The sequence below is a fragment of the Ahaetulla prasina genome, chromosome 1, assembly GCF_028640845.1.
Source record: "Ahaetulla prasina isolate Xishuangbanna chromosome 1, ASM2864084v1, whole genome shotgun sequence".
In the NCBI taxonomy this organism is placed as follows: Eukaryota; Metazoa; Chordata; class Lepidosauria; order Squamata; family Colubridae; genus Ahaetulla; species Ahaetulla prasina.
Window position 1 is genome coordinate 95439600 of NC_080539.1, and position 288358 is coordinate 95727957.

The window sequence follows — 288358 nt, forward strand, 5'->3', positions numbered from 1 at the left end:
GGTGCTTCATCACTGAAGGCTTTTAAGAAAAGACTATCTGAAATGGTATAGGATCTCCTGATATCTCCTGATATCAGGAGATTAAGCAGGGGGTTGGATTAGAAGACCTCCAAGGTCCCTTCCACTTCTATTCTGATTGTTGAAATAAATAAATAAGCAAGCAAGCAAGCATGGCAAACTCTGAAAAAGAGCCCAAGAAAAATTGGAACATTGCTTTCTAAGTGGCAGCTAATCTAATAATTTCACTTCACTTGCTCTTTTTCAGAATCCTGGAGCCGAAGTGCCACCTGTATCCTTTGATTTCTAAAGTTAAGGCCTCAGTACATTTCCGAACGCTGAGTACTGGAATGCAGAGAAGCAAATGTGTTTGCCTCAGGCCATTAATTTTTAAGGTCTTGGTTCTTGGAGAAATTTATCAAATGACTAGACCACTCTTAAATCTGCAAACAATCAGCTGTGACCACACTTGGTTCAAAAGAATATTCTTTTGAGGTGGGTAGTATTCTCAGAGGTGGGTAGTGGACAGACCAAGATCTGGTTGCGTTTTTCCAGTGATTTTTTTTTTTTTTATCAAAGGCTTCTATTATTTGAATGCATAACAAAACCTATTAATCAGAGTGGCATGACTTTATCTGCAGTATATTATTAGGGCACTTCCCATTTGCCTGTAAATGGGTCCAGAGAAAGCACTTGCCTGTGATAGATGGTGATTTTGTAAGATGCAATTTACACATATACCCAAATGGCCAAATTTACTAGAACTGAATAGCAGAGCAGTTCTACTAGCAGTAATTTCAGTACTCTAAAGCAAATTCTGACACGGAAACTGAGTCTTAAGTGTCCTTTTTTCAAGGGAGGTATGGTAAACGGAAGATAGTTCTGTGACCGTGATCTTGGAAAATGCCACCACCCTCCTGGTCATGGGATCAAGGAGCTGCTGCAGGAAAGCAGCTATGTTGCAAGGGGGCTGATACAGGGGTGAAATCCAGCAGGTTCTGATAGGTTCTGGTAGCAGAAATTTTGAGTAATTTGGAGAACCGATAAATACCATCTCTGGCTGACCCCAGAGTAGGGTGGGAATGGAGATTTTGCAATATCCTTCCCCCAGGAGTGGGGAGGGAATGGGGATTTTGCAGTATCCTTCCCCTGGAGTGGGGTGAAAATGGAGATTTTGCAGTATCTTTCCCCTGAAGTGGGGTGGAAATGGAGATTTTGCAGTATCCTTCCCCTGCCATGCCCACCAAGCCACGCCCACCAAGCCACACCAAGTCCACCAAGCCACGCCCACAGAACTGGTAGTAAAAAAAATTGAATTTCGCCACTGGGCTGATATAATAGTAATGATCCCAGCTGATCCCTAGAGGCCAGCCTAACAAACAGGATCTCACAGCCTGAATACCACTAGAAATTTTTTGATAACAATCATCACTCTTCCACACTTTCCCTGGGATCTCAGCAGATGCTATATCCAAAACCCAGCAAGGCACATTTCTGAGAAGGGACACTCCTTCCAAGCCCAGCCAGGTTTCAGTCATACACACCAGGCCAGCTCTCTCATCCATAATCACATCACAAATGAGGAAAGATTGACCTGGTATTCAAAAGCAGCAGCGGAAAGCCCAAACTTCAAAATGCCCTGTTCTGTTGGTCATGGGTTTGAGTGCAGAAAGCTGGACTCAATGTGGCCCTGGTTCGAGACACCAGGCCCTATGTTAGAGCCTTAACCTTAACCCAAAGGTGGCCTCAGTGGTGGGATTAAATTTTTTTTACTATCATGGGCGTGGCTTGGTGGGCGTGGCGGGGAAGGATACTATAAAATCTCCATTCCCACCCCACTCCAGGGGAAGGTTACTGCATAATCCCCATTTCCTCCCAATCAGCTGGGACTCGGGAGGCAGAGAATAGATGGGGGCAGGGCCAGTCAGAGGTAGCAATTTACCGGTTCTCCGAACTTCTCAAAATTTCTGCTACCGGTTCTCCAGAACTGGTCAGAACCTGCTGAATACTACCTCTGGGTGGCCTGCTTCCTGTCTCCCACCATAACTCCTGCTACCCATTGCCACAGAGGTCTTTTAACCTGCCTTGATAGATCCTTCCTGCTGATAAACCCTGATAGATCCTTCCTGCTGCATCTCCAATCATCTCTGCATCTCTAATGCCCTCAGTCAACAATCCCTCTCTTCAACCAGCATACCCCCCACACACACACACGGCACCCTAAACCAGCCCCCTTTCACAAACTGCAAGTCTTAATCCCATCCCCAAGAATGATTTAAGTTGTCCTCTTTCCAGATCTTACACAGTGGCCCTCATCTCTTACAAAACAAACAAACAAACAAACAAACCCCAACCCTTCACCAAATTCTATTGTTTTGGAATAATCCAAGAGAGAAGGGAATATGATCAGGTTATTCGTTATGATCCAAATGTGTGTCCAACTGCATAATGTCTGCAAAAAAGAAAAGGTTCCTAGTTTTCATAGCTTACTAGAATGTGATGTTTACTAGTATCTTGTGACTATCACCCGTAGTATTGATTTTTTTAAAATATAGATAAATATGTTGTTTTAAATTCAATAGACCAATAGTTCATAGCTATGTTGTACTCACTTTTGTTACTGTGTTATCTTTTTCTTCCTTTTTCAGCCTTCCAGAACTAAGGCTGTTTCTATACTGGCAACTTCTTGTTATCTTAAGATATTGTTTTCTCACAAGTAGCTAACTAGAAGTAGAATAAATGAAAATTCCACTCAGCAAATTATCTTGCAATGTATTCACTCTTAGATATGTACATATTTATTGCACCCAACAATCTCTGGCTCCTCATTTTACTAACCTCAGAAGGATGGAAGGCTGAGCCAACCTTGAGCCAATCAGGATTGAACCTCCAGGCTGTGGGCAGAGTTAGCTGCAATACAGGATTCTAACCACTGTGGCATCTCAGCTCTTCCTAATTTCAAACATGGAAATCTTCCTAATGTCTTGTTTTCCAATTTCTTCTCAATACAATTCATCATAGTAAGTTTTCTTAGTGGTTTATAGCTCAAATTCATTTAATTGTATCTTGTTTATAGTCACCAAAGAATTAGAGATCAACAGCCTTTTAATTATATCTTAAATAGTACTTTAACTTGCCCTGTATCAATTCCCATGAGGGAATGCTGTAATTATTGACTTCTCTTAAAAATAATTCAAAACAGCGCTATTGATCTCCAAATAAACAATGCAAGTAGATCATTAAAAACCACAATAATCTCTCCTGTTATTACAGAAATGCCAACGAACCAAAATAATGGGCAAACCTCCAAATCAAGATCAATACAAAGGATCAACATGTAAGTAGAAACCCCATGGCAGAAAAAGAAATTGGTAAAAAAGGACAATAAATTCAGAAATGTTATAAAGTTTAGAATAAACTGAAGTGGTAAAGCAAGTGAGAGCAATGTAAGGAAACTATCAGCTTTTCTCCAAACAAGACTTCTTCAAAAGCAACAGGGAGAAAGCAGATCTACTTAACTCATTTTTTGCATCTGTCTTTACACAAAAGGAAAAAACAAAACCTATCAAAAACAGCACCATAGAGAACAGATTAGGAACACAACTTAAAATAGGGAAAAAAATGGTAAGTGAACACCTGTCTACCCTAGACGAGTTCAAATCACCAGGACTGGATGGATTACACCCCAAGGTTCTGAAGGAACTGGCAGATGAGATCTCAGAACCACTGAACTATATCTTTCAAAGATCCTGGAGCACAGGGGAACTGCAAGTGGACTGAAAAAGAGCCGATGTAGTTCCCATCTTCAAAAAAGGAAAAAAAACAGATCCAGGAAACTACAGACCTATCAGCCTGACCTCAATACCAGAGAAGCAACAAATCATTGAACACCGAGAAGCAAACAAAGTAATAACCAAAAGCCAACATGGGTTTGTCAAAAACAGATCATGCCAGACTAATCTCATTGCATTTTTTGACAAAATGACAAAATTAGTGGACTAGAAGAATGCTGTCGATATAATTTACTTGGACTTCAGTAAAGCATTTGATAAAGTAGACCATAACCTACTACTAGATAAAGTAGAAAAATGTGGGTTAGACAGCACCACCACCAGATGGATTCATAACTGGCTGACCAACCGCACTCTATGTGTAGTCCTCAATGGAACTACATCCACATGGAGGAAAGTATGCAGTGGAGTACCCCAAGGCTCTGTTTTAGGCCCAGTACTCTTCAACATCTTCATCAATGACTTGGACAAGGGGATAGTCAACACTTCAGAAGATAGGCTCAAGATACAGAAGGATCTTGACAGACTTGAACATTGGGCACTTCTAACAAAATGAAATTCAATGGTGAAAAAAGTAAGGTTCTACATTTAGGCAAAAAAACCAAAATGCACAGGTATTGGATATGTGGTACCTTGCTCAATAGTAGTAACTGTGAGAGGGATCTTGGAGTCCTAGCGGACAACCATTTAGATATGAGCCAGCAGTGTGCAGCAGCTGCCAAAAAAGCCAACACAGTTCTGGGCTGCATAAACAGAGGGATAAAATCAAGATCATGTGAAGTGTTAATACCATTGAGGACCTGTATACTGCACGAATCAAGAAGAGGGCCGTGAAAATATTTGCAGATCCCTCGCATCCTGGACATAAACTGTTTCAACTCCTACCCTCAAAACGACGCTATAGAGCACTGCACACCAGAACAACTAGACACAAGAACAGTTTTTCCCCGAAGGCCATCACTCTGCTAAACAAATAATTCCCTCAACACTGTCAGACTATTTACTGAATCTGCACTACTATTAATCTTCTCATCGTTCCCATCACCAATCTCTTTCCACTTATGACTGTATGACTGTAACTTTGTTGCTGGCAATCCTTATGATTTATATTGATATACTGACCATCAATTGTGTTGTAAATGTTGTACCTTGATGAACGTATCTTTTCTTTTATGTACACTGAGAGCATATGCACCAAGACAAATTCCTTGTGTGTCCAATCACACTTGGCCAATAAAATTCTATTCTATTCTATTCTATTCTATTCTATTCTATTCTATTCTATTCTATTCTATTTTATAATGCCTTGGTAAGGCCACACATGGAATACTGCATTCAGTTTTGGTCGCCACGATGTAAAAAAGATATTGAGACTCTAGAAAGAGTGCAGAGAAGAGCAACAAAGATGATTAGGGGACGGGAGGCTAAAACATATGAAGAATGGTTGCAGGAACTTGGTATGCCTAGTTTAATGAAAAGAAGGACTAGGGGAGACATGATAGCAGTGTTCCAATATCTTAGCGGCTGCCACTTTATTTATTTATTTATTTATTTATAATTACATTTCTATATCGCACCATCTCCCAGAGGACTCAGGGTGATTTACAGCCAAACTTAAAATACACACACCCGTACAATATAAATATAATAAATAACAATATTTAAAAACAATTAAAAACAAATATTTACTGGCCGAATCACTAAAACGGTCAGAGACCAATTAAAACCCATTAAAATTTCACTAAAATATGTCTTAGGCTAGTCCCGCTCGGTGAAATCATAAGGTCTTCAGTTCACGTTTGAAGGCCCGGAGGTCGGGGAGTTGGCGTAACCCCGGAGGTAGCTCGTTCCATAGGGCTGGTGCCGCCAGAGAGAAGGCCCTCCCCCTGGGGGCCGCCAACCTACATTGTTTGGTCGACGGCACTCTGAGGAGGCCCACTCTGTGGGAGTGCACAGGTCGTTGGGAGGCAATTGGTGGCAGAAGGCAGTCTCGCAAATACCCCGGTCCTAAGCCATGGAGCACTTTAAAGGTGGTAACCAGCACCTGGAATTGCACCCAGAAGCCTACCGGCAGCCAGTGCAGGCCGCGCAGGATGGGTGTTATATGGGTGCCCCCTCTATCACCCGCGCGGCTGCATTCTGGACTAGCTGGAGCCTCCTGGTGCTCTTTAAGGGGTGCCCCATGTAGAGAGCATTGCAATAGTCCAGGCGGGAAGTGATGAGGGCATGAGTGACCGTGCGTAAGGAGTCCCGATCAAGGAAGGGGCACAACTGGCGAATCAGGTGAACCTGATAAAATGCTCCCCTGGCGACGGCCGTCAAGTGTTCTTCTAAAGACAGCCAATCGTCCAGGAGAACGCCTAAGTTGTGCACTCTTCCCCTGGAGGTCAGTACTTCCCCCCCCCAACAGTTCTGCGATGGCGTAAGCTGACTGTACCGGGACGCCGGAACCCACAGCCACTCAAGTCTTGGAGGGGTTGAGCTGGAGCCTGTTCCTCCCCATCCAGACCCGCACGGCCACAAGACACCGGCCCATCACCTCGACGGCTTCGTTGGGGTGGTTCGGAGTGGAAATGTACAGCTGCGTATCATCAGCGTACAGATGATAATCCACCCCGAAACCATGGATAACCTCGCCCAGTGGCTTCATGTAGATGTTGAACAGGAGAGGCGGGAGAACAGGCTCCCCGCAAGTGAGGCGCCTCGGGGTCGACCTCTGCCCCCCTGCCACAAAGAAGAGGGAGTCAAGCTATTCTCCAAAGCACCTGAAGGCAGAACAAGAAGCAATGGGTGGAAACTAATCAAGGAGAGAAGCAACTTAGAACTAAGGAGAAATTTCCTGACAGTTAGAACAATCAATAAGTGGAACAACTTGCCTCCAGAAGTTGTGAATGCTCCAACACTGGACATTTTAAAGAAAATGTTGGATAGCCATTTGTCTGAAATGGTGTAGGGTTTCCTGCCTGGGCAGGGGGTTGGACTAGAAGACCTCCAAGGTCCCTTCCAACTCTGTTATTACGTTATGTTATGAAATCCGAAAAAAAATAGTAAACCAGTTGCTCAGAAAAACATTGACCAAATTTTTTTTGTTAACAATGAAAAAGCAAACCTATTCAACTCCTATCTTAGTTCAATTTTCTCCAATAAAGAAGTAGGTGTCTTACCATACAGCTAACAATAATAGATTAAAGGATCAAAAATATAGCCTGAAGCTGGCATAAACGTGGACAAGGAATACCTTTTTTACTTTGAAAGCATTCAAATCTGTGAACAAAAAGGAGGGTGAAAATCCTCCAGTTTCTAGGGTATTGAAGGAACTTACTAGCTAAATCACTAATCCTTATCTATTTGAGAAATCCTTTGAAAAGTCCTTGAGGAGTCTTCCCACCAAGCATCATCCCTATATCAAAATATGGAACCATTAAACTGTCAGATTGACATTAGTAGCTAAGAAAATATAGAAGCTATCATAAAGTGATGGGTTGTATCAACAGCAGTATAAGTCCATATCGTGGAAAGTTATAATTTCACTTGATTCTGAATGCATCACAAGTATTAAACCGTATACTTTAGGAGGATTCAGATAAAAACAGAATCATTTAATGAAAGGTAATCACAACGGCCAGGTGACTGAAAATGACATGAAATTTATAGGAAGGCCGAAATGTATAGGAATTCAACAATAAGGTGTTCATGGAACTGATTCCCTATCATTGGATGTATACAAGCTGAGACAGGATGAGATCTTTAAATTAGTTTCCTGCACTGATCAATGACTGGAGTCAATGATTTAAGTGTGTTGTGGCCTGCCAGCGGCCAGCAGAGCTGGCAGCAGATTCAGACAGTGAGGAAATTGGGGAGGAACATGAGCCAGTCCTGGAATCTGGGGAAGACTCTGATGAGGGCTCTGCATCAGAGACAAGAGAGGGGCCCAGGGCCATCTGCCAGTTATCAGCTGCCTTCGGAGTCAGACATCAGTGAGGCAGACAAACAGCTGGAGCCTGTTCCCAGTGTGTGCATATGCAGAGTTACCAGATGAAGGGAGCAGCTAATAGACAAGGGTCGACTTGGGAGTAAGGTGGATGATGAATGGCCCCTCCCAGAGGGAATAAAAGAGGAGAGAAAGGGGAGTGGAGTTTGCAGGAGACAATTAGTTCAATTAATTGGTTCGTGACTCCTTGCCAAGTTTTGAAGATATCAGCCTGGCAGCTCTCCAAGCCAGTAAGGTCTGTGACTGTAAATTCTCCCTTGAAAGACTTTGCTGGATGTGAAGGACAAGAATTCACAGTAACTTAATAAAAAGGGATTTTTGTCAGGACAAGGAGTCTGCTTCATGCTCTTGGGAAGCCTAGGTCAGAACAAAGTGTTCCTTTCCAACTCTTTGATGCTATGAACAAAAAGAATAAATATAGGTGGAACTGCAAATACCAACTCTTTTGTTTGTTCACTTATTTTCAAGAGTTGATGATGCCTTGATTAACCATAGAAAAAAAAATTGCTGTCATATTTTTTGGAAGATATTCTTGGACTGAAATGACCTGATGTCCTTGTCAGATCCCAGTGTGGAAAAAGATTGCAATTCTGGAGAAAGCAACTGTTTAAAAACAGATGTTATAGGAAACCATTATATATCTGGTACTTTTTAAATAGTAATTTTATTAAACATAATTACAACAGTAAAAATTATACAAACTTTAAAAATATAGAAGAATAAAAGAGTAGAAGATTCAGAAAAGAATGAGAAAAGGTAAAAAAGAGAGAGAGAAAAGAAGGAAAAATAAGAATATAGTAAAGAATGCACATATGACTTCCCACCGTCATCATAAGGAATGAATATAAACAGGGTAACTTATCACCTCCTCTTAAAATGTGGCAAATGATCTTATCTTCCCAAATCTTATACTTTTTAATGTACATTTTGTTATGGCACAGGAATGAATTTGTATATTTTTCTCTATTTTTGCAATATAGAGTAGCCTATTAGCACTCCAGCTTGTCTGTGAGTCTTCAGCCAACATAGTTTAATGGCAAAGGATTTGTTGTTGTTATTCCTACTCTACATTTCTACTGCACTATATATTGTATGGAGATAATGGAAATCAGAGGGTAAAGCAAATGGTTCTGCCAGAAGATCAATGCCTCTTTTTATATTAGTCTCCAAACAAGTCCCAACTCACAGGTTACTGCTATAGATTGTAGGAGGCAATGAAAGAAGAAGGGAAAACAGTTTTTACTTTTTGGAGCTGGGACAAAAAGAAGTTATTCCTATCTGGGCTTCAAACAGATCACCAATAAAGAAAATAAAAGAAGGCACAGATACTATTTGCAAGTGCTCCTTTGCAGAGCTGTGGAAATCACAAATAGTGTTCAAATAGAAATATACCATCATCATAGTGACTAGATCAGGGGTCTCCAACCTTGGCAACTTTAAGACTTGTGGACTTCAACTCCCAGAATTCCTCACTCCAGCGAAGCTGAACCCCTGGACTAGATTACTTGCACTGGCTTCTAGGGGTTAATTTTTAATCACACTCTCTCTGTATATTGGACTTCTCAGGGTTAGAAACTCAACATGCCAGGGAGAGAATATTTAGAAAACATCAGAATTTTATATTTTTCTTCGGGAATTCATAACTGAGTGATTCCACGAGTGATTTGGTAGCTTTCCAGAAGCACAACTTTTGGATTAGGAAGTGAATCACACTGTCCCAGATGTGGTTCCAGTCTGTTGCTACAAAGTTTACCAGAAGGTGGGACATTTAGAGCTTATCCACGCCGACAGGTTGGATTGTGGGTATGAATCACCAAGAGTTTTTGGAGGGCAGAAATAAATGGTCTCCTGCTCACCTCCAGCCCACTATAAATGTAACATCCACCCATATTTTCCCAAGCCAAACACAAAGTAATGTGTGTTTGCTTTTCTTGGCTCAGGCTAGCTCAAGAATTGCCATCCATTTGCCTGCTGAGCTTTACTTAGTACTAATCAGTCCCCTGCAGTTTGATTTATAAATGCATAGAGCCAGGTTACCTCCCTTGTCAGGAATATACAAGAAGGGGATATTTATTTTAAAGCCGGTTATTGTGCCTACACATGTGTGTATTTAATATATGCAAATTTTATTAAGCTTTCTCTATACACACAAATGTATATCCAGTAAGAATTGCAGATAGAAAGAAAAGTGATTGGCAAATTCTTTCCTGGAATAAATAATGGGACAAGCAGAGCAAGAGGAAAATTGCCCAATGTCAACCCCATAGTAACCTGCAGTATGGACTAAATCCTTTGCAAGCTACTATTTAAATATCTCTGAACTGATTTTTCTTAAGCCAGATGAGAGTTAAGCTGACAACAGCACAGAACAGATGCAGTTTAAGGGTATAGTGTGGATATGCTCTCAATGGATGGTTTCCCTTATCAAATTTGCTTATAACAATCTTGTTTACATGATGGCCTCAAAAGCTGATTTAATGATATAACAACTGAGCATAATATTTAATGGCCAGGTACATATATCTCTATGGAATTTGTTAAAGTGTTAGTGACCAATGAATTGCAGCAATTCAGAATCAACAGGTGGCCCATTGTTTCATCCTGTTTTAATGGCAAGCAATTTGGGATGTGCCAAAAATATGAAGACCTTCTCTAATATCCAAACTTCCTCAACAGTGCAAGTTAAATATGTGCTTGAAAATATTTGTTTGAGTTCAGCTGGTATAAAGGTTGTAAATTGCTAGTTTTTATTTATTTATTTATTTTATTTTTATACTTTTATACCGCACCATCTCCCATAGGACTCAGGGCGGTTCACAGGCATATTAAAATAAGACAATATAATAAATAAGCATTAAAAACCCAATTAAAACTAAATATTATCATAGCCAAATCATTTTTTTAATTGAAAAAGTTTAAAAAAAACAAAGACATTTTCCCCCCCTTTTCCCCCCCTCCCTCCCAGAAAACCTCCTTCCCCCCTCCCTTCCCCCCCCCCGGCTTCCCGGGTCAATCACAAGGTATTGTTATACATAAACCAAACATAGAATAAAATTTTCCCTTCCAATCCAATTAACCTCATCCAAAGCTTTTCATCTCCCAACCCCCTCCCCATTAGATAAAATAACTTTCTAATTATTCAAAGGCAATCTGATATTTCTTAATCTGATATCTGTTTTGTAGATAATCAATCCATTTTTTCCATTCAATTAAATATCTTTCCTCGTATTGTCTTTTAAAAAAGCTGAGATTTTAGCCATCTCAGCCAAATTAATGACTTTCAGTATCCATTCTTCTATTGTAGGTACCTCTTCTTTCTTCCAGTATTGTCCAATCAACAGTCTTGCTGCTGTTATTAAATTCAGAATCAGTTTAGTCTCAATCCCTGTACAATCCGTTATAATTCCCAAAAGGAAAAATTGTGGCAGGAACTTTATCTTCTTCTTCAGTACATTTTGAATAATCCACCAAATTCTTATCCAAAAGGCCTTAATTTTCTTGCAAGTCCACCAAATATGAAAATATGTAGCGTCATCACAATCACACCTCCAACATTTCGCTTGGATATTAGGATACATACGTGATAATTTTTTGGGATCTAAGTGCCATCTATAAAACATCTTATAAAAATTTTCCCTTAAATTCTGCGCTTGTGTAAACTTAACATTTCTAACCCAGATTTTCTCCCATGTTTCCAACATTATTGGTTCCTGAATATTCTGTGCCCATTTTATCATACAATCCTTTACCAAATCCTTTTCCGAATCTATTTCAAGCAACACATTATACAATCTCTTTATATGCTCCTGGGTCTGATTTCTAATTTGCTTTATTAAATTTTCCTCCCTTTGCATTATACCAATTTTTTGATCTTCTTTCCATCTAGCACTTATTTGCCCATATTGAAACCAAGTATAATTCCTCCCTTCTTCATTTAATACCTGTAATGATTTTAATTGCAATCTACCTCCTTCAGCATACAAAAGTTCTTTATAAGTAATCATTTCCTGTTTCTGTTCTATATTTATATTCTCTATTGCATGTCTAGGGCTCGCCCATATAGGAATCTTGTAATCTAATTTATAAGAATATTTTTCCAGACCATAAAGAGCACTTCTCAACACATGATTCTTAAAAGCCCTATCCACTTTTTTCATAAAATAAATACGCATGCCATCCATATAACAAGTCATAACCTTCTAATTATTCAAAGGCAATCTGATATTTCTTAATCTGATATCTGTTTTGTAGATAATCAATCCATTTTTTCCATTCAATTAAATATCTTTCCTGCGTATTGTCTTTTAAAAAAGCTGAGATTTTAGCCATCTCAGCCAAATTAATGACTTTCAGTATCCATTCTTCTATTGTAGGTACCTCTTCTTTCTTCCAGTATTGTCCAATCAACAGTCTTGCTGCTGTTATTAAATTCAGAATCAGTTTAGTCTCAATCCCTGTACAATCCGTTATAATTCCCAAAAGGAAAAATTGTGGCAGGAACTTTATCTTCTTCTTCAGTACATTTTGAATAATCCACCAAATTCTTATCCAAAAGACCTTAATTTTCTTGCAAGTCCACCAAATATGAAAATATGTAGCGTCATCACAATCACACCTCCAACATTTCGCTTGGATATTAGGATACATACGTGATAATTTTTTGGGATCTAAGTGCCATCTATAAAACATCTTATAAAAATTTTCCCTTAAATTCTGCGCTTGTGTAAACTTAACATTTCTAACCCAGATTTTCTCCCATGTTTCCAACATTATTGGTTCCTGAATATTCTGTGCCCATTTTATCATACAGTCCTTTACCAAATCCTTTTCCGAATCTATTTCAAGCAACACATTATACAATCTCTTTATATGCTCCTGGGTCTGATTTCTAATTTGCTTTATTAAATTTTCCTCCCTTTGCATTATACCAATTTTTTGATCTTCTTTCCATCTAGCACTTATTTGCCCATATTGAAACCAAGTATAATTCCTCCCTTCTTCATTTAATACCTGTAATGATTTTAATTGCAATCTACCTCCTTCAGCATACAAAAGTTCTTTATAAGTAATCATTTCCTGTTTCTGTTCTATATTTATATTCTCTATTGCATGTCTAGGGCTCGCCCATATAGGAATCTTGTAATCTAATTTATAGGAAAATTTTTCCAGACCATAAAGAGCACTTCTCAACACATGATTCTTAAAAGCCCTATCCACTTTTTTTCATAAAATAAATACGCATGCCATCCATATAACAAGTCATAACCTTCTATATTCAAAATTCTTTCCTCCATTAAATTAAACCAGTCACTTATTACTGAAAGGGCTACTGCTTCATAATATAGTTTAAAGTTAGGCATTTTTAAGCCACCTCTTTCCCGTGAGTCCTGTATTATTTTCATTTTAACCCTCGCCTTTTTACCCTGCCATATAAATTTATTAATCCCAATCTGCCAATCTTCCAAATTTTTATCCTTTTTAATTATTGGTATCATCTGGAACAGAAACAAAAATCTAGGTAACACATTCATTTTAATAGCCGCAATCCTTCCCAATAGCGACAACTGCAATTTTTTCCAGACACTCATATCATTCTGAACTTTTTGCCATAGCAAGTCATAATTATTCTTATAAAGTTTCTTGTTCGATGAGCTAATATAAACCCCTAAGTATTTAACCTTTTTTACCACCTCAAATTCCTCTAGTTTTTGTTTCTGTTGTATAGACATATTTTTAATTATCACTTTTGTTTTATTCTGATTTATTTTAAATCCTGATACCTTTCCATATTTATCAATTACTTCCAACAAAAATCTACTTGAATTTATAGGATTTGTTAAGGTAACCACTACATCATCTGCAAAAGCTCTAACTTTGTACTCATATTGTCTAATCTTAATTCCCTCTATTTTCGTTAATTCTCGTATTTTATCTAATAATGGTTCCAGAGTCAAAACAAACAATAGTGGTGATAAGGGACATCCCTGTCTCGTTCCTTTCGCAATCTTAATAACTTCTGTCAAACTACCATTTATTATAATCTGAGCTGTTTGCTCTCCATAAATCGCTTTAATTATTCTAACAAAACAATCTCCAAATTGCATTTTCTCTATTAATTTAAATAAAAAATCCCAATGCAATCGATCAAAAGCTTTCTCTTAATAAGTGCTGCTGAAGTATTCTTCTTTTCCAAATATTCCAATATATTAATAATCTGTCTAACATTATTCCTCATCTGCCTCCCTTTTATAAAACCAGATTGATCAGTATGAATTCTTTGTTGTAAAACTAACATTAATCTATTTGCTATTATTTTTACAAAAATCTTATAATCATTATTTAAAAGTGAAATCGGCCTGTAGTTACCGGGTTTAGAGCAATCTTGCTCCTCTTTTGGTATCAGTGAAATAAAAGATGTTTTCCATGACGGGGGTATTCCCACTCCTAGTTGTATCTGATTAAATAATTCTTTAAGTGGGCCTAATATTTCATCCTGTGTTTTTTTATAATAACTTGCTGTAAGACCATCTGTACCAGGGGTTTTCCCCATTTTTAATTGTTTAATTGCCTCCACTATTTCTCCAGTAGCTATCGGCCGATTCAGCTCCTCCCTCTGTTCTAATGTTAGAATATTAACCTTATAATCTTTCAAATAATCATAAATGTCCCTATTCAATATTTTGTCTTTTGCATATAAAGCAATATAAAATTCTGAGAATGCCTTTTTAATTTTATCCTGTTGATATATCTCTTTGCCTTTATATTCTATTTTTTGTATGACACGTGCTTTCTGTTTTTTCCTTAAGTTATATGCCAACCATCTCCCAGGTTTATTTGCATTACAAAAGGTATTATGTTTAGCATATTGTATATTTGTTGCCACCTGGTCTGCCATTAACATATTAAATTGACTCTGTAATATTTTTATAGCCTCTTTAAGTTTGTGATCTTGTGGGTTTTGAATTAATAACTGTTGCTTCCTTTGAATTTCTTCTTCCAAGTACCTACGCTGCCTTTGTTTATTATTCCTTTGCCTGTTGTCCAAGTATATCAATATCCCTCTAATAAAAGCTTTACTCGCCTCCCACACAGTTCCTATAGGTGTCCCATAGCCAAATCATTAAAAACGGTAAAAACCGATTAAAAACCCATTAAAATTTAGCTAAAACATTTTATTCTTAGGCTAGTCCAGCTGGCTGAAATAATAAAGTCTTCAGTTCACGTCTGAAGGTCCGGAGGTCGGGGAGTTGTCGTAACCCTGGAGGAAGCTCGTTCCACAGGGCCAGTGCCACCACAGAGAAGGCCCTCCCCCTGGGGGTCGCCAACCTACATTGTTTGGTCGACGGCACCCTGAGGAGGCCCGCTCTGTGGGAGCGCACGGGTCGTTGGGAGGCAATCGGCGGCAGAAGGCGGTCTCAAAGGTATCCCGGTCCTAAGCCATGGAGCGCTTTAAAGATGGTAACCAAAACCTTGAATTGCACCCGGAAGGCTACCGGTAGCCAGTGTAGGCCGCGCAGGATGGGTGTTATATGGGAGCAACGCGGTGCTCCCTCTATCACCCGCGCGGCTGCATTCTGGACTAACTGGAGCCTCCTGGTGCTCTTCAAGGGGAGCCCCTTGTAGAGAGCATTGCAATAGTCCAGGCGGGAAGTGACGAGGGTGTGAGTGACCGTGCGTAAGGCATCCCGGTCAAGGAAGGGGCGCAACTGGTGAATCAGGTGAACCTAATAAAATGCTCCCCTGGCGATGGCTGTCAAATGATCCTCTAAGGACAGCCGATCGTCCAGGAGAATGCCTAAGTTGCACACTCCCTCCCTGGGGGTCAGTACTTCCTCCCCCACAGTCAGCGATGGTGTAAGCTGACTGTACTGGGACGCCGGAACCCACAGCCACTCTGTCTTGGAAGGGTTGAGTCGGAGCCTGTTCCTCCACATCCAGACCCGCACGGCCTCAAGACACCGGCCCATCACCTCAACGGCTTCGTTGGGGTGGTTCGGGGTGGAAATGTACAGCTGAGTATCATCAGCGTACAGATGGTAATCCACCCCGAAACCACGGATAACCTCGCCCAGCGGCTTCATATAGATGTTGAACAGGAGAGGCGAGAGAACAGACCCCTGAGGCACCCCACAAGTGAGGCGCCTTGGGGTCAACCCTGCCCCCCTGCCAACACCGTCTGCGAACGGTCAGAGAGATAGGAGGAGAACCACCGATAAATGGTGCCTCCCACCCTCATCCCTCCAACCGTCGCAGCAGGATACCATGGTTGATGGCATCAAAAGCCACCGAGAGATCTAATAGAACCAGGACAGAGGAACAACCCCTGTCCCGGGCTCTCCAGAGATCATCCACCAACGCGACCAAAGCCATCTCGGTGCTGTATCCGGGTCTGAAACGGGACTGGAACGGGTCCAGATAAACAGTTTCCTCCAGGTGCTGAGGAAGCTGATATGCCACCACACTCTCAACAACCTTCGCCAGAAAGCGAAGGTTGGAGACTGGACGGTAGTTCGCTAAAACAGTCAGGTCCAGGGAGGGCTTCTTGAGGAGGGGCCTCACCACCGCCTCTTTCAAAGTGGCGGGGAAAACACCCTCAAACAAAGAAGCGTTGGTAACTCCCAGGAGCCAGCCTCGTGTAACCTCCTGTGTGGCCAGTACCATCCAGGAGGGACATGGGTCCAATAAACATGTGGTGGAATTCAACCTACCCAACAACCTGTCCATGTCGTCAGGAGTCACAGGATCAAACTCAGCCCAGATAACATTCTCAAGACTCGTCTCCACCATCCCACCTGGATCTATCCAATCAGTGTCCAGGCCGTCCCGAATCTGAGCGACTTTATCAGACAAAATCCTCAGCACATCCCTGTAAGGGGTCCTCCTGAGCCTCCTGCGTAAGCAGGGAGCGGGTCACCCTAAACAGGGTGGCTGGGCGATTATCTGCCGATGTGATGAGTGCGGAGAAATAGTTATGTTTCGCCGCCCTGATCGCCACTAGATAGGTCTGAATATATGACCTCGCTAGTGTTCGGTCAGGTTCAGAGCGGCTGGACCTCCAGGCGCTCCCTAGGCTTCTTTTCCGGCGCTTCATCTCTCTCAGCTCCTTGTTATACCAAGGAGCTGGTCGAGTTCATCGCCGGGTCAGAAGCCGCAAAGGCACGACGCGGTCTAAGGCGCCAGCGGCGGCCTCCTATTTAGTGATTAAATAAGGCCAAAAGGGGGGGTTTCATGAAAATGGAATATGATGAAATCTATGAACATCACACCAATGTTCTTGAAGCTTTATACAACCATGTACACTTTTGAATAATAATCACTAAAGAGGCATAGATTGCATGCAGAAGAAAGACTATTCTGTTCTGCCCTGCCTGTGATTCAAGCATTTCCTACTGTAAAAACTAACTAGATAGAGAAATGAAAAAAATTAGGATAACATTGGCCATAAAACCTGTTCAGGAATTTCACTCATAAGCAAAAATTAGATGGAAATGTCCAGGTGAGATGTGACTAAACAAACAGCATATTTAAGAAGCACTTACTGTATGCACAGCACCAATCTATCTAAACTTGGACTGCCCTAGTTGGGTAAATTTCAATCTCTCCTTCAATCTATGTCTACTATTTATCTGTTATTTATGCTATTTATCTACTGTTTATATTTATCTCTGGATATTTATAAATATTCAGAGGTATTTCACGAGAAGAGTACTCCACTCCTCTACTCACAATAGAATCCCTTATGCCACCAGGCTTGAAATTTTGGGCTTGGACAATCTGGAACTGCGCTGCCTGCAGTCTGATCTAAGCATAGGACACAAAATTGTCTGCTACAACATCTTACCTGTCAACGACTACTTCAGCTTCAACCTCAATAATACATGGGCAGACAATCGATACAAATTCAAGGTAAACCACTCCAAACTTGGTTGCAGAAAATACGACTTCAGCAACAGGGTGGTTAACGCCTGGAATGCTCTACCCGACTCCATTGTTACATCCTCAAACCTTCACAGCTTCAACCTTAAACTATCTACCGTGGACCTCACCACATTCCTAAAGGGGGCGTGCATAAGCGCACCAGCGTGCCTACCATTCCGTGTCCTACTGTCCCCATTTATTTGTATTAATTTCCTTCTTTCATGCCTATGTTCATATTCATATCTGCTATCTTGTACTTGTTTGACAAACTAATAAATAAAATAAATAAATAAATAAATATTTAAATATTTAGCCAACGATCTTCTATAAAGATGGAGGAGGCTGAATGAATGAGGCTTCCATGGCTCAACATTTTTGTGTGTTTTATGTACATGATACAATAACTCCACGTGCCAAAGGAGAGAAAGTTTTGATTTACACAGCAACATTCAGAACATTCAGAAGACAGACTTCTATGAACTCTGTATCTATCTGCCATATGTTATTCTTGGGTTCTCCAGATATTTCTAACAATTTCTGGGAAATTGTGTAGCAGAAACCAGTAGAAGGAAAGTTGTTCTTTCAAGGCTTCAGTATTTCCGAAGAACATATTTTCTTTTTATTGGAGGGAACAAATGTGAGCTGCCTAGATTGTTACAATAGCAAGCAAACTTTGATCTGAAAGTGCTATTCTAACTTGAATAGCTAGAAGTGGGTTGAACTGATTAACAGTAATTAGGCAGATACAAAAACCAATGAACACCAACATTTATAGTATGATTCAATTAACTAGCTCAGTCTTACAGCAATGTAATTTTTTTGCTGTCTCTTTCTTTCCCTCAAAACTAAAGAATCCAAAGTATTAAGGTTAGATTTGTATTCTAGGATAGCATCCCATGCCCTGTTAGTTTATTGTTCTGCATACATTATGATGCCTTAATATTCTGGAGAATTCCAGGACTATATATATTTCAGAGTTAGACGGATTGAATTTCTTTTGGGATGGATTGGCTGCACAGAATAAGTTACTGGGTGTTTTTTTTAGCCACAATGTTTTGCAAAAGCTTGTCCCAGAGACTAAGCATATTATACCCAAAGTCCTGAAGCATCATTCAAATAAAAGACACTTAAAGGAGACAAATACCTTCTCTGTAGAACAGACTTCAGGACTAAAAACCACAAAGTCCCAATTATTCTCCCTCATAGATATAGCAATGCCTTTCAAAATGTCTAACGTGATGGACTGCTGGTATTTACGATTTCTATGAATCACAGCTAAAATCAACATCAATTACCAATATGACCTACTGTACGTTTGTCAGTTTCTGTGAGTTTGCAGGCTTATAGAATTCAAGAAAAATAATATTGAAAGAGGGGAAAAAAACCAGAAACCATACTAACCAATCAAATCGATAGAAATCATAAAACTGAAATATGGGCTAAAATGTTTGATAAATAAACAGACTTTAGCCAACAGGAGAAAGATACCAGTGTTCATTCTAGTAAATTATCCCTGGGAATGGATTCCATTTATTGGTTATAATCTGTCTATTCTTGATGTTGATCTTGAAGAAGCAGTTCTAAGCGTATTAAGAATGGTTGTTGCTGCTGTCACTATCCTTACAATTCAGTAAATATCTACCCTACCCTTTCACTCCACCAAGATGAAATACAAGCCAGTAAGTATAAACAAATTACATAATATTAAACTCAAATAATAAGAAACACCCAAAATGACAGCAACATGTAAATCTATTTTTACTTCAGTACAATATTCAATGGCAGTCTGGAATTAGAGAAAAAGAGAGAAATAGGGAAAACTTGATAGTGTTCAGTCATTCAGATGCTTCGAGTGCTTTGTGACCTGATGGATACCATTGTCTTTCATTCTGCTGAGGTATTTTTTAAAAATACTACTTTTAGAATTGAGATATATTTGCTGTTTACTGATTTATTATATTGCTGAATTTTCATTATTTCTATAAGTTGCTTATTGTAGGTTGTGTCCACTTTTTGAGCAGATCCATCAAGCCAGGAATGGCATTGAATTCTGTAAGTGAGTATTCCCTTAGAGCAGAGTTGGAGAACTATTTATGCCCTTTTATGACCTGTGGACTTCAACTCCCAGAATTCTTGAGCCAGCATGCCTGGCTCAGGAATTCTGAGAGTTGAAGTGTACAAGTCATACATGGACCATAGTTCCGCACCTCTACCTTAGAGGCAGAGTGAGACGGGGAGCAAAATTTTAATCCACTCAGCATTTAGCATTTTCCCTGAGAGGCTTCTAGCTATTTACCAAAGACAGTGTGCAACTATTCCATTTTTTTCTACCCTATTTCTTCTTTCTTAGAAATTGGAAAGAAAAAAGTAAATGAAGATGTGAAACCATACAATGCCATCTGGACCCTGAAAGCAATTGCTGTAATAAGCCACTTGAACAATAATGCGATGATGGCCCATTTCCCAAGACAAAATGACTCAGCTTCATCATTATCCTTTACCAATAAATGCCTTACTACTGTACATCAGCAATATCTATTGCAGATGCTTTTTGTAGATTTCCAAGAAACTGCAGTTTGAGGACCTGTTATTTGCTGTCCAGCTTCTTCTCTTTTCCCTAAACTACTTTTTTAAAAAAAAATCTGGAGTGTAATTTTGGAGATATCCTATCCAGATAAAATCCAGGGAGTTCTTGTTACTTCTTTTTTCTTATTCTTGTGTTTCATATATTACTTAGACATGAGGTAAAAGCAGAAAAAAGGTATTGTAAGAGGCCTTTTCATGGCCTCTTGAAGGCCTCTTGAAGGGCTCTTAATGTTAGGAGAGGTAGAATGTTAGATAATCCCAGTGGAAAAAATCTGTGACATTATGAAAAATTAAGCATGGTTAGGGTTAATCTAACTTCCTCAGATTAGTTGACTGGGTCAATTAGCCCTTCTTTGGAAAATCCATGATACAGTAACATGTCTTATTGATTCATTGAAGTTTATTTATTTCGTGTATGGCACAGGATCACTGAAGTGGCTGGCTGCCTCTGTGAAAGGAAGTTTTTCAGGTGGTGTTAACTTACCCATAGGATGCCTGAATGCCAGTAGGCAATTGTGGGAGGCTCCTTTCCTGTCCCTACATCAGAGGTGGCTTTCAGCAGGTTCTGACCAGTTCTGGAGAACCGATAGCAGAAAATTTGAGTAGTTTGGAGAACCAGTAATAAAGATTCTGACTGGCCCTGCCCCCATCTATTCTCTGCCTCCCAAGGCCCAGCTGATTGGGAGGAAATGGGGATTTTGCAGTAACCTTCCCCTGGTTTGGGGAGGGAATGGAGACTTTACAGTATCCTTCCCCTGGAGTGGGGAGGGAATGGAGATTTTACAGTATCTTTCCCCTGCCACATCCACCAAGCCACGCCCACCAAGCCACGCCACACCCACAGAACCAGTAGTAAAAAAATTTGAAACCCATCACTGCCCTACATGGTTTATTTGCTCACGGGAATTGAGTTGCCGAACTCAGTGGAGCACTGGCTCAGCATCTTACCATGTGAGCTACCACAGCCCCTATTCATTGAAGTATGTCACAAGAAAAGGCTAATAAAAAGGTCTGGAAGCTTTCCATATTTTTCCAGTCTGCCTCTGCCTCTAAAGCAATTTTTGATATATATATTTTTCTGTAGATGAATTACACATAGTACTAAAGTGCAACTTTCTCCCAAAATAGTTCAACATTTCTGGGTGCACATAAAATTCACTCTACTTTAGAACATCTAAAATGTGCAGGGCTATTTCATACACTTTTCAGTTTTTGGTTTACTAGAGCAAGAATCTGAGATTGGGCCTGTTCTGTCATATGGTTAGAAGAATCATTGTGGAATTCCTCATAATTCTCTGAAAGGTCAAAGCTAGCAAACTGATACTAAATATAAGGGAATATAGCCCAAATCATAGTTTCATTTCTTTAAAAAATTAACAGCCATTGGGATAGTATTCTTGGAGAATCACTGGTATTCATTCTGCAGGCTGCCTGACTTTCTACTCTTTCCCAAGGTTTACTTCCTTACAGATTACAATTCTCTTCTATAGGGTGTGGTTGTGTTTCACCCAGAGTTCAGGGGAGCTATTTAGCAGGTTCTGACAGGTTCTGGAGAACCAGTAGCGGAAATTTTGAGTAGTTCGGAGAACCGGCAAATACTACCTCTGGCTGGCCCCAGAGTAGGGTGGGAATGGAGATTTTGCAATATCCATCTCCCAGGAATGGGGATGGAATGGGGATTTTGCAGTATCCTTCCCCTGCCATGCCCACCAAGCCATGCCCACCAAGCCACACCACGCCCACCAAGCCACACCATGCCCACCAAGCCACGCCCACAGAACTGGTAGTAAAAAAAATTTAGTTCCACCAGTGCCAGAGTTCTATAGGTACATATATGTGCATCTCACAAAAGCATTATAACATTTTTTGTTTTAAATATTGCAATGCCTATTTATAAAAATGGGAATCCAATAATCATTTGCAGCAGGGGTAGGTTCTACTTACCTTTACTACCAATTCGCAATGGGACTGTGAACTTCCTGATGACATTCGGGTCAGTGGGCAGAGCCTCCTGCCGGTTTTACTACCAATTCTTGCAAACCGGTCCAAACTGGGGGCAACCCACCACTGATTTGCAGTTTGTTTTTCCCAGCGTATTTTGGAAGATCTCCGGGGATAACTCAAGAACACTGTATCTGATTAAATATCCAGTGGGCATATCTGGAAATTCACATTATTCTCCTAAGGATATAACCTGCTACAGACATAGGTCAACCACCACACACAATTATCTTTTTCTTTTTTTAATTTATTAAATGAATTTATTTGTCCAAACAACTCACATGTTTGGTGACTCTTTCCTCATCCATTTTAAAACTCAACAATTCCTAACCATTCTATGCAATGAAAAGTTTCTGAAAATGTGAAAACTTGTGCTTAGTTTGTTAACCTTAAGCTGGACAAATAGTGATGTTGCTTCAGTCAGTATGACTCCAATTTGTTTTTATTGCTTTAAATTGTTACTCAAAATTCAACATCAAGAAGGATGACAGAAAATGAAATATTGGAATAAATTTACATTAGCTAGATAGGAATGCTGTTAGAAATTAGCTTTAAATAGAAATGTCTTTCAAAGTCTGGACAAAACTGCAGCATCAACTGATTGTATCAGACGCAGTTTAGAAGAGAACCCCTATTTTACTTGTCTAATTGATTGATGGCATTTAATCCCTATAAGATTAAACAAGATTTCTCAGCTGAATGCTTTCAAATGATGACCATGCATATTGATGTCATAATTAACTAGAACAACTTTATATCCAAGAAAATTGATTTCCTAATTACAAGTGTAAATTGTCTTAAATGTGAGTTTATATAACGAGTATATTTTTTACACAAAATCTTTTTGCCACCGGAGGGAAAAAAGGCATCATTTATTTAAAAGCAAGTCCTATCAAGCCAAGTAGGATTTATATTCTAATATGGTGGCCAAGGCTAAATTAGATGTTATAGAATTAGAGCAAAGTATCTTTGAAACAAGAAAGTTTCAGTCTGCTTTGAGCAGAACCATGACTTCTTTTCTTTATATCAGGAATAGCCTGCCGTCGCCCAATGTTGCTCCTGGATAATTTCAAATTCTGAATTGAATCATCTTAAATCTACTCATTACTCTGCTAACTGCAAAATATTAGTCTGCGTCATTTGATAATACTCTTATTTTGCCAAAGATCTGAAGGAAGCGGTAGGGCATGTCAAATTTGTCAACTTTCAATTTCCAAACATTAGAGGTGCTCAAAAGTTGTGACACTCCTTGGAGATTTATAGATACTTTGGTTACTTGAATATAATTTAGATGTGCTTGGTAAGTAACTACATAAATATAACTTTTTAACATTTTGTTTGTTTCCATTGGTGCAAGACAGAGGAGCATGGACAGTGATGATCCATAGAATGTCTGAAGGTCAGACATGACAATGAATAGCTGACAACGATGCCTAGTTACATAAATAATATGTAAATAAACATGTAGCAGTAGAAAATATTTCAGAAGCATGGATCCAAATGTTACCATAAAGAGTAAGCATTCTTAGGAGTTCCGATTAAGGACCTGCAGGAATTGATGCATAGAGCATTTTTGTCATGTCCTGTGGTTCCAGTAGAATAAAATAGCCTGTGAGGACACTGTCATATTCCCTGTCTTTTTACTCAAGGCAGGATTTATTTAAAAAAAAAGTGTTACCTGTGGATGTTCTATATCATTATTCCTGTCTGGAAAACGCAACCAACTCTAAAGATTTTCAGTGTTGACGGTGTTTATTAATGCCTAATAGATCCATCTCTCTCAAAATTCTACAAAAGTATTTGAGTTCTGGATACACAGAAGTGGTTAATTAAGACTTCTGCTCCTCTGCCCATCACCCCAGCTTGTCAAATTTGTCTACCAATTTGACTTGGTAGATAAAATCTAAGTAAATTGGTTCTTAAAGGGGAGAATAATTTTGGAGAGGGGACAGTTATCGTTAGGGAAATGTTGTAGAGGAAAGGATTTAAGTGTTGCCCCGCTATCCATGCTCAGTCCAAATCTGATTTATAGACACTGTTCTTGCCAGGTTATAGATGAGAAATCATGTCTATTCTGTCTGCATCTCCCTGAGTATAACAGAAATTTTCTTTTCAAATCTCTGTTTTGAACTCTGCAGACAACCTTTAGCAAGCTTTATTTTAACCTTGATCATTTGTTGAAGCAATACTATGGGTGTTCCTTAGAATTTTACAGCTTTAAGGCTGCAGAGTATTTTGAGTTCTCTGAAAAGTAAATATATATATAGAAAAGTGAACCTGTAAAATTCTTATAAAACTCCTTTCTCCTATTTCTATCAACTGCTTGCTGGTTTATACTAATATGAAAGATAGAGAGACTTGAGAAATGATGGAGGAATATGTGAAGCCAATTGACACAAGACAATAATTACCTATTTTAATTGGTGGTATTAGTATAATACCAACTGACAGTGAATGTTTGCTAAGCAACAGCCCAAAGCCAAAGCCAACATTACAGTAGTCATTACAGAAGTTCCAGAGAGATTACAGAGTGATTATCTTGACTAAAGCATTCATTTATTGAGCAGATATGACCAACAAAAGTATTACTCTTGCTTTATTAGGATAATTAAGAGGTGGGGTTTTGTCCTCCAGGGCACCAATCATCAATGATGAAGAAAAAGTTAGGATAGAAGAAATTTGGCATGAAAGCACAGCTCTGTCTACAGGAGGAAATTCATGTACTTTCCCACCCCCCCTAAACATATTATGAAACTGCTTGTGATCACTCACTGATTAATGCCTAATCCCTAATGCTCGGAAAGAATTACTGTGGTTCAAAGCAATCCAGAATCTGATATAATCTTTACTATTGTATTCATGTATACATGCAATGAGTCAGACAGCAAAGATTGGTTCCTCAAAACAGAATCACCCAAGTATATCAGTAGACAGTCTGTCAATACCATCTGCCTCAAATTGGTATCCTCCAGTATTTTAGAATCACAACTCCAGAATCCCTCCCATGTCTAGAAGACACTGGATAAGACGTAAACTCAGGGGTGAAATGCTCCCAGTTCGGACCGGATTGGCCGATCCGGTAGCGATGGTGGCAGGTGGTTCAGAAAACCAATAGCAAAAATCCTTGGTCCTCCTGCCCATGCCCACCCAATGCCTGGTCACCCGCTTCCCCGCTTGCCTCTTCTTTTAAAAAATGCTTTTAAAAGGTACAAAAAGAGGCTCTGACGATCCCAGCTTAGCTGCCTGATTGTCAGAGCCTTTTTTTTACTTTTAAAAGCATTTTTTACAACCTATTCAGCCAAATAGGTTGTAAAAAATGCTTTTAAAAGTAAAAAAAAGATTGTGCATCACAGCTGATCACACACACACACACCCAAGCATTGTTCTACTTATCCCATGCCTCCTTTTGGTGTGCACTGTGCACACGTGTGCACACCTTGCATTTGGTGAATGGTGTGCACTGTGCATGCGCACACAATACACATGTGCAGCCAGCGAACCAGTAGTAAACCGGTTCAGATTTCACCATTGCCTAAACTACAAAGCATTGATTTCAACGCTTGGAACATATGCAAAATCTATGCATATCCAATTGAAATGAATTCAGTGTAGAGAAACTGTTCCTACATTTACACATTCAGAATTGAATTCTTTATGAAAAAATTGTCTCCTTTGTAAGCAGATAATTCTCTCCCCTTCAGCTCTAACACTTCGATATAGCCAAAGATACGTTCTTGTCTTGCACCCAAGTGAGAGATATTCAGCAGAGATAAGAAAATGAAATGAAATTCAGAGTAGAAAGGTGTGAGAAATTATTCTTTTCAACATGCAAATGGGAAAGATGGAAGGAAGAAGAAAAGGATGACCAGCAGCAGAGGATATACTCAGTTACAATGACAATGAATGAATCATTGAAAAATCTGAAAAGCGAGTTAGGGACAGATTGTCATTGAGAAAATCTATCTATTGGTCACTAAGAGTTGATAATGATTTGATGTCACATTATCAATCAAACACATAATAAAATCAATAGCAATCAATAGCATCTGTAACAAATTGCAATAATATTAAAATAATGACACTTATGTGATAACATTAACATGCCACAACTGTGCATTTGCAATACATCTGATGCAAACAAGTCATTTGTGTGATGATGACACTCCTGTATCCTCTATTTGCTGACACCCCTGATATTTGTGATTGTAGTTCTTTAAATGGTAGCCTTCCTTATGTGGTTCCAGTGTCAGAAAATGATTACATTTTGGTTACATCTTCTCTGTCCATTATTGTTCATGGATTAAAAGGCTGAACATCTGAAGCAGAGGCCTGCTGAAAAAAGCCACACGAATCCTTGTGTCAGCTTAATGTTCTTAAAGATTTGACTGAAAATAGCAGAAAGCAGTGACCAGATATGACTTAGAATTCTGTTAAGAGTTCTCTGTTTTAAGGGTTTTCAGCCTAAAGTCAAAACTTCCAGGCATCTCAACATAAATTCTTAAGAGGAGAAAAAGTACATCGCCATTTATTATGAACAGCAGACTGAGTAAGTACACAACTCACTTAGACAGTCTTCCATTCTTGTGATCATTTCACGTTTTATTACTGGAGATCACATTTCATGCACAATCTTATTTTTTTAAAAATGAACCAAACTTAGTATGATGTGCACATGCAGCTTCTTGAATTTGCTGAAAATGTTATGTGGAAATAACTATTAAGCTCCCAAATGATAAAATCACTAAAATTGCACTAGTATCGATGCATCACTAGGAAACACTTTAAGCCCATTGACAGAATGATAAAATTCTACCCTTCTAGAACGTCGCTGAAGCGTCCATTTGATTGGATGATGCCATCGGTTTGCAATTCTTCACTCAGGATTTCAATCTGGTGTCTCGGCAAGGTGAGACAATTTTCTTGCTTTTCCTTAGGTTGATCATTCCCTTTAACAACTTTTGAAAAATGAAACCATTTTTGCTGCAATGCACCAAATTCAAACCCAAAAAAGTAGAAGTAATGTATTTGTCTGGGTATTTGTTTATGATGCTATAACTGTGGGGTTAATGAGGTAATGGATTGACATTTACCTGTGTTAGTCTAAAAAGTAAAAAAACCAAAAACCCTTCAATATTTATGATCCATGGAGAAGCTGGCGTATACTTCTTTGCTGCCTGAAGCTGCCTTAGAATGTAAGCAGAATGCATTTCAAGGGCTACTGCAATTTCGTCTGACTCAAACAAGGCTCTTCCCTCAAGTTTGAGGTGGGAAAAATATTAAGGTCATGTGATAATCTTTAGAAGCATATCAGTGGTGGGATTCAAGTAATTTAACAACCAGTTCTCTGCCCTAATGATTTCTTCCAACAACCAGTTTGCCAAACTGCTCAGAATGTTAACAACCGGTTCTCCCGAAGTGGTGCGAACTGGCTGAATCCCACCACTGAGCCTATCCCATACCTCTGATGAACTCAGAACCTTGATCCATTTCATACAGTCATTAGCTGGCAATCCTGTGTGGGAGGACTTTCAGTGCAGATAAAAAATGATGGGCTATCACTTTATGTGCATAGATATAGCCATACACACGTGAACACATACCCAAAAGGTTCATATCCCAAACACACGTGAACACATATCCCAAAAGGACATGCATTCAGAGCTCCTAAATCATTTACCTGCAGGATTCATAGGAAGTGTGCGTGTGTGTTTGTGTGTGTTTGTGTGAAACAAAATACCACATATTACCAAAACATGTCTGCATTCAGAGGGAGGTGTTTCCCCCTTAGAAATGTTTCCGGCGAGGCAGTTATTATCCAGGAGTATTTTAAAGCTTTCAGGGACACTGTTGTTTCTTGTTATACTAGAATATAGAGAAGAGCTGTATAGAGAAGAGCAACAAAGACAGTTAGGGGACTAGAGGCTAAAACGTTTGAAGAAAGGTTGCAGGAATTGGGCATGGGGTGACATGATAGTAGTGTTCCAATATCAAGGAGAAGGGCTGGGGTGACATGATAGTAGTGTTCCAATATCAAGGAGAAAAACCAATCTAGAATTAAGGAGAAACTTTATGACAGTTAGAACAATTAATCAGTGGAAGGACTTGCCTCCAGAAGTTGCAGGTGCTCCAATACTGGAGGTTTTCAAGAAGAGATTGGACAATATTTTATTTGAAATGGTATAGGGATTCCTGCCTAAGCAGGGGGTTGGACTAAAACAGGGGTCTCCAACCTTGGTCCCTTTAAGACTTGTGGACTTCAACTCCCAGAGTCCCTCAGCCAGCAAAGCTGGCTGAGGAACTCTGGGAGTTGAAGTCCACAAGTCTTAAAGAGACCAAGGTTGGAGACCCTTGGACTAAAAGACCTCCAAGTTCCCTTCCAACCCCCCCAGGCTCATAACCTCCCTGCCTCAGTATCTCAACTCTGTCTCAGGGTTGGCATTGGAATTCTCCAGGCTTGTGATCCATTATGGTCTTATTAGAGCTGAATGGTGTGAAATCACTCCTTTCTGATTAGAGCTCTAATCTGTTCTGATTTTTAAAACTGCTTGCTTGCTGCCTTGTATACCCACTAGAGACTTTGTGACACCATTTTTTTAGACACGCTGAAGTGCAGAGGTTTGATGTGAGCTACAGTTTCAGGGTGGGATTAGAGTTTCATAAAAATCAGAGCTGGCTGGGAGAGCTAGGTTGAAGATTAGCAAGAAAAAAAAACTGCTAGGAATGATACAAAGCAAAGCAGGAATGTTTCATACGCATTGGCAGGCTCTGGATCCTTTTTATTTTCCTGGAGTTTTGAGAAAAAATGTAGAGCTTTCCTTTTTCATATAATAACGTTAAACTTATTTCAGGGTTTAATTGACAGTATTTATGTTTCTTGTCTGAAAATGGTGGGTAGCCAGATTTTGATAATTGTGGATTGAGGATAAGCAGAAGATGCATGGGTACACAGAAATGTGTTTCAGGACTTGGCCCCTCACTTTTTTTTCAAGATCATTGTTGGAAAAAGGATTTTTTAATATATATTTATATATATATATAAAGCTGCCATCTGCGTTTATTAAAATGTTTCCCAAAATTAAGAGACATATTTGGCATGCAGTGCAGTTTGGTGCAAATAGTAATAGCAACGTTTTCTGCTTATTTCAGCACCGCAATTTAATCTTCCGGATTTTTGTTGCAAGGTTCACATGATTTAATCATTTCTATTTTAGCTATAATAGATCTAATCTTTAGCATATGGTGCAATGATTTGTCTCTCGTTTACCATGCCACATAGCCCCCAAAACCAATGAGCCTTTCACCATCATGTAGAGACTTAGATCCCAGCTCTCAAGGACAATGCCACAGTCAAAAAGAGAGAAAACGACACATTTATTGCATTTGGATGAACAAAGCATCCTAACTTTTAATATCTCTTTTTTCCTGGAAACATTTTTTTCCCCAAAAGCACTTGAACTTGAAAGTAGCTGACTATTGTATGAGAATGTTGTCTTGTTGATTAAATGGTTCTTCTGTGCCTGTGTTAACCCTAAAACTTTCAGATTATGCTATGTTTTAGAAGAAAATAGACAAAACTATTAATCTTAAATAGGTTTGGTTCTACTCTTTCTTCTCTCAGTGATAAAAAAAATAGGCTGTGTTTTCAGAAAAGTACTTTTCTAGATGGAAATACGCATCTGAGCTGTAGAACTAGTATGTAAACAATTTCAGTGAACAATACAAACACCCTACAGATAATAATGTATACAGTCCTTCCTATCCTTTAATATTAAAATACTCATTCGATTCTAGGAACTACCCTATCTGAAGAAAACAGATTTTTAAAAAATACGATATATTTATGGTTTTGCCAACATATTTTCAGGTTTACTCTAAAGAAGTAAATTTTCCCATGACTTGACTTATGATAATGATGTGGCTGTGCCATGCTGTTTTCTTGGTAATAAATGTCAAAATAATTTGCCACTGCTTTCTTCTATAATACTTGCTTTTACTTCCCTGCTTATTAGAATTGTTCTGATGGTTTTGTAACCAGGAGATAAGCAAGTCATAGTCGGCTTATTATTTTCAAGGTCAGGTACATGCTGTTATCTCTGTGTATTTTCCATCAGCTCATCAGTTTATTGGTTTCCTTTCTTCAAAATTCCCTTTATAAATAATCAAAATTGGATCACCATGGACTTTTGCAAACCAACTATATATAAACAGCACACTCAGTGACCATATTAACGGAGAGGAATAGTTTAGCTGATGGAGATAATATTGCTGTATTATATTCCATTAGAATTTGGCATCCACAGAATCAGCAGATCTTCTCAAGTTTGATAATAAGGCAGAAGGTTGGTTCCTTGGTTAACCAGATAAACATAAAGCAAATCCTTTACTTTCCCTGTTATCTAGCCTTGGTTTGATTTTATGAATGTTTGCTCAAGTTTCTCCTCTAAAGTACATTTTCAAAACACTCAGCAATAATTTAAAATAGATTGAAATAATTTTGCATTTTTCATGGCTCTGGATTTTCTTCTTTTCAAGGAAGGACTCCATTATCAGAGAGGCCTGATCAGGATCAGCGAACTGCCTTCTATGCATTTAGATTATGATTTCTTATTTTTCTCATCATTTAGTTCCATCTGAAGTTGTTGGTTTTGCAGTTTTATCCTGGACCAACAGAGTAGCATTGGAGAGGTGAACATTTTCAACAGGTTAATGGAGGGAAATAATTAATTTACCCCTTTCCTTGGGAACCATGTAGTGATACTTGATCAAGCTTGCTATGGCTGCCAGTTTTAAAAAGATAAACAATACAGTACCTGAAATGAAATCCTGCATTTCAAGTAGTTTGTTGTTTGTCCATAAGGCCAGGGAAATAATGATGCATGCTAATTCAACCTTTCTCAGCACAACTGTTTCAGTCATGCTGGGAGCACAGTTCCCAGAGTTCCCACCAAACTTTGGTCATGCTGGTTGAGGAAGTGAAGGCTCACATTCCCAAAATTTTAATCAATACCAGGGCAAAAAAAGGCTGCCTTAGTCATGTTAAGCAATACAAGTCGGATAAGAGATCTCACAGCCAGAGCTTCAAATAGAGCTGGTTGATTCCGTCCATGCATACTGTTCTATATGCATCCAGTACCACTACTTGTTCTCAGGTTGGCCAACTGAATGACATCATTTTAAGCAGTGGTGGGATTCAAATAATTTAACAACTGGTTCTCTGCCCTAATGACCAGCTGGGTGGGCGTGGCCATGGTAGGCATGGCCAGGGGGTGTGACATTCAGCACTCGGCCTCCTGCACCCCCCTGGGAACAAAAATGAGACGCGGGGGGATGCACCCCCCCCACACCCCATTTTGGGCCTAGTAGACCTCCCGGCAGCCTCCTGGGAGCAAAAATGAGGCCGGGGAGTACCGCACCCCTCCACACCCTGTTTGGGCCTAGGACACCACCCTGCAGCCTCCTGGGAGCCAAAGTGGGGTACGTGGAGACTCCTGGAAGGGGCGGGGTGGGGAGGGGCGTGGCCAGTCAGCAATTTAACTACCGGTTTGACTGAACCACCCGACCCAGCTGAATCCCACCACTGATTTTAAGAGATCCTCAAAGCAAAGCTTGGCTTCAGCAACTTCATTTGTAGGCAGATATCACAAAGCCACATCGTCAAGTATCCTTCTCATTCATACAGAATAAGCATCCAACAAGCTATTCCAGAGAGCTATTCACTTGCCGCCAGCAAGTCAGGTGACCAGAAAGTATGGTCTCAGTGTACCACCCAAAGTCATTGTTGCACTGTGCCTAATGGTGTAACCGATATCATCAAACAAAAATTGACATTGCACCAAATTTCATTTGGGCTAGTAGATCTCGCCCCCCACCCCCGCAAACGAAGAAATTTCTTGTGATTATTAAGAGAAAATGGAAATTAATTCAGCATATCTAGTTTCCTAACTACTAGAATGTTTGCTTTCTGCTAATAAATTGTTGACAAAGCAAAAACTATGCATTCGTATGTATCTAGGACATGGCAATGATAAAAGACGGAGCATAGCAGCATCTTTATGTACTCATTGTTACCTGCAGTCTCTCTTTCTCTCTTTGAGAAGATTGATATGGTGCTATAGTGAATTAAGAGATTAGCTTCTGTCTTTTGACTCTTATCTAAATTCATGAGGTGAAGTTTTATTGTTATCTAATGCAACGACTTTTAAAAGGAATGTTACCATTTCAGTACAAAATGCTAAAAAAAGCTCTAGGATTTAAGCCAGTTGGAATTGATTTGCTTAGTATAATGCACTAATAAATAAGCTTAAAATCTATCATTCTACCTATCATGGTGGAACATCACATTTCCTAGGATATTAGCTTATAGAAGATGAATACTATAACTCAATGATTGCTGAATAGAATTAGACACTTTTAATTCTACAGCATTATTTATAGTGACTATTTTGTGCACCACAACAGCCTTTTATTCCTTGAGGAATCTTTTCAGTTTATTATTTTATTACTTTATTTTCATTTTGGATAATTTTAGCTTGTCAACTCAAATGTGTATTTAAAACAAACAAAATACAATTAATTACATGTGGCATAAAATGACGACTTAAAGCTGAAAACTCTAAAAACTGGAAGCTCTAAACAGCTTGGACTATTAAAATGTCCAATTCTTGACCAAAGGCATCACGTTTAGTATCTGAGAAGAACATTCAGATGTTGCACTGCCACTACCTGAAAGTTTCTCATCTGGACTTCTGCAGACTGACTCCCTCCAAACTTCTATTTTTTCAAAGTAGCCGTGACTGCAGTAGCCATTATGATGCCCTCTAGTCAGATTGATTTATCTTCCAAGGAAGGAAGGAAAGACTTTTTCTACTAACCTCTATGACAGGGGTCTCCAACCTTGGCAACTTTAAGACTTGAGGACTTCAATTCCCAGAATTGAACTCTGCGAGTTGAAGTCCACAAGTCTTAAAGTTGCCAAGGTTGGAGACCCCTGCTCTACACTATATGAACAGGAGGGAACTTTATTGAAATTGCTTCCATGTTTTTAGTTTTTGACATATTAATTGCCCAATAGATGGCACAGATTGTAGGAGAAGTATTTCTCTCTCATATCAAGTTACGGGGAGGATATCAAGTGTGGTACACTCTAAAACAGGGGATCCCAACCCCCGATCCATGACACAGTGCCAGACTGTAGCTTGTTTGGAACCGGGCCACGGAAGTGGTGGGTGAGTGTGTGCAATGCTGTATTTCAGTGGTAGAATGCTGCCGGTTTAAGAACCGGTTCAATGAGCATGCACTTCGCACTGAAAATGAAGCATTTAGAAGCTCAGCTGCTTACTTTCCAAGTCAGCACCAATAAATAGAACAGCAAGGGGGGGAAATCAGCTGTACCGTGTGATTGAGATGAGCTAGAAAGCAGGGAATAAAGGACAGGATAGGGCGGGGTCAGGTGGGTGGGACCAGCTGATCATCAGAGCTACCGGTTCACCCGAACCGATCCGAACCGGCTGAATTCCACCTCTGCTATATTTGTGAAAATGGTGCCTACGTGAAATCATCCCCTCTCCCCCTCGCTGCCACTTCTGCCACCTCCACCGGTTCACTGAGCTGTAGAAGTTGGAGACCACATTAAAAAAAAGTGGTGGCAACTGAAACTACCATATAGTTTCGTATAGACGGGGCCGAGATGTGAAGATCAAAAGAGCTTCTAAGAGAAGAGTTCTGAGACCCCAGCCTTAGCTGTTCTTCTACATGGGCACTGGTCCATTTTTTTTATTTTTTTGTCAACTCCAATTCTCAGAAACTATCTGGACAAGTCTCTGCAGTTTCCTTGGCAAGGTTTCTCAGAAGTGGTTTGCCATTGCCTCCTTCCTAGGGTTGAGAGAAAGTGAAAGGCCCAAGGTCACCTATGCCTAAGGCAAGACTAGAACTCACAGTCTCCTGATTCCTTACTATTACTTGTTCTCAGAGCAGATTTTCAAAGTCCAAGGGTGGCTGCCAATGTCTTCTTTTACACATGGATTTTTGCATATAAAATTTTCAGATGTATATGACATATCCATAAATGGATATTCTATTCTCTCTCTTCCTCTGTCAGACAGTTCTGATACACCACTATACAGTGGTGAAATTCAAACTTTTTTATTACCAGTTCTGTGGGCGTGGCTTGGTGGGCGTGGTGTGGCTTGGTGGGTGTGGCTTGGTGGGCAGGGGAATGATACTGCAAAATCTCCATTTCCACCCCACTCCAGAGGAAGGATACTGCAAAATCCCCATTCCCATCCCACTCTGGGACCAGCCAGATGTGGTTCTCCAAACTCAAAATTTTACTCAAAATTTCCACTACCGGTTCTCCAAACTACTCAAAATTTCTGCTACTGGTTCTTCAGAACATGTCAGAACCTGCTGGATTTCATCCCTGGGACTATCCCTTCTTACATTCAGAAGCATTATGACATTGCTACTCTATATTATAAAACATTATGACTTTAGAACATTACTTTCTAGAAGGGATAAATATATACGTTTTCTTTTGATTTCTGCATTGCATTATCGAGACCTATATATTGGCATTAAATAACTAGAACAGAGTCAAAATGGACATGCCAATATTTTTTCCTTTTTCATCCATACGTTCTTTCTCTCTCTTCCTTATAACCACTAATAGTAACACATACATACCGATTGTGATACGATGTTCCCAGCTGCCCCATGTTGATCCTGTAATGAACCCATTGTATTAATGGAAACCCTGACAAAATAAGTTTAATGGTCACATGGAAACTTCTCTCAGATAAATGTGAGCAGAAACATCCTTTCACATCTACAGTTTCAGCAGTGAAACTGAACTAGAAACCATTCCCATTGATTTTGCTTGTCAGAACATTGCAAAAGGGGATCACATGACCCTGGGACACTGCAACCATCATAAATATGAGCCAGCTATCAAGCATCCGAATGTAAATCACATGACCATGGGAGTGCTGCAATAGTCATAAGTGTGGAAAATAATCATAAGTCATTTTTTTCAGTGCCATTGTAACTTCGAACGGTCAGTAAGCAAACTGTAGTAAGTCGAGAACTAGATGTATATCTTTTAACTTTGATCAAATAAACCAACTTTATATTTCTTCTTTTTGCTTTTGAAAAATCTGGATATTTAGCTCCTTTAAATAATGCTTCAGGATCTTATTTCTTTTTATTTTTTTCCTTTGCCTTTTCTCAGGAACTTTTTCATGAATATAAAACATTTCTTCCGTTAATCCAAATTAAAAAAGTTGTCCAAGTCATGGAGACCATCTGTATGGAGCATGATTGATTGATTGATTGATTGATTGTGCAATCCCAGGTCTTCCTCTTTATCTGGGGCAGAATTTCAAGTATCTGAATCATTTGCTGGCTCCTTGTTCCTTCGTGGTCATCAGCTCTATAAAAAGATGGTTTTAGGTCCACCATTGCTCCCCCAGAAGTCCTCCAAAGAGAATAAATTCTTAATGAATGGTTCTGGATGATCTTTAAGAGGAAATTTGAACATTATGAAACATGAAGAGACATGGGAGTCTGTTGCAACAAAACCCACAGTCTATGGTTCAAGGTCTGGAAGGAAGAGCTGAAAAAGCTTCTTGAATGAGAAGCAAAACATTTTAAAAGAAAAACCAGAAAGTCCAGTTGCCTCTTGAAAAAGCACCATTGGGACAACCATGACCTGGATGACTGAGAATCTCCATAGATATTTAGCCCTGCTCTGAGTCCTATCAACAAACAATGCCATCCTGGGGAAAACATGGAGACATGTCTCTGCTTCTGCATTAGAGGATAGTTTTCCCTTCCCTCCCAGCCCATATGATGCCAACCCAGCTGACTCTTAAGAAGGCATTACAAACCTGGCTTTTCTAGGAAGTCTATAAATCCCTAACCCTAACCCTATAAGGCAGGAAAATTTGTGAATGGGTTGGTATGGAAGATTAGTTACCTTTTTCTTATATTCCTCAATGCACAGCTATTATTTCCTATTTCTTCACTGCCCTGAATTACTTCTGTGAGGTGGGCAGCTTTATATATTGTTTAAATGAATAAATATTGTGCCTGTTTCTGTATTGTTTTATTATTATGTTTTTTTACCCAATGCATGCCACCTTGAATCAATTTGATTGGGGGCGGGTCTTGTTAAATGAATTCAATAGTAGCAGTTATATTTTAAAAATTAATAGACTTTTTGTGAACTTACCGGTAGTTTGTATTGATTATACTTCCCAAAAAGGCATTCCATTACTTTGTGTCTCCCCAAGGTAAAATATGTCTCTGAATTGTTTTAACTCATTCATAATGAGGTATTCAGAAAAGGATGTCCTGGTTACCACAAACAACTCATTATTTATAAAATGGAGAAAGAGAGAACATTCTAAAGTAAAGACATGAATTTAGAACCAAACATTTGAAAAACATGAACCATTTATTACTTGTCTTAAAAACTTGAAATTAACTGGAATGTTTGCCTGTCCAATTCTGCATTTCCTTACTTTCTCTCTAATTCCTGATATTCTTATTCTATTAATTGAGGGACAATTGTTTTACTTTGAGCTACCTTCTTTCATTGACCGAGTTTTTCTTCTATTCAAGAGTTGTATTGATATAATTATTATTATTATTATTATTATTATTATTATTATTATTATTATTATTATTATTATTATTATTATTATTATTATTATTTAATTTTTATACCGCCCTTCTCCCGAAGGACTCAGGGCGGTGAACAGGCAGATAAAATAATACAATATATTACAATAAAAAACACTATTTAAAAAACTTATTCAATATGGCCTAAATTTAAAATACAATACAAAATATAAAATAAACCCCAATAAAATCCATGTTTAAAAACCCTATTTAAGCCAGTCCTGCTCGGAAGAATAGATATGTCTTCAGCTCGCGGCAAAAGGTCCTGAGGTCAGGAAGTTGTGGAAGTTCATTCCAGAGGGTAGGTGCCCCCACAGAGAAGGCTCTCCCCCTGGGGGTCGCCAGCCTACACTGTTTGGCTGACGGCACCCTGAGAAGACCCTCTCTATGGGAGCGTACCGGCCAGTGGGAGGCATGTGGTAACAGAAGGCGGTCTCGAAGATATCCCGGTCCTATGCCGTGGAGCGCTTTAAAGGTGGTAACCAGCACCTTGAAGTGAACTCGGAAAACCACAGGTAGCCAGTGCAGCCTGCACAGGATTGGTGTTATATGGGAGCCACGAGTGGCTCCCTCTATCACCCGCGTGGCTGCATTCTGAACCAACTGAAGTCTCCGGGTGCACCTCAAGGGGAGCCCCATATAGAGGGCATTGCAGTAGTCCAGGCGAGAAGTGACGAGGGCATGAGTGACCGTGCATAAGGCATCCCGGTCTAGAAAGGGGCGCAACTGGCGGACCAGGCGAACCTGGTAAAAAGCTTTCCTGGAGACGGTCGCCAAGTGATCTTCAAAAGACAACCGTCCATCCAGGAGAACACCCAGATTGCGCACCCTCTCCATTGGGGCCAATGACTCGCCCCCAACAGTCAGCCGCGGTTGCAGCTGACTGTACCAGGATGCCGGCATCCACAGCCACTCAGTCTTGGAGGGGTTGAGCTTGAGCCTGTTTCTCCCCATCCAGACCCGTACGGCCTCCAAACACCGAGACAACACTTCGACAGCTACATTGGGGTGGTCAGGGGTGGAAATGTACAGCTGGGTGTCATCCGCGTACAGTTGATAACTCACCCCAAAACCACTGATGATCTTACCCAGCGGCTTCATGTAGATGTTGAACAGGAGAGGCGAGAGAACCGACCCCTGTGGCACCCCACAAAGGAGACACCTCGAGGTCGATCACTGCCCCCCTGCCAACAACGTCTGCGATCGGTCGGAGAGATAGGATGAGAACCACCAAAACACGGTGCCTCCCACTCCTAATCCCCCCAACCGCCGCAGCAGGATACCATGGTCAATGGTATCAAAAGCTGCTGAGAGATCTAGGAGAACCAGGGCAGAGGAATAACCCCTATCCCGGGCCCTCCAGAGGTCATCCACCAATGCGACCAAAGCTGTCTCCGTGCTGTACCCGGGTCGGAAGCCGGACTGGAATGGGTCTAGATAGACAGATTCATCCAGGTACTGGGGTAACTGGTGTGCCACCACACTCTCAACAACCTTCGCCACAAAGCGAAGTTTGGAGACTGGACGGTAGTTGCCCAAAACAGCTGGGTCCAGGGAGGGCTTCTTGAGGAGGGGCCTCACCACCACCTCTTTCAAGGCGGTGGGAACAACACCCTCCCTCAAAGAAGCGCTGACAATCCCCTGGAGCCAGCCTCGTGTAACCTCCCGGGTGGCCAGCACCAACCAGGAGAGACACGGGTCCAATAAACATGTGGTGGCATTCAGCCACCCCAGCAACCTGTCCATGTCCTCGGGAGCCACAGGATCAAACTCCTCCCAGATGGTCTCAACAAGACTAGCCTCCGTCACCTCGCCCGAAACTATCCAATTTTGGTCCAAACCGTCCCGAAGCTGAGCGATTTTGTCAAACAGATACCTACTGAAATCTTCAGCACAACTGATCCCTTACAGGGTGTAAGGGATCATCACAACCCTCCTGATGAAGGAGGGAGTGAGTCACCCTAAACAGGGAGGCTGGGTGGTTCTCTGCTGACGCAATGAGGGTAGAGACATAGGCCCGCTTGGCCTCCCTCAATGCCACTAGATAGGTCTGAGTAAAAGACCTAACTAGTGTTCGGTCAGCTTCAGAACGGCTGGACCTCCACGCGCTCTCTAGGCGTCTTCTCCGGCGCTTCATCTCCCTCAGCTCCTTGGAAAACCAAGGAGCTGTTGAGACCTATGCCGGGTCAGATATAATGTATAATGTAACGGTAACAGAGTTAGAAGGGACCTTGGAGGTCATCTTGTCCAATGTACCTACTACCGTCCCTGTCCTAACATTGCTTTTTACTTACTCTATACTAGGTATTCGAACTGCCGAACTGCCAACCTTTCTGATCAATAAGCTCAGCAACTTAGCCACTGAGCCACCTAATATCTCCCTTCCCATTTAAGGATTGATAAAGTTGAATATTTACTAACTAATTATGAAAAAGGGCCTTTTATTATTCACAGAGCTTTACTAGGAAAGCTTTTTTCTTTTGTTTATAGCAAAACCAGAAAAGAAAGAAACGCAGTACAAAAACTGTGACTCTCTCATCTGTAGTTTGCTCAAAGATGTCTCTGTTTTCTAATGGCAGGTGAGTAATTACAGTGCTTTAGCGCCTTCTTGTGTTGAACTCTAGAAATGCAGAGTTTAAAAAAACTTACTACCTGTATTTCCTGTTCTAGGCAAGATGGAAAAGACAGCGTGCTTCAAGGTCTTTGTTATTCTTAATAATGCTGCAGTTCAGAGAAGAGTTTTATTTTTTTCCCCCTCCTATATCAGAAATATAGAAGCACTTTGAAATAATGTTGCCTATTTTTTTGTATATTGACTGTATACCTGCTTATATTTTCCCAATGCTGAATGGCAAAAACTTCCCAGGATTTTAGATCAACATGTATCACCCTAGTCAGACTGATCACATCGGGAGTGGGTGATTCAATTTTAGCCATATAAATCACTGCAAAGCCCTATTGCTGAACCGAGAAAGAAAATAATAAAAACTTCCACCTGCCAGAAGCAGTCAAGGCATTAAACGCCGCTCAGCATTCACTACATTTTCAGCAAACAGTTCTGCTACACAAAGGAGATAGAGAATAGATAAAAATGCTTCATGGAGAAATGCTTAGAGAAAGACTCAAATTGTTTATAATGTGTGAGAACATATGAACTTTGTTCTCATATAAACATATGAGAACAAAGCTATAGCAATACATACAATACATCTACTCCTTCAAAAGATACAAATTGATATTGTATATCTGTTGCAATGCTGGAGAAGACTCCTGCGAGTCCCTTGGACTGCAAGGCGATCAAACCAGTCAGTCCTAGAGGAGATCAACCCTGACTGCTCTTTAGAAGGCCAGATCCTGAAGATGAAACACAAATATTCTGGCCACCTAATGAGAAGGAAGCACTCACTGGAGAAGAGCCAAATGCTGGGAAAGATTGAGGGCAAAAGAAGAACGGGACGACAGAGAACGAGGTGGCGAGATGGAGTCACTGAATAGAATAGAATAGAATAGAACTTTTTATTGGCCAAGTGTGATTGGATACACAAGGAATTTGTCGGTGCATATGCTCTCAGTGTACATAAAAGAAAAGATACGTTCATCAAGGTACAACATTTACAACACAATTGATGATCAATATATCAATATAAATCATTGAGCTTAAATGGACTCCAGAGGATGGTAGAGGACAGGAAGGCCTGGAGGAATGTTGTCCATGGGGTCATGATGGGTCAGACGTGACTTTACAACTAACAACAACAACAATCTGTTGCAAGGGTTTTATGTGTCTTTTATATAAAAAGTTCTTCGATCCTCTCTTTGAATGAATGACTAATCAAACTCTGAGACAATGCTTCAGTTTCCAGAATAACTTCATATTTAAAAAGTAAATTTAATGTAGAATTCAATTATATTTGGAAACAATTTCAGACTATAATTTTATACATAGAGTTGTGCCACATTCAAAATTCAGGTTTTAGAGTTTAAATCTTGACATATAATTGATATATAATTTACAATATTATCTTAATGTTTATTATCTACAGCTTCATTTAATTTTTTAAACCTGATTTGAATTGTGTCTGCCAAGTGCCTTTAAAATTTAATTTCACTCCTAAATTATTTAACATAGAATTGTCCTTGTCACTTCCAGAAATAATTTTGGTTTTTAAGAATATATCACCTTTTTCTAATGCCTTTCATTCATTCATTCATTCATTGGACAATGAGGCCTGTTTGCAACAATCCAAACAGCATTAACAACCTCATCGTGTGGCTCAGGCTGTAAGAAGCCTGTTATTAAACACAGCTGCTTGCAATTACTGCAGGTTCGAGCCCCACCAGGCCCAAGGTTGACTCAGCCTTCCATCCTTTATAAGGTAGGTAAAATGAGGACCCAGATTGTTGGGGGGGCAATAAGTTGACTTTGTATATAAATATACAAATAGAATGAAGACTATTGCCTTACACAGTGTAAGCTGCCCTGAGTCTTTGGAGAAGAGCGGGATATAAATGTAAATAAAAAAAAAATCTTCAAAATAACTTCAAATTTCATAAAGCAGCCACAACAATAAAGGCCAATAAAACCCATCACAGAGTCAGTAAGCAATGACACAGCCAATATTAAAACCAATTTGAATGATACATCAGCAACAAGCTTATCTAAAGGTACCCACCACCAGATGCTTGGATATCAAGTCTATAGACCAGAACCTCCTGCTGTGTTAATGGAAAGGACTCTCAATCCATTTGGCTTCCCATTCTGTATTTAGGTAATTGTCGCAACCCATCTGTTTTTTTTATTTTAGGGCCTATTTTGATTTTTGGCTTTAATGTAATTGTTTCAATTTTCTAATGCTTTCTAATCTGTATTGTTTTAATTGTCACAAACTGGATTGTAGAGATCAATAAAAAGATAAGTGGAATATTAATTTATAAGTTATGAATTAAATACTGAAAGAAAGCCAGCTTAAGCTTTAAGCTGATAGGAGAGCTTCTTTCTAATTATTATGTGAAGATGGCAAAGGAAAATCAGCTTTTTACATGAGATGAACTTTCATCCAACTGAGATAACAGTCTAATTGAATTTGTTATTTTACCTGCTTCCTTGTTCTCACTTTCTTTTAACTATCCAAGTCAATGTCTGTGAGATTCATTTCAAATTTAAACTCAAGCCCACACATCCCCAAGACTTATGTATTTAATTTATATACCTCCTGTCTTACTATTGAGCAACTCTGGACAGTTAGAAGAGCAAGCGCAGGGATTTTTGAAAATTGGAAACAGAATGGGAAGCAATTGTTAAACAAAAATGACTTCCTTCCAGTAGGGATCGATAAATATTTCCTTTCCTTACAAGAAATCACACATGAGAGAATAATAAGACTGATTAACCAATTGAACTATATGGTTTCAGATGTGTAATTATTAGAAGTTTGGCTTTGAATTCTACATTTCCATTTTCCTCCTAAATAATTCCTCATTTTCAACAGCCAAATAGCAGCCAGATATGACAAACATCCCTTTGCATTGGGAATAGCTGCACCAGATGATTGGGCCACAGCTGATTGGAAATATTTTCTTCAGCTCAATGGTGGAGCTGACGAACGAAAATAGAAGCTGGTGTGTCAAGGACCTCATTTCTAAAGATCTAAGTGCCAGAGCCCATTGTAACAACTTGCCAAAAAGGCACTAAGAGTTGTTAACCTAATTTTGTGTAGCTTCTTCTCTGGTAATATTGTACTATTAACTAGAGCATACAAAACATTTGCTAGACCAATTCTTGAATACAGCTCATCTGTCTGGAACCCGCACTGCATATCAGGCATAAATACAATCGAGAGAGTCCAGAGATATTTCACAAGAAGAGTCTTCCACTCCTCTGCTCGCAATAAAATACCTTATGCCACCATACTCCAAATTTTGGGCTTAGACAACTTAGAACTACGCAGACTTCAGTCTGACCTAAGCATAGTACATAAAATTATCTACCACAATGTCCTACCTGTCAATGACTACTTCAGCTTCAACCACAACAATACATGAGCAAATAATAGATACAAACTCAAGGTAAACCACTCCAAACTTGATTGCAGAAAATATGACTTCAGTAACAGAGTGATCAACGCCTGGAATGAACTACCTGACTCTGTAGTTTTTTCCCCAAACCCCCAAAACTTTAAGCTTAAATTGTCTACTGTTGACCTCACCCCACTCCTAAGAGGTCTGTAAGGGGAGTGCATAACAGCACCTGCGTGCCTACCATCCCTGTCCTAATATTCCTTTTTACTTACTCTTTCCATGTATCCAAATTATGTTTATATTTTACCTGTTATCTTATATATGATTGACAAATAAATAAAATAAATAAATAAAAATAAAACTCATCAGTCATAGTTCATGGACACGTTTATTTGGAAATTCTTCTTATAGCTCATATGTTTGTGTGTTTGCTTCAATCATCTCTCCAGGGTCAAGTGATACTTTCTAGTATTAAAATAACCAGAACCTTTTCCCATCAAGCTCCAGTCTTCTGGAACCAAGTTCCATTCAACTGGAGTATGAATAAATCAAAATTGAAATTTATGACAAGAATACGTTTTCTTTTCTTGAGGTCTTTGTGAAGGTGGCTGGAGTAGCAATTCTTTATAACAAAAGGTATTGTTGTTTAAATATAGGTGTTGATTATTGTTTTCAGTGTTAAATATTTAGGTTATCAAAGCTTTCTATTTTAGTTGTGAACTTAAATGGGACTGTGCTAACGTATTGCATTAATCCATTTGTTATATTTTATTATTTTTTAATGTGCCTAATTGAAGTGCTGGGCATGAAATATAAGCTATTAGTAGCATTATCAGTATTAGCCTTACATGTACAAGAAACTAAGAATCTGAAATTTTGAAAACTGCTGGGGAAAAAATGAAACTGGCTACAATAATTTAATCCCTAGATTAATAGAATACCCTGGATCTTTACTTTGAGAAAATTCCTGGGAATTAACCCAGAGGTAGCACATCCAAGATAGCCTTTCTATTTTCAGTTCCCAAGCCTCGGATTAACGTATTTGTGGGCCTCCTGTTGTGTTTTATTGTTATTATTGCAATTGTTTATAGTCTGAGCTATCCATTTTGCTTATACTTTTTAACTGTTTTAACTGCTTATTTAGATTTTATAATATACCCAGAGACTACTGGAGTGGGCTGTCATATTAAATTTAAATAATAAATACATGTCCTTCAGAATCTAAATTAGATTTGGCCAGTTAAAACATAGTGCTAAGGGAATAATCATAGCTGAGTGACAGCCTACAGAAAGTTGCAATTCTAATTTGAATAGAGTTACTGCCGTTTAGAGAAAAGCATGTTAAGCTTAGTTTTGTTCAGTTTATTATACTGTCCAAGCCACTAGTATTCTGGGTGGTACAGTCTGCACAAGGCAACTTTGTAGGTTTCTGTGCATCACAGCATACAAATGGAGCATTTCTATCAACGTGAGAACCTCTTGTTGGTAGGACTCCCCACTGCAGCCCTTCACTAAGCTGAGGTGGGATAGTTGCTTGTCATTCACCCTTTAAAATACAAAATAATTATGTCCTCTAGAGGGAGATACTTTACCAAGACAGTAAAATGAGGCCTACCATTATCTTTTGCAGAAGGTAATTTAGAATACAAAGCTATTGAAGTTATTGTGGAGATCTCCTTCACCTTAATTAAAAACAAATCAAAACATGACACTGGTTAACTCTACTTCCTTCACATTCTGGGCGCCTCTTTAAACTATGACCAACCATGTTTCAATAATCTCATATTCTATGACTCAGTGCTCAATCAGAAAGATGGAATCTAGTTATTTCAGCAATACTGGAGTATTATGTTCACAAGTCTGCCAACATGGTATATCCGAAGTATTACAGGTAGTAGCTATACAATCAACCCTTGCATTTATGATTGTTGTAGTATTCCATCAAATAATTACCACTTGTGTACTTTGCAACTGGCTTGTGACAAGCAGAGTTAATGTGTTCACATGATGTTTTGCTTAGGACTTGGTGAAAGAGTTGCTGGCCCCCGTTACGGTTGCTAAGCATGAACTTCCTGTATTTGTTGAGGATCGTTTGTTATTTCTATGCTTGCTCTTAAATTTAACCAATGAATATATCAGCTAATAGTGAACTTCAAACAAAGCAGAATAATCAGACAGAGATGTAACAATGGCCCATAGATTTATTTTATTTATTTATGTATTTTGTCAAGCATTTATTTATTTATTTATTTTTTATTATTTGCATTTATATCCCGCCCTTCTCCGAAGACTCAGGGCGGCTTACACTATGTTAGCAATAGTCTTCATTCTATTTGTATATTTATATACAAAGTCAACTTTGTATATACAAAGTCAACAATTTGATAACAGATACAAGTGTAAACATAAATATGAATACATGAGATGGGTATGAATAAAGGAAACATTAGGACAGGGACAGTAGGCACACTGGTGCACTTAAGCATGCCCCTTAAAGACCTTTTCTTCAAAGCACCAGAGAGCAGGACAAGAAACAATGGATGGAAACTAATCAAGGAGAGAAACAACCTGGAATTAAGGGGAAACTTCTTCAGGAGAAACAGTGCAGACAAATAACCAGTGGAACTCCAGAAGTTGTGATTGCTCCAACACTGCAAGTTTTTAAGAAGAGATTGGACAGCCCTTTGTCTGGAATGGTATAGGGTTTCCTGCCTGATAGGTAACCACCAAGAAAACTTCCAAGGTCCCTTCCAGCTCTGTTTTTCTGTTCTGTTAAGCAGTGTCAGGTTTTGCCCCAAAAAGGCTTTTTTTTTCATTCTCATTTACCTATTTCTTCAAATATTTATGAAAAACAATTGGGGGAAAAAAAATATTTTTTTTGGATGAGATGTGATATCAGGCCCCAACTTTACAAATAGAAAATTCTGGGTGGATGGGTAGGGTACCACTGAAAAAATGAAGCTGTTTTATATTGGTCAAGCTCATTCAAGATCCTCTGTGTTGTTTTTCCTAGCTAACAGAAGTTCTCTATTAATCTCAGTAAAGACCCACAACCTATGTGTTGCTCTGTGAAACTAAGTTGATAAAAACTAAACTAAACCGATATGCAAATTAGTATCCTCTTCCCCAGGATACATAAAACAAATTAGAACAAATGCTGAAGTTCCATAGGAAATTGCCATTATATTCTTCAGTTCATTCAATATATTTTAAAAGCGACTATTTCCCTATAATTATCTCTGTTTCTCCCTTACTCCTACAGATCCATCTCTCAAGAGCTTCTCAAGAGTCAGCAAAACAACCACTCAATCAAATGGTCAAGGGAATACTTAATTAGAGAGAATCACAGCCAGTTCTAGGATCATTAAGGAGATAACTTAGTGTGGGTGTTATCAGTTTTCAATGCTAGCTGGGTGAGTTTCACAAAGTACATTCATATTCTATTTTTGCATCAATCAATCTTCAATGTTCTGCATGAAAATTCACATATCAATAGGCATTTATACACACACACACATATTTAATGCACATTTCCCCTAAAATTTATCTGATTTTTTTTTCAATAAAACATTGCTATTTTATGACCCTTTCTAAAACAAATAGGTGAAATAGGTTTTTGAACTTTATAAAAACAGTAAAGACAGTGGTGGGATTAAAAATTTTTTACTACTGGTTCTGTGGGTGTGGTTTGGTGGGCATGGCATGGCATGGCATGGCTTGGTGGGCATGGCTTAGTGGGTGTGGCAGGGGAAGGATACTGTAAAATCACCATTCCCTCCCCACTCCAGGGAAAGGATATTGCAAAATCCCATTTCCTCCCGATCAGCTGGGACTCGAGAGGCAGAGAATAGATGGGGCGGGGCCAGTCAGAGGAGGTATTTACTGGTTCTCCGAACTACTCAAAAGTTCCGCTATTGGTTCTTCAGAACTGGTCAGAATCTGCTGAATACCACCTCTGAGTAAAGATCAATAACTATGCATTAATCAGTCTAATATTTAAGAGACAACAACCACAGTAAGAAAATTTGAAAAAAAATTATCCTCAGATAAATACAGATAGTCCCCAACTACAATTGAACCCAAAATTTCTGGTGCTAAGCAAGGCAGTTGTGCCCATTTGATGACTACAATTGCAAATCACAATTGTTGCAGTTAAGTAAACTATGCGGTCATTAAGCGAATCTGGCTTCCCCGTTTGACTTTGCTTCCTGAAAGCCAATTGGGAAGGTTATAAAATGGTGATCACATGATCCTGAGGACACTGCAAATGGCATAAACACATGCCAGTTGTCAAATGGTCAAATTTTGATTGTGGGGATTATGCAACAATTTTAAGTGTGAAAACCCATCGTAAGTCACTTTTTTCAGCGCCATTGTAAGTTTGAACAGTCACTAAATGAATGGTTATAAATTGAGGGATACACACACACACACGCACACACACGCACACACACACACACACACACACAGAGGAATCATACTGTCAGAGTTCCAAGTAATACACCCATAGCAAACAAAACTCTGAGGCAGGTTGATTTCTCGAAGAATAGTTTTATTGGATATATCATATTGGCACAGTTCTGATGAAAACAGACACTGAAGGGTTCCAGTGGTTTTCACCTAATTAAAAGTAAATGGTTTTCCCCTTCCCCAAACAATTAGTCACATGGTCCAATCAAGGTTCTATCCGGTTGCCTGGTAATGTCACTCCTCCCTCTCTCTCTCTCTCTCTCTCTCTCTCTCTCTCTCTCTCTCTCTCTCTGTGTGTGTGTGTGTGTGTGTGTGTGTGTGTGTGTGTGTGTCTGAGAATGTCCTTGGTTCCCAGGAGAAAGTATTTTGTTTTGGCTACAAAACCCCAGCTATCTCTATTCCCCCCTCTCTATCCCTCAGGTCCAGTGCGGTAATACTGAAGCTTCAAAATGGCTTTGGTCAGGTCAGCTTCAGGGTTAACACATACATTCCAATCTAAAGATATTTCCTTTCAATCAATAATACATCATTAAATTTATAGAAATATAAACTCTGGTAAATGTAATCTGATTGTTACATTAATTCACAAACAGGATATTTTACATAGACATGAAAAAAGAATGACATTTTCAAGGACAATATTGTTTGTTAACATTGGCATTGTCCTTCCCAAGTTGCCAGCTGATGTTTTCATATACCTTCCAGTCTGATCTTTTCTGATTGATATAACTAAACCAGAAATGATTGGACAGGTAAAATGAAAGTCCTGGCTTCCATTATACCAGTGTACAGCATCAGCATCTTATTTTTTTTATTATTATTTTTGACATTTGTGGGATTCATTTCATCTCAGAAATGCATCTTTACTGATTTCCATAGCATTTCATCTTTTTCACAGGATCTGTGATGCTTAATATTTTCAAGGGAGTTTTAGAAAGAAAGAAGTTGTAGGAATTGTTAAAGAAAATTGTTTGTGTGCCCCTCACACTTGTGTGCTCTGTTAGAAAATGAAACAAGCAATAGGAAGTTCCTTGCATTTACTCTTAGATAAATGCACTAATGGCAAGTACAAGGAAATTTTTCTCTTTCCCCATATTTTAGGCAATATATTCTTGGGAAGTGCATGCTTTATATTTTGAATGTTTTGCTGTATTTGTGTCTTATTTTTACAAAGCTTCCCCAAAAAAGTAAGAGGACTTTAAAAAAAAAATGAAATACACACTCATTTCTTAGACTGTGAACTCTCTGGAGATAATGATCTTTGAAAGCCTTTGTAGACAAGATGGGACAACTGCTAGCACCACATGAAGACCTTCCATATTTTCCCCCTATGGTTTTAACCTGATTTCAAGAGACTTTTGTGGGCAAGTAATGGTTGACTAATTCTTTTTACTTTGTGAGTAAAGGGCAAGAAGGAGGAGGATAGCAGAAATGAAATTCTGGGGGGGAAAAGAAAGAGAGAGAGAAGAAAAGAAGTGGGTTGGAGAATGACCGGAATCACTCAGAAAAGCTCCATTGATTACTTGCTTAGATCTTAATCTCCATGGGATGCAGGTCCCAGCAAATTATCCAAACTTATCCAAAATAAGTTGTGACAACAGCCTCTGAAGGTGATCTCAGATGGTTAAAGCCCTACTCAACTTTCAGGAGTGCTATTCAGCGGGTTCTGACAGGTTCTGGAGAACCGGTAGCGGAAATTTTGAGTAATTTGGAGAACTGGCAAATACCCCCTCTGGCTGGAATGAAGATTTTGCAATATCCTCCCCCTGGAGTGGGGAGGGAATGGAGATTTTGCAGTATCTTTCCCCTGCCATGCCCACCAAGCCACGCCCACCAAGCTACAGAACCGGTAGTAAAAAAAATTTGAATTCCACTGTCAACTTTGCTTTTTTCTCTCTCTGTTAAGGACCATATAATGTTAGAAACCATGAAATTAGGGTTACAGTTAGGTTCAGGTTTTAATGTTTCTTTTATTTTTTAAAAAAAATGTGTATGTATTTTCAACCCAAATAAGCTCAGAACAGAAAGAATAGTGATAGGACCTTTGTTCTCGTTATCCACAACTTTGGAGCTCCCAAGAATTCTGTGTAAGATTCTTTTTTTATTATCTTCAAAATAATTGCTTTTTTTGATATACCAATCTACTTTTAATTAAAATGCTCCATTTTCTATACATTTTAATTTAAATTCTGCTGTATTAAAGCACTGCCTAATTACAGTTTTACCATAGCTTATAATTAGCGCTGTGTAGTTACAAATTTTGCATCTATAAAATGGTTTAGATTATTATCACAATGTGTTAATTGCATTCATACCATTCTCTTTTTCTGTCTGTAATTTTATCCCCACAACAATCATGTAAGATAGATTGGACTGTGATAATATGACTGACCTAAAGTTACCCAGTGATCAAATGAGAACAAATTAGTTTCTTGAAGTATTTGAACCAAATCAAATATTTCAATCATTATAATACACTATTCTTTGTACTTAAATAAAATAATTGCATAATTATCAAGAGTTGAATAAAAAAAGAGAGATTTCAGTTGCCATTATATCCAACTATCGTCCATGAGTTTTATGATGATGGGTTTGAGACATCTAGAACACAATTGGGTTAGGGAAAAATCTGTTGGAAACTTACCTAAATAAATTAAATTTATTGGCATGCTGATGCCTCAACAAAACTTCAGATCATATATATAAAGACAGGTTCTTATAATTGAGAATTAGTGTCTGAGACACCCTGCCTTGTCAAAAAGTTCCACAACTATCTCTATTGACTAAAAAAATATTTTGGGAATCTTTCCAAATACCAAGCTCATCTTGTATGCAGTGCTGGATCCTTGTGCTTATGGTTACACATTTGTCTATAAGCCAGGATAAATATTGGTCACTGCAGATGTTTTCTACTGTATCAAATGCCAGATTTTGTAATGCCACCATCATTGGAAGTCTTGATCTGGAAGTCCTCCCAGACCTACCACTTCAGGCTGATTAAACTGCAAGATTTATTCTTTAGGATCCAAATTAGCTGAAATGGGTATAGAAGATTGGCCAGCTTACAAAGAATTTAACTATCCCAAAACCACCAGCACGAGATGTCTGCCATAAAGGATGTTTCCTGTGAGAGAACCATGTTGCCATTCTGGAAGGAAAGACAGTCATAAGCCATTCTAACCAGATAGCATGTAGCACATCCTTGAATAATTCACACAAAAGCTTCAACTAGAAGTTGTCTGGTGGCCAGGATTTGACTCAGACACTGAAAATATTGTACATATATACAGCATATAATAATAATAATATCAGAGTTGGAAGGGACCTTGGAGGTCTTCTAGTCCAACCCCTAGCCCAGGCAGGAAACCCTACACCATTTCAGACAAATGGCTATCCAGCATTTTCTTAAAATTTTTCAGTGTTGGAGCATTTACAACTTCTGCAGGTAAGTTGTTCCACTGATTAATTGTTCTAACTGTCAGGAAATTTCTCCTTAGTTCTAGGTTGCTTCTCTCCTTGATTAATTTCCACCCATTGCTTCTTGTTCTACCCTCAGGTGCATTGGAGAATAGTTTGACTCCCTCTTCTTTGTGGCAACCCCTGAGATATTGGAACACTGCTATCATGTCTCCCCTAGTCCTTCTTTTCATTAAACTAGGCATACCAAGTTCCTGCAACTGTTCTTCATATGTTTTAGCCTCCAGTCCCCTAATCATCTTTATTGCTCTTCTCTGCACTCTTTCTAGAGTCTAGTGGCATCCAAAACTGAATGCAATATTCCAAGTGTGGCCTTACCAAGGCATTATAAAGTGGTATTAACACTTCACATGATCTTGATTCTATCCCTCTGTTTATGCAGCCCAGAACTGTGTTGGCTTTTTTGGCAGCTGCTGTACATTGCTGGCTCATATCTAAATGGTTGTCCACTAGGACTCCAAGATCCAAGATATGCCAGTCTGTTCAACATATACCCCAGCGGGCTTTTTTTTTTCTTGGGATTTAACCAACGCATCTTAGTCAAAACTTAATATAGTTTGTAGAATCATATCAGGGAAAGAAATTACTAAGTGTGTTGAACTCTAAAACAAAACTCTAAAAGGTGCATAAGAGCACAAAAGTGCCTACCGTTCCTGTCCTATTGTTCCCTTCATTATATCAAATTAACATAGTTTTGGCATACCTTTGCTTATATATATATATTTCTTTTATGATGTGTTGTTGTTTTATGTCGATGTTTGTGTATACTGTTGTGACAAAAGGAAATAAAAAAATGATTGGAATTGATTTTAGTGTTATCACAAACGCTGAGTACAATAGTAGCAGCACTGCACTGTTTATTTGCAACCTATGGATTGTCTGACAGTGTCATCTCAGCAATCAGTCTCCATTTATTTCAAAGTTGAAGGATTCTGTGGGTGGTAACTTTATCTGAGTCATCATTATTACCCTTCATCAACCTCAAGGGCATAGTAAGGCTTAAGCAAATGGTGAAACCACAAGGACTTTGTTGGAGAGTGGCCAATATAGCTGGCCAGATTCCTGCTTATATGATATTGTTCTTCCTGACTCTGAGCAAGAGTCAGTTCTGGTGGCTTCAGTGGTGGGTTTCAAATTTTTTTACTACCAGTTCTGTGGGTGTGGCTTGGTAGGCGTGGCATGGCTTGGTGTGCGTGGCTTAGTGGATGTGGTGGGGAAGGATACTGTAAAATCTCCATTCCCACTCTACTCCAGGGGAAGGTTACTGTAAAATCCGTATTTCCTCACGATCAGCTGGGACTTGGGATGCAGAGAATAGATGGGGGTGGGGCCAATCAGAAATTTTACTACCTGTTCTCCGAACTACTCAAAATTTCTGCTACTGGTTCTCCAGAACTGATCAGAAATGAATTTAATTCTGTGGCTCCTGAGGACGTGGACAGGTTGCTGGGGAGATTACATGCCACTACATGTTTACTGGACCCGTGTCCCTCCTGGCTGGTGCTGGCCACTCAGGAGGTGACACGAGACTGGCTCCAGGAAATTATAAATGCTTCATTGTTGGAAGGGGTTTTCCCCGCCGCCTTGAAAGAGGCAGTGGTGAGACCCCTCCTCAAGAAGCCTTCCCTGGACCCAGCTGTTTTGGGTAATTATCGTCCAGTCTCCAACCTTCGCTTTCTGGTGAAGGTTGTAGAGAGTGTGGTGGCATGGCAGCTTCCCCGGTACCTGGATGAAGCTGTCTATCTGGACCCGTTTCAGTCCGGCTTCCGGTCCGGATATAGCACTGAGACAGCTTTGGTCGCGTTGGTGGATGACCTCTGGAGGGCCAGGAATAGGGGTTGTTCCTCTGCCCTGGTCCTGTTAGATCTCTCAGCGGCTTTCGATACCATCGACCATGGTATCCTGCTGCACCGGTTGGAGAGTTTGGGAGTGAGAGGCACCTTTTATCGGTGGTTCTCCTCCTATCTCTCTGACCGGTCGCAGACGGTGTTGACAAAAGGGCAGAGATCGACTGCGAGGCCCCTCACTTGTGTGGTGCCTCAGGGGTCGATTCTCTCGCCTCTCCTGTTCAACATCTATATGAAGCCATTGGGCGAGGTCAACAGTGGCTTTGGGGTGAGTTACCAGCTGTACGCTGATGATACTCAGCTGTACTTCTCCACCCCGGGCCACCCCAACGAAGCTGTTGAAGTGCTGTTCCGGTGCCTGGAAGCCGTACGGATCTGGATGGGGAGAAACAGACTCAGGCTCAATCCATCCAAGACGGAGTGGCTGTGGATGCCGGCACCCCGGTAGAGTCAGCTGCAACCGCAGCTGACTGTTGGGGGCGAGTCACTGGCCCCATCAGAAAGGGTGCGCAACTTGAGCGTTCTCCTGGATGGACGGCTGTCATTTGAAGATCATTTGGCGGCCATCTCCAGGAGAGCTTTTTACCTGGTTCGCCTGGTTCGCCAGTTGCGCCCCTTTCTTGACCGGGATGCCTTATGCACGGTCACTCACGCTCTAGTCACTTCCTGTCTGGATTATTGTAATGCTCTCTACATGGGGCTACCCCTGAAGTGCACTCAGAGGCTTCAGTTAGCCCAGAATGCAGCTGCATGGGTGATTGAGGGAGCCACACGCTGCTCCCGGGTAACACCGCTCCTGCGCAGTTTGCACTGGCTACCTGTGGTCTTTCGGGTGCGCTTCAAGGTGTTGGTTACCACCTTTAAAGCGCTCCATGGCTTAGGGCCCGGGTACTTACGGGACCGCCTGCTGTTACCCTATGCCTCCCACTGACCCGTACGCTCACACAGAGAGGGTCTTCTCAGGGTGCCATCCGCCAAGCAATGTCGGCTGGCAGCCCCCAGGGGAAGGGCCTTCTCTGTAGGAGCACCTACCCTCTGGAACGAACTTCCCCCTGGTTTGTGTCAACTTCCTGACTTTTGGACCTTTCGCCGTGAATTGAAAACGTACTTGTTCATCCAAGCGGGACTGGCTTAATTTTTAACTTTTAATTTTTAAATTCTGAAATTTGAATTTTAATAATTTTAAATTGGGGTACTGTGTTTTATTGGGGTCAATTTGACGGTTTTACATTTAAACTTTTAAATTTTTCAGCCATTATATAATATGTTATTTTAATTTGTTGTTTTAATATTGTATATTGTATATTTTTAACTTGGCTGTACACCGCCCTGAGTCCTTTGGGAGAAGGGCGGTATAAAAGTCTAAATAATAAATAAATAAAATAAATAAATAAATCAGAACCTGCTAAAACCCACCTCTGGGTGGCTTACTTATGAAGTGGCAGCTTATAAACTTGCCTTGACCATTTTTTTTTTCTACTCACATCTGACTAAGCACTTACAAAACAAAAAGGAACTTATTTTGAATACGACTTTGTCAGGTACAACTCTTCATTTGTTTATGATAAGTGGACAGATTTTTGTGAGGAGCTACTGTATGGAGTTAGACCAGTGGTGGGTGGGTTCCAACCAGTGTTACCACCGGTTCGCTTCACGCACATGCTTTGCATGCAATTGGCGCATGCATGCTCACTTAGCTTGCATGCACGTCAAACTTGCACTTTGCACAAACTTGCAATTTGCATTGAATTCCAGAACAGCTGAGGCATGGCAATCCGCTCTGCCGAGCCTTTCAGCTGGGCTAAAAATGAAGGAATAAAGGTAGGTATAGCACAGGGGCAGGTGAGTGGAAGGGCCCAGATAACCATCAGAGTGAACCGATTCTCTCTCACATCAAAATCTCCGCTACAGGCTCTCCCGAACCAAGGAGAACTGGTAGCAACCCACCACTGAGCCAGACCCAAAGAGTTCCCTCCATGGTTCTTGAGATCATAAGCTCATTATCCTACAAAGTTTAATGTGCATCTGGGTTAATCCTACCTCACTGCATTGATAAACTGATTTCCTGGAATTATTTCATAGCAGTACCAGAAGCATTCTTCCCAAAGCATTTGGGAACTGGTGTGTCAGATGCCATTCCTGAAGAATCACAGGGCCAGTTCAGGGTAACAGTGATTTTTACTTTTTGCCTTCAAAAGTTTCTGAAGAAAATTTCAGTAAATGTTTTACATACATCAATCAAATCCAGAGACCATTCTATGAAAACGTTTCCCTTACTGGATGCTATATGTTTATTAATAATATCTTGTGGCCCATTTCAGCTCACAGTATGGTCAAGCAGAGGGGTTTTTTTCAGCATTCTTTTGAACTGATTGATTAAAAAATATGTTTGGGCACTGTGTATTACTGTGTAACATTATAGTAGAAATAAGAGAGTATAGTAAGGTCTCAATTTAACAAACAAATAGAAGGCAAGGGGTTTGTGTTAAAACAAAATGTCCATTAAATATGAACGAGACTTTATGCATGTGTAAAATGGCAAATGGGATTTTATGCATGCATTTTTCATGTATTTTATGAACATACAACATGGAGAATGGGATTTTCTGGGATTTGCAAAAATATACATTGGGCTCACTGCATCCAAAGTCTGCTACACCTAGATCTATCGAATTGGGGGATTACTGGGCTGCTCATTTACTTCCCTGGCCAACACTTATCAGTAGGCTATAGCAAGTTAACTTGACGGGGGTGGCTGCTCAGCATGACTTTCTAACTATCAGGATCTTTCAGACTCCTGACATAGCCTCAACCTAGATCTTATGCTTCATGACTTAGCTCAACTCCTAAGTTCTACTTAGCTAAAAACTCTCAGATGTGGTACAGGTAGATTAGAATCTTTACTGCACACAAGAATGAAATTATATAGAGGAGATGATTACAGAGACATAAAAGTGTTTAAATTGAAGCCATCTCAAGTGTTTAAATTGAAGCCTTTTCCCTATTATCCTTCTAAGTAAAGAGATGCTTGCATGGGTTTGAAGTCAAGTAGTTGTATATTTACATAACAACATGTCTGCTCTGAGAACCACCACTTCCTATATGACCTGTTTCAACTCTTATAGTGCCTCGCTATCAATGTCTCACACATGCAATACAGCGATCCTAGCTTTGTGGACATTGTGGGAATTAAAATAGATGTTTAAGACATTTATATCTCACCAATTCTCAGCATAGTTTAAACTGGCTCATTGCATCAATAAAAACAGAGAGCCAGTACAACAATCATGTAACAGAGAACCATACAGTGGTACCAAATAACTCAGTAAAACAAGAGTTTCATTAGAACTACAGTTTACTTATGTATGATAGGCCATCTAAATTTGGAAGAAATATGGACTAAACCAGGCAGAGTATGCCTTTCAATTCCCAGAAGAAAATATGAATGAAAACTAAATATATCCTATAGTCTAGTGCAGTGATAGTTAACCTTTTCGGCACCAAATGCTGAAACTGGAGGATGTGCGTGCACTGGAACTGAGCAGCTGGCCCGCAGCTCTTCCAGGTTCTGTCACACACACACGTGATGGACAGCTGGTCCAGATCACATGCGCACTAGCTAGCTGCTTTCTTCCGGGTTCCGGCTCTCACATGCATGCTGGCCAGCTGGTCTTTGAAGATGGTCTTTGAAAACCAGCTGGCCGGTGCACATGTGCATGACGGAACTCGGAAGAAAGCAGCTGACTGGTGCACATGTGCGCTGGACCATCTGTCTATCACACGTATGGGTGACAGAACCCAGAAGAGCAGCTGGCTGCCGCCCGCATGCGCACCAGCAGCTGCTCACTTCTGGCAGCTGGCAACAACGCGTGTGCCCACAGAGAAGTACCATCAAGGGTCTAGTGGTTAAAACACCAGGCTAGAAAGCAGGAGATTGTGAGTCTTGGCCCTGAAAGCCAGCTGGGTGACTTTGGGCTAGTCCAGTGTTGGCGATCCTTTTCGGGACCAAGTGCCAAAACGGGAGCATGCGCACACTGGGAAGATGATCTTCTGGTTTCTGCCAAGTGCATGTGTGCTGGCCACTTGGTCTTCAGGTTTCTGGCATGCATGTGCACACAAAGATCAGCTGGCCAGTGCACATGTGCATGCCAGAAACTGGAAGAGTGTCAATGACACTCCCCAGCCCACCACTGAGAATAAGCCAGCATAGCCCCACCACCACTTCTGCCAAGGGAGCATGACCGCTTCCTAGCTGACACACCTCTTACCCTGGTGCTGGACAGATGTTCCTTCCATGCAGACTCAGCTCCTGCGCAGCCACTCCACGCCAGAGCCACTTGCCCTCTGTTGCAGCCACAGGGCAAAAGGCAGGAGTGACTGGCAAGCCCCTGTAGCCACTCCCCTGCCAGCAAGCCAGGTCCTCAGCAGCATCTCCATGCCTGAGGAGCTGCACTCTCTGGCCCTCCTGGGGCAGCTCACCTCCCCGACGGCAGCTCCTCCTCTTCCAGCATCCCGATCAGAAGCGGCAGTGTGAGTACCGCTGCCGCCCCCTCTCCCCTTGCTCCCGGCAACAGCAGAAGCAGCATGCAAAATTATTGTAGGTAAAATTAGAGGAGGAAGGGGTGTAGGATATGTTTGCCAACTTGAGTTGGCAAAAAAGTGGGATACAAGTAAGTAAGTAACCAAGCAAGTAAAAGATCGTACCTTTGACATTTGCTCAACTATGCAAGGTTGTAGAACTGGAATTACCCTCCCAGGTCTTGTTACCTGGCATGATCAGTGGTACAGAAGATTTAATCCAACACTTTTACCCTCTTGCATTACAGCAGAGGTGACAAGATAGATGTTGATTTATTTGCTATATTTGGAGCGAGAACAAATGCAATGAAGACTTGGTCTTGACCGTTGAAATGAGTTATCTGCATTTATAAAAAGCAGAGGTGAATGAAAGACAAGATCAAGAAAGAGTAATAATCCGAATCACTTCAGTGAGGTTAGGATTAGCAGAGCACTTTGAGGATAAATTGGCCCTTCATTTCTATCACTCAACTGAAGCTGTTGACATCAAATGGTGTGTGCCTGAATGAGAACTGATAAAGGATCAAACCAGGGCTTTCAAACTGAGCTTTTAAATTCTGATTTAATAGCCACTTACCATGCACAGACTCTGAAGAATACTTAGCCTTTTCTCTACAAAATGGAATTAGAGACCTGGAATGAGATTTGGTAATATTTCGAAAAATTAATGAACATTAAGGATGCTGGGCATATGACAAGACAGAGAAAAGGCCACTATTTCAAGTGTTAGTATTAAGCTGCATGGATCTTCTGTTTTATTAAAGTTGCACATACTAATGTGAAGCCCAGGGTCTTGAATTCCACATTGGTTTATGGATATTGTCAGTTATATAATACAGTTAACATCAAAGTCTGTCTTTGAGAAAGAACTGTGGATAACTGATGAAATACATTTTCAGGGTGCAGAGAGGTTGTATTCTGGGATATTATGATGGGGAAATCCTCAATATGGAACTCTGGGAAGCTGAGGCAATTTGATGTAGACAAGACTAAGCTATGTGAATCATTGCTTTGCTTTCCTCTCTTGGGAACAGATGGTACACTTGTTACAAAACAAAAGCATGAGGCAAATCAATCTGGATGACCAATGCATGGCAGGATACAGATATAGAACTATGATTTTGCTGCCATGTGACCAGGGCTTTTCCAACTTGGCAACTTTAAGATGTATGGACTCCCAGAATTCCCGATTCAGCCATGCCAACTAGGGAATTCTGGGAAATGAAATATACTCATGTAGTGAAGTAGTGATGATGTAGTACTCACTTGTGTAGTGTTCAGTGGTGGGTTTCAAAAAATGTTTACTACTGGTTCTGTGGGTGTGGCTTGGTGGGTGTGGCATGGCTTGGTGGGCGTGGCTTGGTGGTCATGGCAAGGATACTGTAAATTCTCCATTCCCTCCCCAATCCAGGGGGAGGTTACTACAAAATCCGCATTTCCTCCCGATCAGCTGGGACTTGGGAGGCAGAGAATAGATGGGGGCGGGGCCAGACAGCATTTTTACTACCGGTTCTCCGAACTACTCAAAATTTCCACTACCGTTTCTCCAGAACTGGTCAGAACCTGCTGAAACCCACCTCTGGTAGTGTTGATTCAGTGAATGTCTGAAATTTTGCAGTTTATGGTAGCCCTCGCAATTATTCAAAAAAGATACCCTAAACCAGTTTCAACAAGAGCAGCAGGGGAAATTGTTATATATATTGACAATGGAAAACAGGCAGATCAGTTTAAAATAAATTTAAAAAAAACACAATTATCCTTCTGAATTACAGTAAAAATGTAACAAATGGTTCTTTTTTTCTCAAATTTTATTAGATTTTTATTTTTAAGTATACATCAATATCAATACATGAACAGTGTGGCCCCTGGGTATAATTCATTTTGATACAAACATCAATAATGATAATCATATTAATATTAATTAATTAATTATTAATTAATATTAATCAAACTTATATAATCTCAGTATTAATATACATGGTTTTTTTAAAGTAGTTATTCAATAGTTCAATATTCCATTTTAATGCCAATGATATTATAAGCATAATGGTAATACCATCTTTCAATCTCTGATCTTTTCGCCAGTTGCATCCCTTCCTTGACCAGGATTCCCTATGCACGGTCACTCATGCCCTTGTCACTTCCCGCCTAGACTACTGCAATGCTCTCTACATGGGGCTCCCCTTGAAGAGCATCAGGAGGCTCCAGCTGGTCCAGAATGTGGCTGTGCGGGTAATAGAGGGAGCACCACGATGCTCCCATGTAACACCTCTCCTGCGCAGCCTGCACTGGCTGCCGGTGGTCTTCTGGGCGCAATTCAAGGTGTTGGTTATCACCTTTAAAGCACTCCATGGCACAGGACCGGGTTACTTACGGGACCTCCTACTGCCACCAATAGCCTCCCATTGGCCTGTGCGCTTCCATAGGGAGGGCCTCCTCAGGGTACCGTCAGTCAAAAAATGTCAACTGCACCTAAGCAAATATTATTCTTTTGCTTAAAGAGATCTGCTACGGTTCGGTCTGAAACAGTAAAATCTGGTGATGGAACAAAAGCAAAAAAGCTATGATAAGAGATGCTTTTAGATATGCCATTTGGCTCCTATGCTTAAATTGGGGTCTTGGACTGCCAAACTTTGTTGCAATTTTTTAAAAAAGCACAAGCATTTTGCACATCTACAGAGTTGCAAATTAAAAGCAGAACTTACAGGAGAAAGTTAGACAGGCTTTGGCTTGCTAATAATTTACAGGTTATGCTAGCTATGTAACACAATGAAAAAGATGCATATAAATATGGAATGTATGTTTCTGGTATTTGCATGCACTCTTTCCATTTCTCTCAAACTTTCTCTCACATTATAATTTTGCAAAAATGTAATAGTTCATGGACTATTTTTAGCAGTCAAGTACCTCAGAATTTGTATGGGTCAGCAATTTCTCATGTAAGTAATTGGATTTTTAATTAGTTCTTTCAAGTTTCTTATTCTGGAATTTCCAGCAAATAAGCCCTTGTAATGCAGGCATTGTGATTGAAGAAAGCAAGTCATAATTATGAACATTTCTAACCCTCCTCGCTAGGATCATGGTTCACTTCCTAGCCTCTTTATTCACCTTTGGAGAGGACATAAATAATGCAGGTCATAATATTCAAGCAATATAAAGACTTTGTTAATTAAATATTCAAAGCCTTCTATTTGTAAAGAGAAGAGCCACTATTTAGGGCCATCTTCATTGCACCATTTCTTTTGGTTATGCATGAGGGACATACATCCTCAAATAATGATGGGTGAACATGCATTGTAACATAACATAACATAACATAACAACAGAGTTGGAAGGGACCTTGGAGGCCTTCTAGTCCAACCCCCTGCCTAGGCAGGAACCCTACACCATCTCAGTCAGATGGTTATCCAACATTTTCTTAAAAATTTCCAGTGTTGGAGCATTCACAACTTCTGCAGGCAAGTCGTTCCACTTATTAATTGTTCTAACTGTCAGGAAATTTCTCCTAATAAAACTGATTGTATAATCAGTAAACTAACAAACTGAAACAACACAAACTGAAAAGATAATTATGGGCCTGCTTTCTCCACTGCCCAGCTTTTCATACCTGATAGACAACCTCAAAGCCCTACTTTTCTGTTTACTGCACGAATCAAGAAGAGGGCCGTGAAAATATTTGCAGATCCCTCGCATCCTGGACATAAACTGTTTCAACTCCTACCCTCAAAACGATGCTATAGAGCACTGCACACCAGAACAACTAGACACAAGAACAGTTTTTTCCCGAAGGCCATCACTCTGCTAAACAAATAATTCCCTCAACACTGTCAGACTATTTACTGAATCTGCACTACTATTAATCGTTTCATAGTTCCCATCACCAATCTCTTTCCACTTATGACTGTATGACTATAACTTGTTGCTGGCAATCCTTATGATTTATATTGATATATTGATCATCAATTGTGTTGTAAATGTTGTACCTTGATGAACGTATCTTTTCTTTTATGTACACTGAGAGCATATGCACCAAGACAAATTCCTTGTGTGTCCAATCACACTTGGCCAATAAAATTCTATTCTATTCTATTCTATTCTTAGGATTTGACAGGTTTAGCATTGTTGGACATGACTACTCTTCAAGATGAGAACTTTCCTCTTTAAAGTTCAACCCAGGGATCCCCAAACGCAGAAACAAAGATCTGTGAAACAATACTGCAGTATATTCTGACCTCTACTTAATTAGCATCTGATTAGTGATAATTAAATTACCTTTAATTTTTAAAAATGTCATTATACTATGGAAGAATACAAGAATATTAGTATACACTGTAGGAATGTTCAAGTAACACACCAATCTTTAATCTCTTTGAAGGATGATAGTGTTTTGTCTCTTTTTTCCCCCTTCTAGAGTTCTAGATGAACCAATCTAAAGGTTTCTTCATAATTCTGCTAGATGGTACTGTGGAAATCAGACAGGCATTGCCTCTTCCTGGCCTCCGAGGTTTATCTAGCAGCAACTTCATCTCTATCTAATTAATGAAGAAATCAAATTTCACTTCTTAATGCGATCAGTGTAGGGCAGTGGTGAGTTTCAAATTTTTTTACTACCGGTTCTGTGTGTGACTTGGTGGGTGAGGTAGGGGAAGGATACTGTAAAATCTCCATTCCCTCCCCAATCCAGGGGAAGGTTACTGCCCATTAATCCCCATTTCCTCCCGATCAGCTGGGACTTGGGAGGTAGAGTATAGATGGGGATGGGGCAAGTCAGAGTTTTTACTACCGGTTCTCTGAATTACTCAAAATTTCCATTGCCAGTTCTCCAGAACTGGTCAGAACCTGCTGAAACCCACCTCTGGTATAGGGAATGCTCAAACAATACAGTTCTTGTTCTATTGCTTTCCTCCAATGCATTGTTGCTAGTTGTCCCTCACCTCTCTAGTTTGGCTGTTAAGGTCGGGAAGGTCTGGCTCCAGACCTTCCCGAATTAAGGTCTGGAGCCAGAGTCCATTGATCATTCAAGGCACAAATTCCCATAGAATATAGGACAAGGGAATTCCACTGTTGTATAATACCTGCCAATGCGGCTTGCAAGCCCCATACTTTTTAGATACCACAATTCTCCATGCTCCAAATGGAAAGAAGGAAACACTTGAGCTGATAATTTATCTGAATATTAAATGTTTTCTAATTTTAATTGTAGTAATAGCTTCACTTAATTGAAAAGAAACACAGATGAATACTTATAACATTAAAAAGTCACAATCTGGCATAATTAAGTTTTTTTGCAAAGGGGTCTCAATATCATCAAACAATATATACACTGCATATTTTAACTCATCTGATTCAATCTATTTTACAGTTTACCCAATCAATGTGCCAATTTGTAATACCTGGTCCCTTCCATAGAAAGGTAAAACTAATTTGTTATTTTGGATTTGTTTAACTTGCCTTCCCATACTGTAAAGAATAAGGGTGCTGAGCTGTTCTACTCAGAAAAAGCTAAAGAATGTAATCTAAAATTGGTTCTCCCCACCCCTTGGTAACCCATAGGGAGACCAGCAAAGTTTACCAGGAAATAAATAGCTCCATACTGCATAAACCAGACTAGGCAGCAGGTCAGCATTTCAAAAAAGTGTAATTGCAGAAACTGATTAAGATGGCCTTGTTCTATCATAAAAGATTACATTAACCCAGCCTTATTTGAGTTTTCAGAAAATAGTATTACAATCCTTTCTTTAACCTCAGACAGGAATTATCTGAACATTTATAAACAGGAAAAAATGCTATGGAATATGGAATTCTTTTCTATTAAGCTCCATTTAAAAAGAGCTAATTGTGTTTATATTTTTTTAACATATAACAAAATAATTTAAAATAGTTAATAAGGAACATCAGTGTGGCTATCTTCCCACAACTCACCAAAACAATTGTTTTATTGTTATCTCCGATCCACAAGCCTTATGCTCTATGAGAAAACAAAAAAACAAACAAGTACAATGCAATATTATTTCAGGAGGAAGAAACTCGGAAACCACAGCAAAAAAGAAAATAAACACTGAAAGCCTCTGAGTAACTGAACAAAAATGCTAAACATGGAAACAGAAAAAAGATGTACCAGAAGAAGCTGAAAGGTTGTTTTTTTTTAAATGTGGTTATTATATTCTGACCACCTTGATCACATCCTCAATGGGACACTTCAAAGGCCTGTGCTTATACATTTATTATTTTATTATCATTCATATATTGTCCATCATTGCATGTTACTTTTGCAACTTAGTATATGTTATATGCAGTGGTGGGATTCAAGTAATTTAACTACCAGTTCTCTGCCCTAATGATTTCTTCCAACAACCAGTTTGCCAAACTGCTCAGAAAGTTAATAACCGGTTCTCCCAAAGTGGTGCGAAGTGGCTGAATCCCACCACTGGTTATATGGCAAGAGTGAGCAGCCTAAGGCAGTGATGGTTAACCTTTTCTGGACAGAGTGCCCAAAGTATGCCCAAACCCTTAAAATGCAGTGCTCTCCCACTGTATGCACCCCGCCTCCCCATTCATGTATATGTGGGGGCCCCGCACACACCCCGCCGCATGCACATGTGCCTCCTACATGTGCCCATCCTTCTGTGCATACACACACAGCCCTCCCACACATCACGCCCCCCCCCGTGCATGGCACAGACCCAACGACCAGCTGGCCGGTGGGAGGCACATGTGCATGTGCGGCGGAGCTGAACCGGGGCGATGGCTCGCATGCCCACAGAGAGGGTGCTGCATGCCACCTGTGCCATAGGTTCGCCATCATGGGCCTAAGGCCTCCGGGTGAATTGTAGCCTCTGAAGGTGTTTCTTGCAATCCTTGATGCCCCCTGATCAAAACTGACAGACCTAGTGCCAGTAGGTTGGCCAAAATGTACCCGAATCTAAGTCCAAAATGCTAGAAATGTAATCAACATCAAGGTACCTTCTTTCATGCCTGGTGGATGTGCCCCAAAGTGAAAAAAGTACTGGGTTAAGATACAGGGATGGTTACAGGATATAACAAAATGCCAAATTGAACTGAACCCAGAAACATTTCTCTTGAGAATGTTTAAGACAAAACTTGATAAAAAAACAAGATATTTGATTTTACACATTCTAACAATGGTAAGGATTCCGTTCGTGCAATATTGGAAACTCAGTAACATACCATCAGAGAATCTGATTATCCAATCTGATTATAATCAGAGAGTCTGATTATATGATTGCGCAGAAGAGGATAGGCTTACCATAGAATTACAAGAAAAAGAAGATTCAGAATACTATGCGGTCTGGGAAAATTGGTACACATGGACAATCAATAGAAATAGAAAACAAAATATATAAAAGGCCATTGATGATTAGATGTATATAAGGTATATAGAAATTATATGGAAGGTATATCCGAAATATACAATAATGTCACAGTTCTGTTGAATATGTACAATTGTTATGAAAAAAGAAAATCGTAATAAAAATAAAATTAAAAAAAACCTGACAGAAATTGGTAGCCTGATTAGGGCAACACAGGATCCCCCAAAGTGATCATTATCAACTCTCAAGAATCAATGGGACTATGTAAGAGGTTTTGTTAAACGGTTGAGGGACAAAAAGGGATCAGTAGGTGGTTGGTAACTGATGGAAGGTTGATGGGAATTAATTTATCTTTTGAGATTTCTGTAGACTCCTAGTTCCTAGTTCCTAGTAGTTCCTAGTTCTGAAGGTGAGGTGGCTAGCAGAAAGACAGGTGTTACCCAGGGTTGGATGGTAAGACACAAGTGAGAGCAGCCATGACTGGCCTCTATTTTTATGGTTGATTGCACAGTCAACCAGATCCTTAGACTGGATTTGGTATTTTTGACCACCTATCAAGTTGTATTTATTAAATTATTTTCATATAATAAATGTTTGGGAGAGTCACTGAACATCCACAGCTTCATGAAGGCATAAATGAGTTTGGGGACCCTTGGTTTAAGATCTAAAATTGTTTTAACCTGATTTATTAAAGAAAAATAAAACTTTAGACCTGCCCCTAAAACTGCACATGGGGAAAAAATTGAAATAGTGACTCCACCTATTAATATTGTTTTACAAAATTTCTTTTACTACACCAATACTGAGCCGTGATGGTGCAGTGGTTAGAATGCAATATTGCAGGCTAATTCTGCTGACTGTCAGCAGTTCGATCCTGACTGGCGCAAGGTTGACTTCTATCCTCGTGAGGTGAGTAAAATGAGGACCTAGATTGTTGGGGGAAATATACTAATTCTGTAAATCACCTAGATAGGGCTATAAAGCACTATGAAGCAGTATATAAGTCTAAGTACTATTGCTGCATTCCTCTTCCTCCTCAAAAAATATTCAGGATTCATGTCTGGGAATCAAAAGGCTGCTTACTTTTTCTAAATAGTAATATATCAACCTGGGAGAAAAGGGAACGCAATCTGTAATTTGCTCTTTTATCCCAGTGCTGGATGACCTGGAAGAAGTCAAAGAATACATTTCTTTGTTTCGTAGCTAATGGCTGGTAAATCCAAAAGTGAGAAAAATTCTGATGCAATAACCTTGGTATGGCCAGGAAAACATGATAAAATCTTTTAACATCCTCTTCAAAATTCTGAACAGGTAAAACTTCTAAAGAAAAACCTTCAACAAAAAGAAGCCATTAAAATATTACTACAGATATATAAAAAGCCACTCTATCTTTCAATTCTAGCAGTACAAAGCAGAGGTGAAATGCAGCAGGTTCTGACAGGTTCTGGAGATATTGAGTAGTTCGGAGAACCAGCAAATACCACCTCTGGCTGGCCCCAGAGTGGGGTGGGAATGGAGATTTTGCAATATTCTTCCCCTGGAATGGGGAGGGAATGGGGATTTTGAGGTATCCTTCCCCTGGAGTGGGGAGGGAATGGGGATTCTGCAGTATCCTTCCCCTGGAGTGGGGAGGGAATGGGGATTTTGCAATATCCTTCCCCTGCAGTGGGGAGGGAATGGGGATTTTAGAATATCCTTCCCTCAGGAGTGGGGAGGGAATGGGGATTTTGAGGTATCCTTCCCCTGCCATGCCCACCAAGCCACACCACACTCACCAAGCCACGCCCACAAAACTGGTAGTGAAAAAAAATTGGATTTCACCACTGGTACAAGGGATGAGCTGGAGGAGAAGGAAGTTATTTTGGGGGCTACCCTCAAGACTTCATGAGGTCCAGGAGCCACATATAATCTAAGAACCACAGATCACCGAACATCTCTCTTGTTCCCTTCTGCTCTCATAATCCCATCTATTAATAAAAATAACATGGAAAATTAGGAGGCGATGTTATTTTTAGAATTCAAGATTTACTTACCATACTCCATTCTTAATCAAGAACTAGTAGTCAGAAATGTCTGTGTGCGATTTCATTACCTAAACAAATTTCAACAGCTGAAGCCATGTACCATGACTTCCTTCATCAAAACAAAAATTTTGGCAAGCGCTATGTACTCAAATAGACAAAATGCTAACTGTACAATAAACTGAAAATCTAGATGGATATATAGGAGTATGAGAAACAGATCATTGGTTTAAAAAAAAAACCCACAGAAATTCTAAGCAGCAGTGAAATATGTGGAATGAAGAACAATTAAAATTTAAACTGGTCAAAATAAGAGAAAATAAAAAATAATGCTGAAGTAGTAAGTACTGTACTTTTCTCCTTCAGACATCAATCATATCTAGAATAACTCTGGTGTGCTGCCAGGAGTGGGGGGGAAGTGGACACTTATAAAATGACTCAGAAATGGGAGATTATTAAAGTACTGAGATGGATTAGAGAATAGCAAGATAATGGTATCCCCAAAATTGCACTCTTGAGTTTGATTAGAAAAACAAAAGCACCCCTGTTAAAGAAATGGGCACAAAAGATCTGACTTTCGACAGAATACCAGAACAGGCACTTCTGGGACATTTTGCAAGAGAAAATAAATGACTGGTAAATGTTGTAAGACAAATTGCAGCATTATTACAGATAGAAATGAAGATAACATAGAACAACAAGTAAAGAACATTAGGACAAAGAATCAAAGTACCCAATCTTCAGGGCAATCATGCATGAGCATCAAATGATTCCAACCACATCATAGAATTAAAACTCTCGCGTGCGAAACTGATTTCTGACAACTCCTTACATGTTGTACAGGCAGTCCTCAACTTACAACAGTTCACTTAGTGACCATTCAAAGTTACAACATCGAAAGTGACTTATGACTGTTTTTCACACTTACGACCATTACAAGCATCCCTATGGTCACGCAATCAAAATGTGGACACTTGGCAGCTGGTCCCTATTTATGACGGTTGCTGGTCCCTATTTATGATGGTTGCAAAAGGGGAATCAAGTGATTCCCCTTTTGCAACCTTTGGAAAAGCAAAGCCAATGGGGGAAGCCAGATTCAGTAACGGAAAAGCTGCAGTGATTCACTTAACAACTGTGGCAAGAAAGGTGGTAAAAGGAGCAAAGTTCAATTAACAAATGTTTCATTCAGCAACGTAAATTTTGGGCTCAATTGTGGTCATAAGTTGAGGACTACCTCAGGGGTGAAATTAAAAAAATTCCCCTACCAGTTCTGTGGGCATGGCTTGTTGGGGGGAAGGTCATGTGACTGGGTGGGTGTGGCCAACTCGACATCACTCACATCGAGGGGCTCCTCACTGGCCCCTCCCCACCCAGCCACTCCTTGTCGCGAATGGCAGGAAAATGAGGAGGGGAATATTCCTGCCTACCATCCTTCCCTCAGTCTGTGCTGAGATTGAGGAATGGATGACAGGAAGGAAAATCCCCTTCCCCATTTTCTTGTCTTTCACAAAAATGGCTCCATTCCAGCTGCTTCCCCCTGTCCCCGTCCCTCCTGGGGACTACCTTAAAAGGGACAGGCTGCAGCAGCTCCATTGGGAATGGAGGGAGAAAAATTAGCATTCTCTCTGCTGCATTTAACATTGAATTCTGTGGAATATTGTTGCAGAAAAACTTAGTTTTCAATCAGAAGGAAAACAATATCATGAAGAGTAGGAGAAACAGGATTTTATTTTGGCCAAAGGCACAGACCTCTTTGCAGGGAAAATTCTGAGCCCAGGGCAATGCCCTGGCATAACTTTTATAGTCTTTCTTGCAGACCAAAGCATACAGGAAAAGAGAAGTTATTCTAATTGATTAAATGCATATTATACCCATATAAGTCATATCTTACACCTTCCAAGGCATCTGTTACTTCCAGTACCCTTCCAGTACCCCCTCCTTACACACATCCTGTTACAGTAAATGCTATACATAGGTCAACAGAACAAACATTAGGAAACCATTATGTACTTTTGGTACTTTCCAGAAGTCATACCATGCATTGAAAAACAAACAGTATCACTTCTGCTTTTCCCTTTTGTAAGACATACATCAAATTATCCCTGAGCATACAGAGAAAGCAATATGAATATAACAGAAATTAAATCACATTAATCACATTATTGTGAGTAAATAATGATTAGGAATTGGTTAATATTGGGGTCCTGCTTCATTCCCCCCTTTTGTGACTTCACCAATATCAACAGATTAACGTGGAGTCACTTACTCATAATCCTCATAATCCTCATGATCCTGTGGGCATTGTTCATATGTGTCCCGGCCCCGTGAACCTGGTCCTAATCATCAAATCCCACCTGTTAGGTATAGCTTTAGGGTCATAACATTGTACCCCACCTGTTCCATTACACCTTTTGTATAAAGTACCGTTAGCCATACAAGTGGTTAGGTCAAATTGGTTACACGAGTTAGGTTTATGAGTATGCTAAACCAGAGTTTTCTCAACTTTGTTACCTGTAATGGTGGTATGGATACATCCTTCACATTCTCCTTTCCCTAAAGTTTGCCTTGGTTGGCGATTGACAGAGGCTTGTGAACCATAGCATTTAGTCTTTCCAGCTACTTGGCATGTGGTGAATACCCTAATGTCATACATACAGGTACTCTCATCTGCACAGCTTGAGGGCATAATGGGATTATAAAGGAAGGCATTACCTTCCATGCATTGGGTACACTTCGGTGCCTGATAACTTGGGGAAACCTGTCGTGGCACTCTAGCCTTATTTTGGTCTCCTATGTATTTAGGAATCCATGTGGTGTTTAGTATATGGCACTTTATAGTTGAATTATACATACATTGCCAATATTGGGTTCCCTCATGCTCACATGGGGGGAGATCATTGGTCTTGCACCTAGGAAGCCTAGCAATGCTAAAGATGAAGTGCTTGCTAGTAGGTAAAGTGACAAAACAATGATCACAAGAGGGATATTAGGTTACTCCTGGGCCTATTTGGGGTGGTTTTGAAGGCCTGCTGATATTCCAATAACCTATATGTGGGGCGTTGGAGGGTAATACCAGTTTCATCTTCTCAATTGGCAGCTTTGGAGTTGGAGTGACAGCTTCGGCCTTAGCTTGATCCACAATTTGCTGATACCATGCTTCTATGTCTCTCTTTTCCATAGGGGTTCCTTCCTCTCCCTCACTCGCCTTTTTGACACTTAATACCTTATAGAGATATAGACCACTGATAACAGTACTGACGAGTAAAAGTAACACCACTACCCAAATTGACGGAATTAGACCCTGCCTTATGCAGGCCATCTGGCGCAGCCGTTGGCTGGGCTCCATGTCACCTAAGACCTGATACTCCCCACAGGGCTTGGGAAACATACAGTTACACAAAGTCCTTTTCAGTTGTGGCAGGCTTACAACCACAGTGTCCAAGGCAGGTTCCGTTCATTGCCCTTGCAACGGGTGCTAGCTTCTGGTATAGCACCTGCAGGGGAATTCTTCACCTATCCAGTTCGTAGAGGGACAGCTTCCAGAGTGTCACCAGAAGTGGAGAGGTTCCTTTCTTTTTTTCTGACGGTAACCTTCAAGGGCTGGACCACGTCTCTCTTTATCTCCCACTGGGTTGGGGAAGCCAATTTAACTTGAGACCAATGGATCCAGGGTTTGATCTCAGCTACCTTAATAGTAAGGAGAGAACACATAACAACAGTATATGGTCCTCTCCATTTTGGGCTCAGCACTTCCCTTTTCCAATCTTTAACCCAGACCTCCTGTCCTGGGCATGGGTTGTTACGACCAAAACCTGATGTCTGCAGGATAACACATATCTTTGTAACCTTTTGACAATATTGTTAAGGGCTTGCAATTGTTTCGACCTAATAGTGTCCTGCCACTGGGTGTTATTTTGGACTTGTGGGCGAACTAAATTTGGAACTCTCCCATATAACAATTCAAAAAGGGATACTTTCAATCCCTTCTGGGGGGCACATCTAACTGCCAGCAGGGCCATGTTAAGGGTGTTTGGCCACTTTAGATGGGTCTCCTGACATATTTTGGTGACCTTATCTTTGATTGATCAGTTAGTTCTCTCTGCTCTGCCCCCACTTTCCACATGGAATGAAAAATGGAGCTTCCACGTTATTCCCAATATGGTGGCCAATTTCTGAGTTGCCTTATGAATAAATTCGGGCCTATTATCTGATAAAATTCTGGATGGAAGGCCATATCTGGGAATTATAATCTGGACACCTCATGGGCCTTTTTAGTCATGGTTGGGACACATTCAGGCCGTCCTGTATACGTACATATGATGACTAACATCGTCCTATAGGGACCTGACCTAGGCATGTCCGTAAAATCAATCATTAAAGAATCGAATGGATAGCTGTCTCTAGGCTGGTGTCCCTGTGGTGGCTGGGGCCCTCGCCTGGGGTTGTCGGCTGCACAAACTTCACACCTTAAGCAAACATTAGCTGCGATGCTGTGTATTTTATTAATGTAGACTTCTTGCAGCAAAGCATTTGATAACGCTGTCTTCCCTAGATGAGATGCCTATGGACTTGTTGTACCACTTTCCATGCCAGATTTTGAGGGACAAAAACCCATTTGTCAGGTAGTATCCACCACCCATCCTCCTGTATTGCTTCGAGTGTCTGTGCTTGTTCTAGTTCTTCCCAAGTATAGTTGGGGCATACTTGCTCAGCTGAGGCCCACAGAGCTAAATTCATCTCTACTGGGGCAGTTTTGAATGCTGCCTTGCACGCTTCATAATCAGCCTTGCCATTTCCTAGGGCTATATCTGACATTCCCTTCTGGTGTCCCTTAAAATGTATGACAGCTACCTTCCGGGGGGACCATACACTGTCCAGCAACCTCACTATCTGGGGCCCATACTTTATTTCTTTACCTCCCGCAGTGATGAGACCTCTTTCCTTGTATAATGCTCCATGCACATGCAGTGTTAAGAAAGCATATTTGGAATCAGTGTATACATTGACACACAGTCCCTTTGCAAGCTCCAGAGCTCTGGTTAATGCATGTAATTCCGCCGGTGCCTGGAAGGAGGGGCTCAGCTTCCCATACATCTTGCAGGGTTACAACCGAATATCCTGCTTTTCGTGTCCCTTCATGGAGGAACTTGTACCATCTGTGTATAAGGTATGGTCCGGATCAGGGAAGGCCATGTCTTTCAAATCAGGGCAGATAGCAAATGTTTCCTCAATGGTTTGAAGACAGTTATGATGGGCCTTACTGCCTGGCTCTGGCAGCAGGGTAGCTGGATTTAAAGCATTTGATTGAACCACCGTAACCATCGGGTTATGTGTGATTAAGACTTGATATCTCAGGATTTGGGGGTTTGTTAACCACAGATGCCCTTTTGCATCTAGGATGCATGGGGTGTGTAAATGTCTACTTGTGGGCCAAATGTAAGCTTGTTGGCTTATTGTGTCAGCAAGGCTGTTCCTGCTATGGCTTTTAAACAGGCAGGCCAGTCTTTTGATACATGGTCCAATTGTTTAGAAAGATAAGCCATTGGGTGATACCACATCCCCATTTCTGGGTCAGGACCCCCACTGCTACATTTTGTTTTGTGTCCACAAAGAGCTGGAAAGGCTTGTCCAGATTTGGCAAACCTAAGCTAGGGGCTTGCAGTAAGGCGTCTTTTAAGCTTGTGAAACTTTTCTCTTCCTCTTTTTCCCATCGCAGTGGTTCCATATCACTTCCTCTTCTGGCATCATACAGAGGTTTGGCCAAGAGACTGAAATTAGGAATCCAAATTCTGCAAAACCCAGCCGCACTCAGAAATCTCCTCAGTTCTCATTTATTCTGGGGTGTCGGCAGCTGACAAATAGCTTCCTTTCTTATTTATTTTTTATTTATTTATTTGATTTTTATACCGCCCTTCTCCCGAAGGACTCAGGGCAGTGTACAGGCAAAAGTAAAAACAGACAATACATGGCCAAGAGTCCTTTTCCCATTTTCGATGTCATACCCTAGATATCTTACTTTAGTTAGCACCAGCTGAGCCTTCTTTTTTTTTTTTTTTGTTTACATTTATACCCCGCCCTTCTCCGAAGACTCAGGGCGGCTTACAGTGTATAAGGCAATTTTTAGATGCTTTATAGCCACATCTCTGTAAGAGATGTAGGAAATCATATGTATTCTGCCAGCAATCCTCTTCTGTCTGACCTGTCACTAGTAGATCATCAACATATTGCAGAACTACATCAGGTTGAGGGGTCTCTAAAGCTTGTAGATCTCTTCCCAGTGCCATCCCAAAGAGCGTGGGTGAATTATTGAACCCCTGTGGGAGTCTGGTCCACGCATACTGCTGCTTCCTCCCAGTTACTGGGTCCTCCCACTCAAAAGGAAACAGGTGGTGGCTTTTCTCATGGATTGGGATTGTGAAGAAGGCATCTTTCAGGTCAACAACTGAAAACCACTTGGACATTGACAGGATGAATCCTAGGATTACATAGAGGCTTGGGACTGCCGGGTGAATAGTGACTGTTGCTCTGTTAACGACCTGCAATGCTTGCATTATTCGGTACCGTCCTTCCCCTTTGGAAATAGGAAGGATTGGGGTGTTCCGTTTGGATTCAATAGGAACCAGTATCTTGTGGGCTAAGTATGAATTTATTATTTGTTGCACAGCTTGCATAATATGCCTGGGATATGCTCATTGTCTGATTGCACCGGTGCTTTCATGGAGATTTCCTCTACTATGATTGGGGGATCGTGGCTTGCAAACCCAGGGGGATTATCTTCTGCCCACAGTAATGGCACATCAAATTCCTTCCATTTGGGGTCTTCCATGACCTCTTGTGCCAGCATCACCATTCTCCATTATTCCTCCCATGGCATGTCCACTTTCACCTTCCCATATTTCATTGCCATTGTTCCATCTTCTTCAAAAGAGATCTGCACCCTTAGTTTACATAGCAAATCTCTTCCCAACAAGGGGACAGGACACTCAGGCATGTACCCAAATTGGTGGATTATGCTTTGTCCCCCTGTATTGCATGTTATGGGCTCCAGGAAAGGCCTTTGCAATATTTTACCTGTAACTCCTTGAATGCTGATTGAGTGTGGGGATGCCGGTACCAGGGGTTGTATTAATACTGACCGGGTTGCTCCGGTATCTACAAGGAAGGGGATAGGCTTGCCTCCTATTGTTAGACTGACCATAGGCTCTTTCTGGAGGCTGACTGAGCCCGGTCGGCTTCAGTCCCATTTTTCCACTTCAGCCAATCCCACGAGGGGGGGGGGCTTGAAAATCCTCCTCTGTTGGGCCTCCCTCTCTGGCTTCGTCCTAGGCCGCCTCTGTAAGCCTTTACAAGCCTATCCCGTTTCCTACTGGGCCTCTCTCTTTATCCTTTTCTAGGCACTCCCCTTTCCAGTGTCCCTCCTGTTTACAGATCGCACACTGGTTTCGTCCCAGACTCATTCCAAATCCTCTGCCCCTGCTGGCTCCCCTTCCTCTAGGCACAACCGCCAGGGCTACAGCTAACAGCTCCGCCTTTCTCTGCATCTTCTGGTCCTTTTTCTTTTCCTCTTCTTTTTGTCTATTCACAAACATTTTCCTGGTAACTTCCATCAACTCGCTCATTAGCTTTCCTAGGGCTCCTTCCAACCTCTGTAACTTCCTACGTATATCTGGAGCACTCTGGGATATGAAGGCCATAGCCAACATTCTGGTGTTTTGAAGGTCAGTGGGATCAATGGGCATATACATCTGATAGGCTTCCAATAGCCTGGCATAAAAAGCCTCCGGACTTTCAGTGGCTTCCTGGTGTACTAATGAGGGTTTTGACATGTTCGTGGTTGGTTTCCCCGCACCCCGGATTGCCTCTATTACTAACTGTTGGTAGTCTTGCAATTCCATCATTTGATGGTACAGATTCCAGTGAGGGTCAGTGGAAGGAAACCGTTGCTCCACGAATTCCTCAAGGGTCCAGAGCAGTGGCTTGCATGGCTTCAGGATTTTGGTACTTGTATTCTAATTTTTTCTCACTCTTCTTGATTGAATAATGTTCCCAATAACTGTTGGACATCCATCCAGTTGGGATTATGGGTGTCCATGATGGTTTGCACCAGGTCTCCAACCTCCTTGGGCTTTTCGCTAAAGGGGCCAGAGTGAAGTTTCCAATTGAGGAGATCAGAGGTGGAAAACAGCACATGCTGAAATAGAGGTATGATGTCCATCTTTGTCAGATCATCTTTATTAACCACCAGTTGATCCACTTGCCTACGGGGTGAGTTCAAAGTTAGTTGTTCTGTTTTTGCCCTAGGGTCCCTCTACTTCCCTGTCCTGCATGGTGGGTCCTGCCGTAGCTCCTTCTATCTCTTCCTCATCCACCAGTTCTGGTGTGGAAGCTCTCGGCGAGGGTCCCGTTTGAACCAACCGGCCCTGGTCTACCTATTTCCCTGCTTTTGCTATTCCCGTACCCTTTCAACATTGGGGACAGCATGCGTAGGCGCCATGATTACCCCCCCCCGGGCTCGATACCTCTAATTCTTGAGACCTATCTCCCCATTCCTGCTGAGGTACATATGGAGGTGGGTGGGTCAGTTCCTCTGGACAACTTGGCAATACTGGAGGGGGTTTCTTTCCTTTCTGAGGTGGTAGCACTCAGGATACTAAGAGTTTACATTGTCCCACCCTACACTCTTTTAGCCAAACTGGGGGGTGGTTCAGCAAATCCAGCCAAACACTGATATAGGGGGCCTGGTCTGGGTGTCCTGTGGTGGGATTGAAAACAATCTGATGTACTTTTATCGCTATTGAGGTGTCTAAAGTTCCCCGATCTGGCCACCCTACGTTAAAGGTCGGCCATTCAGCCTCACAAAAAAGTTTTCAGTTTCCGTCTATTCCACTTAATACCATAGTCTTGGGATACATATCCTGCCTTGAAAGTTTTTCAACATGCACTCCAAAGGAATCATGGGTACACTTCTACCCCCTCCCATGATCCTCCCAGGGCACCAGACAAGACAAATAGGGAGATGGATTTTAGAGGAAGGTAAGTGGTCCTTTCCACTCAAGAAACACAAAGGAGTATTTTTCCACTTCACACAAGTCTGACACAAGGCCCCAGACACTCGACGATCACCTTTGAAAACTGCAGGCTTTCTCTCACTGTACCTTGCCACACACCCACAACAAGCCTCCTACCTTTCCTATATGGGAGGGTGATCAGTCCTTCCCAACTGTCTCTTCTTAAAAGAAGGATTTTTTTTCTATTTCCCTTATACTTGCCTGCAGGCAGTTATCCTCCTCCTCCGGCCAGCTTCTGGAGTTCCTGGTCTCCTCTCTTCACCTGTGGTTCTTGGGATGGTGACCACCGGAAGTGAAGGCCCCGTACCATGAGAAGGTCCTTGGATCAAATCATCCGGGTGGTGCCTGGAGATTGTCCCTGGCCCAACAGGCCACCGGTCCCGGGGTGAACCAACCCAGAGGGTTCCCAATTAAGCCCTTGTTTTCCTCCTGGCTGGCTCGCCAGAAATGTTGCAGAAAAACTTAGTTTTCGATCAGAAGGAAAACAATATCATGAAGAGTAGGAGAAACAGGATTTTTTTTTTTTGGCCAAAGGCACAGACCCCTTCGCATGGAAAATTCTGAGCCAGGGCAACGTCCTGGCATAACTTTTATAGTCTTTCTCGCAGACCAAAGCATGCAGGAAAAGAGAAGTTATTCTAATTGGTTAAATGCATATTATGCCCATATAAGTCATATCTTACACCTTCTGTTACTTTCAGTACCCTTTCAGTATCCCCTCCTTACACGCATCCTGTTATAGTAAATGCTATACATAGGTCAACAGAACAAACATTAGGAAACCGTTATGTATTTTTGGTACTTTCCAGAAATCATACCATGCATTGAAAAACAAACAGTATCACTTCTGCTTTTCCCTTTTCTAAGACAAATTATCCCTGAGCATACACAGAAAGCAATACGAATATAAGAGAAATTAAATCACATTAATCACTTTATTGTGAGTAAATATTGATTAGGAATTGGTTAATATTGGAGTCCTGCTTCAATATCAAGTGGCCAGAAGAGGTGAGCACCGACCAGCCGGACGTGGGTGGGGCCAAGGAGGGGTAATTACTATCAGTTCAGTGAACTGATGGCCATAATCCATAGAGGTCCTCCCGAACTTGTCTGAACCAGTAGTATTTCACCCCTGGACTACCTGTATTATAAGATTGTTACCGTACTTTCAGTGCGTGTTTCAAATGTTCAAAATATATATTATAGGTTATATTAAGATTTGGGTGATATCCAATGAGACATCAGCAGACTTCTGCTCACATCATGGAGCTTTCCCATGCTCTCCTCCTGCTTGCTCACCACTACATGGGTAAGCATGCCATGTCATCAGCAGTCAGTGCTCGATAAAACACGCAGGGTTGGCTCATGCCTATACAAACATCCCTTGTTGTTTCATCATGAGACTACTGGCTTTGAAAGACAATGTGTTCCAGATGACTTTAAGAGATACAGGCAGTTTATCCATGGAGAATAATCAGGAATGGTTTGCTATCCAGATAGGAATTGTTCCTTGATTCTGCCACCCACTCTAAGGAAGATGCTTACAAACTGAAGCCAGTCTAGCCGAACAGGTTCAGAACCTGTTCAGTTCAAAGACTAGCTCTCTCTAGGCATTTTTTTTTCTTCAACTGTAACAATTTGGGCAGTGCATCAGAGGTTTTGCAAATTGCAGCTATTGCTGAAATTCAAAAATACTGATAGCAAGAAAAGCAATTGATTGTTGGACCTCTTTGAATTATTAGAGATGAGAAGCAACTGAAAATAGCAATAGCACTTAGACTTACTGTATATACTACTTCACAATGCTTTGCAGCCCTCTCTAAGCAGTTTACAGAGTCAGCCTATTGCCCCCAACAATCTGGGTCCTCATTTTACCCACCTCGGAAGGATGGAAGGCTGAGTCAACCTTGAGCCTGGTGAGATTCAAGCTGCCAAACTGCTGGCAGCCAGTAATCAGAAGAAGTAGCCTGCAGTACTGCACTCTAACCACTGCGCCACCGCGGCTCTTTTGATTAATTAAATAATTAATTAATGTGACTATCTAGATTCCAAAAGGGGAAAGTTTTGTTATTTGGTGCAAGAAAAAGAACTGTATCTTAAAATATGCATTTAATTCTACTCCCTGTAGTATAAAGTGAATAATCCATGGTATTTTTACTGTGGAGGTCTGGCTATTATCATGTCTAATTCATTTAAATATTCTAGCTTTCATTAGTTTTTCCAAAGTAATTTTAACCAAAGGAATAGACCATTGTTGCTTTGCCCTTGACATATTGTCTGAAATAAAAACAAAACAAAATTGCTTACCATCTGCAAAAAAAAAAAAAGCAGGTTCAGGTTTCCTTTGCTTTTGTTTAAATAAAACTGTTCCCATTTTAAGTGAATAAAGTATAAAACCAGACTTCATTCCTACGGTTAAAATTAATGAACCACAGAATGTGGTGATAGGGAATAAATTTACCAAGACTTGACCTAGAGTACCAGCAATCTCTGATTATTAAAGGTGCTCATTAGCTTCCTGGACCGAATGCCTGAAGCAAAACTATCTCTAACATTTGCCCTAGGAGCACAATTACTCCATGCTGCTCCATTGAGCACTGTTTGCTCTGGGGCTGAAATCCATTAAACCTAAACCCTGTCTACTATTGTGATTACTTTTTATGCAAAAGACTCTTAAGCCCTCCTGAGGACATTTGTTTGTGCTTTTAAATAGCAGGAAAAAATGAGTACAAGTATTTTTTTAAAAAATATCTATAGATAGCGTGTTTCCCCAAAAATAAGACCCAACTGGAAAATAAGCCAAAGCATGATTTTTTTTCAGGATGCTCGTAATATAAGCCCTACCCCTACCCAAAATAAGCCCCAGGTAAGATTGTCAGCCAGAAAGATGCATTTAGTACCATATTTCCCCCAAAATAAGTCCTAGCATGATTCTTTTCAGGATGCTTGTAATATTATTTCCCCAAAAATAAGCCCTAGTTAAGATCATCAGCCAGATGGACAGAATTAGTACCCTATTTCCCCAAAATAAGCTCTAATGCATCTTTTAGAGTAAAGATTAATATAAGACCTGGTCTTATTTTCAGGGAAACACAGTATGACAACCATTCGTGTTTGTTGATGAGGAGGCTGTACACTTTGACCAGACTAGAGCTTAGAGCTTTAGGGTTTTGCCTAGTTTGAGTCCTATTTGGAAGACAGGTCCCTACTCCCCTGGGTCCTGCTTTTAGCACTCCACAAGTTTGCATCCTCTCAGCTTTATGTTCAGTGTGTATATGCAGCCACTAAGGGACCTTTCTAAATATACTGGGTTGAAAAATATGTATGCTGATGACACAGCTATATTTTATGTGATGTAGTTGTCAGTGTTATTTGCAGAATTTGAAGAAGGCAACCTAATTGAATCTGATTGATTTAAAAGTGGCAAAATATGCCAATTGAGATGTTTTTTTTGTGGTAATTTTGCATGTCTTAGATTTCCTGGACAAGTGGGATTGATGGCCAGCTTGGGTCATGGCGAGTCCTTTTCTGGACTTAGAGATTTAAATATGTTCCTGAATATCCCACTAAAAAAGCACATAAAGTCCAAATCGTTCGGGCAGGTCTTAAAACTCTCAACACTCTTTTGGAAGATCAGAAGAGTGGGGCTCCATCTCATCTTAAGGGGGAAGGAGTAAGATGCTCCAGATGGTGGAGACAACAGCAGAGAAGGTTCTCTTCCTGGATCCTGCCACTCGAAATTCTTTAAATGATGGGGACTGCAACGTACCCTCACTGCCTGACCATCTCTTATCTGATTAGGATAAGACAGTTCTTCAGGTAATCTGGTACAATGCTATGAAGGTCTTTAAATGTGATAACCAACCCCTCTTACTTCATACATACTTTAAATTGGAACTTTAGGTCAGCAGTGCCTCTGAGGTATCTGCCCAGCACCTTAATTGCAAACCAGCCACTTCGGGTTGGTGCTATTTTTCACATGAAACATCCATCTTTTTGGCAATGGCCAGATTAATTATTGTTGACACACCAGAAGTTTTATGGTTATTCTACTGTGTTTCCCCAAAAATAAGACCCTGTCTTATATTTTTTGAAATAAGCGCTTGGCCTTATTGCCATGCGCTCAAAAGCCCGATTGGGCTTATTATCAGGGGATGCCTTATTTTGGGGAAAACAGGGTACATACTCTGGTCAACTGCATATTCTGCATACTGTTGTCAGGCAATGGTTCACTTTTCTCTCTCCGTTTGAAAGTTAGCCCCACAGAAGTGCATTGAATGAACTAGCCTTAGCCATAAAAATCTGTAATTTTCTTTTTCTCGTTGAAAATATAACTACTTCCTCATCGCTTTCATCAGTACTCCATGATCACAAGCGATGTTACTAAATTGTTTCACTTCTACTTCCTTGTTCAGGTGTCCCACAATCTCTACTACCTTGTTTTATATATATCAGATTATTAAATTATCAACACAATGGTTCAATGTGTTATTTTTAAACCCTGAATATAGAGAAAATTATGCCTTGCTGAAGCCGCTCTTTAAGCAACATTTGATTTAGCTTTTCATCCACACATTCTGGTTGCCTTTTTTAAAAATCCCTAAAAACTTTTCTATACTTGACCCAGAAGACTTGTCAGCTTGAATGAACCCAGATGGCTGTTGCATGTAAATGTCTTCCTCTAAAAAGGAAGACGGTAGTTGTTACCATCAGATGGTCAGTTTTCCCACCTCCTCCTCCTGCTTTGGTTAAGACAGTTGCTATGGGGCAAAGGTTTCTCAAATTTCTGGGAGAATCCCTTACTTAGCTTTATAGCATCTGCATGGTTTCATGGTTTCATCATCTGCATGGTTTTTGGCCTTGAAGATCCCTCCATTTCTTATCGGAGATTATTATACAAGTTGCCAAGTCTTTTTTTTTTAAAATCTATCTCTCCATATGTTGTTTCTTTCCATTTCTCAGCTCCATGAATCAGTACCTCTTTTCCTCTCAGCTATGAATGAGAGCCCAGCCTGGTAGATGGGTATCTCTTCCTTGGGTCTTTATGGTTTCAACTGTGGCTCAGGCTCGGCTGCGGTTTGTTGCAAATTTCCTTTTACAATTTGCCCCATCTCAACTGTTATTAGCTACTGTATTTCTAAAACTGGATGTGATATTGATTTAAAACCAGAGATAGGGAAGAAGTGTGTAATATTGCCTATCTATAGATTTTACTACACTGTCATCAAAATAAGCCATGCTCATTATTTCAATTCTTCCTTGGATTGAATTTTGGATCCTTTGCCCCTTTGTGATAATCGTATTTCCCATCATGATGCTTTGTTCAACTCTGTAGTCCACTTTCTTTTCCTTTAGGAATGTTTTAGCTCCCAACATTCTAATATAATTTATACTGTGTTTTTCACTGAACAATAAATAGTTCAATAGGAATGCCTTTTGGGCTTCTGTTGGTAAACTGTTCAAAGTGTAATTAATTGAAATAGTTTCTCTTCATCACCTTTGTTTCTGCTTCACACATATCCAGCAAGGGATGATTGTTTCTTTCCCCTAATTCATTTTGTTTTGGTGTAAAGGGAATAGATTTCTTATGCATAACCTCCTTTACTCTAAATAATCCGAAATCTGCCCATTGAAAAAAAAAATCCTGTTCAATTGTCAGAGTGTAAAATTGGTGGCTTTCTTCCAGCTTTATTCTTTACATAAGCAACAAACCATTGGATTCTGCTGAACACTTCATCCCTGCATCTTATCAGATGTAAACTTTAAAAATAAGAAGTTGGCTCTGAATAACTTATAGAAAGTCTTCCCATTTGATTCAACAGGGAGGCATCAGAAGTCAGTGTGGATTTTTTTAAAACCCAATAGATATTGCTGTTATTCTGTGCTTTTTACATTTTCCATGCTTCTGATAATTTGTATACTGTGTGTTACTCTTGAGCACATTTCTCATATAAACACACAAAACTGGCACTGACTGGAACATTTGCCATTCCAGTCAGTGCCAACGATACATTTGCAATTCTGAAATGTATAGTGAGTTATTTCCTTTGCATTTGCTAGATTTGCTCTATGATTCAATGGCCTAATTTCCTGTGCCAAGATTCAGTGCAATTTCTCTCTTTACATTTGTTTGCTAGCTTTTACAAACTCATCTGATTTTCTTTTATGGGAGAATCCACAATCCGTGTGGAGAATCCACTCAGAAAAGTCCGAATTCTCCATCCTTGTTACTGAACAACCTCTATCAGTAACCACCTTATGTCTCCTTTTTTTTACTAATCGCATGAGTAACACTTGGCAAGTTGAGAATTTAAATCTGGAGAGTACAGAGTACAATATATTTTTCACATGCAAAGAAATTGTTTCTTATTCATTTTGGATTGCATGTTATTATAACATCTTCAATCCTTTGGAAGCTTATTTACTTTTCACTTGCAATTATGATCTGCCCTTTGTAATTGGAATTAAGTTTAAGAAAGGAATATTTACTTTTACATATTAGAGCTGTTGTCCAACTGTCCAAATGTGTGAACATAGCTTGCCAACTTTGGTGCTTTGGTGCTTTCACAATACAACATCTTTCCCAGAATGCATTATTTTTTCCTGTTTAGATTTAGTTCCATTTCTTCTTTAGCCTTGTCCTACTTTATTTTCTCATGGTTCTTTTCTCTTCAGTCTGGATATGGTCTGGAGAACCCTTCTAGTTGAAAAATGGTCTTTTATACCGAAATCCTGTTCAGGCCTCCAGCCAACCAGGAAGCCTTGTCATAACTCTTGCAGTATCCCATCCCATTTTTCTCCTTCGGTTCTGTGGCTGCAAAACATGTTCAGCCTTCATAAGATTGGTCTCTTGTATTTTTATAACCTTAGCTTTTGCTTTTTAAAGGTAGCTTTTCTAATTCAGCCACTTTTGGAAGTTCCTCTTTTTTCTTTTTCAGAATCTAGCATTTCATTTATAAATTTACTAGTGCTGGTCTCCTAAAATGTTTAATGAGAAAACTATTTAACCAAGAATGAACCTTCCTTCCCATTAACAGAAAGTTTTGAAGACCAGTTTTGTTTTTGGAATTAGCTGTTCACTTTTTATTTTAATTGAATAGTTGGACAACTGATTTCCTCATTGGTGACCTTTTTTTTTTTAACATAGTATTTTTTAGTAAACATAAATGGGAAAATAATAACTAGTTGTAGACCTGTTATGCAAGGCGAGAGGGAATGTACCAGGGGTAAAATCCAGCAGGTTCTGGAGAACTGGTAGCAGAAATTTTGAGTAGTTCGGAGAACCAGCAAATACCACCTCTGGCTGGCCCCAGAGTGGGGTGGGAATGGAGATTTTGCAATATCCTCCCTGCTGGAGTGGGGAGGGAATGGGGATTTTGCAGTATCCTTCCCCTGCCACGCCCACCAAGCCACGCCCACCAAGCCACATGATGCCCACCAAGCCACGCTCACAGAATCGGTAGTAAAAAAAATGGATTTCACCACTGGAATGTACAGTATCAAATATTTGAGATATATTTTTCAGCATTCAATTAGGGTGGACATTTTGATGGTTAATGTTCATGGTATATTTGTTATTTGTTCTACACCCATTTTTTATTATTGTTTATTTTTTATTTCATTGGTGTTTTCTCTGTACTTGATGTCTTCTTTTTTCTTTTTATTCTGTATTTTAACCTTGGAGATACATTTAAAAAAAAAATATTGCAAGATCCAATTTGGATCAGTCACTGGAACTAGAGATTTACTCTTTCGAACATTTGGACTCATGCTCAGGGAATTCCTCTCTCCATGAATGTGTGCTTTAGGCTATTCTATGCATGGTATTTATGTGGTGCCTGTTTGGGTGTGGCTTCCTATTGGTTGATTGTTGTTTTGATGGCCCACTAGTGGCTGTTATTTCCTTGTGCTGCCAAATCCTCAGGCCTAAGTACCTTGATAAGTCGATGTAAATCAACACTCCTATTGACTGAGAAGGGGCCCATTTCCCAGGCTTCAATAATTTCTCTAGCTATCTTTGTACCTACTCAGCCAACAATCTTAGTAGCTGTGAAATTGAATGTACTGTATGTCCTTGTTCACTTCAATTTGAGGCTATAATTTTTTTTAATCCATCTTTCCTCAAATCTTCAGTGCTTATTCTCCTTGCAAATCCTCATTTATTTATTTATTATTTATTTATTAGACTTTTATACCGCCCTTCTCCCGAAGGACTCAGGGCGGTGTACAGCCAAGTTAAAATATACAATATACAATATTAAAACAACAAATTAAAATAACATATTATATAATGGCCGAAAAATGTAAAAATTTAAATGTAAAACCGTCAAATTGACCCCAATAAAACACAGTACCCCAATTTAAAATTATTAAAATTCAAATTCTAGAATTTAAAAATTAAAAGTTAAAAATTAAGCCAGTCCCGCTTGGATGAACAAATACGTTTTCAATTCACGGCAAAAGGTCCGAAGATCAGGTAGTTGACGTAAACCAGGGGGAAGTTCGTTCCAGAGGGTAGGTGCTCCTACAGAGAAGGCCCTTCCCCTGGGGGCCGCCAGCCGACATTGCTTGGCAGACGGCACCCTGAGAAGACCCTCTCTGTGTGAGCGTACGGGTCGGTGGGAGGCATGAGGTAACAGCAGGCGGTCCCGTAAGTACCTGGGCCCTAAGCCATGGAGCACTTTAAAGGTGGTAACCAACACCCTGAAGCGTAATAATGTTATTATGTTATCATAATGTTATTACAGTCTTTTTTGAGGTGGCATTTACTTTTTACATTTTTTGCCAGATTCATCCATATTTCTCTTCCCCCTACTTGCATCTTGTTTTTCTGTTCATTTGCAGTAATCATTGTGGTTTCTTTGTGAGGTAAAATTCCCCCCCCCCCACGTAACTATTTAACATTCAGAATATTTCATTTTTTTTTTATTATTATTTTTTTTTTTTGCAACAAACAAACAAAAAGAAAATACATTATTACACCCTTGTGCTATACATAAAAGGAAGATTTGGGTCTTCAGATATATCCTCATGATTGCCAAAATCCACGTTCTCGAGGTACAGGTACTGAAGCGTCCAATGTTCCAAGCGCAAAGTCCACAAATGGTTTCCAAGTCTTCCAGAAAATATCTTCTTTATACACACCACTTCTAATTTTAATATCACATGTCATTTTATCATTTAAAGCTAATTTCCACATTTCAGAATTCCACTCTTCTATTCTAAAAATCACATCTAGTTTCCAATATCTAGCTATTATAATTCTACCTATTATAATCATAATTCTAATCAATTCTTTTTCATATTTTGTTAATTCTATTTCCTTAATTACCAACAATAATATAGTTTCCACTCTCAATGTTATTACTTTCCCCATCATTTCAAATATCATTTTCTCCAATTGTTGCCAAAACTTTTAACCTTATCACAATTATACCACATATGTTCATAAGTCCCCAATTCCATCTCACATCTCCAACATTTTTACTAGTTTTTTATCCATTTGTGACAATCTTACTGAGTCAAATACCATTTCCAAACAACTTTATAATTGTGCTCTTTAATCCTTATAGATAAAGTTCTCATAATTCTACTCTTCCAATTCACATTCCAATCTGATTCTGGTATTTCAATATTAAGATCTTTTTCCCAATTTGTCCTCATCACTCTTTGTAATTTTTCATCAGAATTTATAATCTTATAAACCCTACTAACGAGTCCCTTTAGCCCAATTTCATCTTTCATAATCCGAGATACTAAATATTCAAATTCAGTTTCACATCTATTTATCGAATAATTTTCCTTTAGTTTTTTGTCCATTTTCTATCTGTATTTTTCAAACCAACTTAACCCTAATTTTTCAATAATTTCTTTATTCCTCCTTTCATTTCCCATAACTTTTATCCAATCTTTAATAATTTCTATATTTTCCTCTTTAATCACTTCATTACGCTTTTATATTATTTTTAATCGCCAAATTCCAGTTGTCTCCCCAAAAGATTATATCCGAATTAAAATTTTAACAAATTTGTTCCACATTTTTACTTAATCCCTTTAACCAATAACTTCTACTTACACATTTTAAATTTGCTTTATCTAAAACCACCTTGATCCAAATTTCTATATCCCTTAACTCTAAATCTCTCCAATAATTATCTTCACCTTTAAGTATTTTTACCACTATCCGGATACCATACGCACAGTAATAATTAAATAATTTGGGGATTCCTAATCCGCCTTCCTTTTGATTTTGATACCACATTTTCTTCACTAATCTGGGTCTTTTGCCACCATTGCAAAATTTATCCAGTTTTTTCTGATATCCTTCAATATCTTTCTCTGTCAGATTTAGTGGTAGCATCTCGAATAAAAAGTTGAACTTGGGCAGCAACATCATCTTACACATTGCAATTCTACCAAACCAAGACAACTTTAAAATTTTATATTTATCTATCTTCTTCTCAATTTCGTTAATCACCACATCATAATTAAGTTTTTTCAATTCTTTAACCTTAAGTGAAAGCACTATACCCAAATATTTCAATGTGTTTTAATCCTTATCCCAAATTGCTCTTGCATATTCTCAGACTCATTACCATTACTATCCATCAATAATTCTGACTTTGACCAATTTACTTTCAATCCTGTCATTTCTTCAAATTCTATCAAATGCTTATATATCTTTTCAAATCTTTCTACATTTTTCAAAATAATTAAAGTATCATCCATACAAATTTATCTTATACCCTTATATCCTTCTAATTCTTCATCTTTTCTATCATTTTGTCAATATTTCCATAGCCAATAAAAATAATGTTGGGGACAGGGACATCCTTGTCTCGTACCAGCTTCTAATTTTATCTCTTCAGTTAATATTCCATTCACCTTCACTCTTGCACTGCTCTTTTGGTACAATTTTGAAATAACATGTATAAACTTATTACCAAAGCCTAAAGCCTCCACAATTACTTTAATTGTTTCCCATTGTACAGAATCAAAAGCTTTAAAAATATCCAATGATACTATACCAATTTTATCACCATTATATTCAGCTACATCTATAATATTTAATACTCTTCTAACAATATCACTCATGTATCTACCCTTCACAAAGCCTACTTGATTATAACTTATATATCTATCTATAAATCTATTTAATCTATTACTTATAATAGCAGTAAATATCTTTGCATCCTGATTAATTAAAGAAATGGGCCGATAGGACTCAATCCTTTCTAAATCTTTATCTGGTTTAGGAATTAGGGATATCACCGTTCTATTCCATGACGAAGGTACTTCCCCACCATGTAATATTCCATTGAATAATTTTTGCAGTCTTGGTATTATTAATTCTTTAAATTCTTTATAAAACTCAACAGGTAATCCATCCTCACCTGGAGCTTTCCCTAATTTTAATTTTTGTATTATTCCATTAATCTCATCTTGTGTTATATCTTCTTCCATCAATTCCTTATATGTTTGATCAATTTTCACCACATACTTTTCTAAATAGCTTTGCAATTTTCCCCGATTAATTGGTTTCTTTGAATATAGATTCTGAAAAAAGTTTCTAACCACTTCACATTTCTCTAATTTTTTATAACATCTTATACCTCTATCATCTATCAAAACTCCAATTTCTCTCTTCTCTCTTTTATCTTTCGCCATCTTTGCCAATAATTTAGAATTTCTATTACTAAATTCAAAAATTCCTATTTAAAAATCTCAAATTTCTTTTACTAACTCTGTATCTTCTTCTATCATTTTATTTCTTAACATATTAAGCTCCTGAAGAATTTTTTTCTTTAGTAAGCAAAATTGATTTTCCAATTCTTTAATCTTATTTTTATCTCTTTCCATTTTAATTTTATAATTTTTATATTTCCTACTTGATAATTTAATACTCTCCTCTAAACACCGCTTTCATCGCATCCCAAACAATTTCAAATTTAACCTCCCGTTATCATTTAATCTCCAACTTTCCTCCAATTTTTAAGTATCCATTTTTATCCTTTTCATTTTATACAATTTCTCGTCATATCTCCAATAGCTTCTTTTTTCTCAAAATTAAAATCTAAGTCCACCATAACTTCTGCATGATCAGAATCTTTAAAATTCCCACATCTACCTTATCCACATTATTCAACAAATCTTTAGAAAGAAAAATATAATCAATTCTAGAATATGTATTATATATCTTAGAAAAAAGTGTATACTCTCAATTCCTTTAACCTCTCTCCACACATCAATCACGCCGTTTCGAAGCATCCACATATTTAAAATCCCCATTTTATTTGCTCCTCCACAGCGGGTGGGATTAGTACTGTCTATTTTATCTCTGATTAAATTAAAATCCCCAGCCACAATTACTTTCCTACACTTTCATTCTCCAAAATTTTGTTATTTTTCAAGAAATTCTCTTTGTTTTCATTCGTAAATATAAATTAACAAGTGTCACTTTTTCCTCATTAAGATTTCCAACAATTATTACATATCTTCCATCTTCATCCAAAATTACCTTATGTTTTCAAAGTACACCCTATCTGATATCAGTGTTGCAACTCCTCTAGCTTTTGAAGTTCCAAATGCTTTTCATATATTTGCATACCTTTTATATACATTCTATTTGAATCTTCAGATTTCTGATGGGTTTCTTGTAAAAATAAAATGTCTGGTAAATCCTTTTAATCTTAAGCTCCAATCTTCTTCTTTTAATCTGATTCCTGTACCCTTCACATTCCATGACATTATTTTTATAACTCCCATTTAAAATATAAATTTTTAATCCTATCCCGCATCTTCCTTTCTGTGCCCCCACCACCCGACATTAAACTACCATATAAACAACAATAAGAAAACAGAAAAAACAAAACAAAACAAAACAACAATAAAATACAAACAATCTTCTTCCCCACATCCTCATCGGTTTCGCCTCTATAAAGAGAATGGGGAGAGGGACGTGCCAATGCCCGGGCACTTCTTTCGGCTATCTATTTAAATTCATCACTCAAAAAAAAAGATAGCGATGACCCGCATTCAGCTTCATATTTTCCAAGACTCTTATCTGCTTCTTCTCCTACTGTATCCTCACGACTCTTCTTCTGTTCAACCAACACAGGTGATATTTCTTTCCTCTTTAACCCTTTAGAGTCTTGCCTCCAATAGCCCCTTTTTCTTCTTCTGAGATTGATGTTTCCACGTATGTTCCACCCATCTGAAGCATTTGATCTTTTATCTCCATTAAATCCTCCATCTCAATCAGTCCAAGCTCCCGTAAATATAATAATGCATCTATATCTGGGGTGATTGTACGCATCCTTCCTTTATAAAAAAATTTCAATTGTTGTGGTGGCCTCCAATTGTATTTAATTCCATTATCTCTCAAAACTTTTGTAATTGGTTTTAAAAAAAATCTCCATGCCCTTTCTTCTCTTGATATATCCGGGAAGACTTGAATAGTCTTCCCTTCAAACTTCAAAGCATCTCCCAACTCTCTTAACTTGGCCATAACTTCCAACTTATCACCAAGATTTGCGAACCTGACAAGCACATTCCTGTTAGAACCATTTTGCCTTCTATATCCAATTCTAAAACGCTTGCCAGGTCTGCTATTGTGAACGTAAGTTGCGATCCAAATCATTAATCCATTTCAAAACCCGCTGTTTCAATTTATCTTCCTTTCTTCCGAGATTCCTCTAATAACAAAATTATATTTCCTCATCTCTTCTTCCAAAAGACAAATTCTCTTATCTTGCTGCTCATTTTATAAAATATTTTGCCAATTTGCCGATCTACTTTTGCCTCATGCATGCAGCTGCTCCATTTCATCTTTAATCATTGTCATTTCCTCTTTTGTTTAGCAAAGTTATCATTCATATCTTGCTTTAAATTTTGCACTTCGGATGTCAGTTTAAATGTCAAATTATCTATACGCTCTGATAGTGCTGCTATTTTTTCCCCAATTTTATTTAAAGCTGCAGCAATTTGCTGCGTTTCTGAAAGTTGTTGAGTCATTTTGAAAAAAAAAAACCAAAAATTTCTCAAACTGGGATTCCAATTTTCAAAGAGTCTTAGTGAAGATCAAAGGACAGCAGTCAAACCAATTTTACAGAGGGTCTTGATGAAGATCAAGGACGACAATCTTTAATTGAAGCGAAACGGCTTATTTGCACTCGTTAGTAGCTTATCAGTAACTTATGAGTCATATTCACTCCACAAAGAAACACAATTACCTCACAGCTTAATCAGCGCCATTTTTTCTCCACGTCGGCAGAGAAAAAAAAAACAAACCAGCTTGAACTTCAAAACAAAGTCCTTTTTTTGTTTTCTGTAATATAAACAAGCTATTAATTTCCTCTCAAAAGAAAAATAATTAAAAAAAAAATTATCCACCTAATAAAAGCTTCTTCAGCCAGTCAGCCAGTCAGTCCAGCACAAAAGATCGATCTCTTCAATTAAAATTCTTCTCATTAGCAAATTCAGTCTTTGATATTCCTTAGCCTCAGCATTTAACACAGAACACGATAATTATAATAAGGAAAGCAAAAGACAGCAGTTTATTCCAAACTCATTGTATCTGCCAGTTCGGTCATCCCACGCAGTAAAAACTCCTTAATTCAAGCAGTTCAGATGACCTACCAGTTTTAAATTCAGTCTGCTGGGCTATTAACACTTCCACTTCATGATTTATTAACTTTCATCCATAACGGTGCATTCCAAACAGCATTAATCCTCATAAATCTTCATTATTAAGCCCTGTGAAGTGAAGGAAAGGTCCTTACCCCACCCCGGTCATGGCCACGCCCCAACATTCAGAATATTTCAAATGAATGAAATTTAGAAAAAGATGGTAACTGGCCTACTTGGCCCATTGGCTCTACTAACTTTAATTAATGTAAAATCTTTTTTAAATTGTTTGTAATGGTACATATAAAAAGCAGATCTCTAGATAGGTTTCATAAATTTTTTATTGTTTTCTCCAGTCCAGCCCCTTATTTATTTGACCTGTACTTGGTTATATATTTCAGGGGCCATCCAAGCACAAGGACTCTGAGTAGCTTAAAAATATAAGAAATAATGTAAGTATGTAATGTAAATGTACACAATGTAAGCCGCCCTGAGTCTTCGGAGAAGGGCGGGATATAAATTCAAATAAAATAAAATAAAATAAAAAATAAAACAGAATAGCTTCTGACAACTTAAAGAATCTCCATATACATAAGAACATTTCAGTAATAATGATCTCTGTGTTCCCCCAACAGCATGGAATAGAAATAAGAGAGTTCAGAAAGTGTAGCAAAATAAATATCCAGCACCCCAAATTTCATTGCTTCTGAATCATCTCCCCATCAAATTATTCTTGAGGGATTGTGGCCCTTGATAAATAAATAGTTGCATACCCCTGATTTATTTCTGTGTATGCCTTTGATGAATATGAATATCTGTGAAGAAAGAAGATAATTAATTAATTAATTAATAATTAAGGGGCATGCATAAGAGCACAAGTGTGCCTACCATTCCTATCCTAATGTTCCCTTTCATTATATCCAATTAATATAGTTATTACATACTTATGCTTATATATATGCTTATATATCATATAGTTATTTCATGCTTATGCTTATATGTACTGTTGTGACAAATAAATAAATAAATAAATAAATCTTGTTTTGAGCTAAGTGTCTGAAAATGAACAGGCCCTTGAGAATATCAAAATTCTCCGCATGGTAGAACCCCAAAGCCATAAATCATGAGTTCACTGTAGGTTTCTATCAACATTGTGGGTTGAAATGTTTTTTCAGATTGGATGCTGTCCAACTCGGAGCTAAATCATCTTCCTGCCTCTTCTTATCCATAGCTTTTCTCAGTGTATCAATATATGACCTCATTGTTTGCATCTTCCCCTGTTGAGCCATGCTTGATTTCTGCCAAGTGCAGCAAGTTTCAGTTTCGGTCACAGTACTACAAAAATCGAAATTTATAATTCCTACCTAATAACCTACAATTGGTCTCAGAATGACAAGCGAAAACGTTTTTTTTAAAAAAGTGGAAGATAAAAGCAATATTATTTATTAGCTCATAAAATAGATGGATGTAAATGCACCAGTGAAGAATTGTCATTAGAGATCTTTTAAAGTAGGGCAGGGAAAAAAAGACTTGGGTTTTCAGGTTTTATATAGGTTTTTAACCTATTCTTTAAGCAAGTTCACGAATACAAGGAAGAAGTGGAGCAATAACTTTCCAGACTTGGCTGACCTCAAGAACTAACTCAAAACTATCGGTTAAACTGGGAATTTAACTAAAACTCTCTAGGCTTACACATAAATTTTTAACTTTAGATAAGGATACTGAATCCAGATTTGTGCCATGTATTTGAATCTTATCACTTAATATTCCAAACACACAATTAAGATATTAGGAACTTTTGTACATTAAATTGACCCTCTAATTCATCCCCCCACCCCCAAGGCTATTGTCCATTTGACAGCTGTCCACCAAGATCTCTTGTCCAGTCCTGCTACTTCATCCCTTTTACAGAGAATTTTAATAGATTTAGACTGGAAAAGCCTGTGTTCTACCAACAAGAATATTTTGCCTATAATGTAAAGTGACATCTAATCTAGTCATAAGCATGATTAACACCTAACTTCTCTTGGGCATAATTTGCAGTGCAACATTTGTTTAAGTGGTCTATCCAACATGTAAATTTTTGGAGCGTACAAGTAGTGCCCTGAGTCTTAACAGTCTTAACAGACAAATGGAGGCTATAATTCATAGCGATTGTTCACCACCAATGCATAATGCTACAAGATTTGCATTAGAAAGACTATATACCATTGTTTTCCTGGAGCTCTACATTAGCTGGTCAAATATTATGGTCTCATGGCTACTTAAACACAATCAGCCCATCAGACTTCTGAAAAACATCTCATAGGACTAAAAGGTCAATGTGTTACAGTAGTCATAAGGTCCCAGTAGAAAACTATGGTGCAGGTTTGAACTGTGGGGTCCTTGGTGATTACTGAGTGTTGTTTTCTTGCAGGTATTTCATTATCCAATAGTAAGATTATCAGTGCTAAGGTCCTAGCAGTGATGTTATTACACTGAAGATGTTACTTAGCTGGGTAATGAAATGTCTGATACAGGTTACTGGAACTCCTTCAGTTCATCCCAATTATATTGTATACTGAGGGAGGCATCAGATAAGCAACCATTTCTTCGCTTACTCTCTGCAATATATCTGCAAATCCAGCTGCATCACCAGTCTGGCACTGCATTATCATTCTTTCCTGCCTGCCAGATTCAATGAGAGAAGATGAATAGCTTAATTTACTATTATGAAGTGCATTTTTTTGGAATGCAGTTTCCATTATAAATCATTTTCTTGATAGATCAGATCCTGATATTGCATGGTAAGTTTTGTTATGATACGTTGCCCAACTCGAACAAAATTTTGGACAAAAAATATACTTGCTTATGATGATTTGAATTTGGTGCTTGTTAATTCATAGCTGTTAGGGACATGGTGACTCAGTGGCTAAGATGCTGAGCTTGTCAATAGAAAAGTCAGCAGTTCAGTGGTTCAAATCCCTGGTGCCACATAAAGGGGTGAGTTCCCATTACTTGTCCCAGCTTCTGCCAACCTCACAGTTCGAAAGCACATAAAAATACTAGTAGAAAAATAGGGACTACCTTTGGTGGAAAGGTAACAGTGTTCTGTGTGCTTTTGGCATTTAGCCATGATGGCCACATGACCACGGAGACATGTTCAGATAGTGCTGGCTCTTCAGCTTTGAAACAGAGATGAGCACCGCCCCCTAGAATCAGGAACGACTAGCACATATGTGCAAGGGAACCTTTACCTTTACCGTAATTCATACCCATATTATTTGTCAATGTCTTATATTATGTTACACCCTTCTTTTTATTTAGTTAGATGGGGTCTTGTGTTTTTGTTTTTTATTGTAGTTGCCATGACATTTTGGCTAAGACAATAAAAAATATATTCTGGTAACTGAATCATAATCTGTTGAATCTGTGCTTTGGTGCGAGACAGGAAACATAGTTTTATTATTTGTAGACTGACGCTTCAAAAATTAAAATGGATTTTCTATTGGAAATACTGGTTTGGGATTTTCAGACTAAAACTTGTGTAATTAACTGTCTGCCACCCTACCTCCTGACAGATTGTAGCTTTCTTTTAGATTGTTGGGATTTCTTACCCCAACAATCCAAGGGAGATTTAATAAACTGGTAGGAGACTTGTCAAGATGATTACACATCCTTCTGTTTTCCTGCTTTTTGCATAACCCTTTGAAAATGTTTGTGGGTTTTTTTGGTGCTTTTCCCTAGAGCTGGTATAATCCTACACCAGTACCCTTAGACAACTTTCATTATCTTCACAAATTTGAACTGAATCATTTTTTAGCAAAATAAGGATTAGTCTCTCTTCAGGAGATCCCACCTCTGTAGCACCAACTAGAGCAGGAGTCTCCAACCTTGGCAACTTTAAACCTGGTGGACTTCAACTCCCGGAGTTGAAGTCCTCCAGGCTTAAAGTTGCCAAGGTTGGAGACCCCTGAACTAGAGGTAAATGAGGATTACTCTGTCCTTTATAGTGAAATTGGAGGGAACTTCTCAAGCCTTGAGAGAGAGGGAAATAATTCTCATAATTCTGCCGAAAACAATATGTAGGTAGTCCTCAACCTACATCCATTGGTTTAACAATTGTTCAATGCTGACAAAAGTGACTTACAACCAGTCTTTGCACTTACAATCATTGAAGCTTCCCCACTGTCAAGTGAGTAAAATTCAGGCTCTTGGAAACCAGCATGTATTTACGAGAGTTGCTGCATCCCAAGATCACATGATCACCCTTTGCAATTTTCCCAGGGGGCTTCCCATAAGCAAAGTCAATGGGGGAAACCAGATTGGCTTAACTACTGCATGATTTGATTATTTCCTTAACAACTGAGGCAAAAAAGACTGTGAAATTGAGAATGACTCATTTAACAACCACATTATCAAGTTCCAATCCCAATTGTGGTTGTAAATCAAGGACTGTCTACAGATTACTTGGACTCTTTCTTTTCCATTCCTCTTTCCTCACTTCTCTACAGAGGTAGTATGAATACCTTAACCTTCTAGAAAGGGCCTGGAAACATTAACTTTAATGCATCTGAATTCAAGAATCCCATCTTTGCATCTCAAGATATTTATTGCTCTTATTTGGCTATTCATGGCTTTTTGTATTTGTTATTCTTCAATGGCTATTGCTAGAAATGTTATGTATTTGAACTTTAAGAGGGAAGTTTGGGCGGGAACTAGCACGTTGCTGATTGGCTGATGCGTCAGCCAAAATAGTATTTAAAGAGGGGCTTTTGCTGTTGGTCTTTCGCTGGGTCACAATAAACTAAAGAGCTGTTGTCACTTGTGTGGTCTCCTGCCTCGTCATTGCCCAAACTTAACATTGGCGACGAGGATGGGATACTGAGGCAGCGAGACCAGGAAAAGAGCTGAAGGAGTACGGATTCGCAAAACCCAGCCATCGGAAGCGGTTACATAGCAATGTCCAGCTATACACCGCCAGCGCCATTTGACCCTGCCAAGGAGAAATGGGGGTCGTACATGGCTCGTTTCGAGTGTTTCCTCGAAGCGAACGAATTACAGGGAGTCTTGGACAATCGGAAGCGTGCTTACTTCCTGAGTCACTGCGGACCAGAGGTCTTCAATACCGCTGAATCGCTATCGGAGCCAACGCCGGTGCAGTCGGTACCATGGCAAACGCTGCAAACGACACTGAAGGCACACTACGCTCCGGTGCCGTCGAAGTTTGTTCAGCGTTTCGAGCTGAGACAGAGAGTTCAGCGAGAGGGCGAATCAATAAGTGTGTACATGGCCGCGTTGAGGAAAGCCGCGAAACACTGTGAGTACCGGGACTTGGATGACTCATTACTGGAGCAACTCATTTGTGGGGTCCGGGACATTCGGTTACAGAGGCGGTTGCTGTCCAAAAGCAACCTAACCCTAGCCCTGGCCCTGGACGAGGCAAGGGCACACGAGATGTCCACCAAAGCGGCGGAGACCCTACAGAAACTGAACGCACCGAACACCGGCATGAAAGCAACGCCGGGCCACAGCGAGGTCGTCGAGGCCGAATCCGGGGGCGAGGAAGAAGAAGAGGTCTTCCATACCGGGAGGTCAGAGAGAGGCGACCGGGACGAGTGCGTAAGCTGTGGAGGCCAACACCAATGACAAAATTGCAGATTCAAGGACGCAATTTGCCGGCGGTGCAAAAAGAAAGGGCACATCACACAAGCCTGTCGAGCCCCACAACCGTCCCGCCCAAAATTCAAACCGGCCAATCAGCAGAGCGCAGGACCGACGAAATGGCCAGGGATTGGCCCATCCAAAAGAGGCGCGAAATTGAACCAAACAATTGTATGAGTGGGTCACACATCAACGCGAATAGAAAAAAAGATATTCACACGAACGCACATCGAAGGAGTGCCATGTAAGATGGAGGTGGACACCGGCTCGTCGATCACGATCATGTCCTGGGACACCGTCGCGAGGAACCTGCCAGATGTCGTGAAACGAAAACTGCAAACCCAAAAGCTGAGAGTGCAAGACTACCAGGGAAACCGGATCCCTGTTCGAGGAGTCACGTCCGTCAAAGTGAGATACGGGAATTTTAAGAAAACTCTACCGATCACCATCGTAGATGGAAACCTTCCAAGCTTGCTAGGCCTGGACTGGTTCAGAGCCCTAGGGATGGAAGTGACCGGGGTTCACAGCAGTGGAGTCAACCTAAAGGATGAACTGCTGAAAGAGTTCGAGGACGTCTTCCAGGACTGCCTGGGCAAGTACGTGGGGACCCCTATTTCGTTTAATTTAGATCCCCAGGTGGCTTCCATTAGGTTAAAGGCTAGGTGGGTCCCCTTCGCCCTTAAGCCCAAGATTGACCGGGAGTTAGACAAACTAGTAAACCAGGGCATATTAGTCCCCGTCGACCATGCCAAATGGGAGACACCGATTGTGACCCCAGTCAAACCGGACGGATCAGTCCAGATTTGCGCTGACTACAAGGCAACGCTTAACAAAGCATTGCAAAAGAGCGCATACCCCGTTCCCGTAGTGCAACATCTGTTACACTCATTGGGACAAGGGCAGGTCTTCGCCAAACTCGATTTGGCCCAAGCCTACCAACAATTACCCGTAGACAATGACACAGCCGAGGCACAGACGATTGTAACGCATCGAGGTGCTTTCAAATGCACTCGACTCCAGTTTGGAGTCAGCGTAGCCCCAGGGTTGTTCCAAAATCTAATGGAATGACTGCTACAGGGAATACCGGGGGTCGTGCCATATTTTGACGATGTACTAGTTTCAGCAGAGAACCTAGATGAGTTAGGGGTCAAACTACGGAAGGTCTTGGACATTTTCAGGTCTGCTGGACTTAAGGTCAAGCTCAACAAATGCCAGATAGGAGTTGAATCCGTAGAATTCTTGGGTTACCAAATAGACAGAGAAGGCATCCACCCCACGGAGAGCAAAGTGCGAGCCATCAAAAAGGCTCCGGCTCCCAAAAATAAGGCTGAGTTACAGGCATTTTTAGGGCTTGTGAACTTCTACGCGGTTTTCTTGCGAAATAAAGCAACAGTAGCAGAGCCGCTGCACAAGCTATTGGCAAAAAAGGCTGTTTGGACGTGGGGCAAGGTTGAGGCTAGGGCATTCGAGGGCGTTAAGAACCTTTTGTCCAGTGATAGCCTGCTAATCCAATACAATGGGACATTACCACTAGTGCTAGTCTGCGATGCGTCACCCTACGGGGTAGGGGCTGTCCTCAGCCATAGGCTGCCGAACGGATCGGAAGCCCCCATAGCATATTTTTCCCGCACGATGTCAGCAGCAGAAAGAAACTATAGCCAGTTAGACAGAGAGGCCCTGGCCATAGTTTCGGGAGTCAAAAAATTCCACGAATACCTATTTGGGCGCCATTTCAAAATAGTAACAGACCACAGACCGCTATTAGGACTCCTGGCAGGGGACCGTCCAACTCCGGTTGCTCTATCACCCAGAATGACCCGTTGGACTATTTTCCTGGCGGCATACTCGTACAAATTGTCCCACCATCCAGGGAAGGACCTAGGACACGCGGACGCTTTGAGTAGATGCCCGTTACCAGAGACAATCGAAGACCCGACCCCGGGGACACCCATCCTACTAACTGACTCTCTAGACTCTAGACTTCTAAGGACTGTAAGGACTATTATAAGGACTGTAATCGGTTGGGTACAGAAGGGATGGCCCGATGCACCGGGGGATCGTTTCAAAGACTTTACAAAAAAACGCTCGGAACTGTCGGTTCAAGGGGGTTGTCTGTTATGGGGGGATAGAGTGGTTATTCTGGAGAAACTGCGAGAAAACGTGTTGGAACTGTTACATGTGGGTCACCCAGGGATTGTGAGAATGAAAAGCCTTGCGAGGAGTTATGTGTGGTGGCCACAAATGGATAAAGACATTAGCGACAGGGTAGGAAAATGCCAGGCCTGCCAAGAGTCAAGGCCACTACCCCCGACAGCCCCCATAAGGGAGTGGGAGAAACCCCAGGGTCCTTGGTCCAGGATCCACATAGACTTTGCCAGGCCATTCCATGGGCAAACCTTTTTAATCGTGGTAGACGCATTTTCAAAGTGGTTAGAAATCGTGCTTATGAAATCCACAACAGCCGAAGCCGTAATTACAACATTGCGGCACCTTTTTGTAACACAGGGATTGCCAGACACCCTGGTGTCCGACAACGGCCGCAATTCACGGCTACTCAATTCGAGGGGTACTTAGCAGAAGAGGGCATCCGACATGTCCTCTCGGCGCCTTTCCACCCGGCGACGAACGGACTTGCAGAACGATTCGTTCGCAGTGCCAAGGAAGCGCTATCTAGAAAAACCCCCGGTGATTGGCAAGCCAAAATCGATACCTTCCTAGCGGCACAACACAGAACCCCCTGTGTAGCCACAGGGCACAGCCCATCCGAACTATTGATGGGTAGGAAACTCAGGTGTCCCCTGACAGGTACCAAGGCATCCAGGAAAAAACCAGGGAAATGGCAATGGGTGATTCAGTGTGGGCACATAACTATAGTGAAGGCCCAGCATGGCTTAAAGGAACGATCACTGGAGTAACAGGTCCAAAATCATATATAGTGGACATGGGGGATGGCCGAGTATGGAGGCGCCACATAGATCAATTACGAAGAAAGGTACAAAATAAAGCAGAAACCACGCAACCAGACCCTGACTACCAAATATTTGAACCAACAGCTAACTCAGACCCGCGGCGATCGGAGGACTTATCTGAACTTGTAGAAGTCCAGCAACGCCAACCGGCTCCTCCAGAAGACTGCAGGGACGACTCTGCAAGTAATCCAGGGCCGGAGGGCCCAGAGGAGGAGCTGGGAGGAACAAACAGTCCCTCCGACCAGCTCGACTCACTCCCAGGGAATGAATTGCGCAGGTCAGAAAGAGTTAGGAGACGCCCTGTCTACCTGCATGACTACATGGAGAAATAACATGCAAATTCCATGCAAAAAAGGGGCTCAATGAGTTCTGGGAGGGGAAGAGTGTTATGTATTTGAACTTTAAGAGGGAAGTTTGGGCGGGAACTAGCACGTTGCTGATTGGCTGATGCCTCAGCCAAAATAGTATTTAAAGAGGGGTTTTTGCTATTGGTCTTTCACTGGGTCACAATAAACTAAAGAGCTGTTGTCACTTGTGTGGTCTCCTACCTCGTCATTGCCCAAACTTATCAAGAAATAATTATTGTAAAGTTGTTTCCCATACTTTGGAATGCCTTACAAATTTGGTGTGAGTAAGCTATTTTATGTGTGACAATATATTGCGTAAGCTGGATACTTACTTTTCTACACACAGGGCATACAACTTTTGATTTTGGTATTATTGTCTGAATTTACATCATAATGAAAAAATATTTTTAAATGTATTACCACAAAAATGGCAATTCCCTTCTGAACTTCCTTTGTCATGGGAAATCCACAAAGAACTGTGCTTTCAATTAATTTCTTTTTGGTTTTTTTTAAATTTCGTAAGAGTTGGATAAAATTTGGAAGCCAATCTAAGAGAATAAAGCAGAGGATCTTCAGAAATGTAAATATGCAGCTGGGTAATATCCTCCTTTAAGTGTGGATGAAATAATTAACTTTTATAAATTTGGGACATATTTGCTCTTTTTTATGGCTATTCTGTCACGTTTCTGGTGAATTGGTACTGGGAATTTTGCGGAAGGGAACTTTTTATGGTTTGGAGATGAATAAATCTATTTATCTGAAAACAGACGACATTGCAGATGTGTCTTATGATTGAAAAATGTGCCAAATAACAGAAAGAGAAATGCAGAAGCTTTTTTTGCTAGCTGCCAGTATACTTGGTTTGGGCAGAGAGAGATGGCACAAAAAAATTAAGTGATATGAGCTGCTAGTTAACTGCAGCTAGCAAGCTGTTTCATTGACTGTCACAGCAAGAAAAAACATCTGGAATTTGAACTGGAAAGCTATTACACAGGAAAAGTCTCAAGCAGGGTTGTCCACAAACATCAGTTTCATTCAGTCCATGGTTTTAAGTCTGGTAAGAGCCAAGAGAGAATACCAAACCTTGTGTCAAGCACAAAAAACAAACACTTAACTAAATATGGACTTTTTCATGAGAAATCAAGATAAAAGAAAATTGGCAAACATAAACAACCTGATGCAAACTTTAAACTTCTTCAGGTTGGAACTTTCCAAGCATAATTTCCCTCATACCCAACCAAATGTTTAGAACCCAATAAGGGTTCTACATCCTCAACCAAGTATGAGTATTCTATACCCTTAACCAAGCAACCTAAACATCTATTTTTCAAAATGCTAATCAAAACTTTCCAGCAAAGGAATTAATCACAAATCCAGAGTTAATCTCACCTGTGATACGCCCAGCAATGAACTTTCATGGGCAAGACCGCTTGCCCCAGTTAATAAACTTTGAAGATTGGGAGATGGTTTGATGACGTTGTCAAGATTCCAAGTAACACCCCCAATGAAAGAAGACTCCGAGGCTTGAATTTCCTCAAAGTTCCATTTTATTAGAGATGTCATATTGGCACATCTGGGGAAACCCGAATCTGAAAGTTTCTACGTTTTCCCCACCCAAAAGAAAGTTCAAGTCTCTGCCCAGCACCCACATGTCCATCACATGATCCAATCAGGCACTACCCAAAACTGCAGATCCCTCCCAGTCACCTCATCACAGCTGCAGGCCAAGGTGGCCTTGACTCTCTGAGAAAAGAATGTTATTTTGACTATATATCACCCATGCAATCCCCCCTCCCATTTTCCCACAGTAGAAAATGTGGCAGGCCTGAAGGCCCAAATGTAAATGATGGCTTCCAGGTCTGACAGACGTCTAAACCAAATTGTGTGGTCTAGAAAAAAGGTTAAAATTACAAAACATCTGTTCCAAATGTTACCCTTTGCAAGAGGGAGCAGGAGAACATTCTGTTCATGATGTCATGTAAATGCTATGACTTACATCTTTGTACAAGAACTCAGAATGCTAATAATAATAGTGAAATTTGTATGAAGACACGATTGCATGCATCGTTCAGTCAGTCAGTGCTGTGGACCCTGCTGACTGGAGTGGGATTACTTGCTCTGAGCAGATGCAAAGCAATCCAAATAAGAACATATAGAATAGAATAGAATAGAATAGAATTTTTTATTGGCCAAGTGTGATTGGACACACAAGGAATTTGTCTTGGTGCATATGCTCTCAGTGTACATAAAAGAAAAGATAAACATAGCAACAGCATATAACAAAGCAAGGATGGCACTCCTTCTGTTTCCAGGTTTTTCCTGGGATATTGCAGGAGTTGAGATTTACTTTCAAGAACACCAGCTGCTCCACCAGCTCAGGTCCTAGGGAGATGGATTCGAATCACACATTCTGCTGCATAACTTTTCACCTGCAATACTGGCTGATGGACATGTGTCAGCAGTGATTAGTAAAGCATTTGTTATAAGATTTCAGTAACAAAGTCTTGCAAGTCTGAAAGTACCTCTTATGTTTATTCTCCCGAAAACGAAGGAGGGTCCCTTCTGAGATATTTTCTCCACTCCTACCCAGGGGTGAAATTTATTTACCTTCCCTACCAGTTTGGAAATGCACACTCTGAGTGCGCTCCGCTCATGCATGCGCACCACATGTGATTTTAGACCCTCTACGCAAGCAAAAAGCCTTCTGTGCGTGCGCAGAGGGTCAAAAACAGGTTACTTCCTGGTTAAAACCAGGAAGTAACGATGTCTGGGTGGGTGGGCAGAGCTTTGTGCTACCACCGCTACCAGTTTGCCAAACCACAGACTGCCGCCACTACGGCGGTGCAAACTGGTAGCATTTCACCCCTGCTCCTACCCATCTTTCAGACTCAGGTTTTGTTTATCAGAACATTTTTCCTGTCCTTCAGTGTCATTCCCTCCTACCATTACAGCATGATAATTGTTTCTGGGCAGTTCCTTCAGCTCATCCAGCACTTTAAGGGAGTTCCCCAGAGACTTTTATACTTTTTTTCATAAGTAGGTACATGAGATGTCTCAGCATTATTAACCTTCCTTGGTTGCCTACGTTAAACCCCACCAAGGATTACAACCCCTTCTACCTTTATTTTATTTATTTATTTATTTTATTTATTTATTCGTCGTAACAATATATACAAGTATAACATAGAGGATTATATAATATATAAACATATATATGAGGAGAAACAAGGTACTATAAACACATATATATATAGGGGAAGAAACAATAGGACAGGAACGGTAGGCACATTTGTGCTCTTATGCACGCCCCTTAGAGTCCTCTTAGGAAAGTGGTGAGGTCAACCGTGGATAGATTTAGAGTAAAAGTTTTGGGGTTATGAGAAGAAACCACAGAGTCAGGTAATGCATTCCAAGCATATATAATTCTGTTACAGAAATCGTGTTTTCTGCAATCTAAACTGGAGCGGTTGACATTGAGTTTAAATCTGTTGGTAGCTCTTGTGATATTGTTATTGAAACTAAAAAAGTCATTAACAGGAAGGACATTACAACGGATGATTTTATGAGCTAAACCCAGGTCCTGTCGAAGGCGACGAAGTTCCAAGTTTTCTAGACCCAGGATATCAAGTCTGGTGGAATAAGGTATTTTATTGGTTTCGGAGGAGTGGAGAACTCTTCTTGTAAAATACCTTTGGACATGCTCAACTGTGTTGATATCAGATATATGGTATGGGTTCCAAACAGGAGAGTCCTTCAGTGAGGACTCTGGGAAAGGAGGTTTTCAGCTGCTACTACTAAAGAACTCTACACCCTTTGGCTACTACTAGGAATTGTTACTAGGAATCTGCTGAGGACTTGCTATTAGGACTAAATCTGGTAAAAACTGAACCTGCCCTTCTACCCTTGCATGCTGCCAACTCTGTATATCCTAGGCTGGCCTGATCAACTCATCCTTCCATTTGCCTTGGAATACAAGCTCCTGATATACATGGCATTAACTTATCCTGTCATATTGTATTACTGTCTGGTTTGGAGGCATTACTGCTTCATCCAGGAAGGTGGAGCAGAGCAGTGGTGAAATCCTCCTCAGTTTGCCACCGGTTCGCTGCCCGTGCATGTGCAGTGCAGAGCGCACCAAACACATGCTGCACACACATGCACAGCGCACACCAAATACATTTTGCACGCACATGCATAGTACACACCAAACGTACACTTTGTATGGAAAAAAGAGGCTTGGAAAGGTAAGTAGAACAGCGAGGGGGGGAACAGCTGTGCCGCATGATTTAGATTTGCTAGAAAGCAGGATTTAACAAGCGAATTTAAATCACGTGGTACATATGATCGTCAGAAATATCAGTTCGGACAAACCGGTAGGTTTTTGTTTACTACTGGTTCGTCTGAATCCACAGCTTTTATCACTACCAGTTTGCCTGAACTGTTGCGAACCGGTAGCATTTCACCACTAGTGCAGAGGGTGGTAAGGATGACAGAAAAGACTGTTTGTAGTTCACTACCTTCTATCCAGGACATGGCATATAAGTGATGGTTGAGCAGAGTCCGCAGGATTGTCTGAGACACTACACGTCCTCTTCATGACCTGTTTTCCTTGTTACCTTGTGGGAGGAGGTTTTGTGGTATCCATCTACATTCAGTCATAGTTTTGTTCCATATAGCATCAACCTTGTGAACTCTCAAGTTTCCTCTTTCGCTACATATTCAAAATGGTCAGTGATTAGTGTCTGTGTGTGTGTGCGCACACACATATGTACACATATGTATCAAAAAATACACATATGTATCAAAAAAAAAGTGGTCAAAAAAAAAGTGGTCAAAATAGGCAGTGCCCTATCAAATCCTGTTCCTGTCAATAGCGGCGTTCCCCAAGGCAGTGTTCTTAGACCAACACTCTTCATATTATACATTAATTATCTCTGTGACCATATTAAAAGTAATTGTGTTCTCTTCGCTGAAGATGTCAAACTATTTAACACTACCAACAATACAGCTACTCTTCAAAAAGACCTTGACTTTGTGTCAGAATGGTCTAAAACCTGGCAACTCCACATCTCAACCAGCAAATGCTCTGTCTTACACATTGGAAAAAGGAATCCAAACACTAAATACAAACTCGATGGACATTACCTTACAGATGACCCCCACCCAGTCAAAGACCTTGGAGTCTTCATATCCAATGACCTAAGTGCCAAAGCCCACTGCAACTACATCACAAAAAAAGGCATTAAGAGTTGTTAACCTAATCTTACATAGCTGCTTCTCCAGAAACCCTACACTACTAACAGAGCTTATAAAACATTTGCTAGACCAATTCTTGAATACAGCTCGCCTGTCTGGAACCCATACCACATTTCAGACATCAATACAATTGAACGTGTCCAGAAATATTTTACAAAAAGAGTTTTCCACTCCTCTGAATATAACAAAATACCTTATGCCACCAGACCTGAAATCCTGAGTTTAGAAAACTTAGAACTCCGCCACCTTTGAAAGGACCTGTGTTTAACTCATAGAATCATCTATTGCAATGTCCTTCCTGTTGAGGATTACTTCAGCTTCAATCATAACAATACAAGAGCAAACAATAGATTTAAACTTAATGTTAACCGCTTCAATCTTGAGTGCAGAAAATATGACTTCAGTAACAGAGTTATTAATGCTTGGAACACACTACCAGACTCTGTGGTATCTACTCAAAATCACCAAAGCTTTAACCAAAAACTTCTACTGTTGACCTCATCCCATTCCTAAGAGGTCTTTAAGGGGCGTGCATAAGAGCACAAACGTGCCTACCGTTCCTGTCCTACTGTTTCCTTTCATTATATCCAATGTATATAGTTATTACATACTTATACTTATATATATGCTTATATATTATATAGCTACTTCATGCTTATGCTTATATATACTGTTGTGACAAAATAAATAAATAAATAAACATATATATCTATGTATATATATATATATTGTGCAGGTATATATTTATGTATGTATATAGTATCTGTATATGTATGTGTTTGGGTAGATATACACTTTATCTAGAGAGCAGGCAACATTAAGAATTTCATTTTTAATGAGGCCAGTGTGCTCGCAGTAAAAAAATGACAATAAAGTTGTCTGTCTGTCTGTCTAAATACCCATCCATCCATCCATCTATTATTATTATTATTATTATTATTATTATTTAAATTTGTATACCGCCCTTCTCCCGAAGGACTCAGGGCGATTCACAGCCAGATAAAATAGACAATAATATTACAATATATCTACCTATCTATCTATCCATATGGTAGTCAAACCTTAAATCCCTTCTCAGATATAATCATTCAATAGAGATAGATACTGTATACAGGGGCCATGATAGCTCAGGCTGTAAGAAGCCTGTTATTAGAACAAAGCAGCCTGCAATTACTGCAGGTTCAAGCCCGGCTCAAGGTTGACTCAGCCTTCCATCCTTTATAAGGTAGGTAAAATGAGGACCCAGATTGTTGGGGGGGCAATAAGTTGACTTTGTAAATATACAAATAGAATGAGACTATTGCCTTATACACTGTAAGCCGCCCTGAGTCTTCGGAGAAGGGCGGGATATAAATGTAAATAAAAATAATAATAATACAGTAGACAAAAGGACTTTTGCTGGGGTGGAGTGGGAAGAACTAAAGGAAAGACGAAAGATGAAGATGAAGATGAGGGAGCTAAAAGAACTGTGATTAGAGAGACATAAGCAAAACCTGGGGTCAGGTTTTGACCTGGGTCAGATGAGATGGGATTTTAATAAGATGTAGATTTGTAAAAAGATACAATCGCACATAAGACAAACCAAGAAAGTAAAAGCTACAGAGGATTATAGTTCTTCTCTGTCCCCCCCCCCACCGCTCCAGGCTGAATAAAATGCAGAGAAAGGAAATCCTAGTATGTAGAATGAAAACATATAAGGGAGAAGAGAAACAAACCAAGGGGGGGGGGAATTCTGATAGGCAGGAACTCAATAAAGTGATAAACCTTATTGGCCAGCTACTTAAGAGAATGATGGAATGCATATTGTACCACTCAGCTTGCTCCTAGCCTTCTCTATCTGGGTACCAGAGCTGCAACACAGTATCTTGTCTATCAAAATCTAGTAAGAAGCAACAGAATAGCACTGAATCCCCAAAGCACTTCTGAGCCATCTGATTGAATGTTTTGCTTTGAAGCAGCACCTACTTTAATGGAGAAATCTAGTTTGAAAGGATCAGTTCATTTAAGCTTTATTGACTTAGATTAGCCATGTAAAGTTAGCATAGTCCACATAGGCAGGAAGGACCATGAAATGGACTATCTTCATGACTATTTCAATATTAAAGAGATGAATTGGATAACTCATAATCTTGTTCAGTGGTGGGATTCAGTCAGTTTGCACCACTTCGGGAGAACCGGTTGTTAACTTTCTGAGCAGTTTGGTGAACTGGTTGTTGGAAGAAATCATTAGGGCAGAGAACCAGTTGTTAAATTATTTGAATCCAACCACTGATCTTGTTCACCTACCATATTCTTTCCAAAGGCAGCATCTTTGTTTATGGCTGAAAGCCAAAGTCATTATACAAATACACATAACACATACGATTAAAACTAAGTAACTTATCTAACAGCACTGATTAAAAAAAAATACTAATTCTGGCACTAGATCCAGGTCTTCCTTATGACAGTTACCACCAAGCAAAACTTGGCAGCCTTCTGAGATATTTCAAGAGAGTCATATGCTTACAAGAAACAAACTTCTTCCTTATTGTGCTAACTAACCTAATCAGCCAGCCAATTGCTTTCACACAGGTGTAGAGCAGGGCTATCTAACTCTCAGCCTATGGGCAGGATGCGTCACATGCTGGCCATGCCCATGCCAGGTTAATGAAGGGGGGAAAAGTCGCAATACATCACATGACGACGCGAGTTTGACACCCCTGGTGCAGAGTGTCAAAACTATTAACTGAAACATTATCACGAGCCATATAGGAAGACCTCTACTGATCTGTTTAGACAAGGATGCTTCCTTACCCAGATGCAGCTTCATTTTGTTTTGACCATATGAAGGACCAGAGTTCCAGTTCTCCTTGCAGTGAAAGGATGAGCCTACAGAGTAACAGGCTGGAGGCTACAAACCTCCTTTCACCACGTTTGTCTGGATCTATGCACCTTGGTTTCTGTTGTGGCTCGTCCTCCTTCCTCCTCCCGGGCCTGCTATCAGACTCCAAGTTTGATAATGAAGATGAACGGCCTGTCATGCCTCCAGCCCCCAGCCCTGGCCCCATGCCCGGACAGGATGTCAGGAATGAACAAACAAACCTCACTCATACGGCGTGTGTTCCTTTGGCTCAGCCATCAGAGGAAGTCACGGATTGGAATTACTCGGGCCTACTTCTTCTGACCCCTCCCTTTCTCAAACAGCAGAAGACAATTCAAAGTGGGAGGATCCTCGCTTCCGGAGATCTGAGAGGCGACGCCAGCAGAAGGAAGGGAGGGGCAGGCCTGGATAAATGCTGAGTCATGGAGCCACACCCCACAGCCTATATAAAGGACCTGCTTTTGGCATTCCAACCTTGAGTCAAGCAAAGTCTCATCTAGTTTGCTGAAGTCACAACTTGGACTCCTGCCTGCCCTGAGAAACTTGGAAGGAATTTGGCAAAGCTGCAGAGGCTTCGTTGCCACGCTTGATACGGACTTCCTAGACCCGGTCGTCGGAGGGGGAGGGGGATACGACAGTTTCATTGTTGGTGATTACTGCTGCCACCAACTACCTGTCGTGTCCCACTCCTCCGCTGATGGCCGGGTCAGGGAAATCCGAATCAGGCGTGCCTCTGCAGCTCTGCCAAAGTCCTAGCAAAGTCCTCAGGGCAGGCAGGAGATCAGAAAGTGACTTCAGCAAGATATGTTTAGACTTTGCCTGACTCAGAGAATGCCAGAAAGCAGATCCTTTATATAGGCCATGGGGTGTGGCTCCATGACTCAGCACTTATCCAGGCCTGCCCCTCCCTTCCTTCTGTTGCCTCCGCCTATCAAGTCTTCTGACGTGGGGGTCACTCCAGTCGGCAGCTGTTGGCAATAGACCTCCCTCAGGCTCACATGCTGTGGAGGAGGGGGAGGGGTCTAGTTGCTCCGTTTGCCTGGGCATGGAGCCAGAGCTGGGGGCTGGAGATATTTCCTCCTCTTCAGCCTGTCTGGGCATGCAGCCAGGGCTGGGGCCGGGAGGCATACTAGAACATTCCTCCGTGTTCGGAAGCAGATAAGCAGGCCCCGGCTGTGGTGAGATTGGGCGAGACACAACACTACCTTTTCAGATGGTCCTTCAACTAACAGAGACAGGGCTCCCGTACCTTGTCCTATTCTTTGGACAAATGAAAGACTATATGAAAGGAGTTAAATGAATGGAGATAAACAAAATTAAACTTTGAAAAAAAAACCCTTAAAATATAAGATATATGAAATTTGATATGCAAAGGTAAATGCACTTGTTTTGGCAGACCATAATATGATGCTGGCCCTCTATAATTAATGAGCCAGGCAGGATCTTTGCTTCCAAATTAAATTCCAGAGGACAAGAATTTAATAAAAAACACAATAAAATATATTTGCCATGTCCACACATTACTCAGAATAGTCTTACCTGTGCAGAGAGAGAGAAAAAAACAAGGGACAGTAAGATACAATTAGCACATATACACAAAGAAAGATTAAAATGTTCACTGTCCTGGCTAGACATGATTACTCCTAAACAGGACCCTTTCAAAGCGAATTTTGTTCTTGTCCTTCTGGATCTTCTTAGGTTTCTTGAGGAAACTCCAGCCTTCATAGTCAGAGCTATGAGGGCATAGTAGACCCCACTCACTTTCCCATTTCAAGCACAGCAATGTGTTACTCCATTTTTCTTCAAATTCTAAAAAGAACACTTTTTTTTAATCTAGAAGAGTGAATTAGAATGGCATCTAACTAAGCCTCTCCTGCCTAAGAGACAAAGGACAAATTTCCTTCTTAAATGTGGCTTGCAGCTCAAATGCTGGCTGCTGGCCAGCCAACCCATCAATATAAGTGGGGTTGCAGCATGTGCATGTGTAACATGTGCATAACATGTGGACATTGAACCCACACATAGGTGACAAATTGGTGTTTCTCAAACTTGGGTCACTTTAAGATGTATGCACTCATTCCCAAAGAGTTGAACTCCACACATCTCAGAGAGGCCAAGTTTAAGAAATACTAATTTAAAGAACGGTGTTTCATTTATTGCCATCCAAGCCTTTCAAATTCAACAAAAATAGTTCTTATGTTTACACTGTGTTCTTTCCTTTGGAGCTCTAGGGTGGCATACGTGACCTCTGCTAATTTTATCCATATTGTTCTCTGAGGGAATTTAGATGGAAAGAAAGCATCTTGAGCAAAGTCATCCAGTGATGAAGGTAACTTAGATTTCTTTATGTCAAGGTCCAAAGCTACAACCACTACTTGATGCTGGTAGTATATATTGCAGACATCTTTCCAAATATATTTAAGAGATATGTGAACAGTGATGAATGATGCTCTTGTATGCAATTAGTTTTCTGCAGCAAGGGCCTTTGAGGAAAAAAAAAAAAAAAGACTGACCTTCAGGGAAGAAATGGAAAACTGAATAAGGCTCTGCTAGAAGCAATGCAGCAGTTTCCAATGGATTTAGAGTAATGGGGAGCATTACTCTAATCTTGCCCAAACCATAGTTTGAAAGGCCACTGGGTTCATATACTTCCTTTTCTAATCACTTGTGATTAGAAGTGTTGGTCCAGAAAGTTTAGCAACAAACTATGGGTCCAGATAAATTCGAAATAGGATTTTGGAATTAACTGTAAAGAATCTTCCCCATGGGAAAATGCTTTTGTTTTGAATTCTTAATAAGACTTTAAAAATTGAACACTAGAGGGAACTAGAAGGACTCAAAGGTTACAATTAAAGAAGAAAAACATTCAATCTTAAAATACAAATACAGAATGAAGAAAAAGATTTCAACATTAGGTATGTTGAAGAATATGTTTAAACAATGGACCCAGAAGTTAATTTTAAAAGTGCCTGCCTCTATAGATAGACCCTATAGACCTTTCCAACCCTGTATTTAAAAGATATTAAGGAAAAAGAACAGGTTTTACCTGACAAGATTTAGATTGATTTGAAAGTGGATTTAAAAGTATCAGGCTATAACGGAAAAAGATGTTATACTGGACATACAAAGGAAATTGACTGATATTTTAATAATTGAACAGGATATATAAATAACAAAAGAAGAATATAACCTGGATAATTTTCCTATATTGGATTTACCAAAGCTTACTTAAAGCTTTGAAGAATTTTCCCTAAACTCCGCTGAACATGTTATCTAGCCTGATAATGAAACATTTGGAAACCAACCCACAAGCTCAGAGAATGAACCTTTACCCCAGGGGTGAAATGCTCCCGGTTCGCACCGGCTCCCCCGATTAGGTAGCGATGGCAGCTGCTGGTTCGGAGGACCGGTAGCAAAAATCCCTGCCCCCCCCCCCCCCCGCCTCTGCTCAGCCGCACCATCAGCAGAGGTTTTTTTTTTACTTTTAAAAGTTTTTCTTCAGCCGAAACATGCCTTTAAAAGTTAAAAAAAAAACCCTCTGATGATCCCGGGGCTGAGCAGAGATCAAAACCCTTTAAAAGTTTTCTTTTAAAAACCCTCTTCAGCCAAAAGGGGGGGGGTGAAGAAAAAAAACCCAGGATTTCCTGATTCTCACAGGCTTTTAAACTCACTTTTTAACAGCCCCACTTACAAGAGCCCCCACCCATGCCCAGCCAATTCCCCCTCCTCACTTACCTTTAATTACTGCTCCTTTCCGGCTGCAAATGCATGCTTTCTTCAGCTACTGAAGAAAAAAAAAAGCTTGCTTTGACTTCCTGCTTTGCTAGCTGAGGAACTCTGGGATTTGAAGTCCACAATAAAATAAAATAAAATAATAAAATAAAATATTTGTGCAGCTTTCTGAGATTTGGTGTGTTTCTGTAGTGTTTCACTCTAACTACACAAACACACAAAATCTCAGAAAGCTGTATGTGGCATTGTGTGTGTGTGTGTGTGTGAGGTGTGTGTGTGTAAAGTGTGAAAGTTGGTTTTTGAGCTTTTTGTGGCTGTGTGAAGTGTGAAGTGCAGCTGCTTTTACATTGTGTGTGAGTCAGTTATGTTGTGTTGTGTGTGTGTAAAGTGTGAAAGTTGGTTTTTGATACCTCTTATTGTTTTTATACTTTGTTTATTATTTTTATTATTTATTGTTATTGGCCACACACACCCAGTCATCTGACCACCAAGCCACGGCCACCAATTAAGCCACGCCCACAGAACTGGTAGGGAAAATTTTTAGATTTCACCCCTGCTTTACCCTTAAGAAATCCAATTCTAGAAAATTATTTGAGATAATTTGATATAAGATCAAGATTAGAAGAAGTAAAATGAAAGAATACAAAGTTGGCTTATTTGATCAAGGGTAAAATAGATCTAGGGGACGCGGTAGCTCAGGGGCTAGGACGTTGAGTTTGTCGATCGAAAGGTCGGCAGCTCAGCAGTTCGAATCCCTAGTGCTGCCGTGTAACGGGATGAGCTCCCATTACTTGCCCCAGCTTCTGCCAACCTAGCAGTTTCGAAAGCACGTAAAAATGCAAGTAGAAAAAATAGGGACCACCTTTGGTGGGAAGGTAACAGCGTTCCGTGCGCCTTTGGTGTTGAGTCATGCCGGCCACATGACCATGGAAATGTCTTCGGACAGCGCTGGCTCTTCGGCTTTGAAACGGAGATGAGCACCGCCCCCTAGAGTCGGCAACGACTAGCACGTATGTGTGAGGGGAACCTTTACCTTTACCTTTTTAAACATATCTGTTGTTATCTCTAGTAATCAATGGACTTTTGCTGACATCAGGACTAATGATGAGGCATTAAGGATTTGTTTATAAATAAGAGATGGGACATGGGAAAAAGAGACCATTTGTATTTTAAGACAAGACGATAACTTACTAAAATTGTTTTTTTTGTTATGATGAACAAGGTGGAAGTCATTTCTTTATATATTGCTTTTTTTCTTTACTATATTTTTAGTTTTTCTTTCTTTTCTATTTTTTCTATTATTTTCCTTTTTATCTTTTCTCCACCTTTTATTTTTTGTTTGTATTACTTTTAATATTATTATTATAAAAACAACTCACCAACATGTGATGTCTAGGAGGAAATTTCCATTTCGGATTATTAACATTACTTTTTATTCCATCCTTCCTATGCAGATCTCATAGTAATATCTTTACTCTGTACAACAACACTTGAATGGCTGAGCTATGGTTTGAATTCAAGAGGAACTAAATTTCTTTTCATGTTGACATTAATAGTTATACTACAGGACTCAGAATTAGTAATATAAAATTATTCTACATGAAAAACATTGTAACAAAGTGTTTTTCTCATTTTAAAAAATCTTGAGTCTCAGATGGATTTTAAGGCACATTAGTCTATTGATCTTTGCTCCAGTTGAAATTCTGTAAGTATGATGAAGCTGATGGAGAGTTAAATACTAGAGGGAAAAAGGAAAGCTGAAGAAGCAACTTCAGAAAACAGGACAGTAGAATCCAATTACCTTCAGTGTTTTGTCCTTCCACTCTGAGAATCAATGATTTGTTTACAGCCATCTTTGATTGCTAAGAAACTGATCCAATATCTTTCCAAATGATGTTATTTATAACTCAGAAAATAAGTGGGTACGCCTGGAAGATTGAATGCTCGTTTTCCCACTCAGTAGAGTCACTGTTTGGTTCTGAAACAACAGCAAACATTCGTTATTCCTTCTTGCTGCATTTAAGTCTTTGTATCACAAATACAACAGCAGATAAGCACATGACTGATATATGCAGATGACCAGAAATCTTGAGAATTAATCATGATTCTGTGGGATATTTATTTATTTATTTATCTTCTTGTTTACTTACTTATGGTGTTTCAAGACTGCTCATTTCCCTCAAAAAGAAAGCTCTTCATTTCCATAAGAATCCACTTCTTCTTAGTGGAAGGGACTACATTTGAACCAGTCATAACAATATTGCAGGCTAATATTACAAGAGATAAAGTATTGTCTTTGGGGGAAAAAATACCTGAATGATGTTCCTTCATATAATACAGCAACAATACCCAGCCTAGCATCTTCTTGATAAACCACACTATAATCACCCCTTTTATCCAATTACCCCACCTCACAGGCAATTAGCAATCTTCATTCATAGAAAACTTCAATCTGCGCTTTCAACCTGTTCTTATGTCATGGCTGTATGATGGACATCAGTTGTCCATGCTATGGCCATAGCAGCCTCAGGACTTTGCCTAGGGCAGTGATGGCTAACCTTTTCCAAACCAAGTGCCCAAAGCGCTTAAGTGTGTGTGCAAAAGCGTGCGCGCGTGCCCGAACCCGCAAAATAAAGTGTGCATGTGGGTCCCCGCACGCGCCCTGCTCCTGTGCATGTGCTCGCCCCCACGCATGTGCCCTGCACATGCGTGCACCCCCACAAACACCCCGTGCATGCACGCCTTCCCACACATGCCCCCACACGTGTGGCAGAGACCCAACAAGCAGCTATTGATCTGTCCCCCTCCACAGTCCAGGAGACATGAGCGATGACTTAATTAGCAGGCAACTATCAGCTCTGGCAGCAAACTAGTGAGCGTCTGCCAAGTGTCTCTGTTATCTCTCTTGATGCCGATGAGTCAGCCAGGAAACCAGGAACAAACAGGACTTCAGCTCTAATTCTCCCTCTAAGCAGTTGATTTGCTTGCCATGAAGTGTATAGCAGCCTTTGCTGCTTTTATATCCTGTGGGGTATGGCTTCATGACTCAGCACTTCCTAGGCCTGCCCCACCCCTGCTTCTGTTGTTCCTGCCTCTCCTGCCTACGAAACTTAGGGTCCAGCCAGGCCTGATTGCCATGGAGGCATGGCCTGGGGGGGGGAAGAGTCAGGGGACGGAGGCCTTGTTATCTCCTCCACCTTGCCTGCCTCTGGCTCCTGGAGCTGAGCCAGGGAAGCCAGTGCTCCAGAGGTAAGTCCTGATGGCCCTTCCCCCTCACTTTCCGAGTCACTTTCTGGCAGGGGGTCCGGCTCGGGGGGCGCAGACACAACAGCTATTTAGTGGGAGGCGCGCATTGATGCGTGGCAGAGCTGAACTGGGATGATGGTTTGCCTGCCCACAGAGAACTACTAGGCATTCTAAAGCCTGCCTTAGTTGTTTTAGTCAGCCTGCACACAGTCATTTTAAGTATTAAATGAACTATGATTATGAAAATGTTATGGTTAGGGTTACAGGCACATATAACTAGCTGTTTGACTATATCCCTTTGCTTATAAATAAAGAATCAGAGGGTGTGTTAAACTCATCTTCACACTCAGGTATTTCTAATTTTAAAGTCAGTTCACGTGTAAGAACAGCAGATGATTTGAAAGTTCATTTGGTTTCCTGTGCTCCTGATAGCTTGGGTCAAATGGACAATCAATTAATTACCTTGGAAATGAAAAATTAAATCAGTTCTTGGAGAAGTATTCTTAATGTGTAATTTAATTCCTTTAGAATGTAAGACCACACTATTATCGGTATTAAAATTACATGATTATTGCCTTCAGAAGTTTAGGTGCTTCATCACTGGAGGTTTTTAAGAAAAGACTGGACAGCCACCAGTCTGAAATGGTATAGGGCCGTGATGGTGAACCTATGGCACGCATGCCCAAAGTGGCATACGGAGCCATGTCGCCTGGCACATGCAGCCTCGCCCATTCCTCTTCCAGGTTTCTGGTGTGCATGCGCACACGATGATCAGCTGCCCTTTGTGCATGCGGCAGTGCCAGAAACCGGAAGAGCTAGTCTTCCATTTTCTGGTGTCAGCATGCATGCCGCTCAGCTGATTGGCATGTGCGCATGTGTGGCAGTAACCGGAAGACTTGCTTACTGGCGCACGCATGCCCCCTGGGCAGCTCCTCTTCCTGGTTACGGCCCCAAGGAGCGCGTGCTCCTAGGATAGACCCTATATAGCAAGGGTCTCCAACTTTGGCAACTTTAAGCCTGGAGGGCTTCAACTCCCAGAATTCCCCTGCTTTGCTGGCTGGGGAATTCTGGGAATTGAAGTCCTCGAGGCTTAAAGTTGCTTAGGTTGGAGACCCCTGCTATATAGGGTATAGGGTCTCCTGCTTGAGCAGGGATTTGGACTAGAAGACCTTTAAGGTCCCTTCCAGCTCAATTCTGATTGTTGATTGATTGGTATTTTATGTGATGATGTATATATGGTTATTTACCATATAAGATTTAATTTATAAGATTTAAAAATGATCAAGCAGGTTGTCAGGTAAAACATTCTCAACTTTATGTATACTACAATTCTTATGGATCAGTTCTGAATAAAGAAGGTCAGATCAAGACTCTTTCTTTACCTTAAGGATCTTAGAATCACATTTAACCCTTGATTAAGAAGTTTTTAAATCAAAGTTGTATTGATTTTGCATTTAAAATTTACACACGACAAACACTTTTGTTTATGTTTTAATTAAAATTTATTTTACGTACATTTCCCAAGCCTAAGTCAGGGAAGACAACTCACAACATTCAACTTGACATATTCACCAATCCTTCTGTGCAATAAGCTTACTGTTGCATTCATAACATTAAAAAAAGAAAGGAGCAGAGTTAGCTATCACATCAAACATCAAAATACAGAGAATACAATGTGTGGGGGAAATGTGATTAACCTCATTATATTTCTGGCTTCCAAGAAACTGCCTTCATCCACTGATATCCATATGTTCGATACGTGATCTGCATTTTATTTAATTAATTAGTTGCCCATCTCGGTATACATTCTTAAAAGTTGCACACTCTTTGAGGATCTACCAGGAAAGAGGAAAGCAGTAAGAACTTGCTTACACAGGTTGAAAAACATCTTACTTACTATTCTGGAGAGCTGTACCAGGGAGACCATCTCTGATTTTTTCCCAGGATTTTTTTCTCTTTCCTGGTCAGATTGTTCCAAGTCTCTTCTCTACTGAAAAATAACCCTTTCTCCCTGAACAGAAAAACAGCAATCTGACAATGAAGGAAAGTCTCTTCCTTCTTTTTTTTTGTGGGATGTGGGCTACGATCTTGATCAATCTTATCAATTTTGATAATAAGAGAAATTTATACTAATAAGCTTACGCCAATGGTCTGATTCAGTAAAGGCAATGTTGAACACAGGACCAAGGACTCCATAGACCCCACAACTGTGCAGTCATATATGTTGCTTTCAGGATATGCTTGTTCAACTTTCCGGTCTAGCCTGAATTTAGACTTTGAATAATTTTACAGTCACTGAATGTACACTAATCGGCATACATTAAAATAAAATTTCATTGCATACAGCTCTCAAAGGGTCTCCGCCTATAACATACACTACATAAACAAGATAAATAAATACAAAATTATGCACATACCCACATATGTTATATGACATGGAGAAACAACACAGACTAGTTCGGATGTATACATGTACAAGAGAAACAAATCTTGTGAGTTTACCAGACTGATGGCATAGGGAGTAAAGCTTTTACAGAGTCCTACTAGAAATACTTCGAAACCTCATCCCAGAGGGTTGGAAGATTGAATTATGTCCCTGCCAAGCACTAACCAGGCCTGATCCTGCTTAGCTTCTCAGCACAGAGAAAAAACAACCCTGAGCAAGCCGCCTATCTCGACTTCCACCTTTCCCATCACTTCTGTTTCCCTGGATAAAAGGGCATTCAGTTTCCTCTGGAGTCAAAACAAGCTGGGACTGTGCTAGTTTCTCTCCAAATCTCCCTGGGTGGACACATCCCATTCTAAAAAAAAAAAAACAGCCCAAGTCTGTTGCAAGCATCGATTAGATCGCGCTCCATTAGTTTTAAAAACATTTTTTTAAAGGGCCTCTGTTAAGTGTGGGCGGCATCACGCTCAGATTCCCTGCCTCTCCGCTGTCAAACCTAAAGGACCGCGGAAACCCTGTTGGCCTCTGTGGCAGCGCTGGCTTCCCTTCCACAGCATCTGCCTGTCGCTTGTCACACGCCGCTCACCTGTACGCGAGAGCCCGCATCCCACTAAAAACACGTGGCCAGGCGCCCCGCCACGCAGAGGCTTGCTGGAGAGAGCCGGAGATCTGCCAGCTCCTTCCCCCACGTCTCCTCCCCGCGGATCCTGAGGGCCGGCCGGCCGCCCTCCCTCTTCGCCGAATCTTGCCTAGATCGCTCCCGCTTGCCCTCGCCCCCCACTTCCTCCGTGGAATCTCCGGGGGCAAGGAAGGAGCCGGGGGAGGGGGGACGCGGAATGAGTCACGCTTGAGCGAAGCAGGGAAACTCCAGCTCCTCCGCCGAGGCCAACGCTATTAAAAAGCGCATGCGCGCCCGGAGCCTCTGCTCTGCTCCCCACCCTCCCTTCCTCGCTTTCCCCTCTCCCTCCTTTCCTTCCTCCCTCCCTCCTTCCTTCTTTCCCTTCCTCTCTCTCTCTCTCCCTCTCTCTCTTTCTCTCTCTCGCTCTCTCTGTCTTTCCCTGCCGGCTGGGTGCTGAAGTTGGGCGGATGGCAGCAAACCAGCTCCGCTAGGGACCAGCTGCACCAGCCTTTTTCCCCGGGATCGTTCAGTGCCAAGCACACACCACCAGGCGGGGGTGGGTAAGATGGACCGCTCTTTTTTTTTTTTCTTCCTTCCTTCCTTCCTTCCCTCTCTCTCTCTCTCCTTTCAACCCTCCGCCTTGGACAAATCGCTGGCACCAAAATGTCTGCTTTGTAGACCCGCGCTTTGGAGATAGACCTCGATCTCGACCAGGGGAACCGCGAGGGAGGCGAGGGGCAGGGAGGGAGGGGCTGCTTGCCTGCCTGCCTATCTGCGTGGAGTGCGAAAGCGAGAAACTGGTGGGGCTGAGGGCGGCCAGAGGTGCACGCCTGGGGTTCTTGGGTGCGCTCTGTGTGTGCGTGTTTGATGAGCGTGTAAGTGAGTGAGTGCGCGCGCGTGCACGCGCTAATGTGTTCTCTCTCTATGTGTGTGTGTGTTGGGGGGAAATGTTGTTTCTCTCCGGCGGTGCAGAAAGGGGTGGGAGGCAGGGGAGAGGCTCGGCGTGGTGGCTTCCCTGGACCTGCCCTCCTCACGCTCGGGGCTGCCGGCGGGAAGATGCTGAGGGGCTGGAGCGAAGGACTTGAACCTGACCGAGGCAGAAGAGATTGGAAGCGCTGAAAGAGGACCTTAGGAAAGGAAAAATTGGGAGGTGGGGAAGAAAGGTGGGGAGGTAGGAGAGCAGGGGAAGCTCCGTAGAAGTGCAAACGTCCTTTCCCCCACCCCCACCCCTTCTTACCAGGAAATAATACAGTGTTGGAACTTGCTTTGCCTTCCCCAATCTCTTCAGCGGCTGTAGAATCATCCTCTCTTCTCTTTTCTCCTCTCCTTACTTCCTTTCCAAATGTTATCTCCTCCACCACTCTCCTTTCCACCACTCTCTGTAAGGAATTGGCATTCTTTCCTTAAAATAACCCTTCTTAAAAACATCATAGAATTGGTCAGAAGGAGAAGGAAAAGAAATGAATCCTAGAGTAGCAGCTTTGATGTGGATACCCCCGCCCACATATCACACACACACACACACACTTATAACTGAGGAGGTGGGGTGCAGAGCTTTTCCTTGTCATTCCTAAGGTCAGCCAAGAAAACATTTCCTGCCCTTGTCAGTCCATTGGAGTTTCTTCTGCTTGGCTGAGACTATTTAGCTCCTTCTCCCCGACTGCTCTTCTGAGAATGCATGAAGTTGGAGAAAAGACTTGGATCCATTTAGGGACCCAGAGAGGTCGAATGAGGGTGGGGGGGAACAGTGGCTGCTGTAGAGACAGACAACCAACAGGATGGTTGTTTCTGATTAGGCAAGACTAGGCAACAAGGGGTCTAGCAAGGTGGAGTCAAAATCTGCCACCACCCTTACCACTCATTCGAAGTGGCATCTGAAATTTTGGCTGCTTCATAACTTGCCTTAGCAGGATTACTGACCACCCTGCTGGTATCAAAATGCAAAGGAAGGAAGAAAGGGCCTGGTCTTTGATCGATAGCATTTTTCCTTTCAGAATCTCCATCTTTCCCTCCAGGATATAGCAGAGTCTGATGAATCAACAGGCTTTATTTGTAACCATCTACTCTGCTGTTTTTCCTTTTGTAGTTTCAGATTGCTGTAATCTCCAGCAGTTTTAGACAGAGAGGTGGCTCAAAACCTTTTCTTTCAAACTAACTTTTAAGAGAGGAGATCAAAAGCTACCACTTTTACCCATAGTTTCCTGTTGTGTTACAGATCACTCCAGAGTTGCTGTTAGGTACTATTTTAAATGCCTACATCAGGGATCATGTTCAGACTTAATGTGGGCCAGTGGGTGTGTTTCCCCCCCCCCCAAAAAAAGCCTATTAAGCATTCAATTACAATATATTTGTAAATGTCCGTCACAGAATCTTACTTTCTGATAACGATTCTTGTTATTCTAGTGTTCCTAGAGGCATGTATACTCAGAGTTGTTGATGTTGTTAGTTGCAAAGTCATGTCCCACCCATCGCAACCCCATAGACAATGTTCCTCCAGGTCTTCCTGTCCTCTGCCATCCTCTGAAGTCCATTTAAGCTCACGCCTGTTGCTTCAGTGATTCCATCCAGCCACCTCCTTCTCTGTCGTCCCCTTCTTTTGCCCTCAATCTTTCCCAGCATTAGGCTCTTCTCCAGTGAGTCCTTCCTTCTCATTAGGTGGCCAAAGTATTTGAGTTTCATCTTCAGGATCTGGCCTTCTAAAGAGCAGTCAGGGTTGATTTCCTCTAGAACTGACTTGTTTGTTCGCCTTGCAGTCCATGGGACTCTCAGGAGTCTTCTCCAGCACCATAGTTCAAAGGCCTCAATTCTTTGGCGTTCAGCCTTTCTTATGAGTCTCCAACCTGTTCTGAATTTGTTCATTTATTTTAATAAATGTTTCTATAAACAGAAAGCCTTGATTCATTCATGGTTTGGTAATGGTTTGATTTGGTTAATCTTATATGTGGTTTTCATTAAAACCTTAAAACCTACTTATTTCGTCTTGCTGGACTCGCTTAAATTTTAAATTATCAAATTGATTTTATGGGTTTTAAATTTTTTGTAAATTTTAGAGGGTAATATTTTATCTATAAGTAGCCATATCAAATAGGTTTTTAAAGGGTTGTTTTTAGTTTTGTATTGTTGTTTTCTTTCTGTATTTTATTCTTGGCTGTACACCGCCCTGAGTCCTTCGGGAGAAGGGCGGTCTATAAATAAAAATATTCTATTCTATTCTATTCTATTCTATTCATTAATTTGTGGGCTTTTACCAGGATGTTCTTTTTTTCCTTATGTATCTTTTCTTATTCTTGCGGTAGTTTTGGCATTCAACATCAAGCCCTCCTGCCCTGGGTGCTTCAGCACCATCATCAAGGATGGGTCAATATTGATACCCAGGTTTCAAGCGTGGTTTTGGTTTCTACTTGCTGTTTCTATAGGAGTCAGTTTTTTTATAGGGTAGGGTTGCTAGCCCTATGCCTAACCCTCCTCCTTTATCCAGGCTTGGGACCATCAACAACAGCTGCTCAATCCATCCAGTGCCCACTGCAGGTGGAGTTATCTTCTCTTATTGAGAGTCCTTAGGGGTTCAGCAGCCTATAAATGTAAATCATTGTCATAATATTCTATCATGTGTTTTGGTAGGTAGTTTACTCAGAAATAGTAACATGGAATTTATTGGGAAGTTAATATCAGCGGGGTTATTTCATTTCATTTTGTGTTATCTGAAATTTGCCTTCTGCTTCCTGTCTCCCTTCTCTTGCATATTTATTCAAATGAGCCACACTGAGTTCACGGAGAGTTATTTCCAGATGGATGTTCATAGGACTGTAATTTTAGATTGAAATTAGAAAAGTAGATTCCTTTATGATCCCTTTAGAAAAAAAACAGATTAGCTAAGATTAAGCATTCATGGAAGAGTTTTCCAACAAATTGTATTTTATGTGAGCGAAAAGTATGAATAAATTTCAGTGGGTAATAGAATTTGATCAGCGTATGATCAGAAATGTTCTCTTCATGAGTGTTGGGACAGCAAAGCTTCACACAACTGTTCCTCAATTTGGCAGTCTCTTCAGCGTGACTCATTGTTAAGATCTTCCTAGGTTCCACATTTTGTGTTTCTCATGCCTGTGTGACAACGTGTCACTTTTAACTACTTTGGAAATTTTGTTGAAAGGTAGTAGATAAAATATTTATAAAAATAAAAATAAAATAAAATATTTTTGAAGCTACGTGAGATATGTGGAAGTTCTCACATTGTCCCTGCATAAATCAGACCTATTTATAATACATATAGATGTCATCAGTGTCAAAAGGGCCAATTTTGAGACACCAGCAAATTTTGCCTAAATGATACTTTATCCCATCCCACTTTTTGCTAAAAGCCAGAGGGTCGCCTGAGTTATAACTTCACTAGGTTTACTATAGAAGTTTCATTTTTATTTTCCCGATAATTCCCATCTCAAAAATGAGGAATATAGTTGCAGAACATAATGCTTCTTCTAAACATAGGCAATGCCACAAAGGAAAGCATTAGGTATAAAAACATCAGTCTTGCCTGTCTTGCTCAATACATTTGCTCTTAGTTGGAAAAATCCAATACTTCCATTTAATTCTCAATCAGGCTGTTGACTGGGATTCTTAAATTTAAGAAATTACAAGCAAGTTGCTATTGACTCTTTGTACTAATATTCTTCTAGGATATATTCTACTTTGAGTTTAATCAATAAAGAGAGCTTTTCTCGAAGCACTGCTACTTACAAAGAAGCCAAATGGACTTATAGACAACTCTTGGTACTGTTCTAGGAATATGAGTGTGTATTTGAACAAACAGGATAGAAAGGTGATGCTAGACAACAATAGCAATAGCACTTAGACCAGGGGTGAAATCTAAAAATTTTCCCTACCGGTTCTGTGGGCATGGCTTAATTGGTGGGCGTAGCTTGGTGGTCAGATGACTGGGTGGGCATGGCCAATAACAATAAGTAATAAAAATAATAAACAAAGTATACAAAACAATAAGAGGTACCAAAAACCAACTTTCACACTTTACACACACACAACACAACACAACTGACTCACACACAATGTAAAAGCAGCTGCACTTCACCCAAAATGGCCCCTGCAACAAGCAGGAACCTCACACTTTCACACTTTACACACACACAAACAACTGACACACACACACACACACACACACACACACACACACAAAATGCCACATACAGCTTTGTGAGATTTTGTGTGTTTGTGTAGTTAGAGTGAAACACTACAGAAACACACCAAATCTCAGAAAGCTGCACAAATATTTTATTATTTTATTTATTTATTTATTTAGATCAGGGGTCTTCAACCTTAGTAATTTTAAGGTTTGTGGACTTCAACTCCCAGAGTTCCTCAGCCAGCAAAGCAGGCAGATTGAGTTGCTCACGAGGAGATGGATTTTAGGTAGGCATAGTCAGTTGATCACAGTAGCTGAAGTAAAGCATGAAAGGAGCAAGAATTATAGGTAAGTGAGGAGGGGGCATTGGGTGGGCATGGGTGGGGGCTCTTGTAAGTGGGGGCTGTTAAAAAATGATTTTAAAAGCCTGTGAGGATCAGGAAATGCATCTGGGATCGCCAGAGGAAAACAAGATTTAAAAAGCTCCTCTGATGATCTCAGCTGAAGTTTCCTCTTATCAGCCCAGAACCTCTTAAAATAATTGTTTTAACAAGCTCTTCGGCTGAAGAGCTTGTAGGAAACATGTTTTTAAAAGTTCTGGTGATGAGGAACTCATCTAGGATCACCAGAGGAGCCTTTTAAAACATTTTTTTTCAACCTCTTCGGAAGAGGTTGTTAAAAAAAAGAGATTAAAGGCTCTGCTGATCTCAGCTGAGCCGCAGGATCCACAAAGGCCTTTTTTTTTACTTTTAAAGGCATGTTTTCGGCTGAAGAAAAACTTTTAAAAGTAAAAAAAAAACCTCTGCTGATAGTGCAGCTCAGCAGAGGCAGGGGGCAGGGCCAGGGTTTTTTGCTACCGGTCCTCCGAACCACCCGCCATGATCGCTACTGGATCGGGCGAATCGGTCTGAACCGGGAGCATTTCACCCCTGACTTAGACTGATATACTGCTTCATAGTGCTTTACAGCACCTCTCTAAGCAGTTTACAGAGTCAGCATATTTTATTTTATTTTATTTATTTATTTAATTAATTTTGTCATAACAATATACACAAGCATAACACAAAAGATTATATAATATATAAACATATATATGAGGAGAAACAAGGTAGTATATTGCCCACAACAATCTGGGTCCTCATTACCAACCTCAGAAGGATGGATGGCTGAGTCAACCTTGAGCCAGTGAGGTTCTGGCAGTCAGCAGAATTAGCCTGCAATTCTAACCACTGCACCACCATGGCTCCTAGGATAGTATCTCTAAAAAGGATGCAGGAAGTGTATCTCCCATAACACAGGAAAAAAGCATTGATATTCAGCTTATTATTTTCACGGTCTGCATTTTTTATTGGAGTATTCTAAAGCAATAACTCCCAACCTGTATTGCCAAAACTAAAGGCAATTCATGATACACAATGAGATTTTATGAAAAAATAAAATGGCATAAATGTTGGAAAATTACCAAATCTTTTGAACAATTGAAGCGTTTTGCAAAATTTCAGGTAGGAAAGCTATTTTGAGATTTGGCAATCTCATGATATTTCAGCCTTAAAAAAATAATATGGGGCCTATCGACACTGCTGAGATGGGTCATTGTGCTACGGTGCCTATAGGCATTATACTGCAGATTCTTTGGGTTATGCAATTGTCTTCAAATAATAATGGAAGGAATGGAAATGTTTAGAAATCACTGTTATGGAGTCCATAACTTTTAAAGACAGTGCAGACCTCTTTCCACTTTGTTTTTTCTATTATCTGAATGTGATTACCTTATTTCAAAAGTTTCTTTGGCACTCTTGCTATTTGACATATTTATCTGAGCCACTGGACTGTTTATCTAAACTTCTCAAAACATTTCTCAGGTTTTCTGATATCTGATATCTCTGGGTACTACTACATTTCTTCGGGATGTCTTCCACAAGTTGAGGACAGCTGTAGCACTTCTTCCTCCATTTTTGCCATGTAACAGCAGTGTGAGTTAGGCTGAGAGGATGACTGTTGAAACTCACCAAGTGAATTTGTGTAGCTGAGATGAACTAAGCCACAGTCCTAATCCTTACCCACGACACTACAATGGTTCTCTTTAGCTGTTTCTGTGGAATGAATTTCTACTGCATAATTATGCTATATAATTACATAATTATGCTATATAGAATTGTTCTCCCTAAAAGAGATTAGGAAGGCAGGGCATTAGTGTTCTTGAAACATTATGTTTCAATGACATCAAAATAGATGAAGATGAAATATATGTGCATAGTATAACTATATTCTCTGAAAAAAAAGTGTTCTTATTTTCTGTTGGGGCATTTTACCAGCAGATTCTCAAATCAGATACTTCTTTAAACTGGGTATAGGAAAAGTTTTTTTTAAAAAAAACTCAGCAGGCAAAAGAACCACAGGAAATTGTATTGCAGCCCATTTCTTAAAGGTGCAGTAACAAACATCACATCTGCCTTTTTTCAATTCTGAAGTGTATCTGTTTTTCTTGACTTCGACAGTGTTATCAGTGCAGAGTAGGTAGTTACTAAATACTTGACTCTTGGTGAAGCTCAGCCTTTACAGTTGACTCATATCGTAGCTTTTATACTTGTTAAGTAATCATATTTACTCATCTTTCCAAGACAATTGTTTGCCACAATGGACACATGTATCAGTTCCTCCTGAGCCTTAGTTAAGAGAGGGGAAAATGAATCTTGCATCTGATGTTTTCTAAGGATTATGCTGGACTCTCAGATGTACCCGTACAACATAAAAGTTCCCCTTGCACATATGTGCTAGTCGTTCCTGACTCTAGGGGACGGTGCTTATCTCCATTTCAAAGGCGAAGAGCCAGCATTGTCCAAAGACGTCTCCATGGTCATGTGCCCGGCATGACTAAATGCCAAAGGTGCACGAATGCTGTTATATTCCCACCAAAGATGGTCCCTATTTTTCTACTTGCAATTTTTACATGGTTTTGAACTGCTAGGTTGGAAGAAGCTGGGACAAGTAATGGGAGCTCACCCCATTATGCGGCACTAGGGATTCGAACCGCTGAACTGCCCACCTTTTGATCGAGAAGCTCAGCATCTTAGCCACTGAGCCACCGTGTCCCTTGATGTACCCATAGTAGCGGCCAAATCTCTTCTTGAATACCTTGTTTTTTTCCTAGATGAGTTCTATTTGGGATAAACACCCTATGAATAGGATTCACAATTGATATCTTTGGAGTTTATGATCTCTGGACGCCCTGACTAGGCTGCATCTCTTTTTGTGTTCAAATGCTGGTTATTATCTTGATTATGACCTCCACTTAGTTCTTACCCAGTTTCACATTACTTTAGTGATGATATGTCCCACGTAGCTCACTTCATTGATGATAGCAGTAGCACTTAGACTTATATATTGCTTCACAGTGCTTTACAGCCCTCTCTTTTTTTAATGATAAATTCATTAATGAATTTGTTAAAATTAAAATTATTAAAATTATTTTTTAAAATAAAATTTTATTAAATTAATAAATTTAATAAAATTTAATGACAAATTCCTTGTGTGTCCAATCACACTTGGCCAATAAAAAATTCTATTCTATTCTATTCTATAAACTGTATTTTGTCTTTGTTGAAACACCCATTGCCAGAGGACTCTCCATCACCTTCTTTAGAAGGTCATCATGCTCTACTTTGTAGAAGCAGCAGTTGTCAGATCATCATGTGCAATTCTTCGATATTTTCAAAACATTCGTGGTTCTTTTCTTAGACTATTTCACTGTGTTGATTTGATGACAAAAAGATAATATAATTAAACAATACTGCCTCAATGGGGAGTTCAGTGTGCATAGCTATGTTCACGTTGCATCTAGGGATATTTATTAATCTTAATCCTTCTCATCTGAGATGGTGAAGATATAGTGGGATAGTTTTTATTTTTGGCTCCTCTGATAGTCTTTTCTGCTTGTGTGGGGAATTGTTTCCCTTTGAATGCTTTGTTGAAATCTTTTGGACACCCCCAAGAGTTGCATACCATTTACCCATGCTAGACACCTTGTCACTCCATGCACTTCTATGTTTTTTCCATGACCCTTTAAGCCAGGGGTTTCCAACCTTGGCAACTTGAACCCTGACAGACTTCAACTCCCAGAATTCCCCAGCCAGGGGAATTCTGGGAGTTGAAGTCCTCCAGGCTTCAAGTTTCCAAGGTTGGAGACCCCTGCTTTAAGCTACTAACGATAGCAAAAGGAATTTTCCTGTATACAAATCTGTATTACATCTGTGGTTGTAATATTTTCCTGGAAAGCAACCCAGTTTTAGTACACCTGAATTAAATCCCCTTTATATTCTGGCTTTGGGGTGAATTCTGGCTATATGTATCATGTGTATGAAATTTATGGCAATGTGAATCATGCTGATTAAGTAGCAGTGGCTGATTGTCAATGATTATGAGGAACCTGAAGTCGGTATCTTTTGACTTCACATGAGATATCGCAAAGGCAGATAGTAGTGTTTTGATAGCCACCCCTAGTTGTTCAGCAACCCCCTGTAGCATGGTGTTTGCCTTAGAATCAATGAAGATTTGAAGCTGATCTCCAATTTTGTCTGTGTACTATACCTCACTTCACCATAAACAGTTTTGAGAGTTTATGTTGTCATTGAGCATAATCCAAGTCTATACTCTTGGTTCAGGTTAAGAACTTTGTACTGCACACTTGGGTAAAATGATTTGAACCTTTACATTTCCAACATAAAACATTATAAGCATGTTCTAGGTTGATGCAATGGTTCACAACTACATGTGATTTGACTTGTCGTTAGCAGAACATCCTATTCATTTGATGGTCGCCTTAGCAGAAGGATTCACTTTATCCATGTGATAAATATCTCTTGACATGCCTTTTAGCTGAGTCCAAATTAATGGCATAGGTTCTGCAAATATCCACCGCCTGTGAATTTGGGACAATGGCATCCTCAGGTCAGAAGAGAGGGGGTCAAACAGGTCAGTCTAATTAACACAGCATGTCTCAGTTGTGATATGAGCACGTCTCTTGTGCATAAACTGGAGAATGTTGAATGTAAGTCCAAAATCGGCAGTTGATAGTGTGACACTTTTTATCATTTTGACAAAAGGAGCAGGAGCCTGAGGATGTGTGTGTCTGAGGATGTGTGTGTCCAAGGACAAACATAGTGATATCAAAAGCAAGAAAAACCAACAATTTAGACATTGGTTTGGCCAGAGAGCTGATTAGTGGAATCCCATAATAGAATTGTATAGGAAGGAGGCTCAGCCGTTGTTTCTAGTTGAATTTGTATCTTTCCTATGTTATCAAGCTATCTTATGCCTGTTTAGCAGAATCTGGGCTTTGTTGAATCTGATAGCAGTGATGCATACATTAAGATTCTGGACATTTCTAGTGAATCATCCAAGCATCTTGTCTGTGCCATACAAGCAATAAGAACAGTGTGAAAGGATTGAATGCTAAGATTTATGGTTTCTAATTTTGTTTGCACTTTGCCAAAAGTAAGTAAAGCTTCTTCAGGTTGAACACACGTCTTGGTACCTTCATGACGGGACCAGGTAGTTTCCTTGGCAGCAGTACAAAAGTGTTTTTGTCATTGGCTATTTTACAATTCTGACATTTCCTAGAGCAGGAGTCTCCAACCCCTGGTCCATAGACTGGCACTGGTCTGCGGCATTCCAGAAACCAGGCCATGCAAACAAGCGAAGCTCCATCCGCAGGATGCAGGCAGCATGTGAAACCACACCCCCTCTGGTCCACAGAAAAACCTCTCCACAAAATCAGTCCCTGGTGCCCAAAAGGTTGGGGGCCACTGGCCTAGAGGTAAGCTTCTCAGCCCAGACAGAATTGGTCAGGTTCCATTTCCTGATTGCTTATTTTTGTAGCCTATGACTATCATTAAGTGGTTGTAAGTGTTGTACCTTGATGAATCGCATCTTTTCTTTTATGTACACTGAGAGCATATGCACCAAGACAAATTCCTTGTGTGTCCAATCACACTTGGCCAATAAAAAATTCTATTCTATTCTATTCTATTCTATTTTATTCTATTCTATTCTATTCTAGCACAAACATCTGTGATAAACACTGAATTCAACATTTCACCTTTTTTTTAATGAGAAGAACATTTTTAATCTGTTGCTAGTCATTAACATAGAGGAAATAAATCATACAAAATATCCGGAATAAATACAAAAAGGATGCAGGTTGCAGAAAATTCTGCTTTTATTGAAAAAGTGACAAAGTTTCTTTCTTTCTTTCTTTCTTTCTTTCTTTCTTTCTTTCTTTCTATCTATCTATCTATCTATCTATCTATCTATCTATCTATCTATCTATCTATCTATGTATCTACCTACCTACCTACCTACCTACCTACCTCTCATACTTTGGAAATCGTAAAAGAAAAGTATGGTTTTACATTGCAATTGTCTGCATCGATGGACCTGTCATGGCCCAAACAATCAGTAGCATGAAATAGCAGCTGCACCTTCTGTGGAGTGCATTAGTCTCCTTTTTCCACTTTTCTCAATTCCCAGGAGAAAAATGGTCCACACTTATCTGCCTTTTCTTGTTATGTTTGACTTAAAGCAGGTCTTTCAAGGTTGTGACCTGCCAAGCTAAGGATATTGCACTTCGGCTTGGTTTACTTCTTCTTTTTCCTACCTATTTGAGCTGAATGGTAAATGCAGGAGGTTATCAAGAACAAAAAGCTAATAACAAGGATATTTTTTTGCCCTGAACTTGAACAGCATTAATATTTTCTAGGAAGTGAAACAGAAGCATGCTTCCAAGCCTATGAGACAATTAGTAGCTTCCACTCAGGATACATACTCTTTCTCAGAATCAATGTCAGTGGCTGAAGGACTTAATGAGAAGGATGCTACTGCAGTCATGTCCTGCTTGTAGGTTTCCCTCTGTCGCTGGTTGGCCTTTATGGGAAAGAAAATAATGGAATAAATATGCCTTGCCTGGCCTTTTTATGTTTTTACGGCTAATTAAATGGAAAATGTTATTGTTTCTTTTCTTTTTCAATCGTTCTCGTGATGCAGCCTTTGTCTCCTCTCAGCCCACTCTTAATTCTTAGCTGCATCCAATTTTAAAACACTGTTTTCTGTCTTTCCCAATACAATTATGGGTGTGTCTACAATCTTCAAAATCTTGGCCACCTACCAATTTCTGTTGAAAGGCTAAAGTGAGTATGGACGTGCCTCTTCTGTTGCCCCTACATCTATGATCCTTTTGCTTTGGATCACAGGATACAACATCACCTACTCATTTAAGGTGCAAATTCTGTTCAGGTATTATGTGGGCTTCATCTATACACGTAGTCCTTGACTTACAACAGTTCATTTAGTGACCGTTCAAAGTTACAACAGTGCTGAAAAAAGTGACTTATTACTTTTTCACAGTTACAATCTTTACAGTATCCCCATGATCATGTCATCAAAATTCAGATGCTTGGCAACTGATTCATATTTATGACTGTTGCTGTGTCTCAGGGTAATGTGGTTACTTTTGGCAACCTTCTGACAAGCAAAATCAATGGGGAATCAGATTTACTTAACAACCATGTTACTAAGTTAATAACCGCAGCAATTCACTTAACTGGCAAGGAAGGTTGTAAAATGCAGCAAAACTCACTTAAAAACGTCTAATTTAACAACAGAAATTTTGGGCTCCATTGTGGTCATAAGTTAAGGACTACCTGTATTTATATGTTCTGGAAAACCATCAGCGTTGATATTGAGGACATGTTCTATGGTTAAAAAAGGATTGTTTTAAAAGATCAAGCCAATTGCACTAAGAAATGGATACATTCCTAGCCCCATCCTATTTGCATTCAATTCTGCCAAAGCGTTTTCCATAGCAATGCTTTCTGTTATTATTTTGGGAAAGAAGCAGTGTCATTTTGCCTACTCTACCAACATTTAAAATGCATTATCTTTGTGAGATACATCCGGTTGTTGTCAAATGCTGTTGTTAAATGTAGCCATTCATTGCTAATTCTGACATTCACTTGTAGCGTTCTTGCCAGTTTATTTATTTAGGAGCTGGGATGAAATTGTTGTGTTCGGGGCCAGTTTCCTCTTCTAGCCCAGGTGACAGGAAGTCAGTAAACCTGCCTATCGGTTCTGAGGCAAACCTCAGACCAAGTTTAGCCCAATTAGCCAGTCTATAATGGAAGATGTATTGAGACAAAATGAGAGAAAGCTCACCTTACTGATCTTCCAGAACACTGGCACAGCACATATCAATTGTGACATCAATTCTGACCCATGTTCAGCCTCAGTCAGTGGCCTTCTGGGCAAACAGAGGAGAGGTTTTTCTACGGACCGGAGGGGCTGTGTTTTCATGTGCTGCCTTCATCTCACGGATGGGGCTTTCGTTGTTTACACAGCCCAATTTCTGGCATGCCATGGAGTGGTCTGGTGCCTCTCCATGGTCCGGGGGTTGGGGACGCCCTGGCCTGAGTGACAGTTTACTGTTGTGGTGCATTTCTATGCTGGCAATCTGTCATAACATGAATGGTGGCTAAAGCTTGAATCCCAGGGATCCGTCCACATTCACCAAACCTCACCCACCACACTTTAGAGAAAGCAATCAACAGTTATTCCCCCCAAGAGCTGGGAATGCTGGGTGGGAGAGGAAACATAGCCTGAGGAATCTGCTCTGAAATTGTGGCACAGCAAAGTTGCAAAAACAGGACCCTTGAGTAGCCTCACTAGTAAAACAGAGCAGATCACATCTGTCAGGTCCCTGCAAATTATGTGGGTGCGTTTTTCATGGACTGAAGGGACACACTTGAATATCCCATGAGGAAGAGTCTTTTAATTCTTGTTCCAAGGAGACGTCCCTAAGGAAGAAATTTCCAAATGTTTCTACTAGTTTATTTTTTTGGGGTGGAAAATGTTATTTTGTAAAAATTTATTAGTAATGTTATAAATTTGTAAAAAGGGTAAGAAAAATTTAGCAGCTGGAAATTATGTTCTTCTAGAGAAATCTAGAATTTCAAAACTCTTTCTAGAGAAAGTAAGTTTTTCAGATATTCTAAAATCAAAAGAATTTTAGTTTCCTTTTTAGTTTTCATTCTTAATATATATTTTAGAAGAAAAATATTTCCTATTGAGTCAGGCTTTCAAACAATTTCAAAGTGAAAATCTGAACTTATTTGATTTTAGCTTTAAGTACCACTAAGCATTTTCATATTTTTTCCTTACCAAATATTTTAGTTGAATTATTTATTCAGTTGAAAGTTGTTTAAAATAATTTTCTAAGCATTTGCTGAGAATGCAAAATTGAATACACTTTACTAAGTTCAATTCAAATAAACTAAAGAAATTAGAACATGTCCAGCTATACAGCAGCAGATGTTTAAATTATTTTTTAAAATGCTATTTTTAAATATGTATGTACCGTATATACTCGAATATAAGCCGATCCGAGTATAAGCCGAGGTCCCCAATTTTACCCCAAAAAACTGGGGTAAACTGGGGACTCGAGTATAAGCCGAGGGTGGGAAATGAGGCAGCTACCGGTCGGGGAACCCCTCCCTCCCTCAGCCGAGAAGGCTGGCGGCTCCCCCGCTCCGCCCTCTCACTGCACCGGCAGGGCTTCCCCGCGCTAATGCAAAAGCCCGCCAAGTTTGCACCATCTGGTATAATGTGAAAAAAAGAAAAGAAAAAAAACCTCGAGTATAAGCCGTATATACTCGAGTATAAGCCGAGGGGACGTTTTTCAGCACAAAAAACATGCTGAAAAACTCGGCTTATACTCGAGTATATACGGTATATATATGTATGTGTATATACATATGTATGTATGTATGTATGTATGTATGTCTTGGCATTTTCGTGTCTTTTCCCGTGTAAGGTTGAGAGTATCTTGGCGACATTTCGACAAGGTCTCACTCATCTTCTTCAGGCTGGTGTCTTCGGCTTCGTGCTTCTCGAGCAAAGAGTGGTCGGACCTGCCGTCTCTATAAATACTGGTGGGGAGGTGGGGAGTGTTGCTGTGAGCGGATTGATTGGCTGTGTGGTTGCATCTTGATTGGTAGATGGAGTGGGTGTTTGCAGATTGGTCGAGGTGGGGACTGTTGCTGTGAGCGGGTTGGTTGGCTCTGTGGTTGCATCCTGATTGGTAGATGGAGTGGGTGTTTGCAGATTGGTCAGCTGTTTCGTAGCATCCTGTGTGGGTGTGGTCCTGGTCTTTTGTTCCTGAGCTTTGGTGTTGTGGTCTCTGAAGTTCTGTGATGTGATGTTTTGAGCAGATGGCTGTGATGCAGCATCCTGGGCCCTGGTTTGGCTCCGAGTCCGAGGTCCTGTCATGTGTTCCTGGTATGTGTCAGCCTGCTTTGTGTGGGGATTGGAGGGGGGTGCAGCAGCCAGTGGTGTCAGCATGGTCTGGCTTCTGGATGGTGGTTGTGTTTCATCTGTGGGAAACAGCTGACCAATCTGCAAACACCCACTCCATCTACCAATCACGATGCAACCACAGAGCCAACCAACCCGCTCACAGCAACACTCCACCTCGACCAATCTGCAAACACCCACTCCATCTACCAATCAAGATGCAACCACACAGCCAATCAACCCTCTCACAGCAACACTCCCCACCTCCCCACCAGTATTTATAGAGAGATGGCAGCTCCGACCACTCTTTGCTCGAGAAGCACGAAGCCGAAGACACCAGCCTGATGAGTGAGACCTCGTCGAAACGTCACCAAGATACTCTCAACCTTACACAGGAAAAGACCCAAAAATGGCAAGACCTACATATCTATACTCATGAAAACCTACGAAAATACACACACACACACACACACACACACACACACATATATATGTATTTTCTGAGGTTTTTGCGGGTTCTACTATGGAGGTCTTTGATTATTCGGGTTTTCTCCCACGTAAAATTAAGTGTCTTGGCAACGTTTCGATGAAGTCTCATTCGTCATCTTCAGGCTTTAGCTTCGTGCTTCTAGGAGCAATGTGTGATCGCAGCTGTTTCTTCCTTTTAACTGCTAGTGGGGGTTTGAACTGATTGGGTGGGAGCTTGGCTGTGTTCTGATTGGCTGGGGGTGTGTCCTGTTTGGGTGGTGGCTTGGTTGTGCTCAGATTAGTCTGAGTTCCAGGGGGATTTGAGCTGGTGAGCTGCATTGCTGTTGTTTGGCTTCATGTTCGTGGTCATGCTACATCTTCATGGTGGGTGTCAGTCTGCTGCATGTATGGATTGGAGGGGTTTGAAATGGCTAATGTTGCAGCTGCAGTCTGGCTTCTGGTCCTTGGTCGTGCTTCCTGATCAGTGTGGGTTTGGGTCTGCTTTCTGGGTGGATGTGTGGTGGTGACATCCTGTGTGGATCTCGTGAGTGTGGGTTCTGGTGTCATTCCTTGTGTTAGGGACATGTTTTTCAATAGAGGCGGGTTTCCAAATAGCTGGTAGGCTGGTAGGCCAACCTCTACATGGAACACTTTGAAATCCAAGCACTAGAAAAATCTGACCACAAACCCAAACTCTGGCTCAGATACGTAGACGACACCTTCATAATCTGGCCACATGGGAAAGAAAAACTTGACAACTTCCTCACACACCTCAATAGCCTATACCCCAAAATACAGTTCACCATGGAAACAGAAATTAACAACCAACTTCCCTTCCTAGATGTCTTAGTCTACAAGAAACCCAATGGCTCCCTAGGACACACCATATACCAGAAGAAAACACACACAAACTGCTATCTGCATGCACTCTCACACCACCACCCAGCACAGATCAACTCCGTAGCCAAGACACTCATCTCCAGAACAAAACGCTTAGCTGATGAACAACACCTAAAAACCGAACTCTCACAAACGTACTAACATCCAATGGATTCCAGAGAAATAAGATTACCAACCTAATCCAAAAAGAAACCCCCCACTAAAATCCAAGACAGAGAACAAGAAAACGGCACAGCCCTCCTCCCATATATAAAAGGCACCACAGACAGAATCAGCAAGATCCTCCACAAACATAACATCAAGACAGCATTCTGCACAAACCAAAAAATATCCACCATCCTAAGAAACCCCAAAGACAAAATTGAGTTAGAAAATCAAGGAGTATATGAAATCCCATGCACCGCCTGCCCCACCACATACATCGGACAAACCAACAGAAGAATAAGTGCACGCATTGAAGAACACAAGAACTCAGTCAAAAAAGAGGAACCAACTTCTTCCCTGGTCCAACACCTTAAAGCCACAGGACATGATATTGACTTTAAAAAGACCAGAACTATCGCCAAAACTGAACACTTTAACAACAGAATAATCAGAGAAGCCATCGAGATAGAAAAACGCCCACACAGCATGAGCAAACGAGATGATACCTCCCGCCTACCAGCCATTTGAAAACCTGCCCTTATTGACAAATGAGTCCCTAACACGAGGAATGACACCAGACCCACACTCACGAGGTCCACACAGGACGTTACCACCACACATCCACCCAGAAAGCAGACCCAAACCCACACTGATCAGGAAGCACGACCAAGGACCAGAAGCCAGATCGCAGCTGCAACATTAGCCATTTCAAACCCCTCCAACCCATACATACATCAGACAGACACCCACCATGAAGATGTAGCATGACCACAAACACGAAGCCAAACAACAGCAATGCAGCTCACCAGCTCAAATCCCCCTGGAACTCAGACTAATCTGAGCACAACCAAGCCCCCACCCAAACAGGACACACCCCCAGCCAATCAGAGCACAAAAAAACCCCATCCAATCAGAGCACAGCCAAGCTCCCACCCAATCAGTTCAAACCCCCACTAGCAGTTAAAAAGGAAGAAACAGCTGCAATCACACATTGCTCCCAGAAGCACGAAGCTGAAGCCTGAAGATGACGAATGAGACTTCGTCGAAACGTCGCCAAGACACTTCCAATTTTACGCGGGAGAAAACCCGAATAACCAAAGACCTACATACAAACACCATGAAAACCTCAGAAAACAAATAAATAAATAAATTATATATATATATATATATATATATATATATATATATATATATATATATATATATATATATATATATATATATATATATATATAAAAAGAGAGAGAGAGAGAGAGAGCGCAATATACAGTAGCTGATATGGCCGTGCAATATATATTGTTTTTAATAATTCCTCTTTAATTGCTCCTTTTTGCTGTATCTTCTCTTGGAATTATATAATAATGGGCTGGAAATTCAGCTGAGAAATCTGCCACTTAGAAGTTCTTAGTATTGTTCACCAGAGTGTCCTATCTTTCAAGGTCTTTATGCAATTTTTTGGACGTACAATATATGTATTAATGCTCAGATCCATATCACAAAGCAGAATATACAAACCACCTCATGCAGGGAAGCATATGTCATAGCCCTTCTATTGTTCCCTTTAGCTAAATAAGTTTCATAACTAAGCTGGACTACTTAATTCTAGTAAGTATTCAGCTGCCAATCCAATTGCTTTTACTGAATATGTAAGCACACAGTAGATAAAGGCACCATCTTGCTGAGGCAGCAAAATGATGACCTGGTTTAACTCAAAAATTACAAACCCAAGTTATGATGCTATCTTTAAAACAATTTTCTATACCTTTCAATGGAAAATCCAAAACCTCAGACATAAAGTAACAGAATGACAGAGTTGGAAGGAACCTTGGAGATCTAGTCCAACGCTGCTTAAACAGGAAACCCTATACCATTTCAGATTGTCCAATCTCTTCTTTAAAATCTCCAGTGTTGGAACACCTACAATCCTGGAGGCAAGTTATTCTACTGATTAATTGTTCTAACTGTCAGGAAATTTCTCCTTAGTTTTAAGTTAGTTCTCTCCTTGAGTTATTTCCATCCATTGCTTCTATGTTGGAACAGATTTTCCTCAGCATCTGCCTAAGATTTAAACTGCAGAGCTCTTGAACATGCATTGATACAATCAGGATGAAGTTAGCAGAAGAATTCAGAGTGAATGAAAAATTCAGGGTTGAGAAGATTTTACAGTAAAAATGCCTTTTGAATTCAGGAACTGTTCATCTAGTGCACATTTTTCTTTGTACAAAGATTATAAAGGCTTCACACTGCAGACTTTGGACTGATGCTGACCTCCTTCGTTCCCTGCCTAGTACTGTTCTCCACTAATTACCATTTGCAAGGTGGTGTATTTAGTTCCATTCATTTAGTTCTCCTGTTACATAGTCCCTGGGGAGGGGGGAGAAATCAGTTGTTTCGTTTCATCAATTCAATCACAGGATAATTTCAGGCAGAAATAATAGAATTCCGTATGAGCTGAGAATGGCTTGCAGAGAAAGAATGCACATTATTTTAAAGCTTCTGTTTAACATGATTTTGATTATCCGTTTTGTAAGTGGTTTCAAATCCTTGTGATCATACTTAGTATTATATAACTGTAGAATGTTTACAGCAGTTCATATACACAGTATTTGGTAGATATTCAATCTCTACATATCCTGTTTCCTCCAAAATAAGACCTCCCCTGATAATAAGCCCGATCGGGCTTCTGAGTGCATGGCAATAAGGCCAAGGGCTTATTTCAGGGTTCAAAAAAAAATAAGACAGGGTCTTATTTTCGGGAAAACAAAGTAAATAGCAGCTTTATACAAGAAAATACTTGTTTGACTCATAGGGGACATCACTGTATGCTCAATAAGCTTAATTGAACCCACCACACATATAATAAGGGAGAGGAAATGATCAAAAAGCAAAGCTCCATGCAAAGAGACAAAAGCTTTAAAAATTAAATCTACTATTTTTATTGTGAAAGTCTGGAACTGATGTGACTGAAAATTCCTTCCTTCCTTCCTTCCTTCCTTCCCTCCCTCCCTCCCTCCCTCCCTCCCTCCCGTTTGTGGGATAATTATGAACTCAATTCTGATATCAGAAATACAGGCAACCTTTCATATTTATTGAGTGTATTAATTTGATGAGCACATCTCTTTAGCCCTGAGTTCAAATCATCAATGAAAATGATGAGCAGACCCAAACTGGGACAGTTACTTCTTGGACCTTCTTGACAATAATTACTTGATAACTACTCTTTCAAAACAGCTTGTCATCACATTATATACATAAGTGATAATAGCTTCCTTCTGCCATAATACTTTCTTTTGAATCATAAAGCTGCCATATAGGAATTGATGGTCGGTATCTTAGGCTGCCATCCTGCACATCATCGGGATACAACACTCCAGCAGAATTGAATACTTTATCCTTTCCAATCTGGTATGTCAGCTTTCAATTTACATAAATATTAGCCAGTACTTTCAACATGTCTGGATGGATGATTTGCAGATGGCTTTCTTTTTTCCATTACTCCTTCTTTTTTGAATCCCACCCTTTCTCTTTTTCCTTCCTTTCATTGCCTTCAGACAGTTTCCTTCCTCTTTCCTTTAGCTCAGTCTTTTCTTTTCTTTTTTTGGAATCTCAAGCCTATGCAATTTTTTTTCCTCTTCCACCTTTCTCTCAGTTTGGGATCCCGTGACCTTCATAAATTAGGCTGAAGACCCCATGCATAATTGCCCTGGCTGTCTAGGGACTGAAGTGCAGATCAATGAGAACATTAGATGTGTTTGATCACATTGCCAGCAACCCTGACCCTTTCTGTATTCGGTGATGTCATAACTCTTTTCAGTAAATGTACCTAACTTTGGTGCCAGGAAAGTAAATTTGGACACCATCCCTAGATCCACTGATGCGACTTAATTCAGTGGCACTTATTACTGAATAGATGTTATTCATACTTTTATAATGATGGTTTTCTCTTTAATTGCATATTTAGCCCATCTATCCCGTTTCTTTTCATTGTCTTGTCTCAGTCTCACAAAACTCTTTTGTAATGCATTTCCTGAACGTAAGTGCTTCCACTCCCAAAATTTCAATCTTAGCTGTTATATTTTGGCTACATGTTTAAAAATACTTCATTTTCATAATTGCATCTATGTGTAATCAACAACTGCTGAGGGGGATATGTGTTTAAGACAAGAATAGTGAGCAGTAGTGGTATTCACTTACCTTCGCTACTGGTTTGGAAATGTGAGCGTGTGCTTTGCTCGCTCATGCCACCTCTGCGCATGCGCAGAGCATACCTGATGATGGGTGGGTGGGCATAGCCTCCCCCTGCCACCGCTACTAGTTCTCCCAAACCGGGTAGAACCGCTAGAATCCCACCTCTGATAGTGAGTATTACAAAGTATCCAAATTTAGTTTCTTTTACAATAAAGAATTATCTTGCCTAAATAATATTAAAAATAAAATCTAGTATTAAAAACAGATCCAGTGAACAAGTTATATCTTGCTATATTTGAATGTTTCCCAGGAGCACAACTTGCATAGAGACTCGCTGACTGACAATATTTGTTCCCTTTTTTATCTTAATCCACAGACCAGAAGTAGTGGTGGGATTCAGCCAGTTCGCACCACTTCGGGAGAACTGGTTGTTAACTTTCTGAGCAATTTGGCAAACTGGTTGTTGGAAGAAATCATTAGGGCAGAGAACTAGTTGTTAAAGTACTTGAATCCCACCACTGACCAGAAGAATATACTAGTATACTTTCTGAGCCCTGTGGGGGGGAGCTTGAGAACCCTTCTGAAATGTTCATTTTGTGATATTGCAGTTATTACCATTCTTTGATGTGTAATTTGTTCCCATGTGTATCAGTAGGAATGGACAATTGGCAACAGACTTGGTAAGCCTTGAAAGCTGTTTTGTCATGTCCTTGAACCTTGGTCTCGTGGACAACTCACCTTCTAAAATTGATGGGTCCAGTTGATATATGTTTGCTTCAATTCCTTGCAGTAATGAATTCCCAACTACCATGATTTTAATTTTCTTATGTCGTACGTACAGCAGTGTTTCTCAACTTCAACAACTTGAAGATGGGTGGACTTCAACTCAAGGTTGAAGCCCACCCATCTTAAAGTTGGCAAGGTTGAGAAACACTGGGGTACAGCACAGGGGCGGGTTTCAAAACCCGTCGCTACCAGTTTGCTCATGGGCGTGTGCTCGCGCATGCACATGACACTTCTGCACATCCGCAGAAGCAACCAAGGGCTTTGTGAGTATGAACTGACATAGTCTCCCTCTGAACTGCAGCCCCCGCTCTACTCCCAAAGCCATCGAGCCCCTGCACTGATTGGCTGGCTTCAAACTGTCCTGTACACCCAAAAGCCTGACGCGAACTGTACCGCAACGAATGGTCTGCGGCAAAGGGACTGGGACAGAGGGGACGTAGCCCAAAGTTCTGAGGCATAATAACACGGAGGCAAAACCCTGGTGGAGAAACAGGCAGCGCCAAAAGTTCGAGGCGAAAAGTCCTAGACCCATAGGGAAGGCTCTTCTTCTGGGTCCCACCTGGTCCATCCTTAGGGGAGGGGATGCGCGACATTCCCTGCCTCCCTGCTGTGTTGGCTTAGGTGGAGGCAATTGGGAAGAAACTGTCTTTCAGATAATATTGTTTGGCTGAGCCTCTATTTATCTTGCTTCCTTATGGAGGGCCGCTTCTCTTTCTCTGGTTGAAACTCCTTTTGTTGAATATGTTACCCTTTCTGAGCAACTGATGTGTGGTCCTCTCTCTGTTCCAGTCATTTTATATTTACCTGAAGGGCTGTAATGGCAAAGCTATTTCGAGCATTTGCAGGACACAGTTTTAGATGTCTATTCATTCAGGTTTTTTTCTTCTTAAGAAGCTACCAACGGGAAAAAAATATTTCTTCTTATTGTACTTTCTCAGAATCTTGTGTTAGTCAGCTATTTGACCCCAAGCAAACTACTGTTAGTGCTCCTTGTTTGCTGGTTCAGTGAACCCATGTCTTACCGCCAGACCACTTTCCATTTGTGGGCTCATCTTTTTTCTTTTCTCCTGATTGAAACCTTGCAATTTGACAGTTTTTGATGCTTCATTGATGAGAGGGTCAGTGACAAAGTTGGGCTGGGATCTGCTCCACCTCCCATTAGATGCTTTAGTTTGCTATATTTTTAATCACTGGCCATTGCTTTTTGTGTCCATTTTGTTTTGGGGTGCAAAAAAGACCAGAATCCTGAGTTAGTAGACCTGCTAGCAAGGATGGATGGGTGGCTGGATGGATACATATAGAGGTGGACATGACAAAGATTCTTGATCTCCGAGGAAATCAATATACCCCAAAATAAAAAAGGTTAATTTGATTGGTGAGGTGTAGGTAAAACATGGGATAAAGCAGAAGACTGGCACAATTCGTATCTTAGCTGAGTAGGCTTTCTAATGCAAAGCTATTTGCATGGTAGACAGGGGTGAAATCCAGCAGGTTCTGACAGGTTCTGAAGAATCAGTAATGGAAATTTTGAGTAGTTCAGAGAACCACTCAGATACCACCTCTGGTTGGCCCCAGAGTGGGGTGGGAATGGAGATTTTGCAGTATCCTTCCCCTGCCACACCCACCAAGCCACACCCACCAAATCACACCATGCCCACCAAGCCAGCCCACTGAACCGGTAGTAAAAAAAATTGAATTCCACCACTGATGGTAGAGATATGAGGCAGAAAATTAAGGGAAAAAATAGCAGGGCAACAGGGCTGGGGAGGAGGGTAAAACATTTATCTGAAGAGAAAAGAGTCTCTCAACTTAAAGATGTGGTCCCAAAGTTGCAACATTTGGTGTCAATCCTTTGCAAGACTATAAATTCCGTGAGACTTGCATCCAAGGAGATGTTGCTAAATTTTTCTTTTAATCAAATTTGTTACTGAAAAGGTGATAACCAGATCCCTGCTGATTATCAGTGAACTATTACTTTCTGACATAAAGAATTAGAATTGATTTCTGGTTATTAAGGAAAAGGAAGAAGGGGGCATTTTGTTTGGGTTGGATTTTAATCTGAGGAGATTGACAGTCCTATGAGAAGGGAAGGGAAGGGACCCATCTGCCTGATCAGTAAGGCAAGCAATGCGCCAAAAAATACCCAGAGTTCCCCAACATTAATCTATCATAAATTCTAGAAAATGATTGATATTTATTTTTATTATCTGTCAGTATTTGAGATTGGGGGGGAGGGAAATGGGGAAATCGCTGTCCTCAGGCAGTCTCACATTAAAATTGCCTGTCTCCATTCCAACATTGCCTGCTTGGATTTTAGTCGTGATTTAATCTTTCTTAAGTTTTAATTGTTTTGTATTATTCTTTTTATTATGCTGTAAGTCACCCAGTGTCTCTGTGATAGTAAGATGGATGGCGTATAAATTTAATAAAAATAAATAAATAAAAACTTCAACAATATCATCCTTGATGGGCCTAATTGGTGAGGCATGATAAGGCTCAGCCATGAGGTCAAAGTAATCTGTGTTGGCATACCTTTTTGTTGACTCGAGGACTAACTTGTTCATAGGAAGTATCTAGATCAGTGATGGCTATCCTGTTCGGCACCGAGTGCCCATAGTGCATGCACACATGTGAATGAGTACGTGTGCCCGCAAACCCCCAAAATGCAATGCGTGCACGCCCCCTGCGCATGCACCCCATGCATGCATTCATGTCCCCCGCACATGTGCCCCACTCATGCATATGTGAGCCACCACTCAAAGCATCCCCTGCATGCGCCCTGCGCCCTGCCTCCTGCGCATGCACAGCAGAGACCCAAAGACCAGCTGCCCGGTGGGAGGCATGTGTGCATGCACAGCGGAGCTGAGCTGGGACAACGGCTCACATGCCTGCAGAGAGTGTACCAGAGAGTGTACCATAGGTTCGCCATTATGGATCTAAATTATTCAGCAGGAAGCATTCATCTAACCAAACAGTGCACAACAGAAAGTATCCCTTGTGTGGTCCTTGGCTATAGTGACCAGACGTCCCGCTTTTGGCGGGACAGTCCCGCTTTTCAATAATTTGTCCCGCGTCCCGCGGCAATTCCAAAAAGTCCCGATTTGTTTTTGTTTCACTCCCATTCTAAAAATGGGAGGCGGCAATGCAAGAGGAGGAGAGGGAGAAGGGGGAGTGGCAGAGAAGGGGGCGCGAGAGGGAGGAGAGACGCCGCTTGACTTCACCCGAGAGGAAGAGAAGAGCCGAGAGGAGAGCCGAGCCTGCCTGGAAGAGCCGAGAGGAAAGCCGAGCCTGCCTGGAAGAGCCGAGAGGAGAGCCGAGCCTGCCTGGAAGAGCTGAGAGGAGAGCCGAGCCTGCCTGGAAAAGCGGAGAAGCAGCAGCCGCTCCTCCTCCTTCAGATAGATGGCAAGACTCAGCACGCATGCGCAGCCCCCCCCCCATCCGTCAATGGTGTCCCGCTTTGCCATCGCTGAAATCTGGTCACTTTATCCTTGGCGCTCTCTGAGCTTGCTTGTTTCCTTGCAGACATTTCATTACCCGAACCAGGTAACATTATCATGATATTACCTAGTTTGGGTAATGAAGCTCAGAGAGCACTAAGGACCCCTCATTTCAACCCTGAGCTACAAATATTCTCCTTTGTTAGTATCCCTTGTAGAGATAGTCCTTGACTTACAATCACAATTGAGCCCAACATTTATATTGTTAAGTGAGAGTTTGTTCAGTGAGTTTTGCCCCCCTTTGCAACCTTTCATGCCACAATTGTTAAGTGAATCACAGCAGTTGATAAATTAGTAATCTGGTTTTTAAGTGAATTAGGCTTCCCCATTGACTTTGCTTGTCAGAAGATTGCAAAAAGTGATCCCATGACCCTGGAATGCTGCAAGGATCATAAATATGAACCAGCATCTGAATTTTGATCACATGATCATGGGAATGCCGCAAAGGTTGTAACTGTATAAAGCGGTCATAAGTCACTATTTTCGGTGCTGTTGTAACTTTGAACGGTCACTAAATGAATTGCCGGGAGTCGAGGACTACCTGTACTGAGCAGCCATTCAAGAGATTAATTTTTCACCTTTTCCAACTCCATGAAATGGCAGAATTCTCAAAATACAGAACTTTTCCTGTATGTTTTTCTCTTTCTGTTCAATGGGAGAGCCAACTGGACAACAGCTCAGATAGGTGAAGACCTACATTCTAAGCTCAGCACTCTTTTCCCTTCTGGTCATGTGACCCAGAGCAAAGCAACTGCAGCCCACTCTGTGCTTCCCAGTTCACTCAAAAACATGCGCACCACACAAGGAGAAAACAATAACAGACCCATCACATTCCTTTGTTCCAAGAAGATCCTTGCTTTGGCTGTTGCTGATAAAGCAAGCTGGGAAGAATTCCAGCCACTATATTGTGCATGCTTTCCTCACGTTGTTTATTCTTTCCAAGCCAACAGAATGTCAGAATGAAATTGTGTAAAGGTGTGTGGCAGAGGTGGTATTCAGCAGGTTCTGGAGAACCGGTAGTGGAAATTGTGAGTAGTTCAGAGAACCGGTAAATACCACCTCTGACTGGCCATCTATTCTCTGCCTCCCGAGTCCCAGCTGATCGGGAGGAAATGGAGATTCTATGATATCCTTCTCCTGCCACGCCCACCAAGCCACGCCCACCAAGCAATGCCACGCCCACCAAGCCACCCCCACAGAACTGTAGTAAAAAAAATTGAATCCCACCACTGGTATGTGTGGGGATGTGTGTGTGTCAGATCTCTGTCACCACAAAAACACTCTGAAAACTTAACAAATGTAGCCTAAGGAGGAATGGTGGAGAAAAAACAATTGAATTCAAAAATGGGCGTAACAGAGGAAAAACAAATCCAGAAATACCCCCCATGCCTTCCAATGGGAAAGGCACTTTGGCAGCACAATGAAACAATGCTGATTCCTCCATTCAAAGCCCCTTCTATCTTCCCCATCAAACGACCTAGAACCGAGCTATTATTAAAGGACTGGAAAGAAGTCCAGAAGCCGTGATATTCACATGTTCCCTGACTTATTATTAACTTTCTCTGTTTCTATTCAATAAGGCTGGGCAAAGATGCTGCACAAAGCATGTTATTACAAATAATGTCCCTCTCTTGGAAGGGAGAGAGTAGTTAGTTGCATGTTTGCTTCAAAAGCCCTTTCATGGGGTTGTACACAAGCACTTTGTTTTGCCAGCAGTCCAGTGGAAATAGTGTCTCTGCATGCACACCCATGTTCAGGCCCTGCAGACAAGCTTTCAAAGCAGCTGGTGAGCTTTGCAAAGGACAAGCCTGTTTTAATGCTTCAACAAGAAGTGCTTTTTCACCCTGAAGTGCCTTGCAAACCATCTCTTTTATATTCTGCGCAGAGCCCAACCATTCAGTCCATTTGAGAACGTTCTCAATTAAGTCTGAATATGGAATAATGGCAAGATAGAATTGCAGTAAATGCTATAATTCATAGCACTGACTAAAACCTATTTACATCTTAGTTGAAAGGTACTTTGGCAAACAGACACTTTATACTTTAAAAGATGAATCTCATATACTATTATGCAATATAATTATTCCTTTTAATTTCACTGATTTTATACCTAGTAGTCTGCCATCTTTTTTCCTATGTTTTGCTAAGTCTTCTTGGCCATATTCTGTTGCATATGGTCCATTCTTGTAGTGGGACTGACTAATCTTGTTAGGTACCAGTACAGAGTTGTGTAGGAACTCAAAATAGGAAAAGCATTTTGCTCATATAATCATGAATCAACCCTGTTGCAATTACATTTCTTTTTTATAATAGTTGACAGATAGTTGGTTGATAGATACTGTAGAGAAGATAGATATGTAAATAGATAGATAGATAGATAGATAGATAGATAGATAGATAGATAGATAGATAGATAGATAGATAGACAGACAGACAGACAGACAGACAGACAGACAGACAGACAGACAGACAGACAGACAGACAGACAGACGGACATTGATTGATAATGCAGTACACAGAAAGCCTATATTTCATTTGTCCTTTGAACGTTTTCTAAAGACTACACTTGTACTGGGCATTGAATTTCACTGAACTGGATTTCAGTTCATATAGAAAAAATGCTGGGAAAGCTATTAATAATCAAGTTTGTATATTATTAGATATCCCCTGGGATTTGGTATTATGTTACAAGTTGTCTGTTGCTTAGGCAGTGTAAGTCCCAAGAATATTTAAAGTAACCTAAATTCCAGTAAGATACAACAGTCCAATGTTTTTAGTAGCCCAAAGAATGACTTGTATAATTTATGCTTGTGTTTTCGGTCTGAACTTTTCTGGGGGAGGTGTTTGAAAATAATAAGCTAATTTTTCTAGGCTAAATTGTCTAATCTTACAGATCTATATAGAATATGAAGATATGCTAGTGCAGGTCTCTGAATTTCACTTTCTAATAAATCTCCCAATACCTCTAGAGATAATGGAAAAATAATTGTCAGCATTTACCGCTGGCACGTCAATATATCCTGACTTTTGAAGAGAGACAGAAAAGTTAATATATTGAAATCCACAGATAGAAGAGTAAATTTCCAACGTAACTGTACTTTCAATGGAAGCTAAGATCAAACCAAAATCAAAATAGGAATTTGGGAATCTATTCTGGAAAGAATCTTCCTTCCTTTGTCTGTTTTTCCTTGAAAATATGTAATGTTTACTTAATTATTTGCCTTAATTCTATAAAGTAAAAATGATAATTCTACAGCTTTAGTCTTCTATAGCCAAGAAATAGAGTTCAGTTTATTCCTTATACGGTATAACTGAGTTTACCTTTAAGTATTTTAAGAATGCTTGGAAAATGCAAATATTTTTAGCATTTGCTAGTGTGTTTCTAGAAGGATTACTTCTAACATGCTAGATTAATTTTATGTTTAAACATAATCCAAATTGGAATATAAATCCTTTCACTGAGAATTTCATTGCATTCTTCAATATTAATAGAATAAATTGTGTTACCTTACAAAAAGAAAGCAATATATGCTTGTAAAATTATCTTGAAACGTATTATTCAAAACCAGACACCATTTGAAGTAGGGTGGAAAAATTCACCAACTACATTCCTTCATGTCAGTAAAGTGTATACAAGCATATAGATGTGGTCAAAAAATGCCAGTTCTTCATTGTTGTTTTCTTTTCTGTTTTATGCACCAGATTATTTTCCATTTCTTTAGACTCAGTGGTACTTTCTGGTGTTTGTGGACAAGAAGAAAGTTGCAGCAGATGATTTATATTACCTGGGGAATGGGTTTTAGTTCTAATCTTCTACAAAGTTAACATCACCTTAATCCACAGAGGACTTTCTTCTTGCCCTCCTCCTCCTCCTCCTCCTCCTCCTCCTCCTTCTTCTTGTGATATCAATTTTCTGCAGATGATAATTAAGTCATCTTTAAAACAGAGTTGGAAGGAACCTTGGAGGTCATCTAGTCCTCTGATGGCGAACCTATGGCACGTGTGCCACAGGTGGCATGCGGAGCCATATCTGTGGGCACGCAAGCGTTGCCCTAGCACAGCTCCAGCACGCATGTGTGCACCAGCCAGCTGATTTGCGGGCCTTCCGGGTCCACCAGAAGTTGGGAAATGGGCCGTTTCCAGCCTCCGGAGGGCCTCCGGGGGTGGGTGGGTGAGGAAGGCCTTTTTTGCCCTCCCCAGACTCCTAGAAAGCCTCTGGAGTCTGGGGAGAGCAAAAAATGGTCCTACTGGGCACACCGTGCCATCACGTGCCAAAAGCAGGGGGAGCACGGGGGGGGGGTTGTGTGTGCACATGCGAGGGAGGCAGAGCACATTGAATTATGGGTGTGGGCACGCACAAGTGTGCCCCCCCCCTTGCACTCCCCCTGCTTTTGGCACACGACGGCAAAAAGGTTAGCCATCACTGATGTAGTCCAGCTCCCTGCTCATGCAGGAGACCTATGCTAGGGATTCGAACCACCGAAATGCCGACCGTTCTGATCGACAAGATCGATGTCTTAGCCCAGCGGTTCTCAACCTGTGGGTCGGGACCCCGTTGGGGGTCGAATGACGATTTGCCAGGGGTCGCCTAAGACCATCGGAAATATGGGAAGTATACTTGCAAGTCGAAGAATCGCGCTCCAATGGTTGACTCCACAAGCCAGCTGCAGGCTCTTCAAATCGCTAGCCGAATTCGGCTTCAGGCGCGATGAATTAAAAAAGAGAGAAATCTTTGCTCTGATGTCTCCCTCTCAAGCCAGCTGCAATCACTCCCAATCGCTAGCCTAATCTGGCTTCAGGCGCAATAAACTTAATAGGGGAGGAGTCTCCGCTTTAATGCCTCCGTCCTCAGGGCAATCGCAAGCAGTTCAGATTGCTAGCTAATATGGCTTCAGGCATGATAAATTCGAAACGAAAATAATTTTACGGTTGGGGTCGCCACATCGTGGGGAATTGTATTAAAGGGGTCGCAGCACTATAAAGGTTGAGAACCACTGTCTTAGCCACTGAGCCACCTAGCCAGGCTAGGTGTTCATAGTTCAGATTCCTAAACTTTGGCTAGGCAAAGAAGGGAGAAACAATGCGTTTCCTCACCCCAAACATCTTCACCTCCCCACAAACTCACTTCCACTCCCCTTTCTTCATGGATTTCCCTCCCCCACCCCCCCAAAAAAAATTGTTTGGAAAAACCTGTGAAAACTATTTAATGAACTTCAGAGAGGAGAAGGAGTGAATCATTCTAGTGTTAGAATGTTGAATCGAGGCAGAGTTCCACTTGGAATGTACATGCCACTGAAAAGAATGTGGCGCAGATAGAGAAACGAGAGCCCCATACTGGAGTGTGGATCACGTTTCACAACAGAAAGCAGTTATTACTCATCCACAGCACATAACTTTTGTTAAGTACAGGAGCAGATATGCACCCAACCTGACATTCTTGCCTGCCTGGCATGCAGATGATCGTGAAGCTTGATTCTAGGTAAAAGCAAAATGCATTATTTTGGAACTGTTGAACAGTGAACACAGTAGATCAGTGTTTCTCAATCTTTTAAGATGTGTGGACTTCAACTCCCAGAATTCCTCGACTGGCCTTGCTGGCCGGGGAATTCTGGGAGTGAAATCCACACATTTTAAAGTTGCCATTTAGTGAATGTCCAATCAGCTAACTGTCATTCCTTGTCTTGTCCATTTCTCTAATGCAGTGTTTCTCAACCTTGGCAACGTTAAAATGTGTGGACTTCAACTCCCATAATTCCCAGGCCAGCAAGGCCAGTCGGGGAATTCTGGGAGTTGAAGTCCACACATCTTAAAAGCTGCTAAAGTTGAGAAACACTACATTAGAGAAATGGACAAGACTAGGAATGACAGCTGATTGGACCCAGTTATCTTCCCCATTTTGTTTCATCAAAATGAGGACAACTATCCCATGAAATTGTCACCAAGCTAAATTGTGTTCATTACATGATCTCAGTTTGCATCACACCCAGAAGAAGATTGAAAAAATGTGGATATCAAAATCAAAAATTTAGCACTAACTATTTCCAACAGTTAAATTTGGCAGTGAAATATCAACTGTATTTTAAAATATCAGTTATATCAAACTTGGAAATATTACATATCTGTGATGAATGTTAAAATTGGCTCAGCCTATATAAAACAGTAGCAAATTAAACAGGAAAAAACTGTATGCATAATCTATCACACCACTACCTTTTGGGAATAAGCAATATATTTTTGCAAAGTGCAAAAAAGAGAAGTGGTAGTCAAAAGATAAGGCGTGAAAAAAGAAGAAAGGAAATTAACAAGGTTCAGTTTACAATCAAGTCACTTTTTCATTACCACTGTAATTGCAAACAGTCACTAAATGAGTTGCTAAAAGAAAGACAACTTACACTTCTTTTGGACTATTATTCTGTCCTCATTCATTTATCTCCTAGCCATTCTTGAGTCTATCAATTTTTGTTTTAGCACATATATACTTTCTACGCAAATCATCATCACTGCATTCAACCTGTTTTGGTGTTTTCATATACTGGAGTCACCCTAGATGAGCCTATACTTATTAACTTTTACTGCTCATCATGAGCAAAGTGTTTTTCAGTAAGATGGGGACAGAAGGAATAAATTAACTTCTTACCTTAGCCACAGCAATACCGTATGCAGCCTTTCTGTCAAGCACAGGGAAAATCAGCAAATCACTTGATACTCAAATGAGTATAAAGATTTATTGCAAGCTTAAGGTCTCTACAAGAATCTGACCAACTAGCAGTCAAGGGAAATGAGCGGGAGATAAGACAAACATTCAAGATGGGCTAGACTTAGATCTCTTGTGATCACGCAGGGACTCATGACTTATGATACGTTTGGCCCCTCCCTCAGGTTCAGCCTGATCATCTCCTACAATTTCCTGCTGTTGATAGCAGGTAGCTTTTGGCAAAAGGTAGCCAGTAGATCATAATCACAACCACAGCTTATTTGACTCCAAGCATCCTCACATCATTCTACACAAGCTAGGATTTCTAATTTAGACTTTATTTTTCCATCATCATTCAGTCATTTGCATTAGCCAAGCAGGAAACATACAGAGATCTTGACAAACACTTGGAACTGTAGGATAAATCTATGAAATCAGAAGCTTTCCATTAAACTCACTTAAAAGGAAAAAAAAGATACCATAATCATTAGTTATAAGCATACAGAACTACAAGCAGTTTTTTCTCCCTTCTTCTTGACTTAGTTTGATACCTCTTGTGCCTACTCTTCTCTGGCCATAATCCAAATTCATGCTAGCTGTTTAAATCTCAATCCACACACTAATGCTCCTCAATCTTTTCTCCAACTGACATATCAAAAGGATACTTTTTGTTGGTGGAACTTGCTTGACAGTCTACCTTCCTTGAGCCCAAACTACAAGCCGATCCACAAACAGGGCACACACTAGCAGGCAGAACACACTGTACGTTTTATCTCTTACAAGTAACATGTCAATACAGAATGCTTTATCTCCTATCTTCCTTTTTATCTTCTTAAGCTGCCTGATTTATGAGTAATCTTTCTCTCACTTTAAAGCTTTGCCCCCTTTCTCCTGAGTAATCTTCCTGTATTTTTATTTATTTTTTAGAAAAACTGAGTCTTCTTTGCTAAATTAGCTATTTCCTTTTCTTTTTATTATTATTATTATTATTATTTATTCGATTTCTATACCGCCCTTCTCCCGAAGGACTCAGGGCGGTGTACAGCCAAAATAAAAACAAACAATACAATATACAATTAAAACAAGAATTAAAAAACTTATTACACAATTGGCCTAAGACTTTAAAACATTTAAAATTCTAAAAACCCATTAAAATTCATAATATAAAGTTAAAACCCACAAAAATTTAAGCCAGCCCCGCACGAATAAATAAATGTGTTTTCAATTCGCGGCGGAAGGTCCAAAGGTCTGGTATTTGGCGTAAACCAGGGGGAAGTTTGTTCCAGAGGGTAGGAGCCCCCACAGAGAAGGATCTTCCCCCGTGGGCCGCCAGCCGACATTGTTTGGTGGACGGCACCCTGAGAAGTCCCTCTCTGTGTGAGCGTACGGGTCGCTGGGAGGCATGAGGTAACAGTAGGCAGTCCCATAAGTACCCAGGCCCTAAGCCATGGAGCGCTTTAAAAGTAGTAACCAGAACCTTGAAGTGCACCCGAAACACCACAGGCAGCCAGTGCAGTCTGCGCAGGAGTGGTGTTACATGGGAGCTACGTAGAGCTCCCTCTATCATCCGCGCAGCTGCATTCTGGACTAACTGAAGCCTCCGGGTGCACCTCAAGGGGAGCCCCATGTAGAGAGCATTACAATAATCCAATCTAATTTTCCCAACCAATCTTCCTGGCTTGGTCAGGCATGGTTAGACCAGACCCCTCAGTCTATGTGCTTTCCATGTACCTAGGTCTGCATGCATGCTTTTACACCTACAACTCTATATCTTTTGTATTTTTAAAAAAGATTCTGGATTTCAGCTTTGCTCCTTCCTCAGTTTCCTTCAGTCTTCTGAAATACTGGTCATCCACTTCCTTAATGATGTGAAGAGGGCTCCACGGTCCTCGTTTGTTTAGGTTTTAACAGATCTAGACCAGGGGTGGTATTCACTTACGTTCGATACCGGTTTGCAAATGTGAGCACACGTGCAGGACCTTCTGTGCATGCACAGAGCGTCAAAAACAGGACGTGATGGTGTCTGGGTGGGTGGGCGGAGCCTTCTGCAGCCACCGCTACCGGTTTGCCCAAACTGGATAGAACTGGCTGAATACCATCACTGATCTAGACGTGGTCTCCTGTTACCTTGCTCTTCTCCCTCCCTTAGTCTTTACTGTAAGATAGACGTTGGTAGAAAAAGAAAACTAACCTGGAAAGCAGATTGGAAAATTTGGCCCAATCCTAAATATAGCATTTTTCAAACCAGAAATTAACTCTTTTTTTAAAAAAATCAGTTTGCAAATGTCAAGTGTGTAGTTATTGGCAGTAACCTTTTTATGAAACAAAATGCTTTAAAGAAAAGCAGGTGCACCATCATTCAAAAAGATCTTGCATTTCACAAAGACAGGTTGTTTTTGTGGAATGTACGTCAGACAACTAATCAAAGGGTTGGCAACCATGGACGCTGAGAAAAAAAATGGGCAGAGCTTTGAATTGAAGAAAATTATAGATAGCTCTGCCTCTTGTCACAATGAAAGGTATCACCTGATTATTAATAAGACAAATAAATTATCAGTCAACTTCCCTCTATAATTGCAGCAAATTCTTCATTTCTTTTAGAGTGCTAGAGTGATGTTTTCTCCTGTCTTTCGAGCCATTTGCTTTCCTGATTTAATGGTACTTATATTGCCCCTGCTATCAGGGTTGGTTGGAGCTTCATTTATAGCTCAGCTAGATTTTCTAGGACTTTAAATTTAGGTTAAAAACAAAAGCTTCTCTTTCTCATTGTATTTATGCTCAGGCTAATTTCTCACAAAGGTACAACACACAGTAAGTTCAGTTCAGTAAGTATTAATTTAGCTAGCTCAGTTTGATCTGCCACTTATTACTCAATATTTTATTACGTGATGCTTTATAAGTCAAAACGCCAAGGACTGAACCTGAGGCCTTTTCACCGAATTATACTCTTTTTCTAAGCAATGGATTTACACTATGTTTCTTACAATTTAATGTAGCTGCATTTTTGTTCTTGTTGTTACGATCTATCAAGATCTTAATTCCACTCTGTTAAAGACCTTGGAGTTTTCACATCAAATGATCTAAGTGCCAAAGCCCACTGCAACTACATAGCAAAAAAAGTTCTAAGAATTGTAAACCTAATTTTGCGTAGCTTGTTTTCCAAAAACTCTACACTACTAACCAGAGCATACAAAACATTTGCTAGACCTATTCTTGAATACAGCTCACCTGTCTGGAACCCATACCACATCTCTGACATGAATACAATTGAACGCGTCCAAAAATATTTTACAAGAAGAGTTCTTCGCTCCTCTGAAAACAACAAAATACCTTATACCACCAGACTTGAAATCCTAGGATTAGAAAATTTAGAACTCCGCTGACTCTGACAAGACCTGTGTTTAACACATAGAATCATCTATTGCAATGTCCTTCCTGTTAAAGACTACTTCAGCTTCAATCACAACAATACAAGAGCAAACAATAGATTTAAACTTAATGTTAACCGCTTCAGTCTTGATTGCAGAAAATATGACTTCTGTAACAGAGTTGTTAATGTTTGGAACACACTACCTGACTCTGTGGTCTCTTCTCAAAATCCCCAAAACTTTAACCAAAAACTGTCTACTATTGACCTCACCTCATTCCTAAGAGGACTATAAGGGGCATGCATAAGAGCACAAAAGTGCCTACCGTTCCTGTCCTATTGTTTCCTTTCATTATATCAAATTCATATAGTTATTGCATACTTTTGCTCATATATATGCTTATATGATGTGTTGTTGTTTTATGTTGATGCTTGTGTATGCTTGACAAAAAAGGACTCCTGGCGACCATAGGGACAAGTTCCTGCAGTTTTGTTAGTAAATAGTTCACCAGTATCTTCTTAGGACATAGAGAGAGACTGGCACATAGTCACCCAGCTGGTTTTTTATGCCAAAGGCAGAACTAAAATTCACAGTCTCCCAGGTTCTAATCCAGCACTTTAACCACTAGCTCAAACTGGCTTCCTCTGACTCTACAGTTATTCTTATTCTTTATGTTAATCTTCAACAGGCTTCTGCTTAGGTCTGAAAAAAATATCCGAAAGTTTTAGGAAATTCTAGTACACTGTTCAGAGATGGACAGTGTTGAAGCATCCTCAAGCATTTGCCAAAAATTTGAAATAGTTATAAAAGACATACTATAATTTCTAGACTCATCAGAGTGTCTAGATGTGAAAGGAAGATGGAAGCTGAGCACAGAACTCTAGTTAGGACGCAATCCTAGCAATCGTACACCAAGTTGATGGCATTTGAAAGAAACCTGGGACTTCTTGCTTCTACTTGCTTCTACTTTTTAACTTTGATTCACTATGCCCTTTGGGGCTATTTACTATGTATTTATCTTACTATGTTTTCTTGACTTGAAAATCTTTCTATCCTGTGTCTTTTGATGAATATAAATCACTGAGCCTAAATGTTGATTTTAAGATGCTGAATTCTTATAGCCCTACCTGCTTTTGGAGCTAATTTCCTCATTTCAGATGTGAAGCCTGCCTTTGGTTCAGCTGCAAATAGCTCAAATATGTTGATTTCCCATTGAGACTGATTTATTGGAAAATCTCTGAGATAATTGATATCCTTGTCATAGTTTATTCAGCAGTCAATGAAGGAAAGCATTCTAAAGGTATCTTGCTCTTCTTTATCCAAATTGAATGGATTCACTGTTTCTAACTGTATTTATAATTGGAGGAAGTTCTTAATAGTAATAATGCAGCTAGGGAATTACAAATTTGTGCTAATATCCAGTATAATGTCAGAGAACTGGGGATCTGGCAAAATATAATATTTATGTGGTGGAATTTGAATGCATTAATAGGATTTAAAGTATGAAGCTGGGAATATATATATGACTAACTTCAACTGATTTCTAATTTTTGCGCCAATAGTGAGTAATTTCATTTCAAGAAAAAAATTCAAGCATTACATAAATTATATAAAAAATTCTTTCTTAATATGAAATTACTCACCAGTGGTGCAATAATTAGAAATAGGTTAAAGTTAATCTTTGAATTAAATCACTGGAAAACAACTACAAGGTCCATCATTTTTTTAAATGTTGTTAGCAAAAGTAGTCTTGCATATTTTAAAACTGATGTATAAAGAAATGTATTTATTTATTTATTTATATTTATTAATTTATTTTTCAAGTATGTATTAGATAATAAGTATAAGCATGAATTGAATACATAAAATGAATACAATTAAAGGGAACATTAGGACAGGGACAGTAGACACGCTGGTGCTCTTATGCACGTCCCTTACAGACCTCTTAGGAATGGGGTGAGGTCAACAGTAGCCAGGCTAAGATTAAAATTTTGAGGATTTTGGGATAAAACCACAGAGTCAGGTAGTGCGTTCCAGGTCATATTTTCTGCAATCAAGTTTGGTGAAGTTTACCTTAAGTTTGTATCTATTGTGTGCTTGTGTACTGTTGTGGTTGAAGCGGAAGTAGTCATTGACAGATAGGACATTATAGCAGATGATTTTATGAGCTATGCTTAGGTCATACCAAAGGCGGCATAGATCTAAATTTTCTAAGCCCAAAATTTCAAGTCTGGTGGCATAAGGTATTTTGTTGTGAGCGGAGGAATGGAGGATTCTTCTTGTGAAATATTTCTGGACACCTTCAACTGTATTAATATCCAATATGCTGTGCGGGTTCCAGACAGATGAGCTGTATTCAAGAATTGATCTAGCAAATGTTTTATATGCTCTGTTTGGTAGTGTAATATTACCAGAAAAGAAGCTACGCGAGATTAGGTTTACAACCCTTAATGCCTTTTATTTGAAAGAATTTGAAAGAATTCTACTCTAATAAATTTCTGAAACAGTAAACTGGTGGATACTGATTTATCCTGGGCTACAAAAGATTTTACTCATTTCAGCACTGAATTCATAATATAATTAAGGAAATAAAGTATTTTCTTCAGAATTAACCCCAATGAACTCACAGAAATGTTGATGTGGATATGATTAGGGCTGGCTTTAGCCAAAGAGTACGTAGGCACTAGCCTGGAGTGCCAAAGTTGATAGGCTACCCATTCTTCAGAAAAACAAAAATGCAGATTTTTAGATCCACAGGTGTTCCATCAATGTGGCTAGGGATACCCTTATCTTATCTTACTGTGAAGCATATCATTAAATTATACACACACACCCAGTATATATATATATATATATATATATATATATATGTCTTTGGTTGTTCGGGTTTTCTCCCGTGTAAAATTGGAAGTGTCTTGGCGACATTTCGACGAAGTCTCATTCGTCATCTTCAGGCTTCAGCTTCATGCTTCTGGGAGAAAACCCGAACAACCAAAGACATATGTATATGTTTATGTATATGTATATATATATATGTTTTCTGAGGTTTTCGTGGGTGTTTGTATGTAGGTCTTTGGTTATTCGGGTTTTCTCCCGCGTAAAATTGGAAGTGTCTTAGCTTAGATCCCATGGAGCACCCATGGGATCACCCCTCTCACCTGTCATTGCCAACCTCTACATGGAACACTTTGAAACCCAAGCACTAGAAAAATCTGATCATAAACCCAAACTCTGGCTCAGATACGTAGATGACACCTTCATAATCTGGCCACACGGGAAAGAAAAACTTGACAACTTCCTCACATACCTCAATAGCCTACACCCCAAAATACAGTTCACCATGGAAACAGAAGTTAACAACCAACTTCCCTTCCTAGATGTCTTCGTCTATAAGAAACCCAATGGCTCACTAGGACACACCATCTACCAGAAGAAAACACACACAAACCGCTATCTGCACGCACTCTCACACCACCACCCAGCACAGATCAACTCCATAGCCAAGACACTCATCTCTAGAACAAAACGCTTAGCTGACAAACAACACCTAAAAACCGAACTACACACTCTCACAAATGTACTAACATCCAATGGATTCCAGAGAAATAAGATTACCAAACTAATCCAAAAAGAACCCCCCACTAAAATCCAAGACAGAGAACAAGAAAACGGCACAGCCCTCCTCCCATATATAAAAGGCACCACAGACAGAATCAGCAAGATCCTCCACAAACATAACATCAAGACAGCATTCTGCACAAACCAAAAAATATCCACCATCCTAAGAAACTCCAAAGACAAAATTGAGTTAGAAAATCAAGGAGTATATGAAATCCCATGCACCACCTGCCCCACCACATACATTGGACAAACCAACAGAAGAATAAGTGCACGCATTGAAGAACACAAGAACTCATTCAAAAAAGAGGAACCAACTTCTTCCCTGGTCCAACACTTTAAAGTCACAGGACATGATATTGACTTTAAAAAGACCAGAACTATCGCCAAAACTGAACACTTTAACAACAGAATAATCAGAGAAGCCATCGAGATAGAAAAACGCCCACACAGCATGAACAAACGAGATGATACCTCCCGCCTACCAGCCATTTGGAAACCCGCCCTTATTGACAAACGAGTCCCTAACACGAGGAATGACACCAGACCCACACTCACAAGGTCCACACAGGATGTCACCACCACACATCCACCCAGAAAGCAGACCCAAACCCACACTGATCATGAAGCACGACCAAGGACCAGAAGCCAGACCGCAGCTGCAACATTAGCCATTTCAAACCCCTCCAATCCATACATGCAGCAGACTGACACCCACTATGAAGATGTAGCACGACCACAAAGCCAAACAACAGCTATGCAGCTCACCAGCTCAAATCCCCCTGCAGCACAGACTAGACTGAGCACAACCAAGCCCCCACCAACACAGGACACACCCCCAGCCAATCAGAGCACAGAAAAACCCCCATCCAATCAGAGCACAGCCAAGCTCCCACCCAATCAGTTCAAATCCCCACTAGCAGTTAAAAGGAAGAAACAGCTGCGATCACACATTGCTCCCAGAAGCACGAAGCTGAAGCCTGAAGATGACGAATGAGACTTCGTCGAAACGTCGCCAAGACACTTCCAATTTTACACGGGAGAAAACCCGAACAACCAAAGACCTATATACAAACACCCGTGAAAACCTCAGAAAATATATATATATATATATATATATATATATATATATATATATAAACATATATATATATATATATATAGTTGTTTTGAAATAAGTATCAATGTGTGTAGAGGAGTTTATACTCTTCAATTTCAAAACTGGATTCATTTTTGAAGTGGAGAATATAGGGAGAAGTGGAGAATATAGGGAGAACAGATATCAGACAGATATCAGACCGCCATGGCTGTCAAGGTAGCTCTTATTTCCTAACTTAAGAAAACCTGTTTGCTGTAGTTATTCCAATTTGGCACAGTATGACATCTGGGTAGCATTTTTTTTTTAATGGTGTTGAAAGTAAGCTGAGATCACTCACAGTGACAAGCATGTAACTTGCTGAGAGCCATCTGCGATACTTTCTTTTGATATATTGTTTTCTGAAAACTTTGTGCTGAAAAGATCATAGAACTTTAGTCTGTGAACAATTATACAAATCCTATTCTCCTTCACATACATTAGTTCAAAGGATGAGGAAATTAGAGTCCCTTCTTGTTTGCAGCATTCATCTCAATGTTTAAATTATTTTCCAAATGAGAAAAAGCAGCAAATAAATGTATACTTATATATATATATATATAAGTTTATATAATTTTTTATATAATTTTATTTATTATATATTTATATATTTTATTTATATATTTTATATGTATGACTATAACTTTTTGTTGCTATCACTAAGGGTTAAATTGCAACCTATGACCATCATTTGTATTTTAAATGTTGTACCTTTGATGAAGGTATTTTTTTTCTTTCTTTTTCTTTTTCTTTTCTTTTCTTTTATGTACACTGAGAGCATATGCACCAAAACAAATTCCTTGTGCGTCCAATCACACTTGGCCAATAAATTCTATTCTATTCTATTCTATTCTATTCTATTCTATTCTATTCTATTCTATTCTATTTGAATATGTCAATTAATTTAAGTTAAAGAGTGTCCATAACTAAAGAGAACGATGTGCCATTTTTATCCTAATATGGACATGCCCATGAATGTATGTAAAAGATAGAGTGAAAGATGTCCATTAATCAAAAGCACTGAATAGTATAACAGTCAAATTTTGGATGAATTTAGAAAATTCAGTAAATTAAAGTGAAGCTCAGGAAAGAAATAGTTGAAACATTATATATGAAGGTTTCTCAAACATACATGCAGTTTACATAGATGTTTCAATAAAGGATGACTATATTTCATTGCAGTGGTCCATATATAATCAACATTTATAAACCACTCATTCAAATGTCATAAATGTCATCAGCTCTTCAGTCCATTAACTAACTGGGCTATGCATTTGTCTGTCCAACATTGAAAGACTAGCCTCTTAACAATAAGAATCCTTTTCCATTTTCCGACTGTCAGTAGGAATGTCATTCAAACAGAATGTAAGCATTTAAATATTAAACTTTGCCTCAAAGTCAAGATATACAATTACTTCATCCTGAAGCATAATAACTTTAAGACATTACAAAAACATATTTTAATGAAGTTGTTCAAATAAGCCATCATTTCAGAACTGTTGAGAATTTTGGTACTGAGGTTAACAGTTTTTTACAGGAGCCAGGCATGGCTAGTCTAGAGAAGAGAATGACCAGGGGAGATATGATAGCAGTGTTCCAATATTTGAGGGGCTGCCACAGAGAGGTGGGTGGTCAAGCTATTTTCCAAAGCACCCAAAGGCCAGACAAGGAATAATGGTCAAGGAGAGATTCAACCTAGAAATAAGGAGAACAATCAACCAATGCAACAGCTTGCCTTCGTAATTTTTGGGAGCTTCATTACTGGAGGCTTTCAAGAAGAGATTGGACTGCCATTTGTCAGAAATGGTGTAGGGTCTCCTGCTTGGACTAGATCACCTACAAGGTCCCTTTCAACTCTGTTAATCTGTAAAAAAAAAGTTTTCATGTATTAGTTAAAATAGAGATCTCCTATTCCTATTTGCATATAAAATTTATTTAACAGATATTTATAGAGACTAATCAGGGGCTTTTTTGTTGTAGTATTTAGTGATCCTTTCTAACAATTGTCCTATTGTTAGGCTGGGACAGATGACAGCATTGTTTCTCTTCTTATCATTTAGGGCTCCAAATGTTTGTACCCTGTGACCCATTAAGTGTCGTACCTTATGATTCTTGACGAATGTATCTTTTCTTTTATGTACACTGAGAGCATATGCACCGAGACAAATTCCTTGTGTGTCCAATCACACTTGGCCAATAAAAATTCTGTTCCATGATTGACACCGGAATATATCTTCATCTTCCATGGAACATCATCCCAAGGCTTAAGAAGCCCAAGACTTCTTAAGGATACCAAGAAAGTTTTTTTAAAAAAAAAAATCTATATCCTTGATTTAATAAAAGTGATATTGGCATTTCTGTAGAGAAATGCAAATGTTGAGAGGAGGATTAATTCAAGGAAGAGTGAAAAGAATCACACATGGAATAGAAAAAAATCAATAAATATCTCTCCTCTCTTATTCTACTATCAAGATTACCCAGAAAAACTTATAGGAGACTCAAAGGGTTTTTCTGCTTAAAGCCAGTTCTAGTTTCTGTGCCCATTTGCTTTCCTTGTATTTTTCTTTATAACAAGTCCATTCTTTCTAAAGTATTTTTCCTCTATAGTACTTTTTCTCTCCACTAGTATTGATTTTGGGAAAGGATATGGCAATTTTAGTCAAAGACGCACCTTTGTCCCCCCAAAAAGAGAGTGAAAATCGGGGTGCATTTTATACTCCGAATGTAGCTCCACCCAGCTTCTCAAAGGCAGGTTTCAGAGGCTGAAAAAAGCATCAGAAACGAAGCTTCAGAAAAAAAAAGCCCCCAAATAAAGCTTCAGAAAAGAAGCCCCCAAACAGAGCTTCAGGGGCTTTTTTTCTGAAGCTGTTTTGGAGGCTTTCAGAAGCAGAAAAAAGTTTTTTCTGAAACAGAGTTTCAGAAGTTTCAGAGGCAGAAAAAAAAGCCAAAAAAAAAAAAAAAAGCAAGGCACAGAGCTTACAACCAAGGAACCTTTTGCTAAAATTCACCTCTGGGAACAGCTGATTGGGGGTATTCCGGGAGGCCAGTCCACCTGCCAATCAGCTTTTTTCTTATTTTCCTCCCCAAAAGCTAAGGCACGTCTTATATTCTGGTGCATCTTAAACTCCAAAAAAACCAAAAAAAACCAGTACATTGTTCTTTCTATTACTAAGAGGTAGTCTTGTCATTCTAGGAATGTTGTACTGGGTTTTGTCCTTCAAAAGAGGAGAAAACAAAAGTAGAAAAGAAGAATATTTGCTTCAATACATGACTACTCCTAGACAACTTTCATGATTATGTTTGAACTGTTCACTTTGTAGAAAGTTAGGGTCAAAGTGGGATTCAAGGGGACAAAAAAAATTCCAGGTATAATATTGAATTAAAAGTGTTATTAAATGAACAATGGAGAGAAATATAAAAACTGAGGGAAGCAGAAGCAAAAACAGAAAACCCAAAAGATTTTAAAGGCTATTTTCTGTCAAGGAAAAGTTTTGTGTGTAAATGTGGTATAACTTCAAAAAAGAAAAGTATCATTTAAAAAAAACACAACCTCTTCTTGTTTGCCAGATGGTGCATATTTAATATTGGCAAGCTTTGCTAATGGTTCTTTAGAATCTAATTGTCAAAAGAGGAAAGTACTTGATTTAAAATGGTCAGAGAACAATGGCTACAATACTGAAGTGAAATACTACATTTGGTTGTAATCCTGGACACATGCATTAGAATTGGACTCTCTGAAGTAACTGGGATTAATCTGGAGTTAAAATAACATTGCACTACTCGTCTTTGACTTCTTTGAGAAATGAATGTAATAAGGGTTGAATGGAAGATAAATACTAAGGCTATATACTAATGGTTTAGATATTCAGGTCAAACATCCAATCAAATCTTCAAATCAAACTAGCTTTCCGAATTGAATTGGATAGTTGATCTAAATCATCAAATAAGATTCTTTAGAATCAATTCAGATAATTTTTTATTTGCAACAACAATGGCTTATTCTAGATTAGTTTGGAAATCTTAATTAAATCAATCTAAGCTGATGGTTTGGAATGAACATCTGAATCACATCAGTATTCACGTTGAATTTTCTCTGGTTTTTTTACCTTTATTCGTGATCTTTTTTCTGTTTGCATGCAGTAATTGATGCTGTTTCTAGTATGATGATGCTATAATCAAAATAAAGGTCACGTTATGTCACAGTTTTCTACACAAGGAATTATGGGCACTGGCTGTAGAAAATAGAAGTGGATAGACCAGGATGTTTTAGATGCCACTTGCATAGTACCTGACTATTGGAATTTATAAGAGTTGTAATTCAAATCACTTGAAGTAGGTTGTCTATCCTAATGCAGAAAGTCATAGAATCATAGAATTTATGAAAGTGTGGTGCAGTGCAAGAGCCACAGCGGTGGCACAGTGGTTAGAATGCATTGAAAGCTAACTCACTGTTCACTGCCAGAGTTTGATTCTAACTGTCTCAAGGTTCAGTCAGCCTTCCATCCTTCCGAGGTCAGTAAAATGAGGACCCAGATTGTTGGGGTCAATATGCTGACTCTGTAAACTGCTTAGTTGTAAAGCATTGCGCAGCTATCTATAAGCCTATTGATATTTAGTCCAATACCTGCTCAATGGAGGAACCCACTAAATAAGTTTTAAAATCTTCAGAGGGATGAGCCACAACTCTCCTTACTCGGTTTTCTCGGTTTTCCGAGTTTTCCGGAAAACTCGGTTTTCCGACTGCACTTCAAGGTGTTGGTTACCACCTTTAAAGCGCTCCATGGCATAGGACCGGGATATCTTCGGGACCGCCTTCTGTTACCACATGCCTCCCACCGGCCGGTACGCTCCCATAGAAAGGGCCTCCTCAGGGTGCCATCAGCCAAACAGTGCAGGCTGGCGACCCGCAGGGGGAGAGCCTTCTCTGTGGGGGCACCTACCCTCTGGAATGAGCTTCCCCCAGGACTTCGACAACTTCCAGACCTCCGGACCTTTCGCCGCGAGCTTAAAACATATCTATTCTTTCGAGCAGGACTGGCTTAATAGGGTTTTTTAAATATGGATTTTATTGGGGTTTATTTTATATTTTGTATTGTATTTTAAATTTAGGCTATTGGAATAAGTTTTTTAAATATTGTTTTTATTGAAATGTATCGTTTTATTTTATCTGCCTGTTCACCGCCCTGAGTCCTTCGGGAGAAGGGCGGTATAAAAATTAAATAATAATAATAATACACACACACACACACACACACACACACACACACATAATAATAATAATAATAATAATTATTATTATTATTATTATTATTATTATTATTATTATTATTATTATTATTATTATTATTATTATCTGCTCTGTTGGGAAATACATCCTAATATCCATTCTGAATTGCCTTGCTTTCAATTTTAACCTGTTGACCATTGTCCTGTTTTCAGTTTCAATAAAAAAATAAATCAATAATGAACCAGAACCAAATTTTTCAGCCGAAATCATGATCATCTCAAGACATTTCGCTGCTTGAGACAGAAAACTCAGCAGGATTGTGATCTAAACCTAACTCAGCCTTAGCAATAAAAAGCATCTTCCCTTGCCCCCGGACACAACAACTGATTTGTGTAATGGAATGGACAAGAGGGATTTTCTGGCATGCCCAATTTTGTCTTCGGTGAGAAAAGGTTTATGGCTTCTCAGCAACAGCTGCCACACTCTGTCTAATTGTAGAACTGGCCCTAGCGACGGTCTTTACACTTTACGCTTAGTCATAGACTGGTGAGTGTTAATGAGGAGGGTGGAATATGTGTAAATATATAGGTTAACAATGCTGGTGGCAGTCCTATATCTGTCAAGATTCCATTTCATGACATTGTTTCAAGGCCACATGCTAATTCCATGCTAATTACTTTTATGGACAGAATGCAGTATGTGGAAATTAATTATTCCTAAATATGGCAGCAGGTGTCTGTGCAGCTTCTATGCAGTTTACAGCGAACTATGCTACATAGGGCAGCTTGCTGTTTAATTATAAAGGACTACAAAACAATCTTGGTCTATAAATGAAATTAATAATAACGTTTTCTCTAACTTGCTTCTGCTCAATGGTGTCCATCAGTGAATCAGCTGATTGATTGCTTCTCTAAGTAGAAATGACAATACCAATATTAGTGGCAACTAATAGAGGATGCTGCTGGAATAAACGATATGTGCAGTTGTGCTCCTCTGAGAAATAGAAATACTTGGTTGTTTCACTCAATATGTTGCCCAGAAACACTCAATCTATTCTTTGGACCCTATGCATCTAAAGTAGAAGTCATATAAAGATTTAGACTACTGAAATAAGTAGGATATATTTTGGGGCATAAGGACACATGGATATGAACTATAGGAAATTGTTTTATCTATTCATCCATCTATCCTTGATGGGTTTTTAAAATCATTCATAAATTTGCTTAGGCAACACACAGCAAGTAATATATTGGATCTGCTAAATATGGTCTTCTTGTTTCCTTAAATATTGAAGACATATATAGGACCAGACAGAAAGAAAGGAAAAACATAACATGATATACTGAATATGTTACTGACAGATTTCTGCTGAAACCAATTAAGAGAACACTTAATTGGTTTCAATAGAATAGAATAGAATAGAATAGAATAGAATAGAATAGAATAGAATAGAATAGAATAGAATAGAATAGAATTTTTTATTGGCTAAGTGTGATTGGACACATAAGGAATTTGTCAATGTATATGCTCTCAGTGTACATAAAAGAAAAGATACGTTCATCAAGAATTCTAAGGTACAACACTTAATGATAGTCATAGGGTACAAATAAGCAATCAGGAAACAATATCAATATAAATCGTAAGGATACAAGCAACAAATTTACAGTCATGCAGTCATAAGTAGGAGGAGATGGGTGATGGGAATGATGAGAAGATTAATAATAGTGCAGATTGACAGTGTTGAGGGAATTATTTGTTTAGCAGAGTGATGGCATTCGGGAAGAAACTGTTCTTGTGTCTAGTTGTTCTGGTGTGCAGTGCTCTGTAACGTCGTTTTGAGGGTAGGAATTGAAACAGTTTATGTCCAGGATGTGAGGGGTCTGTAAATATTTTCACAGCCCTCTTTTTGATTCGTGCAGTATACAGGTCCTCAATGGAAGACAGGTTGGTAGCAATTGTTAACCCAGTTTATTTATTTTATTTATTTATTTATTTATTTTTCGCATTTTTATACCGCCCTATCTCCCTAGGGACTCAGGGCGGTTTACAGCCGGATAAAACATACATATAAATACAAAATAAAACATCAATTAAAAAACTTATTACATAAGGCCGAATATTTAAAAATAGCAATACAAATAATAAAAACCCCATTAAAACCAAATTCAAAATTTAAAATTCTAGTCCAGTCCTGCGCAGATAAATAGATGTGTCTTAAGCTCACGGCGAAAGGTTCGAAGGTCAGGAAGTTGGCGGAGTCCTGGGGGAAGTTCGTTCCAGAGGGTGGGAGCCCCCACAGAGAAGGCCCTTCCCCTGGGTGTCGCCAGTCGGCATTGCCTGGCCGACGGCACCCTGAGGAGTCCCTCTCTGTGAGAGCGCACGGGTCGGTGAGAGGCATTCGGTGGCAGCAGACGGTCCAGTAAGTAACCCGGCCCTATGCCATGGAGCGCTTTGAAGATAGTTACCAGAACCTTGTTTAGTTTAACTATTATGGAGATCTCTAAAGGATACAAACAAACAAAAAATGCAGAATTTTTTCTTGCAGACTGGAGAATCTTGCTCCCATAATTTGGTGATGAGGGAGGCAGCAGGGATACTCAGCATTAAACAATGTTACCTTCATTATACTGACCTATGCATCATTCATCTGCTACATGTATGGACCACCAGAATCTGAACAAAGATCATATTCTGCCTGTAATAATAGTAACAATGACATAGCCAAGGATTTGGCAGAACAGAGTTCCTAGATCAGGGCTGTCAAACTCTTGGCCCATGGGCCAGATGCATTACATGTCGATGCCCGGTTTAGTGAAGGGGGGAAAAGTCCCAATACGTCATATGAGACCGCCGTGATGACATGAGTTTGATACCCCTGTCCTAGATGGTAGCATACATCTCATTTCATATGTTATAAAGCTGAATTGAACAATACCACATTCTCCTATATTACCTAGATATTAGATATACTTTTCTGTTGCTCATTGTCACGTTTCATGTAAACAATGCCTACATCTAGGTATCTCCAGTACAATTCTTTTTCTGAACACAAAATGCAAAATGCTACAACAGTTTTATCACTTTCTCTTAAATATTACCTAGTGTTACGTAAACTGTGAGATGCACTTCAGAGATTATGAATAAGAAAAAGAGCTCCTGAAGCTAAATGAATATTGAATAATAAGAAAGGACCTGTGAAAGATTTTAGTTAAGTTCTGCGGTCAAAGCCTAATAATCTCACTGTCTCTGGGCCAACAATAGGCATTTGGCTCTTTTTGTTCTCACAACTAATTGCCATTGGGTGGGCTGATTAGAGTTGAAGTCCAAGATCTCTGTGGAGGACCAACTTGCCTACCCAGCCCTGCTCTTCAAAAACATCTGGGCAGGCAAGGAAGTTTGCCATGTCACTCTTTTGCTTCTCAATATCCACACAAAGTAATTATTTTGGTGAAGGAAGGAACCACCTTCCAAGCATCTCATGGATGGATAGAATGTCCTTAAACCTGAATTCTTGCTCTCTTGGTCTGGAGAGCAAAACTTGAATTAGGAGAAAGGTAAAAACTGTCCAGTGGGTAGATAAATGCTGCCAAGTCTTATTCCCCACAGACATGAAAGTATATGAAAAGAAAGGAAAATTGTTCAGTTCCCGGAACATTTCCTGCAAGGATAGAGGTCCTTTATGATTACTACCCTGTAATTTTCTCTCCTTTTTTCTGCGAAAGGAAATCCTGCTTTATTAATTAGGGGTAGCAAAACTACAGAGATTAAATTTGGCCCCTGTTAAGTCTCTTAAACCCTGCTGGTGGTTAATGGGCTCTGTAGTTTTGAGCTGGAAGGTGGGTCTGAGCTATTGGGATGTGTTTAGCTGCATTCCCTTGATTTTCTCTTATGTCTACATTCTTGTAGCCACAGGGGTGCTGAAGTAGCTGAGATGAGAAAAAGGCAACAGTCCCAAAATGAAGGAACATCGGCTGTGTCTCAAGCTCCTGGAAACCAAAGGGCCAACAACACGTGTTGCTTCTGCTGGTGCTGTTGTTGCAGCTGTTCATGGTACGTCATGCCATTTCTTGAGTACCCTTTCCATAGGTTATATGGCAGCTCCAAACCATCAGTTGCCTGATGCAGAAATTAGATAGGGAGGGGGACAGGGCAGGGATGTTCTGTATATAAAAGACATTGCACAGCAAGTGTTCATTTGGTGCTGATTTGCTGTGAAAAACGCTTGTGTTTTCCTTAAGTTTTTGTTCGTTGTGACCTTTGTGTGACTTCAAAAATGTGATTAGTTGGCAGTCCAGATACAGTAATAGCATTGCTACCTCCAAGAACACATTCATATCTGAGAAAGGAGGCTTCGTTTGATGTTTTCACACTTTGTATATAACTTTATTAATTGTTATTGTGTTAAAAATTAGATCACTTGTAAGGTGCCTTAAAACCTGGGGAGTTTGATCAGTCTTCCTTCTGTGATCTTCTTAATATTGCCATGTTGTCATAAAATAATTATCTGATAACTCCCACTGGATTCTCACAAAGAAGGGGAGAACGTTTAGATCTAGCTTAGCAAACATATGCTAAGTTTTCGAAGGGATTCCAATACCTGGGATGCAGGTGGGGTTGGGTGGGGGAATGAGGAGGAAGAGAGAGAAAGCCAGTGCATGTTGAATGAAAGGCAAATATGAGAAGGATCATCCTGTTTATCACTATTTGATAATTTGATGAACAACCTACAGAATATATTTATAGTCTGGAAACATTCAGATTCCACCGAGATTCTTCAACTGGCAAGAAGCCATCGTTTTAATGGGGATGGGGCCAGGAAAATTGTTGCTACTCAGCTCTTCCTAAAAGAATCACCAGCTCAGGAAATCTGAGGCTGAAATCAGTGTTTATTTTCTGTTTTTAAAATAACCTCAGATAATCATGTGATATTTCCAGTATGTCCGGGGTGCCTGTCACTAAAGCATATAAAACTTTAATGTAACAAGATTTATATGCGTGTGAAACAGCCCAGCGGACATCAACAAGGCTGCATGAATTTATACAGCTACTTCACTTGCTGAGGGGTTCCATACAGCTGACATAACCTTCTCTCTCTCCCACCCTCTCTCTCTCTCTCTCTCTCTCTCTCTCCCTCTCTCTCTCTCTTTCTTTCTGTGAAATTCCATTTCCAAAATTTCTTTGCACTGTAGCACTGGGACTGGTAAACTGCAGCTTCCAGCATAATTTTATATAGCTCTAAGCCCAGTTTTGAAAGACCTCTGCCAAAAAATCAGCTCAGAGCCCTGGCAGGAGCAATTTGTTCCTTCTCCAGCAGTCTTCTTGGTTGGGGAGGGAGGGAGCGAAGCGATTGTCAGAAAATGGGAAAGGGAGTAAAAACTGAAGTTGGAAAATGAGAGAAAGAGAGTCGCTATAGAGCCGTGAAGGCGAACCTATGGCATGCGTGCCAGAGGTGGCACACAGTGCCCTCTCTAATGGCATGCAAGCAGTCGCCCCAGTTCAGCTCTGCTGCGCATGTATGCACACCTCCAGCCAGCCAGCTGGTGTTTGGGTGTCTGCTGTTCATGCGCAAGGGGGGGGTGTCGCGGGGGGGTGTACACATGTGGGGGGGCGGGGCACATGTGGGGCCCGTACGTGCATTGCATTTTGGGGGTTTAGGCACACACACATTGCATTTTGGGGGTTCAGGCGTGCGCACATTACATTTGGGGGGTTCTGGTGCGTGCATGCATTCCCACACACACGCTTTGGGCACTCACTGCTATAGAGTTATGGTTAAGACACCAGGCTAGAAATTATGTGAATTCTAGTCTCTCTTTAGGCATGAAGCTAACTGAGTGATCTTCAGCCAGTCGTTCTCTCTCAGTTCTGGGAAGGAGGCAATGGCAAACCACTTCTGAATAATCTTGCGAAGAAAACCCCAAGGACAGTCACTAAAAAGTCGTCACCAGGTGTCAACATTCACTTGAGAAAAGAGAGAGAGAAGGAGAGGGTGAGAGAGGAAGGGAAGGAGATTGGAGAGCTGGAATCCCAATAGTTTCTAGTTCTTCCATCTTTGCTATAAAAGAAACAAAGCACTGGAGTAGATATGTGCCTAGATCAGGGGTCTGCAACCTTAAACCCTCAGAGAGCCATTTGGACTCGTTTCCCACAGAAAATAAAACACCGGGAGCCACAAAACCCTTCCCGTGCCTGACTATTTCTTGAGCTAGCTTATGTAGTGGTTGAATTAAACGTTCTGTTTTCTTCTGAAACTTTTCTTTTCTTGCATTTATCCATGGTTGGCTTACCATGGGTTGAAAAGCTCAAATAAATGGCGTGCCGGCGGGTGTCGCACACTGGCGGTTGTGACGCATATTTTGAGTGACTGGGAGCCGAAGCAGAGGGATGAAAGAGGCACATGCGGCTCCAGAGCCACAGGTTGCTGACCCCTGGCCTAGATGAAAGAGCAAGACTGTGTAAATAGGTTTCATTCTCCATGTCTGAGGACATCAGGTCCAGGGATGGGTTCTATTTACCTTTACTACCAGTTCGCAATGGGACTGCGCATGCAAAAACTTTCTGATGACGTCCAGGTCTGTGGGTGGAGCCTCCCATCGATTTTACTACTGGTTCTTGCGAACCGGTCCGAACCGGGGGCAACCCACCACTGATCAGGTCTTCTACTATCTGTGAGAGTTTTGCTTGCCAACAATAAGAAACCTTTTGGAATATACATCCTGTATACACTCGCTATTAGAACACATTATGGGCTCCTCTTCTATAATCTTTGCTGCTCAAAATACCAGTTATGTAAAAAAGAAGAATCTACTATGAGTGAAAGTTTACTTTCGCATCGGTAATATTCCGTTAGATTGTTTCTTCCCTCTTGCTTGCTTGTTCTTCATGTGAAAGATGCCAATTAAGACACAGAGATGGGGTGAGGTGGGAATGGTAATTTAAGTTGCACCGGTTTTTTTTTTCCCCTTTGGATTCAGAGGATATCAAATCCACTCTCCACATCCACATTCAGAGAATAGTGACTCTACATACAACCTATGGAGATTAGGCTGTCACTCTTCTGCTTAATGAAATCCCAGGTGTGAGCTGAAACACAAGATTTCGCAACAAGAGCCGAATTTTGGTGCAGCGGCAGCTGTACTCTGTGATTGCCTAGACATGACCAGTTTATCAGCATAGGCTGTTCTCTGACCATCCCACTTCTGATCAGCATTCCCTAAAGCTTTTCAAAACATGACTCCCTCCCATAAGTCTTCGGATTCAGTGGGCAGATTTCTTGCAGATGATAAATGGGGATATAGCGCCTGATAATTGCTATGCACATGTTTTACGAGGTCTCTGCCCAGAGTTGCTTTTTCAACAATGGGCTGCCTTTCTAGAAAACTGGACTTCCTATCTGAAGCTTCCCTAAATGTGTGAATTAAGCCGTAATCTGTTTCACCACAAAGCCAAACCTGAACTGGGCACCATCTCCAATACATCAACACATTGTATATCACTTATCCAAGATCGTATCAATTGTTTCTCGGAAAGGGAGTCGGGGCGTAGATCATCACCTTTAAATGACAGTGAGTGATTTTTTTTTAAAAAAAAAATGCAAGGTAGGTTGCATTTGCATAAGTTGAGAACTACAGGTAGTTCTCAACTTATGACTACAATTGAGTCCAAAATTTATGTTGGTAGGTGAGACATTTGTTAAGTGACTTTTGCCCGATTGTGTGACCTTTCTTGCCGCAGTGAATCATTGCAATTGTTAAATGAATAACACAGTTGTTAAGTGAATCTGGCTTCCCCATTGACTTTGCTTGTCAGAAGGTTACAAACGATACTGGAACACTGCAGCCGTCATAAATGTGAATCAGTTGCCAAACATCTGAATTTTGATTATCTGACCCTGGGGATGCGGCAATGGTCGTAAGTCACTTTTTTCAGTGCTTTTGTAACAATGAAGAATCCCTAAACAAACTGTTGTAAATTGACCATACTTGTGTATACTCTTTATACTATATGATATAAGAACTGCCAAGGACTAATGGCTTAATTAAATTATATTTCCACTACTCTTTAAAAGCAGATGTAATTTATTTATGTTAATAATTCTTGACTGGGACTTTTGAAGCATGGGGTTCTTAAAAAGCTATATTGGCAAGCTTCCAAAATACCACATGTCTATCTATATACAAACTTGCAAGTATTCAGAGCTTACATACCATCATTCTTTACCTTTCTAATGCTCCAGTGTGTGTGTTTTTCGTCAACACTAATACTGTGTACATTTATACAAAATTCTTTTTAGGATTCGGACAAATCTCCGAGTGAAGTTCCATGCTCTAGAACAGAACCTTTTTGCTGTCATGTGCCAAAATCAGGGGGAGCGCAAGGGGGTCGTGCAGGCCTCTGCCCACACCCATAATTCAATGGGGCCCATGCCCCCCCCATGCTCCCCCCGCTTTTGGCAAACGATGGCAAAAAAGGTTAGGCTTGTTTTTCGCCCACCCCAGGCTCCAGAGGCTTTCTTGGAGCCTGGGGAGGGTGAAAACGGCCTTCCCCACACCCCCGGAGGCCCCCTGGAGGCCGGAAATGGCCCATTTCCCGACTTCTAGTGGGCCTGAAGGCCCGAAAATCAGCTGGCCGGTGAGCGCATGCGCGCTGGAGCTGAGCTAGGGCAATGCTCATGTGCCCACAGATATGGCTCCACATGCCACTTGTGGCATGCATACTATAGGTTTGCCATCACAGCTATAGAAAATTAGTAGAGTAGATTCAAGGTTGTGATAGAAAAACTACTACTGACAATTCTTGGAACCAAATTGGACAAAACAGTAAAAAAAAGAGAATTTAAGGACAAATAGCTTGGAAAACCTAATACAACTTACAACTTACAACTTACAACTTACAACTTAGTCCTCAACTTAAAACGGTTCACTTAGTGACCGTTCAAAGTTACAACAACACTGAAAAAAGTGACTTATGACCATTTTCCGCACTTATTGCCATTGCAGCATCCCCATGGTCATGCGATTTACATTCAGAGAGTTGACAATTGACTCACATTTATGACGGTTACAGTGTCCTGGAGTCATGTGATCCCCCTTTTGAGACCTTCCGACAAGCAAAGTCAATGGGGAAACCAGGTTCATTTAACAACGGTGTTACTAATTTAACAACCGCAGTGATTCGTTTAACAAACGTGTCAAGGAATGACATAAAATGGGGCAAAACTCACTTAACAAATTTTTCACTTACCAACATAAATTTGGGGCTCAATTGTGGTCGTACATTGAGGACTACCTGTAATGTTATCTTTCATCCCTAATGTTTGAGATCCAAGATTTTTTAAAACCAAAGGATACGGTAGATTGAGAATGATACAACACAGACCTGCGAACTAAATCCAAACATGAAAAGTCTAGTTCTAAAGGCTGCTATATTTATTATGACATATACATGGCAAATTGGAAGAATAATGTATCTATAGAAACGTACAGATCTAACCCAGTTGACATTTACCAGATTGGGGAAGGTTGATCTGATCTGTTTTAACTCTCCAACTCTGAGCTATTCAGCTCCAGCAAAAAGGCAGCTGGTCGGGTTATTTCTTATTGGTGCAGGTGCCTACAGACCTAGGGGAAAGAATGCAGAGTTTCTGTAGCACATACAATGCTCTTGATGTACTAGAAAGACAAGGATGCCTACAGAGTTTTGTAAAAAAAAAAAAAAAAGTTTTAACATGGATAAAAAAAATCAAATGATCACACCCTCCTAGCCACCATGGTTGCTTTTGGGGCCCTACTCCATGGACACCTGTGTAGAGATTGTCCTAAATATGCTTTTTCGAGAGGCAACTTGAAAAACTTGAAAGAGAAAACTTTCTGGTTTTTCTTTGAAGACATTTCACTTCTCATCCAAGAAGCTTCTTCAGCTCTGATTGGATGGTGGGGGTGACACAGAGAAACCTCCAGGTGGCCTCAATGACTCTCTAAAAGAATGCAACGCAGACCAGCTGTCTGCGAAGAGTATAAATCCTTCCATTCCCCGCCATTCAATCAGAGCTGAAGAAGCTTCTTGGATGAGAAGTAAAACGTCTTCAAAGAAAAAATGGAAAGTCCTGTTGCCTCTTGAAAAAGCACCCTTGGGACAACCATGACCTGGATGACTAAGAATCTCCATAGATTGTGTAGAGATTGTATTGCACAAATAAAGATTAGTCACTGATATCAGTCCTAATACCTTGTCGTTGGAATCTGTAGAATCCTAGCAGGGTTAGATCTAAAGCTGGTTTCTTCGTCTGTTGTTTTGTTGTTTTAAAACCAGACATGCTTATACTTTGATTTTAATTCATGTTCTTTCAGCTCGGAATATGATGGTGCCAATTCAAGACCGTGCTTGAGTAGTCGGTCCTTCTAAGTTGGGGAATAAAGGAATAATAATAAAGGAATAAATAATAAACAAATTCCTTCTCCTTGGTAAAGGAATTCAGGAGAGCCAATTTGGTGGAGTGATTAAAGCCACGAAGCTAGAAAGTGGGAGACTGGGAATTCTAGTTGTGCATTAGACATGAAGTCAGATGGGTGCTGAGAGGAAAAGAGAGATGAGGAAGGAGTGAAATCATACTGGTAGAGGAAATGGAGCAGCTTTTTCTCCCCTCTTATCTTGTATCTTCAAAAAAGTTGAATAGGACTCTCTGGGCTGCAAAAATCCAGGTATCAACCAAATGGCAGCAGAGTTTTTGTTTTTTTCATCTCTGTTGCCATCCAATGGGCATCCAGATATTTATATCCTCATCAGGGTGTGAACTCTGCCTTGCAATTGGGAGGGCCTGTGCATCTAAAAGCAAGCCAATCTGGATGATTTAAGGATGTTCATGGAAGATAGCTCTGATGGGTTAAGACACATAGATTCAATGAGCAAGAAAGCAAGAAAAGATAAAAGCAACTTGTTTGGAGCAGAATTCAGATCACCTTTCTCCACCTGGATACCCCATAAATCCCACAATTGGCACAATAACTTTGAATACATCTAGAAAGCGCCAGCTTGGAGAAGTTATTTCTTCGGAGCATTTCCTCCTGTCTTAATCAGTGGCAGTGGGAATTTGCAAGTTCGTGTTTATTAAGGAATTGGAAAATACATTGCTAATCAGAAGACAGACTTTAATAGCTACATTTCTAGGGAACAGAGCAATACAAATGAGCCAAGGTATGCTGAATGCTTGAGCAATATTATTGATTCAGCCTAAGGCTGTATCTCTGCAGTAAACTTTTGATTGAGAGTTGGATGGGCAGAATAGAAAGGGGGGTTCACTCCAGCCACAGTTTCAGTCAGAATGAGAATGAATTGTTCTATCTTTATAGTTAAATAATTCACACTTTCTTTAGTGGATGGTACCTTTATGCCATGAGTAGAAATACTAGATATGGGTGGACAGAGTTTTGGCATTTAAGGACGCCTCTGTTTCATTCTATCTTTTAAATTGCTTTGATATTAGGAAACTACTAGACTATTTATGCAGTAAGGTACACTGAGTCATGGAAGCTAAGAACAAAGCAAAAAGATGATTTCATTTTTTTAAAAAAAACAAAAGACAAATAATCCTTCTTATTCATCTTCTACTGGCTGGAAAGAGTTCATTATTGAATCAAGGTTCTTCAGCATTTTTTGTGGAGTTTCCCAACTAAGGAAGTATTAAGGCTTTTGTATTTGTATTCTGTCTAAAATCCATCTAAATATTTACCTGCACCCTCCCAACTACCAATTCACTTGGTACAATTATCTTAGAGATTTGAGGCTGAAAGTGAGAGAATGTTATGACTGACCACTTCTATACTTGTCTAACATTTCCTGACTCTAGAAAGGTAGTATGTGTAGGATGAACAATGTAACTGGTCCTTTTTCTTCCTGTGCTTATTTGCATGTTTCATGGTTCAATTATTTAGTCACTAAATTGGATGATGAAGTCATATCTTCATTTCCTTACCAGCTGTCAGAGTATACTTTTCATACGGAGGGGTCTATCACTATAAATGAAGCAGAAATAATAAAAATGAAAGATTTGAGTAACATAGCTTACAGTATAGTAGTAAACATTTGATAAAATATTAAGGAAAGGAAGGAAGAAGTACATGCGAAAATGTGGGTTTATTCCATTTTTTAAAATTTTATCTTCTTGATTTCAGCTGTAAAGTAATAGATCATATCTCTACTCATCCAGTTTATATTCCATGGCTTATAGAAAGATAATAACATTATTCTGAGATACAGGGTTTTTTTTGTGTTTTTTTTTGTTTATATTTATACCCCGCCCTTCTCCAAAGACTCAGGGCGGCTTACAATGTATAAGGCAATAGTCTAGTTAAGGTACATGCTCTTTTCCCATTCATTTAGGACAGGGATATCAGACTCAAGGCCCGGGGGCTGGATGCAGCCCCTGAGGTAGTTAGATCTGGCCCGTGGGGCCGCCCTGGAAACTGTGAAAGACCAGCCTGCGGTGTTTCTGGCAGTGAAAACGGAGCTTGTGAGGGTCGCGTGTGGTCCTCCCGAGCTCCATTTTCGGTGGCAGAGGGTTGCAGGAGGTCATGGCAGCCGAAAATGGAGCTGGAAACCATTTTCACTGGCAGAGTGCTCGGGCCAGTGATGAAATGTAAAATTTGTTACTACCAGTTCTGTGGGTGTGGCTTGGTGGTGGTGGGGTAATGTGACTGGGGGTGTGTGGCCAACTTTTTTTTTTTTACTTTTAAAAGCATTTTTTCTACAACCTACAACCCACCTCGGCCCATTAAGGTCAAATCCAACCTTGATGCGGCCCTCAATGAAATTGAGTTTGACAACCCTGAGTTAGGATGACAGCTTTAGTAGCATTTTTTTCCTCAAGGGAAGCAAGAACCTCTAAAGCAACCGCTAAAGTTGTAGCCACTCAAACAGCAACCGTATGTAGGAATGGCCTTGGGAGACAGGAGGAAGATCTACAGCCTAGACAAGTCTGATAAACAAAATTTTATGGGGTCAGAGAAAATGTCTCAGAAGGAAACCTCCCTGGTTTTGGGAGAGTAAACTCAATGGAGGGGGAGGGGCAGTGGTGGGATTCAAGTAATTTAACAACCGGTTCTCTGCCCTAATGATTTCTTCCAACAACCAGTTTGCCAAACTGCTTAGAAAGTTAACAACCGGTTCTCCTGAAGAACTGGCTGAATCCCACCACTGGGAAGGGGTACTTTCTGCTCTGTTCTGATTACTGTTACTGTAACCTTATAGGAAAGGTAGTTTCACCAGCTCATGCTTGGTGCTTCTTGTCTGGAGGACCTCAAAGGACTGACAGTTTTGCAAGTCTGAAAGTACCCCTTGTCTTTGTTCTCCCAAAAACTAAGGAGGGTCCCTTCTGAGATGATTTCTCCAACACATTCATCCTTTGGATTCAGATTTTGTTTTTCACACCATTGTCTAGGCTTTCTCCTGGTCATTCCCACATACAATTACATAACCTGTCATTCTGTCTTGTAACGCTCCACTCATTCCTAGCTAGGATGGTGCTTAAAATCAAGAGGGAGCAAGTGAGGATGTGTTGGTCTTCCCCCTTTCTTCCTGACACTACACTAAAAAGTACAGAACAAAATGGTTCTGCCCATATTTTACAGGTAGCCACAGGCATTAGTTGCATCGTAGCTATTCCTCAACAATAACTAACTTTAGCCTAAATGACTAGAGGGTCAGGGCCACCTTCATTTCGTCTTGATTAGAAAGACTCAGCTTCTTATTCCTACTGTGTAAGAAGATGTACAGCACTCCCTGTTTCTCTAATGGCAAGCAGCTTACGCTTAAGAGCCAACCAATGAGAAAATGAAAGGGGGGGGGATGAAGTCCATGTTTTTCACAAGGTGGAAAATGTCTCCTTGTATTTTTGGCTATGGCATCAGCCCTTCCTTGGCTGATGTCTTTCCTTCGCTATTCATATTGCGCTGGCCTTCCTGAACCCATGCCAACATCTAATATCTATTTTGCCTGTTCCTGGAAGAAATGTTACCAGGAAAGATGAATGTATTTCTTTGAGTGAAGAGAGGAACCACTCTCAGGTAGAAAATAGGAGTTTTTGCATAAAGGTTTTGCATAGATTTTTCTCACATAGTGTTTGTAGAGCTTTGCTATGATCAAAACAAAGTATTATTCAAAATCCTGAAAGGAAAAGCCTGAAAGGAGGAGAGAGATTGACATTTAGCCGTACAATGTGAAATTGCAGTTTTTCTAAATTGGTTGAGGATCTCTAGCTTTCCAAATGACACATAGATATATATATATATTAGCCAGCTTCAGGAATGGATATTTTTGGGCCTATAACAGTAGCATACCAGTGTTGGAACTCGGGATCCCAACAGCTTCCAGGAGTGAACTAAGAATTTGGAATCAGCAGCTGGCATAAAACCCAAAAACAAAAATTGATTTCTTTCCCTCACACTGCTTTGGTAATCTGAAAGCACTTCTTCCTGACCTCGTTACACAAATATAAGTATTTTATTAAAAGGACTGTTTCCCTTCTATGGGTTTAACCGCAAATAAAATTACACAAAGGTACACGAGCCGTGCTTTTGTCATTATTTTTACAGCAATTTTGGGACATGTTTGACAATTATACCCAATTTTTTAAAGTTTGAGGATTTAAAAAAAGAAGAAGATGGGAGGGAGGGAGGGAGGGAGGGAGGGAGGGAGGAAGGAAGGAAATTGAGGCTTCCTCATTATTTTCTTGTATTGAAATTTCACTATCTATATTAATTTTCAGGCTCCAATATTTTATTATACTGCAAGTATGTTACATTATTATTCAGATCTTTTTTCTTCTGAACTGAGAGTGGATTGAAAGCAAGGATTTAAGCTCATTATTTACACATTTGTCTTACTGATTTGGAAGGGGGGGCAGTATAGCACATAAAATCATGCCTCTTTTACTTTTAACACTTTTAAAAATTATTGGCTATTCTTGGTCCATTACTTTAAATGGGATGCATTTATAAAAACCAGCAGCAGATTAACTCAATTTAGTGCCTGAATGCAACTGGTTAGGCATAGCAAAACCACAAGGACTTTGTTGGTCCATGATAGATGCCATCATCTTTTTCGATCTCTCCTAGCAAAGCTATACTAAGTGCTTAAGCAGTTTCATTCCTATTAATTCTTTTACTTCGATTATTTATATATAAGCATTTTTAAAAAGATTTGTGAGGTTGGGAAACTCCTTTCTTGATGGCTAATTTGAAAAACTACAATAATTCTGGACTCAAATTGAAGAAATTTAAGTTACAGAAATTTAAAACGTGCTTTTCTCCTGCTGAAACTTTGAATTCCTTCCATATAGGTTTTATTGTGATATTTTTTAAATCAAGTGAACAGGCTTTTCCAAAGCAACATAATTCAGTTGGTGCTGGTTTCCCTCAGAAACTTAGTGTTTGTACTTCCTTGATAATGTGTATTTGCACAGAATAGAATAGAATAGAATTTATTGGCCAAGTGTGATGGGACACACAAGGAATTTGTTTTGGTGCATATCCTCTTAGTGTACCTAAAAGAAAAGAAAAAGAAAAAGAAAGAAAAAAAATACCTTCATGAAAGGTACAACATTTACAACACAGGTTGCAATTTAACCCTTAGTGATAGCAACAAAAAGTTATAGTCATACAGTCATAAGTGGAAAGAGATTGGTGATGAAAATGATGAGAAGATTAATAGTAGTGTAGATTTAGTAAACAGTTTGACATTGTTGAGGGAATTAATTGTTTAGCAGAGTGATGGCCTTCGGGAAAAAATTGTTCTTGTATCTAGTTGTTCTCGTGTGCAGTGCTCTGTAGCGTTGTTTTGATGGTAGGAGTTGAAACAGTTTATGTCCTGGATGTGAGGGATCTGTAAATATTTTCACAGCCCTCTTCTTGATTCGTGCAGTATACAGGTCCTCAATGGAAGGCAGGTTGGTAGCAATTATTTTTTCTGCAGTTCTAATTATCCTCTGAAGTCTGTGTCTTTCTTGTTGGGTTGCAGAACCAAACCAGACAGTTATAGAGGTGCAAATGACAGACTCAATAATTCCTCTGTAGAACTGGATCAGCAGCTCCTTAGGCAGTTTGAGCTTTCTGAGTTGGCGCAGAAAGAACAGTCTTTGTTGTCCATTTTTGATGATATTTTTGATGTTAACTGTCCATTTTAGATCTTGTGATATGATAGAACCTAGACATTTGAAGGTTTCTACTGTTGATATTGTGTTGTCTAGTATTGTGAGAGGTGGAAGTATGGAAGGGTTTCTCCTAAAGTCTACCACCATTTTTACGGTTTTGAGTGTGTTCAGTTCCAGATTGTTACGGTCACACCACAAGGCTAGTCGTTCGACCTCATGTCTATATGCAGATTTGTCATTGTCTCGAATGAGACCAATCACTGTTGTGTCATCTGCGAACTTTATAGTTTTATAAAGCTTTTATTATATAAATTATAGCCTTTATTATACATTTGCCCCAATTCAGGCATCACATTTTATTTGGGTTGAGACGTATACAGAGGTGTCACTGATATATCTATACATGCAGGTTCAACACTGGTGATGTCATGATGCATGTGATGTTACTTACTTCCTCAGTTTTCCATTTGGAACCCACCCAGGCTATATCAGAGCTTCTTTTAATCCGATCTGTCTCAAGGCATCCAATGATTTAGGCCTCTTCCTCTGGCAAGAGCACGCAGTTGTGCGAATCATAAAGCAGCAGCCTGGCTGGCAATTTGATAGAGAAGATGAAAAAAATGCTGCTGTGAGGTTGGCTGACATTTATGACCGAACATGGTGAACTGACTGCTTAGTACTTTGATATAGTATCCTTTGATTTCATTCAGCAAAGTTGTTAAGTGTTACCAGTTGCAAAATGAGGATGTGAATCAGGATTTGCAGCATATGTATTTACTATTCTGCAGAAATGCCTGAGGTACAAACACACTATACATCTCCCCCTCCCTCCCTCTCCCTCTCTCTCTCACACATACACAGAGGTCAGGTTTGCTATACCCATTAGAACTAAGAACCCAACCTACTGAGCACAAACCTACTTTGTGTGAAGCAAGATTTTAGAAGAACTGAAGGAGCAATTATGAATCCATTGTCAGGTGTTCACTGAACAATCATTTCCAAGGAAATTTTCCTGGTCGTAGGAGAATCACATTGTTGGTCTCACTTTTTTAAAAAACAGGTCAAGAAGCTATAAGATATGGTAGTGAACATGTTCCCTGCCTATAAAAAACCAAAATCAAACAGATCTCCTTAACAATTCTTTTGGAACGTTGCCATCTACAGCTTCTTTAAAGATAGGATATATTTCCAGAAACAATTGCTACTTTTCAATTATTTTCATTCATGTGGCATTCCTAGAATCAATCAACTTAATGTGACCAAAATATTTATTTATGATTTCCTAATAAATTGAACCCATCAAACATACTGGTGATGTTTTCTTAGGCATGAATCAGATTGATTACATTCAGAGCCAAATTTGATCTTTCTACTGAGAAACTCTCCACAACTTGGGTGCGGTGCCCGAGGTTGATGATCTATAAGTCACTCCATCTGTCAAATATTTACTCGGCAAATATACAATAAGTCCTGGTTGAGGAACTGTTTTCTGGAAGGCATTTTTAAAATAGAGAAATCGGGCTTGGGGATAATGATTAAAATGTTAATTTCTTCTGTCTGATGTGAATGATTAGTTTTTAATTTTTTGTCTTTCATGACCACCTTTTACAATAACACTGAAGAAATTGCATGCTGTGGTTTAAGTCCGATGGATATCTCTGAGGCAATTTTTAAGACCAGCTATTCTGTCAAACTCGTGGTGTTACAGCAGTGTCACATGACATATTGTGACTTTTTCCCCCTTTGCTAAACCAGGGGTGGGCATGGCCAGCGCTTGACACATGAGTTTGACACCCCTGAGCTGTTCAAAAACATTTTGTTAGGAATCCCCAAGGAGACAGCTGTATTTGTGCTTTCTAAGCACTCTGATCTGCATCAATTTGGAGGCCCAATCCAAAAATCCATTAGGTGCCAATTTTGCTGAAGAACCATGATTCTTGATTATCATCATGATGGGTGGTTGTGTGGAAATTATATGTGTATTTTTTTTTTATTTGCATTTATATCCCACCCTTCTCCGAAGACTCAGGGCGGCTTACACTATGTCAAGCAATAGTCTTCATCCATTTGTATATTATATACAAAGTCAACTTATTGCCCCCAACAATCTGGGTCCTCATTTTACCTATCTTATAAAGGATGGAAGGCTGAGTCAACCTTGGACCTGGTGGGACTAGAACCTGCAGTAATTGCAAGCAGACTGCATTAGTCTGTTGAGCCACCAGAGGCCCTTTGCTTAAATTTAATTGCTTAAATTCTGCAGGAATATGGAAAGTTTCAACACTTGATTAATTAAATGTTATGTCTTTTTTTGGGGTAGTTTTATGGGATCATTTTTTCAGATCATTTATTTACTGTGTTTCTACTTCATTTATATTGTTTCCAATGCCCAGAACATCCAGAAGCTTTGCCTAGAATCATAGGGCTGGAAGAGATTTCAGAGGTCTTCTAGTCCAACCCCCTGATCAAGGCAAGAGCTTATGACATCCTAGTCAAATGGTTGTCCAGTCTATTTTTGAAAACCTCCAGTGATAGAGCACTGACAACCCAGGAATCAAGCTAGTCCATTGATTAATTGCTCTCACTGTCAGAAAATTTTTTCCCTACTTCTAGGTTTAGTTTTTATTTTTTAAAAAAAAAATTAAGTTTTTTAATTTAGTATTTTAAAACTAATTAAGGTATAGTAATATAATACTCTCAACATTAAAAATCTAATGTAAACATATTTAAATGAGAAACAGAGGGATATACTCACAAAGCATGTATGAATAGCATAATCCAGCCCTAATTCTTAGGAAGTTAGATGCTAATAGCAAAGCCTTAGATTCTGGTTTGTAGTTTCAGAAAGACAGCCGGTGCTCAACTTACAACCATTTGTTTAGTGACAGTTTGAAGTTACAACAGTACTGAAAAAAGTGACTTATAATCCTTTTTCACACTTAAAATTTTCAATTTAAATTTTCACACAAATTGAAATGCTTAATAAGTGACATCTATTTATGATGGTTGCAATGTCCCGGGATCATATGATCACCTTTTGCAACCTTCTGATCAGCAAATTCAATGGGGAAGCCAGATTCACTTAACAACTGTGTTACTAATTTAATAAGTGCAGTGATTCACTTAATAATTATAGTAAGAAAGGTCATAAAAAGGAACAAAAGTCTCTTAACCACCAACTTGCTTAGCAATGGACATTTTGGGCTCAGTTGTGGCCATAAGTCGATGACTATCTGTAATAACCTAGCACACTTAATTCAGAAACCTGACCATGGCATTCTGTTTCTGATTACCATCTGCTTTTAAACATTTAGAGTTAAATCAGACAAGATTATCTGGTAAATATTTATTCACTGGTATGGAGTTCTACTAATGACACTGTTTCTAAGAATTGCTGATAAAGCAGTATAAATAACAGTTCAATATTTTTTAAACACTTGGAACTAGGGCACTAAATATCTGGGAGCAGGGAAGCTAGAAATCACTACTTAATAAAATAAAAGTCATAGGGACGCACATCTGGTTTTATTGAATGGCTGAGCAGAATTTAGTGCTTAGTGCGTTATGACCAGATAAAGAAAAATTACCATCCAACCCCCTGCAGTGTAAGGTGAAATATGAAACTTTTGACTAATTTATTATCTCACAGCCCAATTTCCTATTTGCAAAAAAATTATTGTCTAACCGCATATCATTCCGAATCAGCTTAATATGTCAGTTACAGCAGAAATAACAGTCTTGAATTTTGGAACTAAAGTACTATTTTTGGAAACAGTAGAATTAGGCAAATCTTTCAAGGCTGCCTCTTTTCTTATAAACCAAGAAACTTATGAAATCTCTCCATTAAAAAGAAGCATTGCTGTCGGCTTTTGCCCTTCTTAGAAATCTAGTAGAATATAAATAACTCCATCACCACACAGACTCAACCAGTCTGCTTAAAGAAACTTTCATAGAGTCTCACATAATGTATGTTTAGTTTCATTTAAGCACCTCAGTGGCCCAGGGTGTTTGTTTTTCTTTTCTTTCTTTTTTTCCTTCACGGTTGCATTTGTTTCATTCATTCAGTTGAACAAGTATTGGAAAGAAATTACCGTATTTTTCAGAGTTTAAGACGCACCTTTTTCCCCAAAAAAAGAGGGTGAAAATCTAGGTGCGTCTTATAGTCCAAATGTAGCCGTGCCCAGCTTCTCAAATGGACGTTTCAGAGGCTGAAAAAAGCATCAGAAACGAAGCTTCAGAAAAAAAGCCTCCAAACAGAGTTTCAGTAAAAAAAGCCCCTAAACAGAGCTTCAGAAAAGAAGCCCCCAAATAGAGCTTCAGAGGCTTTTTTTTCTGAAGCTGTTTTGGAGGCAGAAAAAAGCTTTTTCTGAAACAGAGTTTCAAAAGTTTCAGAGGCAGAAAAAAAAAGCAAAAAAAAAGCAAGGCACAGAGCTCACAAGCAAGGAACCTGTTGCTAAAATTCACCTCTGGGAACAGCTGATTGAGGGTATTCCGGGAGGCCAATCCACCTGCCAATCAGCTTTTTTCTTATTTTCCTCCCCAAAAACTAAGGTGCGTCTTATGCTCCGAAAAACAAAGTATGTAAAATGGCCTGTCAGTAGGAGACAATTGCAATCAGCCCCAAAGAAACATTTATCTCAACCTGTACTTACATCTCTACAATAAACTCTTGTCTCAAGTGATGCATAGGGAAGGACAATGGGATTCCTCATTACCTCTCTTACTGCTCAAATACTTTCCTCATGGCCAAGCAGCCCATCCTCAAAACAACAACCTGCCAGGTTTCATAGGAGTTCCATCCTTTTCCCTTCAGGCTATGTGAGGAGCCATCCTGCTCCAAACTTTCAAGGCTGATAAAATTAAACAATTAAGGCAAACTCTTAAATTTTACAACACCTGGACAGACTTTGACATAGTTTCAGCTGGGGAACTGTGACCATCCTAGACTAAGCCAAGTCCAAAAATGGTACAGAAACCTGGTACTCTGACAAATCAGCCATCAATGAGCACATACACATAAACTTTATCTACATACCATTCAAAAAAGACAATCAACAAGCCAAAAAAGTGGGGAGGGGGGGCATATCAAAACAACCCCCCACACCAGTAATCAACACCCAAATAAGCAGAGATTAATGCTGGGGTGAAATCCAGCAGGTTCTGACAGGTTCTGGAGAACCAGTAGCGGAAATTTTGAGTAGTTTGGAGAACCGACAAATACCACCTCTGGCTGTCCCCAGGGTGGGGTGGGAATGGAGATTTTGCAATATACTTTCCCCAGAAGTGGGAAGGGAATGGTGATTTTGCAGTATCCTTCCCCTGCCATGCCCAAGCCACGCCCACCAAGCCACACCAACCCCACAGAACCGGTAGTAAAAAAAATGGATTTCACCACTGGATTAATGCCAAGATTAACATCAGACCAATAAACAAGAAGTAAATAATATCCCAATCAAGGAACTATCGAATAAGCTAACAGTAAACAGAGCAATCAAAAAACCTCCAAGACCGCTCCTCCTAACACTGATAGGGCAAGCCACTAAAATATAAAACGAGAGCAGACCCCACTCTCTTCCAGCACTGATAATAATGATAACAGAGTTGGAAGGGACCTTGGAGGTCTTCTAGTCCAACCCCCTACCCAGGCAGGAAACCCTACACAACTTCAGACAAATGGTTATCCAACATTTTCTTAAAAATTTCCAGTGTTGGAGTATTCACAGCTTCAGGCAAGTTGTTCCACTGTTTAATTGTTCTAACTGTCAGGAAATTTCTCCTTAGTTCTAAGTTGCTTCTCTCCTTGATTAGTTTCCATGCATTGCTTCTTGTTCTACCCTCATGTGCTTTGGAAAATAGTTTGACTCCCTCTTCTTTGTAGCAACCCCTGAGATGATGTTATCTAGTTTGGATAATGAAAAGAAAACCATCTAGGCATTGTCCTTAAGGCTCAGTGGTTGGAATTGAAACTTGGGAGACTGGCAAGCCAAAATCGATCACAGTTCTTATTTCCTTTAAGCAGACCATGACTTTTCTACTATATTCTGGAGATGGGTCTATTTGCCAGTCTCCTGGGAGAAGTTCAGCTGGCCCTTATCCTATCCGGTTGTCAAAGAACATCTTAAGCTGGGCAGGATAACAACTGCTCCCGGACCCATCTGCCTTTTAATTGAATTTTGTTTTAAATATTTAAACAGCTAAGCAGTACTTTTTTTTTTTTACTGTAGATTATTTTATTGAATTGTTTTTACAGTTTTTGCTTTTGTTTACTGTTCTGTGCCATTCCCCATTCTTCATGGGAGAAAGAGCCATATAGTAATAAAATAAACAAAAGTATTTACCTAAGGTATTACCTTCTGACAAGAAAAAACATGGAAATACACACACACATTCACAAAGTGTTAACATTTAGTGTACCTGTGAATTACTGCTCAATATCTTAATCCCCCAGAAGGCAATTTTCTCAGGGAATGCCAACAGTCACAAGGTACAAGCTTCATCCAGGAAGCAGTTTCTTTACATACATTTTAACATCCATCTGCTTACAAAACAAGCATATTCAGCCCAGGGCTGGGTTCTACTTCCCTTTACTACCAGTTTGCATCCTGCGTACGCGCACGCGCTCTGCTCATGCTCTTCTGCGCATGCGCAGAAGAGTTTTGATGACATTTGGGACAGTGGGCGGAGCCTCCCGACGGTTTTAATACCGGTTCTATAGAACTGGTCCAAACCGGGGGCAATCCACCACTGATTCAGCCATTTTCTAGGTCAGGGGTGTCAAATTGACGGTCCGCAGGCTGGATGCATCATGCACAGGCCACACCCACCCCAGCTCTGCAAATGGGAAAAACATAGCAAAACTTCACATGAAGGCAATGGGATGCCGCAAGTTTGACACCCATATTCTACCTATCTCCTGTTGTTCTCAATCACTACTGCTACTTTTCACATCAATGCATTCATATCCACTTACATTTTTAAAAAATCAGCCGCAATGATAGTAGCATAATCCAGACCAAGAAACATGACCAAATCAAGAAAGCTCAGAAGGTTGCAAACGGTGCTGAATATATTGCTATTAAATATTTTGAGATATGATGCCAATTATCTGCGTTGCTTATTATAGTCCGCAAGTTTGAATTTTTATTCTTTCTCCTGTAATACACAGGGTGTATTATATCATTATATATTATAATTGTACTTACAATTATATATGATATAATTGTATATTATTGTACTTAGAAGTTTTCAAACATTTCAAAGGAAAAAGCAAGTGCTCAGAAGAAAATGATAACCAATTTGAGCACTTCATGTAACGTTTATAACACACAGTCTATAGGGACTTTTAATTTGTTTGTTCAACAACAAAATCGCTCTAAATGAATGAAACCAATTGTAATGTGTGCATTTCCCCACAATCAAATGCATATTACCTAACATGAATGGTTGATTTCTTGAATTTGCATTATTAATCACATTATTAAAATTCTAGACCTGGAAGAAAGGGATCCATTGTGATCATCAAGACATCTAATAATGTTTTCATCTCACAGTTCAAGCATCCATTATCTATGCTCTGAATAATTCTTAGCTTAAAATTGCCACTAATTTGTGGTCTCTTCCCAAAATCCCCAAAGCTTTAACCAAAAACTGTCTACTATTGACCTCACCCCATTCCTAAGAGGTCCGTAAGGGGCGTGCATAAGAGCACAAATGTGCCTACCGTTCCTGTCCTAATGTTCCCTTTCATTATATCCAATTAATATAGTTATTACATACTTATGCTTATATATATGCTTATATATCATATAGTTATTTTATGCTTATGCTTTTATATACTGTTGTGACAAATAAAATAAATAAATAAATAAATAAATAAATAAATAAATAAATAAATAAATAAATAAATAAATAAATAAATTCTCCATTTTAGCTACTGCCAAGCTACACTGGTTCTCTGAAGCTGTCATGCAACCACCTTCTTTATCACATATCCCAAAAAGGAAAGATTAGATTACTGGATGAAAATTGTCTAATATGGTTGGACCCAGGGATGGCTTCTTAAGAAAGGGTGAATCAAAGCCTTCTTTAGAGATAAAGGAAAAATTCCCTCATTCAAAGAATTGATCACACTAGAACCCACTCAGACAACACACATTCCTCTCATGCCGCTTTAACAAGCCAGGAGGGGCATGGATCTAGAGAACAGTGGCTGAGCTCACAGTCTTACATTTATTGCTGAATTACTGTGAAATCTCCATTACTGTCCAAAGGCCATGGCATTATGGTGTACCAATGTTATGGTGCCTGGAAGGACGGAACGTGTTCAGAAAATTCATACTTTGGAACAGTAGTTTCTAGCACACACAGCTCAATCGCACCATAGCATCAGTTAAAGAAAAATTAAGAATCTTGGAATTACAGTTTACTGCGTGCCCTAGACCATGTTTATAATCCTCTCCAATGCATAACCTCCTCATTAGAAAATAATTCAGTATCAGGCCAAGATATTCTAAGCAGTAACAAATCCTCTATATCCCCTTCACTCAAAGTGCAAAATAACACAGGTGGCAGCTAAATAAAGAAATAGCCAAAGACCCCTCAAAAAAATAGTCATTTTCTGCCTCTTCATGATTGTCTACATAAACTAGTAGTTTTCTCAATGTTTTTTCCTCACTCTTAAAAAAGTGTTGTTCATTTTCAGTTACTCTAAAGCAGGGGAGAAATCCAGCAGGTTCTGACAGGTTCTTGAGAACTGGTAACAGAAATTTTGAACAGTTCAGAGAACCAGTAGTGGAAATTTGGGTAGTTCAGAGAACTGGCAAATACCACTTCTGGCTGGCCCCAGAGTGGGGTGAGAATGGAGATTTTGCAATATCTTTCCCCTGGAGTGGAGTGGGAATGGAGATTTTGCAGTATCTTTCTCCTGCCATGCTCACCAAGCCACGCCCACAAAACCGTGAAAAAATTTAGATTTCACCACTGCTCTAAAGTTATTAACATGCCATGCATCCTGTTTGATTGTGATTTTATCCATTTATGGAGGGCAACATTTCCTTTGAGTTGAGCTCAACTCTTTGTAACACAAAAAATGCTTCACGAGAGCTGTGTTGACTCTCAGTTTTTATTAGAAATCACTTCTAATAAAGAATTAGGCTTTTGGACAAAGACATTATCTTGTGAATAATATGCCGTCATAGATCTGGACCACACCACTTCCGTATTTAGCTTCTGAGAAATAAATACCTTGCTCTGGTAGAGAACATTGAGGACATGTTAAATTTGGGGTCTGTTTCTTTTGGATGGTAACATTATGTTTCATTGGTTTTCATGCCTATTTTTGCTCAGATCTGTTTGGAGTGAAGTAATAAAGAAATATTAATAATAAAAATATGAATATATTCATATTATCAAGATCTAATAATGGGATGTTGTTTATTATTAAAATAAACAATTTGTATTGGCAAAGTTTCTGAATCAAAATGCTATTCATCATTTTGATGGTATATATTGAGTACATTCTGCCAAGGAATCCTCTCATCTGAATATATACAGTATATATAGCTTTCTAAAATAATTGCAGGCACCTAGAGGCATATGTTTTATTCATTTAAAATGATATATAACTTGATTAATTCTCAGGACAATGTCATCAATCATTCTCTGACAAGCTCCTCATACTGCTGAGGAAATGCTATTGTACTTTTTCCCCTTGTTTTTACTTTTTTTTTTGGAGAATAATTTAACTCCTTACAGATATACATTGAACAGAACTTTTGCATTTGACACAGAGGGGATAAGTTTAGACTGGGAGTGGTTTTTCTTGTCCTCAAGCCTTAACAGCTGAACCTTAGCACATGTTTACATTACGTGTGGCTGGCTATTCTGTGATCTCAGTTGGTTTGTTCTTCACTGTATCCTTTTGCAACAGGAGTTTTCTGCTCTAGTCTTCGCCTATAATGGGCATGACATACATGGCATTTGTGTCAATCAGCAAATTTTAAACACAGAAACACTTAACTTCCAGTTCCACCATAGCATTAATTAAAATACTGACAATAATTTTTCAGGATTAACACTACAGCTTGAGGCAGCTGTTTTCCAACCTGCCTCCAGGATCCTCATCCCTCCCCTCTTCTCTGGATTATAGGGTTTCCAGAACATATCAGACAGGGGTGTCAAACTCAAGGCCCACAGGCTAGATCTGGCACTCAGGGTGCTTAGATCTCCCCTATGGGCCCACCCTGGAAACAACAAAGGACCGGCCCGTGGTGCCTTTGCCAGCGAAAATGGAGCTCAGGAGGGCCACATGCAGGTCTCCTGGGCTCCGTTTCCGGTCACAACGGCCTCCTGCAGCCCTCTGCCAGTGAAAATGGAGCTCAGGAAGGCCACGTGCAGCTCTTTCAGGTTCAGTTTTCACTGGAAGAGGGCTGCAGGAGGCTGTTGTGGCTGGAAACAGAGCCTCGATGAGTGACATTGAGCTGGCCACGCCCACCCTGGCCATACCCATCCGGCCCCCTGTGGTCAAACACAACCCTGATGCAGCCTTCAATGAAATCGAGTTTGACATCCCTGGTATAAGATAACTAATGGTACAGCATAGGGACAGTGACTTGTGTCTTAAATTGTGTTTGTCACTTCCTTATATTCTATATGCATATAAAAATACAAATTAGGCATTGTATTGTGCATAAAGCAGGGGTGTCCAAACTTGGTCCCTTTAAGACTTTTGGACTTCAACTCCCAGAGTCCCTCAGCCAGCAAAGCTGGCTGAGGAACTCTGGGAGTTGAAGTCCAAAAGTCTTAAAGGGACCAAGTTTGGACACCCCTGGCATAAAGGATTGGAATTAAGCAGAGGCTCAGATTAGCTCTGAATTAAAAAAAAAATCCAAACCCCTTTCATAAGAAAAGGAAGGAAAATGTTATGACTTCAAATTTTGGAAATTAAAGACCCATGCCACTGCAACGGAAGAGCTATGTACTGACTAATAGCACTGCTAAATTGGAACTATTAAAATATGCAAACAAAATAAATAAATGCCTCAGTTAGAATTTATGTAATGGTTTTTAATTCTTCTGCTCAGTCTTGAATTAGAGCATAATAAAACACCTATACCTTTTTCTTTCTCAGCATGGTTCTATGCCTGTGATTTTACTTAAGGCAGATAGAAAGATGTATTAGAGAGATTTAATTGCCCTACTGAATGAAATGTTATGGAAATGGTACTTATTTTTTTTTTTAAAAAGGCATATTCTCCTTCTCTTGGTCTTATGACAGTTGAGGAAATACTCTAAAGGGGAGCCTTCCAAGACCAGGGAACTCTCTTATGGGGGAGTCAACCATTGGTTTGCGCTTGCTCACAGAAAAGTCTCGCCTTAATTCTGCCATTTCTCTTAAAGCTCTGGCTTGTCTTATATGTTTTACATTCATTACTTTACATTAATTTTCTCTAGACAAAATAAAGTGTTGTACTACATTGCAGCCTCACTGTTAGGAATGAAGATAGAGGGGACAGCACAGGAAGACCGACACACATTAGCAAACTGGAGAGCATCCAAGTCATTGAAGAGTGGTAAGTTTTTCATTTGTATTGTCTGGGGAAAAATGCTGAGGTTCATTCTTACTTACTTACTCTCTCCTTGTTTAGCGACTATATTCCAATTCAGTTTTTAAGTAAAATGGTCATAAGTGAACACATGACAGAGAGAGAGGTTGGGAGAGGGAGGAGGAAGGGAGGCAGAGGCAGAGGAAGGGAGTGGGGGAGAGAGAAAGAGAGAGATGCTGGGGAGATCCCAGGTTGCTATTGTCTCATTCAGATAAAGTTCTCTCAAGGAATGGAGATTTTGCAGTATCCTTCCCAGTGGTGGGTTTCAAATTTTTTTACAACCAGTTATGTGGGTATGGCTTGGTGGGCGTGGCAGGGAAAGGATACTGTAAAATCTCCATTCCCTCCCTACTCCAGGGAAAGGATATTGCAAAATCTCCATTCCCACCCCAATCCAGGGGAAGGATACTGCAAAATCCCCATTTCCTCCCGATCAGCTGGGACTCGGGAGGCAGAGAATAGACGGGGACGGGGCCAGTCAGAATTTTTACTACCGGTTCTCCGAACTACTCAGAATTTCCGCTACCGGTTCTCCAGAACTAGTCAGAACCTGCTGAAACCCACCTCTGATCCTTCCCCTGCCACGCCCACCAAGCCACACACCCCAAGCCACACCATGCCCACCAAGCCACAGAACCGGTAGTAAAAAAAAAATGGATTTCACCACTGTAGTGTACATACATACAACCACATACGATGGTTTGTTTAAATAGCTTACTTTAAAATATGCCAATAAGACTGGAGGAAATTCACAGAGATTTTATTTAATGGAACTTATGAATTTTTCAGGTGAGATTTTGGGAAAGCAGGAAGCAATCATTTATATCACTCTCGTAGCAAAAAAAAGTCTCAACATTTCCTCCTCAGACAGAGAATTGCTCATCATTTCCTCCATTAAATTATAACAATTCTCATTTTGGTGCATTCACTTATAATTTGTGTTTATGGGCATAATTCTGCAATATTTAGCAATATTAATATCCATGTGATACATTTTCCAATTGTAGCTGCTTTTTTAAAGTCACTTGTCTTAAAGTGAAATTGTTCTGTGTTTACAATTTTTATTCCTAGTTTTCTCTGGCTTTGCACTCTATCACAGTGCCATCTTGTGGTCAAAGTATGTTTCTGTAATACTGTGTCTAATTTCAAAGCAGTTCCCTATTATCTACTGCCAAGAATTTGTTTTTTGATCCTTGATTGGATAATGTATTTCTCCACACAAATAGATGATATACAAATAGATGATATACATTTAACAGAAGTCCTGATGTAAGTATGTGTGTGTGTGCGTGCACATATGCATACGCACATGTGTAAAGCCTCAAATCAGGCTTGACTGTAAAGACACATCCTTGCTATTTTCTTGACAGCAATAAGAAACTGATTCTCTCATGCCTCCTTTCAGGTTATTCTAACTTCTCAGTTTCAGTTACATGTCTGGAATTCCATTGTAAGCTCTCATCCAAGTATGAACCCTGTTTAGTTTCTAAATCCAAACAAAAGTTAGGCAAATATTGCCACCTACTACTGTGAGACATTTTTTATAGACTGCATACTACAGCATAAATTACTAACTAAAGGAAAAGGGGATGTCAGAGGAAGAGACAGTTAGATAATATCTTCAACACATGAATTTTGGCAAGTTCTGGGAGACAGTGGAGGACATGGGGAGAGGGGCTGGCATGCTATAGTTCATGGTATCTCAAAGAGTTGGACACAACTTAGCAACTGAACAACAACAATTCTGCCTTCTTTATTGCCAGTTATATCAGGAGAGTATTTGAGCTTCAGGATTTTTTTCTTAGAATGTTTTAAATGTAACATACCATAACATAATAACAGAGTTGGAAGGGACCTTGGAGGTCTTCTAGTCCATCCCCCTGCCCAGGCAGGAAACCCTACACAATTTCAGACAAATGGCTATATAAAAAAAAAAAGCTTTGCAATTTCTTATATAGAGATTTTGCACACAGTTTTCCTAATGTATATAAATATCCATTTCTGAAGAAATGTTTATTTAAAAAAAAACACAAAATGTCCTGCTTGTCCTTTGACACTTCAATTCCATAACATAATATAATAACAGAGTTGGAAGGGACCTTGGAGGTCTTCTAGTCCAACCCCCTGCCCAGGCAGGAAACCCTACACCATTTCAGACAAATGGCTATCCAGCATTTTCTTAAAAATGTCCAGTGTTGGAGCATTCACAACTTCTGCAGGCAAGTTGTACTGATTGTTCTAACTGTCAGGAAATTTCTCTTTAGTTCTAAGTTGCTTCTCTCATTGATTAGTTTCCACCCGTTGCTTCTTGTTCTACCCTCAGGTGCTTTGGAGAATAGTTTGACTCCCTCTTCTTTGTGGCAACCCCTGAGATATTGGAACACTGCTATCATGTCTCCCCTAGTCCTTCTTTTCATTAAACTAGGCATACCGAGTTCCTGCAACCGTTCTTCATATGTTTTAGCCTCCAGTCCCCTAATCATCTTTGTTGCTCTTCTCCGCACTCTTTCTAGAGTCTCAACATCTTTTTTACATCGTGGCGACCAAAACTGAATGCAATATTCCAAGTGTGGCCTTACCAAGGCATTATAAAGTGGTATTAACACTTCACATGATCTTGATTCTATCCCTCTGTTTATGCAGCCCAGAACTGTGTTGGCATTTTTGGCAGCTGCTGCACACTGCTGGCTTATATCTAAATGGTTGTCCACTAGGACTCCAAGACCCCTCTCACAGTTACTACTATTGAGCAAGGTACCACATATACAGTACCTGTGCATTTTGGGGTTTTTTGCCTAAATGTAGAATCTTACTTTTTTCACTGTTGAATTTCATTTTGTTAGTTAGTGCCCAATGTTCAAGTCTGTCAAGATCCTTCTGTATCTTGAGTCTATCTTCTGGAGTGTTGGCTATTCCTGCCAGCTTGGTGTCATCTGCAAATTTGATGAGTTCCCCATCTATCCCCTCATCCAAGTCATTGATGAAGATGTTGAAGAGTACTGGGCCTAAAACAGAGCCTTGGAGTACTCCACTGCATACTTCCCTCCATGTGGATGTAGTTCCGTTGAGGACTACACGTTGAGTGCGGTTGGTCAGCCAGTTACGAATCCATCTGGTGGTGGTGCTGTCTAACCCACATTTTTCTACTTTATCTAGTAGTAGGTTATGGTCTACTTTATCAAATGCTTTACTGAAGTCCAAGTAAATTATATTGACAACATTCCTCTGGTCCACTAATTTTGTCACTTTGTCAAAGAATGCAATGAGATTAGACTGGCATGATCTGTTTTTGACAAACCCATGTTGGCTTTTGGTTATTACTTTGTTTGCTTCTACGTGTTCAATGATTTGTTGCTTGATTATCTTTTCCAGAATCTTCCCTAATATTGAGGTCACGCTGATAGGTCTGTAGTTTCCTGGATCTGGTTTTTTTTTCCTTTTTTGAAGATGGGAACTACATCAGCTCTTTTCCAATCCTCTGGCAGTTCCCCTGTGCTCCAGGATCTTTGAAAGATATAGTTCAGTGGTTCTGAGATCTCATCTGCCAGTTCCTTCAGAACCTTGGGGTGTAATCCATCCGGTCCTGGTGATTTGAACTCGTCTAGGGTAGTCAGGTGTTCACTTACCATTTTTTTTCCTATTTTAACTTGTGTTCCTAATCTGTTTTTTGTGGTGCTGTTTTTGATAGGTTGGATTGTTTTCTCCTTTTGTGTAAAGACAGATGCAAAAAATGAGTTAAGTAGATCTGCTTTCTCCCTGTTGCTTGTCACCTTCTTGCCACTTTCTCCCAGCAATGGGCCAATTGTTTCCTTGACTTTTTTCTTGTTTTTAACATGTTGGAAGAAGCTTTTTTTTGTTATTTTTTACTTTTGCCACTAGCCTTTGTTTGTTGTGAGCCTTAGCTTTCCTCACTGCATCTTTACAAGCTCGGGCCATTTGCTGATATTCTGCCTTAGTTATTTGCCCCTCTTTCCATTTTTTATACTTGTCCTTTTTGTCTTTCAATTTGTCAGATAGTTCTTTATGCATCCATGCTGGTTTCTTTTGAGATTTATTATTTTTCTTCTTCATTGGTATTGTGCTACACTGGGCTTTTATAATCTCACTTTTCAAAATTTCCCAAGCTTCTTGAGTTGTTTTGCCCTTGAGGATTCTCATCCATGGAATCCTTCTCAAGGTCTCTCTAAGTTTATTGAAATTAGCTCTCTTAAAGACTCTAGTTTGACTTTGTTCTACTACTTGTGTTTGCATAATGTTGAATTCCAGTATTGCATGATCACTTGCTCCCAAGGTTCCTGTAGCTTCAACACCTTCTATCATTTCATCTCTGTTAGTGAGAATTAAGTCCAGTATGGCTGATCCCCTTGTTCCCTTCTCTACTTTTTTGGAAATGAAGTTGTCTGCTAGGTTTGTTAGAAACCTGTTGGATCTTCCACTTGGTGCAGAGTTTGTCTCCCAGTTGATGTCAGGGTAGTTAAAATCCCCCATTACTACTGTGATGTGCTTCCTACATACCTTAGTTAGCTGACTAGCAAAAAGTTCATCTACTTCTTCTGTTTGGTTGGGTGGCCTATAGTATAGATCTATGGCAATATCATTTTCCCCCCCTTTAATATTGACCCAAATGCATTCAAGATAATTTTCATCATTGTTGTGCTCTATTTCTGTAGAGATATAGTTATTTCTTATATATAGTGCAACTCCACCTCCTCTTTTATTTGGTCTATTTCTTTTAAATAATTTATATCCCTCTAGCTGTATGTTCCAGTTGTCAGTTTCATCCCACCAAGTTTTTGTAATGTCAACAACATCATATCTGCCCTCATTTACTTGAATTTCTAATTCACCCTCTTTATTCCTCATACTCTGTGCATTGATGTATAGACATTTGAGTCCATTTTGATTGACCTTGTGTTTACTGTCTACATAACCTGTGTTGTGCCTGACTGCCCCTACTTTCTTGCCACCTGTTTGACTAGTGCATATGGTATGGCACTCACTATTAAATGCTTGGTTTTGCTTGATAGCAGAGCTGATAATCTTACCCACACAGACATCTATGTTACATGCATTGATAACCCTATTAATTTTGGATTGCTGGGGACAGAAATTTTCTGTATCAATTAATTCTCTGTCCCCACTGTTCAGTTTAAATATTCATCCAGAAAATCTGTGAATGTATTGCTAAGTAACTCAGTCCTTTTCTTTGATGGATGCAATCCATCTCTTTTGTACAGTTTTTCATTGGATCAGTTGCAGATATCGTGACTAATAAAACCAAAGCCTTCCCTTTTACACCACTCCTTTAGCCATACATTAAACTCCACTACATGCTGGCCTTTACCTTTTTGTTCCTTATATACTGGTAAAACCTCTGAAAAGATAAGCCTACAACCTATAGTACTAAGGTCATAACCCAAGCTCTGGAAATCATTCTGCATAGAAAGTACATCCTCTTGGGACAGATCATTTGTGCCAAGATGTATAATAGCATCAACATCACAATCCTTGCTGGCATTCTTGACTATGTTAAGAATACGCCTCTTGTCTCTGCTGGCAGTAGCACCTGGCAGACACCTGACCTCTTTCAAAACCTCCATATCCTTTCCTAAATTTACATCACTTACAATTGAATCACCAATCAGAAGGTGGCTTCTCTTTTTGGATACCGTGCTCTTCTTGTGTGACCGATCTGTAATACCTGATTCACACTTTTCCCTTTCCAAAGTAAGTTGGAACATGATCCCCTGATTGTTTGAGTTATCAGTTGTTGTTGTTGTTATTATTATTATTAGTTGAGTTATTCCACAAAGAAAGACTTTAAAACTATAAATGCCCTCCAATTTAAACTATTTATAAAAGGCACATCTGCAGCTGTTTGCACACAGCATCCATTAGCATACTTTTGAAAATATTTTTTTGAACAGATTTTTGATCTGGGAACCATAAAGCTAGTAGGCTATACAACAGTGAAGTCTGATGTATAAAAGCATCTCAATTCAGTAACTCCTCAGGGAATAATAAATAATATCATGCTTTGATGTCAGTATGCCATTAGAAAGTCAGATAGGAACAAAGCATACAAATCTGATCCCAATTAAATAATGATTGTTTGATATATCTTTAAGTTCTCCTGTCCCTATCAATTGATCTGTGACTTTTTTTTTATTCCAATAATTCCACTACTAACCAATGATAGCAATAACTGGCCAGTAGGTGCCAATAAACAGAACAATGTGCCAAAGAAACCATAAATTATTTATTTAAAGATTTGCAATCCATATTTGTATTATAAAATTGATTTAAAAAACATGAACATCTATAAGTATATAAAAAATATGATGACTGTTATCAAACATACATGAGTAAATATATTGCATATCATCAATCTTTCCACTTCTTTTAATTATAAAAGATATATTTTCTCCCTAAATAAAAGGAAGATGTTTTATTTTTCATTAAAAGCCAAGATAAACAGATCAAAGCAGAGGGACACATTAAAAGATATTTGTTACAAAAACAATGACTGAAGCATTTAGCATTAAGGAATTTCTCATCATTCCATCATGAATTCAATTGGGAATTAATCCAGGACTTTCTTGGTCACAGTATTATATCTCTCTCAGGACAAATGATAGCCAGAAAGGATCAATGAGTCTATAAACCAGACAATATGAACTAAGCCATAAGTTGCATAGATTTGATTTATAGACTGGGTACAATTTTTCAAGTCGTCCTGAAGCACGCATTGGTTGGTTCTCACTGGCTGCTAAAGCTAATCTGAATAGGGTTCCAGGTGCCTGGGCACAATAATGTTTTAAATTAGTATTCCAAGCATAGCCCAAGATGAAGGAAGAGTGCTTAATTTCAGGATGAAGTTGTGGTTCTCTAAATAAAGAGAACCATGGGGATGCTGGGGTCAATATAAAAAAGAAACAGCTGCATGTTAAATATTCATTATCTAACAAGTGTTTTGGGTAGCTCACTGGGATTTCTCTTTCCATTATTCCTTCCTTCCTACCTTCCTACCTTCCTACTTTCCTACCTTACCTTCCTTCCTTCTTCATTCTTGAAAGAGAATTTGTGATTAGACTTGAGGCTGATGCAGGAGCAATTTCACTGATTTGATGCAAATTTATTTTGGTGGGCTTTGACTCATAATTCACAGCGTGTGGAGCATGTTTCCTGCACAGTCTATTATTTTTTAATCCAGTTGGAAGAAAGAGAAATCACTTTCAGAGCCTCTTCAAAGGAAAGTTAGAAGGTGGTTCAGGTATGAGTTCATGTCCTGCATTTCGCTGTAAAGTTTTCCAGTGCTGTTTTTTGACTTCCCGTGCCCATTAAATCCCAAAGAAATACATTAGCAGGCAGCTCTTCTTATGTCTTGTGTTTTTGGCAGTCAGGTAAGTTGCAAAGTGGTGGAAAACTAGCTAATAAGAAGTAAAAAAAAAACCAAAAAACAGTACTCTACTGCCTCACAACGATAAAGTAAATTCAAAAATACAAATAAAAGGAATTGAAAGATAGTGAGGTATAGTGGTTAAGGCATTGGACTGGCAACGGGGAAATCTAGAGTCTAGTGTAGGAGTGGGGAACGATGGCCCTTTTATGACTTATGATCTTCAACTCCAAGAATTCCTGAGCCAGCAACATAAGTCAGGAAGTAACGGAAGTCATGAAGTCCACAAGTCATAAAAAGGCCATCATTCCCCACCTCTGGTCTAGTGCATCCTCAGCCACAGAAATTCTCTGAGTGACTTTGGGCAACCACCATTTCACTCAGCCCAATCTACCTCTCACAGGGTGATTCTTGTGGAGGGAAAAATAGGAAGAAGGAAGGAAGGCCTTGAGTTCCTGAACAAGAGGCAGCAGGATCAGGGGTGAAATCCAGCAGGTTCTGACAGGTTCTGGAGAACCGCTAGCAGAAATTTTGAGCAGTTCAGAGAACCGGTAGCAGAAATTTTGAGTAGTTCAGAGAATCGGCAAATACCACCTCTGGCTGGCCCCAGAGTGGGGTGGGAATGGAGATTTTGCAGTATCCTTCCCCTGCCCCGCCCACCAAGCCACACCACGCCCACCAAGCCACACCCACGGAACCGGTAGTAAAAAAATTGGATTTCACTACTGAGCAGGATGCTTCACAAATAAACATTTAGTAGGGGTAAATACTTTGGGGAAATTTGAAGACGTTTACTAATTTAACTTTATTGTCATTGTACATATATACACAGTATACCCATACAATGAAATTCACTTGACACCCAAAGACCAGGCCCAACACACATAACAATCTCCAAACACCCCCCCACTCACCACAAAGTCCCCTGAACTACCCAAACATCCACCCAACAGACCAAGTAATGCTGTCTAACAGCTCACTGATGGTGGCCCTTTAGTTCATTGTTGAGTGCAATTATAGCTCTGGGATAAAAACTATTCAGAAAACGTGTGGTCTGAGTTTTAATTGTTCTGTATCTTCTGCCAGAAGGCCACAGTCCCAAAAGATTGTAAGCAGGATGGGAAGAGTCTCTGAGAATGTTATGCAACTTCCTCAAATAGCAAGATGTGAAGATGTCATCCAGGGCTGGTAGCTAGAGCCCAATGATATTCTGGACAGTTTTAATGTTTCTCTGTAGAGCTGCCGACCTGCTCCCATACCGTGCAAGAATGCCATATGTCAGACACTCTCAATGGTGCTGCGATAGTAGGACAGAAGTAGATACTGAAATAGATTTATCTTCCTGAGCGTTCTCAGGAAGTATAGCCTCTTCTGTGCCTTCTTCACAAGCGTGTTAACATTCATTGTCCATGACAGGTCCTTCAAGATATAAATGTCCAGAAATTTAAAACTACCAACTCTCTCCACCTCCTCACCGTTTATGTACAATGGTAAATGTACATCTCTCTTCCTCCTGAAGTCAATTATAAGTTCTTTCAGTCTAGTATTATTATTATTATTTACTTTATTCATTAAATTTGAAACTCAGTCAACTGAACATTCAAAAATGCATCACAAATACCATTGACTGGTGCTAATGGTTGATACGGCTTGCTGCCAGCGTTTTAGGTATCAACCATGCACCTTCTTAAGATGTACAATATTCCAAGTAGCACAGTTTTTTGCAGTTCCACTGGTGTTATCGCAGGAAGCTGCAATTTGTTGATGTATCTTATAAAATTCTTGGACATGGTACCAAGTGCCCCGATGACAATGGGTATCACTATCATTATCATGATGATGATAATGATGATGATGATTAAACAAAATCCAATGGAAAATAAAGAGCATTAGTGAAATTATAGACTACACAGAGTGGCCAAGAAGATATGAATTCTAGAGAAACAAGTTAGTTGTAACTGGCTTAAACAATATGGCTTCTTCAGGTCTCAGGTTTCAATGCTATGTCTACTTCATTGGGATAAATCCCATTAAACACTATAAGACCAGCTGCAAATCAAACCACTGTATAACAATATTTGTATTGGTATGACATTTTGGAGTATTGTCTTTGTGATTGCTATTTTTTGCAGCCAAAATCCCACCGCTGATGAAATTCTATCTTGGGCTCAGAATTTTGACAAGATGATGAAAACACCAGCCGGTAGGAATATTTTCAGAGAATTTCTTCGAACAGAGTATAGCGAAGAGAACCTCCTATTCTGGTTAGCGTGTGAAGACCTGAAAAAGGAACAGAACAAGGATGTTATTGAAGAAAAAGCCAGACTTATATATGAAGATTACATCTCTATACTATCGCCAAAAGAGGTAGTCTTTTAAAACCCACCAAAGAATATGGGATGTGCATAATGCTCTGTTTGTGTGTACAGTGTGATACATTTAGAATATTTTTTGCCACCAGAAATCTGTCAGAAAATGTTGCCATAGGATGGATAGTAGGATGGTTGGGATAATCCTAGATGTTAAGCTAAATTCTAATCTACCTTCTGCCATAGAAGCATATTTGTATGTTTGTTTGTGTGTGTGTGTTTATGTATATGTATATGTGTGTGTGTGTTTATATTTAATAACGCTATAGTAGGATCTTTGCAATGGCTCCAGAATTTCCATGAGCAAAACTCTGAAGTAAGGATAAGCAATTTTCAGTTAATCCTTCCTCCATCTGCCTTTAAGGTAAAAGTAAAGGTTCCCCTCAAACATACGAGTGCTAGTCATTCCCGACTCTAGGGGGCGGTGCTCATCTCCATTTCGAAGCCGAAAAGCCAGCGTTGTCCAAAGATATCTCTGAACACCAAAGGCACATGAAACCCTGTTACCTTCCCACCAAAGGTGGTCCCTATTTTTCTACTTGCATTTTTTACATGCTTTCAAACTGATAGGTTGGCAGAAGCTGGGACAAGTAACGGGAGCTCACCCCGTTACGCGGCACTAGGGATTGGAACCACTGAACTGGTGACCTTTTGATTGACAAACTCAGTGTCTTAGCCACTGACTCACCACATCCCTCCATCTGCCTTTATATCCCCCAGAAAAGATGTCTTCTCATCCTTCCATTTCTTCCAACAGGAAGCATTCTTGATTTATTTCTACACGTGACAGGAAACTCTGGATCCGAACAATTCAGATGGATTTATTCTATAATAAAAGTGTTAGGGAGTGCATGCTTACATTTTTAATATAATTTTTTAAAAAATTATGAAAAGCACCCTTGGGACTACTTGCATCGACATTAAACATCTGTAGCAAATTTAACTCAGTAGAGATTGTATAAAACCAGCCAGCATTGTTTAACTTTCACATTTCAGAATCCTTGTCTTCAAATGAATATTAGTGTTTTGTTTCAGTTATGATTTAACTGAAATTTTTAAAACCTAAAGTATGGTATTTGGTACCAACGCAAATATAAAAATTTTCCCAGTTAAAGATTCAATGGTAATTTGATTTTGGTGCCAATATGGTTTCTACATGTATCCTGGACCTAAAGAATATTATATTTAACATCAGTGTTGTAATGACATTACACTGAGGCAAATATCTCTCTAGTCCAGACAAATTAAATTTATAGACTTAATTTTAGTTTCACTGATTTGAAGACACCCCTGGAGAATACGTATGGCATACCAGTTGTAATTGGGTTTATGAAGATAATTCTTTATAGGTAAAGTCCCAGTAAGTCCCGTTGTACTTAATCTAAAAATATACTGATTGATCTGCATAAGTTCAAGGTGAACATTTCATTTTCTTTTCCTCTCCTCCTTAGGTTAGCTTAGATTCACGGGTGCGAGAAGTGATCAACAGAAACTTGTTGGACCCCAACTCTCATATGTATGAAGATGCTCAACTTCAAATCTACACATTAATGCACAGAGACTCTTTCCCTAGGTTTTTGAATTCTCAGATCTATAAATCTCTTCTCGAAAGTACAAGGAGCTCTACTTCTGAGACTTAAAAATAATTTGTGGGTTTGAAATCTTGATTTAGCTTTTGGGGAAATGGGTGGGGTAAGGACTATTAGGATGAAGACAGACGTAAAATTTTTAAAGCAACAGGGCTGCTCTGGAAGCACCTTCACTGCATTTAGTCCAAAATGTACCCTTCCCCTCCAGAGTCAATCTCTGGGGGAAAAAAACCGGTCCTGCCCCTTGAAGCAGAAGCCGGCTGTGCATGGTGCTGATTTGTGAAGTCCCACCCCCCCATGATGTCACCAAGAAACCTCCCCTGCAATAGCTGGAACCATTTTGCACTTTAAGAGGAGTTTCCTTTTTAAATGAAGAAGGCAGGAAATGAACAGATAAATAGTCTAATGTTCATCCGTCTTTTTGTTTTGGGTGGACAGGGAGGGGTAGGGAAAGAGACAAGACTGGAAAGCGTGCCAGTTTTTTCAATTCATTGTTCTTCATGGCTGCCATTTTAACTGCCGATTCTGATGGGAAGATGGGCTCAACCAGAGCTGAGGGATGAACTGAAAGCTCTCTTTTTCTATTACATCTGTCTTCACCTTAGTAGTTCAATAACACCCGGAACTGAGTTCCTGGAGAACTACAGTTTGGCATGACTCTGGCTACCTGTGAAGCAAACAAATACACACAAAGGTCTTTGTCTACATTTATCAAGGTCTATCATTCTTGATTTTGGAAGGGAGGGAAAGTAGATTTGCCAAATCACACTTATTCAAATACTTTTACACCTGCAGTTAAGATTACAATGATGTTCTTGTCGTTTTAATGAAGAGTTTCCTTGTGTATCCTCACACTGCATGTGCAAAGCAAAACTGCTTCACTTTATCACTTAGTTGTTGCAATATTTAATCCAACAACATAAATTATATCTATATTTAAGAACATTGTGTGCAATATGGTCTTATGGTACACATATAGGGATTATTGGAGTGCACCAGAAAACAATCTGACTTGGGTTTAGCAATGTTATTCCCCATGTTCTGGGAAGAAATATCCATTGCTATATAAGACAGACAACATTTCTATGTAAGAAAAAGAACAAGAAGTGAATGTTATTTATCATCATTTATTTAAAATTCAAAACGGAGGATTCCTCTGGTTATTGACTGCCAGAATTGTGGTACTTTCATTACAGAAATGTCAAAACTAACAGCAAACATCAAAGCACAAGCTACATGAAATAAATCAAATGGAGAGACACAGTCTATAAGCTGACATTGTTTATAATTGTTATAAAAACAGATAATCAATGTACATTTCAGATGTCCGATACTGTAATGGATTTATTAAAGACTGGCTATCCAGTTATCTAAAATTGTTGTGTAATGTTATGTAATTCACAAAAGGAAAGAAACAAGCAAACAAACAAAATCTTCCATTCATAGAATCAAGTCTAGAAAAATTTATGGTTTTAATTTAAAAGATAATTTTTGAAAAATGCATAAATGTAGCATTTTGGTCAGCATTGGAGACTAGCATTTGTCTATACATTTGCTTTTCTTAGAAGTTCTGTCCTGGGAAAAAGAAAATTTACATTTTTAAAGGAAAAGCTAAGAAAGAATATCTTCTGGCGTTCCTAATTTGAAAGGGTTCATTTATGGGCCAGTATTGTGGAGATTTAATAAATATTAAATTCAAACCTTCTGGCCCAAAAATAGTGGCAACAGTTGTTCTTTTTTTCTTTTTAAAATAAACATCTTTCTAAGCACTAGTAAAAATGAAGACAGTATGGGGTCCTCTGTTTACCTTGAGTTGAATTTGCCAGGGTCAATCTTTTGCACAAGCCATTCTATAATGAATGTGGATTTAGCCAAGAGCTATTTTTCTCTTGTGAAATTCCCATTTATTTCAAATGTGCAATTGAAAAATCCCTTGGAGATCCTTTCCTTTGCTGCTAGTTCAGTTTTCTAAGTAGTTACCTGAATATTTTTTTTAAAAATAAAAATTCCTAATTTCCTTAAGTGCTTGCTTGCATCTTTAAAAAGACATAGCAAATTTCTAAACAAAACAACCAAAAAAAAAAAAAGAAACACCCTTGTCTTAGAACCTGTTCATTTTAATATTCAGTCTTGAGATTTTGTTTGGAGAATTGTTAAGGTGCCACAAAACTGATACATATTGAAGGTATTATTACGAAATCTGGATTTGATGATTGGGGACATTCTATAAACTGATTCTTCTCCCTGAAGTTACGGTAACTTCTTGTTGCTCTCCATGATGAAGATATGGTGTTATACAAATAGAATCAAGCTATTTAATGTTAGCTGTTTGTCTCAAGTTATTCCCGAGTTCATCTGCATCTTAATGTGGATGCATTCGCTAAGCATGCCGAGTCTCATTCATTAAAGGGGAAATTTTGCTGGAGGAAAGTTGTTAATTCTGCCCTCTGAGGTTGCAGTGGCCAAAAGAACATAATGTATAACTGACATTAAGCACTGGATTGTTCATGCTATTCCTAAACATCTGTGCCCTCCCCTCCCACATGCTTCCATAATACTGGAATCTCTTGGTCATCTAGTGTCTTTGAAAGCTAAATTTTCCCAGCGTAAGTCCTTCATTGCCAGTAATTATGCCATTCATTTATTTTGGAAGGGACTCGATTCTTTTTCTTTTAAAATAAACATCTTTCTAAGCACTAGTAAAAATGAAGACAGTATGGGGTCCTCTGTTTACCTTGAGTTGAATTTGCCAGGGTCAATCTTTTGCACAAGCCATTCTATAATGAATGTGGATTTAGCCAAGAGCTATTTTTCTCTTGTGAAATTCCCATTTATTTCAAATGTGCAATTGAAAAATCCCTTGGAGATCCTTTCCTTTGCTGCTAGTTCAGTTTTCTAAGTAGTTACCTGAATATTTTTTTTAAAAATAAAAATTCCTAATTTCCTTAAGTGCTTGCTTGCATCTTTAAAAAGACATAGCAAATTTCTAAACAAAACAACCAAAAAAAAAAAAAGAAACACCCTTGTCTTAGAACCTGTTCATTTTAATATTCAGTCTTGAGATTTTGTTTGGAGAATTGTTAAGGTGCCACAAAACTGATACATATTGAAGGTATTATTACGAAATCTGGATTTGATGATTGGGGACATTCTATAAACTGATTCTTCTCCCTGAAGTTACGGTAACTTCTTGTTGCTCTCCATGATGAAGATATGGTGTTATACAAATAGAATCAAGCTATTTAATGTTAGCTGTTTGTCTCAAGTTATTCCCGAGTTCATCTGCATCTTAATGTGGATGCATTCGCTAAGCATGCCGAGTCTCATTCATTAAAGGGGAAATTTTGCTGGAGGAAAGTTGTTAATTCTGCCCTCTGAGGTTGCAGTGGCCAAAAGAACATAATGTATAACTGACATTAAGCACTGGATTGTTCATGCTATTCCTAAACATCTGTGCCCTCCCCTCCCACATGCTTCCATAATACTGGAATCTCTTGGTCATCTAGTGTCTTTGAAAGCTAAATTTTCCCAGCGTAAGTCCTTCATTGCCAGTAATTATGCCATTCATTTATTTTGGAAGGGACTCGATTCTTTTTCTCTTTCACTACCTCTTCATATTTAATTTATTGAACATGTGTCAAAGGGCAGAAGTATGTGTGGTTGGGAATATACCTATTACTTTACTTACAATACTTGAAATCTGTAAGCTTAAGAGGCGTGGTGGGGAGATGTGGACAATTTAGCTAACCATTTCTTAAGATCTTTTGGTTTTGTAATTTATACAGAATTCAGGAGACAAGACTTTTGTAAAAAAAATAAAAAAGGGCTATTCTTTATTCCCTATGCAACTCTTTTAACTGTTGTAGTGTTTGACGAAATGGGATTTTAAAAAAAAGGCAAAAAAAGCAAGAGAAAATTCTGCGAAGCAGGAAAAAAAATATAAGGTCTGTTTACACTGGCGTTTGCTGACTATCCTACCATACTCAGCACTTTTAAATATTGTTGTGTATGAAAATGTAGTTTAAAATGCAAGACAAATTATTTATAAAGGACATTCTTTTAATAAATACCTGTTTTATCTGAAAAGTGTTATTGTGTTATGATATACTTTATTCATGTTGGTTATTAATTTACCATTATGAATAAATTTTAAAGGTATATTGATAGAATCATATCTTCGACGATGTTTACAGAAACAACCTTTTTTTCTAAAGGAGAAGGTAGCAAGAAAATAAAAAAAAAGCAAACAACTGCCTCCTCCTACTGTGAATTTCTCATAATGAAATAATTTAAGGATCATTATCTGAAATAACTGTGGTATTACATATTTATAACACCACAGTAAAAGTTTCATTTCCTATGGTACTCTGCATATATATATAGAGATATATCTGTCTGTACATATTTATATGACGTGGATTCTGGTTTGTTATGGTGTTTGAGATACAACTATCTCTGGTGCACACAACTAGGTCTATGTAATTAGAAAATATCGCATGTATTCAATACTGAGACTTCATTTTTTCAATGTTACTATTTGATGGTGACCTGTTAACCAGAAGCTATCTTTATAAGATACTTTTACTATAGTAAGGGAGATGTCAGTTTGACAGGACATCTTTCCTGAGGAACCTTAACCAAATAAAATTTGTGAGGGTCTGCCAATAGCATCTAGAATTATGGTACTAGACTTCCTTTTATGAGTATTTTGGTCATGATATGGGAGGGGAAATAAGATGTCACATTTGAACTGGTTCCAAAATTACCAAGTGTGTTGTTGCAGTGAGACTATGTTACCATAAGAGCCTAAATCCTGAATTTTACTGGATTTATAGGTTGGCCTGTTGAGCACTCTGTATTTGATATATACTTCCTAGGAATGAATGTATATCTTAAATCCATCTGGCAAATAGATGTAGACACCACACCACGTAACCCTTGTGTCATTTAAAGAGATACAAAAACAAAGGTGGTTGTTGATGTCAACATTCTGCAACTAAGAGGAATAGCCAAATTTATCTCATTCTACTTTTGCATACCTCAGTTCTCTGAAAGGAATATTGACAGTGTTTTAAATGACAACATAATCTCATTGCTCTCAGTCAATTTGCAACCTTATGAGCAGTCAATGATTACACTTCTAAAATGATTATTGTGCATGTACTATACAATACTTTTAATATAAATGAATTGCTTAATTATACTTACCACAGGCAGAAATAGACTGAAGATGTATTTACTTCTTGTTTTGGGATTTTAATGAGATCACAAATATATAAAATAAATATAATGATTTTGATTAACAGATCATTGTGACTAAGTTGTATGTACAAGTGGTCATGAAAATATCATTCAGGTCTCTCATTCCTCCAAGTGCAGTTGGTGTTTCTACAAGCTATAACCCCATTGTCTTTTCCCATGTCTTCCTGGTGGGCCTTCAACCCACAAACAAGGATTTTCATGGACATCCCTTCATGGAGAATTATGGTCAATAAAATTGGGGTCTAAGTTGTAGTTGCTCCCTCCCTCCATACTGATGCCACTTCATATCATATTTCTTCTCTTCCTAAATAATCGTTCTGTTGTTACTAGATAAATAAAAGTCCCATCAACTTTTCTATGGAGGTGGAGCAGGAATTGTTTTGTTTATTAATATCAATTAATTGAAGGTTTCCAATCTACCCCAATTATAAAAGTAGGAAAAAGAAATGCCCAGTGTTAGTATCTGAATGATTCCAACATAATTGCCATATGACAACAAGGCAGAATCCAACAATTAAAGTATAGATGTGAACCCTTTCATGAATTCATGCTTTTAGGAAAGTTTTCAGTTTAGGGAGGAAATTTGAATCTTTGCAAGATTTAAAGGAGGGTATGGTTTAATAGGAACTGGGATGATGTGTGACTGAGTAATAGTTAAGTAAATAGGTTCTATATTGTTGTCATGAAAAGTCCATGGATATGTCCAGGAAGTTACCAGGAATTCTATTTGGGTTCTGAAAATGAATGAAATCCTTTTAGAATGCATTCTTTTTTTGAACTACAGTATCTATAGAAGTGATGCGGTATTGCAAGATAAGAGGTTACACTGTTTCTGGAATATTTTCTGGAGAATTGGGGGTGGGTGACTTTTTTTTTTTTTAGTTTTGTGTGTCATCTGCATTTTCATAGAAGGGCTGCCCAATCACAAGGCCAGTCACAAAAGTTTTTAAAACAGGGGTGTCCACCCTTGAAAACTTTTAAGACCTGTGGAGTTCAACTCATGCTTCATGCTGGCTAGGGATTTCTGGAAATTGAAGTCCACAGATCTTAAAGTTGCCAAGTTGGACACCCTGCTTTAGAAGGCAAACTAATGAAGCTGCTCTCTGCCATCTCTTCTTGTATAGGTTTACTTTATTTCTGGACAAACATATACTTCCAAAGAATGCAGTGGGCTGTAGCCATCAAACATTTTTATCTTTTAAGATCTCACAGGCCTCCCTTATGCCAGGTGCTTTGCTGTGCCCATCCCAGATTTCTGATCCTTCATTGATTTTTTTTCAAGTAAAATAATCTTATAACAATGAAATCAGGTGGATGAGGGGGTCTGAGAAATGTCAAAATAAATCTCCGCTGGCAATTTAATTAAATGGAACAGAAGCGGGAAAATTATGAATGCATGGTCAAGTACCTTTTGAGACAAGCTTAATTCCTTGTTACTTCACAATCAGACCAAGATAGTTTTCTTGGCAGTTTTCTTCTGTCACATTCAATTAAATTGAAGTACCAACATTTGGTCTTGTTAGGAAGGAATACAAAGGGGTTTCCACTTCTTTTCTTTCTCACTGCCCATATTCTCACTGCCCATATTATGCAACAAAATTTCATTCTAATGTATGCCAATTATTGTACATTCAAAGTGACAATGAAGTTATTTTAAGTATATTGTCTCACACTAAAATTCCTAAGAGGTCTCTCATCCAAGTACTAACTGGAATCCACCCTGTTTAGGTTCCAAGAACCAACTAAATCAATAGCTATATAGCTATCTATCTATCTATCTATCTATCTATCTATCTATCTATCTGTCTATCTATCTATTATCTACCTCTCTATCATCATCTATCAATTTATATCTATCTACTTATCTATGTATCTATCTTTCTATTTATTATCTCTCTATTTTCATCTATCACCTATCAATTTATATCTATCTACTTATCTATCTATCTATCCTTTATCTATTTATTTGCTGCCCATCTCATAGTTGGAGGCGACTCTTTAAATCCAACTGAGCTGTTATTCATTGAATATATATCCTGCCTTTTGTACATGAGTTTATGATGACATAGGTAGTGCCCTCTCCTCCTGTTTGTCCCCACAGCAATAATCCTAGGAAATGGGTTGGCTTGGGAGAGATGATTGGCCTAACCCCATCTACTGATCTTCTGTGGCTGAGGGTATGAATCCTGTCCATTTAGGCAGCAGTCCTTCTGGCATCCAAGAGACCTAAGGACCACAAATCTAAACAGATTTCATTGTGGTTGAAGGCACATCTCCAGTCTTGAGTATCAGAACCTATCCCTGTCTACAGCCCCCTAAATAATAATGGGGGGATGAAAAGATTAAGAAGCTTAAAGCAGTTGCCTGGCACCTTGCAATGATTCCTTCCTTTTGAAAGAATCTTTTCAAGTTCATTCCTGGTTTCTTTTACCTGGGCTTCTCCATTTAAGGAAAATTCTAAACAAGTAATGAGAGGGCTTAAATTATTTCCAATGACTCTATTTCTTGCAATTATCACTTGGGGGAGGGGGGAAGGGAAATGACTTCCCAAGAGGGAATAAGAAATATCTCTCCGCAGAGACTTTCACCTGCTGGTCTGTAAACAGCAGAGCACTTGTTTCCTCAGGAGCTCTGATACTAAGCCTTTCTTGAAATTACTCTGTAAATGTTTACTGACCGAATTAGAAATCCAAATTACTTTATACACATCATGTAATCTGCTCCCATGGGGATTAAACAAGCTCAGAGTTCCCTATAGAGCATCAGAAAGACATGGTTATTAAACTAGCCTTCTCTAAATTTCTCTAAACCAATCTAAATTCATACACGAAGTTTGTTTAAATTGTTAATATAAAAGGGAGTGGTATAATCGGATTTAATTGTTCCAACTGATTATAGTTTAAGATTGCCTAGTACAGATTTACAGATAACAACGCTCAAAGTATAAACAAGTTTTAATCTTCACATTTAGGTTAAATACACCGCATTCTTATTGCACTTTCTCTAAAGTAAATATGTCCTGAATGACACAATTTGCTTAAGTCCATCAGACATCTAGATGTTTTTGCAAAGGAAAAACAGAGGCAAAGAAAAAGCCTTGCATTTGGAAGAACTACTCAGAAAAAATCTTGTATTTCCAATTCCGCAAACATCTGTTTCATACTAAACAGGATAAACAATGCAAGGCCTCTTGTGTTATCCCTGAGCTCAGCAGCACAGTACCAAACATTCGCTGTTTGATTTCCCTCAGATTTTCAGCAGGAAATGAAAGAAAATGTCACGTTGAAGTTTTAAGGCTCTTCCTCATATCCTGGTAGCGGGGGTGAGATCCAGCAGGTTCTGACAGTTTCTGGAGAACCTGTAGTGGAAATTTTGAGTAGTTCAGAGCACCGGTAGCAGAAATTTTGAGTAATTTGGAGAACCGGTAGTGTAAATTTTGAGTAGTTCGGAGAACCAGCAAATAGAGATTTTGCACTATCTTACCCCCAGGAGTGGTGAGGGAATGGGTATTTTGCAGTATCCTTCCCTTGCCACGCCCACCAAGCCATGCCCACCAAGCCACGCCCACAGAACCGGTAGTAAAAAAATTTAGATTTCACCACTGCCTGGTAGAGTGTCCTGCTCCTACCCTTGAGACAGGAGGAAAAAAAGAAAACTGTTGTAGTTCTTTTACCGGACTGGGAAAAAATGCTCAGCAAACTTGCTTCCTTCACATGAAGGCCGTTGGTTTCTTCAGCAGCTGTTGAGAAAATGGGAAGAGTCAAATCTAGCAATCGTAATGCTGGCCTTGTAAAGTATCTTCCATGAGGTCAATAGTCATAAAAAAGGAAAGAAAATATTGGCTGCTGGACAAGGCTGTCTTCTCTGATAGATGAGAAAGAAATGCTCACAGAGCTTCATGGTTGGATGAGAGGAGGCAGTCCTGTGGCAGGCCCAGTAGAGCCACACAGTTGCTCGATCTGCATTATATTCTCTTCCACCCAAATCGGGAAGTTTGCAAAAAGGAAAGCTTGTTCCATTCAGTTGGAAAGCACTAGTTCTACATTGCTGATAAAGCAGGATAACAATTCAATATTTTGGAACATTTGGAACTAGGGCACTAAATATCTCAGAGCACAGGAAAGCTAGAAATCACTATATAATAACATACACGTTTCATAGGGCATCTTTTTTTATTGAATGATGGAACCGAATTTAGTGATTCGCACATTATAACTAGGAAAAGAAAAATTATCATCCAGCCCCCTGCAGTGAAACATGAAATAGGAAGAGTCTGTCAGGGAATAGAATAGAATAACAGAGTTGGAAGGGACCTTGTAGCTCATCTCGTCCAACCCCCTGCTCAAGCAGAAAACCCTATACTATTTCTGACAGATAGTAGTCCGGTCTCTTCTTGAAAGCTTCCAGTGATGAATTTCCCACAATGTCCAAAGACAAGCTGTTCCACTGGTTGACCGTTCTGTCAGAAACTGTATCCTTATTTCTAGGTTGAATCTCTCCTTGATGTGGGGACTGAGTCAACATTAATTTGATAGCACATCAACAGTCAACGCTGAGTGGACTTGAAAAGTAATAAAAGCCCATCAGCACTTTATATTTTCCATGCAAATCGGGACGTTTGCAGAAAGGAAGGCTTGTTCCATTCAGTTGAAAAGCACTAGTTCTCTAACAGATTGGCCTGATTCAGCTTCAGCTTTCCTAACCAGAAGAATGGCCCAAGTGGAAGCTCCAATGTGTGAGAACAGGTCCTCAATAACAGGTAAGCTCACCACTTTGGAACCCTGCAGGCGAGTCCTTACTTTATACAAACACTTTTGGGAGCGCCAGTATATTTTATCAGACTCACAGAATAGATGACTGAGAAATAAACTCTCGTTGAGATGGGTGGAGAAGAGCAAGATCTGCCCCTGAAGGTCATTAGGAAACTTCAACTTCAGATTTGGGCTGTGCAAATAGTGTGGTGGTAAGATACGTGGTTAGAATGCAGTACTGCAGGCTACTTCTGCTGATAGCCGGCTGCCAAAAGTTCGAAAGTTCGATTCTCATTGGCCTTCCATCCTTCCGAAGTCGGTAAAATGAGGACCCAGATTGTTGGGGGCAATATGCTGACTCTGTAAACTACTTAGAGAGGGCTGTAAAGCACTGTTAAGCCGTATATAAATTTAAGTGCTATTGCTATTGCTAGTAACGGGTGCTAGATATACGCCACATGTAACACCACTCCTGCGTGAGTTGCACTGGTGACCAATGGGTTTCTGGGTGCAATTCAAGGTGCTGGTGGTCACCTACAAAGCCCTACATGGCTTGGGATCTGGGTACCTGAGGGAATCACCTTTTTTCTAGAGTTTCTACCTTCCAGCTAGATCAAACAGGATGAGCATGCTGCAGATCCTGTCAGCTACAGAATGTCAGCTGAGGGGGACTAGAAGACAAACTTTTTCAACAGCAGCCCCTAATCTGTGGAGCAGGGGTCTCCAACCTTAGCAACTTTAAGACTTGTGGACTTCAATTCCCAGAATTCCTCAGCCAGCAAAGCTGGAGACTCCTGCTGTGGAACATCCCCCTTCGGAAATTAGAATAGCCCCAATCCTTTTAGCCTTCTGTAAAGCTTTAAAGGGCTGGCTATGTTCCTGAGGCAAGGGTGATACACAGCCCCCTGGCTATAACGTTAACACGCCAAATATATGTACTTGAATTAGACATGTTAATGGTTTTTTTTATTGTTTTCATGGTTTTTACTCTTTTTATTGCTTTAAGATGTTAAGATTTTAATTGTAATATATGATTTTGAATTGTGAGCTGCCCAGATTCATTGGCTGAGATGGGCAGCTATAGAAATCAAATAAATACATCTCCAACAAAGATTAAAAACATAAGAGCACATGAAGTTTTCCTTCCCTCCAGTATTAATGCCTTCTGACAGGCAGGACAGATTCCATTTAAATTTATCCCTCTAATTGTGTCACTGTTTGTTTGATTCAGAAAAAGGGTGTTGTTGTTGTTTTTTAAGGACAGCTGTAACATTTCTCTGTGGTTGTACTTGGGAGATATTTAAAGATAACTCCATGTGACTTTGACCTCTTGAGGTCCCTGAGTAATTTAATTAGACAGTTCATTGTACCCAATTGTTTCCCAATTCTTCCCTCTTCCCCTATTATTTGTTATGGATGGAAATGATGATCATGAATGTACTAATTAAACATATTTCTATGCCTCTGCCTTCAGTGCAGACTTTCCCTGGCTTATGTAGCACCAACACAAGTTGAAACATCCACGGTAAGATTAACACAACTGCAACAATATGAAAACGAAAAACATGCCATATAAACCCAGATAAATGAACCAGCAAATAGGTGGAAAACTCTTAAAAATATCACCGGCTACGGCAAACCTCCTTCCCAGGATGAAGGAAATCAACAACTGGCAGATGACTTGAACGTGTTTAACTGCAAGTTTGAAAGGAAACTACAGCAACCTATCTCCACAACCCCTATCTCGGACACACCAACAACAGCCAAGCCTCCTACAACCCATTCCATTGGGTTCACAACCCCTAGTGATCACAGAAAAGGAAGTGCAAGACCTATTTCACAGACAAAAGCCAGGAAAAGCTCCAGGCCCAGACAAGATAACTCCTTCTTGCTTAAAATTCTGTGCTGACTAATTGGCCCCCATCTTCACCCGAATCTTCAATAAATCGCTAGAGATGTGCTATGTTCCTTCTTGCTTCAAACGCTCTACTATCATCCCAGTGCTGAAGAAGCCCACCATCAAGGAACTGAATTACTACAGACCAATTGCTCTAACATCTGTAGTCATGAAAACCTTTGAAAGGCTAGTGCTGTCCCACTTGAAAACCATCACGGATCCGCTCTTAGACCCCTTGCAATTTGCATACCGAGCAAATAGATCAACAGATGATGCTGTTAATATGGCTCTGCACTACACCCTCCAACATCTTGAATCTTCAAAGACCTACGCACGGGTCCTCTTTGTAGACTTTAATTCAGCGTTCAATACCATCATTCCAGACACTCTTCTAACTAAGCTAAACCAGCTAGAGGTACCTGAACACACTTGTAAGTGGATCATAAGCTTCCTAACAAACTGGAAGCAGCAGGTGAAGCTAAGCAGAATCACATCAGATACCTGTACAATTAGCACAGCCCCCCCCCCCAGGCTGTGGGCTCTCCTCACTTCACTTCTCTCTATATACCAATGATTGCATCTCTAACGATCCATCTGTTAAACTACTGAAGTTCGCAGATGATATAACAGTAGTCAGTCTCATTCAAGACAATGATGAATCCACATATAGATGGGAGGTTGAACAACTAGCCTCGCAGTGCGACCGGAACAATCTGGAACTGAACACACTCAAAACCGTAGAAATGGTGGTAGACTTTAGGAGAAACCCTTCCATACTTCCACCTCTTACAATACTAGACAACACAGTATCAACAGTAGAGACCTTCAAATTTCTAGGTTCTACTATATCGCAAGATCTAAAATGGAGACCTAACATCAAAAATGTCATCAAAAAAGCACAACAAAGAATGTTCTTTTGTGCCAACTCAGAAAGCTCAAACTGCCCAAGGAGCTGCTGATACAGTTCTACAGAGGAATTATTGAGTCTGCACCTCTATAACTGTCTGGTTTGGTTCTGCAACCCAACAAGAAAGACACAGACTTCAGAGGATAATTAGAACTGCAGAAAAAACAATTGTTACCAAACTACCTTCCATTGAGGACTTGTCAAAGAGGGCTGTGAAAATATTTACAGATCCTTCATATCCTGGACATAAACTGTTTCAACTCCTACCCTCAAAACGACGCAATAGAGCATTGCACAACAGACAATTAGAAACAAGAACAGTTTTTTCCCGAACGCTATCAGTCTGCTAAACAAATAATTCCCATAACACTGTCAAATTATTTACTAAGTCTGCACTACTATTAATCTTCTCATCGTTCCTATAACCCATCTCCTTCCACTTATGACTGTAACTTTGTTGCTTATATCCTTACAATTTATATTGACTGTTTCCTAATACGATTTGATTGCTTATTTGTACCCTAGGATTATCATTAAGTGTTGTACCTTCTGATTCTTGACAAACATTTCTTTTATGTACACTGAGAGCATATGCACCAAGACAAATTCCTTGGGTGTCCAATCACACTTGGCCAATAAAATTCTATTCTATTCTATTCTATTCTATTCTATTCTATTCTATTCTATTCTATTCTATTCTATTCTATTCTACTCTTTAAGAACTATAAAAGTAGAGTTGTCAGCAGCAGTCCCATCAAGGAAAGTTCTCTGAAACCAACCAGCAAACAGGGATGCCTTGGCACTGTTGTGGAAAAGTCTAAATCAAGCTGTAGTCCAATAGACCCCACTAGGTAACTTCAACATTCATCCCGCTCCGGGGTCTTCCGACCCATCCAAGCCTAGTTAAAGCCGGCGCATTTCTTATCATTGCCGAGCTAATCGTACGAGGCTAGTCAAGCTTTGGGACTACCTTCGGCAATTTTCGGCATTTGTCGCAGTTCTTCGAGCCGGAATTACGAACTTCAGCCAGCACCAATTAGCCTGGCTTGCTTGCTTTCTTTTTTTTTTTCTGGATTCTTAAATGAACTGCAATAACAAAAAGAGATGGTGATGGCACTCAAACATTATACTTCATGTTCACAAGAGAGAGAAAAATCCACCTTAAAAAGATTTGGGGTCTGGCTAGTCTAAAGAAAAAAAGAATTAGGGGTGACATGATAGTATTTCAGTATTTGAGGGGCTGCTACAAAGAAGAAGGGGGGTGTTAAATTATTCTCCAAAGCACCAGATGGTAGGACAAGAAACAATAGTTGGAAACTGATCAAAGAGAGAAGCAACCTAGAATTAAAGGAGAAACTTCCTAACAGTGAGGACAATTAACCAGTGGAACAGCTTGCCTTCAGAAATCGTGGACGCTCCAGCACTGGATGTTTTTAAGAAAAGACTAGACAGTCACTTGTCTGAGATTGCATAGGTTCTCCTGCATAAGCAAGGGGCTGGACTAGAAGACCTCCAAGGTCCCTTCTAGCTCTATTCTATTCTAAGGGGCAAATGCTCCCTCTTTTGTGATATGGCAGTGCCCCGCATAGAAGCGCGAACTACAACCTGAATTAACTATCGTCCTCATTTGTTTCGCATTTGTTGGTATCTATCAGAGAGCGTGGAGGAAAGAGCGGCAACTTCCGGCAGTCATTGCCCGAAGCGACGGGGACGGGAAGCGGAATCTTGGCGTTGAGTTGACCCCGGCATGTGGTGGTGCTTCGGCCGGAGTCGACCGGCCTGGCGGAAGTTCGCCGTTTCTTTTACCTCCGTGCCTGCCGCCCGTTCGCGATGCGGAGGGCAAACCGTGCCGCGACGTTGGCTCAGCAGCCAGCCGGATTTGCGCGAGCTGTTCGCCAGACCGGCGCTTCGGCGCTTCCTGGACCAGCATTCCGGGCCAGAAGAGCAGCCCGGCGGCTTCCGTTCGGCACTGGCGGCGCGGATTCGCCTCTTGAGAGACAAGGAAGAGGAGCTGCGCGAGACGGAGCGCTTGGCGCGAGAAGGTGAGACGTCTCCACCTGACGGACCGCCGCCTGACTGTCAGAGGACGCCGCTCGCTCGCTGGGTGACAGCAACCAGCCCGCCTGGCAGGCAGGGTCCCTGAACAGATCCGAACTGCCGAAGTGCTGGCAGCCCGATTCTGAAGTTGAAGTTCCCGAGTGGTCTTCAAGGACAGATCTTGCTCTTCTCCCCCCCTCCCCCCAAGGATAGATTATTTCTCAGTGGTCTATTCTGATAAAATATACAATATTTTATATCTATTTCTCAGTGGTCCATGTCTGATAAAATATACTATATTTTGTATCTGTTTCTCAGTGGTCTGTTCTGATAAAATATATTTTATATCTATTTCTCAGTCTATTCTGATAAAATATACAATATTTTATTCATATATTTCTCAGTGGTCTATTCTGATAAAATACACAGTATTTTATATCTATTTCTCAGTGGTCTATTCTGATAAACTATATTTTATATCTATTTCTCAGTCTATTCTGATAAAATATACTATATTTTATTCATATATTTCTCAGTGGTCTATTCTGATAAAATATACAGTATTTTATATCTATTTCTCAGTGGTCTATTCTGATAAACTATATTTTATATCTATTTCTCAGTCTATTCTGATAAAATATACTATATTTTATTCATATATTTTTCAGTGATCTATTCTGATAAAATATATTTTATATCTATTTCTCAGTGGTCTATGTCTGATAAAATATACTATATTTCATATCTATTTCTCAGTGGTCTATTCCGATAAAATATACTGGCGCTCCCAAAAGTGTTTGTATAAAGTAAGGACTCGCCTGCAGGGTTCCAAAGTGGTGAGCTTACCTGTTATTGAGGACCTGTTCTCACACATTGGAGCTTCCACTTGGGCCATTCTTCTGGTTAGGAAGGCTGAAGCTGAATCAGGCCAATCTGTTAGGGAACTAGTGTTTTCCAACTGAATGGAACAAGCCTTCTATTCTGCAAACGTCCTGATTTGCACAGAAGAAAATATAAAGTGCTTCTGGGCTTAATACTTTTCAAGTCCACTCAGGGTTTACTGTTTTGTGTGCTATCAAGTTTGTGTTGTCTCAGTCCCCACATAAAGGAGAGATTCAACCTAGTAATAAGGAGAAATTTCCTGACAGAACCATCAACAAGTAGAACAGCTTTGCTTTCAGAAGTTGTGGGAGCTTCATCACTGGAAGCTTTCAAGAAAAGACTGGACTGCTATCTGTCAGAAATATAGGGCAGGAGTGTCAAACTCAATTTAAATGAGGGCCACATCAGGGTTGTGTGGGGTTGGAGTGGGTGTGGCCAGGGTGGGCATGACCAATTTGACATCACTCATTTCAGGGGCACTTGTGATGACCTGAGCACTCTGCCAGCGAAAACAGGCTCCCAAGCTCCATTTTCGGTTGTAACGGCTCCTGCAACCCTCTGCCAGTGAAAACCAAGCTCAGAAGGGTGGCCCTCCTGAGCTCCGTTTTTGCTGGCAGAGGCAACACGGGCATTCCTTTGCTGTTTCTAGCATGGCCCACGGGCCAGATCTAAGCACCCCACAGGCCGAATCTGGCCTCTGGTCCTTGAGTTTGACACCCCTGGTATAGGGTCTCCTGCTTGGGCAGTGGGTTGGACTAGATGACCTATAAGCTCCTTTCCAACTTTGTTTATTCTGTTGTATGCTATTCTATTCCCTGATGTGATCTTCCTATCTCATCTTTCACTGTAGGGGGCTGGATGATCGTTTTTCTTTTTTTTTCTTTTTTTGCATTTATATCCCGCCCTTCTCCGAAGACTCAGGGCGGCTTACATTGTGTTAAGCAATAGTCTTCATCCATTTGTATACTATATACAAAGTCAACTTATTGCCCCCCAACAATCTGGGTCCTCATTTTACCTACCTTATAAAGGATGGAAGGCTGAGTCAACCTTGGGCCTGGTGGGACTTGAACCTGCAATATTGCAAGCAGTTGCTGTTAATAATAGGCTGCATTAGCCTGTTGCGCCACCAGAGGCCCTGGGTATCTACTTATAACGTGCTAATCACTAAATTTGGTTCCATCATTCAATAAAAAAAGATGTGTCTCTCTAAGCAAATCAAGACTTTATATTATTACATAGTGATTTCTAGTTTCCCTGTTCCAAGATATTTAGTGCCGTAGTTTCAAATGTTTAAAAATATTGAAATGTTATACTGCTTTATCAACAATTTAAAGAAAATATGCAATAATTCTAAAGCAGTGAATAAACGTTAACCAGATTCACTAGCAGTGAATAAATGTAAAGTTTTGATCTGGTTTACTCTAAATTTTAAACATTTTTAAAAGCAGATGGTAATCTGAGACAGAACACCATGGCCAGGTTTCTGAAATAAATGTTAGTTTATTACAGGTAAACTTGAACTTACAACCACAATTGAACCCAAAATTTCCTTTGCTAAGAAAGACAGTTGCTAAGAGAGTTTTGCTCCATTTTATAACCTTTCTTGCCAGTGTTGTTAAGAGTATCACTGCAGACATTAAGTTAGTAATGTGATTGTGAATCTGGTTTCTCCATTGACTGTGTTTGTCAGAAGGTAACAAAAGATGATCACATGACCTTGGTACACTGCAGGTGTCATAAAATAATGCTAGTTGTCAAGCCTCCAAATTTTGATCACATGATCATGGTGAGGCTGCAACGGTCGTAAGCAGGGGTGGTTCGCAGGGGTTCGGGAGAACCTCTAGCTAACATTCTAACTCCAAATCCCACTCCTGGCTGACCCAGACCACCCCGTCCTGCCCCTCCCAGGAGTCCCCACACAGCCAATTTTGGATGCGGGTAAGTGCACATGCCTCCTGCACCACAGTGGGGGTGGCTCGGGCGAAAAATGGGCCTGCGGAGGTTCGGGAAGACCGGAAACGGCCTGGAGGCTCAAGGAAAGCTTCCGGAGCCCGGGGAGGGCAAAAACGCCACCCCCACTGTGGTGCAGGAGGCAGAATAGGCCACACCCCACCATGGCCATTTCCACCCAGGCAGAGAACCCCTTTCTAACCAGGCAGAGAACCCCTTGCTAAAATTTTTGAAGCCCACCCGTGTTTGTAAGTGTGAAAAAAGGTCATAAGTCACTTTTTTCAATGCTATTGTAATTTTGAACTGTCACTAAATGAATAGTTGTAAGTCGAAGACTAGCTTTATACCTTCCATACTTGTGGTTGATATCTGAATAGGAGAAGTGTTAAAAATACTAAATAGCCAAGAGAGAAGAAAGGAATTGTGAACCAGAGAAAAAAGATTAATAGTATTATAATAATAGTGTGCAATCCTATTCTAGATGAAAATGAAGACTTGCGGAAGCTTGCAGAAAAGGAAGTTATTTACTGTGAGGAAGAGATAGAAGAATTGAGACATCAGGTAAATCACTTACTGAAGCATGACATTTAAATTCAAGACTAACTTCTATTTTGATAAGGGACTGTCAAATGCTATTATTTGGCAGTCTTCCTCTGCTGCCCCACTTCATGTCATGTTTATTTTTTTCTACATACTGCTGAATTTCTGTTCTTTTCAGGATTTAATCTCAGGGAAGAAACCCATGAATCTGGAAGAATTTTTGTTATGAATAGAAGAGAGTATGTATTGTCTAGGAATGAACTGTTGAGTTATTGATGCCTTCTGAGCTTAGTTGGTTTTTTGAAGATGTTTCATTACCAGGGTACAGTTTCAATGAGTTGGTAGCAATTTGATGTTTGAATCTTATGTACATTTAACTCATCTAAACCAATTTATCAACTAACACTAACCAACTGTACAGTAGGTGTATCCATTGGATTTAGGTAAAAACACTGCACAATTGTAATACATTACATAATGTTTAAAAATATGTACTGGTACATTTTTTTAAAATTTCAGCACATTCTGGGTAGCATTCCTTGTTGAGGGAAATTTTTCTTAAATAAAAAAGGGCTTTTTTTTGTATTTCAGATAGTATCACTTTTGATTCCTTCAGAGGAAACTGACATAAATGATCTCATCATAGAAGTGACTGCTGGAATTGGAGGACTGGAAGCAATGTTGTTCACTGCTGAGATGTTTGATATGTATCAACGGTATGCAGCATATAAAAATTGGACTTTTGATACGCTGACATATACTTCCAGTGTTATCGGTAAGTAACCTTTTGAAATTCTGGCAAGTACTTCCAGTACTATCAGCAAGTTGTCTTGAGATAACAAATAAATTCCCAAAATCTATAGTATATAACAGAGAAAGAAGATGGAGAATCATATTATTTCAGTGCAGTTGTTTTAGAGAGCTTAAGAGTGCTAAGAATGCAAAACGTACCCTCATGTAATGGCATATATTTATTTTTATTTTACTTTGACCTTGCCTTTCTCCAGGTAGCTCACAATATAAGAACAACACAAACATAGCACAATAAATAAAAATACAATAAAGGAACTGTCAGAAAGAGATTTTGCTTTTCATAGTCCTTCGCCCTCTAGTAATATAAAGCTTTAGAAAAGATGGATATTTCACAGGTGTACTTAGTAATATGCTAGGAGGAAAACAGAATTTGCCAGAGATACTGAAATATAATTTTCAAGTAAACAATCATTTTTAGGAGGGAGCTGAAACCTTTTTTGATTATATATTTAACTCCTTGGAGCTATTCTTAATTATTTTAAATTTTTAAATCTAAATTTTAATAATCAGCCTTTAAAATTTGCTCTTTTTAAATGTTGTTTTAAATTGTATATATTTTGTTTTTATTCTGGCTGTACACCGCCCTGAGTCCTTCAGGAGAAGGGCGGTATAAAAATTTAATAAATAAATAAATAAATAAATAAATAAATAAATAAATAAATAAATATTCCAGACTCTTGGGAAACAAAATGCATGTTGAAAAGGTACCTAATAATTATTTGCTAGATAGCAGCTGTGTGAAAAGGATTTGTTTTATTTGTCATCCTTAGATATTTAAATTTAAAAAGAATAAGGCAAATAAACAATTGTCTTATCCACAAGGCACAACAGATTCAAAAGTAATGTTAAACTATCTAGAACTATGTAAGGGCATTGTATATGTCAGAAGTCAGGCAAATGGGAGACATGCAAATGGGAGACATAAACCTACATGAAAGAACAACTATTCTTTCTTCATGAATACCTACATCTGCATGCCCTGCCCACCACTGTTAAGATGTAGACTTCCAATAAACTGCAACTAAGTGGATCATAGCCAGAGGTGAAATGCTCCTGGTTTGGACAAGATCACCCGATCCAGTAGCAATGGCAGCAGGTCATTCCGGTAGCAAAAATCCCTGTCCCCCTCCCCTGCCCCAGCTGAGCCACGTGATCATCAGAGGTTTTTTTTTTTTTTTTTTACTTTTAAAATCATTTTTTCTTCGGCTGAAAAAATGCTTTTAAAAGTTAAAAAAAAGCCTCTGATGATCACGCGGCTCAGCTGGGATTTTCAGAACCCTTTAAAAGCTTTTTTTCCTCTGGCGATCCCAGCTGAGTTGCCTGATCATCACAGGCTTTTAAAAGTGATTTTTTACAACCTCTTCAGCTGAAGAGGTTGTAGAAAAAATGCTTTTAAAAGTTTTTTTAAAAAAAAGTTGGCCACACCCACCCAGTCACATTACCCCCCCACCAAGCCATGCCCATAGAACCAATAGTAACAGATTTTACATTTCACCCCTGATCATAGCTCAACAACAGACACTCATGAACACACATAGACAGACAGACAGACTGACTCTTTTTTGAATAACCTTTTTTCTGGAGACTTACATTTTGTGATTGCTTTTACTGTTTTTAAAAAATTAAGGTGGTTTAAGACATGCATCTGCCAGTATAAAAGGCCTTGAAGCATATGGACAATTTAAGTTTGAAGGAGGAATACATCGTGTTCAGCGTGTGCCAAAGACGGAGAAGCAAGGCCGCATTCATACCAGCACAATGACTGTAGCAATACTACCACAGCCAAGTCAGGTATGTGGTTACTCTAAGTGTTTGATTCAACGTTCTGCATTCAGATAAGAGGATTCCATTTTGTTACACTTTTTTCCCTACCTATTTAGAACATGAAGACTAATTAGCAGCATTAATAAAATCACCAAATCTTACAGCATAATTTATAAAGTTTGTTGAATTTGGGATGATTTGCAAATAGTCTGTTGTTAGAGTATAAGCAAAGTGTTTCTTTCCTGTTTCAGATAACTCTGACAATTAATCCTAAAGACTTACGTATTGAAACTAAAAGAGCCAGTGGAGCTGGTGGCCAGCATGTGAATACTACTGATAGTGCTGTACGAATAGTCCATATTCCGTCAGGTATTGCAGCATGACTTTCAAATGAGTGAATTTTTAAAAAAATATGCTCTCATGTTTTATATGATGATGCTCAGTAACAAGATACATGCTTTATAGAAAATCTTAGCTATCAGTGTTGTCTACAATTTGGACTGAGGACGTTATTGGATATAGAACATTTCAACACTAGCATAAGATCAGGAATCTAACCAACCAAGATAAGCTCTAATGAACTCTCATTCTGAAGATGTGGAAGGACCTGACCCAGAATCTGTTTTTTTAGTGTTGCAGTTAAGACTGGGGAACACTGGACAAAAAAATACATATGAAAAATGGTCTTGCTTTCGAAAAGGTGATGTAATGTATAAATTAGAGAATGCTAATTTTGCATACATACTATACATAAATTATTCTGCGTGTGTGTGTGTAAGACAGACAGGATTTTATTTGAGGCCTTCCCTCAACAATGTTTTTTAAACTTCCTCTTTTTTTAGTTGTACCTATTCTACTATATTCATTTTCTTAGAACTAACAATGTATAGTAGATTATATCTTTCACTGCATACAAACTTCTTACAAAAAAGCCAAAGATTATTGACTTCTGGTAGAATATGTAGCACATATATAAAAATATATAACAAAATTTGTCATTCTAGTCAAGTGATTCTGCTACAGCTTCAATAACATATTTGTTTCCAAATCCTGGCATCTTCTACTTAAGTTCAAAAATATAGCAGTAGTATTGTTGAACTAAAAATGCAAAGTAGTCCTCTGTACTTATACCTTAACATACAAAATATATTTTTGTGCTTTACATACTTCCAGTTTCTCTCTCTCTCTTTCTCTCTCTCTCTCTCTCTTTTTTTTTTGCCTAACTTCTACATTTCCTCTGTTGTAGGTATAGTATCTGAATGTCAACAAGAAAGATCTCAAATTAAAAATAAAGAAAAAGCTATGCAGCTTCTTCATGCTAAACTATATAGCATCAAACTTGAAGAACAAACAGCAAAGATACATACTGCCAGAAAGATTCAGGTAAAATGTGCCGCATTGTTCTTCAGATCTAAGGATGTTCTGCTGTAATAACTATGGCTGAATTTGCAGCTGAGGTGGGGGATGGAGTTAAAAGACTGGCTAGCTTGGAGTCTATGCAGAAGAGAAAGCAACGGAAACTTGACTTTCTCCCCCCCCACCCCAAAAAAATATCCTTGAAGTGCTTATCTGGTTGTTCTCAAGAGAGTACAGTTAGTCTACTGAGATTCTTGTAAATGAGCAGGTTGCAATAAAGAAATATCTCAGATCAGATCATGGTGTCATTCTGGCTCCTTGCATCTGACACTACCAGATTTTCTGAAGGCAAATCAGCAGCGCACAGATAAACACTGTTTCACTCAGCCCTCAGTTTCCAAAGAAAAAACAGAACTGGTGAGAAAAACGATTTTTGCTAACATAAATAAAAATAATTGACAATACCATCCATGATTTATTTGCTGTACCTGGTCAGAGAACATCAGTGAGCATGATCTAAACAGCAGACACCAGCAGATTGCTTTGTTAATAAGCCATAATATCTTGTGGTGTTGGCCTAAACCAGCTCATGTTGAAAATACTTGGATACGTGTGGTTGAAACACAAGTGATGCAGTGCGAACCCTGAAATGTTACTGAGCATTGATAGAAGGAAAGAAGATGTAGTTATGTAGAACAGCGTTTTGCCAAATTGGTGCCCTTTGTGTGTTGGTCTTTCAAGATTTCTAGCCAACAAGCTGGGTAATCGTGAAAATTGTGGCCCAAGGCATTTTGAGGGAACTTGGGGCAGGTTAATATTTTAAACTGTTTTGTCTCTATTTCTTTACTTCTTTCTCTTCTCCTATCCACTTTATTCAAAATTTCTTCCTGAGGAAAAGCATGTTTAGATGGAGATATGTAAAAGAGGTATTATGCATGTGTGTCATGCTTAGAATTGCCTTCTATGATAGAATAGAATAGAATAGAATAGAATAGAATAGAATAGAATAGAATAGAATAGAATAGAATAGAATAGAATAGAATTTTTATTGGCCAAGTGTGATTGGACACACAAGGAATTTGTCTTGGTGCATATGCTCTCAGTGTACATAAAAGTATGAGTAAAGTAAATGTACATATGAGTAAAGGTAACAAAAGTTCACTAACCCTCCTCCAAATTTCTTGTCCCTTTCTTATGCAGTTTAGACTGGAAGCTCTTCAGAACAGTGTATTTATGTTCTGTGTGGTTTTTGCTTATATTGACTTTGTAAATGACTGTATATATTGATGCTTTACTTTTTTCATGGATATACACACGGGCAAATTTTGTTGGATGGGAATGTTTCATAAATACTCAACTGTTAGGACATGTAAAGACTTTACTAATTATTTTTCCCCCTGTTTAGATTGGGACCAAAGGAAGATCAGAGAAAATCAGAACTTATAATTTTCCCCAGGATCGGGTTACTGACCATAGAATAGGCAAGTCAGTACATCACATCGAAAGATTCATGCTGGGAGAAGAACTGCTAGATGAAATGATAGAGTCACTAAGAAAATACAGTGAATATGAGGTGTTAATGGAAGTTATTTCAGAAAACGATGCAAGCAGACCAAATTGACCTTCATCAGATCCCAGGCCATAGGTAGGAAAGTGCTTTCCAAACTAGTTTGCTGCATATGTTTGCTTGCACAGAATTGATTTACAATCCCATATATCAATTTATTTTGGCACTGCTTAACACCCAAACAACAAATGTTGATTTCCTGTAACAAGGGGGTTGAATGCACCCTACCCCATGGCCTGGGAGAATAGCCAGGTATTTAAGGCTTTCCTAAATGCAATCATGATACGAGCTGTCCGTAGCTTAGGGAGACCTTATTCCACAGAACAGGTGCCACAGCAGAGAAGCTATGCTTCCCAGGTCCTGAAAAATGACACTGATCAAAGGGATCTGGAGAATGCCCAGTCTGTTGGCTCTTACCGAGTGGGCAGAAACCACAAGAAATAGGCAGTCTCAGATAACCAGCCCCATGCCATGTGGGCTTTTATAGGTTAGGTGATAACTAGCACCTTGAATTGTATCCAGAAGCATACTTGCACCCTAGTACAACACAAGGAAGTCAAGTGGGCAAGGCTAAAAGTATGCTGAGACTAAATGGCTAAACTGACCTGGTTTCTAATTTGTTTTTGAAGGATTTTTATGTGTATATTAAATTTTTATGCTGCCTAATTCCTAGTGATTCTGGATGGCATGAAAGCTTACTGCTGTTGTGAAAAAGCATCAATGCTTCATGTAGAAACTGTTAAATACACGTATTTATTTAATTTATACAGCTGCCCATCGCAATGAGTAACTCTTGCGACTCTAATTCTGGTGAACAGAATTAAAATAGAACAAAAACAAGAGCAAACATTATAAAAATTAAAAATGCAGCCAAGAAACAATAACCTAAATCACTAACACAACCAAGAAGCTAAATTCTAAAAACTGGGTTATTATAGCTTCCATACTTGAATAGGCAATGGTGAAAAATTGGAAAATTGAGTATATGCCAGTTTTCAAGTACTTACAGTCAATTGAAGTTGAAGTGTTTATGTATTTGTTTTATTTCTAGGCAGTTCATTGGCTCTAGGCAAGTAGCAGTAACACTAGTAAGCTTCCAAATAGTAAACTAAATATAGTACCAAAATTGTACAAAAAATGAACAGACCTTGTCTGCCAAATTATACATTTTCAAACACAGCATACCCTCCTGTGCGTGATGGAAATAAGCAGATTTTAACCAGGTCTTGACATAATTGTGTCTTTGCAATGTTGCATGAGTACATAAATGGCAATTGTGGAAATTGATGGATATAAGTGAATTATCCAGCCTACTTTGGCTGTATCAGGCATAGTTCGGATATTATTTTTGGAGATGTCCACATTCAAATTTAATCTGTTACATTTGAATTCTTTTAAATAGGATAAATAAATCAACACTTCTCAATATAAGAAAATGCAATGTAATGTCATTTCTCTGTAAATGCTAAGATGAATATTTTTATTATATTTTCAGTTTTGCAAGTTGTTTGGGATTTCCCAAATAAAGCTAGCATCTCTTGATGTTCTAAAACTGCACTCAGTCAGCCTGATTGAAATTATTTCCCTTAATTAAGGATTTACTCTTTGTTAATAATTATAGGTGGGGTTCCTTATCTTACATACAATAGATGTTTGTCAGCATTGCATCAAAGATGGGAGAATCTAGGATTTTACTGATCTAGCAACTTTTTTAAAAAAAACATTTTAAAAGTTTACTCCTGACTAGCAGCAACACTTTTTCTAAATTCTTGAGGAAAAAAAGAATTTCCAAATTCCTTTTCCATTTGAGAGGAAACTCTTTGAGGTGCTTTCTCAGCTTGATTGTTTCTTGCAAACGTTTTATTACCCAAACTAGGTAACATCATCCAGGCTAGTAATGGAGTTTGCGCTCAGCTTTCCTTTTTCATTTAGGTAATCATATAAGGCAAGTCAAAGCAATCATCTATGTTAAGAAAAGAGGAGTCTGTATAAATGATAAGGAATTTATTTATATTTTGTAACAACTTTTACTTGAAATAAATTACATTGAGAATTGTCTTTAAGAATCAGATTTTTCTGAATACTAATATCGTACTGAATACTAGTATACTAAATACTAAAAGAGAAAAATTTATTTGACTATGCAGCCTTCATTCAGAGGCAGATTCAGGTTCTCACCCATGCTTCTATTTGTTGTCTTATTTTGTCTCCTGGTTTTACACAAAAAATAAACAGGACATGTTTATGATTATTATTGTTTATGATTATTACATGTTTATTATTACATGTAAATGATGAAAAGAGATCAAACTCTTCCCAGCAACTCTCTCCCATTGGACACTTAACTGTAGAACTACCTACTAGAAATAAAGGGGATTGTATCCCTTTACATATGCATTAGCTTTCAGTTTAAAACTTGAAATAGGATGAATATAAAAAGTAGCTGCACCCCAGCACTGAAAAGGTCCCCAAATTTCTTACATAAGATAAATAGGGAATGTATGATTTTATTCTAAACAGTCTAAAAGTATGTAGCAGAAAGTAAATGATGTGGGGGGGAAAAAAGCCTAGATTTAGTTCCCAAGGAAAAAAAAATCTGATGACTATATCCACAAACAAAGACTTAAATAGATGTCCCAGTTCACTGTCTCCAAAACTTATCCTGGACGGAATAGAACTACCCTTTTAGTTCCAGCTTACAAATTTAGTGCAGAATACCATATTTCAGTATAAGAAAATGTAATGTAATTTCTATGCAAATGCTAAAATGAGTATTTTTCTTTATTCTATTGTTTTCAAATTTGCAAGGTGTTTGGGGTTTTCCAAATAAAGCTAACATCTCTTGATGTTTTAAAGCTGTATTCAGTCAGCCTGATTGAAATGATTTCCTTTAATTAAGGATTTCCTATGGCAAATAAAACTAGCAAAATTCCCGACCCTATTACATGTAGAGAGTGTGGTGGCATGGCAGCTTCCCCGGTACCTGGATGAAGCTGTCTATCTAGACCCATTCCAGTCCGGCTTCCGGTCCGGATATAGTACAGAGACAGCTTTGGTCGCATTGGTGGATGACCTCTGGAGGGCCAGGGATAGGGGTTGTTCTTCTGCCCTGGTCCTATTAGATCTCTCAGCGGCTTTTGATACCATCGACCATGGTATCCTGCTGCATCGGTTGGAGAGTTTGGGAGTGGGAGGCACCGTTTATCGGTGGTTCTCCTCCTATCTCTCTGACCGGTCGCAGACGGTGTTGACAGGGGGGCAGAGATCGACTGCGAGGTGCCTCACTTGTGGGGTGCCACAGGGGTCGATCCTCTCGCCTCTCCTGTTCAACATCTGTATGAAGCCGCTGGGCGAGGTCATCAATGGCTTCGGGGTGAGATACCAACTGTACGCTGACGACACGCAGCTGTACTTTTCCACCCCGGGCCACCCCAACGGACCACCCCAACGAAGCGCTATCCCGGTGTCTGGAAGCCGTACGGGTCTGGATGGGGAGAAACAGGTTCAAGCTTAATCCCTCCAAGACGGAGTGGCTGTGGATGCCGGCACCCCGGTACAGCCAGCTGCAACCACAGCTGACTGTTGGGGGCGAGTCATTGGCCCCAAGGGAAAGGGTGCGCAACTTGGGTGTTCTCCTGGATGGACGGCTATCGTTTGAAGATCATTTGGCGGCCGTCTCCAGGAGAGCTTTTTACCAGGTGAGCTTGGTTCGCCAGTTGCGCCCCTTCCTTGACCGGGATGCCTTATGCACGGTCACTCACACTCTTGTCACCTCTCGCTTGGATTATTGCAATGCTCTCTACATGGGGCTCCCCTTGAAGTGCACTCGGAGGCTTCAGTTAGTTCAGAATGCAGCTGCGCGGGTGATTGAGGGAGCCACACGAGGCTCCCATGTAACACCGCTCCAGCGCAGACTGCACTGGCTACCTGTGGCCTTTCGAGTGCGCTTTAAGGTTCTGGTTACCACCTTTAAAGCGCTCCATGGCTTAGGGCCCAGGTACTTACGGGACTGCCTGCTGTTACCTTATGCCTCCCACCGGCCCGTACGCTCACACAGAGAGGGTCTTCTCAGGGTGCCGTCCGCCAAGCAATGTCGGCTGGCGGCCCCCAGGGGAAGAGCCTTCTCTGTGGGGGTTCCTACCCTCTGGAACGACCTCCTCCCTGGCTTGCATCACTTGCCTGACCTTCGGACCTTTCGCCGTGAGCTGAAAACGCACTTATTTATCCAAGCGGGACTGGCTTAAATTTTTTAAATGTTATTTTTACCCGGGGTTGTAATTTTATGAATTTTAAGGGTTTTAAATTTAATTATTTTAAATTTCGGCCATCTATAGAATATGTTTTTTAATTTCTTTGTTTTAATTGTATATTGTATTGTTTTTATAATTGGCTGTACACCGCCCTGAGTCCTTCGGGAGAAGGGCGGTATAAAAATCGAATAAAATAAATAAATAAATAAATAAATGTAGCCTCTACTTATGACCACAACTGAACCCAGCATTTCTGTTGTTGAGACATTTGCTCCAGTTTACAACCTTTCTTGCTTAAGTTGTTAAGTGAATCCCTGTAGCTGATAAGTTACTAACCTGGTTAAGTGAATTTGGCTTCATCACTGACCTTGTCAGGTCGCAAAAACATGACCTTGGGACACAGCAACATCATAAATATGAATCAGTTTGATCAGCATGTGAATTTTGATCACATGATCATGGGGATGCTACAAGGTTGTAACTGTGAAAAATGGTCATAGTAACTCTTTTCAAGTGATGTTGTAACTTTGAACGGTCACTAAATGAACTGTTGTAAATTGAAGACTACCTATATTCTGCCACAGTTGATGGTTTCACAGGTTGCTTAAAGAATTCCAAACTTTGTCCCTCTTCCAGAATCAATAACTGAAGCCATTTGTTTCTCTACAGAGCACCTATCCTTAGGTCGTGCTTCCTGTGTACTACTTTTAATATTAATGTATCTTTATAGATAAAAGAATGGAATAGATGTATTATTTAGGTTTTTAAAAACATAAAATACTTTCTTGTATGAGGTAGTTATATACACCATCTGGAGAATATTCACTTTGATGAAAATAAGTTTAATTAGAAGCTCCTTTTCTTTCTACTTAAACCTCTTCATTTTATATTTGTTTTATTGAGAAATTGTATGCTATGTTGACATCTGAAATATATGGCTTTAATTCATCTGATTTTAGAGCCCAAATCCTATCTACCTACAAGCTTTTTATGTGTGTGCTTGTTACATGTGGAAGGGCAAGCTAGTCTTTCCTTTTCTGATCAATGCCTTTACTTTGAAGGATATAAATAATTGTGGAAAATAAGTGCATCATTCCAAAGTCACATATAGAGCCTACATAATTTAATGAGAAAGCATGGTTCTCCAAATAACACGGACAAGGCTCAGACAGTAAGATAATGCAGGGTCACTGGGGGGAGGTCGAGGAACTTTATATCGGTCCAATGCTTTGGATGGCCATAACTTGCCCACTTATATCCCGAAATAAAAAATCATATTGTCTTGGAAGTTTATTTATTTATTTATTTTTGTCGCAATATACACAAGCATCACAGAAAATGATTATATAGTATGTAAACATATATATGAGGAAATATAAGGAAGTATAAGCATATATATATAAGAAAAAAAAACCAATAGGACAGGAACGGTAGGCACGTTTGTGCTCTTATGCACGCCCCTTATAGGCCTCTTAGGAATGGGGTGAGGTCAATAGTAGATAATTTTTGGTTAAAGCTTTTGGAATTATGAGAAGAGATCAGAATCAGGTAATGTGTTCCAAGCACTGATAACTCTGTTACAGGAGTCATATTTTCTGCAATCTAGATTGAAGCGGTTAACATTAAGTTTAAATCTATTGGTTCCTCTTGTATTATTGCAATTAAAGCTGAAGTAGTCTTTAACAGGAAGGACATTACAATAGATGATTCTATGAGTTAAACTCAGGTCTTGTCGAAGGCGGCAGAGTTCTAAGTTTTCTAAATCTAGGTTTTCAAGTCTGGTGGCATAAGGTATTTTGTTGTTTTCAGAGGGGTGGAGAACTCTTCTTGTAAAATATTTCTGGATAAGTTCAATTGTATTGATGTCAGAAATGTGGTATGGGTTCCAGACAGGTGAGCTATATTCAAGAATTGGCCTAGCAAATATTTTATATGCTCTGGTTAGTAGTGTAGTGTTTTTGGAGAAGAAGCTGCGCAAGATTAGGTTTACAACTTTTAAGACCTTTTTTGCGATGTAGTTACAGTGGGCTTTGGCACTTAGATCATTTGATATGAAAACTCCAAGATCTTTAACAGGGTGGGGGTCATCAGTAAGGTAATGTCCGTCAAGTTTGTACTTAGTGTTTAGGTTCTTTTTTCCAATATGTAAGACTGAGCGTTTGCTGGTTGAGATTTGGAGTTGCCAAGTTTTAGACCATTCAGATAAAAAGTCAAGATCTTTTTGGAGGATAGCTGTATTGTTGGTGGTGTTAAATAGTTTGACATCGTCACCAAAGAGAACACAATTACTTATAATATAGTCACAGAGATCATTAATGTATAATATGAAGTGTGTTGGTCCAAGAACTTGGACTATTGCAATGCTCTCTACATGGGGCTCCCCTTGAAGAGCACCCGGAGACTCCAGTTAGTCCAGAATGCAGCTGCGCGGGTGATAGAGGGAGCGGTTCAGAGCTCCCATGTAACACCCATCCTGCGCAGACTGCACTGGCTGCCTGTTGTCTTCCGGGTGCGCTTCAAAGTATTGGTGACTACCTTCAAAGCGCTCCATGGCTTAGGACCAGGATATTTATGGGACCGTCTACTGCCATCTTCTATCTCCTAGCGACCGGTGCGTTCTCACAGAGAGGGAGTCCTTAGGGTGCCGTCAGCCAAACAGTGTCTACTGGCGGCCCCCAGGGGGAGGGCCTTCTCTGTGGAGGCTCCTACCCTGTGGAACGAACTTCCCCCTGGACTTCGTCAACTATCCGACCTTCGGACCTTTCGCCGTGAACTTAAAACCTATTTATTCCGTTTAGCTGGACTGGCTTGATTTTAAAATTTAAAATTTGCTTTTATGGGTTTTAAATTTTTGTAAATTTTTATAGGGTGTTACTGTATTTTAAATTTTTGGCCAATTGAATAAGTTTTTTAAGGGGTGTTCTTAATATTATATGTACTGTTCTCTTTGTATTTTATTCTGGCTGTGCACCGCCCTGAGTCCTTCAGAAGGGCGGTATACAAATTAAATTATTATTATTATTATTATTATTATTATTATTATTATTATTATTATTATTATTATTATTATTAAGAACGCTGCCTTGGGGAACTCCACTGCTCTCGTTAGTAGTGTAGTGTTTTTGGAAAAGAAGCTACGTTTAGGGTAAGATATATAAGACCGCGGGTCCTCGAGTATTACTGGGAATACTTTCCAAATCAGGTGCCATTCGGAATAGACGGTAGCTCCATCTTACCAAATTAAAAAAAAAGCACCAACTTCCATCCAAGTTGAGTTAACTTTAGAAAACGTGCTAAGAATCGCGGCGGCCTTGCAGTAAAAGGAGCAGGGCTGAAGCGAGATGTGATCGGCGCCTTATAATCCGGCCACAGGCTCCCTTTCCCCCACTTTCCGCCCTGTAGCCACATCCCTGTCCCCCGCGCTGGGGATGGAGGCCCAAAGGGCCACGTCCAATAGAACGTCCCCGAACAAGAGAGAGCGCGCGAGCCTTGCCGCACTCCTGGGCAGGCGCCCAGCATCTCCCGCGCTCCAGCGTGCCTTAAAATCATCCTTCCCCCCCACCCCCCAAGCCCGCAAATGAGGGCAGGAGCGCGCGCTAGCCGGCCTCTTTCTCTCCACCTTTCCCCGCGCGCGCGCTCAGTCTTTTTAAATCCCTTGGCTGGAGCTGAAGGCTGGCGGGCAGAATGGGAGGGGGAAAGGAAGAGTCCCTTTCAACGGCAAGGCACACCTCGCGAACCGGCATTGGCCGCCGCCACTGGCTTCTCATTGATTGGCTGCCGGCTGGCTAGAGCTCCTCCTAATTGGCTCTTCGGGTTTTGGATACCAGATTTAAACCTTTTAAAAGTGCCCGGAAAAGGGATTCCACCCAGAGCAGAAGGACGGTAGTCAGTCAACACTCAGACTTTGAAAAAAAGAGAGCGCGAAAGGAAGCAGCGCTTTTGCCCGCTAGAAAACCAGCCACTTCAGGTACCGGGGCTCGTTAATAGAGACTTACTTTGCGGGAGAACCGGGGCTCTGTTCATGATGCGGCCCTAATAAGCGGATTGCTGATAAAGCGAGGCTCCGATCCCCACGACCACGAGACTCGAATGAATGGGCTGATCCATAAGGGATACTCAGTTTTGGGGTAGTGGGGGAGAAGGAATACGGGACTGTAATGCTGCAAAGCCCCCCTCTCCCTCCCAATCGCCACGGATTGAGAAACTTACGCGGGCAGAAAGTCCCGCCAGCGGAAAAAAGCCCGTCGGCTTCTTCCCGCGTCTTAGCCGGGGGTGCCTTGCAGGAAAACCTGCATCGGTCCCAGCATGTCTTTGATTTACTGTACGGGTAAAAATATTCTGGGGGTGGGGTATGATCATTTCCCCAATCCCCCCAATTGGGTCCTTTTTTCCCAAAAAAATGCAACCTGGAGGGGAGGGAAATATGCCCCTTTGTGATGGGAGGGGGTACATCTTGGATCGCGTTGTGGGGACATTTCCCTCTCTTTCTCCCATCCCCATCTCTTTCTTGGAGGCCGCCTCGTAGTTAGCGCGTCCGGCGGACTCCATTTCCAAAGAGCGCGGGGCGGGTTTGAGAGCTCCCTCGCTTTTTGCTGCAGCGCGCCAGTAAGCCAGATTGGATGGCAAGGGCAGTTGGCGTGGCTTCTGCGGCCCCTGAGCTCCCTCACCCCCCGACCTTGATTTAGCACTTTCCTAAAAGAAACGAGGGGGGGTGGAAAAGCTGCATTTTTGAAAGGCCCCGAGAAAGAAAATTTAGCAGGGGCAGAACTCCCGCCCTCCAGTTTGCCTTTAAAGGGATCCTTTCTGTCAATCTGGCAGCTTTAAAATTTTGAGAGGGAAAAAAAATGAGATGGAGTAACCCCACCAGGCGAGGCAAAAAGAGAGGGTTGGTGTGTGGCCTCTGACAGGGCCCCATATATATAGAGAGAGAGAGAGAAAGAGAGAGAGATCATAAATGGGCAGAAATTTGTATCCTCTGTGATGGTTTACTTTGGAATGGGCCATATTCAGGCCTTTGTCTTTAACCTGAACCCTGAATCTCATGAGGGGGCTACATAAATGAAAACTTAAGCACTGGATTTGGTTATATGCACAGCCTAGGTGTCTGTAATCAATTCTGAAATGTGCTATCCTTCCTGGTTCCCTTATCAATAATCCCTTAATAATAAAATTAACCTTTGAAATCACCTTTATGGCTCCCCAGTTTTCTTTTAACTCCTTGAGCTTATAGAAATCTGGGTATTCTTCTCATCCACGCTGATTAATAACTTATGGTACCTTTTTCACCCAAAGCACATGTCTTTAAATAGCTCTTGCCATGCCTCAGTTGTGCAATTCAGGCGGTTTCAAAAATGATTCTAAAACTGACAGACTTCATTGTCTCACATATATGAAGGTATAGGTTAGAACCAAATAGCATATCGGGGTGGTGGATGCATTATACTATCCATATATAATACCTGCAATTGATCCTTTCTCAAATTCACTAAATGATATCTTAAATGTGTAAAAACTATTAAATGCTTCAGGAATGGCTTCTATTAGCAGATGGGGGTAAGGTCATTTTTCCCACCTATAGTCATCCTTTGTGTAACCTCCACATCTACACAACCCTGAGAACAGAAGGGGAGAGAAAATTATGTGAATGGAAGTTATCCATGCCTAGTTGGAGTCTGTCAAATCCAGCTACATGGGAAAAGTTATCTAAATTGCATTGGTAGCTTCCTTGAGAAGAGTTCTTACTTTGTATTTTGGGGTAAAAGCAAAATGTCTACTAACCTTTACTGAAGCAAAGTTTTCAACACAAGAACAGTTGGAAAAGTTTAAACAAAGCTAATGCCATGTGTTCTGATTAAAAAAAAGTAGATCAAAGACTATTCAATCTTGCCCATACAGGAAAACCACTGTTACAGAATCTGAAAAATGGTTGACCAAATTCAGAGTCCTTAAGCAGATGTGATTTGCTAACACCTTGCCAATGCAGGAAAACCACTGCTACAGAATGGGCAGGAAAACTCACAATACTTAAGTAGATATGATTTATTAACTACTTAATAGGTTATTGTATACCAATATTTATTGCCATCTTTAATCTGAGTTCTATTGAATTGGTCTGTATAGAAATCTTACTGAGTTTGTCTGAAGTCAAATGCTTTGCCACTTGTATTTTGTGATTGCGCTAACCCTTTCTATAGAATGCCATATTTTCACAGTGCTTTTAGAACTATTTACAATTCTCAACAAAATAATCAAGGATTATCAAAATGAAGGCAACAATTTGTTGATTTTGTTTAAAAAAAATCTCCTTTACTTTCAACCATTATCTAGTTTAAAATAATGATTTGGACTAATATATATGTATATATTTCTTAATTTCAGGGAACATTTGAAAAGCTACCTTAACCACTGAAAATGAAACGTGATTTTAATTATACCCATGTTTACTGTGGATCTTCACCATTAAAACTAACTGGAACAGAAGCAACACCAGAAGAGCCTTGCTCCGAGAGTTACAATGAAAAATGCAAAGGCTGTACCAAAGAAAAGCTATTCTATGGTGACCTGCATCATGGAAGTCCCAAGAGTTTTAACCTCAAAAGTGGAGAAAAGCTTATGCATAATAAAGAAAACCAAAAAGTATCATGGGGGCATATTGAGAGCACCAATGAAATTGACAATGAAAACGAAGACAGTGGATATTCGTCTTTGTTGGGTATTCAGCACAAACCCAATGATAATGATGACAGTGTGCTATTAGCAGGAAATATCAACAATTTAGCAAATCATAGTTTCAGTCCAAGAAAGAATTTACTACCAGTCCTCCATTTTGAAGAACTTGTCTGCTCAACTTTGAAAAAAGCTAGCAAACGGAATCCAAAGTCATGGGCCCTTGTCTTAGAAAAAATGGCTTCAAGGAAAATGGAATTTGTGAACCTGATTGGCAAAAAAATGGGATTAGATAAACTAGATATTCTTGGAGAATTATTTCATGGGAAATTCAGACATCTGTTAGCAAACATCTTAATACATCTTGACTATACAGACTTGATAAAGTAAGTTCACAATGTTGTGTTTTCCCTTGGCAAAATAAATATAGGTTAAGTTATATTGTATTAAATTTAAATATTTTCTTAAAGCCCATGATATGTTTTCCTGGGCAAAATGCTACTTTTTATTATGTGAAAATATTTCACGAGATTGAAGCTATATTCAAAAATGTATTTCAGAAGTGGAAAAAGATTTACATATACCTTACAGCATGGGCTGTATGCTCATGTAAAATAACTATGGAAGCAATTTTTTTTTTCTAGTTATAACATTAGAGCTAAAAAAGTACTGAAGACAATTCAGACCTTTGCAAATGGACTAGGATGAGCTTTAGATGTAAGTCAAAGTCATTGTTGAGGCAAAAGAAAATGTATTCCTAAAGGTTAGCAATGCATTTTTTTATCATTTTTATTTTCTACATTTTTAGTGAAATGGAGACCCTTTCAGAAAAGGATTGGGTTTTTTTCCAGTGTCTACATTGCTCTAGTTGATACTTTTCTATATCTTTAAGGAGGCAAGTCCACTAAAAGCAGTAAACAGGACAGTTTTTTTTAAAAAAAACACCTTATATTTCTGTTATATGTGTATTGAAAGTTTATGATTTCTCTTAAGTAATAATTTGAATGCTGTCTGATTTTAACCATGACTTTTCTTTCCACAACAGCATGGCTAAAGTTAGCATTACATGGAAGAAAATTCTTCTTAGTGACAAGTGGGCTTTCCAGAGGTATAACAAAGCACTAAAACTCAGTTTGGTAAGTCTAGTGCTTCTCTATCTTTATCACAGAGACCTGAATTTTCTATAAACCAAATCCCTCTAGTCTAAACCATACAGCAGGATGTAGGAGTTTAATCAAGCAGTTTCTGTTTGTAAACAGTAGGAGTGGTTCAAATAATATAAAGAACAGTATGTCACGAAAAATTAATTTTTGTACATAAATATTTTTAAAAACTTAAAAATGTGCAAGAAAACAAATTTGTCAAAGGAACCTCAGGGAGATTTTCCTGGAGAATTGCTTTCTCCAAACATTACTGTCTACACAATCCCTTTCTCTGAAGGTGTAATGTGTAACTGGTATTCCCAAACTGACTGGTTAGAGGTTGAGTGACTGGCTTTGGGTAAAAAGGCTAAAATAAGAAACCACTTTAAATTCTATAACATAAATTAACGTATTTTTTGGAGTATATGACACACCAGAGTATAAGACAAAGCTTAGTTTTTGGGGAGGAAAATGGGGGGATCTGCCTACCAGGTATTCATCTAGCTAGCCTCCTTAGTCTGGTCAGCTTTAGCACATTAGTTTGCTGGTTTTTATCCCTGCTTGGGGATAAAAAACAGTTTCTAAAGGATAACTGACCTTTGGCGAGAGAAGCAATGAGAAAAGCAGGCAAACCACAAAGATCACTTCAATCGCTAGCGCCTCATTACACACCCAAATTTTCAGCCTCTTTTAGGAGGGAAAAAAGTGTGTCTTATACTCCAAAAAATACGGCAGTTTTATGACAAACAGAAAACAAGACTTTTTTCCAGAGGGAATCAAGTTGGAGGTTGTAAGGGAAAAATATATTAGTTAAATGTTCAATTCCCCAGTAATTTCTGAAAGGCTTATTTACTGTACAGTATATGGAGAGATGAAAATGTGTTATGTGCAAGTATAGTAATGAATTGTATTTTCAGACAGAAGCAAATCAATGTTTAATGTTTATTTTTAAAAAAACTTTCTCCACAGAATAGCAACATAGTAGCTGCCAAACAGTCTGATACAAGGGAGTATGCTCGCCATCGTGAACCATTAACATATATTCAGAAAGTAGCACCTTCTAAAAAAACATCCCGAATGAAAGCAAACATTCAGAATAATCAGACCTCTTCGTTCAGCCAGTATTCACAATTTTCTGAGGTAATCTACAAATATTTTAATCTTTATTTAATATACTGAAAGTACAGGAAACCAGTTATTAAGATTGTCAGACTTAGCTGCAGAGCCTTTTGGAGCATAAGCAAACTCAAAGGCAAGAGAAAAAATTGACTATGCCTCTGGGCAAGTTCATAGCAGGGAGTTTCAGTATGACAAAGTTTGCAAACCTCTGGTATCCACTGATTAACGTGTAATAATGAAAAGTGATGAACTTAGTTTGAATGATTCAATCAAATCATTAGCAACATGGCAAGAAGTTGCACCAATTTTTAATTTTAATGTTTTAAACAATTTGTAAATTGCCCAGAGTCCCTGGGAGTTGAGCAGCCATTAAATAATTACATTTTACAACGGTAAATTATTGGTACAATACTCTATTTTTAGGGACTACCATAGCTAGTGACCATTGCAAATAAAATAGTAATTTTAAAAAATCATTTCCCAAGAATAGCATTTAGACTTATATACCACCCTATGCATTCTCTGGGCGGTTTACAACATAGAAGCATTATTTGCATATTGCTCCCAACTATCTGGGTCCTCATTTTACCGACCTTGGAAGGATGGAAAGCTGAGTCAGCATGTGGGCAGAGTTTTGCCTGCAATACTGCATTTGAACTACTGTACTTCCAGGGCTCAATGGGGGTATTTACCATTGCAGTATTTACAGCCAAATTTCATGTGCCCAACAACAAAAGCTTTCAGTGTGAAACTCATTGTGCTCTGGTCAGTTTGAAGCTGCAGCGCCAGCTGGATAGAGATTTCTATCAAGTAGTTTAAGCTCATAGAACTGGGCTTATTAGCTTGAAGTTAGGGCTTTTTGAGAAAATGCTATGTTATGGAGAAAAGCAACTCACCTAGCAGGCCTCCCTGCAGCCTCTTGAGACCAAAAATGGGCCGCGAGGGATGTGTCACAAGAGGTTTCAGCAAGGGGCGCGTCAGGGGGGCTTCAGGGAGGAAGCTATAGCCCAGTGATGGCTAATCTTTTTGTCATCACGTGCCGAAAGTGCATGTGTGTGTGTGTGATAGTGCGCCCACATGCCTGCACCCATAATGTAATGTGTGTGCAACCTCCCTATGCCACTGCCTCCCGCACATGAGTGTGCAAACCCCCCACCCGTTTTGCACCTAGCAGGCCTCCCTGCAGCCTCTTGAGACCAAAAATGGGCCGCGAGGGATGTGTCACAAGAGGCTTCAGCAAGGGGCGCGTCCCAGGAGGCTTCAGGGAGGCCTGCTAGGCCCAAAACGAGCCGTGAGGGGGCACACTGCACTCCCCATACTCCCCTCACATGCGCACGTGTTTCCTGTATATGTGTGGCAGAGACCCAAAAATCAGCTTGCTGGCAGGATGGAGCTGAGCTAGGCGATGGCTCGCAGAAAGGGCTCTGCGTGTCACCTGTGGCACACATGCCATAGGTTCACCATCACGGCTATAGTCTGTTTATGCAATTGTTATCTTGTGATGGAGGAAAAATAAATCGGGCACAAGGCATTGTACAAGAGAACCTCATCTGGATGAAGTGGCAACAACCAGTGGTCTTTACAGCATCTCTTTTTCTCAACCACCTGTTGGTTAGGAGTCATTTTATCTATTGAGAAAATCACAAATAGATTTGCCATTAAACAAGGACAGAGTATATTGTGAACCTATCTTTTCTAAACATGTTCCATATGGTTATTCCAGGAAAATGGTAAAAAAACAACTTCAAAAATATATTCTGAATTATGCTCTTTTTGTTTCATTTTTTTTTTAAAGGTTGCAAAGACTTTGAAAAATACGGAGAATCTGAAAGTTTGCCAACACTGTGGTTGCCCTGCAAAATATGATTCCTATCTGCAAAGGGCAACGTGTGTCCGAGAAAGCTGTGGTTTTGACTTTTGCACAAAGTGCTTGTGCAGCTTTCATGGTGCCAAGGATTGCTTCGTTGGAAAGCCTGCAAAGACATCTTTCAGACTAGAACATCTTCCTTGTAGCAAAAAAAGCAAACATAATTTACGGAGGCTATAATTTTCCTGACATAAATTCTACCTAGAGTATCGTATTTGGCTTGTAGGTTCAGAAGAGGAGTGAGTGTGAAAGTTGTGGTTGTCTAATTTAAAAAATGCAGTGATTTTTTTTAAAAAAAAATGAGTTTTAAAGATTTTTTTCAGATGTCTTCCTCTCCCGTTTTTAGAACAATGTTCAGAATTTTTAAACTACTTCTCGGTTTACATGGGAATTGTACATGGCAACCTTGACTTAACAAATAGACTGATTGGATTTTTATTAAGTTATTTATTTTTAAAAGTTGCTTGTTATATGGCCTCTAACTTCGTGCCTTTATAAAAAGCCTTTCAGAGTTTTTACAGTACGATCTATAATAAGCAAATGATTTGCAATGCGAAATTTTTATTAACTGAATTTCATCTGATTAAAACATTAAATATATAAATAGGAGAAGTTTTTATAACCACACTTGTCCTGATAGCTGCTGAAATGTAGTGTTGTCCTGTCCCATTTCATCTTCATTACTAGGTAAAGATGCCTAGAAATGTGTATAGTTGTAAATATTTAAATATTCGTCCGTCAATCTGAAAAATAAAAATTATCTTTATAAATAAAACCATCTCTGCTATTTGAATGTTATAGCTTTTAAAGATTAATGATACCTCCCTGTTAGCCCACTAATCACTTCAACTCAATGCTCATTAGGTTGCCCATTGACATACTTACACTGTACATGACTTTATGCATTTGGAAGCTGGGTGCTTAGCATGAGCACAAACTTGCTCATGAGGGTATACACAGGTCTTTTCTAATTACTAAGCTATGCTATATGAATAGGAAGGAATAACTAGAATCTCCCTGACAGGTCCTTTGTAGAGAATGATGTTCATAAAATAAAAATCTAAATAATAAAAAATAAAAGGATAGAGATGTTAATGCTATAATTCTCCAGAGGTTGAGGGCTGTTGTGAGTTATAATTTGGTAATGCTTTTCACTCCTGTTAAAGAGAACAGATCTTTTCCCCATTATATTTAGGGCAGGACAATGCATTATTCCCCTCTGCCCCGAGATCTGGTATATTCCATTTTGGCTGGCCTTTATTTCACAGAACAACACAAAACATTTCACAGCTACAGAAAGCAACCAGAAATCAAGGCATCTTCCCTCTTTTATTTTTTTTATCCCAAAGCTTAAAAAATATATGGGTGGTAGTTCATACCGACAAACTGCTACTTTACCACCCAATATATAGATTAAAAACTGGCCAAGGGGAAGGTTCTTAAAAATTTCTCAGCCTAACTCAACCTCAACCTTGTGGAGAAAAAAGGAAGAGGGATTATTAGATAATGCTTGCTGCCTTGAGTTATTTATAGCAGAGTCCCCAATCTTTTGGGCATCAGGGACCAGTTCCATGGAGAGGGGGGTTTCTGTGGACTGGTGGGGGTGTGGTTTCATGTGCTGCCCAGTTTCAGGGCCAGGGGTTGGGAACCCCTGATATATAAAGGTGGGATTTAAAATTTTTCCTTCCAAGCAATATGACAGCAACCAAACCAGTGTAGATCTTTTTTCCACTTAAAAACTGTTCTGAACCTCAGCCAAGCACTTCAATCACATTTAAAATGCAACACTGTTGAACTTCATCTATTGCGTTGTGTAAAGCAGCACCTACTTGAGTTTGGCTCCAGCAGGATGGAGGTTCCGTTAGTCACTACAGGAGCAGCTTAACAATGCCATCAATATATAGACAATACCCGATAGAAAAAATTCATTCTCCCAATAACCTAGCAGAGAAGAAATATGTTGTTAACTGTAAATTGATGAGCTGAAAACAAGGCAATTGTTTTGAAACAATTTGCAAGTTGCATAATAAAAGAATGGCAACTTGTCTGATATGGCACAGGTGAAGAGAAGGAAAAATGGGACTTAAAGCTTCAGGATGCACACATAAAGAAAATGAGATTTCCCCCACCACCACCACCTTCAATTGTATCTGATTCTCTCGGAAAAGTCCCTGAAGTTTTCTTCACAGTTTTTTAGAATTGGTTTGCCATTGCCTCCTTCTTACAGCTGACAGCAATTGATTGGTCCAAGGTCACCTAACTGACTTTGTCCAAGGCGGGATTAAAGCTCAGGGTCTACTAATTTCTAGCCTGTTGCCTTAACAACTACACCAAAGTGGCTCTCTAATGAGATCTTTAAGATTATGTAAACCGTCTTTTATCTTTGTTATTATTGCAGCTGATTGTATCTGCAATAAATTTTATTATACTGGTGCCTTGTCCTTGGCTTCCTGTGAAAGCTCCAGACAAGGAACTAGAATACTTAAGAGTCTTTTTTTGCAGTAAGCTGAATGAAAGCCTAACAGTAGATTTTAAACTAAAATTTAGCTAATTAAGCAAACAATCTGGAATTTGGAGGAGTTACCTGAAGCAGGTCCCCGAATACTCACCAGGGAAGGAGCAGTAACAGTCCATCACATGACACAAAAGAACATGCCAATCACAGCACTTGAGATGGCTGTAACACTTGAAACAACACTGAAATCGTTGGTGTTTGTTCTGAATAGAGCAGGGGTCTCCAACCTTGGTCCCTTTAAGACTTGTGGACTTCAACTCCCAGAGTTCCTCAGCCAGCAAAGCTGGAATAGAGGATAAAACCAGAATCTTTTGGGGTGTGCCCCAAATGGAAGTCTGACTAAACTGTATGTTGTTTTCGATTGGAAACACTCAGGATGACCACCTCAAGCTCCAAACATTTTGTACACCTTTAGTTTAGAAACCATGAGATCTAATTCCATTTCACTTTGGATGACCTTGACCCAATCCCTCTCTCTTAGACCTAGAAAGCAAGTAAGGGAAAACTATTTCCAAAATCTTGTCAAAAAAACTGTAGGCCTTAACAGAATAGCAGAGTTGAAAGGGACCTTGGAGGTCCTCTAATCCAGGGGTCTCCAACCTTTGGCAACTTTAAGCCTGGAGGACTTCAACTCCCAGAATTCTCCCAGCTTTGCTGGCTGGGGAATTCTGGGAGTTGAAGTCCTCCAGGCTTAAAGTTGCCAAGGTTGGAGACCCCTGCTCTAATCCAACCCCCTGCTTGAGTAGGAGACCCTATATCATTCCAGAAAAACGGCTGTCCAATCTCTTAAAAAGCTCCAGTGTTGGCGTACCTACAATTTCTGAAGGCAAGCCGTTCCACTGATTAATTGTTCTCAAGGTCAGGAAATTTCTTCTTAATTCTAGATTGGATTTCTCTTTGGTAAGTTTCCATCCATTACTTCTTCTCTTGCCATCAGGTGCTTTAGAGAATAGGTTGTCTCCCAAACATTGGAAGGCAACTATCATGTCACCCCTAGTCCTTCGCCAGACTAGAACAGGTGTGTCAAACTGGCGGCCCATCAGGCCAGATGTATCGCATGCAGGCCACGCCCACCCCAACTCCACGAATGAGGAAAACGTCAGAAATGTCACGTAACGGCAATATGACACAGCAAGGTTGACACCCAGTGCACTAGACATACCTGGTTTATTATATGTTTTAACCTCTAATCCAAAATTTTAATGACCAAAATTGGATACAGTATTCCAAGGGTGGGTCTTAGTAAAGCAATATAAAGCAGTACTAACATTCCATGTGATCTTGATATAACCCTCTGTTGACGCAGCCTAAGGTTATGTTGGCTATTTTTGCAGCTTCAGTTTTTCATACTTTAGCGATTATCCACTAGGACTCCTAGATCCCTTTCACAGTTATTGTTGAGCCAGGTGCCACCTATTCTATACCTGTGCATTTGTTTTTTTCTTGCCTAAGTGTAACTCATATCCGCACTCTCCAGGGTTCATCATTGACTAGAAGACAGATATATCTACACAGACACACAATTTAGGAATGAAGGCTTTGCAGTGCTTGGACTCAAAGAGAAAACGTTTGCTTCACACATAGCTCTTATTAGCAACTTCTTTTTTTTTTTTTGAAAAGTTTTACAAAAAGAAATAAGTTTTCCCCCCCATCCCCCCTCCCTCCCCACTCCCTCAAAAAAAACCCTCCCTCCCAGACTTCCCAGAGCAAACACAAGGTATAGTTCAAAAAACTAACATTCATACATTAAATTTTTAAAGTCTAACACAATTATAATCCTTCTCTTTCACATATCCTGACTTCCTCCTTTAAAGTCAAAAATTACGTCCTTCATTCAAAGGCAGTCTGATATCTCTTAGTCTGATATCTTTTTTGAATATAGTCAATCCATTTCTTCCATTCGTTTAAATATTTTTCTTGAATAATATTTAAATATTATTCAAAAAGGCTGAGATTTTGGCCATCTCCGCCAAATTAGAAACTTTCAATATCCATTCTTCTATTGTGGGTAGTTCTTTTTTCTTCCAGTACCGTCCAATCAGTAATCTTGCTGCTGTTATCAAGTTCAATATCAATTTAGTATCAGTTACTGTATAGTCCATCGTAATCCCTAAAAGGAAAAATTGTGATTGAAACTTAATCTTCTTCTTCAAAATATTCTGCATAATCCACCAAATTTTTATCCAGAAAGACTTAATTTTCTTACAAGTTATAGATGGCATTTAGATCCTAAGAAACTATCCTGTATGTATCCAGATATGCAAACGAAATGTTGGAGATGCAATTGTGATGATGCTACATATTTTCATGCATGGTGGACTTGACTCTTATTAGCAACTTCTTAAGAGAACCCCTTCATTTTTGATCCCTGCCCAATGCCCACCACTGCTGCAGTGCAAACTGGGCGGGGGGGGGGGGACATGTTTGGTTGAAAAAGCTGGCGACAGGGATCAACCAGGGTTTTCCCTTTGAATCTGAAATGTTTTACAGTTATATTGGGAAATCACAGAAATTGCATAAGGATCCAAGATTTGGGGGTAACCCCCCCCCTTGACCTTCATTCCAAAAACCAATACAGGAAGTCCTCAATTTACAAACATTGGTTTATTGACTGTTAAAATTTGCAACAGCACTGAAAAAAATGAACGGTTTTCACACTTAGAACCTTGTACCAGCCCCACAGTTACATGACCAAAATTCAGACGCTTGGCAACTAGCATTTATTTATGAAGGCTGCACTGTCCCAGGGTCATGTGATCACCACTAGTAATCTTCCCAGCTGGCTTCCAACAAGCAAAGTCAATAGGAAATGATAGATTCGCTTAATGACCACTTGATTCATTTAATAATTGTGGCAAAACGGTTGTAAAATGGGGCAATACTCACTTATTTATTTATTATTTTTATTTATTAATCATACTTTTATACCGCACCATCTCCCGTAGGACTCAGGGCGGTTTACAGGCATATTAAAAACAATATAATAAATAAGCATTAAAAACCCAATTAAAACTAAATATTATCATGGCCAAATCACTAAAATTGATAAAAACCATTAAAAAACCCTTAAAATTTAGTTAAAACATTTTATTCTTAGGCTAGTCCAGCGCGCTGAAACAATAAAGTCTTCAGTTCACGTCTGAAGGTCCGGAGGTCGGGGAGTTGTCGTAATCCCGGAGGAAGCTTGTTCCATAGGGCTGGTGCCGCCACAGAGAAGGTCCTCCCCCTGGGGGTCGCCAACCTACATTGTTTGGTCGACGGCACCCTGAGGAGGCCCACTCTGTGGGAGCGCACGGGTCGTTGGGAGGCAATCGGTGGCAGAAGGCGGTCTCGAAGCAACTGCCTTGCTTAGCAATGGAAATTCTGGGCTCAATTGTGGTCGTAAATCGAGGACTACCTGTAGTCGTTTTAGCAAGTCAGCGTATTCCCAATATCCACACATTTTCAACATGCGTATTTATAACTAAGAGACATGGTGACTCAGTGGCTAAGACGCTGAGCTTGTTGGTCGAAAGGTCGGCAGTTCAGCGGTTCGAATCCCTAGTGCTGCATAACGGGGTGAGCTCCCATTACTTCTCCCAGCTTCTGCCAACCTAGCACTTCAAAAGCATGCAAAAAATGCAAGCAGAAAAATAGGGACCACCTTTGGTGGGAAGGTAACAGCGTTCCGTGCGCCTTTGGTGTTTAGTCACGCCAGCCATATGACCACGGAGATATCTTCGGATAGTGCTGGCCCTTCAGCTTTGAAACAGAGATGACCACTGCCCCCTAGAGTTGGGAACGACTAGCACGAGGGGAACCTTTACTTTATCTATTTATAACTAGATGTAGTGCAACCTTTTCAACTTGCTTATTTTTAACTAGATGTATTGCAATTTTTTTAAAAAAAATATTATCTGGACCATTGAGTTTCATTGTGTTTCTTGAACTGGAAGAATTGCTTATTCTTAAACCATATTAAATTTTCTCAAAGTTTACATACTTAGCTAGTTTACATACTTACTTAGTCTGAAAAGAAAAGAACCACAGGGTGGTGCTGTTGCATATTTTATGACCAAAGAAAAGCAAATGTGACTTAAGGGAAGCAATTTCCTTAATCTCAGGTGAATATAAGCAATCAGAAAAGGCCTTATTCATTGTTTTCTTTATGGTGCTATTATGTACTAGGGTAGAGCCATCATCACCCCAGCAAAGTTATAGAAGACTGGAAAAGAAAGGAAGTGTAGGGAAAGAGGGAGGCATGCACATATTTGTAAGATTCTGAAACTTCACAATCTTCTAACCCAGAGGTCTTCAAATTTGGCAGTTTTAAGACTTGTGGACTTCAACTTGAAGTCCACAAGTCTTAAAGCTGCCAAGTTTGAAGACCTCTGTTCTAACCTATGGTGTTATTAATGTTCTATTGATACATTTACATATGCATATTGTTGGAAGAAATGTCCATCTGGGTTCAGTTCCAAGTGGGGGAAAATCACTGGATTCATGGAAGTTGCTTAGAAAGAAGATTTATTGATGAACAGGATCACACGGCTTGAGATCCTGGGCGAAAAGGGCAGAGATGCTGAGAGTACCTCGGTTTTATACCTTCTCTGGCTTTGAACTTCCTGGGCTACAGGAAGAGTATCCTGATTGGTTGCTGTCAGAGGTCATAGCTAGCTTTTTAGGTGCGTTAAGTTTGGTTGAATCTTGCTGGGTGATGCAATGAAGGGCAATTAAATGGCTCTGCCTGAAGGAGGTAGATCTTTGTTATGTAGAATAGACTGGCCCAGGCCTTAATGGCCCATTAACAAAGGTGTGGGGGGCTGAGTTTCTGCCTTCCTTTTAGAGAAAATATTCCGCCCTTTTAATATTTTCTAAAATATTTTATTTTTCTGGGAGAGGGGTGAGTGCTAACTTCCTTCAATATATAACTTCCACATTTAAAAAATACTATTACCAACACCAACCCAAAAATGTAGCAGACCGGAAAGGAAGGGAAGTGTTGTAGGGAAAGAGGAATATATTTTGAAAAAGTGAATGGGAATTTGTGGAATGTTTTGATTCTCGATTCTGTTCACATCATTTGATTGTTCAGAGTGAATCTTATGTGATTATATTACTGTGATGGTGAAGAGATGTTTTGAGTGTGTGAATCTGGTAATTTCTGAGAGGAGGCTGGGGCTAGTCCTGGGGTCTGCAAACTTGGCTCTTCTAAGACTTGTGGACTTCAACTCCCAGAGTTCTTTTAAAAGGCTCCTCTGGTGATCCCAGCTGAGTTGCCTGATCATCAGAGGCTTTTAAAAGCATTTTTTTACAAACTCTTCAGCCGAAGACGTTGTAGAAAAAATGTTTTTAAAATTTAAAAAAAAAAGTTGGCCACACCCACCCAGTCACATTACTCCCCCCCACCAAGCCACACCCACAGAACCAGTAGTAACAAATTGTACATTTCACCCCTGCTCCAGGCCTTAAACATCTTAGTTGCTCTTCTTTGCACATTCAAAACATGTGAGTGAGAATAAGTGAGAACTGACTTTCACAGGTTGTAAAGTGGCCATAGTTGTCCACCCCGATCTAGCTGATTACATCCTACCCAGAGGAGTTTCAAAGATTCAAATGTGAGTCCAGGAAGGAAATGACCATCACTTAGACAAAAAACAGGCAGATAGAAAAAGAAGCAACAGGAATCAGGTCTTTGCCCTGTATCTACAGCCTCCTGGTGAGTAGGTCATAAGGTGCAGAAGCATCAGTGTCATTGGATTCACATTTCCAGTTGATGACACATGTATCAATGTGTGTGTGTGTATTCCATTCTCTTTTCTGTGGTTCCTCTTCCAGCACATGTTTGCTTCTTTAATTTTGAACGTTTGATGAGTGTGTGATCTCAACTTCTGAGCAATATCTTCTGGTTTCTACTTCCTCTTTCAATCAATAATAAAAGCAATTGACCCTGATCCCAGGATCAGCCTAATTCTGTCTCAGCCTTTCTTCCAGTTCTACTTGCCTTCTCATATTTTACCCAAATCATTTACAAACACTGAAAAGTTTGCTCCTTTGGCTTCCATGTTCACCCTATCCTCATAGGGCCACACTATGGTCTAAATCATTTACCATTTAATTTTTTTTCCAGAAGTTTAACTCTTTACTCTTTTGCTAGTTGTACAGTATTTGCAAACAAATGAATAAACGGTCTTGTTTCTTTGTTCCAAAAATGCCAGAGTATGTCATAGAAATCTGGGGATGGGGAAAATAAAAATCTGAAGATAGCTGGTGTGAAATCACACTTGAAGCCCTGCCCATTTTTTTTAAGCATCTACATCAGTAGTTGGGTGATACTTACATGCTGAAACAAAAAGAGATGGGGAAAAATGAAGTGTGAATGATACAAATGTCCCTATTGCTTTTGGATGAAAAATTGGAAGGAAGACATGTCTATACCAAAACCAGTTTGATTGTATGTTTCCCCAGGAAGGAGTTAGCAACCTTAATAGCATTAATTTCATAATCAGTCTTGAGAGGAGTTAAGAAGTTTTCAGTAAGCAATTTGCAGCATTGGTATATTGATGAAAATAAAAGAAATGAATATTTTTTCTGGGGAAAAAAATAAGTAGTATACATTAATAGGGTGATATTAAATTGTGCTAAGGCATTAAGCAAGAAACAGGCATGGGACTCCACATGATCTTTTTACAGTCCATGAAGTTGGAATTTAACTAAGCCCTCTTTATAGCACTGTTGTAAAATCTTTTTCCTTCTCTTTCTCACTAGAGGGCCTCCTTCATCTTTTATTTTGCATCTTGTCCAGAAGCAAAATTAGTTAAAGATGTGTCCAAGATAATTATATTCATGGTTAATCAGGCCTGACTCACAATATGAACTAAGTGCCATGTTATGTTTATGATTATTTTATAAGGACTTGCCTGAAACTTACTGAATCATAAATATAAAATTGTCTCCCAATATCAACTAACAACAAAACAGTCAGTCACACCTTGCAAATATATTTTATGCATCAACGTGTTTATCATTGTGTGCAGAATACATCTCAGGTTGAAACACCACAATCATTTGGATTAAGCCATGGAAGCATTCTTTGCAATATATGCCTGGATCCTTAATTATATCCTCAAAATAACTAAGGAAAAGGTTGAATTTTGTGATCGATTTAAATAAATGTTCATTTACATATTTATTTGTCCAGCTATCCATCCATTCTGAGCATTTTTCTCTTGTTCAATTAAAAAAAAGACCTCCAGAATGGCTTGAAAAATATAGTAAGTCCATGTCCTCCAGTTTTTAACCAAAAATCTAGAAGCAGACGCATTAGAAGGAGGAAGGAACCAAGGCAAACTTAGGTAAGGATTCTGTCAGGCATCAGTAACCAGACCTACATGTGTAAGATTCAAACTCAGTACTTTATTATATTCTGCATATTATTCAGGTATCTCCCGAGAATGCTAGCTTTAACCTGGGAACAGATAGATAAGGTTCCAGGGAACTTAAGGGGGCGGAGGGTGTCAGTTCTGGAACTCTTGAGGCTACACAAGGACTTGAGACTCATTTGGTACTTTGAGGCCTCCCCAACCCTGGCTAGCTGGATGTTTCTCAACAGGCTTTTTGTTCTCATACATTTTTTGGAGAAAAAAACCCCTGCCTTTCAACTCCTGGTCCTGCTTCTCATCCCTCCCTCGCTACAATTCAATAGAAAGGAAGGGGGAACTCAGATTAAATTGGGTTCTCAGAAGTCAGTAAACTGCTCCTACTTTTATTTTCTCCCTCTTTTGCAGCTAAATAAAATATATCTCCAGGGATAGTGGCTGAAGGACAGGAAAATCTTGATGGTTCTGGCTTTTCCAAGGCTGACAAAGTTTCCTTTATCTTTTTGTTTTGTAAATTGCTAAAACCATGTCTGTGTGTGGGACATGGGACATGAAGCATGGTGAACATGCTTCACTTTCAGAAATTTCATTGGCTTGCACCTCTAGTGAGGACATGGCATCTTTGAACATGACAGTGATGATCAGCAATTGATGCTGGATCATGGCCAGCAAAATCTCTCTGGAGAAAGGAAATATCATGAGTTAGCCTACATGTATTCTGAACAGCTGTTCCTCATAAGTAGGTTGCAAGAACCAAGGTTTTTACAGTCGAATTATGAGTTAAGTGACTGGGAGTAGAGTGATTCCATTCAAGTTCACAATCACAGCCGATATGGACCTAAAGCTCAGTCAAGCCTCATTTCTTAATCCCTTTGGATTCCATGTATTAACATAATTATTTTGATACAACATACAATTCATATTTGCCATAGTATTTTACTTTCTTCCAAATCATAAAACCATTTTTTCCATCAGTTCTATTTGATTGTCCAATTTCATATTTTTGAAAGATATTTGTACAAAATAGACTCAGAAGGTAATTATCAACCAGTTGAGGGATTTACAAAAGAGACAAGTTTTGATTTCCTGAGACAAGTTTTGAAAGATTTCCTGAGAAGGGACAAAGAAAAAAAATGAAAAGAAATCCAGATCTAGAACTCTATTTGAAAGAATGAAAAAACAATCCCAAAAATGTTCTCAAGAAAACTGCAGGAATTTGTCCATAAGGAGGAGAGGAGAGGAGGAGAGGAGAGGAGAGGAGAGGAGGAGAGGAGAGGAGGAGAGGGGAGGAGAGGAGGAAAGGAAAAGAAAGGAAAGGAAAGGAAAGGAAAGGAAAGGAAAGGAAAGGAAAGGAAAGGAAAGGAAAGGAAAGGAAAGGAAAGGAAAAAATAACTGATATTTTGAAGATAAGGTCCGACAGGAAGGCTTTTATCTTCCTTTTAACATTTTGATGAGCGCTGTCTTCCAACAGTGACTGCTGTATGCTAGACTTGTGGGCAACTTAGTGTAATGAATTGTTCAGTAGTGTCACTGCCTTTAGCTCCAGCACACAAATATGTGTCTTTGTGTCTAAATAGGTGACACTAGTTAAATGAATGGTGCTCCAACACTTCCTTCTTTTCAAATGCTACAGGTAAAGAGGATTTTATATATTTAAACAAAATTGAATGGCTGCTCATTTCACATAAAAGTGATTCTGGGCTACACACAACATACTTTTTAAAAAAAACAATTATATATAAAAATGTGTTATTTAATAAGCCAAGTTCACTTCTGAAGGGAGAAGATTCCCTAAGGTGAGAAGGTTGATGTAATCTTCCTTCTGATATAGTAACATGAGAACATGTTATTATTCTTCTATGCCCCAGAAGGATCATAGCTGCTGGGGAGTTTATTGACAGGGGATCACCTAAAATAAAGAAACTAGGTTTTTTAAAGAGAAGTATTAGTTGTCCTGGCTGGTATGGTGACATAGGGAGGCACTTAATGTACTTTTATTTCCATATACTTTATAAGTTCCAATAAAGTTGTGGGAGCTTTATAATGCCCACCTTAGTTTTTGCTTTGTGGTTTGTTTGGGGTTTTTGACTGATTGATATGATATCTGGCTTTTTTCTCTTCTTAATTTTTCTTTTCCTTATTTGTTGTATTTTGAGTGGTGTTTCCTCTTCCTGTCACCTGTTTTTCTGTTTTCCTTATTATATGGAAAAACCACAAATTGGTAAAGATGTTATAATTCTGATTACTAATTGCTCAAAATGCATGATGAAACAAGAAATATATGAATTAAAAAAATATTGGCAACAAAGCGCTTTAATATATTTACATTATCAAATGTATATATTATGGTCATTTGAAGGATGATATCCATATGACCACACTAAGGATTTTCCAGATATGTTACTCAGAAATTTGATTTTTTTAAACCTTTGGTTGTGGACCTAAAGGGGAAGGCTGTAAAAAAATTGATAATCATAATCACATGATCAAAGCCTCACCTCTTATAATGTAAATTGTTCTGACCACTTCTGCTCCTCTGCAAATAACTCTACTTACGTACGTAATTTATCCATGTAATTCTCTTAGCAACAATTCACTGTTGCCTTATTCTTCTAGCCTATAGCCTGGGCATTTCCTACCAGGTGTCATCTAAGAATTAACCAGGCCTAATCCTGCTTTCCAAGTCCAGGCAAGCAAACCTCTCTCCTTGGTGTTCCACAATCTTCTCTGTAATATCTAGAATGGCTCTGCTGAATTCTCTTCCCAATGTACCACCTTTTATGATTGTTTTCCTGGTTACGACAAAGTAGACTAATTGTTTCAAAGAGTTGTACTTGTGATGTGAATTTTGAGTTTGAAAAGCTAATCCTCCGGGCACTGCCCCTCCTGAAGGCCCAGCACTGTCTTTGTTAGGTGTGCCTGTTCAATAATGGGAGGAATTGCTGTCACTAAATGATGGGGATGACATGATGTTCTGCCTAATGACTCAGGGAGGGGTGCTATTCAATAGCTTCTGACAGGTTCTGGAGAACCAATAGCAGAAATTTTAAGTAGTTCGGAGAACTGGCAAATACCACCTCTGGCTGGTCCCAGAGTGAGGTAGGAATGGAGATTTTGCAATATCCTTCCCCTGCCTCACCCACCAAGCCACACCATGCCCACCAAGCTACGCCCACCAAGCCACACCACGCCCACTAAGTCACACCCACAGAACCGGAAGTAAAAAAAAATTGAATTCCACCACTGTAATGACTGCTTCACTTACTGTAGTAATGAAAATTCTGATCCTGATTAAGGTAATTAAGCAAGGACCTCGTCAAAGAGCCATTTGGTCTAATAGTGAAGGCACCAGGCTAGAAAGCAAAAAACCGTCATTGTAGTCCCACCATAACCATGAAAGCCAGCTGAATGATCTTGAGCCAGTCTTTCTCTTTCTCTCTCTCTCTCTCTCTCTCTCTGCCCAAACTACCTCACAAGACTGTTGTTATAGGGGGAAAATAGAAGGAGGGAAGGATGTTAGATATGTTCATCACCTTGAGTTATTTGAAAAAATAAATAAAGGTGTGATACAAATAAATAAAATCAAGACAATTTGGATGCTACCTTCCATACACGGCAATTAACGTGTCTTGCTTATGTTTAATGTGAAGATTGTAGCCCTGTGATGCAGATGAGGGAATGATGTATTCTCCACGTAATCATTCTGCCAGTAGCAATTGGCATCAATATCTTTAAGATAATTTAATCAATACTTAGACCAAAAGCCCTAGAAAATTAACTGACAGGTAATGTGGGGGCAATATTCGTAATAATTACCAGGATTACCTATGACCTTCTGGATGCAGTTCTGCATAATAGCAATATTGGAGAAGAGTTAAGAGTTGCAGAGGCTTCAGATGACATTTAATTTGCTTCTGAGAATATTCAGACTTGTCAAATTCTCTGCAAATGTAATTGGTCTGCAGACTGCAGAAGAAAGCCATATTGAAGTAAAGGCCAGTCCCAGGAGATGTTTTCTCCTTAAGTGAACCTTGAAGATTGTGAACTTCTTTGCTACCTGCTTAGAAGCCTCATATTCTCAGTCATCCAGATCATGGTTGTCCCAAAGGTGCTTTTTCAAGAGGCAATTGGACTTTCTTGTTTTTCTTTGAAGACGTTCTTGCTTCTTATCCAAGAAGTTTCTCCAGGTAGCCTTAACAACTTGCTAAAAGAATGCAAATGACCAGCTGTCTGCAAGGTGTACAAATCCTTCTAATTCCCACTATCTAGTCAGAGCTAAAGAAGCTTTTTGGATAGATGTGAAGCATCTTCAAAGAAAAGCAAGGAAGTCCAGTTGCCTCTTGCGAAAAAAAAGCACCTTTGGGTATCAGGATAATGCTATACTTTTCCCTCTTTTTAAACATCTTCCCTGGCCTTCTCCATTCATAGAAAGGAAGTTATCCTTAATACCCTGTCTGCAAAGTTAAAAAGCAGCCTTAAACACCCTTAACTATGCATATTACATATTACACAAAAACCCCAATTCTCAAGTACTCTACATTTCTTGAAAAGTATATTCAAAACCCTATTTCTTGAAAGCATATATGAAACTAGTAGCATGGGCTGCCTGTAACATTGCTCTAGTTAAGGCCAAACTAGGTGTGGGATGCAAATATTCTGTATTATAGTTAATTTCTTCTTTTGCAATGAAGGAACTTCAGAGCTTATCAACAGCTGGGAAGCATTTTCCATTCTTTGGGTTATGTTAGTTTGGTCTAGCTCAGTCCAGGACAAAATTAAGCTTTTAGCAAACTTAATGCTTAGCTAAAGAGTTAGATAATAATCAGCAGCTGGTCCTTCATTGGTTTTCTACTCATAGAAGACCCAATTGAGTTTCTACCAATGGCAGTAATCTTAGACAAATTTATTCCATAGAGTCTCTGCATTTTTCTAGATACTGAAGATCACTGTTATTTCACATTCGACTTTTCCAAGCAATGAAGTGTTCCAAAGGACTCTTCTATCCCTTGGAGGGAGAACTCAGCGAATCAAAAAATTGGAAGACACGATTTTGGGTCATCTAGGTCAACCAAAGTAAAACAGAACAATAATTTCCTGTGATTTAGAATTATACTTGTGTTTGATACAACCTAAAATTGTCTTTGGCAATTATGTCATACCCTGGGTCATACTGCCTTTGTATTCTACTACTATTCAAATATCTGTTGTTATTTTTTACAAATCTTGCAAGTAACATTAACAAGCCAGGTATCCCTTTCCTTCCTTCCTTCCTTCTCTCCCTCCCTCCCCATCTTTATTATTTTTATAAATAACTCATGGTGGTGAACATATGTAATATTCTTTCTTCCTTCTTTCTCCTTGATTAGATTTTTTTGCCCTTGTGGAATTTTGCACTTGTCTCTATTAAACTAGTTGTAGCCCATTTCTCCAATCTTGTCATTTCAAACTTTATTTCTGTTGTCTGGAATATTAACAATCCGACATAATGCTGTGTCATCTGCAAATCTGATGAGTAATCTTTGTACCTCTCCATCCATGTCATTAATGATAACTCTGAAGAGTGGGGGATCCTTGTGTCACAGTAGATACTTCTCCTCAGGAGGAGCCACTAATAAGCACGCTAATGAGATTTTCAAGCCAACAACGTACCCACTTATTTGTCATACCAACTAACCTATATTTAACTAATTTGTTAATCAGCATGCCATGTAGTACATTGTTACATGGTTCCCTGAAGCCACGTTATAAATACAATATTCCCACAATCTCTTAATCTAATCAGAAAATGACATAAGATTAGTCTGGCAAGATTAGTTCTTGACAAATTCACTCTGACTTCTGGCAATTACCATATTGATGTTTAAGTTGGTTAGAGATACTTTTCCATTCCCTACAAATGAAGCTCACCAGGGGTGGGTTTCTGGTTCGGGCAAACTGGTAGTGGCAGTGGCGGGAGGCTCTGCCCACCCGCCCGGATGTCATCATGAATGCTCTGTGCATGCGTAGAAGCGCCGTATGTGAGCAAAGCAAGCATGCACGCACTCCCGGTTCCAAACCAGTAGCAAAAGTAAGTGAAACCCACTACTAAAACTCACCCACAAAAGGAATATGGCTCCCTCTATTTGGCAGCTCTCAGTATGTGTCCCTTTTACCACCCAAAAATGTTTCCTCATTGCTGTAGGACATGGGATTAAATCAATGGAGTGTCAAGGCTTACTAACAATTGGGTGGATTCCTATGTAATATATTCTTTAATCACAGTTGATATCTGTGTATAAATTAATCCCTTAACTACCTATACCAAGAGATCAATATTTTACTTGTTTTTAGATAAGAGTTCGTCTTAGTCCTACTAAGACCACAGAGTGAAACCAACTCTATAGGTTATCTACAACTACTTATACTGAGGTTAGTTATGATGACAGAATATTTCATTTTGATGTACCTCCTCTTTAGGGGTGAGTACTCTGCTGCGTGCCAAATGTGCGCATATGAGCAGTACATGCCCAAACACATGCTGCATGCGTATGCACAGTGTGCACCAAATGCACACTGCACGCAAGCGCATGCGCAGTGCATGCCAAACATGCACTTTGCACAGAAAAAGGACACTTAGCAAGGTAGGTTGAATAGCGAGGGGGTGGGGGGAAACAGCTATTTAGATTAAATCATGCAGCATGCCTGATCGTCGGAAATACTGGTTTGGACCAACCGGTAGTTTTTTTTTATTATTGGTTCGCCGAACCAGTAGCTTTTATCACTACCGGTTTGCCTGAACCAGTGCGAACCAGTAGGATTTCACCACTGCTCCTCTTGCTTCTTATAATTCGGTGAAATCTGGAAGTGTCTGAGCTTCTTCCAAACATTACCTGGATTTTAGAAATGTTTTAGATCTTATTGCCTTGGCAATGGAATTGGCAGAGCTCCGTCAAGGTGATCTTCCTGACTATATGGAGTCCTCTCTTTGCTATATAGAGAAATCCCAATATTATTAATAGTTCACTAATGTATAAAATTTTACTTTGCAAAAATAGCCAGCATGATTGCCCTCCTTTTAAATTAGCTTCATTAGGCTCAGCTTTGATGAGAATTATCTGCTGAATTATTTAGAAGAGTACGCACTGAAGCTATTACGTACAAAATTGCACTTCTCTCACATTTTCTTCTGCCTGAAGAGGCCTGTCACTTTCAATAAGGCTCTCAAAGATTAAGCACAATTCTTAACATCAACCATCAATGTTTGACTCTGCAAGAATATCTAGTGGGAGATAAAGGCATGAAACACACACTCTCCCAATGTAAGGTTGTGATTGATTCAAAATACTCACTGATTAGATAATATTACTCTTTTCTCTGCCTTCTATTTACATAGGTAGCAGCATCAGATTTTTTTAAAAAAATTAATATTTTATTATGACACAATATGACAAACACATAACATACAACACAAATATAAATATAACCTCTTTTTAACTAATGATTCTTGGTGGTCTTCCTTCTGTTTTATACCTTTCCCCCCACATCATCATCATCATCATCATCATCATCATCATCATCATCATCATCATCATCATAATTTATTTATTTATTTATTTATTTCGATTTTTATACCGCCCTTCTCCCGGAGGACTCAGGGCGGTGTACAGCCAAGTAAAAATTCAATATATAAACATTAAAAAGAAGTTAAAAAGAAATATTATAATGTGGCCGAAATTTTAAAACCATTTAAAATCTTAAAACATAAATACCCCAATAAAATTTCAATCCAGTCCCGCTTGAATAAATAGGTGCGTTTTCAGCTCACGCCGAAGGTCCGAAGATCAGGCAATTGGCGTAAACCGGGGAAGTTCATTCCAGGCGTGGAGCTCCAACAGAGAAGGCTCTTCCCTGGGGCCGCCAGCCGACATTGCTTGGCGGACGGCACCCTGAGAAGGCCCTCTGTGTGTGTCTGGTCGATGGGAGGCACAAGGTAACAGCAGGCGGTCCCGTAAGTACCGGGTCCTAAGCCATGGGCGCTTTAAAGGTGGTAACCAAAATCTTGAAGCACACCCGAAAGACCACAGGAAGCCAGTGCAAGCTGCGCAGGATTGGTGTTACATGGGAGCAACGAGTTGCCCCCACTATTACCCGCGCAGCTGCATTCTGGACTAGCTGCAGCCTCCGGGTGCACTTCAAGGGCAGCCCCATGTAGAGAGCATTGCAATAGTCCAAGCGGGAAGTGACAAGGGCATGAGTGACCGTGCATAAGGCATCCCGGTCAAGAAAGGGGCGCAACTGGCGCACCAAGCGCACTTGGTGGAAGGCTCTCTTGGAGACGGCCGCCAAATGATCGTCAAACGACAGTCGCCCATCCAAGAGGACACCCAAGTTGCGCACCCTCTCCGTTGGGGATAATAACTAATAATAATAATAATAATATTTTAATTTGTATAACGCCCTTCTCCTGAAGGACTCAGGGCGGTTTACAGCCAAGATAAAATACAATGGAAACACATATAATACTAAAAACAGACGTTAAAAAACTTATTAAATTTGGCCCAATTTTAAAATACAATCAAACCCTATAAAATTAATAAAAATTAAAACCCATAAAATCAATTACAAAATTAAAATTCAAGCCAGTCCTGCGAGACGGAATAGATAAGTCTTAAGTTCGCGGCGAAAGGTCCGAAGGTCTGGTAGTTGTCGAAGTCCAGGGGGAAGTTTGTTCCACAGGATAGGAGCCCCCACAGAGAAGGCCCTTCCCCTGGGGGCCGCCAGTCGACATTGCTTGGCTGACGGCACCCTAAGGAGTCCCTCTCTGTGAGAACACACAGGTCGATGGGAGGTACAAGATGGCAGTAGACGGTCCCGTAAGTATCTCGGTCCTAAGCCATGGAGCGCTTTAAAGGTGGTAACCAATACCTTGAAGCGCACCCGGAAGACAACAGGCAGCCAGTGCAGTCTGCGCAGGATGGGTGTTATATGGGAGCTCCGAACTGCTCCCTCTATCATCCACGCAGCTGCATTCTGGACTAACTGGAGGCTCCGGGTGCTCTTCAAGGGGAGCCCTATGTTGAGAGCATTGCAGTAATCCAAGCGAGAGGTAACAAGAGCATGAGTGACCGTGCATAGGGCATCCCGGTCAAGGATGCCCTATGCATCTCTCTTACTGTTTTATTTTCTTCATTGTCCCTTTTTCTTTGGTTACATTGTACTTTCTAACACTAATAGCCTTACTTTTATACATTTCTATATATTTGTTATATACATATTTTACATTTTTAAATTCTCCCCTGTATATATTGTTCTTTATTTCTAGAAGAAGTGATAGAAAAAGTTTTAGAATGTGCCGAGATAGGCAAATTAACAAAAGAAATTAAAGAAAAAGAAGAGACATATTATTACATAATTTGCAACAAATGGTATGAATGGCTTGTGAATAGAAATAAAGCATCAGATTTTTTGATTAACCCTAAATACATCAACCCTTTGGCCAATATCAGACTAGAACCCATTTTTGACCGTTTGATTTTTTATATTCCCTATAAACTCAAATAGTTCACATCAGCAAATATACATCTTAGCAGTAAACATAATTTTGAGTCCTGAGCAAACAATTTCTTTTCTTGTTTCTATTCTATAACCCTACAGTCATGTCAGATTAAATCAGGTTGGCCAGGCTTCTGTGTGTGTAATTACGTAGCTGAATAATACTATATTAAATCTTCAACATCAGGTATTTAAAGATGCTGAAAATGGCTTTTTATCACTTTAATAAAAAAAAAAACAAAGATAGGAAAGAGAAGAAAAGGGAGGACACAACAACAGCAACGAAAAAAACAACAAAAACATATATTACATGTCAAAATCATTCGGCCCTTTTAAATATTAGAGCAGGTAGCATATGAGATACATTGCAGTTAAATGAATAACACAATAAATTTCCAAACTGTTTTATACATGTACTAATATGGTGTTGAAAATATGTACCGTATTTTTTGGACTATAAGACGCACCTAGCTTTTGGGGAGGAAAACAAGGGGGGAAAAATCTGCCTCTGCCTCCCAGCAATTTACCTCCTTGCAGCAAATACCAAACAGCTTGGTTTAGCACAAGCAGCTGATTGGTGGTTGGATCGGCCTCCTGGAATACCGCCTTTTAGCTATTCCAGGCTGCAGGGATTGCCGCCATCATTGCCCATCACTGCTGCCCCTATGACTGCCTCCACACACCCCATTTTTGCCTCCGCATGCCCCATATTTGACCTCCGTGCACCCCATTTTTGGCTTCTGTGCACCCCATTTTCAGCCTTCCCATTTTCAGACCATTCCAGGTGGTGGGCATTGGCGCCGCTGCTGCCTAACCTCACCACCTGGAATGGGCCAAAAACAGGATGCGCAAAGGCCAAAAATGGGGCATATGGAGGTGGCAATAGGCAGTAGCAGAGATGAGCAACAACAGCGGCGACAAGCAGTGGCGATCCCTACAGCCTGGAACATCTGATAGGCGGTATTCTGGGAGGCCGATCCAACTGCCAATCAGCTGCTTGTGCTATATCAGGCTGTGCTGAAACTGATTAAGCTGTTTGCTGTAAGGAGGTAAATTGTGGGGAGGCACAGGCCAAAGGGTGAGGGCGATGGGTGGGTGGGGCTTTGGCAACATTCGCTGTATAAGACCCACAGACATTTCCACCCACTTCTTTTTTGGGGGGGAGTGTGTCTTATACAATGAAAATATGGTAAATTAGCATATAATTAACAATTTGTATTTTGCTCCTGCTAGTAATATGCACAAACATTCTATTGCTCATCTGATACAGCATACCAATTAATCCAAATCAGTATTAAAAATAAAAGATCATATGGAATATCCATAATAAGTTCTAGAAATTTGTCTCTGGAACATATTATGGATATCCTGCATACTTTCATTATTTTGCTTATTAATTAAATAATATGTTTATTAATTAATTAATATGTGGGTGTCTGGAATAGGTGGATGGAATGAATAGAGTTATTCATTTTCTGTTGACTGTGCGTTGTTGTGCCAAAAGTGTAAAGATGTTGAACTGGAAACAGCAAATTTGTGCGATCAAGAACAAAGTGATCAACCTCTTATCAGCAACCAAATTCAAAACTTAGGGTTTAATAGGAGACCTCATGGTTACAGTTTTTGGAACACAGGTGGATTCCCTGAATTATTCACCTGCATTTCTTGAACCTGATAGTGCTATCAATTCAGAAGTTAGGATATACAAAACTTTGAAACAATGATTAAGCAGAATTTGGAAATCAAGAAAGAAATTTTGCTATACATGATAACACTAAGCCTCATTCATCATGAGCTACCCAAGGGACAACTGCAAAGTTGGATGACACCATCTTACCCTCTCTATCGTGCAATCCAAATTTGGTGTCAGGTGGTTTACATTTTTCCCAAAATTGAAGGAATAGTTTTATGGTCATCTGACAGAAATAAAGAAGTAGAAAAGGCTCTCAGGACCTGTAATGTATTTTGAACTTTGAGAGGGAATTTTGGGCGGGAAAATTGCACGTTGCTGATTGGTTGAAGCCTCAACCAAAAGAGTATTTAAAGAGGGGTTTTTGCCGGCTGTGTTTGCTGGGGTCACAATAAACTAAAGAGCTGTTGTCACTCACTGGTCTCCTGCCTCTTCATTGCCCGAACATAATATTGGCGACAAAGGTGGGATGTTGAGGCAGTGAGATCGTAAAAAGAGCTGACGGAACCAGGAATTCAAAAATCCAGCCAGTTCTCGAAGGCGGAAAATAGCGATGTCCAGCTACACGCCGCCAGCGCCATTTGACCCAGCAAAGGAGAAATGGGGGTCGTACATGGCTCGCTTCGAGTGTTTCCTCGAAGCAAACGAACTACAGGGAGTCTCGGACAATCGGAAGCGAGCATACTTCCTGAGCCACTGCGGTCCAGAGGTCTTCGATACGGCGGAGTCACTCTCAGAGCCAACGCCGGTACAATCGGTACCGTGGCAGACACTACAAACAACACTTCGAGCGCACTACGCACCGGTACCCTCAAAGTTCGTCCAATGGTTCAAATTGAGGCAAAGGGTACAGCGAGAAGGCGAATCAATAAGCGTGTACATGGCCGCGTTGAGGAAAGCCGCAAACCACTGTGAGTACAGAGATTTGGAGGATTCCTTACTTGAACAACTCATTTGTGGGGTCAGGGACATTAGACTACAAAGGCGGCTGCTGTCTAAAAGCAACCTGACTTTAGTGATAGCCATGGACGAAGCCAGAGCTCATGAGATGTCCACCAAGGCGGCGGAGACCTTGCAAAAGCCAAACGCGCAGGGTGCGTTTGGCTACACCGGTCCACAGCGAGGAAGTCCAGGCCGAATCAGAAGGTGAGGAAGAGGAAGAGGTGTACCACACCAGGAGGCTGGAGAGAGGTGACCAGGATGAATGTGTGAGTTGTGGGGGGCAACACCAACGGCAAAACTGCAGATTCAAGGACGCGGTTTGTCGGCGGTGTGAAAAAAAAGGACACATAGCTCGGGCCTGCCGAGCCCCCCAACCTTCCCGCCAAAAATTCAAACCGACCAATCAGAGCGTGGGAGCAGCGAAGTGGCCCGGGATTGGTCCATTTAAAAAGGGCGCGAAGTTAAACCAGACCACTGTGAGAGTGGGCCACGCATCGACACGACTAGAGAAGAAAATATTTACCCAAGTCTACATTGAAGGGGTGCAGTGCCCAATGGAAGTAGACACTGGGTCGTCAATCACAATTATGTCCTGGGACACCATCGTGAGAGACTTGCCAGCCATCGCAAAATGTCAGCTACAAACCCAGAAGCTGAGAGTGCAGGACTACCAAGGGAATCGGATCCCTGTTCGAGAGTCACATCCGTCCAAGTCAAATATGGACAATTCAAAAGACCCTGCCAATCACCATAGTAAGCGGAACTCTACCGAGCTTGCTAGGGCTGGACTGGTTCGAGCTTTGGGCATGGGAGTGACCGGGGTCCACAGGAGCGACGTCATCCTCAGAGACGAACTACTGAAGGAGTTCGAGGCGTTTTCAAGGATTGCCTGGGCAAGTACGTGGGGACCCCTATTTCTTTCAACCTTGACCCCAAGTCGCCCCATCCGGTTAAAGGCTAGGAGGTTCCATTCGCCCTAAAGCCCAAAATTGACCGAGAATTAGACAAGCTAGTAAGCCAGGAATACTAGTCCCGTCGATCATGCAAAATGGGAGACACCCATAGTAACCCCAGTCAAACCGGACGGATCGGTCCGGTTGCGCTGACTACAAAGCAACGCTTAACAAAGCATTGCAGAAAAGTGCATACCCGTTCAGTGGTGCAACATTTGCTACACTCATTAGGGCAAGGGCAGGTCTTCGCCAAACTCGATTTGGCCCAAGCCTACCAGCAGCTACCTGTAGATAGCAGCACAGCTGCGGCGCAGACAATTGTCACGCACCACGGGGCTTTCAAATGTAGCGACTCCAGTTCGGAGTTAGGCTAGCCCCAGGGCTCTTCCAGAACCTAATGGGCGATTATTACAGGGCCTGCCAGGAGTGGTACCATACTTCGACGATGTATTGGTATGAGCTGAAAACTTAGAGGAACTCGGGGTAAAACTAAGGAAGGTGTTGGGCATTTTTAGGTCTGCGGGGCTTAAAGTTAAGCTCAACAAATGCCACATTGGGGTGAAATCTGTAGAATTCCTAGGATACCGAATAGACAGGAAGGATCCACCCCACGGAGAGCAAGGTACGGGCCATTAGAAGGCCCCAGCCCCAAAAATAAAACAGAATTACAGGCATTCTTGGGGCTTGTTAATTTTTATGCGGTATTCTTGAAGAATAAAGCAACAGTAGCCGAGCCGCTACATAAGTTGCTAGCAAAGAAAGCTGTGTGGTCCTGGGGCAGAGAAGAGGCTAGGGCATTTGAGGGGGTTAAAAAACCTTTTGTCCAGCGATAGCCTCCTCATCCAGTACAATGGCACGTTGCCACTAGTGCTAGTTTGCGATGCTTCACCATATGGGGTGGGGGCAGTGCTCAGCCATAGGTTACCGAATGGAACAGAAGCCCCTATAGCGTATTATTCCCGGACGATGTCCTCTGCGGAAAGGAACTACAGCCCCAGTTAGATAGGAAGCGTTGGCCATAGTCTCGGGGTTAAGAAATTCTACGAATACTTGTTCGGGCGAGATTTTGAGATAGTCACGGACCACAGACCCCTTCTAGGACTCTTAGCGGGTGACCGCCCAACACCCGTGGCACTTTCTCCCAGGCTGACCCGATGGACTATTTTCCTAGCGGCATACTCCTACAAATTGCTCCACCGCCCAGGAAAAGACTTAGGGCATGCGGACGCTCTGAGCAGATGCCCTTTACCAGAGACAATTGAAGACCCCACCCCGGGGACACCCGTCTTGCTAATTGACTCTTTGGACTCTGGCCCAGTCACATCCAAGCAGGTGGCTAGGGCATCTTACAGGGACATTACAATACGGACTGTAATCGGTTGGGTGCAAAGGGGTTGGCCCGCTGCGCCGGGCGAGCATTTCAAAGACTTTGCGAAAAAATGATCAGAACTGTCGGTTCAAGGGGGGTGTCTGTTATGGGGAATAGGGTAGTTATCCCAGAAAAATTACGCAAAAATGTGTTGGAACTGTTGCATGTGGGCCACCCAGGGATTGTGAGGATGAAGAGTTTAGCGAGGAGTTATGTATGGTGGCCCTTAATGGATAAAGACATCAGCGACAGGGTAGGGAAATGCCAATCCTGCCAAGAGTCGAGGTCGCTACCCCCTACAGCCCCAGTTAGAGAGTGGGAGAAACCCCAGGAGCCATGGTCCAGGATTCACATAGATTTTGCGGGGCCGTTCCATGGGCAGGCCTTTTTAATTGTAGTAGATGCCTACTCAAAATGGTTAGAAATCATCCTCATGAAAAGCACAACGGCCGAAGCAGTAATCACAGTCCTAAGGCATCTATTCGTAACACACGGCCTGCCCGACACCCTAGTCTCTGACAACGGCCCGCAATTCACGGCAAACCAGTTTGAGGGTATTTAGCGGAGAGGGCATCAGACATGTCCTCTGGCGCCTTTCCACCCGGCGATGAGCGGACTTGCAGAGCGTTTCGTTCGGAGCACCAAGGAAGCGCTATCTAGGATAAGTCAGGCGACTGGCGAAAATAGACACTTTCCTGGCCGTCCAACATAGGACCCCTTGTGTAACAACTGGCCGCAGCCCAGCAGAACTCTTAATGGGCAGGAAACTCAGGTGCCCACTAGACCGACTAAACCCAACTTATACCCCAGACGGGTACAAGGGTATTCAAGGAAAAACCAGGGAAATGACAGTGGGTGACCCAGTATGGGCACACAACTTTAGCGAGGGCCCAACATGGTTAAAGGGGGAAATTCTGGGCATAACTGTTAGATTCGGGCAATAACGAGGCAGGAGACCAGGATAGTGACAACAGCTCTTTACTATATGGTGAACCCAGCAGCAAGTGCTGGGAAAACCTCTCTTTATATACAGTTTAGCCGGGGGCTTCAACCAATCAGCAACGTGCTAGTTTCCCGCCAAAACTCTTAAAGATACATTACACTCCTTCCCTCCCAGAAGGCACTTTACCTATATATACATAAAATTTACATTTTATTTATCAACGTAATCACGCAAGTAGACTGGGCGTCTCCTGACTCTTTCAGACCTGCGCAATTCATTCCCTGGGAGTGAGTCGAGCTGACCGGAGGGACTGTTTGTTCCTCTCAGCTCCTCCTCTAGGCCATCCGGCCCTGGATTATTTGCAGAGTCGTCCCTGCTGTCTTCCGGAGGAACCGGTTGGCGTCGCTGGACCTCCTGGAACCCAGATAAGTCTTGCGTTTGCGCCGGGTCTGAGTTAGTGGTGTTTTCAAGCATTGGATAGTCAGGGCCTGTTTCGTCTGATTCTAACTGACCAGTTATGCGTTTCCTAATTTGGTCTATGTGTCGCCTCCATACCCGGCCATCCTCTATCTCTATGAGGTATGATTTTGGCCCTGTTAACTTTATGACTTTTCCTGTTACCCAGGTCGGGCCCTCGCTGTAGTTGTGTGCCCAAACTAAGTCGCCGACTGACATTTCTCTTGTTTTTTCGTGTGTCCCTTTGAATCCATCGGATGTGTAGTTTGGGTTCAAACGGTCTAGTGGACACCTGAGTTTCCAGCCCATTAATAGCTCTGCCGGGCTGCGGCCAGTTGCTACGCAAGGGGTTCTGTGTTGGACTGCTAGGAATATATCAATTTTTGTTTGCCAATCGCCTGGCTTGATTCTAGATAATGCTTCTTTTGCGCTCCGAACGGCACGTTCTGCAAGGCCGTTCAACGCAGGGTGGAAAGGCGCCGAGAGGACATGCCGGATGCCCTCCTCTGCCAAGTACCCCTCAAACTGGGTTGCCGTGAATTGCGGGCCGTTGTCGGAGACTAATGTGTCGGGCAACCCGTGGGTCACAAATAGGTGCCGTAGGACTGTAATTACGGCTTCGGCTGTCATGGATCTCATGAGAATGATTTCCAGCCATTTGGAGTAGGCATCGACTACTACCAAAAAAGTTTGGCCGTGGAAGGGGCCGGCAAAATCGATGTGGATCCTAGACCACGGGCCCTGGGGTCTCTCCCATTCCCGAACCGGGGCTGTTGGGGGTAGCGGTCTGGATTCCTGGCAGGCCTGGCATTTCCCTACCCTTTCAGCTATTTCCTTGTCCATTAAAGGCCACCACACATAGCTTCTCGCTAGACCCTTCATTCTAACGATCCCTGGGTGGCCCTCGTGAAGGATCTCCAGTACCTTTTCCCTCAATTTCTCTGGGATTACCACTCGATCCCCCCATAGCAGGCACCCCCCTTGAGCTGAGAGTTCCCCACGTTTTTTGACAAAATCTTTAAAACGCTCGCCCGGCGCAGCGGGCCAACCTCTTTGTACCCAACCCATTACAGTCCTTATTGTAATGTCCTTATCTGAAGCCGAGCCACCTCTTTGGATGTGACTGGGCCAGAGTCCAAAGAGTCAATTAGCAGAACTGGTATCCCGGAGTGGGGTCTTGATAGTCTCTGGTAACGGGCATCTGCTCAGGGCATCTGCATGCCTAATTCCTTCCTGGCGGTGTAGTAATTTGTAAGAATACGCTGCCAGGAAGATAGTCCATCGGGTCAGTCTGGGCGAAAGTGTGCGGGCGTTGGGCGGTCGCCAGCCAGCAGACCTAGCAAAGGTCTATGGTCCGTGATGATTTCAAAATCACGACCGAATACATACTCATGGAATTTCTTTACCCCGGAGACTATAGCCAGGGCTTCCTTATCAAGCTGGCTGTAATTCCTTTCAGTTGATGACATGGTACGGGAGTAATATGCTATAGGGGCTTCTGTGCCATTTGGTAATCTGTGGCTGAGCACAGCCCCCACCCCATAGGGAGATGCATCGCAACTTAGCACTAAAGGCAGCGTGCCATTGTACTGGATCAGGAGGCTCTCACTCGATAGGAGGTTCTTTACCCCTTCGAATGCCCTAGCTTCCGCCTTTCCCCAAGACCATGCAGCCGTCTTGGCTAGCAGTTTGTGCAGTGGCTCGGCTACTGTTGCCTTATTCCTTAAGAATACGGCGTAGAAGTTGACTAGACCTAAGAATGCCTGTAACTCCGTTTTGTTCTTTGGAACCGGGGCCTTCCTGATGGCCCGAATTTTGCTCTCAGTGGGGTGAATCCCTTCCCTGTCTATCCGGTAGCCCAGGAATTCCACAGATTCCACCCCGATCTGGCATTTGTTCAGTTTAACTGTGAGGCCGGCAGACCGGAAAATGCCCAAAACTTTTCGCAGCCTTGCCCCTAATTCCTCTAGATTCTCGGCGGATACCAGTACATCGTCAAAGTATGGTACCACCCCTGGTAGGCCCTGTAATAGCCGCTCCATTAGGTTCTGGAATAACCCTGGAGCCACGCTAACCCCAAACTGTAACCGGGTGCACTTAAAAGCCCCTCTATGAGTCACAATTGTCTGTGCTTCAGCTGTGCTGTTATCTACGGGCAGCTGTTGATAGGCTTGGGCCAAGTCTAGCTTAGCAAAAACTTGCCCTTGCCACATTGAGTGCAGTAAGTGCTGTACCACCGGGACGGGGTAAGCACTCTTTTGCAACGCTTTGTTAAGCGTTGCCTTATAGTCAGCGCAAATCCGGACCGATCCGTCCGGTTTGACTGGGGTGACTATAGGGGTCTCCCACTTAGCATGGTCAATGGGCACTAGAATTCCCTGGTTTACTAGCTTGTCCAGTTCCCGGTCAATCCTGGGCTTTAGGCTAACGGGACCCTCCTAGCCTTTAGACGGATAGGGGCAACTTGGGGGTCTAAGTTAAAAGAGATAGGGGTCCCCTTGTACTTGCCCAAGCATTCTCTGAAAACGTCCTCAAACTCTTTCACGAGTGTGTCCTTGAGGTCGACTTCGTCTTCTAAGATTCCATTTTTGAAAATTCCAGTCACTCCCATGCCCAACGCTCGGAACCAGTCTAGTCCCAACAAGCTCGGCAGGGTTCCATCGACTATGGTGATGGGCAGAGTTTTCTGGTAGGGTCCGTACTCGACGTGGACGGACGTTGTCCCTCGAACAGGGATGCGATTCCCTTGGTAGTCTTGTACCTTTAATTTCTGTGTTTTTAGTTTGCGCTTTGCGATGGCGGGTAAGGCTTTCGCAAGAGTGTCCCAGGACATGATCGTGATCGCTGAGCCTGTGTCTACCTCCAATCAGCATGGCACCCCCTCAATCTTTGGCTTCGTAAAGATTTTCTTCTCTAGGCGGGTTGCTGCGCGTCCCACTATCACGGTCGTTCGATTTAGTTTCGCGCCTTTTTTGTCTTGACCAATCACGGGTCGCCTTGCCGATCCCGCGCTCTGATTGGTTGGTTTGAATTTTCGGCGGGAAGGTTGAGGTGCTCGACAAACTTGAGCCAGGTGCCCCTTCTTCTCGCACCGCCGACATGTAGCGTCCTTGAACTTGCATTGATGACGCTGGTGTTGCCCTCCGCAACTTCCGCATTCATCCCGGTCTTCTTTCTCCGGCCTCCCGGTGTGGAAGACTCCTTCCTCCTCCTCACCGTCCGATTCGGTCTGGACTTCTTCGTTGTGGACCGGAGTTGATTTCGCGCTCGCCATTGGTGTGAGCGGCTTTTGTAGGGTTTCCGCCGCTTGGGTGGACATCTCATGGGCTCTGGCTTCGTCCAGAGCGTTTGCCAGCGTTAGGTTGCTTTTGGATAGCAGCCGCCTCCGCAAACAAATGTCTCTGACCCCACGGATGAGTTGCTCCAACAGTTCCTCATCCAAATCTCGGTACCCACAATATTTGGAGGCTTTCCTCAGGGCGGCCATGTATTCGCTGATGGACTCGCCCTCTTGCTGTCTGCGCTCTCCAAATTCGAACCGCTGCACATATTTGGACGGTGTTGGCGCGTAATGGTTCTTCAATAGGTTCTGCAGAGTTTGCCACGATACCGATTGTACCGGCGTTGGCTCGGCCAGGGCTTCTGCGATGTCGATGACCTCGGGACCGCAGTGGCTCAGGAAATACGCCCTTTTTCTGTTGTCTGGAACTCCTTGCAGTTCGTTCGCCTCGAGGAAGCTCTCGAAACGGGTCATCTATGTCCCCCATTTCTCCTTGGATGGGTCAAACGGCGCGGGCGGTGTGTAGCTGGCCATCGCTGCTTTCCGCCCCTTGTTTGCTGGGTTCGCTTCTTCCTGGTGAGTTCAGCTCTTTTCCTGGCGCTCTTAGCCTCGAGATCCCACCTTCGTCGCCAGTGTTAGATTCGGGCAATAACGAGGCAGGAGACCAGGATAGTGACAACAGCTCTTTACTATATGGTGAACCCAGCAGCAAGTGCTGGGAATACCTCTCTTTATATACAGTTTAGCCGGGGGCTTCAACCAATCAGCAACGTGCTATTTTCCCGCCAAAACTCTTAAAGATACATTACAATAACCATTCCCAAATCATACGTAGTAGACATGGAGGACGGCCGGGTATGGAAACGCCACATAGACCAGTTAAGAAAACGTATACCAAACAAACTAGAAACCAAACAACCAGGCCCTGACTACCAATTGTTTGAATCTGCAGCTGACTCAAACCCGAAGCAAGCGGAGGACTTATCTGATTCCGATGAAGTCCAGCGACGCCAACCGATTCCTCCTGAAGGCAACAGGAACGACTCAGCCAATAATCCAGGGCCAGACAGCCTAGAGGAGGAGCTGGGAGGAACAAACAGTCCCTCCGACCAGCTCGACTCTCTCCCAGAGAATGAACTGCACAGGTCAGAAAGAGTTAGGAGACGCCCTGTCTACCTGCATGACTACGTAGAGAAATAGCATGTAAATATTATGTAAATAGAGGTACAAAGCGTTCTGGGAGGGAAGGAGTGTAATGTATTTTGAACTTTGAGAGGGAATTTTGGGCGGGAAAATTGCACGTTGCTGATTGGTTGAAGCCTCAACCAAAAGAGTATTTAAAGAGGGGTTTTTGCCGGCTGTGTTTGCTGGGGTCACAATAAACTAAAGAGCTGTTGTCACTCACTGGTCTCCTGCCTCTTCATTGCCCGAACATAACAGGACCTGGTTGAACTGTGGAGTTCTTTTGTAATGACTTAAAAAGCTAATGAGTCTTGGTGGCACAGTGGTTAGAGTACAGTACTGCAGGCTACTTCTGCTGCCTGCAATTTGCCAGTTCAAAGCTCACCAGGTTCAAGGTTGACTCAGCCTCAGCCAGCTGGGTAAAATGAGGACCCAAAATTGTTATTGGGATAAATATGCTGACTCTGTAAACTGATTAGAGAGGGCTGTAAAGCACTGTAAAGTGGTATATAAGTCCAAGTGCTATTGCTATTGTCTGGAAGTGTGTGGCAAATATGGTCATTATATGGAAACGCAAATAGAAGAAGTAAAATAGTTCATTTCAAGGATTATTTTCCTGTTTCATTTATTAAAATATCCCTATTCAAACTATGGAGCTAGAGGCATTGTTTTTCATTAGCCTTGTAAATATGAAAAATTGTTGTAAGATTTTTCCCTCTGAAACTATTTAGAGAGCATACAAGCAACCAGCCTGATGCTTTGTAGGGAATATTTGTATAGACTCCTAGGTTGATAGAATATTTTCTTGAAAATCTGCACATATTTTTCAGGTTGTTTGAGAAAGCAGACCAAAATGCTTTGGCTTAATTTTAATTGGAGGGGGGCGGGGTGGACGGAAGAAATTAATATATGAATTGTTTTTCTGGTATTGTAACACACCTATTATAGAGAATATAATCATTAGCAACAAGATGCAAATATTTTCTTCTGATTGTTACTGGCATGAAAGCTTTTTATGTTTCCGACATTGTCATCTGCTTCAACCACATTAAATTTCAATTTGTTGACATCTGGTCCCACACAAATCAAATCAGAAAGATTTGACATTACCAAGCTGTGCTCAACACAATCACAACAAAGAGCTGAATTTGAGAGGCACAGAACTTCAGAAATGACAGTAATTGCATTTTCTTCTTGTAGGTAGAATTCCAGTCAGGCACATTTCTACAGGGGATTTGAAGTTTACTCAGCTGTTCAGGCTCCTTCTGGTTTCCAAAAGATCTATTACTGTGAGTTGGGGATCTCTCTGGATTGGAATACAAAATGTACAACTGGAGGCAGACAGCCCAGGGGTCTCCTTCATCAATTAAAAAAACAGTGACTGTGAAGGACAACTCATAAAGAGATGTAGTCAAGCCAGAAACCAGGAGACCTTGAATTCTTGTCCTGCCTTAGGCCAAACGTCACCTGGGCCAGTCCCTCTCTCTCAAAACCAACCTACAAAACCCTAATAATAATGGTCCCCAAAACACTAACGGTTATTTAAAAAAAGAAAAGAAACATCAGGTGCCTGAAATGTTTTAATGTCTAACCACTGAGTAGTGGTCCAGTGGTTAGAATGCAGAATTTTAGGCTAAATCACTGCTCACTGACAGGTCTTTGATCCTGACCGGCTCAAGGTTGACTCAGCCTTCCATCCTTCCAAAATCGGTAAAATGAAAAGCCAGACTGCCAGATATGTTGACTCTGTAAACTGCTTAGAGAGCACTTTAAAGCACTCTAAGTGGTATAGAAGTCTAAATGCTATTGCTATTTATACAAATGTTCTATACTGTTTTTACTTTCCCTTTTTTTCCCAAAAAGGAGAATATTTTCCACCCAAAAAAGGGTATTTTATTTCATTGTTATTATTGGAAGCAGCCATAACCCTTAACTAACAATCCTTTTTTTCCACTAGAAATCAGTGTTACTGATGTTCACAATTATTACCATAATTTAAACACTTCAGAATACTATGATCTCTACTCTATCTGGGATTGAGTTAAGGCAGAGCTGGGCATTTTAGAACCTGTGGGCCATATCTGGCCCTTTGGCTGTTCCTCTCCAACCCACGGCTTTGGTGGGGGAGGTATCAGCAGGGGACAGGTTGTCAGCTACTGCTATTGCTATTCTGTAGTGGTGATGGCAAAAAAGTGATCTCTGTTGATTGTAGTATGTGTGATCATTTGATTCCCCCCCTTGGGGAAAATTCCTGCATTATCCTTTCTTCCAATTCACGAGCTTAAATCACAGAGCACTCTCTTCATAGCTCCGTAAAGGGAAGAGTAGCACGACAATTTTACAGATCTTTTTACTCAGCAAACACTCTAACTTACGTTGATGTTATTTATGTGCTTTTCTATGCATATGATACACTGCTCTGCCCATTCCATTTGAGAATACGGACAGTACTGACCTAAATCATTTTGACTGTTTGGGAATCTTTACAATTATTTCCCAATACCAAAGGAGTAAGAGTAAAATTCTGTCTGCTTTCTCCTTTCTCTTCATCTGGCATGAGCCCATGTACAAAGCAGCAAAACTTACTTACTTAACTTACTTACTCACTCACTCACTCACTCATTACCTGTAATGCAGAGGTAGGTTTCAGCAGGTTCTAACCAGTTCTGGAGAACTGGTAGTGGAAATTTTGAGTAGTTCGGAGAACTGCTAGTAAAAATTCTGACTGGCTCCACCCCCATCTATTCTCTACCTCCAGAGTCCCAGCTGATAGGTAGGAAATGGGGATTTTGCAGTATCTTTCTCCTGCCACAGCTTCCAAGCCATGCCCACAGAACTGGTAGTAAAAAATATTGAAACCCACCACCGCTGTAATGATATGTGGGAATTATTCTGGGAGAAAGGAGGAGAACCAGACTGGACAACTGGCACGTACAAGGTATTTTAGCCCACAGAAAGAGGGAGGGCATAGAAAATGTTTCAGAGGGGATTCTTCTTAGTCTTCCGATAAGATAAAGAAAAGGAGGGGAGAAGTACTTTCAGTCTTACAACCTTACAATAAAGATAAGGCCAGTACTCCTAGTTGTACTTCCTGTCTGGATTACTTGGCTGGTCTAACTTCACCTCTTCAGTAAGCACCCTTTTTGTCTGAATATATGAAAAAGGAAGCTAGGTCATATATCTCTGCTAAGCCTCAATTTTTAAGCAGAATCTATGACTAGGCTACTTCTCACTTACCCACCATCTCAATTAGAAGTTCTACTTCTATTTCATCTCCTTATAGCTGATTTAGTGATTATATTATCCAAATCCTAACGACTGTAGAACTTTAATGTATTGTAGCCAGTCTTGGATAAAGAATACTTAACTTTTACATTTTACTGTCTCCATCAGCGTGCTATGACTTTGTATTCATCCTGAGTCAGTTCTTTACTTCTTACGGGTCCTTGAAATAAAGCCCTCCTCAGCTGGGAAGTGAATCCTTTCTAATGCTTTCCCTAAAAATAATTATTTCAGAAAGACATGCCACTCACAGGGGACATTTTTGTAACTGCCAAGCAGAGTTTCTATTGACATGTGATGCTCTCATTCTCAAAGATACTGAGTTTATATGGAATTATTATATAGAGGCACAGTTAAGAGAATTTTGGTGCCTTCTGTACATATGAATTATAGCGGCACTGGAATAATTTGTTCCCTGAGGCAGCTCCCAAGGAGTCATAAATCACAATTACACTTAATTCTCTTTTGTGGGAAAAAAATTCTCTAGGAAAGCAGTCCATTGGTAGGATTCATATAGGTACAGGCATCCTCTGTTGTTTCTTGTTTTCTGAAGGGAAGGCTTCCAGTTAAGTCAGGCCCAGAGCCAAATTTCGATCTGCTTTGCTGAATCCCGAGTCAACAGCTTCATTCCTCTGCTGTCCCACTCTTGCTCACACAAACACATACACATAACTGTGGTTTAGTAGATTGAGGAATATTCCCTGGCAACTCCCTTCACCAAAAACCCAGAACTATCCCAATGAAGTCCAGCCGCAAGCAGACAAATGCTGGTCCACAGAGCAATGGCCAATGATGCCACAAGGCACTTGAAAGTTTCCCAATCAACATAAACCCACCAGGGAAGATTAAATCCACAGTAGAAGAGGGTTCATGAGGCAAGAAAAGTCCAGAATTCACAAGGCACGAACCAACTTAATCCAAAGCAACGCAAGAGTCACAATGACCAGAAAACACACATTGTTCCCAGCATCACTTCCATCTGACTGCTGTGCTAAATAGCAAGCTTCAAGAAGGGTGAGGCTTCTTCCTCATGAGTAATCTGGCTGATCTTCTCTGCTCCTGCCTTTTCTCTGCCCTACGTGTCCTTGGATCATGTGTAGAAGGCAGTTCCTCTTCCTCATCACTGACCAGCTGCAGCTGCATGTTTTCGCCACTTGAAGCCTCAGGGCTGTCCTGCTGCAGTTGTGCTTCATCCAAATCCCTCTCGAATGGCTGCTTGGAGCCATTGACGAACTCCCCTCCAGACATGCCTGGAACTGTTTCATCTTTCTCTGCATTGACATCTGGAGAGGTATCTCAGGAAGTGTGTGGGAGGGGGGGGAGTCATCACCTCTCTTTCGAGAATTCAAGTGCCAAGCAGGAATTAAATCAGTCTCAATGTTTCCAAATATGAACCAGGGCTAATTCTATTTAGCTTCTAGGATCTGAAGTCTTTTAAGCCTTACATTGGGTTGTTATGCTTCTTGGGTGGATTTGGTTCAGACAGGCAGTTTATAAATGCTTAAATATTTGTTTATTTATTCATTCATTCAATTTCTATGGCTACCCATCTCAATCAATGATTTTGGGTGGCTCATAAAACAATTTAAAATGGAAAAAAATAAATTGTTTAAAAATTTTTTAAAAAAATAAACAATAAAAACCAATAAAAACCATTAAAAACATCCAGTTCAATATTAATGTTAAATAAATATACAAACAAGATTTTCATTTTTCTGTAAAGAACAAGGACAATGTAAGTCAACAGGTCCATCTGAATCAAGCTATAGAATATCTGCTTTGTGATTTAGGAATTTTTGATACCCAAGGGCACTTTGGCTGATCCTAAATTTGAATGGCTTTTGGTTATAGAATTACATGTTATTTACCACTGTAGATACTCAGAGGTCTTTAAGCCCCCAGAAATGTTCAGAGAGTTTTCAGGTTCAGTATTTTTATAATGAAACATCTACTATCCTAAATGTCATTGGTTCAAATGGATTCTGGATGAGTTGAGGATGATTTCAGGACTAAGTGGTCAATTCCAATTAAATTTCAGCATCTTTAATCTGCAATGAGATACAAGCCCAAACCACTTTGATCTACAAGCCTAACCCTTCTGTGCGGTCCTTGGTGCTCCCTGAGCTTGCTTGTTTTCTTGCAGATGTTTCATCACCCTAACTAAGTAACATCATCACCAGTGCTAGTAAGAGAGTGTTTGCTGTCCCTTTATATTCTGCTGTCTTGCCTGACTGTGTGGGTGGGGTTGGTTCTTAGAAATTCTTTGGTTAGGCTGTTTACTGATGGCTCTTTGGCAGTTTCTTTTTTTTTTTAATTGAAAAAGTTTTAACAAACAAAAACATTTTTCCCCCTTTCCCCCCCACAAAACCCCCCTCCCTTCCCCCCCCCCCCCCGGCTTTCCGGGTCAATCACAAGGTATTGTTATACATAAACCAAACATAGAGTAAAATTTTCCCTTCTAATCCAATTAACCTCATCCAAATCTTTTCATTTCCCAACCCCCTCCCCGTTACATAAAATAATACTTCCTAATTATTCAAGGCAATCTGATATTTCTTAATCTGATATCTGTTTTGTAAATAATCAATCCATTTTTTCCATTCAATTAAATATCTTTCCTGCGTATTGTCTTTCAAAAAAGCTGAGATTTTAGCCATCTCAGCCAAATTAGTAACTTTCAATATCCATTCTTCTATTGTAGGTAACTCTTTTTTCTTCCAATATTGTCCAATCAACAGCCTTGCTGCTGTTATTAAATTCAGAATCAATTTAGTCTCAATCCCTGTACAATCCGTTATAATTCCCAAAAGGAAAAATTGCGGCAGGAACTTTATCTTCTTCTTCAGGACATTTTGAATAATCCACCAAATTCTTATCCAAAAGGCCTTAATTTTCTTGCAAGTCCACCAAATATGAAAATATGTAGCGTCATCACAGTCACACCTCCAACATTTCGCTTGGATATCAGGATACATACATGATAATTTTTTGGGATCTAAGTGCCATCTATAAAACATCTTATAAAAATTTATCCTTAAATTCTGTGCTTGTGTAAACTTAACATTTCTAACCCAGATTTTCTCCCATGTTTCCAACATTATTGGTTCCTGAATATTCTGTGCCCATTTTATCATACAGTCCTTTACCAAATCCTTTTCCGAATCTATTTCAAGCAACACATTATACAATCTCTTTATATGCTCCTGGGTCTGATTTCTAATTTGCTTTATTAAATTTTCCTCTCTTTGCATTATACCAATTTTTTGATCTTCTTTCCATCTAGCACTTAGTTGCCCATATTGAAACCAAGTATAATTCCTCCCTTCTTCATTTAATACCTGTAATGATTTTAATTGCAATCTACCTCCTTCAGCATACAAAAGTTCTTTATAAGTAATCATTTCCTGTTTCTGTTCTATATTTATATTCTCTATTGCATGTCTGGGGCTCGCCCATATAGGAATCAACTCTTTGGCAGTTTCTTGATTGGGGTATTGCTTACTTGATCGTTGGTCTGAAGTTGACCTTGGAGTTAATCTATGCTGATCTGAGTGCTGATTACTGGTGGAGAAGTGCTGGAGTCTTTTTTTTCTTTTGGGCTGGTTGATTGTCTCTTTTGCATAGTCTATAGATGTTGTTAATGTCTGTGTGTCTACTGTCCAATCCTTCTGTGCTCTGGATTTCTGCTCTAGCACAAAGGACATCCCCCCACCCACCCACCCTGACCAAACACTGCTGTACTTCAATTTGCCAAGTAAATGTCATTTTAACAGTTTCCTGTGGAGTTTCCAATCAGGGGTGGGTTCTACTTACCTTTACTACCAGTTCACATCATGTCCGCGTGTGCACTCGCTCTGCTCACGCATGCGCAGAAGAGTTTTGATGACGTTTGGGTCAGTGGGAGGAGCCTCCCACTGGTTTTACTACCGGTTCTATAGAACTGATCCGAACCGGGGGCAACCCACCACTGTTCCCAGTCATCTAACCAATTGTTCTGTTTTCCTCCCCCAATACTCCCAACAAAGAGTCAGTGAAAGGCCTCCTCTTCTACTTTATTTACATAGATAAATGTCCTGGCCACGTCTACCCACGGGCCTGCCAAGTTTCTGGAGATAACGAGGAAATTATAGATAAGGCCAGAATTACTCACGAATATATTCTTCCCTCCATTGATACAGTTTGCCCATGCAAATTCATTGCTTTGTCCAAGACAAAAAACCAGGAAGTCCCGCCTCCTATTTATAGTCTCTGCAGATGTCCATCATTCCTTGGCCTTATCCCAACGCTGTTTCTGCTGCGCGCGCCGGTCACGTCTGCGCAGTCTTGCATCACTCCAAAACTGTTCTTGGGGCGTTGCCAAATCAGAAGAAGGCTCCAGAGAATCAGGCCTTGCCGGCCCCTCCTCCTCCCTTTGAGTGGGTGCCAGGGAGGGAGAGGGCCCAAGAGAAGAAGGGCTTGCCAGGTCTTCTCCCTCACTTTCTGAATCATCCGAGTCCAGGAGTCCGGGTCCAGGAACCTGGGTCACAACACCAATCTTGTTCTTTCCCCTACAACTTTACTCAAGTGTGAATTACTCAAGTGTTCCTTTATGTGGCTTTGGCTCTTGCTGGTCCTGAATATGAGGCACCTCACAGCCATTCATCAGGGGGAGGCAAATGTTGCGCATTTGTCAGCCCTAACAATTTGGTCTTCTTGGATGCTAGATAGCAAATTGACTCCTTTGTACATACTATGGAATTCAACATAGGAGAGCATTCATGCAAGCAATAGTTATATCGGCCTTAAAACTATTAGTTCCACATTGAGAATGATCCGTAAATAATAGAAGCAGGAGGAATGAACATAAATAGACTCGATTTTCAAACTTTCCTGCGAAATATAAACATCATCAGGACGAATCCTTCGATTGGCTCTGTGTGTTGGGGCTGCTTGGCATTTCCACTTGACAGCTTCTTATTAAGGAAGGATTTTATGCTTCTTTCATTTTAGCTACTTTAATTTGCCTTACTGGAGCTTTGCTGGAAAACTAGAATACTGATTTTGCTACGCTTAATATACACACCCATTCTGAGTACTTGCAGAGCGTGCTCTTTTTCAATGAGAAAGAACAGAAAGGATTAATTACATGATTTTAAAATATCCTGCTTGTTATTGTTAATATACCTTGCCATTTTTTTAGCACTCCTCATATGCTCAAGAGTAGAGTACAAGTAGTCCTCGACTTACGACCAAAATTGAGCCCAGATTTTCTGTTATTAAATGAAACATTTGTTAAGTGAGTTTTGCCCCATTTTACGACCTTTCTTGCCACAGTTGTTAAGTGAATCACTGCAGTTGATACATTAGTAACCTGGTTGTTAAGTGAATCTGGCTTCCCCATTGACTCTGCTTGTCAAAAGGTTGCAAAAGGGGATCACGTGACCGCCCCCCCTCCCCCCCCGGACACAGCAATGGTCATAAGTATGAACCAGTTGCCAAGCATCTGAATTCTGATCACATGATCATGGGGACGCTACAAAGGTTGTAACTGTGAAAAATGGTCATCAGTCACTTATTTTCAGTGCTGTTGTAACTTTGAACAGTCACTAAATGAAGTGTTGGACTACCTGTATAAGAGTCTAATAAGAGCTCTTGCTGAATTCAAACCTCCAACACAAAGCAGGACTAATTTAAGAGTCATAAGTAGATTAAAATACTATGCAAAGCATCAGGATATTTCGCTTTTCTGCTTTTGAATCATGCTCTACCCTACTTGTTCAGTTTTTGTGGCCCTCTTCACATGATAAGCATTATCTTCTGCAAAGTTATTGTCTGCATCTGCCTTTGCTAGGTACTGCTTAACAATCATGATTGGAGGGCAAAATTAATCTCCCACGGAATCTAATTAGATTCAAGTTTGAAATTTGACTACATTGTAATGTGCTGACTTATAATAAAGCTGTGACCGAACTGCGGTTTTCTACTTTTCAGAATGACTCTCCAACATGTGGCTTAAAAATAAATAAGTCATACAGGTTTGCTATAATGCAATTTATTTCTGAAAGTGCACAGTTAAATATATCTTGTCCTTTTATAGAGAAATAAGCTATGCTTGAAATTGCATGCTCATTAAGAGGAATTAGATCAGGAAGGAGCTTCATTTGGTTTCGGAAGTGTCATGGCCTTCATATATAACTTTATTTTCTCTTTTAAACTTGCTAAGGGTCCCAATAGTCTACAAATAATTAGCCATCTTTTCTAACAGTATTTTGAAATGCTCCTGTTTCAATTGTTCCTCTGATACCATAATGTTCATCTATTACTCTGATCTTCTAACAAAAGTTCGCAATTGCTGTCTTTGGCTCTTTCCTAAAGCATGATAATCTTTTGCAGGAGAAACATACATTACTATTAGTTACTTTCCCAAAATCCTATCTAACCAGATAACCAGAGATGGCTTAATTATTACATGACTGAAATTTTAAGTAAAAATGCAACCCTTTAGCTGCAAAAGAATCAATACTTAGGCCAAATAAATACTTGTGTAGAAAAGCGATTCAAACTCACGCATCATTTCTGTTCATACATAAAATTACCCTGTATACCCATTAGTTATTAGTCAGGTTTATGTCCAAATTTGTTATTTCCAAAGTCATCCTGGGATTTATTGTAGTTTTAAATTGATTTGTCATCAGTTTTGTTTTTGTATTATTTTCATTATAGGTTCAATTGATCTGATTTTTCAAACAAACAAACAATAAACAAACTAATGCCTAAATATAACATTAAGAGTTAGGTGGCATGCAATTTAAATAATAATTTCAGATCCTGGAAATTTGTGTATCTGGAAAGACATACATTCTGCCAAATGTCCATTTCTTCTACCGCAAAACAGGGTAGAAGTTCTACCTTCCTCTCAGGGTGCTTCACACATTCTTTGTGTCTGCTTTTAGCAATGTTTTTGAACTTCCACATAATTATCATAAAGTGACTGAAGATGTAGTGGTTATTGTTTATTTTATGCTACTTTTGTGTCTCTAGAGCAGGGTTTCCCAAAGTGGTCAGTATCAGATGGGCATATCCAAGGGGATATGAGCCCTTGATTGACCCCTTGATCCAAGGGGTCAATAAATGTCTGGGTTCAAAATAGGGTCATAAAATGTCTGGGAGTTAATAAATGGTCAATATATGATGGAAGGCCTGTTGGAATCTCTGTAACGCTCCATGCTTAGGCCTGAAGGCGAAGTGGTTTAATGGCAAATCAGAGTTACTCTGCGTTAGACTGTAAGTCACCAGCAAGTGTGGCCTTGAGCTTTCTCTTAATTTCTCTTAAAAACATTGCTGCTGTTGTTATTGTTGTTCACAGCACTATTAAAGTAGTATTTATCAAATTATTTTTATATCATAAAACTTTGGGGCAAGGAACAACCTGAAACTTAATGAAGAGTCAATGAGCTGAAGAGTTCGGGGATCCCTGCTCTGGAACCACCTTGAGTATTCTTCATTTGGAAAGTCCAGTCAAAGTGTCCTTTCCTGACAGCTGCTCTTTGGATTTAATTGAAAAAAGGGAGGCCTTTTCTCCAATCCTGGAGAAATGATTATACAAAGAAATACCAGTCACACACACATAGGCAGATACACACACATGGGCAGACACACACACACACACACACACACACACACACACACACGACCATTGGAATGATTTTTAATGAATTCTTTTTCTTCTTTGGGGGAGAGACAGAAGATAGTAAGTGTTTTATTTTCCATCAGGTTGAATGAAAATGGAGAAAAAAATCAGGCAGTTAACTGTCTTCTATTGTAAAGATAGTATTCAAAGTACTCCATCTTATATGGGATACAGTGAAATACAACATGTATTATTTGCACAAGACCTGCTGGTTTCTAACATTCCAACTATTACCAAGTGTTTCAGGTTCCTTGAAATATAATTAGACAGGGAAATCTCAACTGAGTGGTTCTTGGTACAACAGACTTTGCAAGCCACAGACCAAATTTCCATGACAAATTACCTCAGGATGTCTTCACATTGTTTGCTTCAGTTTATGTCTTTTGCATAATGATTTCATCACACAAATTGACACAAATCACTGCAATTATATACTTTCATATTTAACACACAATGTATGAATGAAGGATACATCCTTCCCACAATTAGTCCATTAAGAGGAAGTTGTTTGCAGATTGAAGATTTTAAAAGGTGTTAATGCTTACACTATATTTGGGAGAGCCTGAAACCTTGACAGAATTCTAGGGAGAAGTGGCCATTTTCAACTTTTAGTACTTACCCATAATAAACTTGAAATAAAAGGGAGGGAGGAAAGAAAGAGAGAGAGAGACAGAGAGAGAGAGAGAGAGACAGAGAGAGAGAGAGAGAGAAAATATTAATCTAATTTGGATATTATTGTTATTGTTATTGACTTTATTTTAGTTTCAGGTGCAAGCCAATGGCTGTAATCTTTCTCATTTTAAAATACTGGGATATCAATTCTTCTTGAATTCAGATATCAAGGGTTGGTTTTGGGATGTCTGTACTGTTGATGTTACAAGACAGTGTGTTTTTAGGACTAGATAAAATGCAGCAACTTGGTAAGATAAAAGTAAGGGGCAGTTGAAGATATCCTACATTCTTTGATATCCACCCTTATCCATAATATATATCCATGCATATGCAACTTCCATGCAACATCCATGCATGTTTATGAAGTGTAGTATAGGCCTTCCCAATCTGGTTTTTTTTATCTGAAGTAAAGATGAAAGTATTTTATGAGAATAATATGTGATTATTGTTAAAAACAGCGAATACAGCTTGTTCTCATCTTACAACCACATTTTTTTTCTTTTTATGACTCTGTAGTCCCTGAATTCCAGGTAGAGACCGGGCAACTAAATGGAGCTGAGCATTACTGGCTGGATGCCCTTCCATGGAGTTCACAACAGTTATTTTTTCTTTGTCCCCTAAGGGAGAAAACATCTGCCGCTACGTAGGATTGAACTTGCAACCTTCTGAGTGGGAGGCAGGTGTCTTCACCACCGTGCTGCTCTTACTTATGACCACAATTGAGCCCAAATTTTCTGTTGCTAAGCAAGACAGTTGTGGTGCAGTGGTTAGAATGCAGTACTGCAGGCTACTTCTGCTGACTGCTGGCTGCCTGCAATTTGGCAGTTCAAATCCCACCAGGCTCAAAGTTGATTCAGCCTTCCATCCTTCCTAGGTGGGTAAAATGACAACCCAAATTGTTGTGGGCAATATGCTGACTCTGTAAAGTGTACTGTACAGGGTAAAGTGCTTTTTACAAGTCTAAGTGCTATTGCTATTGCTAAATGAATTTTGCTCCATTTTATGATCTTTCTTTTCACAGTTGTTAAGTGAATCTTGCTTCCCCATTGACTTTGCTTGTCAGAAGGTCACAAAAGGTCAATCACATGACCCTAGGACACTGTAACCATCATATATACATGCCAGTTGCCAAGCATCCAAATTCTGATCACATGACCATGGGGATGATTTAACGGTCATAAGTATCAAAAATTGTAATGAGTAATAAATCACTTTTTCAGTGCAAATGTAACTTTCAATGGTCACTAACAAATGGTTGTAAATTGAGGGTTATCTGTACTGTGTTTTGAATTAGGTAAATGTGTTAATGGCATGCTAACTCATCATATATGAAAATCAAACTCAGGAAAGTTTGATAAAATTATTGCTAAATGAAGTAAATGGTCAAAGGAAACAATGGAATAATTGGATGGAGAAAGACCAGTTCCAAACTCTCCATTTTTAATGAAAATAGTACAACTATTTTTTTATGATATTGTAAAGTTGTTGTCAGCACCATTAAAGCTGCTGGTAAATATCCTAATAAAAAATCCTAATATCTTCAGTACAAATTGAACCATATTTATGATTCAGCTTGTCCTTACCATTTTTAAAAAAGTGATAATAAATATCAGAAAGAAATATAGGCAGAGATTAGACATCCTTGGATTCTTATTTAAAATTCAAAAAGGAACATTAAGTTATACTATCAGTCTGATTACATACTATTTCCATTAACTTATGGAAACCCTTTCATGGGTTTCTATTATAATTTCCTTTACCAATCTAGGGCTTTGTATTATAACTCACATATTACGAACCCCCCCCCATAATACCTTAATTATTGGACCTTGCAAATACAGCACGTAACTGGGTTAACATGAGGTTCTTTGGGTTAATACTAACTTTCCTCAATCAACTGTGCCATCTCAATGGCTAAATGGAGTAATTGGGGGATTTAACTATAGTACTTCTTTCCACATCACAGGACTTCTCTGGTCTCAATGGTCATTTAGGTTTCTATACCTCATGGCCTCAACTGGTGAGGAAGAGAGAGAAGTGAAATAGGAGTGAATATGGTTTCATTGATTCTGTTCACTGTACCATTATAGATAGATGATGGATGGCGGAAGATAGATAGATAGATAGATAAATAGTTAGATAGATAGATAGATAGATAGATAGATAGATAGATAGATAGATAGATAGATAGATAGATAGATAGATAAGATGATAGATGGATGGATGATAGATAGATGATAGATAGATAGATAGATAGATAGATAGATAGATAGATAGATAGATAGATAGATAGATGATGGATGATAGACAGACAGACAGACAGACAGACAGATATTGGTGAACTAAGAAACCTTATTCACTTATTTCATTTCTCTCTCCCCCAACCAATAAACACACCGAGACACACATATACATACACAATACACACATACATACACAACACACATATATGCAAGATAGAATAAGCATGCAGAATATGATGTCTATTATTGTTTAGGCCCCTTAATGGTAGTTCTATGCTGAGTAAGTTAGCAGCCTTGGGAGTTTAAGAATCCAATAGTCACTGCCTAATTTCTCTGCTCTGGGGATTTTCTTTTCCTCCACAACTCCCAGCCACACCCAAACTCTTTTCAACCTCAGTCTATCCCCATAATTGGTTCGATTCCGTTTTTATCATTACAATTATCTTGACCATGTAGGGAGAGTCTCAAAGACGACATTCCATTAGGCTGGAAAGAATAAAAATGGCTAGAGGGAAAATGTCAACCTTCTAACCTCCTTGGTGACAAATGGGAGCACTAAAAAAGGCAGGGAGATGAGCGATTGAATTATCCCATTTGGGCACTGGGATGAAAGGAAGGGGCCTTGGGAGGAAAATGACTCAATCTGCTGTAGTTTACAAAGATAGGCATAGAATGTCATAGTTAGGCAGGGTCATTGTGGCATCAATGTCCTGACTCATTAAGTAGAAAAAGACAACAGAGAGTACTCTAGAATAAATATGCAATATGTAGTAGCCTTGGAGAACATTCATCTTCCATTAAATAGCCCCACTGGATCCCCCTCTCCCCACTATTGTATATTAGCATCCTTCAGTTTAGCTCTTCCAGAAAGACTGCAGAATCTGGCAAACAGAAGTGAAATGCTCTAAAAGATATTTAAAAAGGCCCATTTTGCCAAATGAGGTCAAATATTTGATCTGACAAATTAAACGTTAAATTTTCCATTCTAAAGTACTCACGAGAATCTCTTCCCTTTGGGAGAAATGATGCTACGCATCTCTCCCTCCCACATAGGAAGAATTTGCTGAGAATACACTTTCTGTGAAGGTGGCTTTCTTTTTGGCAGGGACATAGAAGCCTCTAGTGGTAAATATAAATTTGGGGGGTCAAGAAGACAATTTTTTTTTGGCTTTTCTTTCCCTTTTTGTGTGTGCCTTTGAGTCATTGTTGATGCTTGGCAACATCCTGAACAAGTTCCTGCAATTTTCTGGCTAAGGTTTTTCAGTAGTGCTTTGCCATGATCTACTTCTTAGGACTGAGAGAGGAACTGCCCAAGGTAGCTCAGCCTGCTTCATTCCAGCAAGAACTAGAACTCACAGTCTCCTGATTTCTATCCTAGTGCCTTAACCATTACAGAGCTGGTTCTCTGTCTTTGATCTACAGAATCTAAAATGAAAATTTTAAATTAAATCTTAATTACCTGCCTGAGCACTCAAGTCAATGTTTTTCCAAATCTATCCTGATAGTTCAAAGTACACAGGCAGGGGTGAAATTAACATAACATAACATAACATCAGAGTTGGAAGGGACCTTGGAGGCCTTCTAGTCCAACCTCCTGCCCAGGCAGGAAACCCTACACCATCTCAGTCAGATGGTTATCCAACATTTTCTTAAAAATTTCCAGTGTTGGAGCATTCACAACTTCTGAAGGCAAGTCGTTCCACTTATTAATTGTTCTAACTGTCAGGAAATTTCTCCTTAGTTCTAAGTTGCTTCTTTCCTTGATCAGTTTCCACCCATTGCTTCTTGTTCTACCCTCAGGTGCTCTGGAGAACAGCCCAACTCCCACTTCTCTGTGGCAGCCCCTGAGATATTGGAACACTGCTATCATGTCTCCCCTAGTCCTTCTTTTTGTTAAACTAGACATACCCAGTTCCTGCAACCGTTCTTCATATGTTTTATCCTCCAGTCCCCTAATCATCTTTGTTGCTCTTCTCTGCACTCTTTCTAGAGTCTCAACATCTTTTTTACATCGTGGCGACCAAAACTGGATGCAATATTCCAAGTGTGGCCTTACCAAGGCATTATAAAGTGGTACTAGCACTTCACGTGATCTTGATTCTATCCTCTGTTTATGCAGCCCAGAACTGTGTTGGCTTTTTAACAGCTGCTGCACACTGCTGGCTCATATCTAGATGGTTATCCACTAGGACTCCAAGATCCCTCTCACAGGTACTACTATTGAGCAAGGTACCACATATACGGTACTGGTGCATTTTGTTTTTTGGCCTAAATGTAGAATCTTTTCACTGTTGAATTTCATTTTGTTAGATAGCGCCCAATGTTCAAGTCTGTCAAGATCTTTCTGTAACTTGAGCCTATCTTCTGGAGTGTTGGCTATTCCTGCCAGCTTGGTGTCATCTGCAAATTTGATGAGTTCCCCATCTATCCCCTCGTCCAAGTCATTGATGAAGATGTTGAAGAGTACTGGGCCTAAAACAGAGCCTTGGGGTACTCCACTGCATACTTCCCTCCATGTGGATGTAGTTCCGTTGAGGACTACACATTGAGTGCGGTTGGTCAGCCAGTTACGAATCCATCTGGTGGTGGTGCTGTCTAACCCACATTTTTCTACTTTATCTAGTAGTAGGTTATGGTCTACTTTATCAAATGCTTTACTGAAGTCCAAGTAAATTATATCAACAGCATTCCTCTGGTCTACTAATTTTGTCATTTTGTCAAAGAATGCGATAAGATTAGTCTGGCATGATCTAAATTCAGCAGGTTCTGACAGGTTCTGGAGAACCGGTAGAGGAAATTTTGAGTAGTTCAGAAAACCGGCAAATACCACCTCTGGCTGGTCCCAGAGTGAGGTGGGAATGGAGATTTTGCAATATCCTTCCCCCAGAACTGGGGAGGGGATGGGGATTTTGCAGTATCCTTCCCCACCAAGCCACATCCACAGAACCAGTAGTAAAAAAATTTGAATTTCACCACTGTACACAGGGTTTGAGAACACAAGTGCATATTTGGGGGGTTCCTCACATTACAGATGTAAGAGAGTTGTTAGTTTTGTAATAATATGGAAGGTTCAAACTGAAAGCCCAGTAATGTTATGGTGATTCTTTATCAGAGATTATAGTTGTCTATAATGGAGGATGGGATATAAGAAAGATCTGGTGAATGAAATATAACTTCTAAACACAAAATGGTAGATACTGGATTTTTTCAGTTCACTTCCATTTGGGAGCAGCTTTTTGGGGAAATTAAAAAGTAGCTAAGGAGGATTAGTGTCATGTTGGTATTAATATCCTCCTGTAATCTCATCTAATACAGGATTAAACAGATTAAAGGTGAAAAGTCAAGACAGTGAAGGTGGCTATCCTGGGGAAACAATT

The 288358-nt window shown here is 40.1% G+C and overlaps 2 protein-coding genes and 2 long non-coding RNA genes across 15 annotated transcripts; 2 read left to right on the forward strand and 2 right to left on the reverse strand.

Moving 5' to 3' along the window:
* Positions 1-101262: 101262 nt before the first annotated feature.
* LOC131191281 (uncharacterized) lies at positions 101263-117773 on the reverse strand. Of its 4 annotated transcripts, none has more exons than XR_009153458.1 (5): positions 117484-117773; positions 116149-116286; positions 113007-113183; positions 111209-111257; positions 101263-101739 (listed from the first exon to the last, which is right to left on the reverse strand). It is a non-coding gene; the product is annotated as an uncharacterized LOC131191281 (long non-coding RNA). The 4 variants fall into 4 exon arrangements; XR_009153459.1 differs by having other exon boundaries at positions 111209-111254; positions 115967-116286; XR_009153456.1 differs by having other exon boundaries at positions 115967-116286.
* A 160-nt stretch (positions 117774-117933) lies between these two features.
* RGS17 (regulator of G protein signaling 17) lies at positions 117934-204784 on the forward strand. 6 transcript variants are annotated; one of them, XM_058169225.1, is made up of 6 exons: positions 118054-118072; positions 137810-137911; positions 166926-167069; positions 190644-190733; positions 200298-200532; positions 201986-204784. In XM_058169225.1, the coding sequence occupies exons 3-6, from the start codon at positions 166951-166953 to the stop codon at positions 202172-202174; spliced, it is 633 nt and encodes a 210-aa protein (XP_058025208.1). In that variant the 5' UTR covers positions 118054-118072; positions 137810-137911; positions 166926-166950; the 3' UTR covers positions 202175-204784. The 6 variants fall into 6 exon arrangements, with proteins under 6 accessions (XP_058025229.1, XP_058025219.1, XP_058025244.1 ...); XM_058169269.1 differs by having other exon boundaries at positions 190656-190733; XM_058169246.1 differs by lacking the exon at positions 137810-137911 and having other exon boundaries at positions 117934-118072.
* Positions 204785-210339: 5555 nt separating this feature from the next.
* On the reverse strand, positions 210340-216110 carry LOC131191310 (uncharacterized). The gene is made up of 3 exons (XR_009153464.1): positions 215911-216110; positions 211059-211124; positions 210340-210743 (listed from the first exon to the last, which is right to left on the reverse strand). It is a non-coding gene; the product is annotated as an uncharacterized LOC131191310 (long non-coding RNA).
* A 523-nt stretch (positions 216111-216633) lies between these two features.
* Positions 216634-241638, forward strand: MTRF1L (mitochondrial translation release factor 1 like). 4 transcript variants are annotated; one of them, XM_058169313.1, is made up of 8 exons: positions 216634-216982; positions 220294-220373; positions 220944-221127; positions 222793-222956; positions 223181-223298; positions 224176-224312; positions 225691-225930; positions 236481-236616. In XM_058169313.1, exons 1-7 carry the CDS (start codon positions 216688-216690, stop codon positions 225904-225906), a joined length of 1194 nt encoding a protein of 397 aa, XP_058025296.1. In that variant the 5' UTR covers positions 216634-216687; the 3' UTR covers positions 225907-225930; positions 236481-236616. The 4 variants fall into 4 exon arrangements, with proteins under 4 accessions (XP_058025296.1, XP_058025287.1, XP_058025311.1 ...); XM_058169304.1 differs by lacking the exon at positions 236481-236616 and having other exon boundaries at positions 225691-230895; XM_058169328.1 differs by lacking the exons at positions 216634-216982; positions 220294-220373; positions 220944-221127; ... (1 more) ...; positions 223181-223298; positions 224176-224312 and adding exons at positions 237814-237904; positions 238880-239050; positions 240825-241638 and having other exon boundaries at positions 225793-225930; positions 236481-237154.
* Positions 241639-288358: the final 46720 nt, after the last annotated feature.

What these genes read in the sequence shown, in the direction of transcription:
- MTRF1L (XM_058169313.1), top strand. Translation starts at nt 216,688, where the DNA reads ATGTGGTGGTGCTTCGGCCGGAGTCGACCGGCCTGGCGGAAGTTCGCC. An exon ending in TACTACCACAGCCAAGTCAG is followed by an intron (nt 222,957 to 223,180) that starts GTATGTGGTTAC and finishes TTCCTGTTTCAG; the next exon opens with ATAACTCTGACAATTAATCC. An exon ending in ATACTGCCAGAAAGATTCAG is followed by an intron (nt 224,313 to 225,690) that starts GTAAAATGTGCC and finishes CCCCCTGTTTAG; the next exon opens with ATTGGGACCAAAGGAAGATC.
- RGS17 (XM_058169246.1), top strand. Translation starts at nt 166,951, where the DNA reads ATGAGAAAAAGGCAACAGTCCCAAAATGAAGGAACATCGGCTGTGTCT. An exon ending in ATCCAAGTCATTGAAGAGTG is followed by an intron (nt 190,734 to 200,297) that starts GTAAGTTTTTCA and finishes TATTTTTTGCAG; the next exon opens with CCAAAATCCCACCGCTGATG. An exon ending in CTATACTATCGCCAAAAGAG is followed by an intron (nt 200,533 to 201,985) that starts GTAGTCTTTTAA and finishes TCTCCTCCTTAG; the next exon opens with GTTAGCTTAGATTCACGGGT.